The sequence below is a fragment of the Synchiropus splendidus genome, chromosome 1, assembly GCF_027744825.2.
Source record: "Synchiropus splendidus isolate RoL2022-P1 chromosome 1, RoL_Sspl_1.0, whole genome shotgun sequence".
Classification (NCBI taxonomy): Eukaryota; Metazoa; Chordata; class Actinopteri; order Syngnathiformes; family Callionymidae; genus Synchiropus; species Synchiropus splendidus.
The window spans coordinates 35,957,452-36,216,451 of record NC_071334.1 but is presented as its reverse complement, the minus strand read 5'-3'; the positions used below and the strand labels follow the sequence as shown (position 1 = coordinate 36,216,451).

General features: G+C 42.1%; 15 protein-coding genes across 33 annotated transcripts in view; 6 read left to right on the top strand and 9 right to left on the bottom strand.

Annotated features, from left to right (window-relative positions):
- Positions 1 to 2,121: 2,121 nt before the first annotated feature.
- babam1 (BRISC and BRCA1 A complex member 1) lies at positions 2,122 to 7,511 on the bottom strand. The gene is made up of 9 exons (XM_053881318.1): positions 7,393 to 7,511; positions 6,092 to 6,528; positions 5,965 to 6,023; positions 5,780 to 5,900; positions 5,642 to 5,720; positions 5,530 to 5,554; positions 3,887 to 4,016; positions 3,346 to 3,432; positions 2,122 to 3,287 (listed from the first exon to the last, which is right to left on the bottom strand). The coding sequence occupies exons 2-9, from the start codon at positions 6,512 to 6,514 to the stop codon at positions 3,087 to 3,089; spliced, it is 1,125 nt and encodes a 374-aa protein (XP_053737293.1). The 5' UTR covers positions 6,515 to 6,528; positions 7,393 to 7,511; the 3' UTR covers positions 2,122 to 3,086.
- Positions 7,512 to 7,862: 351 nt separating this feature from the next.
- On the top strand, positions 7,863 to 15,319 carry ushbp1 (Usher syndrome 1C binding protein 1). Of its 3 annotated transcripts, none has more exons than XM_053854527.1 (14): positions 7,863 to 8,037; positions 8,569 to 8,768; positions 9,068 to 9,186; positions 9,251 to 9,417; positions 9,605 to 9,760; positions 9,835 to 10,076; positions 10,170 to 10,310; positions 10,381 to 10,460; positions 10,556 to 10,682; positions 11,944 to 12,163; positions 12,410 to 12,568; positions 12,872 to 12,921; positions 13,724 to 13,828; positions 13,899 to 15,319. In XM_053854527.1, exons 1-14 carry the CDS (start codon positions 8,032 to 8,034, stop codon positions 14,056 to 14,058), a joined length of 1,932 nt encoding a protein of 643 aa, XP_053710502.1. In that variant the 5' UTR covers positions 7,863 to 8,031; the 3' UTR covers positions 14,059 to 15,319. The 3 variants fall into 3 exon arrangements, with proteins under 3 accessions (XP_053710502.1, XP_053710503.1, XP_053710505.1); XM_053854528.1 differs by having other exon boundaries at positions 7,863 to 8,070; XM_053854530.1 differs by lacking the exons at positions 10,170 to 10,310; positions 10,381 to 10,460; positions 10,556 to 10,682.
- Positions 15,320 to 23,276: 7,957 nt separating this feature from the next.
- Positions 23,277 to 34,849, top strand: LOC128751582 (nuclear receptor subfamily 2 group F member 6-like). Its single transcript, XM_053852699.1, has 5 exons — positions 23,277 to 24,862; positions 26,421 to 26,515; positions 32,433 to 32,761; positions 32,848 to 33,094; positions 33,406 to 34,849. The coding sequence occupies exons 1-5, from the start codon at positions 24,594 to 24,596 to the stop codon at positions 33,678 to 33,680; spliced, it is 1,215 nt and encodes a 404-aa protein (XP_053708674.1). The 5' UTR covers positions 23,277 to 24,593; the 3' UTR covers positions 33,681 to 34,849.
- A 2,270-nt stretch (positions 34,850 to 37,119) lies between these two features.
- Positions 37,120 to 53,555, bottom strand: si:ch73-61d6.3 (occludin). Its single transcript, XM_053853641.1, has 9 exons — positions 53,336 to 53,555; positions 48,965 to 49,562; positions 47,681 to 47,872; positions 46,387 to 46,554; positions 41,912 to 42,075; positions 40,967 to 41,185; positions 39,759 to 39,930; positions 38,880 to 38,921; positions 37,120 to 38,476 (listed from the first exon to the last, which is right to left on the bottom strand). The coding sequence occupies exons 2-9, from the start codon at positions 49,541 to 49,543 to the stop codon at positions 38,378 to 38,380; spliced, it is 1,635 nt and encodes a 544-aa protein (XP_053709616.1). The 5' UTR covers positions 49,544 to 49,562; positions 53,336 to 53,555; the 3' UTR covers positions 37,120 to 38,377.
- Positions 53,556 to 56,014: 2,459 nt separating this feature from the next.
- Positions 56,015 to 92,879, bottom strand: csnk1g2b (casein kinase 1, gamma 2b). Of its 5 annotated transcripts, none has more exons than XM_053858055.1 (12): positions 92,714 to 92,879; positions 87,720 to 88,450; positions 71,767 to 71,836; positions 63,995 to 64,143; positions 62,993 to 63,227; positions 61,976 to 62,061; positions 60,721 to 60,805; positions 60,423 to 60,571; positions 60,200 to 60,283; positions 58,740 to 58,841; positions 57,737 to 57,843; positions 56,015 to 57,136 (listed from the first exon to the last, which is right to left on the bottom strand). In XM_053858055.1, the coding sequence occupies exons 2-12, from the start codon at positions 87,939 to 87,941 to the stop codon at positions 57,082 to 57,084; spliced, it is 1,344 nt and encodes a 447-aa protein (XP_053714030.1). In that variant the 5' UTR covers positions 87,942 to 88,450; positions 92,714 to 92,879; the 3' UTR covers positions 56,015 to 57,081. The 5 variants fall into 5 exon arrangements, with proteins under 5 accessions (XP_053714030.1, XP_053714050.1, XP_053714040.1 ...); XM_053858075.1 differs by having other exon boundaries at positions 60,423 to 60,568; XM_053858065.1 differs by having other exon boundaries at positions 87,720 to 88,446; positions 92,714 to 92,865.
- Positions 92,880 to 94,429: 1,550 nt separating this feature from the next.
- Positions 94,430 to 96,518, bottom strand: zgc:101100 (uncharacterized protein LOC445169 homolog). Of its 2 annotated transcripts, XM_053853486.1 has the most exons (4): positions 96,397 to 96,518; positions 96,121 to 96,281; positions 95,446 to 95,621; positions 94,430 to 95,103 (listed from the first exon to the last, which is right to left on the bottom strand). In XM_053853486.1, the coding sequence occupies exons 2-4, from the start codon at positions 96,272 to 96,274 to the stop codon at positions 94,600 to 94,602; spliced, it is 834 nt and encodes a 277-aa protein (XP_053709461.1). In that variant the 5' UTR covers positions 96,275 to 96,281; positions 96,397 to 96,518; the 3' UTR covers positions 94,430 to 94,599. The 2 variants fall into 2 exon arrangements, with proteins under 2 accessions (XP_053709461.1, XP_053709463.1); XM_053853488.1 differs by lacking the exon at positions 96,397 to 96,518 and having other exon boundaries at positions 96,121 to 96,396.
- Positions 96,519 to 104,746: 8,228 nt separating this feature from the next.
- Positions 104,747 to 118,604, bottom strand: rexo1 (REX1, RNA exonuclease 1 homolog). Of its 3 annotated transcripts, none has more exons than XM_053853611.1 (18): positions 118,320 to 118,604; positions 115,597 to 117,311; positions 115,419 to 115,514; positions 114,440 to 114,709; positions 114,262 to 114,357; positions 112,753 to 112,966; positions 111,645 to 111,793; positions 111,443 to 111,580; positions 111,103 to 111,226; positions 110,376 to 110,495; positions 109,273 to 109,413; positions 109,044 to 109,157; positions 108,767 to 108,840; positions 108,547 to 108,657; positions 108,351 to 108,466; positions 108,122 to 108,260; positions 106,965 to 107,033; positions 104,747 to 106,320 (listed from the first exon to the last, which is right to left on the bottom strand). In XM_053853611.1, exons 1-17 carry the CDS (start codon positions 118,483 to 118,485, stop codon positions 107,010 to 107,012), a joined length of 3,807 nt encoding a protein of 1,268 aa, XP_053709586.1. In that variant the 5' UTR covers positions 118,486 to 118,604; the 3' UTR covers positions 104,747 to 106,320; positions 106,965 to 107,009. The 3 variants fall into 3 exon arrangements, with proteins under 3 accessions (XP_053709586.1, XP_053709584.1, XP_053709585.1); XM_053853609.1 differs by having other exon boundaries at positions 104,750 to 106,320; positions 106,965 to 107,085; XM_053853610.1 differs by lacking the exon at positions 118,320 to 118,604 and adding an exon at positions 117,816 to 117,942 and having other exon boundaries at positions 104,750 to 106,320; positions 106,965 to 107,085.
- A 3,733-nt stretch (positions 118,605 to 122,337) lies between these two features.
- On the bottom strand, positions 122,338 to 132,364 carry mknk2b (MAPK interacting serine/threonine kinase 2b). 2 transcript variants are annotated; one of them, XM_053875126.1, is made up of 14 exons: positions 132,207 to 132,364; positions 131,335 to 131,549; positions 130,960 to 131,050; positions 130,679 to 130,780; positions 130,507 to 130,604; positions 128,109 to 128,188; positions 127,912 to 127,985; positions 127,692 to 127,796; positions 127,553 to 127,608; positions 127,323 to 127,418; positions 123,950 to 124,144; positions 123,710 to 123,874; positions 123,594 to 123,634; positions 122,338 to 123,512 (listed from the first exon to the last, which is right to left on the bottom strand). In XM_053875126.1, exons 2-14 carry the CDS (start codon positions 131,383 to 131,385, stop codon positions 123,239 to 123,241), a joined length of 1,428 nt encoding a protein of 475 aa, XP_053731101.1. In that variant the 5' UTR covers positions 131,386 to 131,549; positions 132,207 to 132,364; the 3' UTR covers positions 122,338 to 123,238. The 2 variants fall into 2 exon arrangements, with proteins under 2 accessions (XP_053731101.1, XP_053731110.1); XM_053875135.1 differs by having other exon boundaries at positions 127,912 to 127,970; positions 128,142 to 128,188.
- Positions 132,365 to 139,264: 6,900 nt separating this feature from the next.
- mob3a (MOB kinase activator 3A) lies at positions 139,265 to 145,690 on the bottom strand. The gene is made up of 4 exons (XM_053880989.1): positions 145,488 to 145,690; positions 144,058 to 144,559; positions 140,621 to 140,823; positions 139,265 to 139,659 (listed from the first exon to the last, which is right to left on the bottom strand). The coding sequence occupies exons 2-4, from the start codon at positions 144,473 to 144,475 to the stop codon at positions 139,630 to 139,632; spliced, it is 651 nt and encodes a 216-aa protein (XP_053736964.1). The 5' UTR covers positions 144,476 to 144,559; positions 145,488 to 145,690; the 3' UTR covers positions 139,265 to 139,629.
- A 130-nt stretch (positions 145,691 to 145,820) lies between these two features.
- LOC128768228 (tyrosine-protein kinase ZAP-70) lies at positions 145,821 to 157,772 on the bottom strand. 2 transcript variants are annotated; one of them, XM_053880977.1, is made up of 14 exons: positions 157,663 to 157,707; positions 153,966 to 154,059; positions 152,799 to 153,224; positions 151,849 to 152,009; positions 151,634 to 151,772; positions 151,486 to 151,567; positions 150,878 to 150,900; positions 150,769 to 150,808; positions 150,414 to 150,579; positions 150,129 to 150,335; positions 149,652 to 149,844; positions 147,304 to 147,444; positions 147,109 to 147,221; positions 145,821 to 147,020 (listed from the first exon to the last, which is right to left on the bottom strand). In XM_053880977.1, exons 3-14 carry the CDS (start codon positions 153,201 to 153,203, stop codon positions 146,912 to 146,914), a joined length of 1,779 nt encoding a protein of 592 aa, XP_053736952.1. In that variant the 5' UTR covers positions 153,204 to 153,224; positions 153,966 to 154,059; positions 157,663 to 157,707; the 3' UTR covers positions 145,821 to 146,911. The 2 variants fall into 2 exon arrangements, with proteins under 2 accessions (XP_053736952.1, XP_053736942.1); XM_053880967.1 differs by lacking the exon at positions 153,966 to 154,059 and having other exon boundaries at positions 157,663 to 157,772.
- A 741-nt stretch (positions 157,773 to 158,513) lies between these two features.
- Positions 158,514 to 199,110, top strand: adamts10 (ADAM metallopeptidase with thrombospondin type 1 motif, 10). 3 transcript variants are annotated; one of them, XM_053853979.1, is made up of 26 exons: positions 158,515 to 158,610; positions 163,212 to 163,598; positions 168,687 to 168,826; positions 168,899 to 169,108; positions 172,684 to 172,852; positions 173,035 to 173,237; positions 174,887 to 174,970; positions 177,641 to 177,786; positions 178,271 to 178,314; positions 178,485 to 178,590; positions 178,671 to 178,817; positions 181,316 to 181,457; positions 182,191 to 182,298; positions 183,090 to 183,235; positions 185,085 to 185,148; positions 185,257 to 185,359; positions 187,477 to 187,610; positions 189,660 to 189,783; positions 192,072 to 192,152; positions 192,450 to 192,613; positions 192,679 to 192,805; positions 192,887 to 193,016; positions 193,329 to 193,533; positions 194,916 to 195,092; positions 195,501 to 195,666; positions 196,101 to 199,110. In XM_053853979.1, exons 2-26 carry the CDS (start codon positions 163,496 to 163,498, stop codon positions 196,208 to 196,210), a joined length of 3,333 nt encoding a protein of 1,110 aa, XP_053709954.1. In that variant the 5' UTR covers positions 158,515 to 158,610; positions 163,212 to 163,495; the 3' UTR covers positions 196,211 to 199,110. The 3 variants fall into 3 exon arrangements, with proteins under 3 accessions (XP_053709953.1, XP_053709954.1, XP_053709952.1); XM_053853978.1 differs by having other exon boundaries at positions 158,514 to 158,614; positions 192,679 to 193,016; XM_053853977.1 differs by having other exon boundaries at positions 192,679 to 193,016.
- Positions 199,111 to 201,793: 2,683 nt separating this feature from the next.
- On the top strand, positions 201,794 to 215,629 carry myo1f (myosin IF). Of its 3 annotated transcripts, none has more exons than XM_053845772.1 (29): positions 201,794 to 201,958; positions 202,067 to 202,182; positions 204,089 to 204,217; positions 204,471 to 204,560; positions 204,625 to 204,719; positions 204,791 to 204,878; positions 204,951 to 205,040; positions 205,760 to 205,891; positions 205,972 to 206,106; positions 206,816 to 206,948; positions 207,437 to 207,633; positions 207,714 to 207,794; positions 208,290 to 208,376; positions 208,461 to 208,547; positions 208,616 to 208,783; positions 209,411 to 209,496; positions 209,572 to 209,653; positions 209,838 to 209,944; positions 210,015 to 210,113; positions 210,185 to 210,329; positions 210,445 to 210,559; positions 210,641 to 210,810; positions 212,233 to 212,378; positions 213,664 to 213,810; positions 213,876 to 214,024; positions 214,115 to 214,171; positions 214,267 to 214,468; positions 214,739 to 214,899; positions 215,002 to 215,629. In XM_053845772.1, the coding sequence occupies exons 2-29, from the start codon at positions 202,180 to 202,182 to the stop codon at positions 215,076 to 215,078; spliced, it is 3,258 nt and encodes a 1,085-aa protein (XP_053701747.1). In that variant the 5' UTR covers positions 201,794 to 201,958; positions 202,067 to 202,179; the 3' UTR covers positions 215,079 to 215,629. The 3 variants fall into 3 exon arrangements, with proteins under 3 accessions (XP_053701747.1, XP_053701756.1, XP_053701738.1); XM_053845781.1 differs by having other exon boundaries at positions 201,794 to 201,999; XM_053845763.1 differs by having other exon boundaries at positions 201,794 to 202,182.
- Positions 215,630 to 218,910: 3,281 nt separating this feature from the next.
- acer1 (alkaline ceramidase 1) lies at positions 218,911 to 226,223 on the top strand. 2 transcript variants are annotated; one of them, XM_053848162.1, is made up of 7 exons: positions 218,911 to 219,044; positions 219,401 to 219,513; positions 219,604 to 219,718; positions 221,218 to 221,356; positions 221,766 to 221,903; positions 223,477 to 223,614; positions 225,518 to 226,223. In XM_053848162.1, exons 1-7 carry the CDS (start codon positions 219,038 to 219,040, stop codon positions 225,663 to 225,665), a joined length of 798 nt encoding a protein of 265 aa, XP_053704137.1. In that variant the 5' UTR covers positions 218,911 to 219,037; the 3' UTR covers positions 225,666 to 226,223. The 2 variants fall into 2 exon arrangements, with proteins under 2 accessions (XP_053704137.1, XP_053704130.1); XM_053848155.1 differs by lacking the exon at positions 225,518 to 226,223 and adding an exon at positions 223,695 to 224,660.
- A 1,795-nt stretch (positions 226,224 to 228,018) lies between these two features.
- mllt1a (MLLT1 super elongation complex subunit a) lies at positions 228,019 to 250,672 on the top strand. Of its 2 annotated transcripts, none has more exons than XM_053849632.1 (12): positions 228,019 to 228,143; positions 237,522 to 237,702; positions 240,049 to 240,131; positions 241,147 to 241,290; positions 241,402 to 241,527; positions 241,920 to 242,570; positions 242,932 to 243,022; positions 243,866 to 243,977; positions 244,859 to 244,958; positions 245,073 to 245,138; positions 245,471 to 245,542; positions 246,044 to 250,672. In XM_053849632.1, exons 1-12 carry the CDS (start codon positions 228,132 to 228,134, stop codon positions 246,170 to 246,172), a joined length of 1,767 nt encoding a protein of 588 aa, XP_053705607.1. In that variant the 5' UTR covers positions 228,019 to 228,131; the 3' UTR covers positions 246,173 to 250,672. The 2 variants fall into 2 exon arrangements, with proteins under 2 accessions (XP_053705607.1, XP_053705599.1); XM_053849624.1 differs by having other exon boundaries at positions 245,073 to 245,147.
- Positions 250,673 to 253,017: 2,345 nt separating this feature from the next.
- acsbg2 (acyl-CoA synthetase bubblegum family member 2) overlaps positions 253,018 to 259,000 on the bottom strand; it is a 13,133-nt gene continuing 7,150 nt past the window's right edge. For both annotated transcript variants that reach the window (XM_053852935.1, XM_053852938.1), the window contains exons 4-15: positions 257,730 to 258,001; positions 257,292 to 257,380; positions 256,892 to 257,012; positions 256,638 to 256,718; positions 256,405 to 256,554; positions 255,908 to 256,084; positions 255,648 to 255,829; positions 255,245 to 255,487; positions 254,955 to 255,175; positions 254,755 to 254,894; positions 254,297 to 254,543; positions 253,018 to 253,950 (exon numbers count right to left, since the gene is read on the bottom strand). In XM_053852935.1, coding sequence (XP_053708910.1) covers positions 253,823 to 253,950; positions 254,297 to 254,543; positions 254,755 to 254,894; positions 254,955 to 255,175; positions 255,245 to 255,487; positions 255,648 to 255,829; positions 255,908 to 256,084; positions 256,405 to 256,554; positions 256,638 to 256,718; positions 256,892 to 257,012; positions 257,292 to 257,380; positions 257,730 to 258,001 — 2,051 coding nt within the window. In that variant the 3' untranslated portion in view covers positions 253,018 to 253,822. The remainder of the gene's footprint in view (positions 253,951 to 254,296; positions 254,544 to 254,754; positions 254,895 to 254,954; positions 255,176 to 255,244; positions 255,488 to 255,647; positions 255,830 to 255,907; positions 256,085 to 256,404; positions 256,555 to 256,637; positions 256,719 to 256,891; positions 257,013 to 257,291; positions 257,381 to 257,729; positions 258,002 to 259,000) is intronic.

Here is a 259,000-nt window from a genome sequence, read left to right as displayed (position 1 = left end):
ACTCTTTTTTTTCTCCAAGAGGAGCAGGTGCACCGTTGGAGATCAGGTCATCTGATACCTCTCTCTGTCTCTGTATGTCGACAGTCACAGCCTTGCTGTTGCACACAGTTCTCCACGACAGGGCCATTCAAGTAAGATGCTGCCTCCGAGAAGCTTACTGGCAGGCTGACATGCTTGTGACTAAGATGAGTCTTACTGGGGCGCTGACATGGAGATCATTTTTCGCTCAGTTAAGTTGTAAACGTCGTCACTGCGCTGCTTCTGTGATGTGATGGGATGTGCACAGATAGGGGATCGATAGGGGCTTGAGCACCGTATCTCTGTGTGTCAGAAAAGAGGCCAGTCTGAGCCCATTTTTTTTCTTCATTCTTCACTGTTGCTGTATGTTTGATGTGGGGAGTGTTTAAAAAAAGATTACTCTCACGTCAGTTCCGCCCTAATGTATGTTGACAGGCATTTATTTGAGTTCAGCATCCACAAGCACATGCTGCTGTCGCTCCTCCTACCTGCCACATCAGGCATGTAAACACAGTGTTTGAGTGATAACCTACGGCCTGAGTATCGATACAGTTTACTGGGCAAAAAGCACACAAAATGTCCTTGATATTACAAAATGACTCTCCGTAAAATGCATTAAATTAAGCAGGCTTATGCCGCCACCATTGGAGGTTATGCTCTGACCACTATGCCGCTCACAAATGCATATACACATTTGTACGTGGACATCATAATTTTGTATGCCCCCTCAACTCAAGCATTGGGGTACTGGTGGTTTTCATTTGCCTATGATTCCGGTACCATCAGAGTTGGGAATTGCCCGATCTCTTCGAACCAACTCCTTGGATTGGGATTTCCACTTATCGCTAGACTGTTCCAATGTGCAGAAGAAACAGGTGTTGTCCCCAAAAATGATGACAGTTTGTGGGAGCATTCACATGATTCTCTCTCTCAGGTAAAGCACTGACCTCTAGCACTGACTGACCCTATCTTGGTTGTATGCGGATAGTGCTTTGAGATTTACGGGATTTGTGATTCATGACAAAATGGCTCTTGATAAGGGTTGGTTGTTATTGTTGAAATTCAGAACTGTCATTTGTGTTTAGTGGTGTCGAAGCAACATGACATGGCATGAAAAAGAAAGTATAGTTGCTTTCCCTCCCATGTCCAGGATGTAAAGATCGCTCTTCTCTTACAGTGTACTCATATACGCGGGATGAAATAGGAAAATAACATCCAAAATTCCAGCATATCCTGCCTCAAGCCCGCCCGGAAAGGAGTTGTGGCAGCTAAGGAGTGACAGAATGCAAACAATAGGGAGCTGTCATTCTTCTCCGCCGAGGGACGAACAAGGTCTCCCAGCAGCGCAAACCCTCATGATCCTCCCCTGGGCTGTTATCGGCGCTGGTGACGTGAGAGGCAGTTGGAGGGTGTCAAAGGGGAAAGGTCTCCCGATCCCGGGGTTTCCTGCTCCCCCATTGTCTCCCCTACAACCTGTTCCACTGGATAAAAGTGATTGATGAAGTGGCAGAAAGCGAGACACAGGCCAATATCTCATCTAAATAGAGACACGTAGTCAGATTAGAATGCTCCTCTAGATAAAGAACACGACACTAGATCAGTCATTTTCGCAGACGCAGTTGTCACGTTGACAACCGACGACAAATACAGTATATCAAATCTGTGTCGAACACTGATTCTTGACGGGGTGTAAAGTAAGTTCAGGATGAATAGACAAGCTCTTAATACATAATAATAATCCAGCTGTAATAGTTTTAATTCAGCGTTTCGCCTAATTTGAGATGCTGGTCTCGAAGCGTTCAAAACCTAAAACCGTTACTCGATTTCGGGACTGGAAGACTTGCTGCCATCTGCTGGAAATATATCAAACTGCAATGATTTGTATCAGGCTTGCTTGGTCATAACTTAATTAATTATAATTAATCGTAGCAGGTGGAAGATGACACGCAATTGTCATTAAAAGTGACCCTATTTGGCGCCCATGTATATAAAAATTATATTAGATTATTTAAGATTTTACAAATACCTCATATTTAGAAAATACTTGTACGAAAATATGCATACTACGCCCCAATTTTCAGGCACTCTGGTATCATTTGCTGATTTTGTGTAGTTTACTCTGAACATTTTTATTGATTTTAACATTGTCAATAAAAATAGAAACAATAATAGACATACACAGACCAACACCACAATCCCTCTCCAACCCTGATCCCCTCTTCCCTGTTACATCACACCAGATACATTCAAAAAAGGAAGATGAAGACAGATTGAGTTGTAGGTTATAAGCTTTACAGATGAGTGACATGTGTGGGCCCACCACTATCGGTTCATCAAAATGCGCTAAAAAAGATCTCCAGGTGTCTCAAAGCTTTCTCTCTGAGACACAGATTTTCATTTTTATAATTGTAGACTACATGCCTTATCCAATGTGAGTATGTGGGTGGTGCAGCCGCTTTCCATCCCGACAAAATCGGCCTGCAAATCAAAAGAGTAGTAAAGGCCAAAACTCTGGGGCCACCGCATGGAATTCTGTATATCTACTGGGACAATGCAGTTTATCTCATATTTTTAATAGTATCATATACAGGCCTTTTCATTTTCAGTTATCAAGACTAATGACTAAGGAACTTCTCAGTCCTCATACCAACCATGGGACACTGGCGTGATGCTCTCTACCTGCTTTGAGAAGTGATTGTTTGAAATTCCCAATAAACATGTTTTTATTCAATGTTCAGAAACATTTTAAAACAGTTGTATGTACAGAGGTTTAAATGCAGCTTGACTTGAGACATGAGTCCAACTTTCTTGGCATTCAGAGAAAAATAATCAATGCTGCAGACTGACCCACAAATGAGTAACACTGCAGCCCATAACATGAGAAGCCGACTATCAGAAATGTAAGTTCCAATTCAGATCTGATGGGAGCTGTGCAATGTTGAATCAACAGCATCACAAAAAAGGTGAGTTGGCACCCAATTGTGGTGATTTTGCCATGTACTGGATGGCGACTTGTGAGAAAGACAAGCTGGATGTGCACTGCAGTTTTCCAGTGTGCAAATTCAGCTCTAGACCGTGGCCTCGACATCCTGGGGCTCGTCCCCCTCCAGCAGGCTGTAGGATGCGTGGCTCTGGAAGGGCCTCTGGAGAGGATGTGCCAAGAGTTTGGCCATGCAGTTGTGCAGCTCAATAGCTGGACCGCACAGAGAAACCTCGTAGCGGTAGCACATTCCCTTAGAGTCCAGGTTACAGAAGGAGGTGTAGTTGTCCTGCAGATGGAGGATTTGTTAGTGAGCTCAATGAAGCAAAAGAAGTTTCTCTACTGACCCTCCAGCTCGTCTCATCGCCCTGATCATCCACACCATTGTGAAGATAAACCACGTCGAAGTAGAAGTATGGTGACTGCAGCATTTTCTGTAGCATGACAAGTAAATGTCATTCATAGTATCATACACAAACAGATTTACATGCATGAACCACTGTAATATATTTACCCTAAAAAATCGTGCCTTTAAACCATTGCCTCAAAGATAACAAAGAAATATCTGGAACTGTAAAACTGCAAATGGCTTTTCTTTAGAAATGAAATCTTCTTCCTCCTCTCTGACTATTCTCACACTGATGTGTACTTTAGGAAAAACATTTTATGGGTAAATTATAAGCCAAAACTACAATTCAATAAAGGGTCCCATATTCGAAAATCAAAGGTACATCTGACAAGTGGACCACATATGATAGTACATATTTGGCAAAAGGGACCTAGAATGCTCAATCTCATGGGGAAGAAAAAGGCAGACAGATGTGCTTAAAGTCTTACTCGGTGTTGATTCTTTGTGACATTAACTGAGGATTATGGTATCATACTTACATTTACTGCCTCAGAGGGATTAAATTGTAAAGTGCCGGCATGGCGGCTGTAGATGAGCACAGTTCGCACCACGTATGGAGGAGGGATTGTCTGAACGTTCTCCATTGATGGCAGCTCAATTTTCTGACGACTGCAACACAAAATTTACATTTTCACTGCTTTGCCAACAATCATTTTTCAAGTCCGGTCTGTTCCATAGCCATAAGTCAGGGGCAGGCGGGCCGGCATACTTACCAGGGTCAGATGACACAGCATGCAGAACTGATATCCCAACTGATACATACTAGGGGCCTTTTTTGTGTCGATCTTAAATGATTGACATTTGACATAATATGGGGAAGGGCTTGTATACATAAGACTGTTTCCGATTTGTCAGTGAGCTCCACATTTTTTCAGTGCTCTGCAGTTCGCTGCACATTACACAGCAAGCAAAATAGCTTAACAGGAATCAAAATTCACGTGGTTCTATTTATTTAATCAAGAAGCAAGCCTTCAAATACATTTAGTTTGAATGGATGAATGAGTCCTTAAATGTGTGAAGGTTGAGAATACAGATACACAACAGATACAACTGTATGCTTATCTTGCATAAATATATATAAAAGAAGATGAACATAACTGTAGACATTTATCTTGTAGTGAGGGAAATAATCATTATAAAAATATGTTTGTTTTTTTAATTAATCAGGGTCAGCTAGTTAAAACAACTGCCCATGGGATTCCTGCATCTGAAAGTTTTTTATTATGGCAACAGCTACTCTGTGTTTGCTTTCATATAAAGTTATTTTTGTATACAAATAGATGTTTACAGCTTGTTTTTTACAAAGCAAGTTGTAGAGTAGTGTCGAGAGGGGAATGGGCTGGGTGCGGGGTTATGGGTTAGAGGCGTGGCTTTTTAACACCCTGTTTCAAAGTCCTAGCTAAAGGTCTGATGAATGGGGCAAGGTATTGCGAGACTTCGAGTGAAAACCTTCTTCCATCAGCAAGGGCTTTGAAGAAGAAACCTGGCTGCATCTTTCAGCATGACAATAACCTTAAACATACTGTACTGCCCAGGCAACAAAGGAGTGGTTTTGCAAGAAGCATTTGAAGGCTCTGGAGTGACCAAGTCAGTCTCCAGATCTCAACTGGATTGAAAATCTTTGGAGGGAGTTCAAGGTCCATGTTGCCCAATGACAGCCATAAAACATCACTACACTTGAGGCGATCTGTATGGAAGGCTGGGCCAAAATACAGGCAACAGTGTGTGAAAACCTGGTTAAAGGCTATAGACCAAAGTATTGGCATGAACTTTTGACTTTTTGACGTTGAACAAATACTTATTACCCTTTAAAAATCAATTACTTATTCTTTAAAAATCAACCAATGTGATTTTTTTTGTCACTCATAGTTGAAGTGTACCTATGGTGAAGATTACAGGCGGAGAACTTGCACAATTGATGGTTGTCTGAATACTTTTTGTCCCCACTGCATGTACAGGTCCCTGTGTCCTCACCGTCTCCACAATCCACTTATTTTTTAATGAGTTAACATCTCACTAATCTAAGGCATATTGTATGACCTGCACAATTCTCGGGGAAACACTGCATGAAGTGTAAACTTTTTCAGTTCATGGGAAGTAAATATGTCCTCTTGACACTTACATGACGTTGAGGAGGTCTTCCAGATCTAGAGCGAAGTGTTAAGGCTGAAGTCTTAGCTTTTCGTGAGCAGTGCAATTTGTTGAACATTTGTTCGATTGTGGGAAAAGGATACTGAATGACTCGCATACGTTGGTCTCTAGGTCATAGAGACAGCTGCAGAGTTCTCTGGGATCAGACGTGAACCCTGAAAGCTTAGAAACAGACACAATTCTGTTTGTATGAGTAACAGATGATTCCCTGCAAAACTCACCCAAAGAGCGTCATCATTAATCACCACCAGAGCAAATTCGTGCCGCTTGTCAATCTTATGTTTGGTCCTGACAAACATCTCAATCATCTTCTGGGAGATGTTCAGTGCGTTTGTTCTAGAGCTGAGATCAAGTAGGTTCATACAGTGAGAGTCAAGGAATTATAGTTCAGGCACTCAAAACTTACCCATTAAAAGACTCAAGCTTTGGCAGCGACATTTCCTCAGACAGGTCTAAGCAGATGATCTGTCGCGATAGAACATGATTTGGAGAAAGAACTCTCTAGCTCATGAAGATAACACAAACGTACGTACCACTTTCTCGGGACAATTAACACGGGGGACTCTGAGCTGGTATTCAGCTGATGGGGGAGTTGCTGAGGGCAGAGTGGGCTGCAGTGGTATGGGTTTTGGTCTTTCTTTGGTAGATGCAAGAGGAAGCGGCATTGATGCGCTGGCTGCACTCACTGCAGTGGCCGGCGGGGCGGATTGTGCAGCGACGGAATTCACCGGGGTGGTCGTGGTGGAGCTGGGAAGACTTTCACTGGTGGAGGCTTCACCCTCACCTTCCACACGACTGCCAACCGCAGGCTGAGACATGCTCGGACTTCCGTTGCCTCCAAGACTCCCGGTGCTGCTGCGGCGGTCCTCAGCACCTTCTGGGTTCGAGCGAGTCCGCGGTCGCAGCTCCACTGGACGCTCCTCCCCATCTGCTGGGCCAGGATCAGGAGTCTCCATGAAGAGTTGGTATGCTGAGAATGAAAGTAGAAAATGACTCGGGCAAAACGGTAACACAACGTTCGTATCGTCATTTATCTGTATAGTGTGTACCTCATACTTTAACCAAAAAAGAGCAAAATGCAGAGACTTCACGTATAACCTCAGTAAAAATCACTACTATTGTTTTTGTTTCTACAAACAACGCATACATGCTTTTCAAAATACAACCAGAAGACAACCATATGGGATCATCCTTCACATGTGTTAACAAAATGCTGTTGTTTAGTTTAGCCACTTTATAGGGACAGTTCAGTCTAATTGAAGGGTAATATAGGTTTGCAGCTCAGATACTCTCATTCATTTTGAAATTGAAGCCATATATGTTTAATAGTTTGTATTTAACCAGTTGCTTGTTTCTCGTATCGCTCATAATATTTTACAGTTGTACATGCAGATTACCTGTATACTAAAAAAAATCATGTTGCGTTGCATGTCTTTTCAATCGAACATTTACACGATTCAACGATAGAGATCTAGAGTCTTAAAACTTGCATTGGCAGAAAGTTCACCCGCATCCACACAGAATAATATATATTCCGCTTTCACTTGCCAGTCAAGTGATTCAATGATCGCCCATCCCAGGAACGCATATAAATACACCGGTGTTTTGAACCGTTCTACCCGGTTTCTTGCAGTAAGCAGCGAGTCAGAAACATTTTTTTTATATTTTTACACGATACCTTATGGACATAAAACCACCAATTCGGTTGGAAACTGAAAACGCTACTATGTAGCTAACTGTTAGCACTTAACCGACTATCCAGGAATAATGGCTCCATCATTAATGAAAGAATGGATTTTTAGAATGTGTGCCTTCGAGAAACCCACTTTCTCACCTGGTTTGAAGCTTTGTTTAATTCACGTTTTGAATTATGTCAAACACATTGAAAGTTGTTGAAGGCGTAAAACCGTAGAGCGGCGTTTGTTTTGATTCGACTACTTCCGCACTTGAAACCGAAGTGCATTGTGGGTATTGCGAGTGGACTGAAGTTCCAACGTATTTTCGTATTTTTTCTTTCGTCTGCTGCTTTTTCAACCACTTTAAGTTGTGAGATGAATTGGTGCATTCGCTGGTATGTAATATGTATGTATGTAATGTAATGTAAAGACATGTATGTAAAATATAGAATCGAAATTAACAAACTATATATATATATATATATATATATATATATATATATATATATATATATATATATATATATATATATATATATATATATATATATATATATATATATAACAGCTTGGTTGTGCGTGAGAAAGTGTCTACACAGGGACGCAGAATGTGGTCAAAACAGGAAAGGAGACAGTAAGCCATCCCCACCCATTCCTAGTCACTCCGTGGGTTTTCCACTGACTTCATTCATCACAGCAAACGGGGAGCAGGCTCACCAGAGAGCCTGTTGAGCAGAAAACTAGAAGAACTAAAGGGTTATAGTGGGCGAGTAAGTGCAGCAAGAGTTGGAGAGAGGATGGAGGTGAGTTTCAGCCGTTAAGACACGCAGCTCCAGGTAGAGATTTTCTCACTAGCTTAATGCAGACTGTTATGTTGATTTTTCCAGCCATACTGTGGGTTGTTGCCGTTGCATGCTTTGATTGGTTGTGACACTAGTCTTCAGTCAAGTCTTGATCACTATCACATTGTAATTAAAGCTAAACAGTGAAGACACAATGTGTCAGACTGTCACAACCACAATTTTCTCATCAGTGTTTGAGCTCTGATGGATAGAATTTTAGACTTTTGGACATATGATGGCATCACAATGCAAAGTATGAGGGCTATTTATGTGGTTTGGAATTCCGCTGACATTCTTTGTGTATAACAAGTTTGATCCACAAATATTTGCAGAGCAGGAAGTGGGATCGCAGGATGTTTTAGTTTCCACCCTTTTCCGCTGCACCAAACAATAGCTTTCCAAAACACCAGGAGCTCATGGAGACTTCTATAAACATAGAAGCGTCATCGTGGCGAAGGTGCCGTGATTGATCCATCCACCATGGTTGTGCAGGAATCTGGCCGGGTCAGATGCAACAGCTTGGACACTGGTTTAGGGTGCGAGAAGGAGATGATGAGCCCGGACAACTACAAGAATCTGCACCAGGAGGAGCCATCTGCCGCGGAGCTGGCTCAGTGCGAGGCAGAGGTCAGGATGCTGCTCAGCATCATCGCAGAGGTCAACAAGAAGATGGGGTCTCTCAAAGCTCCAAGGTGATACAGACAGGAGGGACGCAGCACAGGTCTTGTAATGCTGCCTCATTTAATCACTGATTCTGACAAAAGATATGTTGGACTTAATATCTAAACAAAGGTATTTACACACCCCATCCTTCATTTGTATCATTCTACTTGACAAGCTCTGAGTTGAGAGAAGTCAGGTATACTCCCTGCAGCTTATTGAGCTTGATTGATGCAGGTCATCTTGTCCTCATAACCACGACCATATTCATTTTTGCTTTCTCTCTCTACCTGGTCCACTCACTACTTTTTCTTGCTCTGTCCTTGTTCAGTGACTCTGGTGACTCGAGTACACCCAGGCCATCCAGTCCACTCTTCCCAGACCTGCTGTCTCACAGACTCTCCCGATGCGGCCCTGAGAAGAAATCTGACTCGTCATCCAAACATAGAGGTTGGAACAGCTCGCAATGACGAAGAACAACTTGTTCACAAACTGTATTGCGCCTGTCTTTAAGCACCACCAGGCGGCGTTGTTTGGTGCAACCTACAGGACGCTATATCTGCCGTGGAGGACTCCATCCAGTGTAGAAGGTCCTGGGCTGTCCCCCTTGCTTTGTCCGACCAAGACAAGCACAGAGAGCATCTAAGAGCAGCGCAGGACAGCTGGACTAAGACGTCCCAGGTGAAATATTCAGCTCACTGTACCTTAGCTTTGCCAAAATACTTATTCAAGATTTTGAGTTTAAATATGAAAGAAACTCAGGTAGCAGCATGGCATTACTTCTAAAGTAAAAGAATAGATATGTGAAATTAGGGCGTCGTCAGTAATTGATTTAGCAGTGAATGCTCAAAATGTTTTTTTTTTTCAGATTTTGGAGGATATGGAGAGAGAATTTGGGATTTCATGTCCTAGTTTACCAACGCTACAGCAAGAGAGTCTGGATCAGGGGACTCGACTCAGAAGTTCCTCACAGAGTCAGCAGAGGGAGGCAGAGCGTTGCGTGATGGAGGAGGAACGGAACAAGGTGACAACGTTCACCAGTGCTTCATAACAAGTCATGTCTGGCGACTCTCTGCTTCATGTGCTCTTGTCCACCAGCCAGCTGGTCATCACTGGGCCTGGAGATCAGGCAGTGTTTCTCCGTCCTACAGACATGCTGCCGTTCCTCTCCCTCCAGACTGGACCTCCCAGTCTGTTCCAAATTCTCCCCTGATCTTCAGGAAATCAGCCAGAGCAGCGCCACTTTCATCAGTGGGAGGGGATGGCTCTTCTATGGGGTCCCTTCACTCAGGAAGTCCATGTCCCATCAACCCAGACGGGGAGATGGAGCGACTTACCAGGTCAGTATGACCATCGAGGCGTATCAGTATTCTGGGCAAGTCAAAGTAAACATTGGAACAACATCATTGTGAGTCTTTCATCTGGTGGCTCAGATACGTGGAGAAACTCAAGTGCAGGAACGAGCGTCTTACTGCAGCTATGGATAGGAAGAGAGCTGAGTCAGATCAGCTGCTCATGACAGTGAAGCGACTGGAGTCGGACTGTTCCGCCTTGCAGGCTGCGCTCAGACACTGGTATACATCTGAAGCACAAACTCATCAGTGCATTGCTGGAGGATTTAGCTGAAGTTGTTTTGGTGCGCAGTGGGCAGAGTGAGGAGGTCTACGATGAGCTGCTGGCTCTCTATGATGCCAAGAAGCAGCATGGAAGCCTTCACAGAGCAGGTGTTTGAACTCCCTTCTCCATCTTGTTTGTACCTCACTATGATTGTGGCCTCATGTCTTAACTCATGTGCTTTTGTTTTTTAACATGTCATTAGAGGTTTGTGAGGAGCCGCAGCCCAATGATCTGTTGGTTCATATCAGCCAGACGGACACTGAAGAGATCTCCACCTCCTTCTCAACTGCAGGTGGCGCTGAAGAGACTCTTTGTACTGGAGGCCAGAGGTGAGACCTCACTCAATGCTTAGGGCTGTTTTTGTACCCTCAAACAGCCCTCAAAAATTCCCTTACCACTTAATGATTTTCATTAAAAACGAGTTAACTGTCGTGACCATTAATATTTTTGACCCATGTGTTTTTGTAAGACCATCAGCTTCTCCACATGCGCATTTTGAATGACCCTCTGTCCCTCCCATAGTGCACACCTGACAGATCAGGAAGCAGAGCTGCAGTGACGCGATCCATTAAAGGCGGAGTGATCTTTTGAATGGCTAGTTTATTTTGAAATGTCATGCCAGGTGGTTCTTCTAACATGGCTCAAGTTATTTTCAGTTACTGTCAATGTGAACTCAGTTAAGCCACTGCTGTCTCCTGTGGAGTATTGACTCAGCGACGAAGGTGCCATTGTCGACGATCTGGAAAACTTTGTAGAATTTGCAAATGTTCTCAGATTGAAGAAGCACCAACACTGAATGAACGAATACTGCAGAACTTATCCTTCCACCGCCGGCATCACGGAGATCAGACCACTACTAGTCATGTGTTAAATTGTCAACATATTGACAGTCGACGAGTCACAACTATCTGAGGACCAGTCACCTTGTCAGCATGTGATGTGTGCAGGTTGATGAAGACAAGACTCGTCTCATTGCATTGTTGAAAATAGTGAACAGTGGTATAGTTTTCCATGTGAGTGCTGTTTTGAAAGGTAACATTTTAATTACTCAAAATGTCTTTTCAATAGTTCCCAATGGCCCCAGAGTCTCATAATAGATTATAGTTGATTATGTCGACTTGCCGTTGCCATCTCCATTTGTCCGAACTCAAGCTCATCTCCACCTCAACTATTAATGGCTCCTTTCATTCATCCTGGGTTTCTATAGATTTATATTTGATACTGTGACTTTCATTTGATTAAGAAGAGTGAACGTACTTTCTATTTCTTAATGAACACAGACGTAAAGCAACACAACTAGCCTGTGTGAAACCTTGATGCAATGTTAAGCCGTGACAGTATCTGTTATGTTGGGTTGTTGGAGTAAACAAATGTTATGCATTATACACTGGAGTGAATACAATTCTCAACATCTTCCATTTCATTTCATTCAGAACAGCTATGAAAAGTGCAATGATTTAAAATGTTTACTCTATTGACAATTGTAATGATAACACAAAGGAGGGAAGGGCAATGTCATAAACCTTGAGGCACCAGTTTGTGAGCGAAGGAGGCTTGAAGTTCAACAACTTTATTTTCGATTATTCACAGAAACCCTGAGTCAGCAGAACGAGAGGTTTTTCTCCTGCGGCAGCTAGATCGTCTGAAGAGAGAGCGTGCTGCTCTTTGCATCCCAAAACTCAACCTGGCAGCCGTGGAGGGCCAAATGAGCTCAGATTGTGGTTCCAGGGCCAGCAGCTTGACTCAGGAACTCACCAGACCGGCCGAAGGGAGGAGAGAGAAGCTGGTTTGTGAGCTTGTCTCGGCCAGGGTGGGTGATGCTGCGGTGTCTTGTTTTGTGTGTGTTGGTTGCAAAGACACACTTGTGTTTAGTTATAATACCTCTTCAGAGTACAGGTGGAGTGCAGTTGTTATTGCAAATCATTTTAATGAATGAGCTCACAGAAACAAGTGTTTTGTGGTTGACGATGAAGAGTCTTGTGCTGTCACATCATGTCCAGGCTTTCTGCCACATGTCTGCATGTCTCATTTGACTCGTTGTGATGGTTTTGTTCAGGAGGAAATATCGGACCTGCGAGCATTAGTCCACCTCAAAGAGAAGGAGCTGAGGTGTCTGGAGTGGACTTTGATGGCCCGGAAAGTGACTGGAACATCTGGAGTGTTGGAGCCTGAAAACGCTGAGGAGGAGCAGGAGGCCGGCAGGACTGAACAACAGGTAGAGGACAGATTTCCACTTTCAAGGTGACACCGGCTCGAGGGAGTGAGTCCGCTCTGTGACTGAGTCAAATATGGACCTGACACCAGGGAAATCACACAGCCCCAGTACGGCATCCCTGCAGGCGGCACAGATATTTCAGTTCCTCCTGCTGCAGCACACATTCATTCAACGGTCCAAAACTCCTTTACAAGAGAGCAGCTCACTCAATAACAATAATAATAACAATAATAACGCCGTTTTACACTGAAGTCAAACTGATCTTACTGTACTTACTGTTTCACCTCCTGTCCAATGTTTCAGAGGCTGTACGAGTGTCGACCCATCCTGACGCTGCAGGCCGTCCTACACAGGTGAGTCCTGCTTGATAGTTTTTTTTCCTACCTTGCTACTTTCTTGCCACTGTACCACCATCCAACACTGTTTCCCCCGTCCTACCCTGCACATTTACTCCTCTTATGAGTAACATGTCTTCTTCTTTGGCTATTTACTCTTCACATTCTCACATCCAGTCTCTTTGACTCAAGCATCCTCCTTGTTTCTTGTCACCCACCTTCCTACACTACTTGTTCCTTCACTACTTCCTCCTTGTCGATACTCACCTCCCTACTCTCACCTTGTACCTCTCTAGCCTTCTCTCTTTCTCACCATCCACCCTCTCTGATTCTTATTGACTGCAGCTCCCCTACCCCCCTTGCTTCTCACCTCATTCCTCAGCAACCTTCCTAGTCTTTATTTCTCACTACTGGCACACTGTCTTCATCCCATCCTTACTGGTTGCTCCTACCTCCCTCTTCTCAGGCCTTCATCTGGCTTGCCTTCTTCAGTTTGAACTCCTCCCTTCTGTTTGTTGCCTCTCTCTATGTTGTCATCCAAGGAACGTTTCTGTTTATTCCTCACATCTATAGAAACATGGGGAGGCCTGATAAACTTAGACCTTCAACAAGGGACAACTCTCTGACCCAAGTTGTTTCTCAGCAACAGACAAGAGAAGCCAATTCTCAAGCTGCGCAACAGATGAATGTTACTGTACTAAAGTGGTTGAACCTTGAGCTGCCTCTGTTGCTTAGGAACGAGGTCTTCTCTCCACTGACCCTCAGCCATCGCTCCTCCTTCACATAGTGTTCTCCTTCCCTCTACAACCTTGTGCTTCAGAGAACAAGTAATGAAGAGGAGAATGGCTCTTGTGCGTGACTCGGACAGTGCTCCCAACAGATGCAACGGTGAAGATCAGATCGCTCGCCTCACACATGCTCACAGGTTAACAACCAGAAATCTGACGGTTGAGCCTCCTCAGACATGAGATTCATTTTTATGCTCCTTTTTACAGTAAAGCTTTGAGCGCGTACCGACACCTTCGCAGGAAATACCGCGAGCACGTGTGGCGACTCGAACAGAAAGTGATGGCAATGGCGGAGAGTCAACACAACCAGAGTGAATCATCACAGAGTGAAGAATCAGAGTGGCGGAGGGAGGAGACAGTGCTGTGACCTGACAGATGATGAAGCTGATGAGAAGGGTTTTACTCTTTCATCCCAACACGTTTTGCGTTCACCAAAATCCACCTGTCCAGGTGGACTCGCATCACACGTTGTTCACATCTCTGATTTTTTTCCCCCAGGACGGAATCCATGGTGTGAAAGCCTCCTAAGTTACTCACTACCCCATATATCATGTGTACCTGACAACAAACCACTTTACCTGCTGCAGACGGAGTCAGCAGGCCTTGTTTGTTTGCTGAGTGCTGTTCATGGGCATGACATCTCATGACCGCGTTCATGGATTTATTTCAGTGTCTGCATGAATACACAGTCACCGCTGCATGGACAAACATTTAGGACAGAATAACAACACCAATGCTCCACTTTGCTTTCATGACGGACCTTTGTTGTAGCTTTCTTGGTGGTTTGAAAGAAATTTGAAAAAAAATTAGAAATTAGAAATGTGACTTACTCAACTGCCAGGTGATCAACCTCACAGTAATAGCTGGCATGGACCGTCCCTTTTTTGGCTCCGTGAAATGAACAGTGTTTTGTTAGCGTGTTTTATGGAGAACAATGATGAGACGTGGAGAATTCAGCAGGTGAGGATGACAGCTGCAGGAGTGCCTAAAAACTGTCAGTCAAGATAGTCTTGAGTTGCAACACATTGGGTCAGAACCTGAAGTGCTCTTCATCTGGTTAAGGTTGAAAATGGAGCAGCAGCTTGTAGTCCTAATCAGACTGACCCTGGAGGTCTGCAGGGTTCAACCAGGGTCAAGAGGTCTGATAGGTGTGCTGAACCCAAGCCTCAGATTTATGGACCGTCAGTAGAATTTTGATGAGACATTTGCAGTGACCTTTATTTCATCCTTATTCAGTCCCAGCCTCTTCTGGATCACTTGAAGGTTCACGTTGAGGTCGAATCACCCCACCAAACACCAGGTCATATTTGCCATAAACAAGAATTTATTCTTCCACTCAAGGTAATCTGGGACTATTTTGACTATTTTGTGTTTTGCTGTGCCTGACAAACAAAAAGTATTTTATGTGCTGATTAAAACTAAGTTGACTAGTATTTAAAACTAAAAGACTAGTATTTAAAATGTCCTACACAATCCAGTTCGTCATTTCAGTTTTGTCAAAATACGAGAGAAATGTGGCTATTTTAGCGGATCAATGAGTGTCCCAACCCATCATCCCATTAATAATAGAGTTGTGACTGATTATTTCAATAAACTCATCCTGCACAGTGAATAAAGACGTGCAAACACACCGCCTCACGGCCTTTATTATTTTGGTTCAAAGCGTGCAGCTGCAGCTGTGACGGCGGTCAGGACGTTAAGGCAAAGGTTGAATGTCACGCCCACAGGTCAGCGCGACGCTGGCTCTTGTGTTGGACTGTGAATAGAGGCCTCAGGGAGTCAGACCAGGTTGTGAGTCCCTGACGCCTCGGCTTGCCCTTTCAGAGACAGAGGTCAGCGCAGGGGTCCCGTCCTCACCGCGCCCCCCCCCCATCCCAGCAGGTCACCCGCACCATTGTTGTAATAGGTGCCATTAGGCCAGATTATTCTTTTATGGTGTTTAATGTTCTAGACCAAAAAAGATCTATGTTCCTCTTTTGAGTCCAACAAAGGCCTTCAAAGCCTTGGCTTCAAAAAGATCAGAGACCCTATACTATACGTCTTATTCTCATTCAGGTTAATCTAAACTGCACAGTTCAGCCGAGCAAACAATGGCTTCATAATTTAGATTTGTGTCTGGGGTAGACGACATACATACATGTGTATATATATATATATATATATATATATATATATATATATATATATATATATATATATATATATATATATATAGGGGCTGGGGACAATGCCATGTCAACACATTTCCCTGCTGCGTCCCTTAGTCTAAGTAGCTCCTTAATAAGCTGTGAGGAGAACAGACACCACCAAGTTCTCTGCTGAAGCCATTGGTTCCCCTGTCACAACGCCTCGTCCTTCTCATACGCTACTCTTGCGAGGCTATAGTGACCCGACATTACCTGCTACCACTAGCACCACTCCACTCCACTCCAAATGCTGAGTGCAACAGTAAAAGATATAAACATTGACAGCCTCATCTGAAGCTCTTCACGTGCCATGCCTACCGTCAATAAGCTCAGTGAGGAGAAAGCAGCGTGCAAGAGAACTAGACAGAGAGAGACTCCAACAGGAGGTCGTCTTCAGTAATGCAGAAGAAGGAAGATTGAGGGGAAGCTTGGGTTGCTTACTGCTGATGCTGCCCCTGGCACAGGCATGCAGACACGAGCACAGCAAGAAGAGACTGAGATTGGCTATGCTGGTGGTACAGAGAGATTGGACTGTGCTCAGAGCTCAGATGTTTATGCAACATGTTACTACACATGCATAATCACAAGCTTGAGTCGTCTGATCAAACAGTTGTGGAACAACAGCCCACAGAGGTCTTCATGGTGAAAGTTCTTCGGTTAGCTTGATGCTTCGTGACAGGACCAAATTCGGCTAATCTTTAAGAAAAACACGTAACTGATATGTTCAACAACAAATCCTCCAAAGTTATTTCTGAGCATCAAACAAACGAAAACATTCACTTTTTAAACATCATTTTCAGTTATTTTTATTTTTAACTGTATACTGTAAACTGAGTATAAGATCAGTGACTTAAGTAAAAAAAAAAATTAAAAAAACACCCGCTCAGTCTGTGAGGTCACTGAGCTCCTCAGCTTGTCATCAATAGATTACAGATGGTTTAGGGAGAAAAGATGTCAAGGGGGTGTGCCTTCATCCTAATCCAGTTAGAGCTCTGAGCCGTCTTCATTGAGCAGATTAGGTTAATGTTCTGTCATCCTGAGCGTCTTACTTGACCTGTTGTTAACGTCTGCTTGGCAGCGTGGGGCACAACCAGGGAGGAACAGATTGGGGGCAGATTTAGAAGAGATTCAAATTACCAGCGAGGAACATGATCAAATTGTTGTGGCTGCAAAGAGTGTTAGAGGTTAATGCCAGAAGAGCTGCAAGGTTTTCGCATAGCATAAGGCCACTACCAGGTCTTTTTCAGATGCTGCATAGCATATGAACTAGGGGAAATAATATTAAGTAGTAATAGAAGTAATCTAGAAACGGACAGAGAAATAAAACAAAATTATAAATAAAAAATATTTTTCAAGTAACTAATATTAGTGCTCATACAGCTCATTCCATTTCAGTTGACTCTCAGGACTCTGGAAAACAGGGAGGAGGACAGATGAAATTCACCCCACTCAGCTCCTTTTCGATCCCTGATGCATCATCGAAATGGATGTGTTTCCAATGTATGTTTGCTATAACATGGGACTGAAATGAGCATGGAGGCTCAGAATCACTGATGGGAAGCATTCATAAAGCATAACACTGTAAACACATGTAACATATTTTTCTGATTGTAAGTTACTCCAAAGTATGAGTTGAAATTTCAGCAGAAATGTATTTTCCAAAATCCATGTCATGTAGCAGTAATAATACCCGCTAGTTATTTGTATTCATCGCTCCCTACCCACTGTGGAAAGGACCAACAGCTTCTTAGTGAGGACAAAGTAGTCACACTGTTTTTTTTTACGTGTTCCAGTTTCCAGAACAATTATACTCTATCTACACTCTATGTTTTGAACGTCTGAAGAAGCTTATTCTCTGTTTGATGTTGTGTGAAGCTGTGTTTTCCACATTTCATATTGAAGAGCTCGGTAGGTAGTTTTGCCACATTTGAGGGCATGAAAAGTGTCATGAATAAAATCTTAAGTTGTATGGTTAAGGAAATTCGATACGTGACTTTGAGATGTGGACTTTTTTGCGTCTTAGAGTGACGCCACAGACAGCCTTCAGCGTTAGGCATTTTAATGGAGTAAAAATTGTTTTCATTCCTGTGTAGCATTCCAGACGATTCTCTGTGCAGTCTGTCAGTTGTTTTAATTATTCAGTGCAGGGCATCATCAATCCACGATCCTTTGCGAGTTAGTTGAACAAGCTCAGTGGCACAAATTGTGCTTATGTGGTGAATCTGTGAAACAGGGCATGTTGTCTCAGTGCCATAATGTTATTTTAAAAGTACATTTCTCAGAAATGGGTGACGTTTCTCTCACATTTCAATACGATTAGGTGACGCTTCATCTCAACACTTTGGTAGCATGGAAGAAGATAATACGGCCCCCTTAAAGTGTCCCGACACCAACATCAACCAACACATAATTAGAAAGAAGAAATACTGGGTTTTCATTCTGTCTGTACAAAAAAATTCAATAGAATTTGGTTAGCATGTACTACCATAAAATACACTGTGATCTGATGAGACTCATAAGTGGATCAAACGTCGCCGCCGTCTTGTGACATCACCTGGAGGTACCAAACACTTGCGCACTGTGCTCTGAAGCGGTGGAAGTAGTTGCTATATCAGCAAATAACGCGGGATTTGTCAATATATTTTTGTCAATGTTTTTTTATCTTCACTTTCTGTTTGTTTACGTTGGAAAACCCTGGGCATTTGCAGTCAGCTACAAACTTTCAGGGCAAAATAATCTTGCAAAGCAGCCAAACGCAGATGGTTGACACTTCTTCCCTCATTCTTTAAACTTGCTTCACCTATTTCCTGTGAGGCTCTTCGACTTTTGGTTAGCAGAACAGGCTTCCATGCTCATTGGCACTATTAGAACATCCAGCTGTCATGCAGCGCTTTGCCATTTCTCCTCTGATACTGAGGCTAAAGAGCATTTTACCTGCAGGATCGACCTCCAATGACGTCACAAAGACATGTTTTCGGTTCTCACCGTACAAAATGCCTTTGAATTTGATTCACTTACTAGACCTAGACTTATACTTATTTAGTGTTGTAAGTCAGCAGAACCACCTTTGTAGACGATTATAATCATTTCACACAGCATACAGTATTCATGCATTGTTCCTGTCAGTGACACCTTAAGGTTCACAATTGTCAACTCATCTGTGTGATACCAGGAGAATGACAATGTGATGACAAAAATAATTCAATGAGGGATTGACACTCCACTAACGTTAATGAAGTCACAGACTTGCTGCTGCTACAGTAAACGGCTCCACACACAAAGACTTGGACAGCTAGTCCACACACACACAATATAACTGATTTGAATGACAACACAACCACATCGCACGCACACAGCAATTGGGAACTTTCCCACCACATCCAGCAGGTCCTGGTCGGGTGGAGGGCGGATATTGATCAAATGCTTTGGATTCACTGCAGCAGATGTTTTTCTTCGACAGGTTCCACTAGCCTGTTTGTTTGAAATTGCTCTGTCATTCGCTAGAGGTCAAAGGCCTGGGGACTGGGAGTGTTGGGAGCCATGCAGAGCAATCATGAGGGTGATATACGGCCAGAGATGGAGAGAGGGACGAGGATTATTTCTCCTGCTCTTTAGGGCAAAGGCCAGCGAGGCTAATGAGGAAGGAGCAGGGAGTCATGTGCTCCTGCTTGATCACCCAGAATTACTGTGAGTTAAAGTTTAACTCTAGCTCTCAAATTCCTCTGCTCGCTGTGGCAGACTCTCCCATGGTCTAACACCATGATACTGTTAAAACTCTTCTGGAGGTGAAAACTGATAAATGAGTTTAAGATTGGTTCAGAGTCCCTGGATGGATAAGTTAAGGGTGTGGTGTTAGACAAAGCATTATGGCAATGAGAGGTCCTCACAAAGATATTGTGACAAACCTGTGTGTGTGTGCGCATGCGACATAAAGGCACTTGTCTGAGACTAATTTAGGAAAGGAGTAAGGTGGAAGTGTAAACAGTCCTTGTGTGTTCTTGTGCAAATAGAGTTATGATCTCTACCTTATTACCACAGACTGTTGTGATATTTGACTGAAAATAACAACAAAAACACAGCGCCTGTCGCTCGCTTCTGACTTGTGCGGATGACACCATCGATACTGTAACCATATACATTTTTGAACATGTTTTTTTGAAAATAATTGCTATATTTGTCCAGCAACAGTTTATTTATTGATTTTATTTTTTTATGAAAACCATTCCCATCTTACATTTACATGCAATATTTCACTTCCAGATGGAAAAACAACTATACATTCAAGACTGACAATATGAACAGACTTTCTGGTCTCTTCAAGCCCTGGTGTGCCCATACCTTCAGGCCAATTTGTAGTTTGGATCCTCGGGTCCACTAAAATAACATTTTGAAAGTTCCATCGCACAATTTCGGTGGAACAAGCAGCTAGAAAACAGGGAGGATTTACGTACAATTTAGACGAGTCTGTGAGGTATGCAGTGTTCAGGTGCAGCTCCTCTCTTGTGGTGGTTGAACGACTGCGTGAGGAATGTACAGACTCCACAAATGTCGACTTCACGCTGAGAGCTGTAGCATTCCTGACCTGCAGTTCAAAGAGCAATGAAGACGATCACGCACACACATGCACATGCTTGAAGCTAAACGCGCATGACACGCTCATCGTAATACACATTCAAATTCACGCCTGTATGTCAATAGAAGGTTCACATAGACGACAAAATTCATTCAAAATCACATGTCAAACAAACAAGCGAAGGTTTGAAGAACCATTGTAGTATTAAAGGAAGGAAATGAAAGGCTCTCGCCATACTGACACTACTGTGCTGAGATTTGGCGACATCAACAGAACAACGCTGGCCAACACTGAAAAAAGGGCAACACAGCCCGCTCTCTCACAAACTCGATTTTGACAGTCTAAATGACTCAAACATAATGCTCAAAGCTAATGAACAAGAAAAAAATGTTCATTATTCATATGTGGAGTAGTAATTTAAGTGGAACAATTAACTCTGATTTACTTTTACTGAGTACAAACTAGGAAGGTTTTGGTATGAACAGGATGTACTGTGGTGATTGACGAGTGAATTGACCTGACTTTCAACGTTGTGATTTGCAGGTTGGGTTTAACCTTAACAAGAGAGACCAGATCAGAATTCAACTCTGGATATAAAAATGTCTACAACCTCAACACAGTGTTACATCTCTGTTTGACCTCATGTAACCGCATCAAACAAAAGGGCCTTCCAAACACGCTACGGCAAGCTATAGGAGTCAACACAAACATTTCTGTTCAAATAAGTAAAACTTATTTGTGTCTGCTTGTGGCTCCTCCCACCAAAAGGTTAGAAAAGTTCATCATTCAAAAACAGTCAGATCTTGTTTGACCTCTGCTCCTTTTAAATCATCTGACAGGCAAATTCTGCCTCGAGGAAACAGACTGTCACTGCTGGCACAGCTCCTCTGAAGAACTTCTCTCTTTGAGATTTTGTCAAATGACTTCAGACTTGTGTGTGCGTCAGAGATTCCTGAGGGAACCTCCCAGTGAGCCAGGATGATGCATGACTAGCTCGGACTCTTGAACAAAATGATTGTTTGAATAGTCCTGCTTGTATAGAGAATTATTTGATATCTTACCACCCTTGCACATGATGATCGCATATTACCGTGACGCTCGCTGTTTTGATAAAGAATCACATGCAATCACAAACTATGCTAAAAGCAATAGGTTCTGAACAAGTACTCGGTAAAGAGCCTCCAAGGAATTTCTCATCACTATCAGAGTGCTGTGTTCAGCAGACAGTTTTGCACCTTTCAGCCTCACATCTACAATCACTAGCTACAGCGCAAGGCTGAAGAGACTCGCTGCTGTTGCTCTATCAGATGCCGTATTCCCAATGAACGATAGGCAGGGAGGCGAACAAGGAGCAGACCCAAGTGATCCTTTCATTGCTCAACCTCTGTTGTCCACATACAGATGAAAAAGGAACTAAGCCTTAGAATCATTTTTTCTCACTGCTTTGGAACAGTTCTCAAATCAGTAAGTGCATTTCTCAAAACAATTTGTACAAATTGCAAAAAATCCCCAAGTCCCAACCTCCAAGTCTGTAGTTCATCTCGGTGTCCAAACTTTCCCAGAAAGGGCGGCCGTGGGAGTCTCAACTGGTTACAGTTTTCAGATACCTGACTGGTGAAGCTGTGTGTGCCAGTCTGGTTGGAACAAAAATCTTCACCCACTGTGGCCCTTGAGGACCGGGTTGGACACCCCTGATGAACACAAATTTCTTAACAGACCACGCCATTGATACAGAAAGGAAAAGACAGCACTGGAGAGCACAAAGGAAAGGCAAAAACAAAAATTGAAAATATGAACACAGGACAATCTTTGTAGGGGAAACACGGAGTTCTCATCCACATCACATATCTGCACATATCTTCTCTCTCCATGAAGCATGGAAAGAATCTCTTACAGTGTCTTGCCCGGCTTCTGCGGGTATCTGCTGGTATCATGTGATCACATGCAGCATCCATGGCAGCCAGAAGGTCGTCTGTGTTTGTGACTGATAATCATATGCTTTCCATCTATAGTTAGATAATAGATAGGTCTTCCCAACAAAGAGAACAGGAACAAAGCTGTTAAACCTGTGGCAGTTGTACAACGATCATTTTGTTTCTTTGGAAAAGTCAAGAATTTCTTCGTGACTTGTCTTGTGTTGCCTGAGGACAGTGCAAAACGTTTGACTGCAAAATGCTTATGAAGATGGGAGAAGAAAGAGACTTTTTTTTGAAACGTGAATAAATAGCTACTCCTCTGAAACAGTACAGCAATGGACGACATTACCTATCCATCAGCCGAGGCAGAGACGCTCAGGGTCATGCCTTGAACATATAGGGCTTTAAAAGCCTGCATAAACAGTTCAACCAGTACAGAATTGAAGCAGCTAATTCAAACATCACTGACCAAAAAAAACCTTGACCTCCTATTCAGCAGCTCTGACCTTTCCATTCTTCTCGTAAGTTAATAAGAGTGTGATATCTTCTTAATCCTCATCCTCAATGCATGCATTCAGAGGCAAAATCCGGCAGTGTCCTTCTTACCGACCTGCGAGTGTGTGCAGCAGGTGTGAAAAGGAGCTGGTGTCGTATCAAATAACCTTCTTGTTGCTCTGCAACAACAGGCTCTCCCTGTTATTATTGGGTCAACAAAGTCAGAGGAAGTCTTTGGGATTAGATTGGAGTGGAGAGCATGAGTGTGAGCGCTGTTCTTTTCCATGTCCACCCAAGGGCCCCCTCCTCGTTTTGTCCTGTGGCAGTGTTGGGGTTAACTCCCTCTGCCCCACGGCTGGCCCAGGGGTCAGGGGGGGATCAGGCACCCGGTCAGGCATTCTTTCTACGTGACTCTGTGTGTGTGTAGCCGCTGCGCTCTTTGACTCTGCTGGCCTTATAAGGCATCCAGTGTCATGGCAACAGCAGGGCTTGAATAGCAGTGTCAAATCCCTCAGCACACAGACACACGCTCGCTCTCCCTAAAGGAGGGAGCGACACAGAGACAAGGCAACCGAGAGAAAGGAGCAGAGATCTGCAAACTGCTCACTGCAGCAGGGTCTCTCTCAGCGTCTGCTGGTTTGCCTAATTTATTCCGATCCAATGAGTGGTGGACACTGGCCGGAGCTTCTTAACGCTGTGTGGAAAACACCCACAAAACAAGCGCAAGATCTTTGTGGAGCTTTCAGATCTGATGACATTTTGACATCGCAGGATATTGTCGACCACAGCAAAACAGATCCGGAGGACTACTCGAAAGAACTTGGACGGTTCTAAGACCAGAGACAGAACTTCTTGGACTGAGCGAGGACTATTGTCTTTCCCACTTTTCAATTTCTCTACAACCGTTATTGATTTCTTTTCCTGTCTCACTCCAGCTTGAGTCTGAAAGTAGACGTGTCACTGTCACTGTAATGCACTGCCGGTGAAAATTGGAGCTCCTCTTCATCACTCTCACTTTTGAATCTTTCAAGTCAAGAGTGAGTCTGGACTAGAAGCACCATAGATCAGCAGATAACACTGCAAGGCAGGAACTGGTTGGACAAGTTTACAAGTTGGAGGAGAGGGCAGGGCAGTTTAACCCTGCCTGAAGGAGAGCTGCATTTCTTTTCCTCCCACTTGCCCTTCTGCTTGGAAGCAGTGCGCACAGGAACTTTTAGCCGCTGTCCTTCCAAAGGATCGACTCTTCCGGTGTGATTACAATGCAGGAGGTTTGAAGAGGAGGATCTATTTCTGCTTTTAGGGGGTGACTTGAGTAGAAAGTGAGTGGGACAGAGAGAGAGAGAGAGACAGGGTGTAATTTATTGTTTCCTGTCAGAGGGCAGGCTGCGCCCTTTTTCCCCGCTGGCTGAACTCTGAACCGCAGACTGTGCGCCTGAAGTTTTCTCAGATCTTCTGATCCATTGATTTGGAGCTCAGGGCAGAGCGGTGCGGGACAAGAAACGTGTGAGCCACGGAGAAAACAAGACCAGGAAGGAACGGAGGGTCAGCCCAGACAGACCACACAGTGGAGAAACGTCACAAAGAAGGAAAAGTATTCCAGAGGCTCTATCGAAAGATTCAACCAAGAGCTCCTGGGCTGTAGCTCTTGATCAAATCCACCTCACACGGGTCATTACGAAGCCAGGGTGGGTCAGTGCATGATCCAGTCAACGGGCTGGGTGTCTCAGAAAATATGGCCATGGTGAGTGGGGGATGGGGTAACCCCAATGGGGACACAAATGGACTAGGGGACAAGGTTTACCTCAAAGGAGAGGACGAGGACGGTTCGCCTCAGGCCGGGAGCAGCGACGTGGACGTGGGAGACGATGACAAGGCCTGCGTGGTGGACTGCGTGGTGTGCGGGGACAAGTCCAGTGGGAAGCATTACGGCGTGTTCACCTGCGAGGGCTGCAAGAGCTTCTTCAAGAGGAGCATTAGGCGGAACCTTAATTATTCTTGCAGGTAGGAGCAATGACCGGCAGCAATTCTTTAAAGAGACATTGTACTGCTCAAAGCCAGTTTTAGGGAAGTGAGAAGAAAATAGACATTTATTTTCAGGGCTTGATGCAGATCCGTTTTCAATCTCCCAAGATCCTTTTTGGAAAATTCTAAACAAAAACAGAATTTCAGCTCAATTTCTCTACATCCTCATGTCAAAAATCCAGCTTTATTTTCTTTGAGAGTAAGCTCTGTTCGCAAATGCCTGTCGTACATTAGGAAATCTGGCTGTTTTCTTATTTTTTGGAATAAATGTAGGAACTCTCAACATACTACAAAAGTCACGACAGACGTTTGTAGTTCGAACATCAGTGTTACATGATATAAAACGGACGTCTGTGTGCGTATCTTAGCTTGACAGCCCCTCTGCAAACCTCGACTGAGTCTCCTCAATGTCAGGTTTGTGTACACTGGAGTAGGTAAATACTAGTATGTACACTCAAGAGGTTTATTCTATTCCACGGTCCAACTTATTTCTCTTTCTGTGTGGATATGTGATAAGAGGTTTACCAATTGTGGGTCAGCAGCTGACCAACTAACACAACAGTGCAGTCGTCAAAAGATCGTTTATATTTTCATCATTACGAGTTCCATGGACAATGGCAAACCTCTCCATGAACAGGTGTAGCTGCATTCCAAATCTCACCAGTGGTCATGAACGTGATGATCAGAATCAGGATGTCTAGACCCTCATTCGGTGATGCACATGGTGAGCAGCCACTTGGAGTGATGTGACACCACAGCCATTCAAGTAGTCCTGAACCCAAGAACACATTTGGTTGTCTTGAAAACACTTGAATTGCCATAGATTGTCATAAGGGAGAGGGAACTATAGACCTTTGCGCTTTGTCAGTTGTTGCTTTCAGGTTGTTCCAATGATGATGCTCTGTAAAGCACTGTAATAAATTGTGCCATTGGAACCTAATTTCAAATCCAGTACTATGGTCTAGTGTGGGATTAGTCCGACTGGTCTGGACTTTCATTAGACATACTGGGTCGACACATAACTTTTAGCCACATCGACTATAACGTAAATGCTAGAGTCACATATCTTTTGCCCTGGATCAGTCACAGAAACATCCTTGAAAAAAACATGGAAGCCCTGAGGGTCAGTCATGCGGGGATGGATTGCTTCAAAAGGTCAACAGACGCATTATTCGCCACCAGAAAAAACGCATGGAAACTCATGTCTGCTTGTTGCACACAGCACTCTTCGTGACAGCATATCAAGATTTCGACTGCTACAGCCATCCACTGACCCTGAGCTGAAGGTGTCCCTTTGGTTATATCCGGTAATGAAAAGACTTCTCTTTGAATTGTTGGCGTGTAAGGCTGATGATTTACTAAAGGTCACAGCCTTGATAGTTTTTCCGCCACGCCAGCTCACATGGTTCACTCATCACAGTAGGTCACAGAGGTCAGCTAGGGGGGCAGACACTTGAAATGTTAAGATTTCTGCTTAGCGACTTCAGTCCCGTGCTTTCACCAGCCATGCTTCAGTATGTGGTTGCTCCATTTCCAGATCCAATCGAGAATGCCAAATTGACCAGCATCACCGAAACCAGTGCCAGTACTGTCGACTGAAGAAATGTTTCCGTGTTGGAATGCGAAAAGAAGGTAACCAAGAACCCACCACCAACCCACCCTCCCACCTGACACAATACATCAACAGCTGAAGATCAGATGTAGCCTTTACAAAATAGCATGAGCACTAAAAATTGTGAGTACTGGCGTTGATCATTCTGGAATGGGCTTTGATGTCAATAGCATGGCACCACTTGTTGCAGGACAGTTACGTTTTTTTTCTTTTCAACTCCAATCTGAATTATTTAGAAAGCAGATAAGTGTGTTTTCATTTGATCAAATTACAAAAAGAGGAAGCAGAGCTAAAAGAGTCAGAGATGAATATGATCAGGTTGTCATTGGGAGTGACCAGAAAGGACCAGATTAGAATCAAGTACATCAAAGGGACAGCTCGAGGAGAAATTAGGAGATGAAGTCAGGATGGCCAGACGGTTTGGTGAGGAGAGACCTGTCAGACAGTGAATGATGGGAAGGGAAGTACCGGACAAAAGAAAATACAGACGACAAACATTGAGCCATTCATGGCTGCGGGCCTGTCGAGGATAGAATGATGGAAATGATGATGGACAATGCTGTGTTAAAGGTGGCAGAAATGTCAGTCAACAGTCAATATCACTGCAACTCCTGTGTGTAAGATTAAAACCGTGGAACTGGTTCATGTTTCATATGAGTGCATATACAATCCAATAATCTCTATGGAGATTCATGTCTCCACTATTCATGCAATTAGTTAACTCCATCATTATTTGGGTTTTAAGACATGAAACTGCAACTTAAATGAGGCTGATGTGAGCAACATTTTCGAAGAAACATTTAACTTGATGATTTCAATCTGAGCTGACGACAGATGCACCATTTCTCTCTGCAGCAGAGTACAGTGATGAACAGGAAGGTGGCTGTGTCTCAGCTACACACGCCCAGATCCTGCAACTATACTTTTCTGCAGATGGTACAATATTTGAGAAGATTATATAACCTGCTCAGCAATTAACTTTCATAAGTTCTACATTTTCAAAACTCAACAGTGAATGTAGTCAACACCAACCTCTACTTTATGATGAAGCATTATATCACACATCCTTCAATTATGAACCCATTTCTGTCTGTCACTACGGAGGATTCCAGTAAAGTATCTTCGGCTGACATGTTCAGAGAAGAATCTTCGGTTTGTGCTCAGCGATTGACCCGTGACTTTTCCAGTATATGAGCCACCTCTGGCCCCTAATAGCTCGGACTACAAACATTTTTTGTTTGTTTGTTTTTCAAACTCACTCATCCATATGTGGCTGTGAGGACATTGACACAGGAGGGAGGTTCCTGTTTTGGGAAGAAGCATGAATGCCTTATGACTGAATCTCTCCGATTGTTGAGGATACATTGAACACTACAGACCTTGCCATCATGTCCATTCGGACTGCACCAAATGTGTTCAGGTTGCCTTCATCTTCATCAACAAAATCCAATATGTCAGAATTAGAATCAGCTTTATTTTCATGATCAGTGAGGATCCCATCAACTAGGAAGGTGCTTTGGAATAACGTGCTGCAATGAACAAAAAATGATCACAAATTCATCAAGGGGATGAAGCTGTTCCTGTGACGGGAGGTTCTGGTCTGGATTGACCGTAGCCTCCTGCCAGAGGGAAGAGGAACAAACAGTCCATGACCAGGGTGAGAAGGGTCGGCTCTGATCCGTCTCTGTGTCCTGGAGACATACAGGTCCTGAAGAGGTGGCAGGCTCCAGCAACTTTGTCGGCAGTCGTAGTTTGCTGCCTCAAGAAGAACATTCTCTGCTGGGCCTTCCTGATGAGGGACCTGATTTTTGGCTCCCATTTGAGGTCCTCAGTGATGGTGGTTCCCAGGAAGCAGAAGGAGTCAACAATGGAAATGTGTAAACCAGCCAACATGAGAGGGGACGGAGGAGATCTTATTCTCCTGAAGTCCAGGATCATCTCTACTGTCTTCTGGGCGTTCAGCTCCAGGTTGTTGTGGCTGCACCAGGACACCAGCTGCTCCACCTCCCTCCTGTAAGCCAAGAGATGATGGTGGTGCAATACACAAACTTGATCAGCTTCACGGACCGATGGCTGGAAAACACTGGCAATGAGGACTAAAAAGACAGAGAAGAAAAAGAGGAGTTGACAATTTGCGCCGAGCAGGTGTCGTCTTGAGTAACAATGGTGCAGAATCATCATGACCCCAAGCCATGTGTAATTGTTCAACGCTTCAAGTTTGACAGTCCTTCACAGAAGCCAGGGGTGATGGTGGTTGCGTTTGTCGTGGAGTTCACTTTTAAAGACTCGGTTTGCCATAACGGTCAAAAAAAAGGACACATTGCGAAAAAGTGCCAAGGAGCTACAACTACGTAAAAGAAGGACTGGGGGAACTCAACGTCCAATATGAGCACACTTCACCTGCAGAGTGAGGAGACGGAGGAGTTGTGTTCATTCAACATGTTTCATGTCATCGGCCAGCCCCGGATGAATCCCGTCTATGCAGTAGTCAAGAGAAATAGCAATGAACTGAAGATGGAAGTAGACACCGGAGCATCAGTCTCAGTGATTAGCCGAGACACCTTCCACAAATGTATTGTGTGTTGCTCAGGTGGTGCACCGGAACTTCAAGAGACTAATATCAAACAGAGAACGTATACGGGTGAGTGCATTTCACTTGCTGGGGCTGCGGATGTAGATACTGAGTATTAGGGACGGAGGGTTAAAGGGACTCAGCTTCCACACCAGCTGGTGGCAAAACATTCAGGAAGCTAGATATGAGTCACGCTTGCCAGCAACTGCTGCTGGATGAAGAGTCGAAAAAGTATGTGACTATTAATGCACACAAGGGTTTATTTAAGTACAACTGCTTGGTTTTCTGTGTCGCATCTAGTCCATCCATTTTTCAGCGCACCAGGACAATTTACTTCAAAACATCTCTCATGTCGCTGTAACCAGGATGGACGACATCCGGGTGAAACAGAAGAGGAGCGCTTGCAAAATCTTGACCAAGTGTTGAAGAGAATGTCAGACGCTGGTCTGCGTTTGAAGCTCAAAGTGTCACATACCGGCCAAACAAATGAAAAGATGAACTGAAAGTGACCTAGTTATTGTCACAAGCTAAGAGATGGGTGATGCAGGCGTGGCCAGTATTGGTAGAGCAGGGGTTCAAACCATATATCAAGTGCAAACTTACTGTAAGTGTGCTTGATGGCTGTCTCCTCTGGGGCTCTAGAGTGCAGGCCGGACACTGCTGATGGAGGAGCTGCATGATGCCCGTCCTGGGGTGTCCCGGATGAAGAGTCTTGCCAGGTCATTTGTTGGGTGTCCTGGGATGGACCAGGTCATAGAAAAAAAAAGTAAAAGCATGTTTCCTGTAACCAAAAGAGGACAGCATCAGCACCACTTCACAGAGACTGTGGCCAGGCCGTTCATGATCCAGGCTGCACCTGGATTTTGCTGGTCCATTGATGAGTCAGATGTCCTTGGTGCTGGTGGACTGAAATTCATATCATAACAAAGATTACGGCCCTGATTACAACAAAGAAACTTTGTGTATTTGCCACACATGGTCTGCCAGATGTGATTCTTACAGATAATGAGCCCACTTTCACCAGTGAAGTTTTCAAAGAAAAAAGAAAAATGGGATTCGCCATGTCTGCACAGCCCCCTATCACCCTGCATATGGCTTAGCAGAAAGAGCTATTGAAATTCTGAAAGCAGGACTGAGGAAATATCAAGACTCTCTACAAACCAAGCTTCCCCGTTTCCTGTTTCAGTACACCTCATACAGCAACAGGACTTGCTCCAGCAGAGATGTTATTGGGACGGAAATCTAAATCACATCTTCTTCACCCAGATGTGGGAGAGAGAGTTGTCAGGTCACCGGGTGAGCAAAAAGCAAGACGGGACCAGCATCCTAAAGAGAGACTTTTGGACGCAGGGGTCTGTGTATATGCTAAAGCCACAGGTCAAACATGGTTTCCAGGAGTCATTCACCACTAAACGGGTGCAGTGTCTTTTGTGGTGGACTCGCTTGACGGAAGGCAGGTTCGTAGGCACCAGGATGACCTTCCGATCCGCCATGACGCAGGAGGGGAGAATCCTGTGGGTGTTTCTTAGACTTAGACTTAGACTTAGACTTAGACTTTCTTTATTGTCATTGCACAAAACATATTACTATATTCTCTCAAAAGCAGTGCGAGTCACCCCAGAGACAATGTTATGGTGCCAGTGGCTGCTGAGCACCCTGAGGCATCTGGAGAGGAGCTGTCGGGGCACCCAATGGTGACGCTCCAGCTGCTCCTGATCCCAGGCTGGGAGATAACATTTCTGAACCAAGGAGGTCAAAGAGGCGACACGAGCCACCAGACTGAGTTTCTAATACCTGATTAGAAAATGTTTGATGTTGCAACGATGCAGTTTAATTTTAAGTGAAGTTTAAGTGAACTGAAGTCTGTGTTCTCTGTTGCATTCAGAGATATTCTTACTTAAAGGGAGAGAAGTGTCGCAGTGTGAGAGTATGAACACTGCTGCCTCCTGGAACCTTTGTTGGTTATTTGTTTTTCCACGATCTGTTGGATGCTGATGCGCGGTTCTGACTACCGGCTCTGTTGGTTGATACTCAGTGACGGCCGATAAACGCGTCAACGATAACAGATGCCCGCGTGCATCACAGTCCTCGAGTTATTCGTCTGGAGACACGTCACATAATGTTCTCTGAGGGGTGACCGTGTGCAAGAGGTTATATTGGGCTGGGTTATTAATGAACCTCGCTGACTTGGGCTGTGACGCAAGTCGCACTGTTTCCACAGTACCTGGAAATGGTTGCTTCACCTTTGACCCAGTGAGGGACTTAAACAGCCTCCGGAGATTCCTGCCTCAAGATATTAATTACTGACGGCAAGGGTGACGTGCAGTGACTGCTTTTTCATCAATCTACAGTCAGTAATTCAATTTATGATGTTGAAGGAAAATATGAAAAGTATTCAATTCACTAACACTTCAAACAAGCCACAAGAGTAAATAGTGGGTTTTAACTTCCTGAAAGTCACGGTTTTAGCTGTGTGTGTGTGTGTGTGTGTGTGTGTGTGTGTGTGTGTGTGTGTGTGTGTATACATGTGTGTTGAATAGTTTTCATAAGACCTTCCGGCTGTGTTGTTTCATGTATTCATTCAATTAGGAGAGTTGTTCTAAAAACATGCAGGTATGGCCTGTCTGTATTTTCTGGAGTTGATGGATGGAGCATGGTTGAGTTCTGTTTATGTTTATGTTGTTGCAGATTTAACTTTGATGTTGAACTGCTGAAAACAGCACAGGGAATTCAGTCAAGCTTACATAACCTACATAACAACTCAGAGTAAACTGTGCCTCCCTTATCAGTAGAAGTGGAAATACATTTAGAGATCATCAGGTGTCTGTAAGGCTGTGTCCCTCTTTCCTTTCTACGCTTGTGAAAACTCTTTGTTGAAGCTCTTGATTCAAATGTGACTAGAACTCCAAACCATGGGAGCCATTAAAAGTCTTGATCACTGGAGAGGGGCCTCCAAACAAATGTTGTTGTCGTCTGCAGTGCTGACTTTGATCTCCTTACAAACATGTCTATTTAGATCATTGGGACATGTCCTTTGTAATCCAATTGTGTCCATTACAGGGCAGCTAAGTTCATTAAAGTCCAACATAAATCAAGATTAGAAACCATTGCATCTCCAGAGAGAGATGGCACATGATTATGCAACATGCAAATATTATTACATGAGTATTGGTTAAACATGTTAGAGGGGCAGTGTGGTAATGCTAGTGTTAGCAAAAGCTGCTGTGTGTCTGTGCCGCTGCACTCCTGTTAATAAAAGTGAAGCAGCCAGATACACGTTCCTCTGTTAGCATCATCTCACACTTGAGATGACTTCTAATGTGCATGTTAACGCTAACTTTCTTGTACCTCTCTTCTGTCTGCAGCGGTGCAGCGAGGTCGCATCCCGCCATCTCACTCAGGCATCAGTCCCAACTCACTAGCAGGTCTGGGAAATGCTGGCCCAGGCCACATGAGCACAGACTACTTCAACGGGCAGCCAGTGTCCGAACTGATCACCCAGTTGCTTCGCGCTGAGCCATACCCAAGCAGTCGGTATGTTGCTCCCTACAGCCAGCCCCAAATGCAGTCTGCCAGTGGGGCTTCAGTCATGGGTATTGATAGCATCTGTGAGCTTGCCGCCCGCCTACTCTTCAGCACCATCGAATGGGCCCGAAACATCCCCTATTTCCCGGAGCTGCCAGTCTCTGAGCAGGTGAGCATAGCTGCTGGATATGCTGAGAAATGCTTGAAGCAACTGCCAGAAACCTTCGATGAGCATTCCTGGTTCATGACCAACAGGTGGCACTTCTGAGGCTGAGCTGGAGTGAACTGTTCATCCTGAATGCTGCTCAGTCAGCTCTACCTCTCCACATGGCTCCTCTCCTGGCAGCTGCCGGCTTCCATTCCTCCCCCATGTCGGCGGAACGGGTGGTGTCTTTCATGGACCAGGTCCGAGTTTTCCAGGACCAGGTGGACAAACTGAATCGCCTGCAAGTGGACTCGGCTGAGTACAGCTGCCTCAAAGCCATCGCTCTTTTCTCACCAGGCGAGTCTAACATGTCTTCTGCACACATGTGGGAATAGAAATGTGGCATGGATGACCATTAATTAAAAAAACATATACATGAGCTATGTAGAGGTCAGCAGGGTTTTACTCACTACTGGCAGTAAATAATGGTTGCTGCAAGTAGGGGAGGACGACAGCCTTCAGAACAAATGACAGGGATAGGTGAATGTACAAGGACGAGCTTGATACAGTAGGTGCAGGAGAGGAAACCGCTGTGACACAACCAGACAGGAAATTCCGAAGATATGAATGAAGTTTCAAGGTTAACATTTTCCTTTCATCCCTCGTAGATGCGTGTGGTTTGACTGACCCTGCCCATGTGGAGTCCCTCCAGGAGAAGGCCCAAGTCGCGCTGACAGAGTACGAAAGGTTGCAATACCCAAACCAACCTCAGCGTTTTGGCCGACTCCTGCTGCGCCTCCCTGCACTGCGAGCCGTCCCTGCCAACCTCATCTCTCAGCTTTTCTTCATGCGGCTGGTGGGCAAGACTCCCATCGAGACCCTGATCCGAGACATGCAGCTGTCGGGGAGCTCCATCGGCTGGCCGTACAATGCAGGACAATGAATCCGTTGGCCAGGAGACAGGTCCACTTCACACAATGAGAAAATATCAATCACCACAACACAAACTGAATGTTCTCAGTACAACTTGTGTGCTCCACCACAGTTTTGGATCGTAACCATTTTTTTCTTGACACACAAGGCGAACATGACTCTCAAACACAAGGCCTCAGGCCCATACTACCTCTTTTAAGACTCACTTGAAACTGTGTGTGTGTGTCTTTCCTTTCTGTCACCTTCACTACAGTTGGGGTTTGTTTTCCAACGGCCACGTAACAATGTCCATCACAGCAAAGTCCAAGGACCTCTCTGGAATTCAAACGTATGACTCCCTCTGCAGTCGTTGTTGCGACTCAGCAAGCGAGCCAGCCGTAACCACTCATAAATAACAGATATGTTACAGTCTTAAAATCTTACACGTGTCCTCTTGCTAACATAACTGAATATAGTCAGTGGATTTTGAGACAGTGAGCTACATACAGATGTAAATCATTTCAAAAAGGTTGATAATGGCTGCTCATTATCTTTTCTTTTATCATGTCTTGGATATTAAGCAAAAGAAGATATGAGAAAAATGTGAGTAAGGTGCACAACGCATCACAATGCATATCATTTCCCTAAATCAACAGTTTGGTCGAAACAGTTGGTCAATGTTGTCAGGTTACCTGATGTTGAGCTCACATTCTGGTGAGGCCACTTGGACATTTGATGGCAGGTCGTGGAGGTGAATTTGAATCACAGTTTCATCAGTCAACATTAATACCTCATTTCTTTTTTTCATTATAAGACAAAGATTGTATTAGAGATTGTGTTGAGATAATTTAAAGAGAGCAGAATATATTTTAAGCACACCAAAATGAGAACTGACCCACAACATTTTTTTTCCTTTTTGTTCGTTCCCTAGGTCAAAGATTGCAGATAAAATGATATTCTGTTGTTTTGATGCAATGTTCTGACATTGCTCCAGAAATAATACATTTGTTGCCAAATGACATAAACAACTAAGTAGGTGAAAGCACATTTTTGTATTATTTTGAAACAATTTCATCCGCTTGTTTCCCTTGAGTTGTTAACCGTTAGACTTGAACGTGTAGAGATGCACACAAGAATCATGTTTCTACACTGAAATGCAAGAGTGCCGAGTGGCTAATTTTGCATTCATGTAAAATAAAAATTTACAAACTAAAAACTTGTCTACGAATTTATGTGAAGCACTTCCTTTTTGGCATCTCCCATTAAGGATCAGCTGTCTCCACCTTAACGTATCATGCCCATCCTCCTGGCCCACCTGTCTTCTTCTTGTCCTCATTCATCCATGAACCTCTTTGACTGTCTTCCTCTTATTCCATCACCAGCATTCCTGGTCCACCAGTAATCTTGGTCTCCTCTCCATGTGTCCAAACCATCTGACCTCCTTAAATTAGTCTCCAAACTCCAAACACCACATGAGGTGTCCCTCTGATACACGCGTTTCTTATTAAGTGGAACACTCATGAAGAAAACGAGACTTCTTGCTTCCGCTCCTGGCACCCTGGTTTCCTCCCACGGAGATTAAACATATAGAGATCAGTAGACAACTGTTCATTGTCAACATTAGGGTTACCTCAGATCCACACCAAACGCGGTTTTTGAATCTCGGAGCCGCCACACTGTGCCGCACCACGCAGCTGGAAATAGGATCAAGCTCAATTTTCTGCGCCATGGCAAGCAGCCGCGGTTTTGGTCAAGTTGCAGTTGAGATTATCATTCATCCAGGAAATAAGTTGAGAAAGTAAAAGAACATTAGACGAAATTTCAGAATATTGTTTGAAGATTTTGAATCGTGTTTACCCTGTTCCCGCATTCAATCTCGAGACTCGCAGACCTCAGATTTAAACATATTGTGGGTCTGCCTGTGGCCTAGTGAGACTCCTGAAACAGTTGCAAGGTAATGGTTGGCTGGAAGGGCTGTTTCAACAGTTGCTAAGGCTAAACAGTGGGTGTGGGAGGAGTTTGAAGAATCCATGGAGGAAGACTTTTGGTCGGCACCAAGGCGTTTCTGGAAAACGGTCAAGCATCTCAGAAGGGGGAGACAGCAGACTATCCAAGCTGTTGACAGTAAGGATGGAACGCTGTTCACTTCAACTGAGGATGTAATTGGCCACTGGAAAGAGCACTTTGAGGAACTCCTTAACACGGACAAGGGAGACAGAGCTGGAGGATGATAGGCAGTCTTTGTTGAAGTCTCAATGGTAGTAAAAAGCTCCACAGCGGCAAGGCTCCAGGAGTTGATGAGATTCGTCCAGAAATGCTTAAGGCGCTGGGTGTTGAGGGGCTGTCTTGGCTGACACACCTCTTCAACATTGCATGGATGACTGGGTCAGTACCGGATAAGTGGCAAACTGGGGTGGTGGTTCCCATATTAAAAAAGGGGGACTAGGGGGATTGTTCCTACTCTAAGGTGCTGGAGAGGAGGGTACCATCGATTGTTGAACCTCGGATTCAAAGAGAAGCAATGCGGGTTCCGTCCTGGCAGTGGAACTACGGACCAACGGTTTACTCTGTCAACAGTCCTCTAGGGTGCCTGGGAGTATGACCTGCCAGTCTACATGTGCTTGTCTTGGAGACGGCATATGACCGGGTGCCCAGGGTTGAGGGGGTTGCTTCAGGAGACGGGGTGCGAGGCGGCCTATGGAGGGAAGCAGGAGTTGTGTCCGGATCCTTGGGTGCAAGTCCGATGTGTTTGCAGGGGTGGTTGGTCTCCGCCAGGGTTGTGCTTTGTCGCCAATCCTGTTTTTGATTTACATGGACAGGATTTTGAGACGCAGCACTGGGGGGGAGGGTTTGTGGTTTGGTAGCCTAAGGATTCAATCCCTGCTATCTGCTATTTTTGGGATGATGAAGTCTGAGGCCATGGTTCTCAACCGGAAAAGGCTGGATTGTTCTCTCCGGGTAAGGAATGAGTCTCTGCCTAAAATGGAGAAGTTTAAGTATCTTGGGGTCTTGGGGGCTGTATAATCATGTGGTTGAGTACGGAAGGTACGTAAGTTGTGGCACAAGAGCAATGCAATGAAACGTGCAAGTAACATCGACATGAGTCTCTGACTCTTTCGGGTAAGATCCAGTAAAACAGACCCCGAAGATATTAAATACAGGGTCTCACTCTCTCCAGCTAATCCCTGAAATAAGGCTAATGAAAATGCATCAAAAAAGTCTGCCTGCACAAAACACACATGCTGCACAAAAAAGCATGTGCACAGAGATTTTGGGGTGCTGTTGCTTAGAGTGAATAGCGCCTGTAGCTAAGGCTGAAGGAGAAGGAAAGAATATAAATAATAATCATAATGGTGCATCCCCCGGCATCGCTCTCGCACCAACCAGACCGAAGAAAGTTAGCCAACCACTCCCCCTGCTGGACTGACTATCTAAAAACCACAACAGCCACCACTTAAAACAGAATTAGAAATGTTTATTGCGAAAAAGAACCAATACTTTTAAGACATACTTGTGGAAGTGTAGTTACAAAAACAGCGTCAAACGAAATACATTCGTACAAAAATAAATGGCTCGCAGATGGTTTATCAAACAGTACATACACATCAGAAGAAACGTGAAGAAATCTGGGAAAATACTGATTCTGATGTTTCTTTTTTTTAAATCAAGACCACAAATGGAATCAGCAGGTAAGTAATTGGTCATAAAATGCAAAAAAAAAGCAGAAAGAAAACTGATCTTGTGAAATATGAAATGTGATTTTAACATTTCAAAATCAGATTGATTTATTAAACGTCCCTGCGCAAAAAATAAAAATAAAAAAACAATGAAACACACAAAGTAATATCAAATTTGTTCTGAGTGATAACAACTCTGCAATAAGTCTTGTGACATCTTTAGAGAGCACACAATACAACTTGTCTCAAAGCATTTGCAGGGGTAAGTGTGGAGTGTCAAACAAACACACAGAGAGGTGAGAACCACAGAACATTTGTGACCCAGGCTACCAACAAATGACTTATTTGCCCACTTGCACTCCTATTTGACCCACTTCCTAACAGTGTTGCCTTATCTGGGGAGATAAAACAATTGAGGTCAAGGAACAGAACAAACAGAATGAAAGAAACAGTGTGGGGTTATCACAGACGGTTTTTTTCTACACTCTTTAGCCACAGTGACATAAGAGCCATACAAATGAGTAGTTTTCTGACTTCTTTCTTTTTCTTTCACAAAATCGGGGGAAACCTGAATTAGAAGTTACAGATGGATCTTTTGCATCAATTGTCAGTTCCCTGTGTGTGTATACTGTGTGTGTGAGATTGTATGTGTATGTGTATTGTATAGCTATACTTGTGGGGAAACACACCACTTCTTGGAAACACACCTGCTTGTGAGGACCCTTTGATTTGTGGGGCCCTTTTGCCAGAGCACACAAACTAAAGCCTCAATTTGAGGATTAAAACTTCAAAATAACAGGGTCATTATAAGTGGGTGTAAGTTTGGTTCAGCAATCTAGTTAAAGTTAGCCATTTGCTTTGGATGGTTAAGTTTAGGTTGAGAGGCTGTGGGAAGCATTATGGCAATGAGCGGCCCCTATAAGACAGCGTGCGACAAACCTGTGTGTCTGTGTAAAATGCTTCCAGGGCAGCAAACTTTGGTCTCAGAACGTCTGAAGCATGTCGATGTGTTCAGTGGGCCATGTTCTGCAGGTGAGGGTCACTGGATTCATTAGTGGGTCTTGTCGTAGTTCTTGACCATGCGTTTGATGTGGAACAGTTTGTATCTCAGTCGGCGACATTCTTTCTTTTTGGCCTGGTACTCTTGAGTCTAGACAAAAGAGAAGTCAGAATATGTGAGGGTTCAGGGCAGCGTCACACTGGTCTGATGTCTGACAATATACTTAAGAGTGCAAGTAATGTTTTGTGTCAGGATGAAACAGAACTCTTTTTTATCTTGAACGCCATTCATCAAATAACGTTACTCCCCAGCAAAACTGAATTACATAGTTTGACTTCACTTGACATGGATGTTTAATAAAGATAAAGTCTAGAACCTACCGTCTTAAATAAGTGGCTGCTCGATACTCTCACCTTAATGTGCCATTAGACGTGGTATATGTCAAGTTCAAAATCAAATAGAGATTCAAAGTGTCAAATCACATTACTCATCACAGCAAACCAAAGGGCAGGTGAAAGTACTGATTCAGTGAGACGCTGAAGAAGTTCCCCACCTGCTTAAGATCCTTCAGTTGATTATATTCCTCTGCTACCACCTGATGGAAGAAGCAAAAACAAATTGAGTGACTTAATAGCAACCCCTCAAAAGGTGAGCACATCGTAGCGAGTCATTTATTTAATTTCTGAGGAACCAGGCGACTCTAAGTATCATTTAGAGACAGCAATGTCAAACCCTGAGTACTGGCCTACACCGGTCCAATAGAGATGCCCATCACTGACCCTCTCTTTTGTAAATAAGAGTAGCTGCATTTCTGAATACAACACACACAACAAAACCATTCTGCTTCCCTGGAGTAAGCGATAAAACAGCTCCAAAATAATGTGAGTTGGGCAACACCACTGTGGTTTAATGAATAATTCCAGACATCATCAGATTGATCAGCATTTGACATTGGTCAGCTCCACCTGAGTGTCTTCCAAGCATGAGTAGGTCAAGGAAGAGCGCTTGAAATGACACTTTTTCTTCTATAGTGATGTCTCTACACTGACAGCAGTCCTTCCTTCCCAGCAAGGAAGTTGTGGTGAATGTGCCACTTGAATTCTCCACCACCACAGCAGATTAATCTCACGCAGTTGTCCATTTTGAGATCATCAATTATTTTTGAAGCAATCATCACTCAGTTCTCACTCAGAAGTTCTGGGAGAGGTGAGGGTGACTACATCAGCGGGTGTGTGACACGACGCTGCTCAGCCTGCAGTGGAGATCTGAGCTGGAGTCTCTCTGCATGCTGCACTGCTAATGTCCCAGCAAAGCCTCAGCTCCCACTTGTTCTCAGATGATGTTTGTAATTCACGGGCATCATGCAGCAAAAGGCAAAGTTAGTTTAGGCTTCACAAGTATGCATGAATGGAAGTGTAATTTATCACATCACCTGATATTTGGCTGACGAGTCATCCAGGGTGTCCAGCTGCCTGCTGAGCTTGTTTAGCTGGTCGTTAATGTCGTCCATGTCTGCACACAGACGCTTGTAATCCTTCAGGTCGGCGTCAAACTCCTTCTTGTAGTCATGACGCTGAGCATCCGATCTGATCTCAGGATACATGCTGAAAAAGAGAGACAAAACGTGAAACACACACGAGGCATCCTCCACACCTAACTTCCTGTAGAGGAATAACAACAACAGGACCTGTTTCCAGTCTTGGTCCACATCACTGTTCCAAAGGCCCGTCAAGATCACACAATGACTAAATACAAATATATATATATATATATACACATACATACAGTGGTACCTCGGTTCTCGACCATAATCCGTTCCAGACGGCCGTTTGAGAAGCGATTTGTTCGAAATCTGAATCGATTTTTCCCATTACAACGAATGGAAAAAGAAATAATGCGTTCCAAGCCTTAAAATAGGCTTTTGTAGGAGTGAATGTAGAGTGTCTGCTGCAGGTGCGCTGTTCGTCTATGTGTGTGGCCGCTGCATGTGGGAGGGGTTGCTGAGTGAGTGACGTCTCTCCAGAAGTGAAGAGGTGCCCGGTGCGTGTCCAGCTCTGAATGTGCGCTTCTGTGCAGTTTGGCTGTGACTAAGTAATAAACCAAGTCATAAAACAAGTTTATATATATATATACATATATATATATATATATATATATATATATATATATATATATATATAGGTGAAAACAAAGTGGCCATAGTCAGGTTTAGTTGAGCTTCCTTTTAATAACAGGTGTATTGCAACTGAACAACAAATACAACTGGCCTACTCGCCAGTCTCAACCTTTGGCCCAATTCTCTCTGAGCACCATGGAATGGCAAGCCTCAGGAGATTAACTAATCTCCCAGATAGATTTTGAAATGTACAATTTGTAGGTGGCTTTTTTTTCAGATGAAATTATGAATGTGACTGCTACGGGGCATCTGCTTTAATGGCGTCTCCTGCATGCATACAGTGCATAGAGTATGTTCTTGAACACAACAGGTTCGGCATTGGTGATGAGATTAGACCAGATGTGTACACAGAGAATGGAGGCTCCTCTTTAGGGAGCGAGTCACTGTAATCCACATGTTGTTCTTTGTGCTCGTGTAAACCACTAAACCAGCGAGCAACGATGTTGCAGACAAATGCCACTCACCTCTCCCACTCTTCCACGTCCAGCTCATTCCCAGTCTCTCCTCCAGTAGTGTACTCGGTCTCATACTGGGACTCATCAAAGTCAGGGTTTCTCCGGCGCCTCTTTCCTCTGTTAGCGGACGGTTTACGGCCACCGCTGGCCTCCTCTGACGGACTGGAGCTGGTCCTTCCTTCGTGGGAGTACACCTCAGATGGTCGGCTGGTGGTTCGATCCGAGAATCTGAAGAGCAGACATGAAAATGAGTTGGTTTTTCTCTCACCTGAAAAGTAAACTAAAATTGACAACAAGGAATATTGCAGATCAGTGGAAAAAGAGGATTTCTGCTGCTTTACAAGCGTAAGATGGACAACAAAGCTCATTTCAACAAAAACTTCATGTTTGTGTGATTCTTTTCCACTCCTCCTGCATTAAGATCAAGTCAGATCTGATTCTGACATAAGATGTGGCTGTTTTCACAGGCACCTTCCGCCCTTCAGCTACAATGCTCTGAACAAAAACAAGGGGAGGTTAATCCTGAAAGGGCACGAAGGTCGTCTAGTCGTCTCTGCCTCATGGGAAGGGCAATATGTTTTCATAGTTTCAAAGATGATCCCTGATTAGATATTGCTTGTGTAAGGCCTATGTTTCAGGTTTACATGGGAATGTGGCTTTACTTTAATACTTAAGATCACCTCTACGTTACTCTTCTAAACATAGAACATTTAAATGATGATGCATGTTTAACTTTATAACACAGAAGTTTTATTTATGTGATAATCTTCGATCACTCAATATATTAATATGTAACTCAATAACCCATCCACCTCATCACCTTCACACCAAGGCAAAAGTACTCTGCTTAGCCTGACCATCTCCACCTGTGAGTTACCTTTTTCAAGTTAAAACAACAGAAACAAAGTCATTGTGACCCGAAACGGTAAGGAATGTATACAAACTGAGACCCACTGGTTGTTTTCAAAGGCGTCGCCATTGTAAGAGCTACTGTCTGCTTTGGCTGGAGGGTAAGAAATGACGCTGTTCATGGAGGCGTTGAGATGTCCTCCTCCTTTTTCGGACACCAGCAGGGTCGGTGCGTCCTGAATGCTGTTGTTTTCCTCCACATTGTTCACCTACAGCAGACAGGAAAACACACAGAGAAAATCAGCTAACACCCAAAACAGATGGGGGATGGCGTCAGCAGTTACACATTCAGCAACTCGTCGAAACTGTGCTTGTTTTTTAAAAGCTGTGCTGAGCATAATGACAACCTAAACCAGGGGTCTGCGAGTTGATCCTTTAAGGGCCTTGTTGGTGCCCACATAGTTGAACCAATCAGGTTTCTGAAAAGTGTGTTCAATCTGTCAGTCTATGACACTGTCTGTAAAGTGTTGATCACAAATGTAATTTCAAACAAAATACTTTTTGTGGAGGAGACCTTGCAAAACGTCCAACCATGAACCTTACTGGCTGTCTTCTTCCACCTCTGTATTTCTTTCACAGTTGTCTTTTGACATTTCCTGTCAAGGGTTGCCACGCCCCCCTTCCACCTAAACCTAACCATCTTCCCATCCTCTGTAAGTCTTCATCCACTACTCTCTTTGGTGATCCTGTCTGTCTTTCTTTGTCTGAAAGGTCCAACACAGTCTCTCCAAACTCCCTCATATGAGCTGGACTCGTCTTGTCATAAAGAATTACCAGCCGTGCTTGAGAAACATTCTTTTCTCGGTCTTCTCAACCATCGGGACCAGTGTTCGCAAACAGCCTTGTCTTCAACAGCGCTTTCTCACATTTATAAAGTGATTTCAAACACATTGCTTAATATTTCCTTTCAACCGAGAACAGATTCGGGTTCAAGTCAGAGTTTAGTATTGTCGGTCCTCCACACAGATGAAGACATGCTCATGCAAAATCTTAAGGATTAACGCTCCTGAGACGTTCAATTCTCTTCACATTATCATTAGGACTACTCCCACTAAACCCCACTCTGACCCCAACTTTATTAAATCCCTGTCAATGTAGCAGTCAATAAAAGAGATTACGAGGTTATTTTTTTCTTAACTTTGATGTTTTGTTTGCATGATTTAGTTGCACGCATCAAGAGGATTTGGTAAACATTTTATGCCACAGAATTCATTTTTGTGCCACAAGCATAAATATTATGGTTTTGGATTCACTTTTGGAATCATGGATTCATTCCAAAAGGTGGGGGTAAAATACAACTCTTGCAACAGAGGTTGCAGTTAGTGTTCAAGAGAGCAGTCGGGCAATAAACTGGTCACCATATCTACCACTTTTCCGCTCTGAACAGACAATGAAATCACCGGTGCTCCCACTTTCTTCCTTCACACCAAAGGAACACGTGACACTTGTTCCGTTTTCAAAACCTCTTCCTGTGAAGTCACAGAAACAGCATGTGAAACTTTCATCATAATGAGGGTCGCAGTTTGGGGTCAGTCTGAGCAGAAACTTACAATGCCGTGCTTTTCCTGACAACATCAGAGAGATTCAGTCGTAACCTAACTAACCAAGTTACATTGCCGGATAATCCGAATTTCCAGAAAATGTTATTGTTATTGTAAAATTATGTCCTTCAATTATTTTGCAGATAAAAAGAAGTGGAATATTGTCATGTGTTTTTCCACTGACTAAGAAATGATGGCTGCCTTCAGAGCCATCAACAACAATTATAAAGCAGTCTTTGAATAGCTCTTAATTCAAATGATAACTTTAGTAGTTTTAGTAACGTATTTTTTTTTAATGGTGTGTTTTTGAACCTTGATTCTTTCGCTTTGGCAATCTTGCGTCACAGAACAATCTCTTAAATTCCTCACACAGCAGCATCAGCTTAACCTTCCCCCAACACACACACACACACACACACACACACCAAAAAAATAATAATCATATTGGTCAGAGCAGTTGGGTGGGGAAAAGCTGCAGGAGAGGGCTGCTCATGTAAGAATTCCAGCCATACAGCATGCCAGACGGGCAAACTTCTTCTTCACTAACCCCAACCCTAACAGATGAACGTGGCCAAGAGAAGCAGGTGGTGAAACAGATTTTAATGTTTATAGTAAAAATAGATTAAAGCCATGTGTGGGTTCTGTGAGTATTACCGAGCCACAAAGACACTGTTTGATTGCTGCAGAGGACTATTTTACGGAGCAGGAAACCACAACTGCCTTCAACACTAGAAGTCCCGGGAATTTTGACAGCCCCCCTAAGGTCGCAGAGAGAGGTCGAAAAAAGACCCTTGGCCCAAACTGACAACTCTGATGGAAACAATTAGCATTTCTTCTTCATTTGTATTTGTGGCCACGACCTTCAGCCATTCAAAAGACACTCAGAACTTCTTTTTGTCAGCCCGATGGTCATTTTAGGCAGTTTTCTATCGACTGTAGACTTGCTACGAAAAATAAAATTGACTGAAAATGGAATTAGACTAGTTCATTGGGTTTATTCTCATTTCACACATCAGAATCTTTTTTGGCATTCTTATTCTTTCTGACTGTCAAACTAGCCAAACACGTTGCCAAGATCTCACTCCCTCACTGTAATAGTCTTGGTTCAATATCGTAATCCACTATTTAGAGTCAAGTCTCACTCCATTGTTCAGTGGTGGTGGAAGATAAACTGTCATTTGCATCTAAGTCTTTTTTCAAATCCAACCCGGCAGATACGGACTCTGATGACCTCAGACACAACGCCGGGCTGAATGAGGCCAGTGTCTGAGGACACCAGAGTGAGAATCTCTGAAACACTCTGTAACCAACCACAGCGAAGTGTTTAAAGGAGCCAAACAAGTCTGTGTCTCATTCTGTGGTGTCTTGCAGAATGCAGGTACAGCAGTGACCAAGCCACAGAACAAGAGGATAAAACTAAACACACTACACACACCAGTTTTTGGACCTCTGATTTAGGCCCTCGGGTGACATACATCTATTACAGATTTCAAATATAACAGAATTACAGCCACAAAGTCTGAGATAAGTGATGTCACAAAAGTACAGTGGCACACACTTCATTACTTCTACCACAAAACGGCGTGACATCAGCGAGCATGGCACCATTTATAGGCAGCAGTGTGAGTCATTGTCACATTTGTGTGTAGGAAGCCATGCAATTACTCTCGAAAAACAAACTAACAATACGTTTCATGAAAGTGTTGTTTTCCCTCTGTAATAATGTCAACTGTTCCTAGTCGCTCTTCAATTCACTATTTGATGGAAATGTGACACATTTAATTACACTGCGATAGAATGTGCCACAAAACATTTGGTAACTCTCCTTCACGTACGTCCCTCGCGTGACACAACGCAATTTCCTCCACAACAGGATTAATAATTTTGTTTAGTTTCATCTGAGACCAGCGCTCACTTCTCTTTAGTCTTATTTATTGCTTTAACAATGTGTGGACATGATCAAGCGCCTCCTACCAGCAGGACCTTTGTTCTTATCTGCTACATACTGCATACAAACTTTATTTCCTTGTTGTCCTTTGGTTACTTCCTTTGACCCGTTTTTCCCTGACCACTAGAAGACCTGTCCTGAAACGCCCATTCTTGTAGTGTAGGTGAATGAATCAGTTGCTTCTTTTGTGTTTAATCAAAACAGCATTTACATGTGGCACTTAATCCACAACATTCCGCCACTTGCCACCGTGGCCAGAATGCGACTCATTCAAAACGGCAATATTGTAAATAATCAACTTCTCTTTCAATTCCCACACGAAAGCTATTGATGTTTTTCCACAAACCCACAGTCCTTTAAAGGAACTACAAACACACCAGCTTCTCAGTGGTTAATTATTACTCAAAGTGAAACCAGGTAGTAGATCTCGAACAAACAATGACTGGCTGCTATCAAAGCCTGGACAAGGTGACTCTGCCCACGGTGTCTCTGGTGACTGCAGCGAGGCTGGTTTCAGCTGAATGCCATAAAACAGAACAGTTGCATGATTCTCCCAGCAGACTTTGAACTCATCAAGACAAGTCACGAAAACTGGAATTGCTTGTAATTTAAAGGGAACATGGGGCAATGTCATGCGGCATGAACACGTGACAACACACTCAACACACCTCTGGATTGTGAAAGAATTCTCTACGGCCTCATCAATTGACCTTATCTTTACAACTCAGACGACCTCGGTGAGATGGCAATGCTCAACATGCCCCCTCACTTTGGATTACAAAACATGGGTGGCAACTCAGAGCAGAGCAGAAACTCCCATCACAAATCGTTGCGCGCTACATTTTAATAACACATGTAAAAAAGTCCACTAAGATGCGCTGACACAAACAACAGTTCAGGATTTAAACACATCTGACCTTGCTCTCTTCACCCCATGCTGTGAAGCCAAAACCTCTGGGTCATTTAGGGCGATTCCTCTCTGATAATCCCAATCACATCCATTTTCCATTGTCTGATCGTGGCCAGCTTACCCATTCCTCAACATCTCTGCCCTCTGAAGCCTTCCCACCAATCAGGGGCTGGTCCCAGTAGATGTTTGGTTTGCCGTAGCGCCAGATCTTCCCTCTGGTTTTGTGTGCGTAGAAAGAGGCAACAGCCAATGCTATGACTACCAGGAATCCACACACCATAGCAACTCCCTGGAAAGGAAGCAGGAGTTGATCTTTTAGACAAATGAGCCTCTATAGCTGGCATACGAGAAAACACTTGGTAACAACAGCAGTGCTGTGCATTCCATGCCACAGAGTTTGACATGGGTACCTCACACTGTTTTAAAGAAGGCAGTAGTCTGTTCCGTCAGTCCAATTCATCCTAGCTGTTTACGCACCGCCTCGATGCACCAATGATGGTCAATTAATCTGGATTAGCACATTAACAATTTAATTAAGTCATTTAACAAAGTAACTAGATAAACTACGATACGCGTTATGCGTTCATGTCTACTGTATTGTGAAAAGGTTTGAAGCATCAGTACATTTCAGAACAAGAACCAACTCATTTTCATGTTGATCTGGGAACAAGGACTGAGAGTACTGTTAAATTCGTGAACAGCCTTGTTGTTATATTATTCTATTTATTTTATTTTATTTTATTTGTTTTTTGTTGCACTTTATTCCAAGACACTTTCCTAGTCAGTGGGCTCCCCACTGACCATGGCAATAAATCTGATTCTGATTCTGATTCTGATTAGTTGCATCAGCAGCAATATCTGTATCTGTAACAGTTTGCTGTGTTGTACGAGTAATTTTACACCAAACCAGTCATGACCAGTGTGGTGAAAACAGACGATCTGTAGTCCTCTGTACTTCTTTGCGCTTTCGCTAGACCACTGAACAATGTGGCATGATCAAATCATCTGCTTCTTGCTTTAAAGATGAACATTGTTGTGAAACACTTTTGTCCATCAAGGCGTACAGTAACAGATAACCTTTCACTGCCCTATGGCCAGGTGATGCCTGGGTGTTGAAGATATGGCGTTGAACTGGGAGGTGTAACGAACAACCTTTGTACTTTGTAAGTCAGGTTCATCAGTAGTGTCCAGGTTGTTTGTCAATTTAGTGGCACACTAGCTCATTCTTCAATTGATTTAAAAACATTTTTATCCAACTGTAAACTGGACCCTATTTCAAGTGTCAATGAAAATGTAATGTTTAGCTACATACCACCGGACTTGGTTGGTTCGACTTTTATAAAACCTTTTCTACACTGATCACTGCTGGAAATCAAAACCCGTAGAAAAATCAGGATTTCAAATGTGGCACAGACCTCTTGAGGATCCACGTAGCAGTAATGGTACAAGTACTGGTTGTATATAGGGAACCCGCCCACTCCTCCCATCTGGGAATATCCTGTTTGGTAAAGGTTCTGGCACATCATCAGCATGGGATTGTACATCATATTGGAGGACCCTTGGGCCATCGGGTTCACCCCTACGATGTAGACGATAGTGATGATGCCCTGTGAAAGAAACACACAGGTCAGGGACGTGTACAGACAGACCCCTAGTGGTGTTTGTGCACCAGCCCTTTTCCCCCGCAAGAGAAAAGTGCCCCCAATAGAGCCCCCTTTTTTTCTTCAATCGTAAATTCCTGAGTAAAATGGTTACTCTCTCATCAGTTCTGCTCAAATGCATTTTGCCCTCTAACGGGGCATTTGTTTGAGTTTGCCTGAGAATCCTTTCCTGAAAGAGCTGAGCTAAAGGGCAAATCTCTCTATCTACAGTCGAACCTTTGTCCCGACCCTCACTTATGGCCATGAGCTGTGGGTCATGACTGAAAGAACCAGTCCCGGATATAAGATATCAAATGAGTTCTCTCCGACAGGTGGCCAGGGTCTCCCTTAGCGATAAGGTGAGAAGTCTGTCACTCGGAAGAGACTCAGAGTAAAGCCATTACTTTGCTGCATTGAGAGGAGTTAGTTGAGGTAGTTTGGGATCTCATGAGAATGCCCTCTGGGCACCTCCCTTTGGAGGTGGTTCAGGCACGGCCAGCTGGGAGGAAACCGAGGGGTCGACCAAGGACCAGGTGGAGGGATTATATTCCTTCCAGCCGGAGCTGGCGGATGCGGACCGGGAGAAGGGCATTTGTCACCACCTTTTGAAGTAGGTTTAAACAGTAGGGCAACATACTGTGGATCTTATAGTCAGTGTTGACAATCAACTGTAAGTCAATAAATATTGATTTGTACAGATGACAGTGACACCACGAGTTGACCAATTGCAAGAGAGGCTCAAACCCAAACTCATCCATTCACGATAAGCTTGCTAACAAGATCATATCAAATAGATGGGAATGTTTAGTTACTATTTAGAAAAGCAACGTGCAGTCAGGTGGGATGTCCCACACCCCAAAAAAGCTGTGCAAGCTCAGCCACCTGTTCAAGTTTTCATTGATATGTCTTTCTCAGAAAAACAGTAGAAACCAAGATTGTTGAAAAACAGGATTACAGTATTACTAGTATTTCACTATGAGCATATCAAAGATTCTGAGGTAACTGGATAATAATGGTACATCGTCTGGATGCCTCATTAAATATCAAACGTGATTTTACCTGCATGAAGCTCATGATGACACAGATGATGAGAATAACCAGGAAGAACTTTCGAGTGCGGACAGCTGGGGACTTGGAGAATGTGGCGATGAAGCATGATAGCGCCACAATGAAGTTGACTGCGGCCATGGCGATCATGGCGGATTTGGCGGAGTAAGGTGAAATGTAGGATCCATAGTAATTATTGTATCCAGGATTGTAGCTTCCACTTCCATACCCCCCACCAAATCCACCCCCGTAACCTCCACCGTATCCCATCCCCGATCCGTAATATCCACCTCCCATCCCGTATCCGTATTGGTAGTCCCACATGAGAGTGGAGGCAACACAAGCAAAGATGGCCACACACAGAATGATGACCGTCCCCATCATGGCCTTGATGATACCAGGAGGCGACAGCCACTTGTAGAAATACTGCGGTTTGTCCTCAATGTAGTAGGAGCCGGGCGGCGGTGGGTAGGCATTGAAGTCGCTTGGGGGACCATGAAGGCTTCCCTTCGTGCCAAAGCCATTGTTGGAGGGTGATGTGAACGGAGGACTGTAGACCGGAGGACTTTCGTAGTGCTGCTTATCGAACATAGTGGGAAAATATCCGGAGCTGCGAATAGAAAAAAGCAAAAGATTGAGATTTTTGTGTAATCAAGCCGTTCTCATGAGCAGAGCAGAAGGAAGCAACTTTGCTCTTGTTCAGTCTGACATGACTAACATGACGGGAGATAGGGGAAGGTAGGCGTGACCCACTTCAGTAATGAGGTTCCCTAGCAGAGCCAAGTCAGTGTTTTACTATCTTTAAGAGATTTATAGACGTGAGGATTTGTTTGTGAAACTCTGACACAGAAGGCAGCACTTCTTGACTCACGGTTATCAGCACTGTACTAGGCATAATCAGCCGAAGAGGAAATATCACAGGAATGACCTTACTAGAGCCCCAGAACCAGTGTGGAGACGTCCGTACCAGGACGAGAGAGCAGCCAACAATACACTCTGTTCAGTCAGGGAGCAATAGTCTTCCCCTCGCTCACACATCTGGGAACCTGACCAAGTAACTGTGAAATGTTTTCAGCTGTGAGATTTTATTGCAAATTGATTTTTCTTTGAAGAGAGGAACGGCTTGACTCAGATACAGTTTCTTATGAGAAACAGCCAAATTCACTGCTCTCCTGTTGGACGTGCCTAGCAGTGCCCATGCAGCCTCTACAGTGAGGGGTCATAACTCTTCTGTCTCTGTGGGGGTCTGGCACACAGAGCAGAGGAGGTCTAGCCTCGGAGCCTCCATCCTAGACATGTTTCCATAACTCCCTCTCTCATTCCGTATCCTTCCACCCCTCCTCTGTCTACTGCGCCTCTCCCCCTTTCTGCCCCCTACTACGATAACTTTTGTTTCGGCAGCAGGAGGAGCAAAAATCATGGCTGCTCGTCACTGTTGCCATGGAGGCACAGGAAAAAAAGGGAAGAAAAGTAAATTGCAGCACTGTCCAGAGAGGAAGGAACAAAGGCAGCTGTGTACTTGTGAGTGGAGAGACAGTTGAGGGGGACAGGTGGACTTTGGAGGTGGGTGGGGGGGATTGTGGAGGTTCCATTGTGGCATCAAGTGTCAGCATTGTTCATCAGTAAAGGTTGCTCATGAGACAAAAGAGGTTGACTTTATCAAGGCTAGTACATGCTTTACATTCATTGATTTGTAAAGAAAAAGTTTTGGAAAAACATTTTTTTAGTGCAGTCAATAGATTAAATGAATCCCAATGAATCGCACTAGTTAAGATGAGATTAATGGCAAAGTAATATGTTCCAAATGTCATTTAAGCAAACATTTGTTTATTCGAACAACCAAACATAACAGATACTGTCAGGAACATTCTTTAGAATAACCTCAGAGGCACTGAAGAGGTTTAATAACATACTAAAAGCACACCATTGAAAACTTAAATACTTTTGCTTTCATGAGCGGTGATAAAAATAAAAAAAAACACAAACAGAAACACTATACTGATGTTTTGCCTGGGAAACATTAACAGGGGGCAAAAATGACAAGATTTAACGGGAGATTAAATGACGACAATATATATCGAAAATTGACTTTGCCTCAATAGATGAGTTGATTTTTAATTTTCTAATTTAACTATAATTTTTTACACTGACTGATTTGAACAACAATCATGATTGTTTTTTTTTATCTCTATATGACCCAGCCCTAGTTTAACTACATGCTATTCTAATTTAACCCTGCACATCTTTACTGAGAGGGATCAACGGTTCATTGGTTCACGACTTGAAAGTATGGATATCTATTTCAATCTCCTCTAATATATTGTTTCTTACATTTGGCATTTGCATGACTTAGATTGCATTATATATTACACTGCTTCAGATACATTACATACAGTGCCATCATCAGTTCAGGGGTTGAAAAGGAGTAGAGTGAAGAGTTCTTGTCATTTCTGCCTCTTATTCTCAAATTTTCCTGTTCCCCACATGTCCCACTTTTCACTCACTTGTAGCCAAGAAATTTTGTTTGTTTTTGCTTTAGCAAGCTGTTGGTACGTGCTCTATGATCTGCCTTGTAGATGATTCTAATAGCCTGCTTCTGTAGCAGAAGCAGTGGTGTTGTGTTACTTTGGTAGGTGTTCCCCTATCAGAGTCAAGCTGCTGGTTATGTGCCGTTTCCATGGGAGTTGCTCGTCTGTACTGAAACACAGAAATTTCAACTCTGACGCTCAATGACTGAATTCAGTTTTTTCTACATTTAAGGGAAGCGTATTTGTGCCGAGCCATCTTTGGATTTTCTCCAGGTTTCAGCATTCTCAATCAATGTTTAAGAAAGGACTCACTTCCGGAACATTTCAGAGGATAAGAATGGACTAGTGTATAAGAATTGTGTCACCGAGATACAACCTCTAATGTACTTGCTCAAGGGAAACACCCAGCAGCTTACTAATTCAATGGTTCCAACAACATAAACATGTCAACAGATTTGCTCACATCAGAAAGTGGGTCTTCTGACCACAGGTCAGGTCAGACGCCCACCAGTCACAGTGCGAGCACCACTACAACAGAGACTCTACTGGTGCTGATAAAGGAATTCCAGTCATACAGTCACATGATTCACATCTGTCAAGAGGAGTTAGAGCCCACTGCACAGCTGAGACTGCCAGCCAAGCTTCTTAGCAGCAAAGAATTCTGCCCTGATGTGGAGAACTTTGGCTTGGGGAATCTAGTCTTCACCGACAGATATTAAGATTGGATTCAACTTTTACAGTGCATAAACGGATCAATCCTCCACTTGAGTATTCAGTAGAATGACGCCATACAACCACCAGTCAATTTCAAAAACACCAATTTCAAAATTTGGCAAAGGCTAGAACAACGTACCCAAGCCAGAATGGTTTCTACCCAGAACCATCCACCTGGTCTCTGTACATCCCACATAGAAGTAGCCCATAAAAGCCTCCAAAAGCATGTGACCCAACTCTTAACAATTAGGAGCAGAGGCTGTACAGAGAATCGTGGCTCTTTCGCTGCTGTACTGTTGAAGTGTCAAGACTAAAATGACTAAAACCCACTTAAGAAGTTCCCTCCCCAGCAAGAACCACAGTCTCAGATTTGAAGTGAGCTCATATTCAGCTCTTAATTACACCAGCTACACCAACGTGTGGTTCACTGAGGTCACAATCCAGTTCAGTAAACCTCCTGTGAAAATGTACAACAATCAGTTGAACAGAGTAATAAAGGTGTTGTTCTTTTATGACCGTACAGGAGTTGCCACAGCAAGTCTTCTACATGGATTTTTCCAACCTTTGGACATGTGCTAGTGAGAGAAGGATGTGTGTGATAAAGAAACAAGTTGGCATTTTGATCCCTTTTCCAAAAAGGGAGCAAAGACATGAATGTGAATTCGCTCCACAGCCCGCAGTTACAGGTGGTCACATTCCAGCTGCACTTGACTCTCACGAAACCCCCAAAAGCTATCGAGTATTGTCCTGACGAATGAACATTTACATTTTCGTTCAACAATATTGAAGCAACTGGAGTGTCGAAACAGCAAAACAATACAGAAGTCAGTGGATCATTAACCGGCCCTGGCTTCGGAAGTGTTTATTTACATTTTCGATTTGAGGTTGAAATGTAACGACTTCAGAAACGAATTAAAGAGCATTTCATTTCAAATGACTTACTACATATACAGTATTTACGATGGAAAAAAAACCGTTACAACGATGTTTTTCTTCCGAGAAAGTAGTTGTAAGCGGGCATATTGAAGTTGGATTCAAAATGTACAGCGAGTTTATATTCGTCTCATGACAGATAACTTGAGATTGAAAGACAGGCTCATGGTGTAAAAGCCAAAGAGCCTTCACCTTCGTGTTGTCTTACCTGGGAACCGCTGATCGTGTCGCTCCGAGCGAAACTCTTTTCCCAAGCTGAGGAAAAGCACGAGGTGGCAGGATACCTCCTGTTACTGATGAGAAATATAAGATGTACTTGATTTGAAAAATCACTTTCCTCCTCTTTAAGCGTTATGCTCCGTCCAACACGGACACAACGGTTCGCCTCGAAGACCGGGAGCAAGTGCTTTGTCCCGCCCGTGACGGGGCTGGGACCATAGAACACCTCCGCACTGCCGGTGTTCATCCACTAGAGGTCATCCTTAGCGCGTCAGCCAGTTTACAGCACTCGATCATTCAATTCATTGGCTCATTTATCGTGTAAGAATGTAAGACTTGAGAGCGAAATACAACCATTAAAGGTGCATAGGGACGGTTGATTATCTACATGATTTCAATTTATAATGTTCTATCTGTATGGGATTGTATTCTTTAATCTTTACTTCATAGGGTCAGCGTCATGAGGCGAGCGGTAGGGTGCAGACAGGGAGCCAGTCCACCACACTGTTCACTGTGGCAACCACACAAGCACGGGGGGGAAAGTACAAACACCACAGCTTGTCAGCTCGGACTGAACCCATGACGTTCTTGCTATAAGGCCGCAGCACTAAAGTCAGCCAGTGGTTGTATAGTGGCCACAAAACACACACACACAGCTGTTCATCACTCGGGTACATGTGGGGTACCCCAGCCTCTAGCTACGCAAAATCCATTTCATCTAGTCCTGAATTCTGATGCATTGTTTTTAAGATTTTTGAGATTGTTTGGCATCTAGTGAAAGGTTTGGGATCACACTTAACTCCATGCACTCCAGTTCATATTCAGATCCGTTCTGAAGTAAGTTCACTGGGAGAGAGAGAGAGAGAGAGAGAGAGAGAGAGAGAGAGAAACTTGACTCGTTTTCAGAATTCTCTGGAATATGAGGAGGGGGAAACAATAAGAGACAACTGTCTGAAAAAAATCAGCTCCATCCGCTCAAAGTGTAACAGACACAGATCTGGTAGGAAGCCTGTTGTGTTTCAAAAGATGAGTCTGCCATAATGAAGCTCATCACGAAGCTCACAGAGAAAGTGGAAGGTTTGGAAATTTTAATTTGATCCCAAAATGAGAAAACGAAATTAACGATTGCGATTGATCAAGTTAAAAGTCAATACCAGGAAATTGCAGAGCTGAAAGTCACAAAAGAAACAATTTCAAAATTAAAGCAGAGATTAAAATACTGGAAATGGAAAACAACACATTAAAGGTTCAGTGTGATAGCCACGCTTGCACATGAAACAAGTAGAAAAAAAATGAAGAAAGCATTGGATGAGGCAGAGGAGTCACCCGCATGGAAGCCATCGCAGGAGCTAAGAATATGATGATCCAGAGAAGGCATGGAAGATGATGTTCTCAGCTTCTCCACATAGAAACTAATCAAAGACAATGGCGGGAGCAAAGAGGAATTTGGACTCTGCACAGAGGCTCGGACGACTGGTGGCCAAATCATGGCCCAAGCCTAGTGAGAGGGTACTCAAGGCAGCATGGCAGGCTAGAAAGGTCACCGTCAATGGTCGGAAGAGGATAGCATACGACCACCATCACCCACAACAGGTCTATGAAGACAGCAAGTGGCAATGAGAGAGAGGTTCCTGGAAATGAACACGAAGGACAGGGTAAGAACCTGGCCTCTTCATTCGTGTCACGCCATCTTGTCAGAAGCATGATACGTTCACTGATAAAAGTCTGGTTACTGATCGATGTGATCGTTATTCTGTTCTGCACGCTACCATCAGTAATCACTCTGAGTGTAGTGTTAATAAAGCTCAATAGTACGCACTGTGTTTCTGCAATTTCCTTGCAAAATGAACATGAAAACACACGCAATGTCAAGTTTACTGTAAAGCTGTGGCAGTGTTCCCTCATGACTTGAGGCCTTCTTGGTACTGAGACAAATAAAACTTCTGCATTCCTGTCCAACTGGTCCAGGGTGACGTTTCCTGTCCAGTAGTCCAGCAAAGTTCACACCTCCTCACGGACCAACGTGAACCCTTTGCTGCTGCAATTATTGTTTTTGCGAATGGGTCACGCTAGTTATGTCACAATTTGCGTTTATATATATATATATATATATATATATATATATATATATATATATATATATATATATATATATATATATACACACACACATATATACAAGAGATCAGTCCAATTCTTACGCTAGCCTTCTTAGTACCTTCAACCAACAATGGTCAGGCACAACGTCGCTGCACCACAGTTGGTCAAAGTTACAAATTCTTTACTCACCAAAAAACAAACCAGCAACTGGCCACTGCAGACTTTGAACATCCCCAAAGGGATGCCGGTAGGCGTCGTAAATGTGGACAAACAACATTAAGAGACGATAGAAAGTGATTTAATTTTCCATAACATCAGTTGGGTTTCTGTCCAGCGGCGGATTTAAGAATCCTTCCTCAATGTGGATTAACTCATGGGGGTCATTCGGATTCATACCGCCATCTCAAAACTCCCGTCTTTAAGAAGAAACGACGGCGTTGGTCCAAATGCAACAGCACGTACAGACCACTGGGTGTCAGTAAAAGCTCGATATCACAAAAAGAACCGTGTCCACACATGCGCACTCACACTGCAGCAGTTGAAGGATAAGAAGACATTAAATGACGACTTGAGCTTTAAACATTTTACTTAGAAAGGCACAAACTATGATTTCCTGGTAAATAATTTTGATGTAAGAAAGAAAAAAGACAGATCTTCACCCCATGTAAATCAAAGTGTTCTGCCATCTTTCAGATACAAGCGTCGCAAACTCTTCCTAGATCAGTCTTTATTATATTGTTTTCTTAATTGTTAATTTCAAACCTAGACTTTCCACTGTCACTGTTTAACCTTTTTTTAAAAAGTGCAATAATAATAATAATAAGAGAGCTTTATCTTTTCCTCTTCAATCTTCCACAGTACCTGAGGCCAGTGACTGTGCTACAAAGTCCATTTTGACAGACAAAAAAGCCAGAGTGAGGAAAGAAACTGAACTCCAGAACACTACAACATAAAAATAAGTTCTCAACGCAGGGATTTGAAAACTCAGGATTCAATTACAAAAAAGAGAAAACCAAAACAAAACAAACATCCTCCAATTTTTGTTGCAGATGAAATGCTTCCCGTGTCTCTCATAATTAACATTTGCACTGTTCACCGCTTTAATTTGATCCCAAAAAACACACACCAAAGGAAGAAAAGAAGAGCAGAGATTCCTACGGAGCAGACGTCTTTCACTCGGACCACCAATGCATCACCTGATCAACAGTCGCAACAACACACCTTCGTTATGGAATCTAGAATACAACAACTGTTTCAAACAGTATCTTTTTTCATATTCACGCCACAGTATTTGATTTCATTGTTACAGCTTTTTTAAACGTTTTCTCGAGCCCCTACCCGACGCCATGTAGGTAATTTTCATAGATAAAAAGGAATCAAAGTCTGTTGTGTAGTCAGTAGAACTGCAACGTTCCTTTTACTCGCCAGTAGCCAGGGAGAACTGAGAGGAGGGAGGGTGGGGGAGAGACAGAAAGAGAGGGAGAGTGAGTGAGAGCAAGGGCGGCACAGTGACAGGAAGTCAAGTGAGGAGGAGGAGGTGAGGACAAAGCAGGACAAAGAGAGGGGAGTCTTGTGTAGTTCCATTTAAATCTTGACAGTGACCACAATGTTTCAAGTTCTCTTCCTTCTCTTGGTTCACTTGTGCCGCTGAAGCGCTTTCCTCTTTCTCCTCTTGAAGAAACAACAGCACCTGCACACACATACATGCAGTTCATTAAGCTTTGCCAGGGCAGTTGTCGTGACCTGCATTGTGTCACACATGGCTCCCATGCTGCTCGTTGTCCATAAGTAGTTTAAGGATATTTTTCTAAACAACAAACTCAACAATCAGTTGCTCAAAGAAACAGTTGGTTTTCAGTGCGTCTGTAGAGATCAACTTTCAGATGCTTGTGTTTTCAGTTTCAAAGTTTAAATTAAATATATTATTTCTATTTAATGATTTTTTACATATTTTTTTTCAGATTTTTATTCAGTTTTTCCAATTTCCAGTTTGCATCAAGTGTATTTCTTTTCTATGACTGGTATCTGGCTCTACTGCTGATAGGGCTTTGCGATGACAAATAAATATCTTTGCAATGATCACATGTTTTCATGTCATTTCACAAGGTTTTGGTTTGTTTACGCGTAAGTAGATTAAATATGGTCAGAGTCATGAATCAGTTCTATCATTTGTATGGGCCTCAGGCCTACTTGTTCTGGATCAAAAAGGGTAAGAACCCTGCGCTAGAGTGAGGTAGTTCATGAGCACATACAGGTCTGAGCAAGATAAGGCTGTTTAACCATTACTTACTTGGTTTCGTCAGCGACTTCGACCTCGGTGGGAGCAGTGATGGGAGCGTTGGAGTGTCCTGCAGTGGGATCGTCCGTGTTCAGCTCGCCATTCGTCGAGCTCATCACCTGTGTGGACACAGAACGCCATCGAACGTGAAAACTGTCGAGACACTGATCGGCGGTCGACTCATTTCAAATCTACTAGCCACCATGGGATACGTTCACATGGACGGCACTCTTCTTCAACAGTTAACTAAAGTAATGTAATACGATACTGCCGTCTTTGAATGCATACTTCAGACATTGAATGTGTTTTTAAATGTGTCACCGAAAATGAATGATACATTTAAATTTTAAAACAGGACATCTAATTCCTCCTTGTCTTTAGCTACTCTTCCTTTCTCTACTGAAATAATTGGACTGCATTCATCACACCATTCAACACTATGAAACATAATTCTACATTTCTTAAGGACAAAAACAATATTTGGTGGAGACGGGCTTACACAAAAATAAGGTCTGACAATCACACAGTACAATAGTTTAAGGGATTTGAACGGCTTGATTGCTGTCCATGTCAAGGCGGTCAGAATGACGGTAGTACAGCTTGCACACTCGAAAAGAAAAAAAATCCCAACTCAAGCTACGTCATAGGAAGTTCAAAACCTGCTGTTCTAAAAAAGCTAAATGGCAAAAGGTCCATGACATGTTCATGGAGGGACTTGGATGAGTTTTATGAATCAAATATGGAAGGCAGTGATGAGACCTCCTCTTCTGATTCACCCTGAGCAGCTAACACAGATGTTTCCACTGACAGAAGACGTTTGGACCTTCACATGAAAGCTGCAGGTCAACTCAGAACAACAGCAGGGGGAGCCAATGAGCAGGAGAGGTAGGTGAAAACAAACAGAAATACATACATGGGGGAGACATACGTAAGTAGTGAGGAGGCAGCATTCACAAGCATAACAAAAGCAGTCATGCACTACAAGATGCCATGTGAGCAGTAGCAGCTGCAGTACCTGGACAGAGCCCCCCAGCCGCTCAGCTGTGAGGTGCGACCCCAGAGTCTCCTTATTGGTCACGGGAGTGGGCTGAGACTCACTTCCTTTGGGCTCAGGCGACTTGACGCATAGAGCAAAAAAAAGGGGGTTGAGGAGGCAGGTGGTTGGGATGCGATGAGGAGGAGAGGGGGGAGGGTGTAGTGTAAGGGTCGGTGTGGTGGTGGCAGTGAGGGACAAGGGGAAGGGGAAATAAAAACAAAACAAAAATTATAGAACACATCTCCCAAGCAGAAGCAGGCTTGTTAAGACAAACTATGTTAATCCAAGAGAAGAGGGAAGCAAAATTTGTGTCAAAGCACAGATCACCACACTGGTACAGACATGCAGGAGTGAAAGAAAACAGCCTTGATACTGTCACTAACAGGTTAAGTGATTGCTGACAGTGGTAAGAAAGTACAGGAGTTTCCAGGGTCTACAAATCAGAATCAGTTTTTTTTTGGAAATTTATAGTTTCAATTAAGATAGCATCTCATTGGCAACACATTACTTTTCCATTCCAGTTGAAAATACATGAACAATCATTTTCAAATACAGACTATTTTTTGTGATGTGTTTTGCACTGAAGAGAAACTGAAAATAACACCATCACTACCATAAATAATTTAGCTGTTGATCTTGCATAACTCCCATATAAGGATCTATAGTCAGGATTCCTATGTAAATTATACATTTAAAAGTATATAATAATCATGTGATATTTTTCGAGTTCATTAGAAAAGTGGCTGCTCTGCTCACACAGAGCAACTGCATTACAATAGAGGGCTATTCAAATCATTTCACAGGCTATGAAGTAGAGAACTATAGGAAAACCAGGTTCTTGTAGGATTTAACACAATATTGGACTGAATAGGTGGCCGGGATGTCAAAGTCCACAGTAATAACTCATCATAAAGTCTGAAGCACCTCCTGTATAGCCTGACTAGAAACAGCAAGTCCCTACTCAGCACAACAACAGTGTCCACAGCAAATATTTCTATGTCTGATTTATGCTGGTTAATGAACTGCTACGTTTAAATTACTGGACAAGGCTCAGATAGCATGCGATTAAACAGGAGGAGACACTTTGTCACACACTAAGCTTATAGACTGTCATTATGGTGTGAAAATTGCAGTCTGCATTTTCAACTCATACATGCAATGACTGGAGCTTAGAGTGGCAAGGTGAGCAGTGAAGTCAAGCCAGAGACATCCCATTGCGTCTAAGAATAATCGACACAACTGCCGACAAGGTGTGAGGAGGAAGTGTTGCAGCCATGTTCACAACGAAGTAGCTAACAGTTGGAGAAAATACCTGGAAACTGGAACAACAGGGTTGGCTGGTCGCTCGGTCAATGGACCAGTGCACTGGTTGGCATGTGTGTTCCCTGCTATTTTTTATTGCTGCTTTTTGTAAACACAATCGATCTTGATGAACTCACCTGGTTTTTGGTCTGCTGTTGTGCTTTGTCTCTGCTGCTGGGCTGCAGTGGCGTGTCACTGGGGATGGGACCTATCGGAGTGGGCTGGGGAAAACATGAAAACATTGTTGCTCAAGAGAATCCAAGAGGTCAGAGCTGCTGCTTGAGCATCTATGTTTGAGCTAAACTCATCCTGAGTAAGTAAGTATTTGGAGTAAAGAAACATCCACTCAGAGAAACTCACAAGTGATTTGCCGACCCAGTCATATTCGTAGTCAAAGACAAAGCTGTTCCTATCGAAGAGGTCTGTGAAGAGCTTCCTCAAGTAATCGTAATCGGGCTTCTCGAAGAAATCCAGCCTCCTCACATAGCGCAGGTAGGTGGCCATCTCTTCTGTAGCAAAAGACCTTCAGAGTTAATCGTTATTTCTAGGGAATCTCTGACATTATTCATGTCAAGTTCTGTCAACCGGTACAAAAGTGAAATAAATAACAGTCATGAATCGTGAGTTTTAACTTTCCGTTACAGCCTGATCTACTGACCGGGAAAGCTTTCGCAAAGAACTTCTATGGGCGTTGCACGTTTGGTGTCCCCAATTTTCTGATACCTCTCCTTCAAAGTGTCGGCCTGTTGGGGGACAAAGAAACAGACAGGTCAGAAATATTATGCTAGCCGTTTCCAACTTAGAGCGTTTCAACAGTAAGAACAAGTATTGTCATCACTCGTCTCCCCTGGATAAATTCACATATTAAAGGACCTTAATGTTTGTTCTAGCAAAATTCATTTCTGCTGACACGTTGCCCATGATACAGAGGTGGCATCTGTTTGATTCATTACTCAAGTTTGGAACATAATCATTTCATATTTGAGAAAGCAAACGGACGCCTGCAGAGAATTTCAGGCCATCAATTAACCCATTGTAAGCTTGAGGACTGTGGGAGGATTCTGAGGCACATTGATGGATTCATCATGGAAACAAACTGCAAACTAATAATTGTACCTCCAATAGAACTATGCACAAATGTGATTGTGTCATTGTATTGTCTCATAATAGCGAGAAGTTGTTTTGGCCTTAGTCACGTGGCATCCTCCACCATCCTACATCCATCACTACTGCAAGCTTCCTCCCACCTAACAAATGTTCACATCTCCTTTTCCTATTTCATGTAGGCCTTTCATGTTTTCCTCCTACTTAACAGCAGAGAAACAGCTTTCTGTTTTCTTCAGTACCGGCATCTGGAATTGTTTTATATAACAGAATTACTGAGGGAACAAAGAAAATCTTGTTTTCAATAGAAGAAAGATGATTTTCAATTGCGGCCGACTGTGTTGCTGATCCTTACACCACATCCATAGAGCCATCCAAGAATTCTTATGAGAAGTCCCGTGATGAATTATAGACTGATTAACTGTAGTCATTGCATAAATACTTTCTAACGGACTGAAGAATAAGGTGCAAAAACACCTCACGGGAAATATAAACTCTACCATGGGAATTCCTCTAATGACACAGCAGGGTTTCCGCTACTTGTAATCGAATGTGGCCCCCACGCCTTCAGAAAAATGGTCAAATGGACAGACATGATTATGGTGGTTTTCGGCATGTTCTAACAGATTAATTCCGAAAGAAATATCATGAGTGGAGTTGTTGCTTGTTGAAGTGAAGTCACACATTCTAGCCAGACATGTGAAGAGATGGACGGACTGAGAAAGCGGGGTACTTCTGAAGACTTCTTAAAGGCAATTTTGCATTTAACATAAAAGGCAATAGCACAATTTATTTCTCAACTGAAGTACCTTTAGGCCCTGCCAAGGGAGGCTTCCTCGGAGGAAATACATGAACATGTGACCCAACGCCTCCAAATCATCCCTTCTGCTTTGCTCTGCAAAACAAAATAAAATAAGGTTGGCTTCAAACAGTAAATCATTGTTTGCCCAATTAAAGAAACAAAATACAGTTACTGGAATTATTTTCCATTCAGACAGGCATCAGTGGAGAAACTCAAAATTGCCTGCTTACGAATAATAAGTAGCGGCGCTCCATTTGATCGGTCACCGATCATGATCAGCTGATATCCATGAAAAAGTAAGTGACTGATATATGCTGGTCATCATTCACTACTGATCACCTGGGGCAGCCTGCAGTAGGAGCCCCCTGTGTCTGTGAGTAGTGTCCCCTGCCCCTTTCCCACTTACAGCGCAGCAACATGTAGGCAGTAATAGTGTGTCTGTGATGTAAATTCAAGTTTTCATCTTGTAACACATTGCGACAAAAGAATATCTGTAGGGATGCTTGTTAAAAGGCTTCAACACAGCTACTTTAATGGGCAGAAAGAACAAGCATCCGACAGAGTATGGAGAGTTTTCAGGGCTCACGGCAGAAAATGAAAAGAAGACTGTTGGTTATCAGAAACAGTCAGATAAGAGTTAAAGCAGCCCACGAAAGCTACACAAACAAACTGGAAAATAATACATATTAACAGGCAAGATGACCAGTGTTTCTCAGTGGTTAGCATATTTATGATAAAAGTGATTTCCCTTTTTAATGTGTTTTCCCAAAATATATTTTATATACAATACATATAATTATCATATTCATGTCAAAGTATATATTGTACTTGCAAGGTTTTTGTGTTTTTATTTTTCGTGATTAGATGAAATAATAAATGAACGATTTCTTGTGCTCAATAGAACATGTTCAAATTAAGAGTGTAATCACAAACTTGAGCAAGAACACACTTAGGCACACATAACTGGAAATAACTGGATTCTTTGAATTTGTCGTGATGGGATAGGTTAAAACCGATGCATCACCTTTCCCCAGATGTGTGTTGATGCTCATGTAGCGCGCCGTTCCAGTCAGACTCTTGTGCTCCCGGTATGGGATGTGTTTTTTGGTCTCAGGGTCTATGTACTCTTTGGCCAGACCAAAGTCAATGATGTGGATAGTGTGCTGCCTCTTGCTTCCTGGTCGCCCCACGAGAAAGTTCTCTGGCTTCACATCCCGGTAAATTAGACTCTTATTGTGGACGTACTCCATCCGAGTAATCTAGAAGAACACAAGCACAGGTAAGTGACAAGATTCCTTCTATGTGGTTCAAACATCCCCACTTGGTAAAGTGCTTTAATCAGGGGTTGCCACGGTAAGTCAGCCCGCTGTACCTTAACCTGTCTTGATCATATCCTCCAGTCACATCCCTTACCGTTTCCATGAACTTCTTCCACCTCTTCTCTTGCCCAGTTCTATGATTCCAAGCATTCTTTACTGACTCTCCTCTCCATGCCCCCAAACCACCAGAGTCTGGTCTCCCTAATTTTGTCTCCAAACCTTACAACACGAGTTATCTCTCTGATATACTTCAGGTCCTTCTTAGAAACCTCCAATGGAGCATTTTATCTCTGACTCAAACTGCAACCCCTGTTCTTGCGTCAGAGCTACTGTCTCAAAACCATCCACCATGGCAGGTCTATACTGCCCTGTAAAGCTGCCCTTCCACTCCAGCTGCCACTCTTCAGTCACAGATCTCCACCTGTCCCAATCTGCCTAGACTCTCCTCTTCACCACTTTTAACTAAGATCAAACAATGGATCACTAAATAATAAACTCAACAATAAACAAATGCAAGTGGTGGCCTAATACATTAGTAAGTAGTCAGTTTTAACTACAGGCATGCTTGTGCAATGAACTCATCGTAGTGCTCCTCTTCTACCATCAAATCATACACTTCACTGTACAGTATGAATGCCATTGTCTCTTTTGCCTCAATAGTCGTGATAAACACAAGTGAATAAACAAGGATAAACTTTTTTTCTTACCAGCTGTATGGCTATCATGAGGACGGTTTTTAGGGAGAAGGTCCGGTCGCAGAGGTCAAATAGGTCTTCTAGACTGGGCCCGAGCAGCTCCAGAACCATGGCATTATACTTCCCACAGGGCCCAAAGTAGTACACCTGCGGTATTCCCTCTGTTAAAGGACAAGAAAATGTGTTTCAGGAAACAATTTTTCCATTTCCATTCACATTGACCGTTCATTCTTTTAACGATTAAAAAGGCCTAGAACATAGGAGTCCAAATTGTTCCCACTGCAGCCCTTGAGGACCGGTTTGGACTACAATTGTCTACACTCATACATAAGGCAAGATCAAATTGAGGACAACATGTAGTCAAAACACCACAGCAGTCTTATTTGCTGAGTAATGAGAAGCACAAATTTGTCAATGAACTTCTCAGAAGGAAAAACAACACAATAAGAATGGTGGCCCAAACGGTGGGATAACTTCAGGGGTGTGGCTGAATAAATGCATGAAATAACCCTGTGTACAAGCATGTATTTCTTTATAAAGAAATAAATCTATTCAGTTGGGTGTTTTATGCTGCAGTACAAATTAATGATGGAATGGAATGGGTTGCTGCAATGCACTCCAACCCCTCCCAGTCAGCTGTCCAAAGAAAAGCAATATACTCAAATGAAGCCTGAACAATCCTCACTTTTTATTTATATTCCACATCGTAGAAACTCAACACAGAGCATCGGACTGATGATGGAGTGTCTCTACATTAATGGAAAGTCCTGCCAGCAACAATTTTCACAAAGTATTGCCACGACTTGCTTTATTTGGTCATCAAAAAAATAAACAGTGGGGCCAGATGAAGATGTAATAAGGCATGTCATCTTGTCCCCAAGAATGAGACTCAAATACTTAATAATACTGACATGAGGCTCTATATGGAGTGATCGAGAAATTTGAAAGCCTAAAGACAAGGTGAAAAATCTTGGAATCTTATGTGAGAAGTCAAGTGCTTCACAATCTGCTATTCCCATTCCATTCTAGATAATTAAAGAAGTTCATAAAGAAGAAGGTCATTTTAGCTGTTCAGAAGAAGTCCGGCTTAATTAAAAGTAATGAACCTGAGAAGCAAGCTTTGGCTGAAAAACACTCTAAAGGGAAAGTCCTGCAACTCAAGGTTCATTTGGCTGGCACAGAAGAGAACCATCACTCTGGCTAATTCATAAGAATTAAACACAAGAGGAGGATCATTAACAAAAACAAAATGACAGATTCACCTGAGACTGCATGGAAAGCAGTTGAGGAGGACAACGGACAAAGTTGTCAACAACCATCTGATTAATACTTTGCTACTTGAAACCACCACACCCATTCTCCCGGTCATGCATGTGAACTTTCAAGAATGTGGACGAGTCATCAACACGATGAGTTGGACGCCTTTTTGTGAGTTCTTAAGTGAGTTGAAAGGTACTTTCTGACATACATTAATCACAGATTCACTCATTTTGACTTCGAGTTTATTCAGAGATAAAACCAGAGAGCGGTGCCTGAAGAGCACAATAAGGAAATGTAGGATTGTCAGAATGACACTACATTTTGACTTAGCACATATCACCTTCTGTCTGATCTGATGTTCAAAAGCATTAAGGAGTGGAACTACACAGACTAACTGCCCGCTACCAATCATAATCTCACATGAAACATATTTTTGTCAATGGTAAATATGCTTCATGTGTATAATCCCTGGAAGGACCGTTTTATACCAGAAGAACAAGAAGTAATAGTGGACCCAGTCCTTCTTCCAGACCTGATACATTAAGTACATATAGGAATCCCTTCTCAAAATCCACAGACATCGAAAGAGTAGCCTTCAGTACCCAGATCTTATCTTAGTTAAATATGGAAATTAAATTCATTTTAGTGCAATCAAATCTCAATATTCTGTATCAGAAGCCTCTCATAAATCAAATCAAACCCCACACATCAGGATAAAATCGAATCGACAAAAGCCTATTAATCCAACTCTATTATCTACTACTATCTGTTTTGGTCAATATCTTGCACTATTTATCTACCTACTAGATAAATCTAGGCTTCTAGCTAGAGGGTGTCTAGGTGTCCTGTGGCCCTGAACTGCAAAACATAAAAGAAATGGACGCCCAGTTTTTCTCAGCAGGACGCCCTAAATGTCTGATTATTAGTGCCAGTATAATGCCCTACTCGTAGCGTCATCATAATTCCATAAAAAGAGTGTTTCCGCCCTGTAATTTCGCAGAATATGACTGAAATTCACAGATTCTCAACCCCTTCGCAGCCGTAGCTTGGCCATGGTGGTCCCATGTTTGTTTAAATGATCAGAATAGAGACACAATCCCACCAGCACTTTTGTCTCAAGGACTATCCTGTTAATGAAGCTGGAGATGAAGCAGTGACAAACACTCACTGTTGCTGACTCACAGAAGCTTGGCCCAAATCTAGAGGGCATTCAGAGCCCAGTCATCACAAACAGAAAGCACACAGTGTATTATCATCTCGGGCGGGTGGTGGTGGTGAGCAAAGATTGGTGCCCACAGCTGCTGCCAGCACTGTTGAAGCGGTGGGAGGAAGAGCAAAGTTTTTAGGTTATTTCTGACTAAACTTCTGTTCAGTAACAGCCAGGAGCCTGTACTTGTTCTCCAAGGCAGAAGCAAGTCAACTTCAGCACATTTCCAATCTCATGTCTAACCAAAGAAACGTCGTAATGGTACAAAACCAAGATGGAAACAGTATTACAGTCAGACACACTGAAGCTTTTGTTTTGTTTTGTTTTTTTTAAACTAAGCTGCATTCCGTTTCATAGATATCACACATCTCACATAACATAAGCAGGGCCAGAATAACTATAATCAAACATAGAATGCTCATTAAATGGTAGAAATTAAGGTCCAATCTGTTTAATCAGCAAAGGCATCACATTTACATTGAATTCTTATTTCAACATTTTATTTATACTTATTTTTCACTGGCTTAAGACACATGTAAACTGTAGTAAGACGTGGTGTAAAGTGAGCACAAGTGATTCACGTCACTGAAAATCCAGGAAAATGTCATAATAAAACAATATGTGTCACAATGCTGTTGACTTAATGAGTTTGTACGTAAGCCAGTAGGCAATTCCAGGATCCTAGATAATATGTATCAGCATATGCAGAGTTGGCGCATATGCCTTAGTGTCATGTTTGTTCAGGGAACATGTGCTGAAAATAATCATAATTGAAAAATGCTTTTGTGGTATTATTAATTACCCATCGGTAAATCTCAATGCTCCATCAAAAAAGTGGTATCGGGACATCCCTACTTTCACGTATGCCCAACCGTAACATTAGTGCAATGATACGTTTGTTCAGTTCAGTCTTTTTCATGATTACGTTCTCATCCAAAAACAAAACAATGCACTTAAGATGTTGACTGTTTCAGATACACGTTCATTTCAATGACTGACAGTGTGCGTGAACAGGTGGGCCCACTTTGCCCCGGCCCAATGTCTTGTGCCAAATAATTAGAAATCCATTAATAGAAAGGTTCTATTCGGGGAGAAAAAGTCTTCATGTACGTCTAACAGCCTGCTTCTTCGATTATTAAAATATAATTCTTTCCTCATACTGCAACTGACAGCATTATCGTGGAAGATTCGCACTACGTGGCCATACAACTGAAATGCCACAGCATGAATGAGTGCTACTGAGGAGGCTAGAAAAGTCCCTGTCCAGAGAATGAAATGTGATCAGTGCTTCGGCCTGGGGGGCAGGGAGCTCGTCAAACCTCTGCAAAAATTTTAAACAAATGAACATAATAGGTAGCAACAACCAGAATAAAGTTGTCTTGTGATCTTGGAGAAACTAGGTCAGTTGATTTTCCTCTCACTGAAGAGCCGCTAGTCATGCATGCATCCGGCTCTGTGACAAGTAGACCAAATTAAGTGCTTATTCAGAAAGACTGGGTTGTTATCTTTGAGGGTTTGTTTCACGCTTTTGCTAAAAAGTCCCCTTTGCTTCTCCAGTAGTAGCCATTTCTGTATATATATAGATCGCATCGAACTTAATCTGATCTCCAAAATAGAAATGTTGCCCTTCAATATTAGTGAGTGCATTGTCACACAGCAGCACTATAATCATGTTCACTTTCTTTTGAACACAACTTTCTTTTTGACACTCATGCACAAACTAACCTTTCAACTGGTATCACATGGATAAAGTCACAGGCTAGGTTTTTATATCTAAAATATTAACATGAATAATTGTTTAGCGGGCCTCTAATGAAAGAGGCTAGAGCTCAAGCTGTGCATGGCCTGAGTCACAACTATATTCATCTTGTACAAGGAGATTGCACTGTTCACACTATGTTGTCAAATGATCTTGTCTTTTGTAGCATTTTGTAGCAAGTCATACATGGCTTCTGCACTCACAAGAAGAATTTCACAGTCAACTGAGATTTGGGAGAAACAAGGATGAGTACCTCCTAATTTAAGAACAACAGCTGTGTATGTCACTGCTCAAGCTGAATGGGAACTAGCAAATGTGGCCAGGGCAACTACAGTAAATTGACACTCACACAAGGTATACCAGTTTTTCAAAAGGTGTGGAAAATGATCCAGTTTCACCTCATTTCACCTCAAGAACGTGTTGGCTAAAAGTTGGCAAAAAATTTAAAATAAATGCACCCCGAAATGTGAAGCAAAACAGCATCATTGTTATGAAGCTGAGGCAAAGAATGTTCAAGATTTGTCTGAAAATTCCCCAAACTGAAATCAAAATCACAACTATATTTTCTGCAATGTGTTTTTGAAAATAGCATGCCAAAATAGTGTCAGTAGCTACAATTTTTCGAAAATTGAAAGGGATTTTCTACAGGACTTTGGCTGAGGATCCTTCAGTGGTGTACCACAGAATATTTGCAATGAAGGAACACCGTGCTAGACCCTTTTGGCAAAATCAGCAACATGATATGATCTCAATGAACACACTCACCTAGAGATAAAATGAAATCTCAGACAGATTTGTCCATCATAGCAGTCAGACACAGAAGTGAGAGACAGAACCGAGCCATGTCTCCAATATTTAACCAGAGTCTGGAGTTACAGTGACGTTGTTTACCCCCCGTTCTCTGTTCCACTAAAGCAAGGGCTTTGCGTATGTTCATCTCTAAACAGCAGAGCAAAGGAGGTCGGTACACGCCAATTAGTTTGATGATGAAGAAATGGCGCTTTGGCAGCAAGAGACTTTCACTTGTAAGTGTGCCATTCCATGAAGTTTAATGGAGGTCACTGTTGGCAGCAGCTGTGAGCAGAGGCGGGCTGCAGGTATTCTCCTGACCGATCATGGAAGTGTGGGCGTCGTTGCTGAGAACCAGATTTCATCTCCCACGAAATGAAGCGCTTGATAGGCAGAGCTTTTTCACATTTTCTAATGTAAATATTTCAAATCAAAGGTTTTGTCGAAATAGAGACGCACAGATGTGTTAAATAGGGGTCCATATAATTTTGAAAGTTACTCAAATCAGTTGTTTAACTAATGAACTGGTTAAGAAATGTATTTAATTGAAACCCTTTCCACATATTCCCAGAAGTCAGGTTATATTCTTATATTCATAACCTGAATGCCACAGTCCAAACTGAGGAAAAGTTTGTCATTATCATAACAAGTAAAATCATTTGGTAGGTGAGAGATTTTGTTTTTCAGGTGTGAAATTAGTTTTTGGTGCATGTGCACAATACCACAACACAAGACTCCCCACCACATTGGGAGCAGCAATAAACAAGAGCAGTTATAGGGAATGTTTGACCACACCTTGTGTGCTGAAGATATTTATGTTTTCTCTGCCATCACCTCCAGAACTGCAGTGAAATCATGGTTAACAGAAGTACAAACTGTGGAAACCGTCCAAACAAACACACCATAAAGGCCCAAGTGCTTGTAAAGGGCCATCTATAAATAGTCAAGGACTGCCCGAATGACACAAGCAAGGCCGAGATGTTCAAGTGGAGAGATAAATCCATGTATAAGTGCCACAGAACAGATTAAAAAAAAAAAAAAATTATTCATTGCAGATTCAGAAATAGCAACATGACAATCTTTGACAAATTGAAGGCATACAAAAAAGATGAGAAGGAAATGAGTACTCACTGGCACTGCCATTGATCAAAGTTTTTCAAAGGCAACTACAGTATAAATAAAATAAATTAATAATATAAATGATATAATAAATAATTGATTAATATATAAGTATATTAATCAATTAAATAAAAAGTGAGTTTTTGCCCTGAATTCATTTTTGCCAAGTTGCGTTGCAACTATCAACAGACCTTGGATGTGTCTTCCTGTTCAGTATATTAGGCACTAATTTCCACCACAATCGTTCAGCTTCTTTAAGGTGCAATTATTTCAAAGATGAAAATGGGATGTTTAATCTACAGCAGTTTTTAATAATTATTTTGTTCAACTATGAGAGTATCTTGTGTTGGAAAAAACAAATGCGTAATTTGCTCTTTTATCAGTGAACCAATGACTTCAACAGGTTGTGCACACATTCACAGTCAAATTATTCGAACATACTGCAGTGACGCTTCTTAATCCATGAGCAAAAAAAATCCACTTTATTTTAATGGATGGCCAATAGAAAGCAAAGCAAAAGTTGAGATTAAATGAAATAGAGAAAAGACAATGACACTTTTCATTATTATACATGAGCTCAGCTAACTTGTGTGACATTGCACTGCAAATATCCCTGTTGACATTTCAAGTGTGCATAAATACTCATGGGCAGTCGCAGCCCATGTGTATTTATGCACCACCAAGTCAACATGACTTCTAGTAGGATTGCCCAGAGGGGAAACAACCACAACAGTTAAATTTCAAATATGGATGATGGTAATGATGGTATTGATGTCCAGAGTGTATCCCAGCAACAGAAGAAACCAGCATTCAGTAACTTAACTTGTGCCATCTGACATCAAAACATAGTGGCATGGGGAGACTGCAGGACTTTTGTCGACAACTGTACATGTTTTTAATGTATTGTCACACAAGCGACTTAACAATTTCCACAACCAAAGAAACACAAGAAACATTGGAGAATTCTCCATAATATGATGACATCCCCGGAGCATCACAGTGTTTATTGATTTTGTCCCCATAATAATCAGTATAAATATCAATAATCATATAAAATCAGACTTCAACACTGGGTGTTTTTACAGAGGTGGGACATTGGAATTAAAGCTTGTAGAAGAAGTTTTATAACCATTATAACCAGCCACTATAATATTATAACGCAGCCCTTGAAATTGATGATACATATTCTTGTTGAGGACAATATAAAGTTCAATGTTTCACTCAAAGAAGAGAATTTTATTGGTGCTTTAGTCTGTGGCAAAGGCATCATATTCACATTATACACCAGCTCCAATGAAGACAGATTGACAAAGTACAGATCCAATGTGAATCTTTTGAAAAGCTCCTCAAGTGAGCTTGAGGGCTTTTTCAGAAAACCAGATTGTGCCTGGGAGCCTGTGTAGTTCCAGTGGCCATTTTGAAAACTAGCTAATCCATTGAGCCTTTGTAGCAGGGTTTTTAGGAAAGGCAATACATGTTCCCCTCCCTCAGAGCAAAAAGCGCACTTCTTCATCTTTCAAGACAATTATGTTATGGTGACATATCAGCTTGCCAGCATTATAGATGACTTGTAAAACAAGAAAATGTACAGGGGCGCCCATAACAATCAAAATTAGATGCAGTACACATTCACACATGCAGCTTTCTTACCTGAATTCCCCAACTGTTTGTAAAATCTATACTCCAAATGAAGTTGTGGTGCCCTGGATTTTATAGGTTCCTGAAAAGAAGCAGATAAAACAAAGCTGATCAACAACAAGTGACAATTCAAATACTTGCTGGATCATTAAAACATCATCCTGAGAGAGCCATGGTAACCCGGCCTGCAAATGGCTTAAGGTACATCTTTAACCAAAGTCTAAGGCTGCGGGCAGACATGTGGATGTGAGAGGATAAAGAGCTGTTCCAGCTGGAGGGCAGCAGGTTTTTCTAATGACAAAGCTGATAATCAACCAAACCGGACATATTGTTCATTATATCACAGACTGAAGCTTTACAACCTAAAATGTAATCTGATTAACCCTATTGATTGAAAGATGACAAGGGCATTATAGACAAACATGGAGGGAATGGTAACTTAATTCCCTTAATCTGTCCCCAAGCCAGTGCTGAACCTAACACTCCTTGATCCAGGGTACTAAAATATCAATTATTCTGCTTTATTACATAACCTCCCATATGGCTAATATCGGCATGAACGCCACCAACGCTCACTGTTCAAGAGACACAATGAGACAAATTAAGTGTCCAAATTATGTCGAGACCTATGACCATTTCTGAGAAACGTGATAGTCCAAATTGTTTTCCGCTTACATCTAATTGCAGAGCACATCTATTTTGAATTATATAAAACTGAAAGCTGAAAGGCTGTTAAGCTCCCACATTCCATTAGGCCGTGATCAAATCAGCAGCGTTTTCTCTCTACTGGCTTGACAGCATGTAGGAGTATGCATGCCAAGTAAGCCCTGTTCTCCACAGTACGGGACTTTGTCACTGTTTATTTGAGACCAACATGCATTGATGTCAATGTTCACATAGTGCCTCAAACATTAATGATTTGTTATTTATTCCATGAAAAATGGACAGAAATGATGTGCTGAATGAATGTGCTCTACAGTCAAAAAGGCTACTGCCTTGAGGAGCCAAACCAAGAGGAAAGTGCAAGATAATTTGTGCACAAATTTATCAGTGTGTAGGAGAAAACATCACACACTGACTTGGACGTCTGTGGGATGGAGACATGTGACCAGTCTAGGGGGCGTCGCGAAGAGCTGTTGCAGCGTCATCCACATCCCACATGAGCTCCTACTACAGTCGAGTACTGACAGGCAGTCAGAGGAAAGAAAATCTAAAAGGTATATAAATCACCACTCAAAGCAGATGGCAGAGAATCCGGTAAAACAGCTTACAATAGGAAACAGAGGCTTACAGCAGCTTTATGTGCTTAGAAGACATCATTTTCTTTCCAGCAGGCCTAAGCTATGGCTGCATAAAAGACCAGTAGAAAGCACAAAACCTGCAATGTAACTTTTATATTATAAATATGTGAAAATAACAGAGGAATAATGCAAGCTTGTATGGTATAATGAATTCATTGAGCATTTAGAGGTACAAGCAGAGGGTAACATAATGTCAAGTGGACTGGCCCGTGTCCAGGACAGCTGACCCACACACCAGAAGAGCCCTTCCCTGCCAGACCTGATGCTACATGCGCCTCAGCTGTTCCTCACGACTATAGCTTTCCAGACAGTAGCAATGAATGAATTCAAAGAGGGACATGACTAAAACTATGATGGTTTTAGATCATTTTGCTCTCATAAGTTGCCCAAAACACAAGACTGCTTGAACGGTGTTGCTAGAAAATGAATTGTCAAACTCCAGTACACATACAATCTGAACAAATACAAACATTCTCTAGGCTTCCTGAGGGTTGAAATGTTTAAATAAGCTACAACTCACACTTGCGGACGAATCATCATATCATGCATTACTTCTTCCCAGCGATCAAACAAGCAATGTATCAAGAATGAGAGCGTATGAGTTAACTTATCGTACGCATTATACAGCCAAAAATCACCACGATTACGGCTCGCTCGCTGCATTGGACTTGCATACATTAACATGACGAGACCGCAATGGCGCGCTGTGCTCTCCAGCTTTGTGGCGCCTGACAGCCGACACCGGGGTGTGATAGTTGTGGAGAGTGTGGTGGACTTTGGTTCACGATTGTAGTTTTAAACTTATTTTTAATACATGGAACCTTTGATAGTGACACTGGTCGACTCCGAGTCTCTGGATCTGTGGTTTTCTGACGCTGTCGTCTGCCTTGGTTGGGCGAAACAATGTGCAAAATAGTAGGATATTGGACGGACATCCACTCCAGTATTGGCGGCGGCGTCCTCGATTAGGGTTCACTGATCACGGACACACTCTCACAGGCAGCGCTAATGCTACGACTTGCCCTCAGTTAGGGATCATCAACAAGTTCTAAAACGGCAGTAGTGTTAGCGAAGTCTTGTGAATTGTGAGAAGGTTTTTCATCATACAAGACAAAGGACTGACAGTTTGTATAATGATTTTGAGAATAGAATATGACTACATGATGTAGTGTAGACATTAGGACTGGGTATCGATTCTAATTTCAAGAATCGATTTGATTCCAATTCTAATGACTTAGAATTGATTATCACAATTCAATTCGATTCGATCCGATCCAATCTCGATTCAGGTTAGTATTTAAACCATTTTCTGAGCTGTTGCCATAATCACATGACAAGTTATGGAACGTATTAATACTAGTATCATATTGACATTCAACAGGAAATTAATGAAGGATTCATAGTAAATGATAATAAAGATCCAGACACAGAACGCCAGATGTGACTTCTCATGGGACTGGTGCGTTATTAGAAATATCACATTAAAAATTCACCCAAAAGATGCTGCTGTTTAATACTAATGCATTTTTATTTTACTATCAAAATGAAAAAAAAGGTATTCTCAGCCACTGAAAATGTAAACTGAGTGCTGGTTACTGACTTGACAGCAACCTGACGGTCAATGTGCAGTATGTAAACAGTTCTCTGTGGTCTGTAGTACGTACGAGAAGAGGTTCCACTCCTCATCAATATAGTGAGTTGTCAGATTCGTGTAATATTGCGAAGATGTCCACGTATCACTTGTAATGCCCACCCTGACTGCTGACTGAAGCTTACTTTTCACGTCTTCTTTTACTGACTGGTGCATGTTTGGGATAACAGACGTTTGCGAGACACCATAACGTAGTGTGGCTGTGTCTTTCATTAGCCGCCTGAATCCCTCGTTTCCAACGACGGAAGACGGGCGCATATCTTTGCAAATGAAGCCCGCAATCGCTTCAGTTATTTTGACAGAGCGTGCAGAATTACCCGGTAGTGGTAAAGTTCGCTCGAGTTTCATTTGTTGTGGCCCAGTGGATGGCTTGGAAAGGAGCGTTGGGTGATGTCGCGTCACGTGACTCGTGAGGTGGGTCATATTTCCGCAATACTGCAACACGCCCAATACCTCCATTAGGCATAACATGCAAATTGCTATGCTTTTATCGCATTTTTGTCTTGGTTGCTTCTGAACCCAAAATGGTGCCAGACCGTTGCTTTGAGCGTTTCAGGCGTTTTCAAACCCGGCTGGTTGCTAGTGTTGCCACTGTGAGGAGCCATGTTGTTTTGACTTTGGTGTCACAGGTGCGCGCCTGCGTCAAAGTGGTTGGACTTCACCTGGAGAATATGTGTTAAAACTTTAATTCATCCAATCTTTAGACCTACGAAACGATTTTATGGAATTAATGTACGAATCGATTCAGAATCAGAAAATCGATTTTTTTAAACACAGCACCAGTAGGCATGATGGAAATTTGACCAGACTGGTCCATAGTGAAATTAAACTGTTAAATAAACACACAGCAGACAAATGGCTCAATTTAACCCCTAAATAAAGCTGGCAGAGCAGACTGTCAGACACGACCAGGTTCTACAACAGGAAGTGAAACATTGAATTTCTCATCTCTACACTTAGTTAACTATTATATTTAAATATAAACAAGTAATGATGTTGGAGACAAGCTCCACCAATAAGTTTACTCATTAAACAGTTTCAAGAGAGACTGTAGTGTGCACAACACATGGACTAGAATGAAAATGTACTTATCATGATAATTATTGTTATCGCAGAAATTACAACATCGCCCATCCCTAACAAGTGGTATAATGCATAATACAGGATGGGTCACCTGGTGACCTGACATAAGGAAGCTTCAAGGCAAAAACCAGGCAGATGATGGCATCTCAAGTGACAAAAAAAAGGTCTAGTACTATGCTTCAACATCTTTTACCTTTACCAGGATTATCCCCAGCACACAGGGATTCTTCCCCAGCATGGTCTGCTGTCAATATTTACAGTAGTGACGTGTCCCTCACAAAGTCAGTGGACACCACCTTTAAGGGAAGGCCATTAAGGCCGGCATGCTGACATTTCACTGTTTGAATAAAGTGTAAGCAGAGTAGTCGACTTAGTCAGTGACTTGCCAACCATCAAAATAGTAGTTTGTAGAGGCTTTCCGTCAAATAATGCTGGAAACAAACAAAGCAGTAACCAATAGCTGTGCATTTTCTCTAACAAGCACGCCCTTTCAAAGAACTGAAGTGGAAAAGCATACCCTACGAATTTTTGATTATGTCATAGCTTGTGTACTGCTGTTGAATTTTAACCTGTGATGGCCTCTGTCGACTCGTCAGACAGAACATCAGCACCACAAAGTCCTCTCCCTCGGGATTAACCAACACATATGATGTCATTTCAGCTAAATCTGATCTCTGCTAAACACAGCTGAGAAACTGCCCTTGGTGACCAGATTAAGAAATGAGTGCCAAATGAGGAGAAAAAAAGAGAAACCATATATGCAAAACCACTAAGAACCACGAGTGAGTTGGCTGGAAACAAAGAACACGTTATGGAACAGTAAGAGATTAAACAGTTCACCTAAACGTCTGAAAAACAATGTTGTTTGACCTGATCCATATTTTTTTTTTATAAACATGCCTTTTCTAAATTAACATTTTTATCACATCATCGAACAGCGCATCACACTATTGGTCCAACTGCCTCTGTATTCCAAATGATGTTGTTCACCGTTGTTCCCTCAGTGACCACGGTTACAGGTTAGTTAGGCATGGGCGATAAATTATTGACAAAACAATCTCCACGGTGATAATATTAATCTCAATACTGCACTTTGGGCTCCTTCGCAGATGACTGTCATTGGCTGACTCATCGGTTAACTTGAAAGGAGGTTTGTGGTTGGCTGGTCGAAGCGGCACATTGAACGGCAGGCATAGCTGTGACGTTCATGGCTGCTTCTGCTTTACATTGCAGGATGAGCAGGGGAAGATTTGATATCATTGTTTTTGTGATGTCAATATCGCGAATGTTTTTAATTTTTCATATGTTGAGTCCAGAAACAAAACATGAAAAAATGGACGCCCGATTCTCGACCGTTCTTGGCCGCCAGATTAGATTATGCTGGTATATGGCAGCATCTGACGGCCAAGCTACGGTCAAGAATCGGCCGTCGTTTTTTTCATGTTTACATGTGCATGCACTGAACTGTCAGCACCGGAAAAGGAGCTCTCATCTACTGTAATCAAAACATTGGCTACTGCGAGTGCGGGGAAAACGCGACACCTTGGCTTATTGAGAAGCAAGGCAGTCAGAGTTTGGTTTAGATATACTTTGGATTTGAGGCTGCTGAACCTAAGCAGAACTTTTTTTTCCTTTTCCTTCACACTGCAAATTTTGCTTCCAAGAGAGCTTTCAGAACATCTGGCATGATTGTCACTCCAAGACAGTAAAGACTGACCCAAGAGTCTATACTGACTGCTCGTGTTCCAGCCCAAAAAAGAATTAAATGTATAGAAAATAATGCCCAGTTTGTGGCTTCATCACATGCAGTTCTGAATAATAGTTATAGATGTTTATTTGCACATTTATAAGGCATATGTCTGTTGATATTATACTTGACGGCCTCTCATCAACATTTTTTAAATGTATGATGGATGTAGATTCTGTTGGTTATTTGTGACAAGTTGTTACTGTTGCTGTTTGGTCTGATACTTGAAGGATGCTCTTTGAATGTAAAATAATTGAAATAATTAATTATAAATTTATTATTTAATCAAATTTTATTATTTAATAAAGTTGTGTGATTAAAAGTGAAGGAGGGTTGTTTTTTGTGTTTTGTTTTTCCCTTAAGTCAATGTATCGAAAATATCGAATTTTGTGAGAACCCTATATAGAAGTGTGAAAAAACTATGTTCATCCATTTCCTATAAATTTACGATCAAGAAGAAGAGGTGTACTTTCAGCTGTGAGGGAGAGAGACATGCATTTGGCTTCCCTAAAAACCTCACTATAAAGGCTCAGTGGACGAAATTTGGTTTTTAATGTGGCGTGTTAACTTTATTTTTCCCACAACAAGAATGAGCAGTTATTAAACTTAAGACGATGTAGTCTATTACAGATACAACTGCAGTCTGGTCACATGTCTGTTTCTGACACTCCATCTGGACAATTAAGGTTAACTTGAATTATCATCCCTAAAGTTTGTTAGCGCCAATACAAAAGATTTGTCGTGTTACCTCAGGTTGTGCTAATAGCAGCAAGACATCAACTTTTTGAAATCCAAAATAGTTCCATATTTCTGGCATTGATTTTCTTTTGAGCACTTTTAACTCATCCCTTGCAGACACTTTCTATCAGATCAAACAACGACACACTGCTGTCTAGTCTGCCTTTCAGTCTTTGACCCACATGCGCAGTAGCGGTAATCAAGGACTGTCATGTCTGATTCCAGAGGATCTAATCTGTCCTCAAAGTAGCAGGCGTACGAGCGGCTCTCACCCTTATCAGTACTTAAACACAAAGGCGTTCTTCAGTGATTTTGGAAGGGGACATCAGTATATTAGTTTGTTTGCCTATGTGTCAGTGCTCCGGTGCGCTGAGCCAGTCATCCTCCCACACACACAGTGTCGTACTGGCACAGTTGGAGCGATCAAGTCACGTCAACAGCCAACTTCATATTAAGCTGATGTTCCTCTAACTTGACCACAAACCCTCTCCTGCATGGCCGCAGTTTCTCTCAATACATTCTTCATAAATTGGGCGGTGGAATTGTTTCAGGTGATGGAACTAGTTTGTTGCACCGTTTTGCTTCACCACCATTTCATCTGCACAACACCTCACTCTACGTCCTCATTTTATAATTTAAAAAATCTCCATATGATGGAGGAGGACATTTTTAGCTACCAAATCAGTTGAACATGCAGACTTTGCACCAACAGTACGCTCCGCACTCAGTGTTGATACTCTGCGCTCCATAAGTGTCTGTCTCACTGCACTCCTTCCCAGGGGTCAGCTGTCAATCAGCAGCAAACTTGAAAGGTTTGTGGTTGGCTGATCGTAGCTGCACATTGAAGGGCAGGCGCAGCAGTGACGTTCGTGGCTGCCCCGGCTTTACATTGCAGGATGAGACGGGGAAGATTTGATATTGTTGTTTTTATGATGTTAATATTGTGAATGTTTTTAATTTTTCATATTGCGATACAGATACGATGATCACTCATTACTCTGAAGTTTCGAGAAGACGAGAGAGCTACTGAAACAAGCCGTGAGATGAAAAACAAGGAAAGGGGTTGGAACATACACGTGGCCCCAGTGAGGACCAAGTTGGAGAAGTTGTTTAAACCCCATTTAGAAAAGGCTATGATCCCTCCATGATTGTGAGTGGTAAATTATGGTTGCATATTAAAACAGCGGAACCTGGTCTGTTCCTCCAAGTGACAAGCCACTTTCATTATTAGGGGTGTGCCACTAACAATAGGATATATCATATACTGTGTTCTCTGGGCTACTGATTCATTAGAGGATACGTTCAGTTGAGCAAAGGTGGGCTTTTACAATCTGGTGACAATCCAAGGATTTTCTGTCTTTGCCTGACCAGCATGCAGAGGTTCAAAGCAGGCCATGGAAGACTGGAATCGTCAAAATGCCACTTTAAATCCCAACCAAACATGCTGATAGAGCTGTTGTGCCTTCACAGTATTCAGAAAAATGCCTCATGGCGAGCTGGTGCAAGTTGCTGAGCTGGACTGCAATGGGAGCTGCTTAGCATGCTTCAGGGTAAGGCAGACAAGGGTTGAATACAACACCTCAGATTTCTGTCAAGTGAATCAGGACCGACCGGCACCATGACTGGGTCTAATCCTGCCTCTGCATAAGTGACTCCAGATATATCAAGTTGAGGACACAAAGTGACCATCCCTATTTATTAACATCTTTAAATTTATTTCAACAAATGTGTATGTATATACTGTATATATATATATATACTGTATTCGTCTGTAGTTAGTTAAGGCTCCTCCTTTATTTTAACAACACACATAGTGCAAGATTTGTTATTCATTTATCAAGTACAAATAGAAAAACTAGTATGTTTGTATTTGTTGGTTTACTAAATAAAGCATGATGATAACATCGACCCCAAGACTGTCTTATTTATATATCATATGCATTACATAGCAAACGGTAGTCATCACCGTTCACGTTTTCCTACATTTCTATCCAAATACCAACCACATTTTTTTTTTATTCCCCACAATTAAACACAAGCATAGGAACCAGATTCATGGTAAACACAGCTTTCTTTATGAGAACATGGCTAACAAACAATATACAGTGACCCTCTGTCTATGCAGGCTGTTTCTATCTGGATGTTCCCTGCAGTATCAGCCTCCACCCACCCAGTCCCACTACCATAAGCTTCGCTTATAACTACACACCCATGTTGGAAAAACACAGTTGCTATTGTTCAAGTCATACGAGTTGGACATAACATGGCTTTTAAAGCGAAACAGACTAAGCGAGTAAAGGAAATCAGGCGGAAACTATACCAAAAATTGTAGAGCCAATGATTTTTGGCTGAAACAGAAATATTAAGAGACACGGTTTGTCACAAGTTGATGTCTGAATGAAATAAGCAGCCACATACAGAGAATCAAAACTTTCACTGATGTTAGTTTTGGGGTAAAACTAACTTTTTACAAAGTTAAAAAGTAACTTTACTATGGTATCAAGCTATATGTATAGGTAGACGGTCTGATAAATGAAGTGTATGCTGTATGTAAGCTTTAATGGCAAACATACTACGTGCAAGAGCCAAACGCCACCATCGAATATGATGTTAAGTTACTTCATCACTATTGTTTTCAAGGATAAACCATACATAGCAAATGATAGCATGTGGTCTAAAAGATTGCCAATGCAAATTAGGTGTAATATTTGAAAAGGATTTTTGTTCCTTATTTTACCATAGTTTAGAGTTTTGTTTTTATTGTCTTTTTTGACAGCATGTAACCAAGGAATATTTTTAAACATCTCGAAACACTGTCTGATCTTCCCCCACTAACCTCAAAGATTTGGAAGTGAATGACGTTCTCAGAACAATCCAAGCACAAGAATTTCTCAGACTTAATATTAACATAAATGCTTATGCAGTCCTGCTATCATTACGCAATCTCACTGTCAAAAACCTATACAGCTGAATCCCAGCTCCTGTGGGATACCAGGCCACCTAACAAAGACCACCATTTATTACGCAGCAGTTCCCCTCGTCTCTACTGCTCTACACTGTAACATGCACACACACACAGTAGTCCTGGATGCACAGAATATCTGGTGGAACGGTGTACAGCATGGGTGCCCATGACCTGGATTGCGATCTACTGGTCAATTGCAAGGACAGTGTTGGTGGACAGTAGTTTCCCAGAGTATAAGCCACTACTTTTTTCATATGTTCTGAACCCTGCAGCTTAAGCAACTATGCAGTGAATAAATTGATTCTCACAGGATGACCAGCTTCATGCCGGTAGAATATTGATTGCCTCATCACATCAGGACATTGAAATTACAGGTGTTTTATAGGCATTAAAGCGCTCAATGCGCTTATGTTTATTACTGGCCACCGCTCCCATGTTTCTGCATTTCCAACACCACAGCCGGTGTCAGCACGGGGCTCGGGGAACCGCACGCCGAGCATGTTAATGTAAATAAATCTCATGTAATTTAACTGGTCAGATGAGACAAGTCTTATTTTATTGGTGGTATGATGCACGTTCAAAATATCGCCTGGTTTGGATCGGGCACCGATCATGAGCACATGACAGTTTGCATCCTGCAAGACATGCACAGGACTATGCTCTGCAGGGAAGCATGTTTGCTCACAGAGACCACTGGTTCCTCAGCAGCAGGCTGTTAGTGCAGTTTAAGCTTAGCAACACCTGGCGTGACGATCAGAAAACTAAGCAAATTGGCTAAAAAATAACGGAAAAATCAGCAGTCGAATGCAGCGTTCCTTAGCCACCTCATTCAGAAACTTGAAAATGTCCAGAGTGGGAACTTTCACAAACGCAGTAATGAAAGAATAGTGCCCTCTCAGAGCCCTGCTACAAGCAGTCAGTTTGTAAATCTTTCTTTGACATTGCAAAGTCAGCTAGGGCTTCACCAAAATACAGAGCCTCACATTGCATTAAAGGTTTTTCAGTTGTCCTTTTGACAGAATAGTTGTTGCATTCCCCAAGGTTTTTCTATTTTTTCCCCTTTTGTAGCAGTTTATATTAACATGCATCTGAATTAAAATGATTTAATGGATCGTTTTTTGGATGGATGAATGGATCATAGACATTTTGATTACAAATTGATAGTCAAATCCATGTGATTGCGCTCTGGCGGTGAGCTGCAGCAAAAAATTCTGAACAGAGCATCCCTAGTAGAATTCACTGACATTTCTACCGCATAGACTGCATCACTGCCCCTGCACTTATAGACCAACAGATTTGCATTGTGTAATATGGATTCATGCAGTCATGCAACTGCAACCACACAAAATATTTTGAAAGAGCTACGTGAAGAAAAGTAAAGTAATATTCATCTTTTGTTTTAAAATCGTGGGTGGAGGTGGAATTTTATGTGGCTGATATTTCCAGTATTTATGAGTAGTTTAAAATGCCTTGCATGTTGTGTCTCTGCTGCCAAATTGCAGCCTCTTGATACATACATCCTCATCAGTCCAAACAAGCTGGCCCGGGTGCATCGTTTATTTTGATCTGAAAATATGAGGACACCGGCTTTAGAAGTGCATGTGTGGTGTGCCAGTTTTTATGATTTTGTTGAAAATACAGTGCCACACAACAACCAGGCATTATTACGGCTGCATCACCCGGGTTGATACATGCATCGATCGATAGGCTTCAGAATAAACACTGCACATTTATTCATCAAGTTTCCCACAGCATCTCTGAAAGCTGCTCCTTGCTGTGCAGTACACAGTTTGTGTTATGTGTATATGTAGCACAATAACACTATCCCATTGGGTTAACATGACTGTAAAATGTATGTAAATTAATGTGAAATGGCAGCACACGTATCGCCGACAAGGTCATGCAAAGCTGGGTACCAAACTTCAGTTATTTTATGGCACATTCAATATTTTAAAATGACCTCCTACTAACGACACTTCTGTCTTGAAAAAATTATGAGCCTAGGATGAGAAATGAAGAAGGAACTCATACCGTTGGTAAATAGTTACAGATAAGAAAGTGACCTTTGGCCTGACAAGTGCTAACATGGCTGTTTTATGTTTTAGTTGTCAAGTAAGACTTGAGGAACAACCACTGCTATGGAAAAGACACAACTTGTTAGACAGCAGCATATGCTAGGACACCCATGGGACAGACATGTGGAGAACAACTATCAACAAGCTAAAGGATTATCGCTGAAGAGGTCAACCAATACAAGGCCCACCTACACCAGAGAGCAAGTTATGAATGCATAGAGATATCTGCAATCCAAAGCACATAGGATCTACAGCATACTTCTACGGCTCTAATGCCACATCCAGATATAGCTGGACATAGAGATAAAAATACCCAAACAGATTGGAGGGTTCACAAGCAAGGGGTGAGGCAGCAAGCAAAAGTAAGGATTTCAGAAAAAGACAAGCACTGCAATTACAGCTGTTTTCTAACCTCTGCCTTCTATGTGGTTAACAAAGCCTTCAGCCGATGCCCAATGAGAGATAATGACCTCCCTGGGATATACAAATGTAAGAATAATCATACACAGACCAGCCAAGTTGTGGTAGAGATGATGCCAAGCCACAGTCAACTTTGGTCTGACAACATTAGCTTGAGTCTGGGCTATGACTTCACTTTCATTACTGTGTTGTCAATGAAATGTCTGCCGATGAGTGAAGCACTGGAAGGGGCAATACACAGACAAAATTACAAGCTCTTGAGTAGAGAGTGCATGCAACCCAGTCACTGTCTGGCCAACCAGTTCACAAGAGACCAGGCTTTTAGCTAGGATGGCATCTGGGCATTCTGAGTACAGATGCTCCGGTTGATCGGTCACCGATAATGATCGGCCAATTTCAGCGTGACTACTACCTGTCATTGCTGATCACAACAAATGATCACGTGCAACAGCCAGTGCTCTGATAAAGCCCTGCTGGTTGTGACGCGTCCGCTCCTCCCTTCTCGCCGCCCACTCAGCAGCAGACAGATTCTTTCAGTCTGTCATTTAAAGTTTGCATCCTGCAGCACATGCACGGGAAAACACTGAGCAGGGAAGCGCGTTAAAATTAAATTTGCCATTTAAAGGGCCAGCACTTGTCGGAGCACAGAGTTTTCTGGGCTCATGAAAGTGAGACTGCTGGTTCCTCAGCAGCAGGCTGGTAGTGCAGCTGACACTTTGCAATACCAGTCAGTCAGAGAGTGAAATTCGAAACACTACGCTAATTGGCCAAGAAATATCCGCATCCGTCAGCCCTGTTGGAGTGGGGTGCAGCGTTCATCAGCCACCTGAATCTGAAACTTTTGAAAACGTCCGGAGTGGAAATTTTCAGAAATGCAGTGCTCTCTGTCTTGGAGTCCCGCTACAAGCGGCCAGTATGTAAATATTTCACCGACATAGCAAAGTCTCAAGTGACTCAGCAAACTGCGACGTCTCTAATCAAATTAAATGTTTTGCAGTTGTCCTTTTGACAATAGCTGCCTCATTCTGCAAGGTTTTTTAATATATTTTTGCCTTCTTGAAGAAATATGGTCAGTGTTAGTGAGGACGGGGAGTATTCACAGCAGGAGCTCCAGACAGTCAGCCAGGCGACAACAATGCGGTTCCCATAGAAAATTCTCTATTGTCTTTCCAAGAACATACAGCATACAGGCAAGTAAGGCCTGGGACGAACTACTTTGACATAATTCAGTGACTACAGCACAACCAGAACTCCCCCGAGACACATACATGAACATTGCAGCACATTCTTGCCGTCAAACGTTAAGCAAATTGCTAAAAAAATAATCATTAATCTCACAAAGCTAGATGACAACCCTCTCTCGGGTGTCGTAAGATGGAATCGACCGAATCCGCTGCTATTTTGTGACGGATGCAGCGTTCTTTAGCCACCTGAAAATGAAACTTCTGCCACCGTCCGGAGTGGGAACTTTCATAAAAGCAGAGGTGGAAGATAGCTGCTTCCAGTGCTCTCCCTCTCTCTCCGAGCCCCACTACAAGCAGCTTCACCCATCTGCATGTCACACGAAATAAAATTATTTTCAATTGTTCTGACAGAATAGTTGCTGCATTCTGCAAGGTTTTAATATTTTTTTTATTCCTCCTTGAAGAGGTATATGAAAACAATGACTTAATGCTTAATTTTTCACATCATGAACACAGAAGTTCTCATCATTTTGATCAGTCATTCATTATCAATCCAACGTGCTCTGTATCAGTGATCGTGGTGATCGGCAGCATAAAAAATATACATGTAAAAGAAGATGAACAAAACTGTAGGCATTTAGCTTGTAGTAAGGTAAAGAATCATTGTAAAAAGATCTATTTATTTTTATTAATCAGGGCCAGTTGCCCAGGAGACCCCAGCATCTGAAAGTGTTACCTGTTTTTATAAAAAGTGATTTTTGTACAAATAGCTGATCACAGCTCGATTCAAACAAAGCAAGTTGTAAAGTTGTTGACATGGCATGTCTAGAGGAAATGGGTGGGGGCGTGGTTAAGGGTTGGGGGGGCTTTGGACCCCGTTTCAAAATCTTAGCTAAAAGTCTGTAAGAGATCATTTAACATCACAGAAAAGTGACAACGAAAACAGGCATAGAATAAAGATAAACCATTTCAGATGAATTATGAAACAAGTGAACTTGAATAACTACACTGGTCAGGAGTTAAAAATTAGGGGCGCACACACCTTTCTTTACATCTATTTTTTTGGGTGTGCACCTTAATTCTTTAGCCAAGTTGCACGACTGCACCAAAATCATTGTGCATTTCAAAATTAACACAGACATTCTCCACCTTCACCTCCCACATCCCACGCAAGCAGACACATCCTCATGAACAGCTCCTTCAACAAAAAATGAGCGCGCACACACACACACACACACAACTGCTGTGCCTATTTCTCATTCTCAAGTTGAAATGGAGTGAAACTTTTTAATTAATTTCACTATGGGAGTCTGCCACACAAATGGACCATCAGGGCAGGGTCACACTGGCCATTTCACCTTTGCCGTGCTATGTGTAGAAGCACAATTGCTGACCCCAACCCCAAGCAGGCCTGCAGTCACACTATCCCAGAACGGCGCGGTAGTCTACATTTACTGCATTACATTGTACATCGTCATAGAGCCTGACGCGCAACGTCATCATTGAGTTACTATTTCTTGTTGCATGGAAACAAGTGGGGTCAATGCAGCGGTGTCGAACGCGGCAATAACGATAATGTTGGATTCACACTGCTATCGCAGACACAATCCCACAGTTGTCAGCATGAGGAGAACTGCAAGGAGGAAAGACCCTGAATTTAACCTAGAACACAACCAGACTATTCATCAATCATTTAGACATCTTTATTTTCTCTGATAAAAATAAATATTGTGATGATTGACTGTTTTTATATTGTACACACAACTTAAGTAATATCTGGAATTTTCTTCAACTTGTGAGTGTAGTGTGGGTAAATGTCTGTAGTATGTGCTGTTTTTCCGCTATTGTCTAGTAAAATAGGCCCTTTGACTGTATTTATGTGGCCCTCCTGGAGTCAGAGTAAAACTATAAAACTGACGTTGTTGTCTCTGACGTTTTTGTCTTGTGCATTGTTTTTTGTTCATTATGATGCAACTGAAACATAGCTCTCTCATTTGATTTTTTGTCTTCGTCTTTTCAATTGGCTATTTTAGGAGTATTTCTTGTCCCTTAAAATACATCAGAATTGAAAGTAGATTTGGAAATGTATGAGACACATCAAGAATCTTTAAATGGAATGTGGTTTAAATTAAACAAAACACAACAAGCCAACATTTTCTGTGCATTTCTTATGTGTAATTTCATAATCATCCATGATGTCATCATTTATTTTCAATTTTCTCTTAACCTCTGTCTGTCAGACACAACCAGGTTCTACAAGAGACGTGAAACATTGAATTTCTGATCTCTACACTTAGTTAATGCTTATGTTCAAACATAAACAAATAATGATGTTGGAGACAAACTCGAATAATAGGTTTCATCGTAAGACAGTTTCAAGAGAGACTGTAGTGTGTACAACACATGGAATAGAATCAAAATGTACTGATGATAATTATCGTTATTGCCGAAATGACATAATTTAACATGCTAGTGTTTATTCCATGTCGCCCATTCCTAGTGTGTAACACCCCATTCTGTTAAAGCTGTAGCGGACGACCGTCATGGCTTCATGCCGTAGCTGATGACTCATTGTATGGCGAGAAATGAAACTTCATTCTTATCCAAGTGTGCCGTTCTGAGGAAGCGGGCCATGATTAGCAGCAGCTCGCTTGCAGTCATACCGACTATAGAACGTGGAATAAAATACATTCTGATCTTTACTGCCATGTTATCCAGCCTAATACCCACATAAGACCCAACAGATCATATATCAAGCAAAAAAAGCTGTTAAAGACACAGAAGACGAGAAAGGGACTTACCAATTTGATGGCCACATATTCGTTAGTATAGAGGTTTTTTCCCAGCCGCAGTTCTCCAAAGTTCCCACAGCCAATTTTTTTACCAACTCTGAAATTTGGGCCAACCATAAGAACTCCAGAGTTGGTCCCTGAACTCCGACCCCCAGTCCTGCTGCCTGCTGTCTTAGACATTTTTTTTCCTTCGTCTGTCTCTCCCTTGCCCCCTCTTTTATCAAAATCCATAAGCTTATGATACCCTGGCCTCTCCACGGTTATTCTCCAGCCATGCAAACCATAGAAATTCCAATAGCAATGGCAGAGAACGGGTCGACAAATGTGAGGTAGGGTGCTCCAGATACTTAATTGAGATGCGTATGTATCATAAGGGCCTCAAGAATGTTCAATATTTTCTTTAACTTTCTTGGTCAGGGTTAAGCAGCAGTACTCAGTTGTCTTCACTCCCACAGTCGTCTCAGACTAGCATGCTCCTGCCTGACATGAAGGCAGGTTGCGCTAGGGGGTGCCGCAGGTGGACACATACGACACTACAGATGAAACAGCACCCTGAAATCCAGCTAGTGCATCCAAAAGGCCTCTTGAGAACATCTCCAGGAGTGCCGCATTCCTTCTGGTCAGCCTTCAGTGACCCAGGTGGCACTCGCCATGATTCAAGGCCCACAGCAGAGAGGGAAGTCCAGGTCTGGCCCTCAGCAAGGACAGTCAACAGGAAAGGTTTTTAATCATCCAACTATCTGCAAAAAATAAAAGAGAAATAAGTTAGAATGACAAAGTCTGCTTTCACAGCAAAGCATGTGACAGGAGAAACAAAAATGTATTCTGAAGTTGTGGTGATCAGAACAATTAATATCAATATAAATGAATATGGAATATATATAATGAATATAAGAAAAGATCATCAGCTGAAAGGAAAGTGCATGGCAAAGAGCAAATTCAATACAATAATCAATGTGTCGAGCTGGCAGGTTACAGGTAACACACCCTAAGACATGGAATATAAAAATTATTAATAATAAAGATTTCAATATGTTGGAAAAACTATAGAAGTTCTTTGACACTCTTATCCGACCAAAGAGCGCCCCTCTGTCTAAGAGGATGTCTGTTGGAGGAAGCAGGTAATGTGTGGAACACTAACAGGTAGCTACATTTTCCAATGGAAAGGCTCTTATGTGAATCAATGACCACGGCTATGAGCTCATTAGAATCTCATTAGAACGTTTACAATGCTAGCAAATTATTCAAAAGAAGCAGTCTACAGTAACATTTACAAAGCTAAATAGTGATATGGAAGAGGACAAAATATATATTTGGAAAAAAATATCCAGGCAAAACTCTGCTTTCATCTCAACATTGAATACAAACATTATAGATCAGAAGGAAAACTCAATAATTCCATGCAATTAAAATGCACTAGTAGCTGTAGTAGTAGTAGTTGAGAGACCAATTTCTGTTTCAATCTGTTTTAACTTGTCATGATTACTCCATATCTTAAATTGTATGAGTTCACATTGGTTTGGCAAGTAAATATCAAAATGAAGAGATATTTGCTGAGGCCATGCCTCAGCTTACCTCCTGATTTTAATTTTAAAATTAAATTTGATTAAAACAAAACGTTTACAAATACTCACAAAAATCATAGTGTTTTAGGTTCAGGCATACTACTACCACTTTATTTCAGAATCTATTTGGTTAATTAGGTCAGTAATTGTTTAAAGAAATGTAATTCAAATCATGAAAGAGACATTTTCACATTTTCTAGTACTTCCTAAAAGATGAACAATATCAACAGATACATAATCATTCGAAGGTGTTGGGGGTACCTCCGACAGTGCAGCAGGGGAAGAAGAGAAACAGTGAGCATAGTACATCCGCCACAGTCCTTGTTAACGGTGCACCTCAAAAGGCAGAGTCTTAGTAGATTTTATTTTTAATAGATTTAAAAAAAAATAGGTTAAATAGGTTATAACTTTAATAATAACTTGAAATATATGTGCTAGCACCTGAAACCTGAGCACAGTAGGTGTAGATTACTTTCATATCAACTCAATTCAGATTATAAGGAAAAGGGGAAACTTCATTTTCTCTCCGCTCCGCTAGACTTCCATAGGACAGATGCAAGCGGGTTGGAATCAGTGCTGCCAACTCTCACACAATCGGTGGAAGACGCTGGCAAATGTCACCGTACCAGCGCCAGACTGGTAATCAGGTGTACGGATGGGCTGTCACACATTTTGAGCCAGGGCAGTTTATTAGTTGGCTCCTGCTGTCCCCAGAAGGGTTAAGACCATGTAGACCATGTAGTCGCCACGTTTCCTATCATTCATGTAGATAAAATGCCAAAGGTAACGTGTATGGGATAGGCCGTGAAGTTACGTGAGAAGAGAAAAAGTCTCTTGGAGGAGGAATATACATTCGCAGTTGAAAGTTGGAGGAGGAGGGTCAGAATGAGGAATAGGTATCAATCACATTGTCTACCGTAATTAGCCACCTTCAACGTGGAATTAGCGTACTACACCACACTATGGTTATCCTCATAATGCACTTATTATGAATGACTTTTTTGTGTTATGGTGCTTCAGATTGTTTGTTGGAGAAGACATGAGTATTTGCATTCTTCAACAGTTATGTAAAAAAGATATAAATCTGCCAAAATACTAGAGAGATAGAGAGAAGTCAAATGAAAACACAAACTTGACAAGTTTGAACAGAAGAGCAAACTGCAACGGCGGATTATCGAACCCGATTGCCAGAGATCCGGCAGCTTTCGGCCATATTTCTATTTTGTCCAGTTTCTTCTTGTACAAAGTAGACATCCTGAGAGATTCCTATCACAGATTGATAGCCAGGAAACCAATTGCATCCTATGTCCACAGTATCACAGAATACTAAGAACAAGGGGTTACACAAAACTAACAAGAATGAAGGGACTGAAAGTAGTGATAATATCAAGCATAAACATAAATCTGATTAAACCAGTGACTTTGCAAAACGCATTGCTCCACTTGGACCAAAAACACTTACATCCAAATTAACTAGTGGGATAGACGGGTCCCAAAATGGATTGCCCAAACTTCCAATATGCTGTTATATTTGTTTCCTTTTAGAACCAGTGTGTGTCATTTTGGCGACAGCGCCTGAACGCAACCATTATCGCTGTGTTTACTGAGGGTCATTAACTCTGAATGCCTGTAATCAGACATAAGAGGTGAGCAATAATCACAGCAATAATTACACGGCATGCAAAAACATCGTGGGGTGGGATCATGGTGTATAAACTGCTTTCTCTCCAATTTCGCTGAATTTGGACAAACACATGTTCTTGCTTTAGATCATTAGGATATGGAACCATTTTCATCTGCATTCGAGCTAAAGAATGTTTCACGAAACACATTCAGCTTAATACTGACTCTGCTTATAATAGAATTCATTGATCTAGGTTAGAGCTGAAGCACACAGAAAACAAGTTGAGCTGTAAAGTAAGTGCATTATGCCAGTTTTAGCTGAACAGTTTGTCCAATGCAATCTTTTGATTTAATTTACACTGTGTATCGGATGTTGAAGTAAACAAAAACTGACTGAGAAAGAAACTCTAATTCTGCATTTAAACAATGACAAATTAGGTCACAAGGAAGGTCACCAGGAAGTGGGAATCTTGTTATTTCAACAAACATTAGTTGTCATTTGGACATTCAGTTCCATCAGATTAAATGATTCAGTAGAAAAAAAAGAAAAAAAAAAAATCGCTCTGACACACACAGGTTTGTTTCTCATTTTGGTTGATCAGGAGCACACAGTGAAATACTGTACTATATTTTCCCAACCCAACCCTCAATAACCTGTTAAAAAGCATGCCACTACTTCTGGCACGAATTGCAAACTGCGAAATTATCCCTGACTCACGACTGACAGCAGAGAACGTTTTTCAACTAGATATTTAATGATGAACAAAAAAAAAGCTTACTCCTTCAAGTGTCTTTGGTGTGGCTTCTTCAAACAGCCAAAACACACCCCGATACCACTGAAAGCTAACTTTGACGTCTTCAATAACACATTACAGAGCGTACACAACCGTTTTATCAATGTTGAATGAAGAAGATTCTATACAGAAACAAGTGCACTAGTACAAATGTTAGCCAACACAGCTAGTTTGTAGCTGCCAGCTGTTTCTTCGCGTTCATCTGAAATGGTAAAGCTGTTCAACATGTTAGGTGCCAGTAAGTCCGTTGTAAGCATTTAATAAAGAGGGGAAAGGAAGACCTCGAGCTCATTCATGAAAGCAAATGTCCACAGCTACCTCGGAGGCAAGGCCAGACTCTCATAAGACATCCTGGCGTTGGTTAGCATGCTCATCGTAGACCCTCTGCTTCCACTCCGATGGCCTGCAGATGGTTACTCCACATAGCTCGTATAGAGACAGATTCTCCGGGGCAGCAGTTGTGAAATAATGCGGCGTGTGCTTTGACAAAAACGGAGGTGTACGGAGGGTGTTGAGCTAAGCTAGTTAGCGCCCACCAAAACAGCGCTCCTCTTGGCCTCAGGGACGCGCTAACGACAACACTCATGCTATCGTTCTCTGTAGGTGAAATGTGTTTCCGTTCACAATCTCAATCCGTAATTCTAACTAGGCGGGACACACGCCCGATGGTACACCGAATGCTGTCTTTTCGAACGAAGCCACACTGGATCAATGCTATATTACTGAGTAATAACTCTCGGCGACGTCGCGACAAGATTTCAACTCATAACGACGCGAAAAGAGAAATTCTTGGACAAGGGTGTTGTTGTTGTTTTTTTTTTTTCAGTTGAAGCCATTAGCCCGAACACTGTCGGCTAACTCCTTAATCCTAAACGGGCGGCGGCACTAGCCGCGGCAGCCGGGTCTCTCCCACCGCCTAGCTCACTGGCTAGCACACGGAGCGTTAGCATGGACGGCGAAGACGGTTCAATAAAAACAACACGGAATGGCTTCATGGCTGCGTCGAGACAACGGACGTTACCTCCAACTGTTGGCTACCAAGGCGCCGTCGAAGTCATGCTCCTTCATCGATCATTGAATTTATCTCCTCTTTCATTTGCTATGATTTCACTGTTGTCTCTTTAAGCCTCCCTCAATTGCCGACAGCCAGGCGGCGTCACTGTGGATCACGCAGCACTGCTACGCAAAGAGCTGGCGTATCTGTCTTTGTGAATAGATACACCGCATCGAATGTGCTGACTGTTGATCAGAAATACTTCTCAAATTAATACAGATTTTTGTACATACATTACATTACATACATTGTACATTACATACTTTTGTTACACGATTGCTGAATGTACAATTTAAACGTATTTGGTAAAATAAATTGTTCAAAGCCTTCAAATCTGCTGTTTGTTTCCTACAATATGGGAGGACATTGTTGCAAAAAGGAGAAAGGTTTATATTGTGGCTACTTTGGCTTCCTGTTGACAACCCTGTTAGCCATTAGTATGAGAAGCGCATACAGCAATCAGAGACATATAGAGATGTTGCAGTGCAGTGGGCGACAAACACAAAGTAAATTACTCAAGTGCAGTACCTATGTACGTTTTTACCTCCTTCTATTTTGGATCTTTTTTCCCCACTAATTTTCTCCAAATAGAAGTAGGCAGACCCTGAGTGAATGTTGTCTGCACTAGCAGCAGTGTATTGCTACAGGAGGAAACAAAGTGGATTCTCCAGCTCAGCAACCATGGTTATATTTTCTCTCCATTTTTCAGGAGTTCCAAACAAAAAACAACTTGTATATGCACATGCTAGAGATACGTAGTGCACAAACTCACCGCCAACAACTTGCTGTAAGATTTGAGAAAGCAGATAAGCCCTCTATTTTTGGTCGAATATACAAAGTTGTTTCTTCTGATGAGCAATCAGCTTTCTATTTAAATTACGCTTACTGTCTGTCTCTGCCACTTCTAACAACATCCTGTATTTGTGTCAGCACTACTGTCTCTGAACCAGGGGCTCTTAACCTTGTTGATCTCGGGTCCAAACAAAGGGCGGACTGGGTGAGGACTGCTATTGATGAGTAATTGATTTATCCCTAAGAATTAAAGCTGGCATTTTGAAATGTCAAAACAGCCCCTGTGCTTCACTGTTACACCGTCGGATCACTTCTCGATTGGCTGCGTCCAGTTTCATGTCACCGCTCAGTCGAGAGTGAGCTCCACGCTGACATGAAGATGTCAGGTTGTCCCTTTGTCTGCCTATCCTGCCTACATCCTTCTTTCCTTTTCTTGCCATCCATTCTCTCGCAATTGCCTTAGACATAGCCACCACTCTCTCTTTGCCTGACATCTACACTCCAAGAACCCCGATCTGCTCTCCTCATCCATCTATCCCATAATTTCTTTGCTTCCATCTTTATCCTGATCATTCACAATCACAATCATCAAGCTCCTCGTCCTCCATTCTCTTCCCTGATAATACTCCGCACACTGTCGCTGCAGTTTCACTCACTACGTCCGCTGTGCTGTCTCACCCCTCTGAAAGTTCTTCCTGAGCACCCAGAGCCTTGAACTACACTGAACTGCACTCTTTGTGCCTTGACTTCCACCATTTAATGTTGGGCTCTGCCACCACTGGCATCCTCCTCCGAGTGACTAACCTCATTCTTCAGGATGGACTGATGATTATTGGTCAGATTTAAGTGGCAGATCAAAACAAAACCAAGCAGGAACACCAAAGAAAATATACTTTATTCTACATTTTAAAGATGCTGTGCTCCATGAAATGAAGCCAAAATGTGTAGTTTGCTGTAGATGCTTACACAAGAATATTAGCAGTCATCTACTTAATCGAAGCTCTGAAATATTAAAATGAAAAGGCACTGCTAAATTCTCTGTTGCTACAGTGGAGAAATGATCAGTAGTTAGTGAGTTTGAATCCCAGGTTATGATGTTTCATTGGATGAATGTCATCTGAAGGGAAGAGTCTCTGATGAAGTGTCATGGAAGAGTCCCTATCAGCTGAGCCATGGGTCTGGATGATTGGCCAGAAGAGAGGTGGAACAGCAAGCGCAGGTGGCAGCAGTCCCAGAACGGGTCGACAAAGAGGATCATTGTAGAACTCCTCAGGCATGATGTGGAATTGAGGAAGTGGTTTGTTTGGTTGCAGGTGACATCGGGGGATTTCAGAGTCAGTATGGGAAGCGAGAAGATCCCTTTTTTTATCCATCAGTTGAGGCACAGGACAGCAAGGAGGAGGCTTGCTGCTCCCAGATCGGGATGTGGGGGTGTCCCTTTTGTCCTCTGTTGATTGCTTTTCCTGGCTGGTCTGCGTTACCTCATCCAGGCTTTGCTCTCTGGAGACTGGTGGTGGGCATTTCTGACCTTTACGAAATTTTGCCCTCCTATTCTTAAACCACACCTGAAGGGATATATATATAACACAAAGGTTATTCTTAAACCAACTAAGGCTTGGTATATTTTGAATTTATTTGCCACATCGCGTTCACAGTGAAATAGACATGTTAAATTAACTTTGGGTCGACACTGGTATAAACAGATGCTTTTTCTGCCGTGGATCGGACACACTGAAGTGACCTGTGTCTGAGTGGTCGCTTGCTAAGTTGTTTTCACTTGCAACACATGTCTAAGCCACACAACACTCAATTTAATTGGGTCTCCAAGCACTACATTTCTCCACCACGTCTAACAAAAACAGAACAACTAAAAACATTGAGTATTGACTAGAGGAGGGAGTTCTGACCTGGATCCGGGCCTCGGGCAGGTTGATGCACACAGCAAGCCTCTCTCTCATTCCCACGTCAGGGTACTGAGTCTGCTGGAAAGCCTTTTCCAGAGCCTGCAGCTGTGAGACGGAGAAGGCCGTACGACTGCGCCGCTGCTTCTGATGGCTTCCGTACCGAGCCTCCAGAATCAGCTCTGGTCAGACAAAGAGATAGAAGACGCATGTTGATAAAGTCCTGCGTAGATGAATTAAACGTACGAGGACTACTTCTCCCACAACAATTACCACAGCTATTTGAACAAGAAAAACAGTGGTGCTACTTCTACCTTTACAATACCATATTACCACTCAATCGAAACTGTTTTATAACTAGTGACCTATTCAGCACCACTACAAGCACGAGTACCATTATGGGCTCTGCACTGAGATTGTTCTAGCTCCAATTTTTTCAGGAATACCTAGTAGAACAGTACGATTTTTGAGCCATCAACAATATTTAAACTACTGCGTGAATACACTAGTCTTCCTCCTCTACTGGCATGATCTGCCTTCCTCCATCCTGTGTTGACCGTTGTGTATTCTGGCAACAACTATTGCCGCAAGGACTTAGGTTCCTTCTACGTCAGCACTAATAACACTGCTCCTCCAATTAGCCGTTACTACTCAACACTACTAGCATTGCGTGTCACCTACCTGCCAGCCTCTCCGCCACATTCAGCGTGTGGACAGCGGGACTGGCCGCCGAGTACACGCTGTACTGTTCTGCCACCTGCTGGTTGAAGTCGAGAGGCGTCGCGTTGACGCCACGAAGAGGAAACCCGCCACGGCTCAAATGTAAAGAGTTCATGATCAACCTGAAAGCGAGGACACGAATTCAATGATGAAAAACAGGGAAATTCAATGTCTGCATTAAAAAAAAACGCAGCCGCTTATTGAAATCTGTAGTCGAGTTTGTGTCGTTTGTTTTACCTGATATTTGAGAACAGATCTCTTAAGTGCGTCCTGGTTCCTTCCTCTTCTTCGAGTCCAAGATCAGATTCCCCAATAGCCACCACTATTTAAGAAGCACTTACCCATGCTCCCCTCGCCATTACCCAATAGAAAGAAAGGCATTAGCCTGGATTAGGTGGGACGAGGGGAGGGTGGCTGCTTGCAGGGGCGGGGTGGGGGCTCAAGTTTTTTGGAACTATTGAACTTGAGAGATTTATGCCAAGGATCTCCATACAAGCGACCCCCCATTAAAACAATGTGGCCAGCTAATCTCCAAGGCTGGACAGATTAAAATAACAGCCTTTGATTGTGCTGCTGCTTTCTCCCATGATGCCTTCGACAGACCCCCTTCAGACCCGGCTCTTCTCTTCTATGGGTTTGTTTGGCCATCATATTTCGCTCAGTGTCACCCCGTGAACTTAATCTCACTGAGGACCATTCTGCCAAACATTTCAGCTCGGTGAAAGCAAGAGGTTCATCGCGGTCTTGAAACCAAACCTCATGTGTATCATAAGAGCACACCAGTCATTTTCGATGGCAGTGCTACACCCGAACTTCTACCACGATAACTTTTCCATCATTGTATTGCACTTCTGTTTGTCACAAACCCACCGTAGACAGCGGTGATTGTTAAGCATGAACACATTTAAGGTCACATGAGGCACATTCAGACAGGATGAAGTTGCTGGATGTGAAGATGCCGCAGCAGTAGTGGGCAGAAGAAACTTTGAGGGTGATGTCATGATAGTGCCAGGGTATTATTGTGCACTGTATGGTTTCAGATGAGCTATTAGAATAAAAAGATGATTCTAACTCGATCATCGAATGCACATTTTGAAGTATGGAATTGCAGGGCCAAAAGTCTTCCAGCATCACTGCTCTAGGTTTTTTAATACAGGGCAGCGAACGTCGGTGAACAGGCCAAGAGAACAATCTATGATTCAAGTTTGCAAACGTTAAAAACACGAGTAAAGACCTTCTTTTGTGGATCCAGGGTCACTGGCTTTTCAGTGGAGGCAACGTGTTGAGCAGGATGTCATCTGTCAATCACTGGGATGCGCTTATGTTTTCACAAGCCTCTTGGGAGGCACATAATAAAGTACTCATTTCCTGAGTTCGATACTCAAAAGCGATATCTTGATTGTTATCCTCTGGGCAACAAACAAAGTTGGTTATTTCTGTGACAACAACATGTGTGCGATGCCTGCCATATTTTCTCAGAATCGGAATCAAATTTCAGAATCAAATTTATTGCCATGGTCAGTGGGGATCCCACCAGTTAGGAAAGTGTTTCCTAGTGTTTCCTGCGTTATATAGTTGTATTTTATAGTTTTATAGTTATATAGTTATATAGCAGGGGCGTGTGTGTGTGTGCAGTGTCACGTGTTGCTGTGTTGAGTGACTTATATTAATAATTGTTGCTACGCTTTGCAGGATGAGGGATGTTGGACCGATATACAGGAATGTACCACTGTACTGACTGCCTTTTTTAGCTAATAGATTGCTACATTATATTTTCAACATTTATTGTACGAAGGCAGGGATGGAAAGGAGGAAGAAATTTCAGTTGGGAGGGAATTTGCACTCCTTGCCAACTGAACTACTGATCAGTCCCAGTGCATTTCTAGTTTTTAACTGTGTATATTTAAGAACCAAGATTTACTGAGAAAAACGCAACAATACCCAACCAATGAAAAGTGAAATAAAAATTTGAGAATCGAAATGCCATATTAGGAGCAACTTGTGTGCAGTGCAACAGTTTTCCTATCCTTCTTCTATCATGTTCATGTTCACAATAGAAAATGTTTTGTTCAGTAAGAAAAAGTGTTTGTGGCTGCTGGTGTTTGCAAGCCAGGAAGGAGGCTGCTCACAACATTCTGAGGTAAAATTAAATGGTTGTTTTGTTGTTGTCAAAACTATACATCATAAGCAAGGGCATGAAGGACGGTTCTATGATACGCGCCATTGGATATTTTATTATACTGATCCAGAAGTGAATGTGGCGACAACGGGCTCAACTTTAGCATGCAAGATGGACCTGTGTTAATAATGTCGACACATCCTCCTGTCGGTTGTCAAGCCCACATTCCACCGCTAGACCCTGACTTTTCAAAATGCTATTTCTCTGTTCACTGTTGCCGATGCTCAAGTTTCTCATTTACTCCCATTTCTGAGTTCCTACCAAACTCTTGTATGTAAATGGTTGCATTCTGTCGATGAATATTCGCTCCTCCTTTGTGACAGTGTTTGCAGCTGTACGACTTCCACTCACATTCACATACAATCAACAGCTCAGACTTCCTAAATATGTGAAAATGTTTGTGTTCTTTCTTCCACCGCTTTCTTTCTTCAGTCTCCTTTTGCTGTTCTTGGCTGTCAAGCTATATTAGTGTCCAATAGAAATAAGTCATTTAGAAGAGGCTCCGTCGAGCAGCCTCTCAGCCTCACTAAAAGCTCCGGGATTAGGTCCCAGAGGCCTTTGTCTCCACGGCCCGCAGGATTAGAGGAGATTTACTGTGAGGAGAGAAAAAAAGTAGTTATTTCATGGCACTTTCATGATGAAACCTGGCCAAAGCTGTGTTGGCTGGGGGGATTAAAGACACACAAAGACTGTGGTTGTGTGTGACCCTCCCCATCCCAGAACCACTAGCACTGCCTCACTCTCCACCCCCTTTGGATCATTTCTCATAGACCACTTCATCTCCTACCCAACCGCTTCAATTAGCTGCTCGGCCATCTCACTGCCGCAGACTTGTGGTGCGACATCGGCCTGTATCTCGCATGTAGGAAAATGAGGAGTTACAGGATTTCTCCCCCTCCAGCTGTGTTTGAATCAGCTTAACTGAAATTCTCCTCCGTCTAGGGGATCATCTTACACATGCCAGGAGGACAGACAAAGACTCAGTCACATCAGGGGCTGAACAGGTGAACGCATGCAGGTTTATTAACCGCAGCCACCAACAGAATGGACATTCAGAAAGCAAGTGAAGAATCCTCATTCATGTTAAGTCACTGAGACCAGCTAGCTACTTCAGTGCATGCGCAGCTGCTGTTAGGACTCAAATAATGTCACCAATTTTAGAGGCTCAACCACTGAGGAAATGTGTTTCTCTTTTGGAGTTCATGCACCTGGAATCAGCACCCCATCTTTTCTTGGTGGTTTCAGCATTTTCTAACACATTGTCACTGATCTCAATAGAGGCCTTTCACGCCGCATCATCAAAACTGGAAGTCGCCATGGTGGAGGTACAGGTAAACAAAGCATATGTACTGATGAGAGTCCCAAGTGACTGCGAGGAAAATGGTGTATGGGAGAACGATGCCAAAGGTTGTCAGAGGAAAGTGCACAGTTGTGGATAATGAAGGGTAGATTTGTTGTTGTTGACAAAACCCGGTGTTTACGCGCATCCGGGTTACTTTCCAAAACGTTGATGGAGACCCTCTATTGTTGGTTTGTCTGCCTGTGTGTGCAACATAAGTCAAAAAGTTAAGGACATAGTTCATGAATTTGTTAGGATATATCAGAAATGGAGTAGGAAAGAAGCCCTTAGATTATGGTGGTGATCCCTTGGTTCTTTCAGACTTACAAAGGAACAAAAAAAAATCTATTACTGCACTCCCCATTTAAGATGTGGATTGCAGTTCTCAGTATTTACTGAGATGTACAATTGGGTTTTTTGGTTACAAAACGTCGACTTACCAACATTTTGAATGCTCTCACTGCTGCTGTGTGTTCACGGCGCTCCTAAATGTACCGTAGATGTCTCATTTGACAATGACAAATGATGGCTATGAAAACTGTTATGTATGAAGTGTCCATGTACCACCTTCAATCTACCCGTCTGCGTAGTTCATTTCATCTTTATATCTTGGAAGATATCTATATCAACTCTATATATCTGCATGTATCTATTTATATCTATTTGTCTACATATACTTTTTTCAAGCGGTGTTCTGATCCACCTGTTGTTAAAGTGTGAGTCATGCTGGGGCGCAGCAAGATGAGTGTAGGGGAGCTAAACTCTTTTTGTATGAGGCTCAGCCTCTTTTCTTCTGTCAAAGTCTTCTGTCTAACAGATGTTTTGGAAATCCTCCTCCTTATGTTCTGGCTTTCTCTAATGAGTTATCAATAGTGGAAATTTGTACTGACAAGAGCCTGTCATGGGGGACCTCTGTATATGAAAGGATCTCCCCCCTCCTTGGACTCCAACTGGATCAATCGGCATGCGAAACACAATTGGGAGGCCTTTGGGACCCGTGGTGTCAGTCCGGGAGCATGTGGGCGAGCAGGCTGCGGGGCTAAGACCTCTTCTTCAGGGGGGCAATCGATGAGGATGGCTGGCCTTTGACCTGAAAGAGGACGGCGAGCGGTTGGCGGGTCAGTGGCTCTCCTTAAGCCTTGGGATCATGCTGTGAAGCCCTGACATTGGCTCCGGGCTTAGACCAACACTGCCTGCGAACACACACCAGCAATCCCAAACATAAACTCAGAGAGGAATATCAACGAGGACGAGGCAAACATGACCAAGATTAGTCAGATTTCATTGATCCAGCCTGGGTTCTCTGCCAGCAGACTCATCACACCCAAATCTCTCCCTCGGTAGCTTCATGTCATCGACTCTTGGGCCCACTCTTGGGAGAGTCTGGCTCAATACGCGCGGCCGAGTGAGTTTCAGACTCTTAATTGGGAGAAAGTGTTCAGAGATTAGACCTGGAGCAGGACAAGCAGCTGGGGTGTTTAGAGGTCATGGGCACACACAACGGGCCTGGCGGGGGCTCAGGGGTTAACTTGGCCCTTGAAAGAACAATGCAAACAAACTGATATTCAGAGTTTTAGAGGTGACAAATCAAACAGCAATCAGCACCGACAGAAATGCACTCTGAAGTGCTCCTCTGTAGTGTTGCTCTGTACTTCAGAACCAGATTTTACTGGCGCTAGAATACTCTCCACCACAGCTGTGAAACACCTTTTTACATCACTTCATGAAGTAAAAAAAGAATCTTTTCTTTAAGAGTAGATGGAAGTACTCTGGCTCAGTAAACTGTTATATATCGTGAAGAAAACTGCCCCAAAGAGCAGCCTAAATGAAAGCAATGAAGGTTCTCTCAGTCTATCCCTGCTACTTTGAATGAGAGGAGGTGGAAAGTTGTGGAAGACCAAAACGTTCACAATAATGTAAGAAATTAGCAGACAAGGAGAGTATTAAAAGCAGTGGCAGGCCATGCATTTTACACCTAGGCCTTCAGTCAAGTCCACCCCCACCCCCATACACAGGTACAGTGGTACCTCGGTTATCGACCACAATCCGTTCCAGACGGCCGTTTGAGAAGCGATTTGTTCGAAATCTGAATCAATTTTTCCCATTACAATTAATGGAGAAAGAAATAATGCGTTCCAAGCCTTAAAATAGGCTTTTGTAGGAGTGAATGTAGAGTACCTGCTGCAGGTGTGCTGTTCCTCTATGTGTGTGGCCGCTGCATGTGGGAGGGGTTGCCGAGTGAGTGACGTCTCTCCAGAAGTGAAGAGGTGCCCGGTGCGTGTCCAGCTCTGAATGTGCGCTTCTGTGCAGTTTGACCCTGGAGTGCGCGCTCCAGCCTCGGAGGTGTGGAGAGCGAGCACCTCCCCTGTGACACTCTACCACAGTCCAGTGCGGAGACAGGAAAGGTTTTACACCTCAATATGAAGAAAAAACAGTCAGTAAATGTAGCTAACGGGACACGTCTGCATACAGAGGCTGCTTTACACACAATAACAAAGCGCGTCGTGGGTCAGCTGATCGGTCCGCGCACATTATGTTTTTTTTCTTTTTTCAGGGGCGTTCAAGTTCTGGATTTTTGTTCGAAAAACAAAGCAAAAAAAAATTTTTTAATTCCGGGACGTTCGAAACCGAGGAACCACTGTATATGACAAAAAAAGATGTGCCGCACTGCCAAGCTAGTTTATACGTGGTGGAAGCCCTGTTGTACACTCATTTGCAAAGTCTCAGTTTCGTATCAGAAACACTTCAACAAGACGGCCACATCACATCGGTGGTTTCATTGCTCTGGAGCTAGTTTGCCCATAAAATTCCGTACATGTTTAAGCCACAGGGTTTCGAGAGCAAGTGTGGTGAGTCCGTAAATGACGGTATGAGTATCCAATCACAGGACGTGTACAAGTCACGTTCAACGTCAGGCCAGCTAGATGACCTTGCTGTCCCCAACTCCTGATTTGATTGGCTATCACAACTATTCATCAGCTACATGTGTCTGTTCCTCTGAGGCCACCTGCACCTGCACTGTTGCTGCTGCTGAGTTCACCAAACATGATGACACAAGCTAGCTGAATTGTGATTGGATAAAAACTCTAACCTAGAAAAACAACACTGGGAAATACTATGACATGAGTATGATTATTATATATACTATATATAATAGTATATAGTTTGGGAAAATACATAAAAAATGAAATTGACTTTTGTGATGAATATGCACATATTAACTGTGAAATGTCATGTATTACATTAAAATGACCTTCATATTTAGCATGTTTTATTTCTGTCTTTCAATCGCCGTCCGGGGCACAAACTACCCCATCTGTGTTCCCCCAGAAGAGTGGAGCAGCATGAGAGATGTATTTATCAAACAGAGAGGATGTTTGATTGAGGTTCTGTTGGATCTCTTCCACAGCGGAAGAACTTGAACTTGAAAGTGAACAGCAGGGGTCCCAGCTCTGCAGTGTCCCTCACTGACCCCCACCAGTCAAAGGTGATCATAGTGAAGAGGGAGAGAAGGAGTGCCTCTGATCGAATTTGATAATGAAGACGACCCTCTAAGCTGCTTTGCTCCACATGTTGGAGAGCTCAGCAACCCTGCGTAAACACTAGGAAGCCCCCCTCCCTGTCACTACAACATTGTGTTGCTATTGATCCCAGCCAAGTGGCCCCTTTCATACCTGGGGTCCGTGGCCTGGCCTGGGGAAATGCATCCTGACATGTGACGACTCGGCTTAATAGGCAAACACATCGAAGAAAGGATGGGCCTCTCCGTTTAGCATTTCACTGACATTTTTTTTTCCACATCTGCTGAAGAAAGCGGTTACAGCCACTGCACCTGCTGCTGGAGAGTGTTCTAGCAAGCTGTTACATTAACTATAGGGCGGAGACAACTGCTCAAGATGACCAGTGGACAGTGTTCTGCTCCTCTGTATCAAATAAATCACATAATCTCAGACAAAAGGTGCTGATGAGCAAGAACACTTCTTTACCTCGTGTGAGACACTGGTCTAGTACCCTCCACGTATTTGCCACTCCCACACACGCGTCGACAGATACCTTCCTAAGATGTGAGCCTGAACTCGGAAGAGGACACAGTGAAAAGGAAAGGAGCATCATTAGACACACGAGTGCAACTCAATATCTACCATGTTTTAATCCACATGCATGACCGTCAGAGTAATGGGGTGGACAGTGCTGGAAGAAGATGAAGGACATGGTTAGAACAGAACTGTCGGTCTTTCCTTGGAGCAAGGCAATGGTGACCTCCACCTTCAGTGATCCTGGCCTGTGGCATTAAATCACTGTCGCATGTTCTAGGATGACACGAGCACCGTGGTCTGAAGCCGCTTCCTTGGAAGATGAAGGGTAAATGCTCGATGACAGTACTATTTCCATGGTGGTACTGAGCTCATGAGTTTTATAAGAAATGAAGAGAAAACCTAATCTTTAGCTGAGCTCCTTTTCTCTCAAAACAAATGAAAGTAAATGAAGAAAGGGAAAAAGTGTTAGAGTTGAGCACAACAATGTTGTAAATCAACCCCAGTTTAAAAAAAAAAAAAAAGCCCAGCTCTGGGGATGAAACTTGACGCCCTGGATCATGTTGTCTTATTTATGTCTCATATATAAGAAATCCTGATTTGGACTCTCAAGTTGGCTGGTGATCACGGGTCGTGGCTTTCCACAGAAGAATCTCTTCCACATGGAAGCAGCTTTGTGGAGAAGTTGACTCTTTCGTACTTTATTGTCTTGGAGGTCCTTGGTTGGCTCTACGGTGGCTGAGAAGTACAAAACACATTTACTTCTGAAACAAATTTACAAACTCTTGGAACAGAATTACAAACAGCGAAACATTTACAATAGTTCAAAACAGTTTGTAAGTGTATTTCCAAATTTGTAAACCTGTATGCAGATTTAGTAAACTTGTTTCCAGAGTTGTGTTTTCAAAGTTTATACATTTGTTTTCACAGTTTGTAAATGTGTTTCTGGTGTATGCAAATTTTCCAAAGAATCATAAAGAAAGGGAGGGGACCAAATTATGGACGCGATGTGGAAGTGGTTGCTGTAATGTTCTTGTACCAATCCCAGGGTTTGTTTGCAAAAAAAATTTGTAAATGCGATTTACACTTCTCAGCCACCGTAGTTTTCTGGAGAGTATACATGTATTGGTGCAATTTCATTCAACAATGACAAACTGAAATTGTTATCAAAAGTGTATCTGAAGTTTTTATTTAACCATAGCACAGCTGTCTCTCAGAACTATATATCATGACATAACTGATCACACTCATACTGTATATAACCAGTTCCACTACTACATTTCAAACCTGTTTTAAACAATACAATGTGCAGGGAACAATGCAGTTTAAAGTTGTAGTGGGGGTCATTTTCTAGACATGGAACACTGAGGTACTGAAAACCTGAACAGGATGGATAGGATTGGGGTGGGCAAATGTATTTCCTAAGAGGCCAGGGCAGGGATATATTGAGACAGGGCAGAACAAAGTTAAACTACCAAAATGATACAAAATGAGATAAAAGAAATACATTTAATTACGTCATGATATTATAGACTTGTTACACGTAACAAGTCTATCTTAATATCTTAAATACAAACATTGTTTTTTTATATTATTTTGGGCCGCATGTTGTCATACACATAGTGTTGGTGGGTCCGAAAAGCCAGACCAGATGAGAACCACTGATCAAGATAGCTGAGGAATTTCAACTCCCAACCACTGATGCGGCCATCTTCCAACCTCGACTAACACTAGAGATGACTTTCTCACATCCGTTATTGTAGGAGGAATAAGTTCAGTTCAGTTCGCATCAACCAAGGACGCCATCAAGTGGTAGAAGCAATCCTAATTCAATTAGAAAACTTGGAATATCTACTGATAATAGTGGACAGGCTCCAGAGTTGATGGCTTAGTGCAAGCTGAGCCAGAGGGCACAGATGGGTCTGGAGTTTTACGCAAAAAAGTACATGGAGACAGACTGTGACGTTATGGTTCACAATTAGTTCAATAAAAAAAAAAACACTGATACAAAAGAGAACTGCATAAAGAGTGAATCAACAGCAGCAACATTCCACAGTTCTATGCAAGCTTTGTTTAAGTGTCGTGAAACTTTTTATTAACCATTACAACTAGCACGTGACAGTTGAGATACAGAACCTACGACGATTCAATACACTCCAAGGTGGTTACTACCGTCCAGTGCAATTGTTAAAACTTCTGTGTGACTGACATGAACTTGCTGCATCTTCTCCAACAAAGGGCTGCACAGAGAGTCTCTAGTACATATTAAGTAGGTGAAGACATAAATGAAGAGCAGCAGCTCAAGTATACATAACCTAAACGTATATGAGTTTATGTGCATTTTATGAAATAAAGAGAAACAATCATTGAGCCTCTCAAGTGCTTCAACAGCAGCAGAAAGTGACAACACAAAATCTTTCTTTTCTGACAGCACCAACTGAAAGCTGTAGTCCTGCTCTGCATGACCGACACTCAAGGACTTCAAGTAAATATAACAGATTGTCATCTGGAGTTCACAGGTCATCTTTTGAGTTTGGCATCCTCTTTTATTTTCCAAATCATCAGCTCCATGCAAGCACATGCGTCTTCACTGGAGTCGTGGCCGTCAACTGCAAAAGACAAAAAACAAGGAGGGGTATGCTGCCATCACTACATGAACCACATCTGCACAGTAGTTATTTGCTTTAGCTACAAACAACTACAAATATTTGTTTCTCTTGTTACTGGAGCATAATTAGGTTTTTGTTGCTGCATTAATACACAGAACTCCTATTTAACGCCCCATCATCGGCAGTGCACTACACTGAACTGGTTATACAGCAGTGACACCTGCTGGGGAGTATGTTGAAATTACACTCTTGGGAGTTGGCCATGCAAGTGCTATTTGAATTACATACACAGGTACATAAAAAAAATACCACCGGATTGCGTCCCGCGGGCTGCCAACATCTGCACTAGATATACCACCAAACCAAGTGCAAGCAAGATGATGGTGACCCAAAGGGCTACCATCATCTTGGAACACGCTTCTGAAATAGATTGCTGGATATGATATGGCTGTTAATTCCACCAATTAACAACAGGTCTACTTGTTCGGTCTCTGCAAGCTCCCTAGAGTATGCAGGTACCACGTTGGTGACTCCTGCTTTAAACTCTAAATTCAGAATCACTTATTTTTTTAGTAAAAAATAGTTCCGGTTGGATCACAGTCCCAATGACAAACAAATGCAAAAACCAAGTGTTTTTCTCTCACCGCTATCCTGTATGATGCGTTTAAGATGCTCTGCCATTAGATTCCTCAGCGCACGTTTGTAAGGCAGGCCTAGGCGGTGAGGAAACACAATGGACGTGTCAACCACAGAACTGTGAATGAGCTGAAAGTGAGACAAAGAGCCATTTTAAAATTAATTCAGTCATTTCACATCCATCAGGTTAACATCAGAATCACAGATTTCCCCAACAAATAGACAAATAATGACAGCAACCAAACTTTCTTTTTTTAGGCCACGGTCTGTTTTGTGGGTCGTTCAGAGTCAGGATATCAAACATCAGAATTGGTTCCGCTTATCCCTACAGTGTCCACTACACAGGATTGGAGGCACGTACACATTTTAAGGCACAGCCAAAGTGCAGACTTAAAAATCTTAATCATCGGAATAAGCCAGGTAAAACAATGCGTTGCCGAGTTCTGACCGAAACAGTCTGTTCTGCCATCTCTAAGGAGATAGAAAACAAAAGAAAGTACACAAGGTACAGGTGCTCATTTAGCCATCAAAGCTGACAAAAGAGGCACTGCGCCGACAGGTGGCCAACAGGAGACATGACACATGTTCGGGCTGTGACTCTCCATCAAGGGCTGGACTGGTCATCAGGTGTAGTGGACAATGCCTAGCGATCCTTGGAAACACTGAAGTTTTGATAAACAGTGCACACAGTGTGGGACGACAACTGTTCTAGCTAGTAACTTTGCTGTGTTAGAAATGCCACAGCCATTTTTGTCCCTGTCAAGCACTGCTTCCATCTTATTCATTATTGAACATTAGTGTGGTTTGCACAGTTAGAGAATCTTTTTGTTTTTCTTATTTGGATTAAGTGTTTTTGTGTGTTTTGGGGTCTTAAGTTTTTATACACTGAGTCCAATAATTGTACACTGACTGAAAAATAAAAAAGCCTAGGAAAACAGTTTTTAACGTGAGATGTAGGTAAACTAAACATAATCCACAGGACCTCAGTGTAACCTTGAATCTTGCTCATCATCCTTTGGTTAAGTGCGTTTAAGGCCTTTACTATCGAAATTAAAATAATCTTAAAGTATCTGTGCACATGCAAAAATGTATGAAACAAAAGACAACAGTGACAATTTAACAACAGTCTACAAGTCTAGAGGTCAATATCTGAGAGCTGATCTACCTTAAGGGCCAGGAAGTCACTCTCCAGACTGTGTCCAAGAAGGATGGACTCTGCGCTGAACATGCTGAGCAACACTGCCTGAACATCTCTCAGAGTGATTGTGACGCTCTCCAGATCTTCCTCTGTCACACCAGAGAATCTGAAACAAGGTGATCAATAACTGACTGGTCATCATTGCAGCAGAATCCATTCATCCGCCCGGAGTAAAAAACACTGCGGTCAATCTCACCGTGTGTTGTAGTCCACCACCGGACTCTGTGGTTTGACAAACGTGTCGTAAATGACCTTCAGGTTTGAGTCGATCACGGTGACTCGTGTTAGTTCTAGGCCTTGTTTGGTATAACACTGATTCAAAGACCAAAGAAAAGAAATGTCAACACAGCTCATGAATCTTTCATTTCAAGTTTCCACTCTATTCCATTCACCATTTCACAGTCCAGAGCAAACACGCCGCCATTTCCATCTGGAGAAACAGGTTTGCTGAACGTCGTCACGTAGCCATCGAGCGACTCTTCACGGCCGTCTTGAACATGTTGCTAGACATTAGAGGTAAATTATTATTAATACACAGAGCCACTTGAACTGAACAGATTTGACGTTCTGAGAGGACAAAGATATCATAGACTTGATATGAAGCATAATTACCTTGGAGACTTGACATCCCGGAGAACCCACAGCTCCAGAGCAGCAGCTGTAGCTGGTCTCCCAACCTCCAGGAACTACAAGACAATTTCATGATCAAATTTGATAGTGTATCCACAAAATAAAAGCTACAAAGCATTGCACATGAGAAAACTGGACATTTCACATCATTTAAAACCACAAATAATAAATATGTTTTTCAAATGAAAAAAAGGCTCCATTAGGGGACAAAATGACAAGAGCACATTCATGCAGCTTGAAAGAAAAAAAAACCACTGACCTCGGTGTCTACGCAGACGTCCCCAGTGAAAAGAACACTCTTCTATCCGGACACAGTTGCCTTTGTGGTTGATTTTATACTCTGTGCCGCATCGACAACAAATCTTGGTGAGGGCTGCAAATGATTTGAGCAACAATTAAACACCCACATACTTTTTAACCATAAACGAGAATTACACCAGCTTTTGTTTCCCAGTTAAAATCCATACAGAGACACTAAGAGGGCTCACGGTCACTGCTGATCTTTTTCTCTGATTGGCTGAATATAATGGCCTTCCCAGCAGCCGCAGGGTTGACCCTGGGGTAGCCGTGCTCCTGCAGTTGCTCCTCTGTCATCAGGTACGTCTTCATCTTGTAGTACAGAGATGTTCCTGAGGGAAGTAGTGGAAAAGACAGTCATTAGCCACGTTTATACTGGAGCGAAATTACCAGGATGAGTAGGTCAAACATCTAATTTTGTGCCGTATGATACACATCTATAAACAAGGGTATTTACCGCCACCAGCAATGATCCCCTTAGGGATAACTTATTGTACGCGATATACCGCCAAAAACTATCCTGTGTGAGAATATTGCATCTCACAATAAATTTGCTAAACACACGGCACACTCACTGCATTGAACTTGCATACATGAATATTGACAGCAAACACCAGTGTGACAGTTGTCGAGAGTTTGGTGGTCTGTCTGAGTATCCCGTTTGCACGAAACAAGCTCACACAGTAAGCTGCTTTGCTCTCATGTTCTGATACTGATAAAGAATGAGCTTTGGAGCTAATGTTTTTTTTTTTTTTTTGCTGAAAACTGGTGAAAATTTGGTATTTTGTTATTTTTCAGGTCATAAGTGAGGTCCACTTTCTACCGTACTTAAACAATCAGGATTTATGTTTCTTTGGTGAGTTGTATGAATATGTTTTTCCTTCTTTACAAGGGCTGGAACAACAATCGATAGCCACCTCACCACACAAAAGGAAGATGGCTTTGTCATACTGATAGCAATATAATAAATCTAATAATAAGAATGATGATTTCAGCAATAATAATAATAATAGAAAATAACAATACTAATAAAATATTAATGATGAAATAATCACCATTATTATCATCCACTTTGGAACAACTAAAAGGGATCTGCCCAAGGACCTAAGATTGTGAGTTGGCTTATTACTTTTCTGACCTTGAAGCTAAACAGTGACGAGGTTCAAAAGTAAAATCTTTAAATCAATTCGAAAATTCAAAGGAAGTCAGATTAGTTACAGACAATGTAAATTATATATTGTAAGGTCAATAACCAAAATTACATTTCACAAAATTAACTACGACCGCTGCTCACCTGTGAGCTTTTCTTCCTGCTTCTTGCCCATCCTGTTGACAGTGAAGCTCGTAGTCGCCGCCAGACGACCTCCAAGGACACCTTCATGGGACTGAACCCTCTTCACTGCTCCACTCTCCCCTGTCATCAAACAAAGTGACCGTTAAGAAATGCATCAAAGTTTCCATCCAAATAAAGGAGTGATGAGTGACTGCTATGATGTCAACAGGTTATACATGCTCTTATTTATTAAGACTAAAGACAATATTGCCATTGCTTCTTGATATCTACCAAATAATGACAACATTTTCAATAGAGTGCATTCCTTCACCAAGCCACTTGTTTTGACCAAAATGGTCGCTTTGTTTTGGGTTTCTTATTTTTACCCAAAATGGGCGTACATGTATTGGAGTCAGGCTTTTAGCTAGGATTTTGAAACAGGGCATCCAAAGACCTGATTCAAGAGGTTTATAGCAATTATCATATCATTGAACACAATGACCTCATTCAGACAGCAGGAGGCAGTAGTGTAATGAAGCTCAGAAAACACAAACTATAGGCCCCAAGAACAGCTGGAGTCGCAGTAACACCAAACAAATGAATGGCAGAGCCTTTAAAAACCTTTTTAAATCCATTTGAAGCAACAGATCAAGTTACGTTAGCCTACTTCTGACAACTCTTGAAAGTTTCATAGATTACGTCCTAACAAACCATCTTGAGTGATTACACTGGAGGGCTTGAGACTCACTGTTGCCAAGTGAGGAAGAGGAGCTGCTCTTGCTGCGCAGCTTCTTCAGTGTGTTGACTGCCAGGTTGAGGTAGATGTTTTTACTGCTACTTCGGTCGTACACCATCTTCTCCTCATCAAGACCCTGAAACAATCAGGACATTGGGTGGGTAGAAATCTGGAGACCAAAGTCACACCATAAGTCGTTTTTGCAAGCCCAACAGAAGATGTGTCACGTTAATGACATCGGAAGCTAAATTCTACTCAACAAAAATTCCTTTTGTGACTGTTGTTACCAGTCATTTTAACATAGATATTGGACGGCAGAATACTGACAACAGTAAATTCAGTCTCTCCTTACCATCTGGAAAGCCTCGTGCTCTGACGTACAAAACTTGACACACTCATCAATGAAAGTGTTGAGGTATCGCTGGCGAATGATGGTGGATACTTTGGCTCCGAACTCCACAGGAATGATGGGTCGCTTCATCGAAGCACTCTGAGGAGTCAGACCAAAATGAGCAGGAGACATTTTCTCAACCACCTCTGAATCAGATGCCGACCTTCAAGGTGGGAGTGTGAGCCACTCTTTTCTGTGGAGTGGTGGACACAGTCTTGGAAAGGATCCCAGCAGTGGTTTGGGTCCTCACTGTAGGCTGTTTCTGACAGGGGGATAAAACCCGATCCCCAGCTTGTTTTCCATCAACGGGTCCTAAAGAAAGATGAACAACTCCTGATGAGAAATGGTGGATAGCAAAAATACTAGTGTATTGGCGTATATGAGATTACATGATTGGCGATATGGTGATAATTAGTACATGGCAGATTTAAGAGACTCTGCCCTGAGATGGACTGGCGATCTGTTCTGGGTCTATTCCAGCCTCTCTGTCAATGACTGCTGAGATAGAATCCAGCACTCCCCGCAACCTTGAACAGGACTAAGCGGTGGTTAATTGACGATCTATGTAGGTATGATATTTATTTACAGACAATGGCACAAATTATTAACAGGATCATCTACGAGGCTAGAATTTAAGGTCTGTTTAAGTTTTATAGTTGGAGAGCTCTTAAATGTTTTTGCCCCAAAATGTATTAAATATTTAATATCAGTCAGTTATTTAACATCACTGCCCATTTTAAATTGTACAATAACAAGACGCCTTCAATTTTCATTTTTAAAACATGGAGAGGACATAAATAAGAAACACAGCTAATGAATGTAAACATTCTATACCTTCACGATAAACTCTCACTCCTGGCTTATAATTACATTTATTAATGCCAATTGATCACAGTAGCACTCTTAGTCGTGAACAGCACAGATGACCTCAGTTCTGCGGATTGTGTCCGACTCTCTTTCCAACTTAAACATTCGGCAAGTTTTGCTACACCACCACTCTCATTGGCTTGCTCCCTCTGAGGGAATGTGGTTTCACAGCAGCGGCGTGTGTTTAACAAATTTATACCATCATTATGCACGTACATGCCATATGTCTTTGGAAAGTTCTTGCTTCCAGCAGCAATCAGAAAGCAATTCAGAAAGTTTCTACTGAGAGGCCAGAGTTACTCTGGATATATGTGCAAGTGAATCTGCTCTGTCAAGTGCGATCATGTCTGCAGCGATAGGTCTTCAATGAAGGGTTAATTGTGTAACTGTTAATGGGCTTGTACGTGTTTTGGAGGAGGCCAGCAGTGGACTAGGAAGGTGTGCGATCCGCTTCCTCTCTCCAAAAGATCCAAAGCTGGAGGAGCTCAACGAGGAAGACTTGACTGCAGCAGACAGCTGAGCTGCTTGCTCCTGTGCCATCTGCATCCGCTGGTAGCAAACCTCCTGGGCTGTGGGGGTCCGGTGCGGGCGCATCACCGCCTTACTGGTTGCCTCAGTCTAAGATGAAGAACAGGTCAGTTTTAAAAAAACAGTCACAGGCATGAACATATAGTGTATCATTCAATCTTCCCTTTTTCTTGCTATGTTGGTACAGTAATATCTAACCCTGGGAACCCGGGATCTAACTGAAAAGCATGACGAAGTAATACAGTCAGTTATAACTTCCTCCCTCTGAGAACATGGAGTCGACCAGTCGTGATGTCATCACTCTTTCCGCAGTAGGCTGAAACTACGTGACAATTGTGACCTTCAACATCAAGACTAAGGGTCAATTTAACTAAAACAGGTCACATCAAAGGACACATGACTTTCACACCAGATTGTGAGCAATTTGAACTTTCACATATATTTTCCTTGACCCTTACATGTCATATACTGACTAGTTGACTAATTGTTAAGGTAGTCTGAGACTAGCTGACAGTCCAGCCCAAATACAATTACGTGTATATTGAAGTCTAAAAGGCAACTAAAGCACTAGGATAAATGCATAAACAGTTCAAATATCGATTATGGATGTCCACTGTAAAAACAGAAACATGAAAAAAAAAACACACAGTCGTGGTCAAGGGACAAATAAATAAAAATCATAATCAGCTGCAGAATATTCTGCTTTAATTTGTATGCTCTCCTTAAATCTTTGAGCTTGGAGAGAGAACATCAGAAAACTGCATTCAGAACAGTATGGAAAGGGTCAGTTGGCATGTAAATTAAATTACATTTCCATCAACAAGGCTTTACTCAACGTCTGCAAAGTGGCAATATGACCAATGTAACGCTTATACTATACAGTATGTCACCATGGAGAAAGACCCAAAACATCAGTTGTTTCTATAATTACTCAGAAAGCACTGATGAATAAAGTTAGAGGTCTTGAAAGTGTATCACTCTTGATATATTTCTGTTCGTGTGATGTACTGCACTACTGACCATATGATTCTCTCTCTCTCTCTATATCTAGGTCTGTATCAGATATGTACGTCCCCTCACACAGATCAACAGTCTGTATAATTATCAACTCGGCCTGCCAATAGTTGGCCAGTCTCAGGCATATAAGTTGCTGGTCCGATCAACAACTTACATTTTCTCAAAGCCGTCTTGTCTAGCTTCATAACTCAGGCACGGTCTCTCCTTCTCACTCATCGTCTTACACAGATGATTTGTGAGGGAAAACCCTGCATGCCTGAACTTCCATAATGGGCCAACAAAGAAAATGCACAGTACTTGAACATTTGTGACCCATTAATGCCTGTGTGAGCAAGCAGTCATTTTAAACTGAATCAAATATCACTTACACTTCCTTTGGCAGCAAAATGGGAGACTCTCTTCTTCTGACTGGAAGTGTTTAATGTGTGATCCGCTCCCCTCACCTCCTCTGAATCTTTCAAGGGCTGTATGTGCATACAACATGGCTTGTCACAACATAGAATGGATCAAGCAAGAACGGAAGTGGAACATAATGAACAGCCATACCTGCTTTGCTTGTCTTCCCTTGTCTTCCGTCTTCACCTCTTTAGACTCGTTGAAGATCCGTAAACACTCCTCCAACGGGTCAGACTCAAAGTCAAAATCATCCTTAAAGATAGAACAGTCTATTTCGTCGCTGTTCACGTTATCTGAACTGGCTGTGGCTCTTTCGTCCTCCGAGGTGGACCGCTGCAACACTTTCTTCATCAGCCACCTCTTTCTCTTCAAAGCATCAGCGGACTTCCTCACCAGCTCCTCTTCCGACTCATTTTCCACCTAAATAATAATTAGGTGGATGATTTAGCAATAATTTAACATAATTTAGCAATACGTCTAGAATGACACACACAGGGAATGTCATGCGTGTCACAAATGGCCTGAAACAACAAAATCCTTTCTCCAGTTTGTGTAACTCCAAGCCAGTCGAACAGAAACAAACAAGAACAGTAGTCTTGAACAGACACACTGCTACACTCAATGAACTACAAACAATATTTATAAGCTACTTTCACGTGTGCTGTAGGAAAACAGACAACATGTAAACAAAATGAAAGCATTCATACAATGAAAGTAATAAGAATTTTAAAGTTCAACTACCACCATGCACTTCTGCACCCAGATGAGATCAGTTAGTAACAGAATAGTCAACAAACCAATGAGAACCAAAACCAGGATACACCATCTCATGACTGAACGCTGAGAAAATATACACAATGATAGAATAGATTAAACGAAGCTGGAATTAAGACTGGAAGATAAAATCTTAAAACAGAAAACTCAAAAGTTCATATTTTTTCATGGCTGCAATGACTAGTTGACATAGTCGACTATAATCAACAATTACATTAACCACAAACTGGTTCGTTCATGAGTTGACCAGTTGTTTCCTTGTCGGCCCATAAAATGCACAGTACTTGAACATTTGTGACCCATTAATGCCTGTGTGAGCAAGCAGTCATTTTAAACTGAATCAAATATCACTTACACTTCCTTTGGCAGCAAAATGGGAGACTCTCTTCTTCTGACTGGAAGTGTTTAAAGTGTGATCCGCTCCCCTCACCTCCTCTGAATCTTTCAAGGGCTGTATGTGCATACAACATGGCTTGTCACAACATAGAATGGATCAAGCAAGAACGCAAGTGGAACATAATGAACAGCCATACCTGCTTTGCTTGTCTTCCCTTGTCTTCTGTCTTCACCTCTGTAGACTCATTGAAGATCCGTAAGCACTCCTCCAACGATTCAGACTCAAAGTCCAAATCATCCTTAAAGATAGAACAGTCTATTTTGTCGCTGTTCACGTTATCTGAACTGGCTGTGGCTCTTTCGTCCTCCGAGGTGGACCGCTGCAACACTTTCTTCATCAGCCACCTCTTTCTCTTCAAAGCATCAGCGGACTTCCTCACCAGCTCCTCTTCCGACTCATCGTCCACCTCAATGGGCTCAGCCTCGTCTGCACTGTCGTCCCCAAACAAATCCACATGACTGGGAGCGTGATTAATGTCCTTGCTAGAACGTTTGTTTATATTTGATGAGCAGACTTCTGAATTGCTTTTACCAGCTCCCTTGTCCTTTCTGTTCATGTCATGTATACCGTTTCTTTTATGTTTGTCTTTATTTCTGATCATCTTTTCCATGCCTGAGGTCATGAGTTTCTTCCTTTCCTTTGTGTCATTTTCGACACCCCTATCTCTCTTTTTAGAACAGGTTTTTGACAAATCATTAGATTTCACCTCGGCATGACTTCTCTTTCTCTCAGAAGGGTCTTTATCAGTCAATTTAATCACTTTCCTTTCATCCTTCTGAATAATGATCCTGTCTTTCTTTTTCACATCTGGAGACAAGACCTTTAATGACCCTTTAGAAGCCTTTTTGTTACTGCTTAACTTAACAGGAAATGTTTTTTTTTCACTTTTCTTCTCCAGTCGTTTCACCTTTTCTGGTGCGCCAATTTTTAGAGGACTTGATTCTCTATCCAGCTTCTTTTTTTCCACTTTCTTTCTTGCTTTACTGTCCTCTACACTTTCTGAGTCCAGTGTTAAATCAACTACATTGTTCAGTGATGACGCTTTCAACGTCTCTTTAGTCCTTTCATTAGTTTCCCTCCGTGCCATATCGACAGGTGAGCCATTTTTGCTTTTCCTCTGCTTCAGAGAACTCAGTGACGTAGGTCGATACTCAGATCCAGAGTTTTCATCATCCGAGTCGGAAATAGTGTATGTGTTACTGGTGTCTATACTACCCTGTCGTAGCTTCTTTACAGCAGGCACATACTCATCATCTGAAATCCTGGGTGCTCGTTGAGTCCTGTCTCTGCCCACAGCACATTCCTTTTCAACATCCTTGCTCTTTATTCCCGCAGAAAAGTTGGAAAGTGGATCATACTCCATATCTGTGGACGGCTTGGAAATGTCCAGGGTGTATTTGCAGTTTGACGAATATTTGGGATTTACAGGCGGACTCGTGTATGGAGTCCGAGATGAAGGCTTTTTTAAAGAAGTAGGAATATACTCCATGGAGTCGCTGCCGCTGTCCTGGTTGTCTGAATACAGAGTATATTTGCTCCACCCTGGAATGGGACTAAAAATTTCAGATGTTATCTGATAACTTCCAGGGTCATATTCAGAATGTGTTGTTGCTCCTGCTACTGTTTGTGCTTTAGCAAAGCCAAAGGACGACGAAGGTTTTTCACTCGGATCATACGGTTCATTCCCGACATAAGATAGCTTCCTCTTGTCTCTTTCCACCTGGTTTTGCACCTCTTCAATGGCTTTGTTGACCTGCTCCAGAGCACCACTGATGTCATCTGAAGCCTCCAGTCGGCCATTCTGCTTCTCTTGAGGCCTCACAACCTCGGGGTTGAAAGGGTCATAACCTTCTGTAGAGATGCAAGAAAAAAATCATGATCACGAGAAATACTATTCATACACAGGTAAGTAGAATGAGATCACTCTCCTAATTGTCACACTTACTGAAGAAATACCAATGCTGACGTACAATATTCATGTGCAAAATACAGCTCTAATATCTTATAAGCTGCTGCTGACTCATCTAATATATTTCAAGCTGTCCTGCTATTCTAGATATATTTTAATAACTAATCCTATAATGGTAAAGTCCACACCTTCTGCTGGCATCCACAAAAAAAGAGTATATTGATGCTTTAAATCTTGTCACAACAAGCTCAATGTGTTGTAACAAGATTGTACAGTGCAGTATCGTGAGGAGGCATTTTTATGTACATATGTTAAGATTAAACTATTCAAAAGCAATGGCATTCACCTGAACTAAGCACTGAAAGAAACGTCATATTTATCGGCCACATTTCAAATTCGTGACAAGTCATGATTCACTTTACAAGAGTCAGCTCAATCACACACACCTTTCCATCTTGTTTTGGATAATATCTGTGAAGTACCATACAATGTCACCCATCTCTCTTCAAACAGCATGACTGGTGTCTGACATAGTTTATATTCAGATATTGAGAGACGCTACAATACATAAATCTATTAAGAGTGACTTTGATTGTGAAGAAGTGGAGGTTTGCCTATGAAGTCTTTAAAGTTTATCTTCAATCATAGACCTCAAACTTGTGCTGGAGAGTGGCTAGCGAAACCATATTGGCATAGATGGTCAATGAAACAGACCGACTTGAATCCTCTCATGGGAAGCATCTCATTCTCCAGATAGCCATCACAGAATTTCAGTGGGGAACACAAAACCAGACGAGAAAGAGAAGATAAACTTGAGAGTATGTATATAGTTGACGAGGTTTCGATTATTAGGACAAACTGCCGAGGTGAAAGAAACGCAGCTGACAATGAAATGAAAAAAAAAGCACATGCATAAGTAAACGCCGATTGTCAAAATAAGCTTTAGTCACCTTTCTGTGCAGAATATGCTTTTTTAACATCGGCTCCGTAGGAAACTCCTCTCTGCCGGCAGTGTCTGAAGTGACAGAAGGGTCTGTTACACCCATTACGTCCGCCGTTGCCCTCGCTGTAAAACGGACAGTCAATGCCGCGGAAGAAACCAGTAGATTTCAACATGATGCCTCAACACTGGTCTCATCCCACCATAAGGTTGCGGACCTGTAGCTCCGTCTAATAGTGGGGGCTGGGGCGAGGTTAGAGGAACGATGGCACAACAACAGTCTTTACGGCGCCATGTTGAGTAAGTAAATCACGCGAGAATTTATGCTCTCGCGAGAGTTCCACTCAGGCAGCACAACAACATGCCGACGGAGAATGTGAACTTATATTATCAATAATAAAGTAAGGCTGAATTGCACAGGCGTCTATGGCTTGGCGTGTATCGAGGACCAATAGATTTCAGGAGCGAGTTCATTGCTTGGCAATACTTGGATTATGCTGTGCTGAGCAGGAATCATGTGAAAAACAAGGGTTTGAAAGGCTTTATTTCACAGGGATCAATCACTTCCTGGGGTACTGCCGACAGAAACAGACGTTGTTGTTTGCTGTAGCGATAACAAACCAGTTAGATCACTTCAAGACCCGATATTGTCACATTTTCCAAACCAGTTTTCTTTTCTGTGTTCTTGGGATTTAGATGAGTGACAAAATAGGTAGAGATGGAAATATACAGACATTAGAGCCAGGAGAGAGAGAAGCTGTGTCCGAGTGTACAACGTTCCTTGGTGCTGGGCCCATTTCATTTGGCCGTGTCCTCATCGAAATTGAAGACCCTTCTGAGAGAAAGAGAAGTCATGTCGAGGTGAAATCTAATGATTTGTTAAAAACCTGTTCTGAAAAGAGAGGTAGGGGTGTCGAAAGCCAACCAAGGAAAGGAAGAAACTCATGACCTCAGGCATGGAAAAGATGATCAGAAATAAAGACAAACATAAAAGAAATGGTATACATGACATGAACAGAAAGGACAAGGGAGCTGGTAAAAGCAATTCAGAAGTCTGCTCATCAAATATAAACACACTTTCTAGCAAGGACATTAATCACGCTCCCAGTCATGTGGATTTGTTTGGGGACGACAGTGCAGACGAGGCTGAGCCCATTGAGGTGGACGATGAGTTGGAAGAGGAGCTGGTGAGGAAGATATTGATGCACGTATGGAAATAGAGAAATAATCCGGCCTTTATTCAATCAAGTAAATCAAGATTCGAATCTAGACTGAGACCTGACCAAAATGACAGCAGCATGATAAAAGCAAAATATGATGACAGAACAGTCATCAACACAAGCGTACATGCCAGCGTAGAAGACAAACTTTGAATGCAGTTACACGAACCATGGCTACAGCAACTCTTAAAACTACCTTCAAAATCCGATGTTGTGGCATCTATCCCCCAAAAGCTCTGTATATTTCACCAACACATTTGATTCTCCATTGAGAAAACTTGGAGCACAGTAGTCAAACAAAGAGGGGGTGGGAGGTTAACAACTTCAGCCAACAAAACGATCTGCTGGGTCCACAAGAATCTCTCCAAATTAGTTTCAGATGAAGCACTTAAAACAAAAAAAAGTAGTGGCGTCATTTTTGTGGGTTTTCTTGGGCATTTAATTAATTAACCGGTTAATTCAGGTGCGCTGAACAATGGTGCGTTCCAGTTCATTGCCCACGATGAGGTCACCCGACGTCGGATTTCCCAGTCGGAAGGTGGGAGGAGTCTCGCTATCCAAGATGGCTGCTCGGAGTGTCAACAATGAGGAGACTTTCTCATGTTTCTCTGTCTCGGTTGGAGACATGGTATTGTTCGACACATGTGTGAAAGTTCATGCCGTGCATGCGAACTACAGTGCGGACCGTGCTGACAGCACGCTTGGTCGATGTGTCCCTCGGCGACTGGGAAGCGCTGAACTCGTCTGTGACGTCATTCCCAGCAGCATAAGACCCGTCTCGATTTATTCGGTAGCTAATGATGTCAATCGTTATTACTGGTATAAATAGGATACATTCTTGCATTGGATCCGTTTTTATGGCCAATGAGGCTGATTAGTCAGGGCACGGGCGAAAAAACAGGACGACAAAACGTCGATATGATGAGAATAACAGACTGCAACAACGCAGTGCGTCTGCCCAGTCACTTACCACAGTTGTCCACCAGAGGGAGGCAAACACAACATAGCAGCGCTCACGTGTTTCATCAGAAGCACGCTTGCACAGGAGAGACAGTAATGTTGCATCATATCCCCCTGACTTCCTCATGACTGCTGAGCTGGTGTTTACCAGCATGACAGCTGGTAAGTAAGTGCTTATTTTGAGCTCAGCTGTGGATGGGCTTTTGTCAAAATCCGTATAAATGAAGTTTCTTGACACCTCATGACTCATATTAGAATGAAACCTTGACCATGCTTGAGAGTCCACAGTAGAGGTGTTGTTGCAGCAGGTTGCATCAGATCAGTGAACAAACGCACTCACATTTCCGTGATGACAAGAACAAGCTCAGATTCAGCAGCCCAGGGACCGACTGATAACGAGATCTACAGCCAAACGACTGACTGACCTTGGCCCAAAGATAAGATCGCTAGTTAATGAGAAACTCGTGATGCAGCAAAATGGCGTCTGACTAAAATGACTGTTATTGTTTACAGGTTTCTTAACTGGGAGGAAATGATCACACTATACAGACATTTATAAAGCATCTTGTTGCTTTATTGCGTTTTTATTTTTTTAGAAAAAAAAAAATACAAAAATCCACAGCAACTGTCATAAATGTTACTGTGAGTGAACTGCAATCATTCACATGGTACAGTAAAGTGCTTATCTTAAATCAAAAAATATTTTTGTTCTGAAAAGGATGCATTAATTTTCTTCTCCTGAAGTCAAAACAAGGCATTGGGTTATTCCAGATGGCGTTTTTGTAGATCAGGCTGCAACTCCGAGGAAGTAGAAGCTTCCTCGCTGTATTCATGAACATTTGATCAATGTTACTTGGATCATTGACGTTCGGCCTGTGGACTACATTCAAATTGTTGGAAGGTCGATAATTCATCAGAAAGATTTTAAATTTTCTTACTTCAAGATGACGGACAATACATAATCGAGGAGTGTAGGACAGTTATCCTCACCCCCAAAAGGTAGTCCATGAACAGAAGAGGAAAAAAAGAAAAACAAAAAAACATGCGCATGACCAAGAAATTTCATCCTTGAATAGACAAGCGTATGGTCAACTTGTGCATTTCTTAAGCTTCCAATTTCATCAAAAAGGTCGGACACGTTTAGCTTGATTCTCAAAAAAAAAACAAAAAAAAAAAACAAAATACTGAACTGTATTCGGTGTTTCCAAAACCCCAAGGTTGCCTTGATCATTAATGCATTTCACAAAGTAGTTACCCAAACAGAGAAGAAACAGCTTCATACACAGTTTCAAGTAAGTCTTACTATAAGACATAAAACCAAATATCGATGCATCTGTAGATTTCTTTAACAGTGTCCTATCATCAGCATAACGAGTCACACGACACTAAGGGAACCATTTCCAGAGTACCGCTACTGCGATGCTGTTGAAAGGACAATAACAATCAGAAATGACTTGCTGCCTGGTCACAAGTTTTTAAACCTTCTTTGGTGAACCGGTGTCAGGACACATCAGCAGTCTGGTTAACCTGTCAGTCTGAGAACGATTTAACTTAAGCTGAACAATTATTGCCAACTATTACACATGTAATGAAAAAAACATGTCTGGGCATTAACATGCCAGATCAAATAAACAAACCATCTCAAAAAAGTTTCACCTGAACTTGACAGCACCTGCAGGAAATTATGACGTAAAAATAAGCTTATCAACAGCATTACAAAAAAAAGGGTGAAAAACAAAACTGTGTGGCACATTGACATGGAGTCTGAACATAAAAAAGGTAAACTTTAAACAGCTACACGTCTGTGGAAGACTTTTTATTTTATGTTTTTTTTGGAATGACTTTCCCTTTTTTTTTTTTTTTTTAACTTTTTTTAATTTTTGGAAAAATGGATTCTTAGAGGAAAAAAAATGGTCCAAATTTTTCAAATGACGCTTGGGTCATGTTGGCCATGGGGTCAAATGTGCTTTTCAAAAACCCGCCCTGTGGAACCCAAATATATTCAAAAATGCTGAAGTCCAATTCAATAATTATTGGTAGAAAAGAAATGTATAAAAATAAACAAGTGCTGGTGGTGGCGACGGGACACGGCAGGAATTCTCAATCGCATCACTTGTGCGGCTTCTCTTGAGTTACAGTGCAGAGACTTTCAGTGACTTTAATGTCAAACTGAAATTCTGCTCTTGGACCTTTAAGTGCACAGCAACAAAGCTGGATAAGTGTTTTATAACAAGAGGAGACCCAAAGAATTCAGTGAAGCGTCCCGAGCCGCGTACCGGACTGCACCAGGCACCGACAGCATTGGCTTACAGCCATTCAAAACCCAATAACCCCAATACCTTCGAGTACAGAAGAGCCTTCATGTAGGCAAATTGCATAAGTGAGCATGTATCTGCAGATGAATCATTTGTGCACATACACACACAGGCAAGGAGAACATTCCAGATAATTCACAGTGGATCCAGTTCTTATGAGGGAGCAGCACAACAGGTTGTCCTTTGGTGTTTGAGCAAAACACGTCGCTTCTGAACTCACATAACTTAAAGCCTCTCTCTCCCCTAAAACCTGGGCATACTCTGTGTGTGTTGAGACAGGTGTGCTTCAGAAGATCACAAGGCATTTTCGTGAAGAGTTGCAAACAGCCTCTACCTTTACAGTGAGGCAGAAGAGTCACGACAGATCCAAAAGAGGCGCCGGAATTGGGGAGACCTTTTGATCAGAATCTTAACTGAGAGGTGGTAGACAGGGTTCAGGCACAGTCACCCATGATGACTAGAGGGGCCAGGAGCTGCCGGAGCTCTGCTGCTGACACAGGTCCTCCCTTGGGCTGGCTATTCCGCTGCCTGCGCCGTGCCAGGTTGGAGTTGGATGGTGGGGAGAGATGCATGGAGGAGCCCGCAGCGGTGACCACGACAGGGGCTTCCTGCTGCCGCTGCTCTTCAAAGTCGTCTTGTTCAGCCAGCTGCCGGTTCACAGCCATGGCTTTGTCGGCAAAGAATGTCAGATCCCTTGCATTGCTGGTTCTTTTGGACACCAAAACAAATATTTACTTCAACATACAAGTCCACAAGTGAAAAGCACTTCAGCCCTTTAGCACTTCTCACCTTTGATGAAAAATGGATGTAGGCAGAATGTCAGAGGCTCCCTGGGCAGAGAAGAAAAACCACCCATTTAAGATAACTCGGATTTAAAACACATCAAAGGCCAGTCTTGGACTTACTCCTTGCACCCATGGGTGCTGCAGCACCTGGCTGGCACTAAGGCGATTTTTGGCATCCCGAACCAGAAGTTTGGATATCAGGTCTTTGGCACTTGACGAGATGTGAGCCCAGTCTTTCTCTGGAAACTCGTATTTACCTTCCTGGATACTTTCAAATAAAGTATTCTGAAATGTGGAAAAGGTGAGCATGAGCTTTTGTGGCCAGTTAAATGAAAAATCCAGTTGGGGGGTACAACTTACCTGACAGGTGTGGCAGGGTTCTCCCAATTCCCAGCCACAGTCGCCACCACAGCGGCCTACAAATGGCGGGTATCCACTCAGCATGATGTACAGGATGACTCCCAGACTCCACAGATCACAACGCTTGTCATAGATGGTGGCTTCTTCACTGAAGGCCTCCACCACCTCTGGTGCCATGTACTCTGCGGAGCCACACTGTAGAAACACAAAAATATGTGAGTTGACATGCATCAAAGGGAACAGGCATAACCTGGCACATTATGATTTCCACCGATGTCTTGTGGTTGAAGTGAGGGAGTTGCAAGTACAAAGCAGTGATGAGTCACAGCTCAAACTGTCCAGCTGCACAACACCTAAGCCGCATGGGCCATGGGCAAGGGCTGGCCCTGTTATGTAGTCGAGAACAAAATGAGGCCAAACGGCTCTCAGAAAAGAGGATTGACTCTGTTGAATCAACCACAGAGCAGGAGGGACTGTATGGTTATATAACTGTGCAACACAAACTATCATTCATAATACGTCAGAAACAGGGTCGCTAGTTCACGGGGACAAGAGTGCGCTTTCATAACAGTCTCTTTGCTGATGATGGAAAAAAAAGCAATTATGGAAGATTTCGTTTGGATCTCAAAGCCACTCAACAAAACAATGCCCTACCACCTCACACCAGTCAGGTATTGTTGAACTTGACAATTTATTTATGTGTATTGGCAAACATATACGCAATCAGGTGATTATACAGCATGTTTACATTGAGCCTGGATCCTTTGTGCTTCCAGCTGCCTCCTGACTCCGCCTCCAGTAACGAAAGTCGCTGCACAGGAATCCCACCTCAGACAAAGCAGCTTCTGTCGGGGAGAGAGACGCCCCAACCCCCACACATCACCAGCTTCCTCAAGTCTGCAACACCATAGACGAGCCCTCAGGAATCAGGCCAGTTGTCGCACTAACAACCACGTCTATTTGCCTGCTCACGTCACACAAACTAGAGCCAAGCAGCTGTAGAGGCTGTCCATATTTGTTGCCTCTTGACCGAACCTGACCCGTTATCACAAACTGTGTAAACTTTGTGCGTCATTCAAATCTTTCTCCGAGTTGATCATCAGCTGCTGTAAACTTAGGTTCTGAGGCATCACAACTGGGACTTTCCAGAGACCATGTGACTTCTCAGACAAAACCAACATTCACACCGACATTGCTGTTCAAATGCAGGATTACTTGCGGCAGCTTACTGGCACTCAACCTGCTTGACATGCAGCTACAGGGACATCCGACTCAAAACCACAGCAACAGTTTTTTTACGAGCGTCGATGTTACATCAAGCCCACATATGTTCCAACTGTAGTGCTCATATACAAACTAAAATTAGATCTTTCCAAGAAAACTATTGATCACACTAAATGCCAAGATTCCAACAATTGTTTATAAAGGCAATAAAAGCAAGCGTAAAAAAATGTTGTGCAACCACAAGTGTTGGAATGTAGGTGAAGGAGGGGTGTTCTGTGACTGAGCCACATGAAAATCAGATAACATTGTTCCTGTGATGAAGGCGAAAGAAAACAAGGCTTCAGCTCATGTGCAGCAGCTGTTTGGACCTCCCTTTGCCCACCTCCTCCCCTAGGGCTGGCCAATCACATGTCAGTTGCTATGTATAAGGGGTGTGCGGAGGGCAAGACAAAATTTTCCAGAACAAACCTCATGCACATCCTTTGTACACCAAACATAAAGAAAATGCAGAGCAGCTCTGGCATGGTTGGGGCCGGTGGGAGGAGCCTCACATGTTTATCCCCGTCACCACAGAAAAAGGGGAAACAATAGTTGCACGTTTCAAGTTTCCATGTGTTTGTTTCTTCATACCACAGAACGTGGCCTTGCTAGTGTCAATGTTATCTCTATTATGCTGCTGGTGTATTCTGTTAAATCCTTGATATTACACATATCAGTTTAATTGTCACTTTAATAGAGAAATGTGTGGATAGAAGTTTGCCTTCTACTTTGGCCGAATGTCCATAAAACGTTCTAAACTCAAAATAGACAACTTCATATTCTGACTAGAGTCGAAAGCAGCTTAACCAAGTAAGCTGTTGACAGCATTTATCGAGGTGGCAGAATGTTGCCGAAGTTGTGTGTTCTTTGTGGCACACTTGTGTATGCACATTTGCACAATTTCACATAAAACCCCTCACAAGCTCTCTTGTGCCACAGCAAGCAATTTTGCTTCAATTACATTATTTTGATTGTTGGCAAGTCACCGACAATTTAAACGACTAGTCTGCATTTGACAGCTACTGGATGATGACCATGCTGACATGTCTGACCTCAGTGCTAGATATTCAACTTCTAATTGTGCTGCATGTGGCTGTAGTTAAAAATCAAAGGAAGAACACTTTTCTCCAACTCGGATTTGATTTTGAGCTTGATATCAGTGGCAATGTATTTTTGAGTCAAAATTTAAAATGAACAGTTTTCGGGTTTAACTGCGTAGGTCAGCATCTGAGCTACACTGGGGATGTGGCAGAGCTGTGGCAGACACTGGTGCTGGATCAAATGTAGATTGTATTTCCATACTTGATGTTAATGTGTTGCAGTGGTCCCAGAGCATCAGTTATTTCTGGTATTGCTCATGCATGCAAACAAGACAGCGATGGCGTCATGTGTCGACACATAAAGCCGTCTGTGACTTTAACAGATGACTGTGTTTATTAGAGCATCCTGAGCTTTCATACATTTAAAAATGTTCCCTATGAAAAGATTAAATATCATAATATGGCCATGACCCCCCCCCAGTAAAGGCCAGTCACCATCAACCATCAACAAAGTTCTTCATCACATATTAAAGCCTGTGTAGAGTACCCACATGTGGTTGGTTGGCCTCAGAACAAACTGCTCTTCAAATAGTTCTTCACCAGCGTTCCATCCATTAGTTCTTCTAAAGGAAGCTGAAGTTACCAGTATAGAAACCCCCTGCATTCCTGCAGGCTAAACAGCGATCCCTCACCTGCTGCGGTCCATCCACGCAATGCTTCAGACAGTGTGTGTTGACAATCGAAACTTGGGTCAAAGCTTCTTCAACATCTCCACCTTTTTTGGCATGATTGCACTATTTGTGCTGTGACAACAGTAACTATGACCCTTGACCCTCAATATTTTCCATGGACATTCAACAGCGGGAAATCTGACTAAGCACATTGCACGATAAATATGGTACTACATATTTCAGTCAACTCAGACCACAATGGCCTCCAATTTTTAATGCATTTGAATAAGAAATCACAGGTGCTCAAGATAAAAAAACCTTATTGATATTGAACAAAAATCCAGTCGGTGAGCGCACTTAAACTTGTCAAACAAGAGCTGAAAAAGAGGGTAAACTTACTGGCGTGAGGAGCTCTGGGGTGGAGATAGGGGAGCTGTCGCTGTTCAGTTTGATCCCACTGCCCAAGTCGAAATCACAGATCTTGACAGGGGAAATCTAGAACAGGAAAATAGATATCCACGTTTATAAACAAAATACATGAGCCACATGTGAAACCGTGTTATCGGTTCCAGTAGATCTGCTGCTACCTTTGGACTTTCTAGGTGTCAACATTCTTATAGCAAACTCACCATCTCAACATTCTCACAGAGAATGTTTTCTGGCTTCAGGTCTCTATGTGCCATTCCTGAAAAAATACCATCAAAACCATCACACATCGTGACATAGAAAGTGCTGTCATTTACGCCTACTTTTTCCCCCACAACTTACCCTTATTGTGCAGGAAATCAAGTGCACTTGCGATGTCCTGCACCACAACACTGGCCAGTTGTTCGCTGAAGTGCTGCCTCTTGTGAATGTGATCCAAAATAGACCCTAATTAGAGGGAGAACCAGAATGTCAGCGTTTTGGAACCACAAACATTCAAAACCTTCAAATCATGCCAACTGAAAACGCCTACCAACTAAAAACTAAACACTAATTGAATCACCTCCTCTAAGCTTTTCAAACACCAGGTAGAATTTGTCTTCCTCTTCAAAGAACTCTACCAGCTCCAGGATGTTCCTGATGGAGAAGTAAACATTTAGTCTGTGTTTTGTTACACCTGAAACATTTCAGATTTACAGTTTACCAAGCATTTCAAAATCTAATATCATAGCAGTGGACATTTATTAGGAAGGGACGCACCTGTGACCCTGGCACTGGTAGAGCATCTCCACCTCACGGAAGACACGGTTTCGGCTGTGACCTGGTCTTTTTTCGATTATCTGAAAATCAAAACAAGTCTGATTTACTGCAAACAACGCTAGACTTTCAACTTGCACATTTAGTCAAGTTTAATGTTAATGCAATTGTGACATTCCTTCAAAAGTACATCTACTTAAAGAAACTATACATAGAGCATAACACCGCCTTTCCAGATCTCACACGTATTTTCTTCCACCATTTATCCCACAAAGTGACACAGTTGTTAAGATAGTGCAACCTACTTTTCAGAATCAAACAAGCCACAAAATGACTATATTTAACTCAAGTGTCAGCCATATTTAAATCTTTCAGTATGCCTAGTAAGCTGTGTGTTAACTGTTCCTATCCTATGAAACGGTGGTATCAACAAATGCTGCTAAACTTAACTTTGCTATGCCTAGAACTGAACCGCTGAGGGGCCCGTGTGACTGCTGACACAAACGGAAAAGGTCTGAACTTTCCAGCCCTAGTTTGTTATTGTCTACCCGGAGGTGGTAAATGTTTCTCTTCCTGGTAGCTGGATTACTGCTGCTATTGACGCCCGATGAAGCCACAATTACAGGTCGAGGATATCAACAGCACAAAGCCCCTACTACAGCCCGAGTCAGCAACACAAATCATTAACAATCAGACAAACTTTTTTCTGTATCTGTAAAAGTTCAAACTGATAGAGATAAACACATTAACAACAACCAATGGAATTTAACCTGCCAATATTTATCAGTATGATAAGAGTGGTGGAGCAAAGAGTTATGATGGTTATATCTGAAAAACAACACGCCCTCTTGTCACGTCATGGGGTTTAATCGAAGTGCAACATTGTCAAACTATATCAGTGATAATAAGCGATTTATTGGGAAGCCAGTGTGCAGAAAGGCAGACAGTGAACAACCATACATCCACTTTGGGTGAACACACACACACATACATACAACCTTAACCAGGACTATGAACCAAACTTGCGGCAAATTATAGTTAACTACCATTATGGATGTTTTAACTCTCTGAAGTTTGTGAGGACAGACCAAAATGTCCTCATAAAGCAAAATGTCTTCACAGGAAGGTGACTTGTCACTCACGAGTATGTCAAAACATGCACGCACACGTTTTTCTGTCGTTCTGGGGACATTGTGAGATTTCTCATTGCCATAATGCTTTCCCCAGCCTCTCACCCTTAACTTAACTCTCCAAAACACATTGCCAACCATAATCATGACTCTGAATCAAACTTAAACCTAATCATAATGACCCAGTCATTTGGAAGTCCTCATTAACCTTGTGTGGTCCAGCCAAATGTGCCCACAATGTCAAACAGTCCTCACAAGGATAGTGTTTTATCAACAATTGGCCCCCACAAAGTAGGATAAAAAAGCACACACACCTCGCCAGTCCCGTCTGGAGGGGGAGGGGAGAGACAGGACATCTGGCAGCAACAGTCTGAGCCCCCTCAAACACTCGACTGACCTCTAATAACTGCCGACCCTCATGATACCTCCCCCAAACTGAGGCTCCCAAAGTACCACAGGGTAAACAATTCCAACAGTTTGTGGTCAGATCTGAGCTCTAACAAAACTAGAATATCATATTAATAGCTCTTTGGATGGGTGACTGTCAACCATCCACATTTGTCATTGCTTCCAAACAATAACGTGCTGCACCACTCAGTAAATTATTAAATTAAAACCCAGCAAAAATGGCAACAACGTATATTCTCTAAATCAATGCATGGAGTAGAATTCTTCATATATTACATAAAGGAAGTCTTCAAAAATAAACACATAGCTGGACTGAAGTGGAGCATGTTGAGCAAGAGAGAGAAACAGAACAGTGTAAACAGCCTGGGTCACAACCCTCGAACCAGCACCCCTCCCTTTGTGGGTTTTGTTTTGGCAGATTTAGCAGTACATAGTGTTCTCAATGTGAGCGTCCTCTGCAGGCGACGGGAGTGGAGAGAATGGGTGGATTTGTCCCTCCCTGCATGAGGATTGGCTGCCAGAACTATAAAAAAAAAGCCATTGGGAGGGGGCGGAGTGAAAGCTGCAGCAGCAAAACGCAAAGAGCAGAACCAGCGATTTAGTCCAACGAACGGGGCATTGTATAGGGGAAAGCCATATCATCTTGCTTCAGAATGAAAACAACGCCACAGGATTCAAGGGGGAAGAAGAAGGACATGTCTTCTTGCCATTTAAAAGACCTTCAGAAGTTCTACAAACAAGTTGCTCTTCACAAATGTAGCACTATTCTATATTATATATTCTATACTACTATTATAGCACTATATTTTATCATCTGCCCCTAATAATCAGCAACATTAAGACACCAGATTGAAAAATCATACCTTGACAGCATATTCTTTGTTGGTGATGAGGTTTATGCATGTCTGCACTCTTGCATAGGCGCCCTCCCCCAGCACTTCTTCTTGTAGTCTATAGACATCTGAGGAAAAACTGTTTTGTCAGTCCCAGTACAAGGACAGTATTGATAACTGGATATTCAAGCTGGATATTCACCCTCAAAACGTCCAGAGAAACTATCAGTTGCCCGACACCGCTTCTTCTTCTTGTTTCTCTTTTTAGCATCGGGGATGTCAATAGGCTGACTGGATGGCATGTCTGTTTAAGCACAGTAAAGAGCATCACAAATTGTGAACAAGAATACTGCACAATAGATGAAAGGCATCGCAAAACACCAATGCTTGTAAACTAGGTCGTTTGTGCAGCGTTATTGACCGATGGTGCTTGAAAAGATAAGAGAAACATTGACCAACAAGTTACAATGCTTAAAAACTCACCAAGCCTTGGGGGAGAGTCAAAATTAAATGATGAATCAAGAAGATGGGATCCGTTTTTGGTGAAGTCATCAGACTCAAAGGGATTTTGGCCCTAAAAGGAAATAAATACTGTTAAGATACAGGTGCCATTAAAGAGAAGTTTAACTATCAACTGATAATAGTTGCTAGATTTAATTTAAGAGAATCCAAAACAGAATAAAAGTTTAACATCCTTGGCCAATTTAGCTCTGGTGTGCTGAAACAGACACACTACTAGCAGCACTCACACGTGTTCCCATTTGGCAAGTGAGTCAGCTTAAGAATGTGATAGCACATGTGTCTATATCCAGCATTATCATCTTTCACACGTGATGATAAAGAGTTTCCAATACTTGCCTTGAATGAGCGATGGAATCCAGTGACTTCGGTGATTTTATTCTGCACCATTTTCAAGTTGATTTTGCGGGGCTGCTTTGAGCTGCGGCGTCTGCGACAGTGGTTTTGAAATATCAACTGGTACTTCTCCGAAACAGGACAGTCGTTTCAGAGAGTCACAAGTGATAACACTGTGCTGGCTGGTCAAATTGCAGTGGCGCTTTCAAACGGGTGCCCTGTCAAGGAAGCAACGGTGATCAGGAGTTAAGTTAACAGTTAACATTTAATGGAACAGAAAACAGAGACATTATGGTTAACGAAATTACAACAATCAATTAATCCTTATGTCAGGGTAGCAAACATTTACAAATGTAAACATTTTGACTTGGTCATCGCGTACGTCAGGAATTCCTATTAATTACTAAAGCAAATTTTGGCTTAATACCCATTTAACCAATCGCCCATTAGCGTCCATGAGTATGGTGCAATAGCAATGCAATCGATGACGTCAGGTCACTTTCAATAAATACCCTCTTTTAACAGTAGCTCGCTTGAGAGATTGCTGAAGTCAGTTAGGAACACTTTGTAAGAAAAAAAAACATAACACATAAGTGAATGGGTGGCTTAAACGACACATGCTACAGCAGATGCTAGCTTGAATAAAACGACGACTTGATGAAGAACAAGTCACACTCACCGATACTAACAAACATAGATAGCTGGACCGATTAATGCAAGTTCCAAACAAAGTAACTAGAACCACCGTGAAGACAATCTACATCCTATCACGACTACAGCCGTCGTTAGCACGGCGAGTGCATCCGGTCAAATGCTATTGTGAAAAGGCTAAGTTAGCGTTGTGGCTTTACATGCCAGAATCCTGCGTTACTCACCCCGTTGGTTTTGTTACAGCTCCAGCGTTGGCGTTGTTTTGGACCCGCTGCTGGGAGAGCCGCAGAAGGACGGTCGAGGGGGACGCCTGACAGACAGTGCGGTGGAAGGTGGTGAATGCTTCACAGCGGAGGACACTTTATAAGCTCCTAGCTGACTCCGCCTTGTCCCCCTCCCACCGCATGACACGCATGACGCTCACCTACAAGGATCATGTGCTTTCTAGAAAGGGACGCGTTCCATTCCGCGCAGCTTGATATACTTGATTACCTTTTTGGTCGTTTAAAACCGCCGTCACAGTTATTTTGACCATTTATATCAGCAAAACAAAACGAATTGAAAAAGTAAAACTTGAGACAATGATTGGTCAAAATAACAAATCATGTTGTGTTTACATTACCCGAGAGCACATGTGTAACGATATACAAATGGAACCGCTCCATTGGTGCGTTTCGTTACTGAGGCCCGCTATGGGTTGTACGGGGATGCGCGGAGGCGAGTACGTGCACGTCGTCACACGTTGTTGGTGAAGTAGATTTCAATGGCGGAGAGAAGCTGGTGCAACATGTGGCCTGGCCAGATCAACCAGTTTGGACGATGACGACCGTCACGTCTCGTGTAATAATAGATAAGGAGGTGTACGCGAATTCACCCATCCGTCTGTCGCGGTTTTAAATGTTACTTCAGTTGATCCCAGAGTTCTCCACCGAGCAGATGAATGTTATTTCCCCCCCACCCGCCCCCTTTTAGTCATTCACGCTGACTAAGATGATTTCAGCAGCTTCATTCTTTCGATGTCACATTCAATAGACTGATGCAATCTTACTAGTTGATAGGAAATGCGCAGAAAACGAATCGGCCGTCACAGTGATTGAATTGAAAACGACTGCTTTTAAATATGTGTCTATCTAGAAACGTTGCGATACTTGACACTGACAAACGTTACTCTTTATCAATGTCACTGACGAACGGTATGTAATTCATTAATGACTACTTTGTTTACATACATACATTACTGCCTTACAACCTACCGTATTCTCATATAACAGGCTGTATATGACACACCTCACAATAAGAGACCAAAAGTGCAAGTTTTAGTTTGCAAATTTGTGCTAACATTTAAAATCGTGTTTGCATTTACGAATTTCTATATTACGTGTGGTGGTGGGACAGACAAACTGACTGTCCAACACTTTGGATTGGCTCCAGGGGATCAAAGCAGCTGTAACGAGAGAGACAAGCGTAATGGTGTATCTTTTGTGTTGTGCCACAAGGTAACATTTGGGCCCTGGTGAGGAGATACGGACCGAGACGGTCACATGGTTGTGAAAATGAAAGACGACGGATGATGCAAAATGTTGTGGACTTTTAATCTAACTGCTCAATGTGAGATGCCATACTCCTGACAGGATTATATGTTGGCTGTCAGTTACTGACAAACATTTCATCGTATATTTTTAATGTCAAGCAGATATTTGTGTTTGTTTGTTTTTTTATTATTCACAAAATAGATATTTTGCACCACTTTGTCTGCAGTGCCTCACCAACACACATGCAGCTATATTCTGCTTGTTTTGCTCCTTTTGCCAGCAGTTTTGTTACTTGCCATCGGCAGCATGATCCATGCAAAGCTGAGGTAGTAAACTCTGGACCATCCAGAGCGAATGACCATTGATAAGGAGCGGATATGTAGATCTTTGGAGCTGGTCACATGATTTGGAGAGTATAAGACTAGTCCATATAGAGAGGCTTTGAACAGTTATTTAAACAAGGCTGCTTTAGAGAAATGGTGACAAAAGTACTGAATTCCTTGTCATTAATCGATGAAAGGCCCTTGTTGCCTGGTATATACATGGTATATCCATGTCATTGCTACAGTGTAATGTTCTTCAGTGGTAATGTCACTGGCAACTGATGACAGGAAAAGAGGCTGTGGACTACATTTCAGTTTTTTGACACCGGTGCTGACGCTATAGTGGTTATAGAGCATTGTTTTTAGTGTCTGAATGCACTGCACTATTGCAACTGTCAATTGGATTAGTTCTTGATTCAAAGTTTAAATCTTCACCCACTTCTTTACTGTCATAAATTCAATTAACAAAGTCAACCGTCAAGCTGGTAGTAAGAATACAGTTTTGATCTGCACCACTTCTGTGTAGTGTTAACCAGTCAGTAGGTCTGCATGCTTTCTTATGAAGGAGGCAGTGAAAGAGAAAATAAACTCAGCAACAGTTCCATATAATAACAGAGAATCTTACAGTCGACACACTTAAACAAATTGTAGTTAAATAGTAATTTGTTCTGTGAATCCGTGTCTAGTATCATGTCATAAAATCCTTCTAATGGTGTCTCTAGAGCTCACTCTGGGTATTTTGCTTTGTTAAGGTTACAGACTTTGTCACATGTACCTTCAAGTCTTTACTTACACTTGACACCATGACCACTGGAGAAGTGAATGTCTCTGCGAAAAAATGAATGCATTGTTTATCAAGGGAGTCTTGCTGCTGGTTCCATGTATGGTTTGTTTTTCGGGGTTGGCTGTCTTGTGACTGAGCAACTCTCCTCTTCTCTTCACCTCTCAAACACAAGCTCAACGTAACAAACATTACGCAAGATGACTATCTCCGTATGGAAGCACATGTATGGAGATTCAGTTGGAAAACAAGATGGTCTGATGGGAGGGGCTTATGTTTGGGTCACTACCGGTCGAAAGGGTGAGGGAATGAGGCTGCCGTAAATACCTTTAGGTGGCAGAACTGCGTCTGATGTGAACGACACAGTCAGGTGGGAGGGATGTAGCTGTGAGACGTTATTGTATAATATTTCAGAGGTGTGTCAGAGGTGTGAGCTGTTTTATTATTTTTAAATGCCTGCAACTAATCTGCACCAGCCAGATTCTTCCCATAGAACTCTTGTTGAATCTTGAATTTAGACCACATTTATTTGCAAGTGTACATGTGACACCTATTGATTATTAATGTGCACCTGCAATGTAATGTTCAAATGTTCAATAGATGTTGCCAAAAATGGAGATGGTGCCTAGACACCACGTGTTTATTTTTTTTATTTACATTTTTTATGTGAGGCAGGTCACAACACACCATGGTGCAGTTTGCACATTTCTTGGAAGCCTTCCCGGATTAGTTTCTCAGAACTGAGCAACCAGGAAACACTTAAACACACGCTCTTATTTTGGAAGGCCACATGGCAGAAGCAGTTTGAGCAGAAGAGGGAGAGAAATATGGATTCTGATTTGGCATATTGTGTTCTGATTTGAACTTTGCACCATACATAACATAACATAACTCAGTTTTGTTCGACTTCTCAGAACTGATTGAGCAATGACTCCTCAGCCCTATGTACTCTGACAGAGTGTTGTTCCTCAGGTGGTGGACTTGGCTTTATGCCTTCATTTCTGACGAGCTAGCTTCAGAGAAAACCGCAGCATTCACCTTTCAAGCTATGAAAGGAATTCTGCTGTTCAGATTAGCCACACAAAAGTTAGTGAGCATTTCAGCTCAACAAAAGCAAGCAAAGTGATGCAGGAGGAGATAGAAGCCAGGTTTGTTGTAAACGATAGCCTGACCCGTACCTTCCAGCTGCACAACATGTTACTTACAGCTCACCTTTATGCTTTAATATCCATTCATTTAAGTAGACATTTAAATGAATTGCTCTGCCATAGTGAAGAATGAGCTGAGTCAGAAGACAGAGGTCATGCCATCAAGGTCTTTGTATCTTCTCTTGAGCATCTTGCGAGGTGTTCCAGGCGAGCCTGTCCAACTTGAAGGAGGATCCAGGGCAGACCAGAACACTCCAGAAAGGCGATTTGATTCCAGCATGATTGACTGATGGCTCACCAGGATGTCCCCTGCCTCGTACCCTATAAGCTGGGATAGATACAAAGACTCAACTAACTGTTGTCGTGGGAATAATCAGGCGACAACAAACAAATGTGAAAAGTCGACTGATACTCAACATGCTGCTGAAGCATTTAGCAGCTTCAAAAGACAAGTTGCGGTTTAAATGGTCTTGACAATAAACATTTTGTTAACATTGAAACATGTTCTAGTTTAGTCAGATTTTGCCATTGTTTTCATAAATATTAAATATACCGTATGTACTGATATTACTAATTATGATGCATGTGTACAGTAATATTCAGGCCTTTACCAGCTGTACCACTCTGCATAATATAGCATGCAAATCAACTTACAGAACCCTTACAGACACCCAAATATCCTCCTTTGTAGTTGTGCTCAAGATGTTTTGGGTTGTTGTAGACAGCAGATAATGATAGATAGCAAGACAAGGAGGTGACAAAACCGTTGAGGGTGTGTTCTGACCATCAGTTGCTGCATCGTATTATCTCCACAAGCTTCTCCTCAACGTGCAAATAATCACACTGCAGTATCAAAACATTGTAACAGAGTACAGCTGTGACGCAGTAAGGGAGACGCGTTCTGATTGGCCGGTGACTGAGGCACTTCCCCTTGTTCTTGGCTGGTGCCCAGTACTTTCCCTTGCCTCTGCTGAGTCCTTCAAGGGTTTTTGATACATTCCAGTGGAGGAAAACAGCAGCGAGGGGAGGCGAGGTGCAGGAGGAGTCGTCTCACATGAGCACAAGTGAAGCTGCCAGAGTTCTGGAAGCGAATCAGGACACTGAAGGAGGTACAATCCTGTTACAGGATCAGGTTTCAGTAGGCCATGAGGTCATTTCAATGCTTCGTGTTATTGGGGCAGATTATATCGACCTGCTCCAGGGGTAGGACAGAAATATCCAAATTTGACCCCACAGATCTCTAGGTGTCTAACATAGCAAGGCTTTCATGTGCTTGGAAGGGCTCCTCTGCTTCTTTCTGCAGTTCACAATAAGATGATCTGCTTTTGTCTGTGGCCATATCAAAGGGACAACAATGACGCTCCACTGTGCCGTAGAGCTCCCTCTTCAGTACTCAGCCTTACCCTCATCACAACCTGGTGAAACACTTGGTTCATTGAGGATGTTGGTGATTCGCTCTGGGATGTCACACTACAGATCACAGAACTGCTACAGGGACTAGTAGGCCACAAAGCCCTTTTGTTCCATTCAGTATGAACCCAATTAGAGCAGTTGACCGTCCCTGGGTTGGTTTGTTAGCGACAGCACACATGTTCCAGTCCTCCTGACAGCTGGGATCTGTAACCCCGGCTTGTTAGGAGACTTGCCAACCACAAGTTATTGCATCAGTTAAAGCAAGATTGAGCGGTGAGTCACATGGTCTACTTGATTTCATCTGTTTGCTCACTGAGTGTGCAGTTGGGAGCAAGTGTTTGCACGTCATGTCAGAGGATATAACACGTTTCTCATTCACCTGATCGCCTTACAGCTCAGAATATCCACCCTCACCTGGCTGCCAGCTTCTCGCCTACTTCCACCGGCACCCGTTGACCATGATGACCCGCCCTCTTAACTCCTCGTCTGGATTTGTATTTGGAGCTGTGAAGCTGAATCCCACAACTCATGCTAAACACGAGCAGCAGTATCTGCTGGCCATGTTGCATCAATATAGATGATGACAATATAGATCATGTGATATTTCTTAAGATATAACTTAAGAAATACAATAGTCCTAGAAAATCATTTTCTAAAACATTATGTGTTTATAGAAGAAAAAAACAAATGTGGGTCCAAATGTTTTTTTTTTGGTAACATATCAATGACAAATGTTCTGACTCTCAAGGGAAACAAAAAAAAATAGATCTTGTATTATATCACATCATGCATGCATATACACCAGATGAAGATTTCAAGTAAGGTGTGCAAGGTCTATTTAAAGTGCGACACACAAGGTACAGTCTTGTGATGTAACAGCCGAGTCGTCACTTCCTTCCCTCCTTGTTTTCGTTGCTGTCGCTCCTCTCCGCCCGCTCCTTATTTATATAACCTTCATTTTTATTTCAGACTAGCTTCATTTCTCCAGCTCTTTCAGAACGGTTGTTGACCTGATCACACAAAACGGTTCATTCATGACAACATCTCTGTGGTTCCAGCCGGGTACAGTCCGGCCTCTTTCTGACATAAGAGGCTAGGTTGAGTCATTAACCCGAATTAAGTCGCAAATGGCTTCACATCTCTGTGGCCTCACTGGGTCTGGTACGATGGGGGTGTTTTCATAAGGCTACTGGGACTCGGCAGTCTGGCGCCCCCTGGCGTTGATCCTATCAAAACTCCCTGAGGACATGATTTGGAAGTCGCTCGTGTCATCATGTGAGTTCGGAGTCCCGTGTCACCTTGTGCTGCCAGGAGTATCTACTACAAACACCTGCACGTTTGACATCTGAGACCGCGCCGGGTGGAGGACCCAATGTTTACAATACTCGATAAGGTCACAGTCACCAGCGGGCCACTTTATACTATTTATACACCTCATCTCTCAGTGAATGGACAAACATATATAATTTCAGTGAAACCAGGGAAGACTGAGGATACAGGTGTTGACAGGAGTCTTGAAAATAAAAGCACAATATTTGAATTGAATTATATTAACACAATGACGGGAGGCATTCGAAATATAAACCTTAAAGCTTCTGTACTTGGCTCCCAGTGTTCTAATTCAAGCCTCACGTTTCTGGTGGGTCTGTGACCTTTGGAGCTGGTCGGATCGGTTTCATTTGAGAGTGAAGCAGTATGGTATGAGCATGTGGCACATTAAGTCTGAGGTCATGATTATCATAGGCTTCCAAGTAGCTCTGGGACTTCAACAGGTAGATACTCCGTCAGGAACAATTTGAAAGCTGTGGAAACCATTTAGATCAGTAAATGCTGTGTTTGGAGTTCAGCTGTGACTATTGTGGTGCAGAACATTGTCAAAGTTAGTGGCTTACATCCAGAACTCAGTCATATTACTGTGGTTGAGGGCCATGAGACATGAGGCTGATGAGAGAAAGTAGCAGCAACACACAGTTTAACGACAGAACAAAGTAAAAAGCTATATGAGGTGAAATTATTGTTTCAGCATTTATGTTATGACCTTGTGCTGATCTCAGGAAGCCAACAGAAAGTAGTACAAAGCACATATTCAAATATTGAGAAAATTTATTGAGACAACATGGATGTCAACCATACACACCAACAATTCATACAAATTTAGGTGAATTCATATAGAGAGCATACAATTCTGGAATGATTTGATATTTGAAAAACATAATCATAAAAACAAAACAAAAAACATCACAAGCAAACATCTTTTTAATACTGAGCTCCGACAGAAAAAGAGGAACCAGAAGTATTCACCTGTGTGTTTAAAATCTACACCAAGCGGCTAAAATAGATTACAGTACTTTAAATATAAAAATAGACTCTTTTGTGAATTTATTTGTTCTTTAACAACTGCAGTCTTCCATGTGGACGGATGCGTTTGTCTGGTGTGCATCTTCAGGTCTTCAGTGACACATCCGGGATGTCATCTCCTTCTACACAGACACAAAGAACATGGTTACAAGAGCAGAAACCCTCTGAGCTTTATTATTCATCCGCTGGATAAGCTGTGAAACAACACAACAGATGCGCCTCAGGAGATTAATCCAGAGCCAAAGAGCAAATGAAAGAGAGCGGCCATGAGATACGTTTAATTCACTGAATTAAAAATAGAAGTGGAAAACATCAGGTCATCCGTCTGGACCTTTATTGTAAACATGAATGGCTTCTGCTCTCTGAAATCCACAGCAGCTTTGAGAGAGAAAGCTCACTCCAAAGTTTTGTACGATCCCCTCTGCAACTCAAGAAACAATGATTACTCTATATTTGCTACTATATTGTAACTATGTAAATTCAGGCACATGGCTAGAGAAAGGTTTCACGTGGTTGAAAGTCAGGGTGAGTTCTGAAGAGCCAATCCAGGGATGAGTCAGAAGCAAAAATGACACCAGTACTGTGATCAGATCAGGAAACTACTGGTGACATCAACCCATAGTTTCTTAGTGTTTCACCAAGTGCCCACTTCAAAGTAATGTTGTGTATCAGAACAAATACTGTATGTAATTTTCTGTTGTATTATATTGTTGCCACACTTATTTCAGAGTCTGAAAAAAAATATATACATACTGCTTACTTTTTATTTCAGCTCTTCATGGCCAATGGAAAATGTATTTCAATTTTCAAGCAACAAAATCCGAGCAACAAAATACAAAGGAATATTTTGAAAAGGTTGTAGACCTTTTGCTGTGTTCCAGACAGATGCACATTTGTTCAACAAGTTGTAACATTCTATGTAGGCCCATCTAAAAGGATTTCAGCATTGTCATGAAATGAAAAGTTCTGAAACAAAAGGACAATGTTGTGGATCCATGCTGTAACTGAGTCAGGAAAAAACGGTCTCCACTGTTGAACTATGAAAGCGAAAGCAGTTCAAAAGGAGATCTCCCAGTGACTCACCAGTGGCTCCAGCTCTTTGTGGTCAGTCAGGTTGAACTCGGTGACAAAGTAGTAGAAATGCTTGTAGCAGGTGTTGACATGAGCCTCGGCCCCCATCTGGCTGACTCGGTCAAAGTGGTGGATATAGACGTGGACAAACACCCGGAACAGACGAGACAAAATCTTCTTAGCCACCTGCATGAAGCTCTTTGGAAAGGGAGTACCTGCGGTCACACAGAGAAGGAGTCAGGGAAACACATTTCCAACCAAAGCTCGTCTCCTCAAACTTGACCGTTATACAGCATTCTTTTCCTGAATGGTTGAGGTCTGACACCAGTATACTTACAGGACCCCCACCAGTATCAGTGCACACACGACTGGAAAACAACATGGATCAGGAGATAAGCTGGGGCTCTGAGCAAGTGATTAATGTTGTGTGTTGTTCTGCTTTGACTAATTCGCCAACATTTCAGGAATCCGCTCCAGAGGACACAAACGTCGCAGGCCAGGTCTATTCATAGCAGGACGTACATTATGTGACCCAATTATGAGCCCAATGGCTGAATGTTTCTGCGCTTATTCAGCTGCTAAGCTGCAGACAAGCACAGTCAACAGAGAATGTCATGGCAACACACAGAGTCGATAGCAGACAGTCATGCGACAAATGTGGTCTCGCCATTTCATCTTGGTCATGACGTCGTTTTTACTCAATGGCAAGTCTAGTTTCTTGCACATGGAGCAAAGATGTTTTCATTCACATCTGCAGCAATTGAGCGGACAACAGCGCAGTCCAGCACTCAGTCATTTGCTAATGTGCTCAACAACTTATATCATTTTGCTTTTATTTGGCTGACCAACATCAGGTTCATTAGAAAGGTGGACTGACTCGAATAAATAATGTTGAACTGTTAGTTCTGCACATACCGCTTCCAACTGAGGTGAAAAACAGGGCATTGCCCAAAAGGCCCTATGCAAAGCAGCACAGCGTGGTTGAATCAGCCTCAATCGGCCACTGTCCACTGTGTTTCTTAATTGAGCATGAGTGGTTTTCAGCAAAACCACCTGTCTGTGAAACTGTCTGTGGAACACTTTCACAGTTTAAGCTGCCATAAATTCTCCTTCATTTAACACCAGAACAGTGTCATGGGAAGGCATTTTAATTTGTATCATGATGTGAAGCTACTCTATTAATATGTGAAATTTCATTACTGAAGAAAAAAAAATAGTACAATTGTTACCCAGTGTGAAGCGAAGTGTGAAAGCGCCCTAAAACATAATAAGGCTCCTTTCAATTTTGTTTGACCAAACAAACAGTGTGGGATGAACAGTTTTAGTTTAAAAAGAAAGAGCACATCTGGTGTGCAGTGCTTTATAGAGTTGTCATGGAAACAGTTAGTTTATATGGTATAGGAGAAAATATGTGGATGTACTAAAGGATGTTGGTGCTATTACAGAGAAATATGTTTGATTAGATTAGATACTTGTAAAATCAGTTTTTACATTTGGGATAATCATTTACAGAAGGTATATTTCCAAAAGTAAATACATTAAGGAAATATTATTTTTAAATACTTAATATTTATACTTATGATATTCATTTAAGGGTATTTTAGTCAAACAAACTAAAAGAGCAATAGGTTAAAAGACCTTTTACGGGAGCACCACCGTCCTAAAAGTAACAAGTCAATACATCACTATTGCATCCATCGAGCATTACCTTGCTACCTAGAGAAACACAGCAATGTCCTGTACGCCTGCAAAGCTGCAGCATACAACAAATCAAAATTTGAACCAGAAAAGCACTCGGAGAGTGCAAATCTCCACCTATCCTATCTTTGATCCAAATGCCATTGTGGCATATCTGCCATTGTTTTTGTAAATTTCTTGAATGATTAATGTTTGTCTTTAAAGTATCATCGACACCTACATTTACATACATAAATGGTCAAGTAACCAAAGCTTAGTTCTTTTTGGGGTTGCGGGGAGTGCTGGAGCCTATGTAATGAACTGTAATGTAAATACCAATGTAAAACTCGCTGAAAAAGGATCAGCAGTACAAAACATATAATCCATTTGGGCAAATACCCATTGCGCCATGTTTTCCTGCATGGCGCAATCTGACATGGGATGGCACCGGGAGCTCTTCAATGGAAAAAGGACACTCAAAGCTGACAGGTAGCGTGGAGCTGTTTCAGACTGTTATATTGTACACCGTACACAGTGATGGTGCTGGACTGATTAACTAGCTTAACTGAAGACCCAGAAACAGCGCTTCGGAGTGATGGTTAAACAACGCAACCTGAAAAGTTGGTTCGCGGCTGGAACCAACACGCTTGCACACCGTGACACCATCACAGTGGTTGACCAGCTCCAGTGTGCTGAGCTGCTCAGCAGCCAGGCAATGGTGGTGGAGTTGAAGCAGGAACTCTGGAGTAGAAGTGGGACGACACACGAATGAAAAAAAATCGCCTTTGAGCACTTCAAGTTCAATAAATTGCCTGTCGTTTCATTGGTTTGACGAGGCACAATCTTGGTTAAACTGACTGAAAAAGCAAACGTTCAGCGCAAAATGATCCTGCAAAGCAGCAAAACACTGATGGTTGCCACCTGTCGCTCATTCTTTAAACTAACTTCACCAATTTCTTGTGACGTTCATCATTTGGTAAAAAACAACAGGCTTCCATGCTCGCAGGCATGATTGGAACATCTAGCTGTCATGCAAGGGTTAAGCATTTTTCTTTTGTTGTTGAAGCTACAGAGCTTTTATAGGTCCATTCTAATGGTGCGCCAACAGGATCAACCTCCAGTGACATCACAGAGACTTGTTTCTGGTTCTTGCTTTACAGTTCTAGGAACTATATTCACAATTATTTAGCCTTGTAATTCAATAGAAACGCCTTTGTCGACGATATAAGATAATTTGGAACTGCATCTTTACGCATTGTTCCTGAGGCATGTAAGTGACACTTTTATGTTGGTATACTTCCATAACAAAATAGTTCCCCACTGTGGTAAGAATAAGGGCAATCTAATCTCATATAAACAGTCCTTTAAAAATTCCTGGATCCAGGCGGTGAGCTGGATCGCGCCCCAACTTTGTTCCTAGTCCTAGTATTTGACATATTTCTGGAAAGTCTCATCCCTCAATAACTTTATTTTGAGACACAACCTTGTTGGCAGAGGTAGTAATGGAAAAGTGTTGAATCATGTGGCTGTTACATGTACAATTCACAAGACAATTCACAATAAACCACAAAACAAAAGACCATTAAGCATCAAATTATGTGACTTCACAATAGATTTGAATATGACAAGCGGACCAGATTACTTAGCAGCAACTGTGATTCAGCAAGCTAATGAAGAAACAATGACTACTGGCCAATCGTAGGTGTGGTTTACCTTTCAATGTGGCTCAAGTCAGTCTAGTTTAGCAGCTGAGGTTTGTGTCCAACACTCACCTACATTGGTGGGGAAGATGTTCTCGTTGTTGATTTGTACCTCGATCCAGTCCATCAGGAGACTCATGTATTTTGGTGCGGACAGTGCAGTGGGTCTCTTGTATTTGTGCTCATCTTGCCAGCGGTATTCGTACTTGGGCCCGCCCGACATCACGGGACAAGTCTGATCAGTGCAGGAGTCGCTGATGGTGCCATAGATGAGGTTTATGCGGTTGAAGAAGTCGACTACATGGACCGCCACCCAGTCATTGAGGTCCTCTCCGTGAGGCAATTGCACAGCCTGCTTCAGGTCCAGCCCGGCATTCAGGGAAGCCTGCGCCTTCTTGTGCAGATCGAAGCGTTGAGTTCCAGGCTCAAACTTGCGCTTGGGTCGGAATGTCCTATCTTTGTTGAAGACCTGTTTCAGGGCCATGGACATGGTTGCATAGGGTGACGGCAGGTGTGTGAATTCAAAACTTGAATTGTTTACTGACTGATGTTTTAATAGAAATAGTTGCTTTTCCTATGAGGAGAGAGAAACAAGATTACAAGTCAGATAACAATGTAAAGAACAGAAAATGAAGACTTCAAAGGACAGTGTCGTGTCACCTACGCTTTGAGGTGGCATATGAGGGTTTATCTAAATGTACGGCCATCTAATCTAATGTAATCAGCAATACAGCTGGGTAATATGTGTCAATAAGTCATAACACAAAACAGCTAAACCAACCACACATTTAAGATCAGTGTAAATGGCAGCCGTCATGGGTTTCATGATATAACAGGCGAGTGAACCACGAAACCATACAGAGTTGATAGCGACTAACACAACAAACTAGGGCTCAATCAGTCGGCCGTTTGTTTTGTCATGTAATATCTGTAATATGTGAGAATTACGGAACCAAATTTTTGTTTCATGATGATGTCATTACTAGGATTCCTTGCAAGGATACCATTATTTTATAACCGTCCTATAATGAGACGTTCCCATCCTGTGGGCTGAAGTGATGCTAACAGTTGGAGTGTTCCACACAGTAAATGACTCATGTCCTATTTCAAGCTCTAATTCCACCGTCAGGCTGAAGAATCCCAGGAATGACAATAAAACCTACTGAGACAGTCTACCGCCAGCATCTCGGTGCCATAAAAGCCATCAGCACACCATAACACGCCGCATCTTTCAATAATTTTCACTGTAAAAATCGAGTAGTCCTTCGCGATCAAGTACGAGGACGCATGACGGCTGTAACAACAAGTTTACATGACGTGCTAGCTAACGCGACTAGACTTGTTGCGTTAGAAAAACGAAAGAAGAATCCCACGGTACATCACAGCACATGATTAGCAGCTCACTTTCAGTACAAAGGGAATATATTCGAGCACGTAGTAGAAAAACAGGAGATCAAACAATGACGAAACGGCTCAGTTGAAAGCCACTTTCGCGGACTTACTTGTTCCGCTTCCCTGTTCGGTCTGTTTCCTTCGATAGTCTACCGAAAAGTACGAGGGTGATGATCAGCAGTGTGACGTCGACGATATACAGACACTACATTATGAACACATAATGACATTTATGTTGAATGGGAGCTGTTAGACGAATAAATAAGTGACTTCGGTAATAGAAACTAACGACGTGACTCCTCCCGGCCTGACGGAAAGTACGCCGACATCAAGAGGTTATAATTCCTAGAACTTCCAGTCAGATCCTTCAGAATAAAATGTAATCGCGGTGTTTTGATGCACAATCGTTTCTCTATAAATGTCACGTATTGTTAATATGTAACTGATTTTTTACGTGTGTTTCTATTTAAAAGTAGAACAAAAGAATAGGAAGTAAAACAATTGAAGGCAGCTACCTGCTTCGAGGAAAGGACAACTTAATTTGAAAGAAAGCCCCCCTGCTTCCGCGACCTCGGGCAGGAGTTCTTCGGCTACAGCGACTTTAAAGAAGGTTGCCCTATTTGTGCTGGATCCCTTTAAAATTTCAGCGGGCGCTCATGAAAACGACATAGTATGCGCACATTGTGATTTGTCTTGAAATAACAACCTGTTAAAAAATTGGAAGTCCATGTCTGCCCACGCCTGAAATAAAGATGAAACAATTTAAAGGATGAATAACGGATGCAGAGATAGGTAGATAAATAGTATAGAAGCCGAATCAATCAATCAATTTATAGATCAGAGGATTGATGGATGGATAAGTGGATGGACAAATAGTGAATGAATGAAAGGATGATGGGATGAATTCTAACCAGATGGGGGAAGAACAACAACATAAAGGAAAACAGAATGGATGAGTAGATGGAAGAGATGTGAGATAGGTGGGTGGTCAGCAAGAGATGCCAATGATAGGATAACTGAATAGATAGGTGGATGAATATATTGAACTACTCAAACATTTGAATGAGCACTAGCATTCCAGCCAATGTGTCATTTATTATTGTACAACATGTGAGCTGTGCTTCTTTCTGCAGCTTGTCTGCAACTAACCACATGATTCAGAGCAGTTTTCAGAGCAGGAACAGAATGAATGCTCAGTCATGTAGAAACTAAAATTGAGGCTGCATTTTCTTCCAGATTCTCTTCCATTTTTAGAACTCACTCACCCAAAATGTTGGAAATTAAATTAGAGAACAATTATATTAAAAGCAGAAAAACTAAATGACCTGATTTCTATATAAAAAAAAAAAAAGAATATATATAAGCACATGCCCTGTAACTCAGGATTAAATGCACATGTTATTGTAGGCTGTTAAACAGAGCAGGACCAGAGTCTTAAGCTGTCACCAGCTCATAAAAAGCTCTTTGTTTTGGTTTAATGACCAGTTGAACAGAGTCTTTGTGCATAATAGTACTGAATAGTCCTTGTGTCTGTCTACTTGATAAGCTCTACAGCAACATCTGAAGTGGCCTTGTTGGATATGGAGTAATAGTAAGTTCTCATGGATTCCTCCACTGACTTGAAGTCAGGACGCTTCTCGTGCCTGTTGAGAGGAGACAAAAGTCGCGATCAGAGGTCAGATAGCTCTTGTGGCAAACATACAAAGATGGTAAATTCAGAAATGGTCTCACTCGTATGTCCAACATTGGAGCATCAACGCATACATCCGCTCAGGACAAGCTGCAGGACATTCCATACGATTTCCACTTTTAATGAATTCGAGCACTTCTGTTCCTTTGATTTTCTACACACAGGGCAGTCAAAAATGAAATGCATGAGTTTGAGCATTCATGTGATTTGACAGCTGATTTGAGCTGATTTGTCACCTTGTATGGTTTCCCTCCATAGGAAAAGGCTTCCCACATGGTCACTCCAAAACTCCACACGTCACTTTTACTGGAAAATTTCCGATAGTACAAACACTCTGGAGCGTACCACTTAAGAGGCCATTTTCCGGCACTCTTGGCCTTTTTGGACAAAGCAGAATAACAATTTAGTATCAATTAACAGTTAGTTAGTATCAAGTAACAATTTACTTTCATAATTTTTCTTGTTTACATATAATTGTATTTGTCAGACCACTGTAACACCTAACAAATTTGCTCATTAAATAGGTTGAATTGGTCGTGGATGACTTGCTCATATATAGATCTGTACATTGTACAGATTGGTGGTGAGTCAATGTCTCTGCACCACTCAAATCACGTGGGAACTCTGGCCACCCGAGACAGAATCCGCAATGTGAAACCGCCCTTAGTGATTACATGCTGTCCATCAGAAAATACATTGATATATGCTTATTTACATACGAGGGCACAGTTTAAGTATTCGGCTCAGCCACACGGTGGACTAGAGGTTAGCACTCTCACTATGCAGCAAGAAAGCTATGGGTTTGATCAGACAGGTTTTCATATTTTTGCATATTCTCCCTATGTGTGCACAAGTTTTCTCTGGGTTCTCTGGTTTCCTCCCACAGTCCAAAAAAGCTCTGGGCGTCATTCTAAATTGCCAGTATATGTGAGATAATGGCTGTTTGTCTATATGTGTGCTGCCCTGTGATAAACTGGTGAGTTGTCCACGGGGTCCCCTGCCTACCGCCCGCTGATGCCAAGATTACTCCCTCTGGAGGACAAAGCAGAATAGAAGGTGTATGCATGCTTCAGTTCGACTGAGTTCTGACTTAAAATGCGCAGGACAGAAATCCGAATTTCTCTACAGTAGTCCGACTAAGGGGATTTTTACACTGTGGATTCTATCTTGGGTGGCCTGAGTCCAAATCGCACCCTACTGCCCAACCTCTCTCCTCTATCTTTTTTTTCTCAGCTGGTGACACTCTGGTGACCTATTGACGACCATCGGCTTGACCACCTTATTTCTCTGTCACTTCATAACATTAAGGGTCATCGACACCTCAGTTATTAACTGATGACGGACCTCCGCCAAGGCTGTAAGAGAATGTGGCGTTTCACAAACAAAAGTATATGTGAAAGACTTTTATGTTTAGTTTACAAAAAAATAAAATAGCGTAAAGAAGAAATATTACACGAACCATGGATTTATCCATGCCGCTCGCACAACAACAAGAGACAGATTACTGACGATTGAGGAGATTTTAATCAGTGTAGTACAGATCCAGACGTCAACAGATGATTAATAATAGTCTGGTAATCTTCAGCAACTTCAAAAAAATCAGCGGCTTTCCTCCTCACTGTTCTCCTCATGCAGACACATGCGCAACTGCGAGATCACAGCAGTTGCAGCAACACAACAGTTGGAACATTATTAACTTCAGTAAATCTGTCAGTCAATCAAAGCAAATGTTCATCAGTCTAATAAATACAAAAACAAGTGAGTTGTCACCACTACCAACACCCGCTCACATCGCGAGTCTCGGACCGCTGCGCTCACGTTCCCCAGCACCAGTCTCCTGCAGCTGCATGTTTGTGTGGAGTCACACTGTACACGTAGTTTCTGGCATCTCGCACTGAGTCGCCAGAGGCGAGAAGCTCACCCCCCACGTTTCCCAGGACGAGTACAGCTCACTAGGCAGGATGAAGTCAGCGGCCAAAACCTGGTTTGCTAGTACTCACGTCAGACTTTTGAGATGAACGCACTCTGTCTCGAGACATCAGTCAGTACGATCGCTGTGCCAAGAGGACAACAAAGCTGTGGTAGCAGCAAGTGTGCTCGGAAAGCTTTTTAGCGTAGTTGCGTGTGACATTATATATGGTTGGGGAAAGGTGGGCAAAGGAGAAGAGGAAGACAACCAAAGACATATGTGGACATAGTGAAAATGACATGAAGAGGACAGGTATGACAATAAGATGGGTTGTATGGGAGATAATGAAAGAAAAAGGAGAAGACGGTTGTTATTATTATCGTGGATATGAGGTGAAAATTTTGCAAAAAACTTCCATCTCTCATGTCAACCAAATTCGACCTCTTCATTTATCATTACACCATAATCTATGTTCCTCTAACAGGAATTTGTCATAGTAGCTCTTATTTTACCTCATAACTGATTTTCAAGGATGATTAATAGTCCTTCTAGTAAAAACGGTTTACACAAACCTGGTATCAACCGCAAAACAATTGTATTAAAAACTGTACAAAAAAACAAAAAACAAATAACAACATGAATTGCCGCCCTGACAGAAAGTAAGTCTCGCATCACCTTATAATAGCTGTCGTCTGCTCCAAGAGCCTTTGAGAGTCCGAAGTCGCTGATTTTGGCAAATTGCTGGTTGACTAGTAGGACGTTGCGTGCTGCCAGATCTCTGTGCACAAAGTGATTTTCCTCCAGATATTTCATCCCCATGGAGACCTGATGCAGCAGAGTCACAATATTCTCCACGCTCACTGTTTCCCTGTAGGAGCATGAAGACTGTAATTCAATGACACATCCTATTTCCCCGTGACTCCCGCTGTCACTCAGGCACCCGTTTAGCTGCAATATCCCCTTTTACAGAACAACGTAACGTATAAATAACAGTGTATTAGCTTATTGTGATTGCGTTGGTAGTAGCACCACAGTGGATGCAGCTGTTGTACTACTGGTAGTAGCTGTAGCCTAATAGTTGAAAGGATCAAAGTAATGGTCCCTGCTTTGTAGTGCACACAAAAATAATGTATAGATTTCAATTGCACATACTTGTTTGCAGACAGAAACTTGTGCAGAGGTCCAGCGGCAGCCATCTCCATGACAAGCATCAGGCACTCACTTTTGCACAGACCCAGCATTCGGACGATGAAGGGGTGACTTAGCTGGTACATGATCTCAGCCTCCCTCATCATTTCTTCCTTCACCATATTCTCATTGTCATTCTTCAGGACTTTAATGGCCACATCTTTCTGGCCCCTGACAGAAGAACACATACAAAGGCATGGCACTGAAATGGATATCAACAACCTGGAAGTGAAGATTTTTTATTCTCACTCATTTGCCATGTACACCCCCTTCTTGACGCTGCCAAAGTTGCCAGAGCCAAGCTCCACCTCATCTATGAGCAGTTGGTCCCTCTGGATGTAGAACTTCTTCAGATCATTCGGGTCGTGATAAGGGTTAAAACCATCGCAGTCCATTGGGAGAAGACTATGATCAACTGGAAATCCCAAATAAATGTGATTAAACAAATATATTTTCATTCAGCCAAATACACTGCACCGACAACCATTGGTTTTTCAAATGTTTGTTAACCGTTAGGCTCCCTCCAAAATTGTTCCATCATAATTGCTTCAACGCCAAGTAAATATGTATCTCTGATTATCATGTTGCAATGTTAAAAACGTACCACGAGGTGGCGGCGTGTATCCATTTGTGCGCGTGGTTCTCTGCAAGAGCGAAATCAAATGTTGTCAAGAGTTGAGTACATCGTTTGCGAATTTATATTCCGCACTTACTGTTGCTGGAACACTGGGTGGGTCTGTGAAGATTGATCTCAAGTTACTCAAGTCATTTAAACGATCAGCGTTTGTAAAGACCATCTAATCTCATGAAAATGAACCTTGAAAAATAACGTCGATGCAGGACTTTAGCAACGTATGTCATCACCCCGTACCTAAAACCAGGGTTTTGTAGTTTGAAAATGAATGCACTACTGTAATTGCAGTTAACATAATTACTACATTTTCCATACTATCAACCTTTTCTTCATCTGACAATTACCAGCATGATGGTTACTCCTGATACATTCGCAAGAACCACGATTACTACTAATGCACATTACTTATGCTTATCCATAATTTAATTATTCATTAGATTCATTCAGATGGACCGGTGACCTGTCCAGGGTGTATTCCGGCCTCTCGAACAATGGCTGCTGGGACCCTGAACAGGACTAAGCGCTGGTTAACTGAAGATGTATGTATGTATCGATCATCCTTGATATGATGTATGATATTTCTTGAAACATCATATGAATGCATAATCAAACTTGGAGGAGAACATAAACTTAGGGAAGCAAACTCTTGTTACTGTTAAGTCATCCATGAAGTGAAATACTCATTACATGCAGTTGCTTGTCTGTTGACACAAGGCTCCTTGAGAACTGTCAGCAGGCCGTCGGGTTTCATCTTCAGGTACTCCACAAGCTGGTGATATAGATACTTTGGTGATTTGTGTAAGAGAATGAAAAGCTGGAGAGGTGGGCTTCTTACCTGCCAGATTGTGTCGAACTTTGATCCTTCTGGCATGAAATACTTCCCAGACTTGTCCTGGATGATCTGATAGTGGTAAACTGTTTTTCCATATATCACAGAGAGAGCCAAGGTACCAGACTCATCTCTGTCTCGCACCCTGAGGAGAGCCCACAGCAAGAATTTATATTTTTGTTGACAAATATGGGTTTGACCTCCAACTGCAGGTCACTTACAGAAACTTGCCATCAGGTTGAGCTCCTAAGTAAAGCCGCCTCTCTCCCTCCTTTCGAGGTATTTTACCATGATACCAAGTCATCTTCTCGTGGGCTGTGGTGGCAATCAGCTTTTCCAGTTGAGGCGCTTGACTGATGATGGCTTGCTCCATGGCTTCCCCCTGGTTGAGAGAGAGTTGAAAACCATAGAGAACGGACACTTCTGCTGAAAGCCTATCCTACTGACAGCCAAGGAGGACCAGTCACCATTCCATAGGAGACAACTGGACTGTGAGATGAACCTAGAATAAAATGCAAAAGCACAAACTACTAATCCCCTGTGGCAGTCATTTATGATTATGCAATTATCTTGTTTATGGGATTGTAAGAAAAAAACACTTAACCTGGATGCATCTCAGTCTAAGACTACTAGCCTTAAAGCAACCCAACCCAAAATACAGTAGACTCTTCTTGAAATAAATGAAAGTGACAACAGCAGAAAAAACAAACAAATGTTATACTTGAATAAAAACTAGAATGTGGATATGTGGAATATGTGGAGAGTGCAAACCTCCACTAAACTGTTCATTTATACTTGTAATCTGATGATCTGACCCAATATTATTTACCTACAGTTTTTGCAGTCTATAAATTTGTAACCTTTTTGTGACAAATAGTTGATAGCAATAAGCTCATTGGGACAGACAAACAGAATTTTTCAATGTAAACAAAATTCTTGAGGAACAAAAGGGGCAGGAACCGATCCCAGCTAGCTACAAAGCATGACAGTCGATGGACACCCTGGACGGGTCACACTCCATCACACCTTCACATTTCTCAGGAATAAAAACAGTTAGGAAAACTGTATGTGGAGTGTGGAAGAAAGAAGGGAGGAGCCACCTCAGGCTGGAGTCAAACGCCAGAGCTTCTTGCCGTGGCATATGACAATGGAAATTATGAACTCAACTTACCTCTAGGTTCCATGTCTGCCTCACGTACTCTCTCAGCATGTTCTCTCTCAGGCTATCAAACACACCCTGTCTTATAGGTGTATCTGCCGAACGCAGGCATGGCTTCCTCAGCGCACATGCCAGCCCGTCCGGGTCCTTGCTGTAGAACTCGCAGAGTTCTGCTGGCCCACAGTGAGGTCTCCCTCCAGACAAACAGTAAGTCCCATTCAGCTGCTTCTCAATGCAGTAATGATGGAACTCAGTGTTGCAGACCAATGACAGAACATAGCCACCCAGACTACGGAGACACTGGCGCAGCAGGAAGAGGCCTTCAGACATCCCGGCCATTTTGAGGTGCTTCTCTGCTTCAGAGCGACTGATGCTCCCGTAGAAGAATGGCAGGTCCGCAGCAGGGTCAGTAGACATGGTGGCCAACTAAGATGGTATCTGGGACAAACAATGGTATTACAAGAATGAATAAAAACCCTCTAAAATACATACTTGTTACCAGAGTCGGCAAGTTAACGACGATGTTTTGGTGAGAAAAAACCTCAGCCTCATCACTCCGTCATCCTCACAGCATCTTCGCATGATCAACTAAAAGTGTATGTCCAACACTTTTTCAAGTAGAAGCATAAACAGCAACATCATTGCAGAGACTCACTTCAGTTCCACTTAACTATCTTATTGCAGGGTTGTCTCCTAGCTACACAACAAATATAGAATAGATCAAATTTGTTCTGAGTTAACTGAGGAGCAACGCCATTCGACCTTTCTACGTCGCGGTTGCTGTGGACCACAAATCACCCTCACTCTAACCGACTAGATCAGTGGAGCAGCTAATGCCAAATTTGTCAAATGGAGAGTCAAATGGTTTGGAGAAGTGAGACAGTGTGGGACCAAAAATGTTGGAGATGGAAGGAGAGGAAGGCACCAATGAGGTTCATGGATGAATGGAGATAGTTCAGCTAGAGGAGGCTGACTTGCTGTAGTAAACCCAGTGAAAGATGCATGTGTTAGTAGCAAGAGCAGTATGAGACATAACTGACTTGAAACCACCAATTAGTTATTACAGTTAGAAATGAATATCAACAGAATATCAACATAGATTTTTTTAAATGGTCCATTGCACTTTGTGTAATTAACATTTGCAATATTTCATGACTCTCAATTAGACAGTTCTCTCACTCAGGATGTGGGAACAGCAGGAAGTCACAGTCCGCCCTCATTTTCTTCCTCTGTTTTCAGTTTTCTGTTAAGCAGGTGCAGCGAGATGAGACCTCTGAAATGTTCACCAGATTTAGTACAGTAAAATATACCCTTGATTCAATCATATGAAACAAGTCCATTAAATATGGTAAAACTCCTCTCTCTCATGGATATGTTGCAGTCTCAGCTCCTATTCTGTGTAAGATTTTTTTAAAGGGATGTACCCTGAAAACCTTGTCCATGAAGATGAAGAAGCACTTTGAGGCAAACCTGTCTTGAATTTTGTGTTGGAAACTGAGCAACATATGCTATATTTTCCATAAAGCGTTGATGAATGTGAGTTAAATAGCCTTTCAACCTGAAATTACAGACAACAGCATCGATGATCCAGAGGAAGTAAGTGTTGTAAACCTAACCACTGCCACATGAAATGGCTTTTTACCACAACAAAACATCCAAGTCCAAGGGGCGCTTAGAATGCAAATCTTTTGATTACAAGCGAGAACAAAGGAAACAAGATCATGTAAGCAGTGTGAACTGTCAGTACACTAATGAACCGACTACCGGAGGTGAAGATAGAGCAAAACATAAACAAGAGACCTGAGAGAAAATGCTTTACTTTAAACACAAAAAATGTTGTAACCAGCAACCATGAAGGTTTACTTAGTCATGTGTGAGAGAATTCATGCAACATTTCATTGTGTTTTGCAAGTATACATACGAATGTAAGAGGACTTTCAATAACGTGAATATTCTGTCTGCATGGAACAAGCACGATGCTCTGTTGGCTCATTTTGATACCGAAGACAGAGTGTTTGAGCTTTGAGTGTTTTTGTTACCCTTGGGAACTATACAGGTGTCAATTTGGTGTACAGCAGTCAAGGTTACACCAATCCATAGCTGATGCGTCTCAATACAACTGTCCTTCCCCAAGTAAGGAAAGTATCACAAAGTGTCATGCTTTAGTGTGAAATATTTGTATTGATTTTAGAAAATATGTACATACATTCAGGTAAAAGAAAGAAATATATATCTATGTAAGTAAAGTGAGACTATATCCCTTCCCTCCCTTTAGCTATGTCAGTTGAGAGTTTAGTTTCCCATCTTTAGACACCACACATCACAAACAGTTTAGGGACTCACAAGTTAATAATTGAACAAAGCTGGATGTCGGGTTCATACCATTATAAAAAAACATATCTAGAGTAATGTGATGTTCAATACAGATGAGGTTCAAAGGTGCATATTATAGTGTCTTGAGGTTCTCAAAATACAAAATAAAGGGCCCCCAGAAAACTTGGAATTTTTCTGGAGAACAACTCAGAACAGCTGATCTTTTCGATGCTTATGCACGACATGACATCTCTCAACCATTGAGCATGTGTGGGCGAGGCAACATCTCTCCACCTCAGTAATATAGCACGCCTGGCCAGAAGCAAAGAAAATGAAAGCATGTCTTGTCTTTTGTTGGTAGTAAATCTTCCATCTTCGTCTGTGGTAACCATTCTTGATTTATGCATGAGGAAAGGGTCGATGTACTTTAAGTCATCAGATCATACTTAAAATGAACAGCCGAGATAAAAATAATTTTCTCAGCTGACATGAAGGGAGAATGGGTCTGTCTAGACTTATATTCTTCCAACAAAATTATCAAACCATGTAAACCCTTTTTAAGAAGCAATTGTACAACAATAAACAATGGCAGAATAAAACTCGTATTACTTCAAACTAGATTTATAAGCCTTTTTATTTTCACTTAAACCTGTGGCACAGCACTGTTCCAAACAACTTCGTCCTGGAAGCAATGCAGCTTTGAACCTGCCACTGTGTGTGCATATAAACGTTTAAATGAAGTGTTGAAGAGAAGAGGGTGATTCAATGAGCAATGGAAACACAGTCACTCTATGAGTCATGCTGTTTGCACTTCAAATGTGACAACATCTACATCCTACATCCAAAATGAAGAATGGACAAATTTCTTCCTGATGATGATTTAAGTCATCCAAAGTCCCTCTGCTCAAAATTCAATGTGATTAAGTGTGGGAGCATATTATCCGATCACAGATTTCCATCAGGGAGGGGAAATTCTTGAAGGCGTCCAGTATTGTTGACCTAATATTAATAAGTACAGAATCGACAACAACAATAGTCCAGCCCAGATTTGGGCCAAGACTGATGATTCTTATCCATTCTATTTTTAAATGGAAATGGAATACTATTAGATCAAGATCCCATTGAGAGTGGGTGCAGCAACTCACTATCGGAATTGATTTTTAATTCCACAGTAACACTTCCGTTATCTGCACTCTAGAGACTGTGAGAAACAAACTCATTGTATTCGACGAAGCCTTATAAATGCCCATATTTGACGAACATTACCACTTGATAGGTGTGTATTGGTCATTTGAAAATAAGTACAGCTCCTTTCTCCTTTGTCGTTTGGGTCATAACCCACAGATCAGGGACTTCCTGCAAAATTTCATAATTCGAAAAACAACGACAAAACAAAAAACATCACTGTCTCTGCTGCTCATGAGGCAAACATACAATTACACTGGCCAATCTCTGGGGTTCCTTATTCAATGAAACATAGAGGCCTGTGTACCCAGTCAACTTGAAGGACCTGTGCGAACAGGTGCGAACTGAAGGTTGCTGCTCACAGGGAAAATTTGATTGGTATATTTAATATTTAATTAGATTATACAAGACCACCTTAAAATGAATCGTATATGAAGTTCTTTGTGTATGAAGGTATGAATGGTTAGAAATTAAACAGTAATTGAGACATGCAAATGATGAACAAGTCATTATTTCCATTCTAAACCTTCCTTAGTGTCTACAGAAACACCGTGCCAAAATGTAACCGATACATAAGACGAAACAAAGGAACTGTCAACACCAAACATTTTCAAGGCAAGTTGAAACCTAAGTTTTGACTTTTCTCGCAAACAAAATCTCATTTTATTTTAACAAACAAATACGTCTTTTGATTGTTTTAATCAGCTCATTTGTCAACAGCTGTATTTTAAATTTTGTATCTTGTTTTACACCATCTCAACTACTATATACATATATTCGATGAAAATAGGTACATTCAGGTTGTTCTTTATTTATTAAGGTAAGTTATAGTATTGTTAATTATTTTGTTAAATAGTCCACTTTAAACTCCAACTACATAACTTGACGTAGAAATTCTGTAATACAAATCTTTGCCTGTGAAATGCTGACTTGCCTTCAGTGAAGAAAGTATTTAATCAAAAATATTACATTCGCAGCTCATGAAAAGCATTCACAAGCAGCAGTCTGTGTAAAAATGGTTCCATTTTTACACAGACTGCTGCTTGTGAATGCTATTTTGTTACATTTTTTGAAAAAGGAAATAGGCGCTTTGACTATGTCATGTTAAAATGTTTTTGACTTCAATTCTCTATGGAAACATAATTTATGTAAAGAACATATATATATATATATATATATATATATATATATATATATATATATATATATATATATATATATATATATATATAAATTGAGCATTGCAAATGAAACAACGGGATTACAACATTCTTATTCAAATATTAGTGTGAAACAATAGACAGAATTAGTTTTTGTGTCTAAAATAGTGCCACAAGTCAATTTTTACCGCTTTAATGCTTTTAATAATGTAACTTACAGTAAAGACGTTCCTCACACGATGTTGTTCCTTCAGAGGCAGAAATGCAGCTGGCTGAGAAATGTCAGGTGCCTCATGATCAGTTACCGCACAACCACTTCATCACAGACACATCAACACAATGAATGAGTAAATTCTGGACCCAGTTGTGAAGCTTTAGTTACATTCAACGCAGGCAAAAATTGAATTATGATGGAGTGAAATTGATGGATATTAGTTACATATACTTAACTAAAACTACAGATGAGAAATATCACGATTGCGCATGTTGATTAAGCTCAATAAATGACAGTAGTTCAGATGGATGTTTTATTGAGTGGTCTTAACTCCTCAAGACTAAAGTGGCAGTCACGGTTCACAACTGGTAGCCCGGGACAAAATGAGGAATGAGTAGTATATATATATATAATGCATCGTAGGTGATAACAAGAATTTGTTGCAGAATACTCTGTAATGGATTTTTACATTTTGTTCAACTACCTTTCGTACTGCTTCTACTCATTTTGTCCCGGGTTTTATATATATATATATATATATATATATATATATATGTATATATATATATATATATATATATATATATATATATATATATATATATATATATATATATATATATATATATATATACTGTGCATGTATATATACATATATGTATGTATATATGTATATGGGGAAAGCAATATGTCAATAAGAAACCTCACAATGTCCCCACAAGGATAGAAAAACAAACATATGTGTTTTCACTTGAAAAATGAAGTGCCTTTCTCTCGGTTTTATTTTGAAAGCAAAAACCGGAGGTCATTCAGTGTTATCACGCGCAGCTTGACGTCAGTCTACAACACTTGGTTGTGGAGGTAGAAGGAGTCGAATCTCCCCAGTCACCCGCCGGCGCCTCCTCCACGGCCGAGGAAAAGACTTCAGCGCGGACTCCAGTTCTGGAACTGGGTAGGTAAGAAGCACACACTCGGCTCTCTCTTGCAACTGAGTGCGAAAGCCCTGCACACATGATGCTGTGCGGATGTTCTTTTTTACTTCATTAATTCCAGCACTGATAGATAGATAAGGATATAGGATATATAAAAGTCACATTTACTAGTTTGATGGGTTGACTTGTATAGTTCAACTGAAACTTAGAATTTGTGTCAGTGAGTTCGATTCTGGTTAAAGTGATGACAGATTAATCTGACGACTAGACAGTGTTTTCTCTGTGTGTGTGTGTGCGCGCGCGCGCGCGCGTGTAGGCCAGTGATGTGGCCGACAGCTGACATCAGGTTCACATGTGAAGGGATAGACTACTCTCCGATCCACCAGTTGGGGGAGCAACTCGCTGCATATTTCAGCAGGGTAGAGCGACTTGTAGCGCTACTGTCTTTGTGTCCTGCATTACTATCCGTAATTCATCTAGTTTAGCAATTGTGTGATAAATTAATTAATCTCACGATACAGAAATGTGGCTCATACACAAAACCTTTCAGATTACTTTACAAAAGCATGTTTATAATGCCATTACCTTTATAAGGTCAGTATGAACCAGCGATACAGTGTTGTCACTCGTATCTAGTGTCTAGTTGCAACATAACTTGCATTGTTTTGTTGATTTAAAATTCTGTTTTCATCAAACATAAAAGTAAGGTCCACAGCCACTATGTCAATACAGACAAAACCATTACAAGTAAAGAAAAAAATCCCAGTTCAATGGACCCCTGAAGCAACAGTATTGATTATATTACTTTTGTGTGTATTGTGGTTTCCAGAGATAAATCAGGACAAAATTGGAATGGACCTGCTTGAGTATCCAAAAAAAATCAGCATCTGCAATGAGTGCAGCCCAGCTACTGTTCACGTCTGATATATTAACAGTGTTCAACCATCTCTTTTGTTTTGAAATAACTCTCAAGAGCTTGGTTGCCTGGGAAACTATTAAATGTGTCTTTGCTTCTTCAATATGAAGTTATTACTCTCTGTCGTCTTCTGAATATACATATATGGTCCAGGATCATTATATTGTGGTTTCACAAAAAAAATATTTGATGACAATGTCTTGCACAATGGTGCAACTGCTGATAGACTGAGTTCAAGCTGAGTCAGCGTTCCCTCTCTCTCACTAAATATTGTTGAGACTCAAGGGGCACATTTTCAGAGATGGGGGAACACATTGTAGGTTACACAGCCTGTTTATGTTCCCACTTTTCATCTGCTCTCTGTTTATTTGGGGAAATTGAGAAAGGAATGCCCGCCTTTCTTTTCTCTGTCTACACCAAACTGAGTGGATGAGCGTTAAATCTGACATATATCCCAGTGAATGTGTTCTAATGTTTTTCTCACCTGTTTGGGGCTTCACTTCAAATCCACACTTCTGTTTCAAAGGCCCTTTTGAAGGAGTAATTGCTGAAGCAGCCCGAATGACTGCATCAGACTTGTGACATTCTTGTTGGCCATTTGATCCTCCTTGTGAAATGATAAACTCAAGATCAAGCTTATTCTTTCATCAAAGTGAAGACATTATGCACATGCTTATCTATGCTTGTATATTAAAGAGAAGTAACAGGGAACTACTAGACGTGGAGTTAAACTGATGGACACTTAGCATCTGCTTGCTTCACACAGACTTTATTTGAGTCGGTCATATGGCTTTGATTAGTGTGCTGACTTTTAGATCACTCCAATCGCCTTGGCAACAGTCACAAGGACAGCATAGTTAGAACCTTTTCTTTTCAGGAAAATCTATATATCTAGTGTCATATGAACAGCTTGAAAAAAATGTGTCAAAAGTCCTCTGGCAAAATTGGCTCCGTCTTGAATCCACATTCAGTTATCCTCAGCCGTCCAACTTTTGTTACTACAACCTTTTTCATTTTCTCTCTGGACTTAACACTTTTTGCAATTCAGATTAGTAGTTGTTTGCCTTGTGAACAGATTGGTTGGTGTTTTCTTTTGACATGCATTTCATATTTGGCAGCGATTGAGCTGAGGTGAGGTGACTCCATCACCTCCACAAGACATGGCAGCTTTCATTTAGCTGTGTTTCTGCGTAGTTAATACTAGACCAGTAATTTCACAGTAGAGCCATGTTGAGGGGATCTTTTGAAGGCCACCCACAAATCTTGCTAAGCAACCTCACTTTGGAATAACCCAGAGACTGCATGTGGGTGGGTGGAGTGGATTTTCCTTTTCTTGTTTTCTTGTTTAAAATAAAGAAGATGTAATGATAAGCACTTGATATCGAGCTGCAAATTTAATAACCCCACAATAAATTGAGAGTGGGTGCAGGAGTAATGAAAATGGAGGGAACTTTGGCTTTTGCAGGAAATGACTGAGAGAAAGCCTGAGGGAGGGGAAGAGAGAAAGACATTCAGTTGTTCCATGTATGAGGGAAGCAGCAACAGTACAAAGACCCCTCAGTGTTTCTGAAGCTTGTTAATGTACTTACCCAAATGCTTTTGAAGCCAAATTCACATCCGAACTCAGCCATACCGCCATATACTGCGCACGGCATTAACACTCAAGAATGGCCCTCTCATCTGCATTGTTCAGCATGCTCTCAGCTGTGTGTCTCTGTCTCTCTCATTCCTCATGGGCATGTGTTGTTTTGCCCTTCTCTTTTCTGGAGGCAACTTGTTTGCCCCTTGCTCTCGTCACCAAGAGGTTTCCCATCTGCTTCCGATTACCTTTGGCTGCAGTTGGTTTGCCGCCAGCCATCTGGGCCAATGTGGCGTCTCAGTTGCTCGTCTCTCCCCAGACATTTCCGATGGGAGGGAAGAAGTGAACTGAGTGGATACAGCGACCAGAGAAATTGGGTGGGCAGACTTTCCTGGGAGTGAAGCAACGTTCAGGTTTTAGCTGACACTGCAATCTAGAGCCAGGAAACAGAGAGAAGAAAGTCAAAGCAAGGAGGGCAACCATGAAAATGTCATCCTGCCTCTACTGTGTTTTGGTAATGGGAAGCCTGGATCTGCGTTTTCCATTATTGTAGTAAGGCAGTCTGTGTTCAGGTCTCTTCAGTGGATCAAACTGCTGGCAGTGATATTTGTTTATTCACTCTCCACTCCTGATCCAAAAACTCACCACATTACCTGCTTACAGCTTAACAGTGTTTGTAATAGACCATCAGTTGGTGGTGCCATTGCTTCCAAATTGAGACTTAGGAAAGCCAGGGCAAAACACCTAGCCCAATGATGCCATCTGTCTGCTTAATGTTTTCATGCACATATTAGCCATCAATGGGAGGAGATTTGGGAAACACAAAGATGTATTTTGCAGTTGTACTATTTGAATTGAACGGGTCCCATACTGATCAACGTGTTCCTCCTTGCGAGCTTCTCTCATTCTGTCCCAATGCACTGCATACGTGTGTGCTTAGGGAAAATTGCTGGGATGGAATCTTCTGTGGAAAGAGCGCTCAAGTATAGAATTTTTGTAGTCAAGGAGTGACTTCTTCACTAAATGATTACATGAAAAATGACTGAAAATGCTTGAACTGGGCATTCACATCTCAACCACCATAATATTTCTGCATCTCAGCCACAAGTGCCTGCTCATAGAAGGTTTTCAGCACAGGTCTCTGCTCTTCTCTGAAGCCAGACCACATGAACTGACTGGTGTTTCTAGCTAGGATCCTTTAAGAGTTACATGATGGATGTTAAATATCGCTGTTGAATTATTAGATTTATTTTGCATATTGTTTTGATTATGTTATTGTTGCAAGATTGCAAAATCTTAAATCATTGAATAATTGTTTGAGGACTGGCGATGACGGTATATTTCAAAATAATGGTGATGAGCATTATCATTCAGCCCTCATTAGATAGTGCTCTATATGTGTTGTGTCACCTGCATTTCCCTTTGCAGTATTATTCTAGCTTCTCTTCACACTTTGTTAGAGTCAAGAAATCAGTTGGTTGGTAAGTCATAGTCATTGTCCCACTGTCTCTTCCTATATTTGGCCAGATGTATATACATGCTTCATATAGATGGTCTGTGAGGATGTGAGCCAATTAGTGACCTGTACAGTCAGGCAGCCTGCCAGCTATTCATTCAGCCATTCAGCCATTCAGCCAACCACAGCAGTCGGCCAGCACAGCGGTGATGGCAACCTGCTGTTACTCTCAAATTGGCTCATTTTACCCCCAGAGCCTCTGACATAATACCCACTTCAAACCCTGTTTGGGCATTAAGCACTACTTTTTACAAGATCAATGGCTTCCTTTGTGTTTGAACTCTTTCCGGTGGGCAGGCAGCTTAAAGAGAGGCCTCAGGGGCCCCAGGTTGGGACCTGCTGTTGTCTTTGGTCATCAGAGTGAAAGACAAAGCCAAGATTGATTAGCTGAAACAACAATGCAGAACAGGTCAGTGCTTAGCTGGATGCTGAGAATGGATTGAGTGGACTACTTACTTCATGGGTCAATGGGATCTCGTGCTCGTTTTCACTCTCTGTCTACTAGTCAACCCCCTCCTATTTCAGATTATGCCTAAATTTGTCTTTTCCCTCCTGACCTTCCCTCCAATCCCTTACCTCATGTAGTTACTGAGCCATTTCTCTTCTGCAGGCTGATCCAAACCACGACTGCTGAGCCCCTTGACATATCCTCGCAGCGATATTCTTTGTGTATGAGGACTTCTACAGGATTCTTGACCACTTGACGTCGGAGACACACTGGAGGCTGTGATGTCGTTCTGAAACTTTCGGAAGCTCTAAAACCATGGCCGTCCGAAGAGCAAAGCTGTCGCACTCCTAGGCGAGGGGGATCCTAGAGGGCAGGAGACATGTTGGGACAGACGCCTTGGGACCACTGCACTGAATTCTTTTACTATAGCTGCTACTGTAGTAACCATGGAAACATTTTGGAGGACCAGTTTGGTTTGCACAGTCACTGTTCTCATGGTTGTCACAGTGATCGCAGGAGGTCACAGGGATGAGCATGCTCAGTCACAAGGTAAGAGAAACAACGCAAACCTTCAGCCTTTATTCATCTAGTTACCCAGCGCCACATTTTAATGAATGCAGTGGTAACTTGACTGAGATTACAATCCGTCTCTCTTCTGTTTGAGAGCGAAAATCCAGTCAAACCCACTGGTCAAGGTTCCACTGTACAGAACACAGTACATTGTCCTATTTTCTCATCTAAATAATTGAGGTTGTTGACTCCTGTCATTATTATATGTTGCTAAATAAGGGATGGGCGGTAGCACATTTTCAAGCAATTGTCCCACACTGTGAGAACGTCAGGATTCCGGCACTTTAACTTTCAAAGATCACTTGTTCTTGCTATAGCCACTTGTTGCACACTACAATCTACTTCTGGTCGTGCTTTCTTGTCTCTCTTGCTCTTTCTGCCTTTGCAGTACAATGCTGAAGAGCTACCTGTGCTACCTGCTGGAGCTGATCTGACTTAAAACAAGGAATATGTGGCTTCTATACCAACCACATATTTTTCTTAATTTCCCCACCTGATCAGTATGCTCTGTGTAGCTTCTGCAGCAGCAGCACTAGACCAACTATGAGTGAATACAACAAACCAAAGTATGTGTGCAGGTGAACCTACAATGGAAGTACACAGGGAATTTTCAGTCCTCCTTGTATTGTGTAAAACTAAGCTAAGCCCATTTAATATTGAAAATAAAAAATGTTGCAAGAACACCCTAGAAGTCCAAAAGAACTGTGCAACAAAATACCAAACATTTTTTTGTCAAAGTTTCATGAATCATATTTTACTCTGAAACATCAGTACCACATGACCAGGGACAGAAATCCATCTGAGGAGTCTCACTCAACACTCAAAATGTCCAAATGTAATATTTTCTCCCTTAAATCTAAAATTGAAATACTTAATTCACAGTGACAGGCATTTTTTTTTTCTAATTATTTGTAGTTTTGCTCTGGATTTGAGTTGTCAAACACTGCAATGTCTATTTGTTAGATTTGTTTTTTGCTATCTCATGGGGTACTGGTATTGCCCATTTGGAGTGCATATCTGCCACTCTGAAACTGGGAGGTGTTCCCATAGTATGGAGAAATGTCTGCACTTGCTGCATAGTCACCCACTGGGTTTATGTGCCTGGGAAAACTCCCAAAGGAAGCCTTTTGGGGCATCTAGACCGACACTAAACAGGATGTACAAAACAAATAACTGTTGAAATCCCAAAAGCATGAACAAATCAAATCACTGCTGCTTTTCAAAAGTGCCTTGTAGAAATAATTACCTCTTAGACTTAAACTCAATTGAAACGGTTGAACCAATTCAGAGGATTACTGTGCAGGACAGGACCTTTACAATGACTCCGGCCATTGGCGCTAGTTAAGGAGGGAATGGAGGGGGGAACGTGTTTGATTTATTTCACTTAAAACATGGAAGAAGTTTGTGTCGCAGATGCTTTTATACTCGTCTTATCTAAAGTAAAATCCAGCTATAATCATCGTTGCCCCACTTTTGCTAATGGTTTTTACTCCCCACCCCCACCTCTCTAAACAAAGTGACAGTCTTGAGTCCAACTGTCCTGTGTACCATTTCTCACTTAAATGTGAATAGATAAAGTCAACACTGACTTTTGTTGAGCCAGCAATGATGCATCAGCAACAGGGCGCATCACTGACTCTCTACAAAGAATTTGCAAGATGGATTATTTGCATGAATTTTGGGCACAGGTCTTGTGGACTGATCAGTTGTTCAGCATACAAATTATGTTGTATGGGACAATCATCACCATAAAATTCTTTACAGTACCTGCACATCATGTGGTTAAAGAGAATTATCACTTTACTGTTCATTCACAGTATCAGCTTCTAAAACAAGGCTTTGGGCTATGCAAGTTGTCTGGTGACTTTGAGCTATTGTACCAAGACCACTTTGAGACCACTTTGCAACCAGTCCATAGAAGCAAAAAAAGATGGAATTCTGTAACAGCATTAAAACACAAATCTGTGGATGCAAATCCAATGAAATTTATGTGGGAATTTAACTTCTTCCAAAGTGGAGAATAACAGCTGATAGTTTGGCAAAGGGTGTATTGGGTACATTCATGTACTGTCACATCATGCTGGACAAATTAGTGGTTTTATGGACCACATTGGTGAGGGTAAAATGTTAGAACAAGATAGTTGTCTCACAGAATCACATTAAAATTGGGGAGTTGACCACCTTCAGACAGCACTGGGGAGGTCTTCAGACATACTTTTTGGGTTGTAATGCATAGTATATTTTCTTCATGCTCCACAAAATACCTATTGCTCAGAGGTGGCGTTGGCATGAGGCTGGCATGAAGGGAGGAACGCTTTCCCATCCATTTTTTCCTTCCACTGCTAAGTGAAACCAGTGAGATGCTCTCACTGTGGGGGATGGGTGTTTTCCAAAGACAGTGTGTTATACTCCAGGGAGATTGAAGTCTTGCACTTTAACAGCTGATGACAACCCTTTCTATGCATTTTGTGTTGCAAGTTGGGAGTTTTTAGAAAATGTTAAAAAACCTCCTGTGTTGGCCAGTTTGGACTTTGAAAAGTACGCTTTTTGAAAGGTTGACTTGCTGTTATTCAGAATGGGATACTACTCAACCTTCAAATTTCTATGTTACAGGTTATACTCGGCACTTCTTAAAGCTTGATGACAACTTGATGTAACCACAACTGGAAAGGTGTCAGCAATATTGCCGGGTTCAAGCCAATTCCTACACGTGTAGCGTATTGGTTGCTACAGGTCACAAATAAGCTTTGATCACCACAGTTCCTTTGCCTGATTGTGTTTATCCTATTCTAATCTTGGTCCCTATGTGGCATGAGTCATCTTCCCTAGTTAGGTCTTTCAGAAAAACTTTGATTGCATCGCCCAGAGAGGATAAAAATAACTACTTCATAAAACATAAAACACACCTTCATTGTCAGCCGGAGTTTGTCATGTGTTTAGTTTTGATGGCCATACCACCATCGTAGTTTTTGTTGTGGTCTGTGGAACAGGATTCATGTGTGGTGGGAAACATTGCTGAGGATTTATAGATGCTAAAAGTGTGGATTTTGTGGAAGTATGTGGCTCTCTTGTGGTTTGAGTGTCCTCACGAGGCGGGGAATGCCATATTAAACATGTTGTTTCATCTTTTGGAGACGGATTTACCAGAAACAGAAATTTAGTGGGAGCAGCTGACGGTAACTGTATCTCTTAATCATAAAATTTGGATGCCTCACAGTTGCACGTTTCTTGATGCAATGGGGACTGACTTTTATTTGGTTACAGGGAATGTTGATAATGAGACAAGGAACAGATGATTACATTTGAATTATGATGGTTAATAAATTTTAATTAATCATCTGCATCCTCTAGACTTCCCACAATTAAATTTCCTAGGGGGCCGTATTATATAGTGGGACTGTCAACAGGGGCCGTCGAGCCGAATGACAAAAGAAATTAAAAGGAAGAGGCAAAATATAGAAAGAAATGTACATTAACCATAACAAAAAGAAAATACCTAAAGAAATAAATGAGAAAACTGCAAATCCAGATTTCTAAAGATGTCATCACAAGTTCTAAAATGGGCGATATGATTATATAGTACTTAATTTTAAACACAATTTATTTTACAAAATATGTAAAGATGATCTATTTTAGTAGTAAATATCAGTGCAAGGAGTTTTGTGAAAAAGCACGAAAATATGATGTTAATGAACAATCTTATTTTTCTCATTTATTTTCAGTACATTTTCACAAAAATGTCAATTCAAGCAATTTCTTTTCAGACTAATGTGATGTAATTCAAAACTAATTCATTCGCTAGTTATATTTGAAATGTAAATAGTAATGGCCAATAATTCACAACATTGAAATGAAAAACATTCATAATTTTATAGATTCACTCTTCATTAGGGTCACATAAATGGTCTGTGATACTACTGTCTTGTCCACACTGTTTTGAGCCCTTGACATGAGAGTCTTACTTCCTACGGGCTTGTGGGAGACAATTCTGTGGCCACCCGCTGTCCCAATGGGCCAGTCAAATTTGATTTGATAACCGGTAATTATGTATTAATTAATTAGTTAATATTTAAAATTCTGATTCCCTAGTTTCCTTGTCATTGTCTGCATATTTATATTCATGTTTTCAAATTGTTCTGGTTTCTTATGCTTTAATTGGTGAATGTTTCACATTTCCTGGTGCAACTTTGAGAACCAGCCAAAGTCCAATTTTTCACAGGATTTGGACATTGGATGACAAATTAAGTACAGTGGTACCTCGGTTTTCGAACATCTCGGACTTCGAACAAATCGGAGTTCGAACAAAAATGTTGAGATTTTCTTACTTTGAATTTCGAACAAAAATCCAGATCTCGAACGCCCCCGAAAAAAGCCGGAAAAACCATAACGTGTGTGGACCGATCAGCTGACCCACGACGCGCTTTGTTATTGTGTATAACGTAGCCTCTGTGTATGCAGACGTGTCCCGTAAGCTACATTTACTGGCTTTCTTCATATCGCTCTGAGGCTAGAGCGCGCACTCCAGGGTTTGATGTCCTGTTGTCGGCTGGAGCTGGGACAGGGATGAGGCGAGTCTCGGACAGAGCGTGACTTGGTTTATGACTTTGTCACAGCCAAACTGCACAGAAGCGCACATTCAGAGCTGGACACGCACCGGGCACCTCTTCACTTCTGGAGAGACGTCACTCACTCAGCAACCCCTCCCACATGCAGCGGCCACACACATAGAGGAACAGTGCACCTGCAGCAGACACTCTACATTCACTCCTACAAAAGCCTATTTTAAGGCTTGGTACGCAGTATTTCTTATTATTAATTGTAACAGGAAAAATCGATTCAGATTTCGAACAAATCGCTTCTCGAATGGCCGTCTGGAACGGATTGTGGCCGAGAACCGAGGTACCACTGTACGTGCTTTTGCACAACATGCCCATGTTTAGTCTTCTTGATCTAAAAACATGACAGTCACAAAGCATGAAATACTGGATGGTGCACAACCAAACCAAGACCTCATCAATATGGCATGACATGCGATTGGTTGACCTTTGTACCTTGTTGCCCTTTTAGCTGCCTTCTTATCCAGTCTGGCCCACTATGAGATTGCCATTCCAGTGCGCATTGGACCTGATGGTGAAAAGGTAGAGGCAGAAACACCACAACGCCATAGAAGACGAAGAAGAAGCACCGAAGAAAAGCATCCAGATCCTGTATGGAACTAGTTTCATTGGGTTTTGTTCATTATACCTCCAAAACTGAACTGTAACTTTGTAATTTCCCAGGTCTTTTACCAGCTCTCTACACCTGCTAACAACTTTCTACTGAACCTGACACTGCAAGGAAGCTTGTTGTCTCGCCAGTTCCGGGTGGAGTACTGGAAAAAGGGCAGACTGGCATGGAGTCACCCTTACTCTCCCCACTGCCATTATGTAGGACATCTCCAAGGTCAGCCACACTCGAGCAAAGTGGCCCTCAGCAACTGCAAGGGATTGGTAAGATTTCCAAACCTAATCCAGCGTTAACACACAGGGTGAGGTCAGCAGCAGCTCCAGCAACAGTAGCTTGCTCAGCAACCGAGGGATCAGATCTGCTTGATTCGGATCAAAGCTTGAAAATTTAACAAAGCTTGAGCAGTGAAGCTGGCCTTTATCTTTAGCCAAGTCGACCAGTGTGGTCCTCAGACACTGAAGTGAAGTGTTCATAATTCCTGGCAAGTGCAGCCTCAAAGACCAGAACTCACAGCAGCTTCTGTTCTTCATATGACGTGCCAGGGATAACCTGCACCCACACGTGCAGTTAAGCAGCAGAAACAGCGTGGTAGAAGAAGAAACCTCGTACCTCATTCATACTGTAAACTCCGGAATCGTCCCAGTATTTTGAACCGGTACTGCTTAACTGCGGCCTCTTTACGCACCCCATTCTAGCTACTTTCTCTGTCAGGTATGGGACAGAATGACTCCCAAACAATATAAAAGTCACAAGTGCATATGCTAATGGTAAAAAAAATGTTGAAAGAAAGATGAGCTGTCATGCCACAGGGGGGCAGAGCTGATGTTCCTTCACACCATGATCAACATTATTATCCGCCAAAAAAATTGTAACTAGAGAAAGAAGTTAGGGAAATAATGACGAATTGCAGAGAAGTGTAGGCAGCAGCACTGATCCTTTTGCCCATGTGGCAATGAGGTGAGTTCCAATGATGAAGTAGAAATCTGCCAAACCCAGAAGAGGCATACCATGACCCATTGCTTACACCTGGGCATGAGTAATCATGACTGAAAATTGAGATACATGAAGAAGTCAAAAAATGGATGGAAAAGGTGGACAAAGATCAGGTGTTGTAGTAAAGTCTGAAGGGCTATCATGAAATGCAATACAAGTCGTATTCTCTGATTACGTTCTATCTGTCATGTTCAAGTGGAGTGCAAAGCAAAACCTTTGTATATTATTGTTACATAGTATCTTCACAATGGTATTTGAATCAATCAAACAGATAGACAGTTTGTGTCAAACAAACACATGGCGTGCTGGATCTTGAGGTACCTGTAGATTTCGAATAATGTGTCATTTTCAGATTTTAAGCTAAATCACTGAACAAAACTGACCAACTTTTAAAAGAACAATACCAACCAAAATTTAAAAGCTTATGTAGTGTTACATCACTGACTTATCACATTGCCTAACACCAGTAGCATCGCTGTGCCAAAATAACGCTCACGTCATAATGTTGTGCTCGAAACTGACTGAAGAGAACTGATGACCTTTGCCAAAGCTCTACTCCTATTCTTATTCTCATGAGTCATCTGTGCACACGACATCAGAGGACTGGCATCTTCTTGTTGTTGCTCCGAGCTGTCGAATCAGAGTTGGTCCCCTTTGAACCACTTGACTGGGTATTCTGAATCGTGGTGCCTTATTGTTGTTTTGTTTGGTGCATTTTTTGCTCGGTGTATCAGTGTATCCTCTCACAGCAAACAGCAGGCCCCACAATAACTGTTGTATACACAGCTGAGGATTAGACGTGTTCACTAAGCGTTATTAAGTCGTACACGTAATTACTGTCGTTCAGACCGGCATGAACACATTCAACAGCAAGCGGGTGATTGAGTCCAGGGAAGCATCACTAACTATATTATTGGATTAGGTGCTCTTGGAACGTTGCCAAACTAAGTCATGGGGAGACGCTGACTCTGACTGGCCGACACATCCAAGCACAATCCAAAGTTTTTTTCTCACTTTCTCTTCTAGACCTCCTGTGTGTCTCAAGTCTTTCTTGTTCCGGACCCCCGAGCTGGCTCTTAATAAGCTTCCATTGTTTGATTTGCTTTGATAATGACCTTTTAATTCAGAGGAAATGATCTCGGTGCCTGGTCATTTCGACTCTGTACAAGACTAAGGAAAGGAAAGGTGTTTTCTGTAATTATTACAATAATGAGATACATTTCCATCCGTTCATTTTGTGTTCCCTAATATGCCAGGGACTTGCAGTATATACCTCATGTTGGTGTGATTTTGGAATCCAAAAGGCAGCATACTTATTTGGTCAGAGGATTTTTTTTTTTACTTTTCCATAATCAAGTGACGCCTCAAATGAAGATTTGAAAAGCAACTTTTGCCATCCACGAAATATTTATGGCAGCCAAAAGATAACCTACTGAATGAATATGGCTGGTAAACAGTGCTGCTGGGCACTTGTTGATGATGTCAGCATTCAGTATTTTGTTTTTGTTTTTGAAACAATTTCAATATTAAATGACACTTCATATTAATGCTGTATGAGCCCAACCCCTAAACTTGCTGATTAAACGACAAAATTGAACCAGTCAGTATGTGAAAGATCAAGTTGTGTTCTTCCTGGATCTCGTGCAGCATCACATTTCACTAGGTTCATCTGTTGTCGATGTAATGTTTTCTGAAAGGAAACTGCATGTGATGTGACATCATCAACACAAAAGCAAGAAAATCCAATGGTTGTAGGAACCCTTTTTTATTATTTATTGTTGATCGTGATTAAGTCATTTTCACCAGAGCTGAGTCAACCTGAGGCCCTCAAATCCGCTACAGCCTCACGCACTCATACAGCGCTGCTATAATACAATTCAGCACCTATTGTGATTCTGTTGTAACTCAGAATACATGTGGAGACAAAGTTCCTCTGGAGAGATCTGCTGACGTCACAGACACAGAAGTGAGCGTAACCTTTATTAAACACAAGATCGCTCGTTATTGGTTAGAGATGGACTCCAATGATGAAGGGAACATAAACACTGCTGCTCCCTCTCTCAGTTTTATGTGTTTGTTGTGTTTGTCTCAGCACCTCCTTAGTTTTAGTGAGGATAATTTTGTCCACTTGAGTCCATGGAACAGTGAGCCTGTGTGGATCAGGCTGAAATGAAGAAGGAACAGGTTTCTTTCACTGACTACACTGTTAATTTCCTCACCTGACCATCATGTAGTCTCTGTGTATTGTAGTCTGAAACCTGCGCTGCAACAAATCTCTCTCTCGTTTGTCTCTCTCCTGTCGCCCCAATTGGCTCAGTGCATGCGCAAATTTTGACCAACCACTAGCGAGTTTAATCAGCTTTCAGACATCAGCCAGCTCCAACAGTTCACTTCAAATAGCAGCTCTTCTGGTTGCTGTTCGTCCCATAGTGTATGTAGAGGTGTCACTTGGCGGACTGTCTTAAGCACCGCTGCACCGGAGTATCTGTGGAAAATGACAGTGAAGGACACACACGGTCGAATGGCGCTGTGAGTGCTTCATTTTATTGCTCTAATGTCACAAGGCTTTATGTCCTGGCGACGAGAAGCCCTGCTGTCCGGAAATTGCGGTAATTTATATTCAATTCACGATTAATTATTGTTGCGCAGTGTACGTATTTTTGTGTGCTGAGATCATATCAGCTGTGCGCAATTGCGCATGTGCGCATCTTAGAGGGAACATTGCTTGGCAGAGGTATGCACTGTCCCAGTGTCTTATTGAATTGATTCAAACTGAGTCTTCAGGTTGTTCAGGTGTTAAAGATTTAACCAAATGTAATGTTGAGCTGCGTTTGTGTCTCTGCAGCAGGGGGTGATTGTTGCTGGAGGCGAAGAATACTTAATTGAGCCCCTCGTGTCACCGGACAACCAGACCAACACGGAGAGGTGGGATAGAGCAGAGGGGCACCCTCATGTGGTTTACAAGAGATCATCTCTTCGCCATCAGTACAAGGGACAATCTTGTGGCGTCATTGGTAAGAACATGAGACATTGCTGTTGCACAAGGACAGTTTAATCTTAGTTGGAGTGTTGAAGTTTTCCCACTCCATCTGTTGGAAGGTTAAATGAAAGCTTTTGCTGATCCTTGTATAATTTACAAAAGTTAAGCAATAAGTACACAGTAAACAACTGAGAACTTCATCTCCAAATTTCTCAGATGAGAAACCGATAAAGGGATGGTCATGGTGGCAACGAACCCTGAAGACGCCTCCTCATCATGTTGGACGTGGCCAACTTCCCCTGAAGCGTTCGGTGAGCTGGGAGCGCTATGTGGAGACACTTGTGGTGGCTGACAAAATGATGGTGGGCTACCATGGCCGGCGGGACATTGAGCAATACATCCTGGCTGTCATGAATATTGTAAGTTTCAGAACACAAAATAATAATGTACTCATAATGTACTCATTCATGTATTGTACTCATTTTTGTTTTCGATATCACAGACTCTCACAGAAACTTTGAGTGGTAGAAGTAAAAAAAAATATGCAGACTTTGAACACACACTCATATCTACACCAAAAGATTGGATGTGACGGTGTTAGATGATTTCACTTGATACTGGACACCATGCCCAACCAAGATGTGCCTTTCTTGTTCAGACGCTAGGCTGTCGCTAAATGATATTGATTTCATTGGTCTGATGTAACAAGGCTCAGTCTCGGCAGCATAAAGCACGTTTGCCCTTGGAAATCCATATTAAAGTGATCTATGACTGTTATTGCTTGACTGGACTGCAGAGCATCATGGGAATTCACTGTAACTGACCTTGCTGTTGAGAGTGATGGCACCCATCAGTCATAACAATGTGCTGGTGCCGTGCAAAGAGCCAGATGCAGTTATCAAAAGAGCCACATCTGGCTCGCGAGCCATAGGTTCAGACCCCTGCTGTCTTGGTTTGTGTTGTCTTTGAACGCTTCTCACATTTGAGTTTGACAAGTTGACTTGCTGTGGCCTGCTGTGCATGGACAAAATGTGGGCAGCACATTATAGAGGAACAGTGATTATTTGATGAAAAAAAATAAAGTCCGTATAAAGGTCACCAGGTGGTTCTGTTCTTTTCATTGCATGTAATGCTACTGTCTGCCATTAGCTAGTTCCTGTCAACGGACATCAGTGTGCACATGGTCAATCACTTAACCAAACATACACACGTTTGGTATGTGGCTAATAAAGGGTTGTTGTGCGACTATTGTGAGGAAGCATGCCTCAGAAACCACCAGAGGGTCAGATTACTGCTACTGACACCTTTAATGACAAGCGTCTGAATTAGGTACTGCTGTGTGTAGCACTTCAAACTTTGGTATTTTTATTACTTTTGCCTGTAACTCTGCAATAATTACCTTTACGGGGAGAAGGTGGGTTTCTCAGCTTGAATGAGACACCTGTCTTGACTGTCGCGTGTATGACGCGACTATCTGCAGACCTTTTTGTGAGTCTTCTACATGGCAACAGACATAATTGATTAAAATCTGACAAATACGTTCTTCCAATACCACGATGCCCATGTGTTCATGTCTGTTTCTTTTCTCATCCTATCACTTTATACTCACACAGATGCTCAATGTCACTGTATTTTCTTTACACCCAGCTACTAGTTTCCTCTAATACATGACCATAGTTGTCAAATTAATACTGTATATTTCATTTACTAAATCCCTTTTTGATACTTGAAATTCAATAGTAAACCGTTAACCTGACCACGAGGAATGGATGACAACGTGTGCTTTAAACTCCCCACTTTTTGTGAATGAAGCGTATTTGATCTTTTCACTGGGAGAAAATCGTCAGTAACTTTGTTCATCCCATGCAATGGCATTTCGCCAACATGTCTTGAAATCAGGGAATTCTTTTTGATTTGATTTTAAAGCCTCGCAAAAGCAGCGCAAGGATGACAGTCTGATGCACACATTGAAATAATCATATTTCCCTTCCATTTGCTAAAGTGAGCACACGTGCAACTGAGTCAGCTGTTTTTAAGACTGGTCTTTTCTTGTTTCTCTGGAGGTCAGGTTGCCAAACTGTTCCAGGATTCTAGCCTCGGGAATGCAGTCAACATCGTGGTGACCCGGCTCATACTCCTCATGGAGGACCAGGCAAGTGTTTTTTGGCGTTTGGAGCCACAGTGTACATCCAGTTTAAATGACTAAACATATGTTCGTCCCATTATAGCAATAAACATCCCCTGTGTAGTAAATGTGCCCCAAAAAAATCTCTGTTGTTGCTTCCGTTGACTATGAGTGTGGGATTCCAATATTTTCTGAAGCCATAGTAAGGCTGTGCCCCTTGGTACCAATTCTTTCCTGTGGAAATCTCCCTGCCGGAAGCCCATTGGTGGTCAAGTGTTTGAATCTGTGTGTGTCACAATCACAAAGATCATGGAGAAAAAAAAACTACTGTCTACACACGGGCCTATAACAAATAGATTGAGATATTGTTTCATCGGCCAATTGTGATCACTGTCTGGATATATCTGCCAGACTTGAGTTTGACCACAAGTGTAGCTAGGCTTTGATAATGGAGCTACTAACACATGCTCCATTTGCAGCATCAAAGCAGTTATTTTTTCACAAGCCGGAATATCGCTGAAGGATCCCATAAACCATCATTACCATGAGGCCACCCTTTACTTACCTACCTTACTGTACCATACCTTTCCTGAAAACTCGCCTTAGCAACACAAGTCAGTCAAACGTTTGAACCATCTGCGTGGCCAGTAACTGACCTTATTAATCAGCTACAAGACAGTGTACAGGACATTTGGTATATCTGACCTCCAATTGAGCTGTCAGATGAATCACGTAGGATTAAACCCTCATTACTCTGTGGCTTTGAGGTTTCCTCTTATTGCAACTGCTATGATTTATATTGGTTGTACAAGTTTAAAAAATGATCCCTATAATTTCCTTGGAAAGTTTGTCATCTGACGGAGTGGAGAAGTAAATGTTAGATCATTAACAACAGCCACTATTAGTGGTCTTATTCTTACTCCAGTTGGGGTTGAGGTCAGGACAGGATTGGAAGTATTTGCTGCTAGTAGTTCTGTTTCTGGTTTCCACGTCTGATACAGGCACACTGCCTCTTGAAACCAAAACCAGGCCAGCAGTGGGCCCAGAAATGAGTGGCTGTGGGATGAGACAATTACCTGTTATGTCACTGCACAGATTCCTGGGTTACGAGTTGCAGCCAGCGGTGGCCAGGGGAGCCGTCCTCCCCCTCCTCCTCCTCCTCAACCTCCTCCACCATCTCTCTGCTTACAGCTAGTACAGAGTCACACTCAACCTGCTTCCACGTCAGTGTCAATGGAGCTCATTAATTTTAATCCGAAAAGATTTGGTTTCAGAATGTCTTATATTAAAGCAAATGAAAAACTTGCATCCAGGAAATCTGTGATTGGACCTGAGACCATTGATGAGCTGCAGTTTGCGTCATTCTTGTTTTCCTCCTTGAGTCTTTGCCACAAGTTTTATGCAGTTTCATTTCCATTCGTTTTGTGACACAATACCGAAGTGCAACAGTTGCACTGTACAGTGGTAACTTGGTTTTCAAACGTCCCGAACTTCGAACAAATCAGAGTTCAAACAAAAATGTTGAGATTTTTTTACTTCAAATTTTGAACAAAAATCCAGATCTCGAACGCCCCCGAAAAAAGCCGGAAAAACATAACGTGCACGGACAGATCAGCTGACCCACGACGCGCTTTGTTATTGTGTATAACACAGCCTCTGTATGCAGACATGTCCCGTTAGCTACATTTACTGACTGTTTTTTCTTCATATTGAGGTGTAAAACCTTTCCTGTCTCCACACTGGACCGTGGTAGAGTGTCACAGTGGAGGTGCTCGCTCTCCACACCTCCGAGGCTGGAGCGCTCACTCCAGGGTTTCATGTACTGTTGTCGGCTGGAGCTCAGACAGGGATGAGGCGAGTCTGGGACAGAGCGTTACTTGGTTTATGACTTTGTCACAGCCAAACTGCACAGAAGCGCACATTCAGAGCTGGACACGCACCGGGCACCTCTTCACTTCTGGAGAGACGCCACTCACTCAGCAACCCCTCCCACATGCAGCGGCCACACACATAGACGAACAGCGCACCTGCAGCAGACACTCTACATTCACTCCTACAAAAACCTATTTTAAGGCTTGGAACGCATTATTTCTTTTTCCATTCATTGTAATAGGAAAAGTTGATTCAGATTTCGAACAAATCGCTTCTCAAATGGCCGTCTGGAACGGATTATGGTCGAGAACCGAGGTACCACTGTATTTGTTTTCTGCAAATTGTTGTACGTCACTTCAGGAAAAGTCATTTTGGTTCCACTTTACTTAAAGGTCTTTCATAACACATCACAGAACATTTATAAGGCTTCATAACATCTTCTATAAAGCCTTATGAATGCATTATGATGTCATATGAATGTGCAAATAATACATTGCGTGAAGTGTCACCATCATTTTTGTAGAATAAAGCATTATAAAGATAGATAAACATGTTAATTATTGTTTTTCTGTTCTCTTTCCACTTAAATACCATTATGACCACCGATGGAGTGTTGTGTACATGCCTCTTTAGCCAGCTTCATGTGAGAAGCATGCATGTGTGACCTGATATTAACAGATGTGCACACATGTGCTCATGCAGTACACAAGTTCTGAATGAAAAGGAAAACCTATCAATAGCTGTTCACGTTTCTCAGTCCTTAAAGTCATGTAATACATTGCAATTGTAAGTTGAATGACGTATGCTTATCTTGTCTTGTTTTAGCCAACATTAGAGATCAACCACCATGCAGGGAAGTCTTTAGACAGTTTCTGCAAATGGCAGAAAACCATCCAGCACCGCAGCAGCTATGGGAACGCAATTCCTGACAACGGCATTGCTCACCATGACACCGCTGTGCTCATCACAAGGTCAGAGCCAAGCATTCCTGACTGGAGAGATATGATTGGAAATGAACATGTTGTGTTTTGTGACTCCTTGCATGGGATAGTACTACTAAAATACTGTTGATAACCAGAGCTGGTCTGAGAGTGGCTTTCTTATGCGCCTTGCTAGAAGAGAGACAGCTGGAAGATGTCATAAATGTTTTTGATTTAATATGAGTCTTCATAGATCACGGAGAAGTAGTTCCTTCGTGGTGGGAAAACTTTTGTTTCACCACTGACTTTATCAGCCAGAGGATGGAAGCTGACCAGACAGATGACACCACCGTGACATCACTGTTTTCCTGCGATTGCTTTTCTGCGTCTGTCTGCTCTCAGCCATTGTACTGTCCATGTTTTTTGTTTTGTTTTTCTTGATGATGTACATTGCAAATCCGTGTAAATGAATGGCTTAATATATGGGTTTCAAATGTGGTGTTTCATTAGCAAGTAATTTATAATATTTCTACAGGTATGACATCTGCATCCAAAAGAACAAGCCCTGTGAAACCCTAGGTAATACACATGCATGCCCTCACACATCTTCTTTTGAAATATAAAATAGTGAATTTGTTCATTTCACCGAACAACTTCTGGTTTGTGGTATTAACGGTATGATTATGATGCCCGTCTGTGTGATACAAGTAAAGTACAGTACCTTGCCTGTCCATATGTGTGTGCCCAAGGTCTAGCTCCAGTCGGTGGGATGTGTGAACCAGAACGGAGCTGTAGCATCAATGAAGACATTGGTCTTGGGACAGCTTTCACCATCGCCCACGAAATTGGACACACGTACGTTGCAGGGACCAGGGCGCCACCAGAATGGATGACTCTTTCCAAACAACTGACAGTGTTTGTCGTGACTGGTGCAGGTTTGGGATGAATCATGATGGTATGGGTAATGCCTGTGGGCCACGCACCCAGGAGACCGCCAAGCTGATGGCTGACCACATAACCATGAAGACAAACCCATTCATCTGGTCCACTTGCAGCCGGGATTACATCACCAGCTTTTTAGAGTAAGTCAGCCTCGGCAGATAACTGCTGAACCACAAATAATTGGATAATTAGACATTGGCTAAAAAAGAAAAACACTCCGATGTTTGGATTGCATTTTTTTTGGTCAAAAAACCATGGCAGTCTCAGATGGAGAAGAAATACACTTTGTTGCTCCCTTGACTGCTGCAATATCAGGATAGAAATGGTTTTATTTGAGATTAATGAAGAATTATTAATCTCGCTATATAGGTCATTTCACTATTTAACACTACCTAATTGAAAGCAAAATGTTTCAGTAGTCAGTAATTCTTTGTTGTTTTTGGAGCTACACAACTGTAGGTATTGAAGGGGCTCAGTCTTTAAGGAAACTTAACGCTATCTTTTGGAGGTTTCATTTTATTTGGCCAAATTTGAAGGTTACAGTTATTCTACAATGACTTCCTCAGTATTGCTTTTTAACTTTGTGTGTCAAATAGCTTGGAAACGTCAAGTTACTACACTACGTTTCTACTATTAAAACTCAAATTGCAAATAAACTTAGAACTTAAGAATGTCCAACAATCCTTTTTTAGAAGTGGTCTGTGGCACCATCTTTCTAGACGTCTAAGGGAACTTCTGTTCAAACGACATTTTCAGCTTTGAATTTTTATGGGTTTGCGTGGCTGGTTGCCAGAACTGGTATTCTGACTGTGTTCCATAAACAACTCAGTGAACTAAAGTGGCTCACCCACTGATATTGTTCTGATGTTTCCCGCCATACTTTCACTCCCAAAATACACTCTTACATCAACACTGTATCCAAACTTTTTGTTTGAGTTTTGTGGCGTAGCTTTTATGGAGTAGCTTTGCATCAAAATAAAATCTTAAATGTTTGTATTTTTAAGGTTATATCCAGTTAATAGTTTACAAAATAGCCGCTTCACTCATGGTTTTCCCAAATCTAAAATATCAGCCACCGAAGCATTTATAAAAGCTGAAACCAACCTGTTTGTTGTAAAACAAAACTGACTTCAGCCATCTTGGCAAGATGATCGTTGCTGCATTTCAACATATAAATTTGTGGCAAAACCATATGATGTTGCACAAACTCCCAACTGAGAGGCTGATTTGAGGAGCGCTGTCACTGTTTATATGTGGATTTTTCCTCCCTCAGTTCATATGTTAGTCCTTATTCTTGTCGTGGACACCATTGAGTTCATAGTTTTAATCATTCAAGTGGTGTTTATTTGATTTTGAATTGATTTGATTGATTTTAGACCATGGCATATCATTGCATTCACTGAAGTAAGATGGACTCATAGAAAAGTTCTGTGCATGTCTTTGAAAAAAGCTCCTCGATAGTGGTTTCCCCAAAACCTACAATTCTGCTGGTTATATGAACAGCCGCTAATGTGGCTGCTGTACTGGGAGACTCTTTTCGTCCAGCGTCTTTCAGAAAGGGAAATGCATGTCCCTTCTCCGTCCCAGCCAAAAACACATTTTCTTATTTTCTAGACAACAGTTATCTGTAGCTGCTCCTTGAAGTCCGTCTGTGGCACTGCTTACAGTGCAGGGCACCATGTAACCTATAATCCTTTGAGGGTTACGTGAACAAACTTTGTAATGTCAGTTCTAATCACATAATGAGACCCTTACGCAAAAGGAATGGGTGAAACGTTTATGTAGGCATCAAGTTTGCTGTTTTCAAAACTATGTTACACTGAAAAGGATGAACATTTTTAATTTAACTGAGTCACACAAGTTTTTTTTTCTTTTTTTTTTCATCCATCCATGAACTTCTTTTGACCAAAATACAAACCAGAAACAGTATTTTCTCTCAGTTGAGCTGATCCGTGTTTGTATGACAAGATAAGTTGTTATCTTTATCTCATATATTTGTCTTCTTTTGTGGCGGGAAGCCATGACTGACAGTCTCATCTAAGAGAAAGATGGGCTGTTCTTGCGTGTATCTCACAATTGCAGAATCACCATCATGTCGTAATGACTTCACCCACCTGAGGTCAGATCTAGTCACAATGAGTGATTCTTGTTTGACCACTCTTCATGACATTTTTTTCATACTTCCCCAATTATTTCCTTCCTTCTTACCTTCTGCCACGTCACTTATCTCTGTGTCGTCCTGATATCTGTCGTGTTGCGTTGCATGTTCTATGTTTTGTTTACAGTGTTGTAGATTATTTTATCCTAAACATTAACGTTGAGCATCAGATGGGTTCTGCTGTTTTTTGGCAGTAAATAAACGCTGATCGGATACCATCATTTGTCAGCAGAAATTGTATCCCCGTCTTGAGAAAATTTCAGTAGCCTACAAAACAATTTACGTCCACCGTTCTTCTCCTTCATCCAGTCTTTTTATAACAGCTTTTAAATGGGAAATGTCACTGCATTTTAACAAGCTCTTGTCACACCCCTACCACCTCTAACAACATTGTTCCTGTTTATGTTTGGTCTAAAGTGAGTGTAAGCTACTTTAAAAAAAATTTGAAACAATGAATATCATTTTCTTGTCCTTACAAAGTTCAGGCATGGGTTCCTGCTTGAACAACGTGCCCCTCAAGCAGGAGTTTGTGTACCCGACCACAGCACCAGGTCAAGCCTACGATGCTGATGAACAGTGTCGCCTGCAATATGGGGTCAGATCTCGACAGTGCAAATACTCGGTAAATATAAAATCACTGTTTTAAGGTCTAGGTATTGTCTTGGTTTAATTGAGCGATGATTGGTTTGATAAAAAAAAAAAGATTGTTTGAATGATGGCCTGTAGGAGGTGTTGTGTATATTGCTCTAGTGCACTCTTTCCTCACAACCAAGTTAGAAAATATATTTTCTATTTACTTTCTTTATCTGTTAAGTTTGTGAATGTGGCGTCAGGCTAAAAGACATTTTACTGCTGGAGCTTTTTCCACTGTTTCTTCCAGAAGATAAAACTGAATGGATCTCACATAATTGCCCTATTGTAATAGATAAGAAAATGTGGCCTAAAAGAGGCCATCATTTGAATTTTGTACAATCATTGGTAATTCACCGGATTTCTGTGAACCAAAACAAACACATTCAGCCTTTTGTCTATCAGCGTGTTACTTCCCTCACCCAAACTGAAACCAAATAGCGCTTTACTACCCAGTCACTTTTACAGGGCCAGGTTCAGACTAAATAGACATCTGGAGCAGCAAACTGTTTAATAGACTCATTACTGCAGATACGATGTGGTCCGAGCATATGCTACACTATAAAAGTTATCCCCATGTGCAAAGTTGAAGAAGGAGTGTGTGTGTTTGCTGCTAACCCTTCTAAAGTGATGAAAAAAACACTCAGAGGTTGTCATGCTTCCCACTTTCTTTGGTTATCTCCCTCCCTCTGTTACTTTCACTCTTCTGTCACTCACTCAAACAGGAAGTCTGCAGTGAACTGTGGTGTATGAGCAAAAGCAACCGCTGCATTACCAGCAGCATTCCTGCTGCAGAGGGAACCATCTGTCAGACCAACACTATTGAGAAAGGGGTAAATCATGATCAACAAATGTCGTGTTGGGAGAGAAACTGAGTACCCAACATGTATCATCCTGATACAGTAATTGCTTTTTTGTTTTGGTTGTGAAAATGTTGGACTACAGTGGTGGAAAAAGGTTTTCAGACACCGGTAGCGTTGTGCTGTGCTAATGACAGGGTGACCATGTATTATTTGATGATTAAATAATGTGATGTATTTTTTGCTCAGTTTTGAACACATTTTGTGTTACTTGTGGAGAATTTAGTTTTTTTTTTTTTTTTTATGTAAACAATAAACAAAAAAAATCAGCTGTATTTTTTGGTGTCTCTGTAATTCAGCCACACCTTTTGAAACACAAAAACGATTTTGCACTTAATTTAATATAAATAATTTTTTAATGATAGTATTTGACACATTGGAAGGGAGTCTGAGAGCTTCTTTCCGCCACAGCCAATTTGCTTGTGTAAATGATGATCATTCTAGTCTATTTCAGATGGATCCAACATTAGCATTTCTGTGGGACTGAATTAGGGTCTCACCATCTTTGGTGATGTGACATCTGCTTGATGTAAATCAAGTTTGTGGCCACAACGAGGACAACCCCTCATGTCCTCCTTGCTCATAGTGCAAACATTACTACCGCTTTTCACAAATCTTGGCAAATCCAAGTTCATTTTAGACACCTCTGTAGTTTTCAATTTTCCCCTCCTTCAATCACAAACGACAATACGCGACAACAATTGATGTCACCTATGTGCGTCCACCTACACTCCAGAAATTGAACTAATATTTGTGTCGTTCAGTGGTGCTACAAGAGGGTATGCGTTGCCTATGGAACACGTCCTGAAGGAGTGGACGGTGGCTGGGGACTGTGGACACCATGGGAGGAGTGCAGTAGGACCTGTGGAGGTGGGGTTTCATCATCTGTCAGGCACTGTGACAGCCCCAGGTACAAACATCTCTAGAAAGAGTCAGCTTTGATTTGTATTGTTGTGAAACTGATCAGTTGACTAATAACCTCATTAGTTTTCAATAATATAGTAAATGTTTTACAGTAAAGGTGCTTGATATTTCAGAGTGTCCCTCGATCATCATGGAGAGTTGCGTTTCATAAACAGTAAAAATTGATAATCTACAATCACTTTTTTTCATGAATGGATTTAACTCAATATAACAATTTTAACAGATTCCAAACACTCATCTGTGTCAATTTAGGGATGTGTTTGTGAAACACAACCTGGCCCTCTCTCAGTGATGACTGGTTCCCAATAACTCCCTGGCTGATCCTGCCAGCAGTGTATTCTCGTATCAAAGATTAAGCCAGTCCAAATCTAAGTATGCTCGTCTGGTGCAGTCAAACTGCGAGTGGTTCTGATGCTAGTGAGAACACTTCCATCTTCTTCTACTGTATTTTATTATTGCTTACATTGCTGTATCACCACCCATAGGCAGTGGTCATGCATTTAGGGAGTTGATTTGCTTGTTATATATTTTGTTAATTATTTGTTCAAGGATTCTTTACCATTTAAGTATCTGGCTCATTTTGACATTAGAGCTTCTTGTCCAGGACTGTCCAGGACCCAATATGGTTGAGGTTTAAATCCACAAATCCAGACCATATTTCAAGTTGCTGTGACACTCCCATATTTGGTCTCTGTCCAGAACATGGGTGGTCTGCACATGTCTTCACCATAGATGCTTTGAAACTGATCTTAAGTCCACAAAAAGTGCTTTATTTTGAAAATTCACTGGATCCACTTTTTATCATCTAATTTCCTGCAGAAAGGATTCTCTTGTCTCTAACTTGGCATCGCCTCTGTGCTATTTTTGCACTGCGGTCCGTTTTCCGGATCCAGTCTGCTGGACCGCACTGACTTGGTGTGAGTCAATTGACGTGCATTTCTTCTATTTGCAGCACAGCAAAAAAAAAAAAAAAACAAAGATTTGCAGTGAGTCCAGGGTCATTCCTGAAATTGGGCCTTGAATCATTGGCAAAAAATACAGGATCATGGTAGTTTTGTCTGGTGAGTGATCATATTGGCACAGGTCTGTGCTCTCCGAGTGATTGTAGTTTTTTGGCAAGAAGGGACTTCCTCTCGGGCATTTCCCATCAAGGATTGCCACCACAAGTCTGTCTCCTCCGCCTTAACCTATCTTGTGCGTCCTCCCCAGTCACACCTGTTCTTGTCCATCTCAATGGTTGTCTTCTTCTGCCAAATATAATAGAACTGAACGTGGGTGCTTCTTATGCATCACACCTTTTTTCTTAGTTCATTACACATAGTGTACTGTAAAATAATTCTAGACTAATTTTTCTGTGTCAGCATGGTATAAAAAAAAGAAAAACTATTACTTTAAAGTTGTACCAACAACCTATTACTTGCTCTTGATTGCAACACAGTGTGCTGTATTGGTGAATTTATACGCAGAAAAATAGCATAATGAAGAAAAATTATAAGCAAACTCAAAACAGATGACTCATCAGATCAACCAGATCCTTGGTCTTTTGTTTATTAAAATCAGATATAAACTGACCTGAATCGAGTCCCAGGTTTGTTCCCTACAGTACCACTATTTCTGAGGTTCCAACTGTTCAGATGCTCTGACCCGAGGAGCCTGGCGCTGATTATGCACATGCATGTTATTCTTTATGTCCGGCTAGCACCAGGAGCCTTGTCATATTGATCAATGTTGAATATGGTAAGAACAGGGATTTATAACCAGCTTGTTGTGATGAAGTGATGTCAGAACAGAGTTTATGAAATTGTGCTCAAAGGCGTCTCTGTGTCTTATTAAAGGCCAACCATCGGTGGAAAGTTTTGCCTCGGAGAGAGAAAACGGTTCAGGTCCTGCAACATTGATGTAAGCGTCTTGAGTACCACTGAAATATGTAACCACTTTCTTAAGTGTTGTCAAGCATATGCTTCGATTCATCAAGAGCCTTTGATGTTTTGCTTGAATTTGTTGCAGGAGTGTCCTTTAGGGTCGCGGGATTTCCGGGAGATTCAGTGCTCTGACTTCGACAGTGTTCCTTTCCGAGGAAAATTTTACACCTGGAAGCCGTACAGAGGGGGTAGGTCTTTGAGTCATCTTGTGATAAGCATTGGATTGGTTGCCATCACAAGTGTTTTGTCGTCCTGTCTTTGTAAGCGTACACATGTATCTGATAATCCACATGTGCTATAGTGACCACAGACATGCAAGTTGCAGATGAGTTAAAATCCAAATGAATTCTTCTGAACTGCAAATGTTTTCTTTTTATTGTTCCTGGTTTGGCCTTATTTTGGTGTGTGATCTGCAAATGCACTAGAAATATTCATTTATAGTGAAGAACACATTGTTAAATTTGGAATTAAGAAGCAGAATCTAATCTGCCATAACCGTCAGTGGGTGTGTTTGCTCTCCGTCTGTGTATGGAAATTTGCACTGTCTGTACTGCAGATGCTGGCTACAGAAAGCCATGCGTTCCACAATGCCTTGCAGGAATTTCTGGCCTCTGATTAGTGCCTCTGCACTGTGATGTGAAAGTTAAATAGTTGCGGCCTTTAATCTAGACATCCAGTAACATAATGGCTCTAAGAGTTGACGTTGAGCCAACTGCAACTTCAGGAAACAAGTGCTCTTTTCATCAAGTCAGCTGATTTTAACAATGGAAATCCCTCGCAGCTGTTAAAATAGAAACACAGACTCGACCTCGTGTTAGGGTCAGATCACACCACCTTCTCCCGTTCTGCCTCTTTCAGACCTCCTTCGCTCCTCAATCTCTATTGTCAATAATAAACTTATATCAAAGGTTTCAACTGCAGTGTCATCTCACTTTCACACTACATGAAGAAGACACAAGCCATAAGACCTAATTGCCTGCCAAAGCAAGGCAACATGGGAATTGCAGTTTTCCATGGACTAACCATTTCGTGGCCTAAAAGCACTGCCAATTCTTGTTCTGCCTCTCTTTCAACACAAACTGTACCTTCTCCAGAGCTTCCAGCAAAAATAAAAAGGGGCCAGACTGATGTCAGCAGCCACTCAAGCTGTGTAGCAGCTGGCAAGACAGTTACATTACTGAAGTATGCATAAGGTTTGGCTGGAACGACAAGGCTGTGCTGTGAGTTAAAGTCAAGAAATGAAATAATGTCTTCGGGTTGTATGGTGGAGTTAGCATGGTAACAGCTCAGCATGAAGGTTGCAGGTTCAATCCCAGTGTGAGGCTTTCCTCAGAGCCAACCTTTCTGTGTGGGGTGTGTAGAGTATATTCCCCTTGATACTTGCATGGCTTAGCATATAGGCTAATTTAGTACAGTAGTATTCACATACTGTATGGCTGTCTGTTTCACAAATAAGTTTTAGATTATATATATATATATATATATATATATATATATATATATATATATATATATATATATATATATATATATATATATATATATATATGTTTTTCAAACATGCCTTATTTTCTCACTTGTGGTTTTGACACTGGTTATTTCGGTACAGCCGTTTAATTGTTCGCTCAATGTCCTCATTTTTTCAGTGGCACTTGTTCCCTCAGGTTGTTTTTAGTAGTTTTGTGTCAGTTTGTTCTGTGTGTCTGAGGGAGGCAGTGATCTAATCACGTTCAGCTGTTTGTGTGTCAACACTTAGAAACATGTAATTCCCTCAGCAGGCTGTCATTCTGCGCAGGAGTGATACGCTTGGCTTTGTGGGTGCAAGACTGCAAATCGCTATGGCGGGGTCTGTCTAACCTCATCATATCTAAGACTTGCTGTGTATCAATAACTGCTGCCTTGATACTGTATATAAATAAAGAAAGGACAATCACATTTGCTCTCCAGGAGAGATTTTTCACAAACCTATTAATGGCGCTAATTCAACTCATAGATCTTGTAAACTAGGCCTAGACAGAGGAGACAGATATCATCCAAACTTATATAAACATAAACTCATACATTATCAAATGTTTGTAAGACATTCCTCTCAATTTCTAAAAAGTGAGTTAAGCAGTGATGGTGGTGGTGGAGTCTGGTGGTGACCCGGACCAGGTGGAAAGATGCCCAACTGGAAGTGTGGGCTCCCCTGTGTGGCGTGGGTCACTATCATCCCAAATTGTCACAACATTTGAGGAAAGACTCTCATGCGTGAATGAGTAATGACCTTTGAAGTGAACTCAGTGTATTTGGTGTTTTTTGACAGGTGGTGTGAAGACCTGCTCTCTGAACTGCCTGGCCGAAGGGTACAACTTCTACACGGAGCGAGCCCCGGCTGTGGTGGACGGCACACCTTGCAGAGATGATTCGCTAGACGTGTGTGTGAACGGCGAGTGTAAGGTTAGACAACAGCCCTTTGTGTATTTAGCAGTCAAAGGTATCGATCACCCAGTCCTCCTTTAAGTCTGAAGCAATGATGCATTTTATGCAATGAGTGACTCATTATTGTAGTAAGTGTTGGAGTGTCTGAAGGTTGTAACTGGGGAGAGCAGCAGGAGCAATACAAAGTTATTAGTTTAGTTATATTAGCGAGCGCGTTCTGACGGAAGGTTTTCATTTCTTCTCACATCATTAAGTTTGAATTGTGACCGACAGAATGACACTTCTGACGCGAGAGGTCATTGACATTAAAAGCCGGAGTGCTCTGGAGTTGGAAACAGTGTGTCTAATGAGAGATACATGCCATTGTACTGGTGGAAAATTCACTTCAAGGTTCAGTCAGTTTGCACCCACTTTAAAGCAACTTGGATTGTCTGCTGCTTAAAGATCAATTTATCTACCATGCCAACTCTTGTTTTGGATTTAATGTTACAAGACAGGAGTATAATGTAAAATGAGGAGAATTGTAAGGGCTTACAGTCCTCCTCTCATCACGGTTTCTTTCGGATTTTTTGATGTGGCCGACATTAAAATATCTTTGGAATTTCCGTCCGTCCTAGTTTTTGCCACTTTTTTCTTTACATTGATCGTGATTTAATCAGAATCCAAACTCTGTTTTGATAGATCAGCTGTGGGCACAAGTGCTTGGTACTCCCCACATGATAAAAGTGGACAGCAGAAGTGAGTTTGAGTAGCCTTATTGCAGTAGCTGCTATTCTTTTTTTATATAATTGAAAGGTCTGTCTTGCAGGAAATCATTTAAATATGTGGCCGTTAAACATGACCATAGCCGTGCGGGTGCTTTTTTCCCTTTTGAGCTAATGGAGACAATGACAGAGATTAAACTGGCTGTTGATCTCTGTAATTGTAGAAGAAATTTGCAGGTCACTTTCACATGAATATAGCAAAAGAATCGTATTTCATCTATTTTTGTGTGTAGCTCAACTTTGTCCAAAAAGCAGAAAGTCCAACAAAAGGATTTGTTTATCAACATCCCTTCTGTTCTCTGCTTTTCTCTCCCATTTCTTTCCTTCCTACTCAGCTCCCCTCAGTAGAAACTCGGTGACCCGCCTGCTTGGCTGTCTTCACTGCAGTCTGGCTTTCCATCCCTTTAAAACTTTGGCCATCTTTTCTCTTCTCTTCTGTGCTCTTCATTTTGTGAATAGTTCAAACGACGGGGATGCCAAAGGGGTACATATACATTGTTTTTGTTTGCTGCCTAATCTTATTCCAGTCATTTGGTCCATGGCACACACAATATGAAGAACATGAAGGTCGGAAAGCGAAACAGAAAGTTACAGTGGACCGTCAAGATTGGAGAGCAGGAACCTGATGTGCTACAGTCGCACTTCCATGAGCTCAGCTGCTCGTAATATTCTGTGCCCTAAGTCCTAGAAAAGGAACAAGATTAATTGAGTTGTATGTACTTGTGTGACCTTGGTTTGCTGTGTCCTGCTGTCTGAAAGTACTGTTTATGAAGGTTGTGGGGTTCTTTTTTTCATCTTTGAGAAATAATCAAAATGTATTATTGAATAAATTCATATTATTCATTGATTCATATTATTACATATTATTACTCATTATTACTGACCAGTGCTGCAGTAATTGTTTTGGTTTGCCTGGGAAAACTTCTCAAATCAACTTGGTAATAGGGGACCCAGACATGACTCAGAGTTCTGGATCTGCTCGACTGTGGGACCTCCTTATCGCCCTCTATTATTAACACTTGACACTTACATATGAGGCTGTGAGCACTTTCTCTTGTTTAGGTTTGCTTTAGAATCTGAGCAGAACCACCTGCGTTACTCATCATCAGACTTATTTATGTGAGTTACGACTGCAGCATCATGTCTGAAAACACATCTGGATGAACCATCTGGTAGATCTGGGCTTTTGTGAAAGAGGCCTGGAAGACATTAGCACTAATCCAACAGCCTGCTCTCTGACACCTCTTGACTGTGCCCCTTCACCCTTGAACCCCAGTGACCCTGCGACGCTATCTTCTTGCAGCACGTCGGCTGCGATCGGGTTCTCGGCTCAGACGTTCGTGAGGATCGTTGCCGGATCTGCGGGGGAGACGGAAGCAGCTGTGTGTCTGTTGAGGGCGTTTTCAATGACTCCCTGCCTGAAGGAGGTGACTCTTTTTTTTTTAACTTCCTTTTAAGTTTAGCTGCAGCCAATTATAGACATGAATTTGAAAGAATATCCTAAAATGAATGTCTTAACAGCAGAAACATGGCTGTGAGGGTTGACAAGATTAGGAAAGAAATAGATATATCAATAATATTTAAACTGAACACTGTGATAAAAAGGAGTTTTTAAAGGTGGAGGTGCACGTTGTCCTTTGGGTCTCCATTGGCAGGGTGTTCCTGAGCTGCGGGGCCCTGGCACGTGTTCAACAATGCTTGGGAGAGGTCAACTTGCCCGAGAGCTTGCTCGACAATTCAAGTTTCTTTTCTTCAAATCTTTAATTTCCACCACATAAATGTAATCTAAATTAAGTCTGCATTTACTCTTCACCCTTATATAGTTAACTGGACACGTGGAAGACAGATTTAGTTGAGATCTTAGCAGTGTGGCTTGAGGTCCGGCTGCTGTCCATTCTATTTTGGGTTGTATTCTTCCCACAAGAGAAACTCTGAATTCCCTCTCCCGTCAACACTTCATGCTCACTCCCACACATGTTGTGGTGCCTTGGACCACAGTAACCAGTCCAAACTGTCAACCTCAGTTGAGGCCTGAGCCGACCGGAATTATCAACTTGTGCTTAAAAAAGAGCACATTGGCTGGACTGGAAGAATTTTGTGTTTTATATTGAAGCTGGCAACCACATGGACGGTTATAGAGCAATAATTATAGAAATCTCAGGAAGTACAGTGGTTTGCTAGCAACCAATGGACAGATGGTTGGATCTTGAGACAAGCTTCAAAACCCGTAGTCCAAGATGAGTCACAAACCCCTTCAACCTGAAGATGCTTGTAGAATAAACCATGTCCAATATTAACCTGTTCCTTATCAGAAGACGCATTTCTACTATGGTAGGATGGTAGACCTTGGATGTTAACTGTGACATAACATGTCAAATAAACAGACATATCTCCAAAACTGTCAAGACTTCCAACCTTAATCTACATATTCTACAAGTTATATGTATAAGTATAGGCGAAGGCAAAGATGAAGACGTTAATATCAGTATAAACTGTGCAGTGACACGGCTGTTTGTATACTGTGTATGTGGACATGCGCTTTCTGCAACAATGCAACTTCTGCTGCCTGCATTAATGATTAAAGTGATTGTGACTCATTTTTGTCCACAATTGTGTTCTATTACACATAACGTCCAAGAGGCCTGGGGAGAACCTCCTCAGGGTCTTCCTGTCTTGATTGTCCTGTCTTGTTGATGTACTGTGTTCTGTGTTGGTTTTGCCTGTGTGTCCTCTTACAGTCAAACACATAACATACTTTGAATTCCTTATGACATCACCCTTCATGAGGCTCTTGTTGGGGTGCTAATGAATGAAAGGTATGATTACTGTTATTATTCCATGTCTCTCTATTTTTGCTTTAAAGCCCAATAGGGTTTATGATTTTGAAGGTTTTCATCTGTAACCACTTCCATCTCAAGCCAGGAGTCCTTGGAGGTGTCGTAGACTGATTTATGAGGAGAAGAATCATTCAGTCATGTCTACAGCTAGTATATGCATCTTCTGAACTCTTGAAGCCTTAAACCAGAGCTTCTCTCCCTCTCAATGATTTAAAGCGATTCTGTCAGCTGGCACATGCTTCTGCAGTATGAACGTAAATACGATTTATAACTCAGAGGAAAGCAAATCGTGAATGCTATCATGTTTCATATGACTGTGAAATTTAGGATTTCTTAAATAATAGAAGATGAATGGATCAAGAGGACATATTTTTCGGATGTGTGATGCAAGATGGGTGAGGGGTCGCTGAAGAGTCAATCATGTCTTTATTTGTCTAAGATGCTTAGAAAATAATTATCGGAGTCGTCCACACATTGACCAGGGTCAGTCCTGCCTCAGAGCAGCAGGAAGAGGTCAAACCCCTCCTTGTCTCTTGTGGTCAGTGTGCTGAATGGAGTCGTGTTATTCCACAGTGAGGGTAAAGTTATTTGCAAAACCACCAGCAGGAAGGAGGAGAAATTCAGATCAGAACTGAGATGAGCTTACAAAGGCAGAGACACAAAAGCAGATGGAGGCAGCAGAGAAAACCAGCAAAGCTGCATCTTGGCACAGCTTTTGCTCTCGAGCAAAGAACCAAGCAGCTGAGAGCAGCTGCCCAGGAATGCAGCTGGAATCCGCTGCCTCTGCTCAGTCCCACAGAGCTAAACACTGCGTGTGCATCATTCTTCATATTGTCATGAGAATACAACCTCATTATTTGACTGTGTTTGTCTTGCAGGTTATGAAGAAGTCGTCAAAATACCTAAAGGCTCAGTCTTCATACATATTCAAGAACTCAACATTTCCCTGAACTACCTTGGTGAGAGGAGTTTCGACTTTTGTTTGGTCACATGTCAATATGATGTCATATCATGTCATTTCATGTCATATCATGAAATTTTAACATTCATAGTGTATCAAAGCAGTACAACACTAGAGATGAATCCACAAGTGACAGATAGAATAAAATCATGCCATTATCAGTAACTCAGCTGAAAGTGAATACTGATACTTGCATTGCAGTACAATAAAGTTAAAATCAAGAAAGGTCATGTTTACTGCATAAACATGCCCATTTGTTGTTCAGTCAACACTCTTTTCTATATCTCATCCCCAGTGTTGAAAAGCAAAAGTGATCAGTACTTTATCAACGGGAAGCTCACCATTGACACGCCACGAAGGTTTGAGATTGGTGGAACCACTTTTCACTACCGGCGACCCACCGACGCACCCGAAACTCTCGAGGCCCTGGGCCCGACGAATATGACCCTCACTGTCATGGTAACCGCAAGTGAGAAACAAGCACTATTGTTGGAGGAGACACATTGATGTGTATTTGTATGTAGGTGCTGGTGAGGGAGGAGAACCCTGGCATTCACTTTCGTTTCAATCCCCCTGTGAGCCGGGAGTCACATGTGGGATTTGCGTGGCATTACACTTCATGGTCTCGCTGCTCAGCTCTGTGTGCTGGAGGTAAATCATCAGGGAGACGACTCCATGGTCATCATTGCAAACGTTCTGTCTTTGTTGTGATGCTGGTGTCCCTGTTGTCAGGTGTGCAGATCCAACAGGTGGTGTGTAAGAAACTGGGTGACCATTCTGTTGTCTACAACCACTTCTGTGAAAAGAGGAACAAACCCAAAGAAAAGCGAAGGTCCTGCAATACTGAGCCCTGCTCTCCAAAGTACGTTTTTTTTTATGATTTGTCCAGTAAGTGAAACAGTTGCTCCGAGTTTTGCATATTTTATGAGAAACCCTGAGGATAAGAATTCTAGTATGCTCATCAAGGGTTTAAAAATCTCATGTGTGCAAAATAGTCTTTATGTTATGACAGTTTGACAAAAGTGGCTTAAACACACATTAGAGCACTACAGATTATAATGGTGCTTGTGGTTCCCTAGACAGATTTTTGTTTGTCTGTGTGGCGTGCACTCTTCTTGTCTACCTGTCAGTGTCTGATTAAATAATGACTCTACTGGCCCCTGCTCTTCATCAGTTGGTGGACCGGAGAGTGGTCGGAGTGCAGCCGAAGCTGTAATGGCGGGCTTCAGACACGCGAGGTCTTGTGTAAAAGAAGGATATCTGGGGCAGAGGAAAAAGTCCTGGATGACTCAGCTTGCAACCCCACACGGCCTCCGCTCACTGAGCCCTGCAATAACCACAGCTGCCCACCAGAATGGCTGGCTCTTGACTGGTCAGAGGTAAGCAGACAGAGGTCAGCAGTGAGTGTGTGTGAGTATGTGTGGCCAACATTTTTCACACTGCTGATGTGCATCAAGAACCTTGCTTTATTTGACTTTCTACTGGATCTCGAACATCTTTCTGATGAACTACTTGGGTCTCTAAATGTCACCTGATCCGGGACCAACCTGATCCAGGTTGGATGTTCAGCTGCGGATCAGACTGCACAATCTGCTTCAGGTTAATGAAGGCACCATGAGCTAGTGCTCTACTGGGGTTGGACAAAATAATGGAAACACCTTAAAGCTAAAAAAGCTTTAAGGTGTTTCCATTATTTTGTCCAACCCCTATATTACTCTTTAGTGCAACAGCCACAGCAGGAACACAGCAGGACATTTTTTAAGCAATCATAAATCTGAGGTCCTTACTTTTTCTATCATAGAAGTCTAAATTAGACATGGTTAGAAAGAGTCTATTCAAATATTTTTCTTTCTTTCTTTTCACAAAGCTGAAATAACCACATTCATGCTCTTAGTTGTCACTCACAGAAACATCTGAACATGCAACCCCAGCACAGAGACAAACCCATCACCCGGAACATCCTGCATCAACAGTGATTAATAGCCTGATTCATTGCGGCATGGATTTTATCCGACTTTGTTTCGTCTACAGCATTATGTGCTGGTTTGCCTGTGATGGGACTGATGGTCGAACTGCTTCATACTTTACTTATTATGGACCTGTAGTGACCCTGTACTTTGTTAATGTGCTAGCCTCTGATCAGTGTGTCATGCTAGTGTAGTCGCGTAGTATTTAAACTGTATGTATTCAGTGCTGGCGGAAAACTCGACTTACATTCATACTGGTCATTACGTGGCTCCATTCAAGTGCAGGTATTTTGCAGCGTAGGTATTCTTTTCAATAGCAATCAGGAATCACATGTCATGTGTGGACTGACCTGGTGCTGTATTGTGATTTTGACTGAATGTTTCATGAAGAACACTCTGTTTCAGTCTGATGGAACATCGGGTGACCATTAAGAGTTAAAATCAACCGATTCTGTTTTGTTTTGTTTTTTTTTTGCTTGAATGGCTCATGGGCAGAAAATGCTTCCTATTTTCTTCCTGCAGCTCAGTCTCACATCTGAGTCCAGATTCACTTGTGTCTGAAGTCCGACAGCCCTCATCTTTCCTCTGACGTTTGTCTGCAGCAGCAGGAGAAGAAATTATGTCCAGCTGATTTACAGACACAGGCTTGGCTTTCTTTCATACAGCTGCTGCCCTCTGCTGATCAAATTAAAAGCTCTCTTTTTTTCAGGCTGTGGCCGCAGTGACCCCCAACAGCCCCCTCCCTTTGCTTCTGTCTGACTGTTCGTCATGCGTTTCCTGTTCTCTCTGTGCAGTGTACGCCCAGTTGTGGACCGGGTTACAGGCACCGTGTGGTCTTGTGCAAGAGTGGAGAGAGTGGAGACACACTGCCAGAGTCCAAGTGCTCCAAACAAGGGCGACCCACCTCCAAGGTGCGCTGCAATCTGCAGCGCTGCCCGCCATCTCAGTGGGTGACAGGACCCTGGGGCGAAGTAAGTAATCCCGTGGACAGAAGACAGAAGCCCATTACGAACGCTATTCACAATCCTGAGTTAAAGATTGAGAAGCGATTGGCACAATAGTCAATGTTAAAAATCAAGATTTTTCATTACAGATAATATTGTTTTCATCTTTGTACCGTTTCCATCTGAGAATACAGTCAGGCCGATATCTATCATTCGTAAATTTCTGCACCGTCATTGAAAATGATGACATCAAATCATTACATCACATGTATGAAACACATGTATGAATGAGATAAGGTCACCGCTGTAAGCACAGGGTCCTGACATACATTTAATCTCTTCTTAGATCTCATGCTGTCCATCATTCCGGCTGTGCTTCCCACACTCTGACCTCCCTGTTAACACTTTTGTGTTCATCACCACTTTGTGCTTCAGTGTTCTGCCAAATGTGGGCTGGGTCAGGAGATGCGTTCCGTCCAGTGTCTGACACACACCGGTCAGCCGTCCAACGACTGCCTTGAGCACCACCGGCCCGCAGCAATGCAGCAGTGCAAGAGCAAATGTGACCTCAGTCTGCCCATCAGCACAGACAACCCCGAAGGTCAGGGGTCACTCTCTTACCACTTTGGCTCAAAATAGAATTAATGTTCAACATCAACTTAGTATTACTGATTATTGCCCTTGAATAACACATACAATACAAAGTTATGTTGTTATTTTAACAAGTAAGTTCAGTTGTAAGTTCACGATTGTTTAGTAACAGTTATCCTAAAATAGTTGAAGTGTCACTGCTGTGAATATTTTCATGTTATTGTTGTTACTGTACTGTATTCATTATGGCAGATGTTCCCCATAAATGTAATAAGTAGTCAAACAAAAACAAAAGCTGAGCCTAAATTTTCATGTATTTCCGACCAAATCGATGAGGTACCGATACAAATTAATTTGGAAAATATTCCTGTTTTCTAATCCTAGTCTTGTTGGTCTGTCAACGTTTCCATCACATAATATGCAACATTTTTTTACACCCTGCAGAGTGCAAAGACGTGAACACGGTGGCCTACTGCCCCCTGGTGCTCAGATTCAAGTTCTGCAGCCGTCCGTATTTCAGACAAATGTGCTGCAAGACCTGCCAGGGACACTGACCTGGACCCTGAGGATCTCTGGCAACCACCTTTGGGGGTTTGATTTCATACAAAAGCACACACTCAGCGTAAACTCGTTTCTGTGGATACTTTCCCAGTCCAGGCCGAACCCGGTCAGCTCGGCAGGCCACGCCGTGTCTGAGCTAAGTCCGACATTCCACTGGAGGGCGAGCTGCTGAAACAGAGACAGAGGGAGGAGGAGATTCTATGTGAAACTAGACTTCTTCCGTTCCTTCATCCTTCTTCCATCTCTCCGATCAAGCCCTCTGCTGCTCTACATTGGTGCTACTTTTCTCTGGCCACATCACTGATGGCAAAGTCTAACATCTGCTCTCTTGACAAGAGGATTTTATTGTTGTTGTTTAGCCATTGAAATGCTATAAAGAAGTAATCTTCCACGTATTCTTTCTCCGTTGGAGTGTTAGGTCAGCTAAGGAAAACAATTCGAAGTTGGGATGGCAGCTGTCATTTTTGATCTTAAAAAAAAATAATGTGAAAAACAATTGAACAATAAGAACTTTCGAACTAAATTAAACAGAATTCACCAGAGGATTTTTGGAAATCCCTTCAGAATGTAGTCCATTTTTCATACTTCATTACAAACCAGTCCAGTTTAACATGCTGTTGTGTAGCAAAACTGCTATGAAAACTTGACGGATTGGTGCTGCGTCTTATTGAGGATGGTCTGTCGCGGTGCAGAGCACTGTTTGTTGTCACAAGCTTATTGACCGAAAGAACAAGCCAGCACGGCACAACCTCAGAAGAAGATAGCTGAGCCACCTCGCTCAGGTTAACAATCTGTTTTTAAAAGTGTATTTTCTGCCAGCATGTTTAGTGTCAATTTGAAACAGTATATTGGAAGTGAATCCTACACCGAAACATCATCAGCTTCAGCTCAGACCTCAGAAAGTACCCACGAGTTATTTATATTTGAATCTATAATGGCCATATTATACTCTTGTATCGTTTCCATTCATATTATCATGTTATTATTTCTATCTGATAATCCTTACTTGACCACTTGTCTTCACGCTTTGTTGTGTATATCCACTCTTGTCATTTATATGTACACAGTACGAGTTTGCACAAAGTGTCAAAAGCCACAGGACCTGTTTTCGTATTGTATTTGTCTGTCTATTGCTCTGGTGTCAGTTGTGCATCACTACAGTTTCACGATGCTAGTCATGTGAGCAAAATCATTTGACTCACATCTTCATCACGTCATTCACCTCTGCTCACAACTGCTGGTGTTCATCAGTGCGTCAGCCCTGTGAGCTGGTGGATAGATGTTGGAGTGAAAACCACTTACCTCACTGATTTGTCTCCAACACGAAATATGTCAGCTATTTATGGCACTGTCGGTCTGACTAACTCGGTGTGAGCAACAACACAAACACACACATGACCACTATGACAGGGGAGTGGTTTTAAGGGCAGACGTCAGTAAATGATTCACTCATTTCTTCACCCATTGAGAGACTTGCTCTTTTTTCATCAAACTGCTGCTTCAGCCTTCTTGTGTATCTTTGGATCTGCTGTGTCAGATGTCCAAGGTCAATGTGATGCCAGATCTCCTCTTACGTGAACACAGTACACCTGCAGCTCACAAATCGACACATGCTTACAGTGTTTGAAAAAAATACTGTGTTGGTTTTGTGGGCATCCGTTGCAATGTGCTTTTATTTTTGGTGCTTAAGTTTAAAAATGGTGCTTACCACTTGTTTCTGTCAGAAGTGTTTTTACAAGGAAGGACAGTGAAAATAATGAGAGCCACTCACCCACTGCATTGATGATAATAGAGTTATGGTCCCATTCTCCACAAACCTTATTAAATGCTGTCTTCCTTTTTTTCTTTTTGTTTATATGAAAGCATTACGGATACATTTTCCAATGTCAAAAAGGAGAGAACACCCTTCCTGCTGTTGTGAATCCCACATGATGCAGTCCAATGGCAAGCTTTATTCACCAGGCTAGTCACCAAATGTTTTTTTTTAACTTTTAAGAACTATAACTTCACAAAAAAACGTTTAAATATGTTGCAGTTGCGTATTTAGATCAGAAATTTCCCTTTGCCTCCTGGTGGCGACATCATGTAGCACGCATTAATACAGACTGGCTTAAGCTAAAAGAAAAACAGTCTGACCGGTACAGATTGATTGTGTCCATTTTTGATTTCTTGTCTTTCACTATTGAGGGTCACACTCCGATTAAGCTAAATTTCCTCGATTGAGAAACATTTATAAATAGATTTCAAAAAAAGAAATGGGCCATGTGCTTGTTGAGCGCTTTCATTTCCTAAATTTGCCACACGTTCTTTCCTGCCCGTCCAATGTGTGTACGTGGTTTCGCTATTTTTGTGAGGACATTTTACTTTGTGGGGACATTTTTGCCAGTCCCACAAGGTTTAGCCTTAATTTGAGGATACAAATTTCTAAATAACTGGGTCACTATAACTCAGATTTCAGTTTGGCTAAGGTGGTTAGCCATGTGTTTTGGATGGTTAGATTTAGAGGGAGAGGCGTTATGGCAATGAGTGTCCTCACAGCAGTGATGGAAAGATGGATTTCGTTTAAATGCTCTTCCGGGCGAGCTCGTCATTTTTAACAAAAATGATGTTGCTCCTGAAAACTTTTGAAGACTGATAGACCTTGCCTAACCAACCACACATTGGACAGCACCATATGTTTTTTACTTACGGATGAGAGTCGCAATTGAGCATCATTGTTCACCTGCACATACGCTGTTGATCATGTTAAATCGCTCCTCAAATTGCAGTTCATACTGACAAGTGAGCCACTTGAACCTGAGCAGACAAGGGTGACAGAGCTGGTAATGGTTGTCATGTTCTCACATGCTAATTATAATGTACTGTATGTTATCGATGGTGAATCTGTTGTCTCCATTTTTAAAAAAGGAAGTATTAAACTGATCACATGTTGGTTTGAACGCTGTCTTTCTTTCCACTTGTGTAATAATCTAATAAGTTGATAGTGTTGAAAATATGTCATGGGATCAACCATGAGTTCATCCTGTTTTATACAGTTGTGGTGAATACTTTACATACACTTGTAAAGAAGATCATGTCATGGCTCCCTTCATCTTCCAGTTATGTATACAAATCTACTTTTTCTGTGATTGGAACATATACTTTATTCTTTGTCACAAAAAGATATTCATGAAGACTTTATTATGGTTCAACTGAAAATGTGACCAAATCTGTTGGGTCAAAAATATACGTACAGCAATGATAATATTTGCTTCCATGTCCCCATGTCCCATCTTTACTTCAATTGGGCTCTTTTGGTAGACATCCATGAGCTTCTGGTTGAATCTTTGACCACTCCTCTTAACAGAATTGGTGCAGTTCAGTTCACTTTGTTGCCTTTCTGACATGGACTTGTTTCTTCAGCATTGTCCACATGTTCTCAAGGCCATTCTTAAACCTTAATTCTAGCTTGATTTAGCCATTCCATTGCCACTTTTGATGTCCTATGTGGTCATTGTCCTGTTGGAACACCCAACTGCGCCAAAGAGCCAACCTTTGCGCTGATGATTTTAGGTTATTTTGAAGAATTTGAAGGTAATCCTCCTTCATTATCCCATTTACTCCCTCTGAAGGACCCGTTCCATTGGCAGCAAAACAGCCCCACAGCATAATAGTACCACCACTGTGCATGATGGTAGGCACGGTGTTCTTGGGGTTAAAGGTCTCACCTTTTCTCCTCCAAACATATTGATGGCCATTGTGGCCAAACAGCTCGATTTTTCTTTCGTCTGACCACAGAGCTTCTAATTCTTGGCAAGATCTACTGTTTGGTGGCTCTCGATTGACACTTCACCCTCCTGACCTATTTTCTCTCAGCTGCAGGTGACAGCTTGCACTTTATACTTACCCACAGTTGTTTGCACTGTTGCTCTTGGGACCTACAGCTGCTTTGAAATGGCTCCAAGTGACTTTCCTGACTTGTTCAAGTCAATTATTTGCTTTATTATTTCATTTGTGGGTGTTTGCATCCAGTGAGCCCTATTTCAATGGCCTCAGAGAAGTCACCAAAAACGCAAATTCATGATACTGTATGTATATTTTTGACGCAGCAGATTTGGTGAATATTTTTGGTGACCAGGAAGTATCTGCACCAATCACTCTATCAGAGAAAATGTAGAATGTAGAAATAACTGGAAACTTAAGAGAGCCATGACATTCTTTGTAAGTTCTCCATACAGTGCTCATGTATCTTTTCTGGCCACTGCAGGATTCCTGTGCATCATGTGTTAAGTAGCCCTCTGCGTGGCATGACACCGCGAGCGGCCCCTCACTGATTGTGACTGCGTCTTGTGGACATCCACTTTATAAAAAAGACAGCAGGAGGGAATCAGCCAGTGTAGTGTGAATGTCAGAGATCTGTCTCTAGGGCAACACATCATTTCAGGGTGGAGGGACTTATTGGAAAAATATGACTTTACTTTTTAGAAGCTCACTTTCAAAGAGGAAGAGGAAAAACCAACAAACAAAAACAACAAATGAAGACAAAAACAGATATATAACTATACTTTGCCTGGGTTGAATAATTAATAATAATAATAATAATAATAATAATTCAACCGTTTTCCCAGCTGCTGCCAAATAGTAGTTTTTTTCATTTTCAACTTTTATGAGGGATTCTCATAATTAACAGATTTTCAACAATGTCAGCCTATTGTCCTGTGCAGCTGGTTGGAATGATGTTTTGTAGTGATAGCCTTCTTTCCAGCCACCAATAAAAACCTGACCAAATATGACTTTGATTTGCCAACAGTTCCTTTTAGTTATCCAAGGCATAGCATAGCACACTTCTGTATGTATCCCAACACTGTATAGACCAGAGGAGCACTTTTCCAACATGACTCAATTCCATGACAATTCCATGAAATGTGTATGTGATCGGGATTAAGCTGTTCTCCAGATGTTTTTGTGTCAATTGTTGTCTGAAATGATCACATTTGGTTACATAATTGTCACCATCTGTGCGACTGAGTGCTTGTCTGTTCTTTCCAAAGGTGAGTTTCTCCTGCATTTGCCTTTTTTATCATCATATTCTCTGACAGGAAAAAATATGGTTATTTAATTGAAATGTATTCTTTAAATTTGGTCGGTTTTAGGTTTTTATCAAATGGAATTTTACAATGTGATTTACAATGAATATATATATATATATATATATATATATATATATATATATATATATATATATATATATATATATATATATATATATATATAAAACAAGGTTCATTAGAAATAAAACTCAATGTAATTCCTCTTTAAAAAATGCCAGCTCATCAGTTTCTCATGAGGCAAAGCTGCGTAAGACAGTGAAATATAGATGTTCATTTTTGCAAAAGGTGGGCCTCTTCACGCCAATTAAAAACACATAGGTGAATAAACTAGATTTGTTATTGACAAATTGCTTTGACATCATGTGACCTGAAAACATCATGACATCAAACAGCCACACTTCCTGGACAGCGGTGTTCAGCCCGGAACCTGTACGGTTATTAAGGGCGTTCAAATCAGCAGCATCAGATTTTTGATGACACAAACAGCCTGTGAAGCAACCACAGCCTGGGTGGAGCCGGCAGCTCGCAACTGAAACACCGTCATTTGGCAACAAGATAATTGTGGCTCCTGAAGCTGCCATCTACACTGGAGGGATCACTTGGACTAATTGAGCCTGGGACCTCTGAGTTTGTTGACACACGTTAGCCGTTGTAAGAGTCGAACTTGTGCCTGTGTCTGGGTGTGTGTGGGTGTGTGTATCAGTTCTTGTTTCACTCACTACATCAGTGGCAGTATGAGGAACTCAAATGTTGTTGCAGGTTTTACTGTCTCGCTGGTTGACGGCTCATGTCAGAAGAACTGTGGATTTCAGGTCACATTTTGGACTGTGGACACCTGACGCTGGTCCCCGGTGGAGAGGTCCAGTGGAACAATGGTACAGTAACATATGTCTACTTTTACTCTGGGGATTTCATATGAATGAAAATCTAGTGGTGCCTTTTCTTTGCTATCTATGGTGTCGTGCTGTAGACGTGCTGCATAGAATGACATTTTAGAGATCATTCATGGGATGTTCCCATTTGAGTGAGTTTCCTCTATTCGGCAGAGCAACCGAGGAACCTAAAATCCACTCAGGAAAAATGATGAAAAAAAGACATGAGAATTGTAGCTTTAGATCAAATGATTTTCACACAAGTTTTAGGTCCGTCTGCTTTGCCACTGTGATTAGAGGTGAGGTGTGAGGCAGGCTTCATGGGCGGCTGCATACAAAGGCATAGATAGCTAAGTCGACCTCAGACATTGGCCCTGAGGTGTCAGAGGGGGAAGAGGGCTGCAGTCACAGCTTCTTGCAACACTTCTTCCCTTCTGCAACACACAGGAAGATGTGTTTGAATCCCAAAGTGCTGCTGTACCACTTCCTGAAATATGACAAACTAATCTAGTGTGGAGGCTTGAACACTGCAGATATGTTTCCAGCCTATCAAGTGACTGACGCCAAAAAGTCAGTTGATATGAAAGGGTAGGTTTTTACGTCTAAATTTACATCTAATAACAGTGGTGTGTTCTCAGAACGCAGAGGCGTTTCAGACAACCCTCATCCACTCGCTCGATGTACATTTGGGGACGTTATGCTTGGGTTTCCTCACGGGGAATACATTCAGGACCTTCTATTATGAACATCTAAAATGAACATCTTTTGCTTGTAAAAATAATGTCCAAGACGCAATATCCTTCTATGTCTAATCTAATCTAGTGGTGCCAGGCTGAGAGATTATTTTAAGGTAGCATGCCTCATTTTATTGTAATGAATTCATTATTAAAGATCTAGTTTTCATACAGGGGGAAAGACCCATCACATTTTCCATAAACTGTGTTTGTTGCAAAGTCAGACAGAGGTTCTGTAAAATGTTAAAGTTACCTCATCTCGAGGTTGTTGCGTGGCAACGGGCCCCAGCTTCCTGTAATGACAACCACACATTGATTCTATGACCAAATTTGTCCTGGCCATTTCTCTTTTCGAACACTTTGTCACACGCTCACCACGGTGTTCTTTGTGATCACACTCTTGAGATGTTGTTCCTGTTTCAATGAGCTCAAAGGAAACTAAGGAAAACAAAGCACTAATGCGCAAAGAAAAATGAACAGTTATGGAAATTGTTCAGTGATAAAATAAACTCCATTGCAAATCAGACCGTCTTGTTTCAATGTACCTGACTTCCTTTTGACTATTGATAACTCATTTAGCACTTTCCAGTCATCTGACATGCAGAAATGTCACCTCTATTAGAAGCAACACCCACACAAACTTATTTAATGTGCAATGGCAGAGTTTCATTATTATAAGTGAGCAAACAAATTGTTTATCTTCTGTGTCAACACAGATTCCTCTAAATTTAAAAAGAGAAAAAGTGTGGTAATACACAGCCTTTACGTATACTACTCTGGAAGATGACGCCGATCTTTACCATCCACTTGGCACCATGCAGTGAGCCACATTATCTCATGTTGGTCCAATCTATTACAGTAACAAAACTGAAGAACTGATATGTGGAACCATTATGTTGGTTGGTTTTTAGCTCCTGGATGCAGTTTGTGTGTTTGATAGTTTTCAATAAATACTGACAATGGGAAAGTGGACTTTTGTGTACTATACTGATGAACTTCCATATAGCTCCAGGCGCTGGCGGAGTGTGAGCAGGTCTGCGACGGGTGCGGGAATGTGGGAGGTGACCAGGACATGGTGCTCCTTTGCATGCCTGGGCTTTTCTATTATTGTTTTACATATCTAGGAAACACGATAAATGAAGTACCATCTCATCTTAATATATCTTTCTCAACAGGCAAAATATCACTGGCAGAGTCAGAATGTGAAGCAGAGCGGAGTGGACGACATGGTTCTGCTGTCCAAGATCACAGAGGATGCCATTGTGGAGAACCTTAAGAAGCGATACATGGACGACTACATATTTGTATCCTGAATCCTGAACAAAACGATGGAAGAGATAGATGCCACTTTTATAAACATGTACATGCCTCTCTGAACTAAACCTGAGGTTCAAATTTGAACAGCCACAAAATCAGCTGTCTGGAACCAGTTCAGTACGACTCACCAGCCATCTCATTTTAGACCACAGATGAACACAGCACAACAGGTGTACACACATGCTTTATCACACGTCAGTGCTTGATGCTTGATGCTCCTTAGCCGATTTCACTTCACAGACTTACATAGGTCCTGTGTTAATATCGGTCAACCCCTTCAAACAGATGCCATATTTTACAGACAGGGAGGTTGAACTTTACCAAGGAGCGGTAAGTACAAATCTTCTCTGTGACAAAGCAAAGGTGTTTAACAACCAGTTGTGTTCCTCCTCAGGCCCAGTACGAGAACCCACCCCACATTTACGCTCTGAGTGACAACATGTACAGGAACATGATGATCGAGGGAGAGAATCAGTGTGTCATCATCAGGTGACATTTCCACTCTTTGTTGTGTCGTCACACTAGCATGCGACGTGGCTCAGTTGTGTGTTCTTCCCAAGTGGAGAAAGTGGAGCTGGGAAGACAGTTGCCGCCAAATATATCATGGGTTACATTTCCAAAGTGTCTGGTGGAGGATCAAAAGTTCAGGTGACGCTTGAATGAAACACAAAAATGAACGGGAGTTTGTTTGTCATGTCATTGTGTGATATTGTACTGCAGCATGTTAAAGACATCATTCTGCAATCCAATCCTCTTTTGGAGGCTTTTGGAAACGCCAAAACCGTTCGCAACAACAACTCCAGTCGCTTTGTGAGTCAATCATACACACACACACTGGTTTGTTTCTCTTTCCTTGTGGGGACCGCTCATTGCCACGATGCTTTGCCCAGCCTCTCCCCCTAAACCTAACCATCCAAAACTCATGGCTAACCGGGACTCTGAACCAAACTTAAACGCAAGTATAATGACCCAATGATTTTGACGTTTTCATCCTCAAATTGAGGCTTAAACTTGAAAGAGGGCAAAAGGGGCCCATGAAGCAAAATGTGCAGTAGGATGTGTTTGAAGAATTGGTCCTCCCAAGGAATGCTAAGCAAGTACACACACACAAAACTGTCAACCTATTGAGAGGTTTCCTTTGGATTTGTCGACATCAACATCAAATGGGTTTTTGATATGAGGTGTAAGAAACAAAGATTGGAGGAGGAAGGTTCACTTTACTGTGTTGCTGCGATGGGAAAACATTTGACGGCAGAGTTTTTAAAATAATTATTTTTGTGTGAAGTCTGGGGAATTAACGTCAGAGGTTTCAGTCCCTGTGGTATAGCTGCAATTCTCACCTAGCCACCACAGAAGGCCTTTGCCTCACACGTTTCCTGTATTGCGCTGTCACACAGAGTCGATGGTGAGGAGAGAGATTTAATAACTGTTGTGAATATAGAGGGTCTAGTCAATCTTCTGCTCAAGATGCTAATCGTGACTTGAACTTGCCTAAATCACAACTGCGTGACCGACGGTTTGTCCACCAGGGAAAGTACTTTGAGATTCAGTTCAGCAGAGGTGGCGAGCCAGACGGAGGCAAAATATCAAACTTCCTGCTGGAGAAGTCGAGGGTGGTGAGCCAGAATGAGAACGAGAGGAACTTCCACATTTACTATCAGGTTGGGTGAGAAACTTTGTGGCACACTTCCACAGGATGGAAATCTGTTTTATTTCCGTGTGCTGCACTGTTCTCTTCCAGTTGTTAGAGGGCGCCAATGAACAGCAGAGAGAGGGTCTGGGCATCATGACCCCAGACTACTACTACTATCTCAACCAGTCCGGTACATACAAGGTTGACGGGACCAATGACAGCAAAGACTTCAATGAAACTATGGTACATTTTTTTTTTTTGCTTTAGTATACGTTTCTAAAAACATTAACAAAAGCAACCATGCTCATCATGTTTATTTAACTAAAATTGAAGTTTTTCCCTTGTTTCTCAGTTAAGGTTGCCTTTAGTTTCCTGAAGGCCTGACTGCATTTGAATTGTTATTGTTTCATATCATTTATCCTGCTTGGTTTATATATATATATATATATATATATATATATATATATATATATATATATATATAAAGCTATTATACTGTATAATTGTGCAATCAGTTCACAGAAGTTCTTCCTGTTGCTTAACAAATGCATAGACAAGGTGTCAAGCATATAAACAATATATACATACAGTATGGAAAGATTAATAGAGAGTGCACGCACGGAAAACAGCATAAGCACAGGAACCGAAACACACAGCGTACAAAGGAATATAAAAACAAAACATGCAATTGGTCTGTGGTTGTGTGAAGAATGCAAAAGTTACTGAAGAGTCAACATTTAAGGGAGAGTAGTTAGAGAATAGAGAATTATTCAAAGCCATTAACACAGTTGGAATGGTGGTGAAAACCCGATCTGTTAAATGAACTCTGATAGTGACGTATGCCGCTTGTGCGATTATGCCTGCCGATGATGACAGTGAAAAAAAAATAAAAAATCTTGGCGTCATCCACCTCATGAAGACAATCATGCCTATGTTGTTGTGTGACCTGTAGGAAGCTATGCACGTGATAGGGATCCCAGGGGACATCCAGGCTCAGGTGCTGCAGATCGTCGCAGGCATCCTTCACCTGGGAAACATCAGTTTTGTGGAGGCAGGAAACTATGGGCAGGTGGAAAGCACTGACTGTGAGTGACACACACACACACACACACACACACAAAGCATGGGCCTCTTAGGAATACATAATTGTCCATACATCCCTTTGAGATTTGGACTGATTTCAGATTGACCCGATGTGAAAAAAAACTCCTCTGAGAAATCATCTGCGTTGACTTGCGGTTGCTCCCCAGCCTGTAATTGTTGTTTACAACCAGGCGACTAGCTGAATTGCTGAGAGTTCTGAAGTGGCTTTTGTCACATCAAGTCACAGCTGTTTGCAGAAGAAACACTACAAGTTTTCAGACTCACCTCTCACGAGGCTCTCATCCATCCACATCATTCTACTACTACTACTGTGACGTACTGAAACATATCTCGGATCAGGATGTTTGTAGAGACGAGATGCAAAGAGGCATAGTGGATGAAAATATTTCTCTTGTCATTCAAGTGAAATGAACTGGGTTCATGCTTATTGAAGCTGATAATAACACCACCATGTTTTTGTCTTCTCCAGTGTTGGCCTTCCCGGCTTACCTGCTCGGTATTGATCACAACCGTCTGCAGGATAAACTGACAAGTCGAAAAATGGACTCAAAATGGGGCGGCAAGTCTGAGTCCATTAACGTGACCCTAAATCAGGAGCAGGCCACCTACACCCGAGACGCCCTGGCCAAGGCCCTGTACGCTCGACTGTTCGACTACCTGGTGGAGGTATGTGGATATGAACCTGCAGATTAGGTAGTCATTACATAGTCAAGTCGCTAGTCCATTTTCAATTCTTTCCCATTCAGGCCATCAATAAAGCGATCCAGAAGCCATATGAGGAGTTCAGTATCGGGGTGCTGGACATATATGGGTTTGAGATATTCCAGGTAGGTTAGATTCACAAATCCCTCCACCAGTCATGGAGTGTTGGACATTTTAGTGGACAGTATAACTACAAAAGAGACAATCATATTTCATTTAGGCTTTCAAGGTTGGTTGTAAGCAACTTATAAGTGATTTTGGTGGTGTTCAATAGCTTTGTTCATATTTATGTCTCTTATTGTTTCTCATTGGGTGGACTATCATGTGATGTCATGTCACCGGTTCCAGTTTAAGCAGAAACCAGACATTTTGACTTTACAAAACAAAACATGCAATTGAATCTCTGTATTAAATCATTTTGCGTGGTCTTTGTTTATTGACGTTTTGAAGGTATTTTCATTCATTCCATGCTGCTGGCCTCTTCTTCGCCTCTACTGTGTGCGCTCTCCACCTGCTTTTTGCACTCATCGTGTGTAGGATATCAAACACAAACACATATAAGGATATGATGTTGACCGAGTGGCTTCGTTTTGTCTGTAACTATTTTACTTCCTTGGCAGAAAAACGGCTTTGAGCAGTTCTGTATCAACTTTGTCAACGAGAAGCTTCAACAGATTTTTATCGAGTTAACTTTGAAAGCGGAGCAGGTACTGTATTACTTCCTCCTCTTAAATGACTTTTTCAGTTTTCCAACATACCGACATAGCTAACTATTTCCTCCACGTTTGCAGGAAGAGTATGTTCACGAGGGAATCAAGTGGTCTCCCATCGAGTACTTTAATAACAAGATTGTGTGTGACCTTATTGAAAACAAACTGGTAGGAGCCAGTGATGCCATGTTAGTGACCATATAGCTCCATAAACTCTCCTCCATTTGTTATTCCAGAACCCTCCAGGTATCATGAGCGTGTTGGATGATGTGTGTGCCACCATGCACGCCAAAGGAGAAGGAGCAGACGGGACCCTGCTTCAGAAACTGCAGGCTGCTGTCGGAACACATGAACACTTTAACAACTGGAACTCTGGTTTTGTTATCCATCATTACGCTGGCAAGGTAGACATTATTGCGCATATGTTGCGATGTATATCATATTATACCAATCCTTCCAAAAAGAAAATTGTACATAAACCATCGAGTCACCCAGCACGGATGTAGTAAATATATTTTGAGTCAGCCTCACAACTCAACATACGCACATGCGGCCACATCGCTAGTGGTTAGCACTCTTGCCTTGCAGCAAGAACGTTGCGGGTTTCACTCCTGGGTTGGACCGGTGGCATTTCTGCACATAGTTTGCCCATTCTCCCCAACTTCCCCTAGGTGTGTGTGAATAGTGTGTGTGCCCTGCGATGGGTGTATTCCTACCTGTTGGTGAATGTCTGCTGGGATAGGCTTGAGCACTCCCCGCTACCCTGACCCGGACTGTATGTGTGTATGCATCATATGCATGTATACACACTGTCACTCCATGCAGCAAGGCCACCGGTCCGATCCAGGTATTGAACCTGCAACCTCTCACTGACTTGCTGTGGGGACCCTTGTTGGAAAACGCAGATACCCATTCAACTCCCCAAATCATTCAAAGCCACTGCAGCCTCACTAGGACTGTCTGTTTCCTCTGTATTAATACAACCTTTACCTATATGGAGGCATTTGCTCTAACCTCATTTGCTACGACAGGTGTCTTATGACATCAATGGCTTCTGTGAGAGGAACAGAGACGTGCTTTTTCCAGACCTCATCGAGCTCATGCAAAGCAGCGAATAGTGAGTGTTTGTCATTCAGTCTGGCGTCTAGTCAATTCAGCAGTGTTGGATAACAAAACCCTTTGTTCGTGATAGTGACTTCATCCGGAGTTTGTTCCCTGAAAACCTCAACACAGATAAGAAGAGCAGACCCACCACCGCAGGCTCCAAGATCAAGGTTGCTTTGATCTCTGCATTCTCTTCATTTTAACAAATGGAAAGGCCAAGGTTCTCGACCACATCCTTGATGAACCCCTCAGAGTCCTCTAACTTATGTCCCAATTCTAGGATTACATTCCTGGTTATCTGGCTATGAAGGGTTTCTTTGCTTACCAATTTTGACTGGTTTGTCCATTGAACAGAAACAAGCCAATGATCTGGTCAATACACTGATGAAGTGCACCCCTCACTACATCCGCTGTATCAAACCCAATGAGACTAAAAGACCCAAAGACTGGGAGGAGAGCAGGTCGGCACCGTCGTCTTGACAGTCACTTAAATGTCCCGTGACTGTTGTTCATCGTGAGTTTTTGTTTCAGAGTCAAGCATCAGGTTGAGTACTTGGGTCTGCGTGAGAACATTCGAGTGCGACGAGCTGGGTTTGCCTACAGACGTGTGTTCAACAAATTCCTGCTGCGGTGAGTGATGCCTATTCAGAGGTTCTGAGTTCAGGAGATAGGCAGAGAAAAACATGGTGTTACCTGCCCAGTTATGCCATTCTGACTGCTGAGACCTGGCCACACTGGAGGGGACAGGAGCAGCAGGGGGTCCTTCATCTTCTCCGCTCCGTCAACATGGACACCGACCAGTACCAGTTGGGCCGCAGCAAAGTCTTTGTCAAAAATCCTGAATCGGTAATTGGGTTAACTTCCTGTCTGTATATTAACTGAATATAAATGTGGTGGAACGTATTAATAACACAGCTGATCTTTGATGGCACAAACATCCTCGCTTCTATCTGTTTTTCAGTTGTTTCTCCTGGAGGAGGTGAGGGAGAGGAAGTTTGACACGTTTGCCAGGATCATCCAGAAGTCCTGGAGGAGGTATATAGCCAAGAAGAAGTATGAACAAATGAGAGAAGAGGGTGGGTAACAAATACCAACAGCTCCACCATATCAGGGTTGAGTTCAAATGGGAAGTCTCTTTTCCTGTCTTCACTCCATAGCTTCAGACATCCTATACAACTCCAAAGAGCGCCGGAAAAACAGTATCAACAGAAACTTTGTCGGGGACTACCTTGGACTGGAGCAGAGGCCAGAGCTGAGACAGTTCTTGTCCAAGAGAGAGCGGGTGGATTTTGCAGACTCTGTCAACAAGTTTGATCGCAGATTCAAGGTCAGACGTCATCTGCATGTTGATATGAAACCAACAGTATCAATCACTAGTTGATTATGTTGCCTCACTTGTATCACTTAGTCTCACACTGGTGTGCAAAAAAACTTCCCTAGTAAAACGATTTTATGTTGACTACTAGTTCTAGTACAACAAATTTCACCAGTAGTACCAGTCAACAGTTTTTGGTTTACAAGTGCTACTGGTGTAGGGGTTGGTTTTACTAGTAGAACTAATTCCAAATGTTGGGGCGGGGATATTGCCAAATCCTGGTCTCTGATAGGTTAAAATATTTTCAATAGCCAATAGGACACCATAATTCACTTTTCCTTACCCATTTATTAGCATATAAGGGTTACAAGTGGAACCGGAAGTTAGTAACGTGCATGTGCGAGTGTGACTAGCGTTTATTGGTGAGCATATGCGCACATGGTTATATCGTGCAAATGTGTGAATTTAGTTTTTTAAATGATAAATTTAACATTTTAATCTGGAAATTGTGCATTTTTATCTGATATTCTATTTTTTTAATCCGGCATTATTGAATCAATAATCATTTCAAGATCCTCCGATAAATTTGACCTGCGCAAAGCATTGCTTCCAATACGTTATGGAATGTATGGGAAGCTTTTCTCCTGATATTTGTTTTACAAAGATTTAGAAGCAGATCAGGCAACGACAGATTTGACAACGTGACAAGATCATTGTGCTATAAATACTTGCGCGCACAAAACAATGTCATAGTGAACACTCGCGCAGGTTTGTAGGTATCATCAGGTCCACATCAGGTTGAGCAGCGCATGCGCTCACCAGTAAACAATTGGTTGAACTTCTAACTTCTGTTTGCAGCGCACCACATGGACCACATCGGGCATGTAGACCAGATCAGGCAGTGACAGGTCATGTTCGCATTTGGGCAGAACAGCTCTATGTCACTTTGTGGCAGACAAAGCGCAAAGACAGAGGTTGGGGTTAGATCAGATTAGATTAGATTAGACTGCCTTTAGCCATTGGATGGTGCTCATTCCGCACTACTGGACTACTGGCCTTTGTTATCAAGTTTGATACTTCATATTACTCGCGGTAAAATGCATTAAATTTAAAACACACATTGCATTTAGACTGGCAACCTAATGTTCCAGTGTGGTATGCCCTGACCACTATGCCCCCATAAAGATTTGTGAAAAGGAGCTCTATAATTTGGACATGTCTAACATATTTTTGCCAAAATAGACACAATAAAGTTGATTCTTTTAGTAACGAAATTACCCAACAGCAACAACAATACTTTTTTGTGATGTGTGCCTTCTTTTCTGACTCAAGTCCCGCCCAAAAAATGTGCCTGTGTTGCACCGTAAATTCAGAAGAACCAGGGAGAAAACATTATTTATCAATTATGCTTCATGTGCCTCCTCTTCTACTCAGTCCATCAAGAGAGACCTGATCCTGACACCCAAGGGCATCTATCTAATTGGTCGGGAAAAGGTAAAAAAAGGGCCTGAGAAAGGACAGATAAAGGAGGTGCTGAAGCGGAAGTTGGAGTTTGAGAGTATCAGCAGCATCTCTCTCAGGTAAATAGACAAAAAAAACCAGCTCTATTCTATTGTGCTGGAATGAGAAGGTTTGAAATGACTTCATTCTGATCCTGGACCGACCGATGCAAAACAGTGGGACACTGAACAGTTGACATTCACTTGAAGTTATCGTTCATCGTCTTGATCAGGGGTAATCCGGGCTGCTCCAGGAGCACTGACTGACCTGAACAGTTTTATATATGCTTCTGAAATAAGTTGCAATGTATTATTAATCCATATTATTGTTAAATTAGATGCCATTTATTAGTCCCACAATGGGGAAATTCAACAAAATGACATCCACTGATCACTTTACTGATTCCTGTTGACAGTACATGTAAGATGCCAAAAGCAGTCTAAGAAAATGTAATGTGATGTTACGGAAAAAGATAGGACAGGATAGATCCAAAAGAACTATACATAAATAAACACATTAAACTTATGATAGATACGTTTTTGTAGAAAAAGTTTGCTACTTCCATGGTCCCTGCCGGCTACACGGTGCATGCGATGAACCCAGGTTTTTGTTGGCAGCAGTAGGTGTGAGAGTATCATAAAACCCAAAGATGCTACCTCAAAAAATGGCAAATATAATGTCTAATGCAATGCACTGAAAATCCTGTGCCTTGAATAAGAAAAATAACAAACACGACAAAATCAGAAGCATCCGGTCCCAGAAAGTGGATGTAACCGAGTCTATTCAACCAAGCTATTCATGAGTGCATGATTGTTTACATGGGAACGAAAATAACTCACGATAAATCCAGTTCCTGCCACAGTAGTGGATGACACTACCATGACCTGCCTGACAGAAGTAGCAAGCTTTATGTGTCACGTTGTATCCAACTGTACCTGTAAGACGGTCTGTTGTTTCCGTTTGACAGGACAAAAAGCACAATGAGGCACAATGGTGACCTGTAGGCAGCAATTGGAAATATGTAAAGCCTTTGAACAAGAATAACTTCCACTTTATTGACATTATTCTCATATCACCTCAATAGGTTTACAACACACACACATTTCATGCTTCATGACATTAAAAATCGATTACGTGACACTTGCATCTCAGATCATTTTCTCTCTCACTCATACACAATCATTTCATTCAACACGTCATTTCATATTCTGCAGCGTAGTCTACTTAGATTTGCATAATCCAATATATTGTTGCTTCTTCTGGAATAGTGATTGCTGAAAGTTTTGTATGTTCAGATGTGTACAGCTTAAAACCTGGAGCGCACAGATGTGTAGCTCACAGGTTTGTGTGTGTTTCTGTCTCTAGCACAAAGCAAGATGACTTTTTCATTCTGCACGAGTCCCAGTATGACAGCCTGCTTGAGTCCAACTTCAAGACAGAGTTCGTCAGCCTGCTGGCGAAACGCTACGAGGAAGTGACCCGTAGAAAGCTGACCATATCCTTCGCTGACCGGTAACTGAGCGATATTTGAGGAGCAAAAGGTGTCACGGGCTAACTTGAGCGATACCGGCTTGCAGACTCGAATTCCGAGTAAAGAAGGAAGGCTGGGGAGGAGGTGGCACCAGGCTGCTGGTGATCCAGAGCGGGCACGGGGACCAGGCCCAGATCAAACCCTCAGGGAAGACCCTCATGGTCACGATAGGTGGCGGCCTGCCTAAGTCCTCCAGTAGGTTGCGGGAAAACGAATAGCACGATTTCATTGTAGTGCATTAGAGATCAGCTATCCTCATTAATGCATTTGATCACGTTTCTTCAGAACCCTCGAGGAAAAACGCCCCACAGTCACAGGGAAGAACTCACATTAGTCAGAGAGGTAGAGTCAAGTTTCTATTATGACCTTATGTTTTATTTTCTCAACCCTGGGCGTGTTGGAGATGTTAAATGTCAGCACTCTTCCTTCTTCCACAGGGCACCTGAATGGGGCTGCTAAATTTTCAAGAGGGCCCCAGCAATACCACACTCAGTACTCCTCCACCCAACAACCAGCACGGCTACCCATCACAGGTCCGCCGAAGCTGGGCTCCCAGAAAACCTCCAGAACCCCTGCCCACCAACCACCTCACCATGGAAACATGGACTTTCTCAATGTGCCTGACCAAGGCATGTCAGGGTAAGATTGCAGCGGTGAACTACAGTCAGTTGGATGTAGTTTTGTCTTATTCCTTCACTAACCCCAAAACAGAATGGCATACAGCCATACAGGAGGAGGGTTATCATTTGTTTTTCATTCAGTTTTCGGCAATGGGCGTAATAGTCTAAATAGGAAGACATACCTGCTGGAATGATTTTCTTTCATGCTCTTCACTCATGACAACAATATGTAGATATGAGCAGCTGAAATACTGTTCATCTTCTTTTGACTCATCAAATCTCGTGACAGAAAGCAAAGGAGGAGAAGTATTAATCAGCGCCCCCTGCCTGCTCCCAAATCCAAACCGCCCCCACCAGGGCCTCGTTGTCGGGCATTGTATCAGTACATCGGCCAGGACACTGACGAGATCAGTTTTGAAGTCAACGACGTGCTTGATCTTCTCAAAGAAGGTAAACGATCAAGAAAAGGAATGAAAGTGCAACAAGATAAAAGCACTGCTTTGTAATATGATTCATCTGATAATGTTTTGATAACCATGTGTTTCTCAAAAGATCCCTCAGGCTGGTGGACAGGCAGGATTCATGGAAGAGAGGGTCTGTTTCCTGGTAACTACGTGGAGAAGATTTAGCTCGATCAAACATGAAGATAAAACTGTATGAAGAACATGGTATGAGTTGCACAAACAAACTTTCATGTACCGTTGCTCGGTGAACCTCGACCTCTAATGGAAACACGCTGCTGACGTTTGAGCACAGAGTAACTTTTCTACCTGTAGAACATGAAGAGCTTCACCATTATGCTCATGACAGTTAAAACACAGATCCGTGTTTCAGACCTGTTCAGGTTTCACTTCTGTTGCTGTCCAAGACTCTCGAAATGACCTGGCAACAAGATCTTTCTCTGTGTCATGAGGGCCTAGATAATGAATATACAAGTAGCTGTTTTTCTATTTCACCTTTCCGTTTGATCAGTGCTTTTTATTCGAAAATTGAACCGATCATATCTGAACTGATATTTGAGTTGTACCTCACAGGGTTGTGTTCTTCTCAGTGAACAAAATAAACCCTTTTTTATTTTTGGTTATTGAGTGTTTCCTGTCAACAGTCACCCGTTTGACTTTCACACACCAAATGTATTTCTCTAGATAAAATAAATGACTGATACTGACATTAAAATGAGATCCTTACAGCTTACAGGAGCAGCGCAAAAAGTTTAGCTTGATAAGAAGAGGGAATCCCTTCTGCCTTAAATAAATCAAATGTTTTTTCTACCACTGCTCCAAAAGGTTTGTTCATGAATACTTTTGGCCAAGAAACGGGAACATTCTGTTACAGCCGCGGCAGAGGTCCGTCATCAGTTAATAACTGGGGTGACAAGGACTCGTATTGTTAACAAGTGACACAGTATTTCTCTGTCACTTGTTAAAAATACGAGTTGGTAAAGCAGATGGTCGATGGCCGATAGGTCCGGGCTTGTGTTGCCCAGCTGATGACGACTTCCTTGAGACGTGCTTCATCGTGGGTCACAAACCAGCTATTTTCACAGAGCGCAGCCAGCTGAGGAGAAAAAAAGGACATCACCTGAGGCACAGAGATGTGAGGCTGCACAGCAGGGGGCGAATCGAGCTCAGGCCACCCACAACAGAATTCGGAGCATGAAAAGCCCCTTAAAGATAAATAGATGTCACTCGCTTCTTCTTGTTTCCTTCGGTTGAAATCCGCTACTTCTCCACGTTGAGAGGAGTTAGTTGAGGTGGTTTGGACATCTCATGAGGATGCCCCATGGACGCCTCCCTTTGGAGGGGTTTCAGGCACGACCAGCTGGGATGAGAATGATGGTTGGACCCAGGACCAGGTGGAGGGATTATATCTCTTTACTGGCCTGGGAACATCTCGGGATCCCCCAGTCAGAGCTGGTGAATGTTGCTCTTTTGCAGCTGCTGCCCCTGCGACAGAGCAAGCAGATAATGATGGAAGTGTGTACTGGGGAAAGGTGACCCACCCAAAATGTTTCCTTGTTTGTATTGATATTCCTAAAGTAAGCAAATTTTGATGGAAGTAAACTGCAAGCTGGAGCTTGAAGTGAACACCTCCCCAGGGAGGCGTCCAGGGGGCATCCGGATCAGATGCCCGAGCCACCTCAGCTGGTTCCTCTCGATGTGGAGGAGCAGTGGCTCCACCCCGAGCTCCTCCCGGATGACCGAACTCCTCACCCTATCTCTAAGGGTGCGCCCAGCCACCCTGCGGAGGAAACTCATCTCAGTCGCTTGTATCCGCGATCTCATCCTTTCGGTCACTACCCAAAGCTCGTGACCATAGGTGAGGGTGGGAACGTAGATCGATCGGTAAATCGAGAGCTTCGTCTTGTGACTCAGCTCCCTCTTCACCACGACGGTCCGTTACAGCGACCGCATCACTGCTGCCGCTGCACCAACCCGTCTATCAATCTCACGCTCCCCTTTTCCCTCACTGGAGAATAAGACCCCGAGATACTTAAACTCCACCACTTGGGGCGAGAACTCTCCACCGACCACCTCCACCGAGAGTTCTTTCCCCAAGTGGTGGAGTTTAAGTATCTCAATTTGTAACCATTTAGTATAATACAAATATCCAAACCAAGACCCGCATCAACTCTCACTCTCCAGAGCTGTATTTTGTTTACTCTAGGATGCTTTCCTGTCCAGACAAATGCAGAGATGGTACTGTTCATTTTTTGAAATGTCTACAAATATCTTCCAGCCAATGATGGTTCCCTCTCTGTAAATCCTGTTTTACTGGTTATTCACGCCCCAGTATTTATTTCTTTCAGACTGCAAATAGAATGGGTGATAGTAGTGCGGGGGTATTCAAATTCTAATTTTGAAAACTTAAAAGGTGTCATTGATGATGTAATTTCTTTTGCAAGCTAATTGACGGGAAATAAACAATTATTTTGAATATAAACGTCTATAATTTAATATGGATAGAAAAACATATAGAAGAAGATCTGGTGAGCAATAATTTTGGATACAATATTTGCATCTACTTGTAGTAAAAAGATGGAATCAGGCAAAGTGCAATTTAATTGATTTCTACCTTCTTAAAGTTAAGTAAATGAGATGGACGTCTGATTCAGATATTGCAGTGAAGAGCCAGATACCCCGAGATACGGGGTCTTGTTCTCGAGTGAGGGAAAAGGGGAGCGTGAGATTGATAGACGGGTTGGTGCAGCGGCAGCAGTGATGCGGTCACTGTATCGGACCGTCGAGTCACAAGACGAAGCTCTTGATTTACCGATCGATCTACGTTCGGCTGAGATGAGTTTCCTCCGTAGAGTAGCTGGGCGCACCATTAGAGATAGGGTGAGGAGTTTGGTCACCCGGGAGGAGCTCGGGGTTGAGCCGCTGCTCCTCCACATCGAGAGGAACCAGCTGAGGTGGCTCGGGCATCTGATCCGGATGCCCCCTGGACGCCTCCCTGTGGAGGTGTTCCGGGCATGTCCTACCGGGAGGAGACCCCGGGGAAGACCCAGGACTCGCTGGAGAGATGATGTCTCTTATGGGAACGCCTCGGGATCCCACGGGAAGAGCTGGAGGAGGTTTGTGCGGATCGGGAAGTTTGGGCTTCCTTGCTCCGAATGCTGCCTCCACGACCCGACTCCAGATAGGCGGCAGATGAAGGTGAAGGTGAGGAGCCAGAGGTGAGGGCATGATTCAACAGGGCAGACATCTGGCCCATGAGGGCTACAGTTTTTGCATTGATTGAATTGCTGCTTAAATATCTGCTGATCGAATAAAGGCATCTGACATATAGTACTTTTTTGACAGGTTTTTTTTTTGTCTGAATGTTCATCTCAACTACAAGTTGACCAAAACTACGGGGGAAGGTTTTGTCATTCATTCACGTCATTGCATTCGCTTAGAGGAACACTGTGGTGCTGCTGTCGTCTTTTGAGCTCATAACTACCCCATTTAACATGATGTATACCATGGCATTGGGCTGCAAATGCAAATTAGAGACTCGTTTTTTTATATTAATGAAAAACAATTAATTGTAATATAATGTAATGTAACAATGAGCACACACCCTAAACAATTCCAAGGTTGTGTGTCAAACAAACAAATAAATAAACGACATCCCATGAGTGAAATGTGTTGGTGAAGTTACATTTGACATCGCAGTGTGTCACACTAAGTCGTTGCGTCACATGGACACCGACCTGTTCGCGCAGTTTCGGCTCTCGCTCCTCAGATTCGGGAGGCAGAAGGACCGGTTAATCCTCCTGCACTTTGGATTAAAGGCGACAAATGTCTGTTACACCTGTCACCTGATGAGATCGAAACTTTAACGCCGTTTTTTTTTTCGATTTGGTCATCAAATGTAGGTTATTACACCTTGCAACAGTCGTTTCAAAGAACGCTGAATTTTGAAATGCAACACCTTAAATCTGGTCAGAATAATTACCCGTACACGGCTGACTAAAAAAAGATTGTTTTAGTCACGTTGCTGGTCGCTGACGTCAGAGGCTCGTGCGAGCCGTGTGGTGGCCCCGCCTCCTCCTTAGTCCACCTGCTGTTCACCTGAGGCAGAGGCAGAAGCGAGCAGCACCATGGGAGGTAAGGTTCAGAGCAGCATAGATCTATTTGTGGTTATGTTTCAATTTGTGATTCTGTTTCTTGAAAAAAGACAGCTGACAAATTTGAATCAGATCAGCACCTAAGAGTTTATGTACTGACAAGTGATCACTTGTGTATTGAAGTGTGTATTGGACTCTTTATATATTGTTAATTATCGTCCTGCCTTTGCCAAGTCATGCTTTTAACTGTTTTAAAGCTTCAAACAACAATGTTGTGAGCGTACAGAACCTCTATTTTTCTTAACTGAAAACTACGTGTATTTATACCCATCTCAAATATGAATAAAACCACAGGAGCAGAAGCCAATTTTTCATAAACCATTCACATATATACAGGCATTTGCACCAGTGAGAAGATGGGGGGAATTTTTGCCTATGAGAGTTCTGAGATCGACTGGTGTGAAGACAACTACAAGTACTCGGAGCACGTGGTGGAGTACTTCAACACAGTGAATATGTTCCTCTGATTTATGTCAACGTATTATTCTAAAAAAAGACTGACCAAATTGAGATTTTTTTTTGGTGTCGTTCTCCCTCAGATGAGCAGCTTCACTTTCTTCATCATATCGCCCATCATGCTCTACCTCCTGCATCCATATGCTAAAGAGAGAAACCTGGCAGTGCACACGGTGTGGATCATGATGACTTTTGTAGGTCAGTCGCAATAAAAAATCAGACTTTGTTTTCCTTCAACCTTGCTTGTCCTAACTGCCTAACTGTATGAGTTACAGTGAAATGCTTTTATTATTTTATTGTGAGAGAGCCCACAATGTTTGACTTCATAGCATTAGTATTCTTATCATTATTATTTTGATGACAATTATACAGGTATGTATTATACTGTAACACCTTTGAAAATAAAATATTTGGGTTGGTTGAATACTTTTGTAAAAACTGCCATGCATTTCCAGCACTGCTGGTGGTTGTTTGACTAAGATGCGATAAGCCTTTGTTTGCCTCACAGGCATGATATTCAAACATTTAGATGGAGGTTGACAGATGCGAAGGGGCGAGGATAAACAACTATATATGAATTATATATGGATTATATTCAAAGTTAAAGTTGGCGAACTATGACATAATTGTTGCTAAGTCGGTTAATTCTAAGATATTATTTTCCCAAATAAATACAGACTAATTTGTTAAATCCCAGCTGAATCTTAAGTGTACAGATGAGCTGTAGCCAAAGGTTAATGGTTTAGTGCTTTTATACACTTCAATTATCTGCAGTCAATGCTATTTATATTGATGAAGGTGTCACCTATAGCAACATCAACCAATATGTAATTAGAAAACCATCGGCATTTGCAGTCGGCTACAAACTTTCAGGGCAAAATAATCTTGCAAAGCAGCCAAACGCCGATGGTTGACACATCTTCCCTCATTCTTTAAACTTGCTTCACCTATTTCCTGTGAGGCTCTTCATCTTTTGGTTAGCAGAACAGGCTTCCATGCTCACTGGCACCATTGCATCCAGTTGTCATGCAACAGTTCACGTCTCTTGTGGTACTGTAGCTGAAGATCTTTTTACCTGCTTTCTTATGATGCGCCAACAGGTTTCTCACTTTTCAGTTCTGGCTTAGATTCACTTAGAAAAAGATTTACACTTATTTGGTGTTATTATGTAGACGATATGTGATTTCTTTAAGCATTGTTGTAGAGATGTGTTGGTTACTTGTTGACGTGGCACACATTTCAGGGGATCAATGAAATATTTTAAGCCTTCACCCCAAACATTAAATATGAGACAAACAAGGGCTTCGCAATTGGCGGTACTTTTGGGAAGAAATGACATGCATCAGGCTCAAATTGGTAGTGGTTATAAAGGACTCCACCCGTTATGCAAACACAAGTACAAGTGTAATATTTTTGATCTTAATACTGGCTCAACTACATTTTGAACTCACAAAATGAAATGCGGTCCTTCTTTTTTTAATACATCTAAAATTATTTTCTTCTCTTCGTGTAACAACAGCAACACGCATTACAGAAGAAATTTATAACAAAGCCTGGACTAGCCAAAATATTGCGTCATTCGTAAAATACTTTATTCAAATAAGCCTTTGTACAATCTATAGTTAAGGCTTGGCATGTTCAGCTTTGTTTCAATCTGAAGTTTTCTCGTAATGTATTGTAGCGTTTTTGCCCTGCAGGACTCTTCTCTGCGTACTTCCACATGACCCTCAGCTTCATGGGCCAGATGCTGGACGAGCTATCAATCTTATGGGTGTTGGCGGTGGGATACGCCACCTGGTTTCCCCGCAAACTCTTCCCATCTTTCATAAAAGACAGGTAAAGCGACAACGAACATTCAGCTGGATTGGTATTTACATGGATTAGAATAAACAAATGTCCAGTCGCGCAGCAGATGGTTGGTGTTGCATCGGTGTGTGAGTGTGTGTCTGTGTGTAAGGGCCCAAAGGTTATTAATCTCTCAATAAAACACCAGACAATTGCTTTAACAAGGGCACCGCCTCCCTGAAACCCAACCCGACCTGGGTGTGAAGCCAGTCTGACAGCCCCAACTGGACTCCAGTCATCAACACAATGTGGCATTCACCTGGAGGTGACGGAGAGACTCCTGACTGTGTTAATATTTAACTGCCCTGGTCCTCAGGAGATCAATAAAATTTTGATGAGTGCCTGAGAAGAATCCCACTGCTTCTGCTATTGATTTGATCTCCTACCGTTTTTGTCACAGGTCCACATTCTCCAAACTGGTCCTGGGCGTCACTGTCATCAGCACCTTTTCCTCGTTTGTCAAACCGACAGCTAATGCCTACGCTCTCAACTGCTTCGGCCTCCACATGCTCTACACCCTGATTGTGGAGATGAGAAGGTGAGAAATTTTTTCTCCATAAGAATTCGGCTGAAACATGCTTGTTGGTGCTGGGTACTAAAGACACTCATGAAGACAGCAGATAGGTTTCTAACAGCTTTCTGAGGAGCTCATTTTCTGGCGTACCCTGATAGAGACGACAGCGTCTGGCTCTTGATGTTGCGTAGCATGGCTTCAAATGTGCCATTACATTCTTAACCTTGTCTGGGATCGACACAACTTTTAGTGACTGCTCGTCTGCTAGGACTTATACGAACAAACTGAAATGCAGGGCGAGGAATTTGGGTGTGAGTCCAAAACTGAACTTTGCGCTGCATCATGTCTGCTGCATTATAAAAGTGATATTCCTGAATAACTGGTGTTCAATACTCTTTCAAATGGGGTCAAAGTTCAAGTCAGGACAGATAAAATCTCTGCAAAAGATTAATCATCATAATATTCACCATTTCTGTTCACTTTTAATTATAAATTTGGCAGAAACTGTAACTTCATTAACAGCCCATTGAGCTAAAATTTAAAATGCTTGTGTTTAGTACAAGTATACACGTTCCCTGAACAAATATGACACCACTGCTTCAGATTTCACTTTTTTCAGAGTCTAGCCCGAGCAATCTCTGCATATGCTGATATGGAATAGCGAAGATCCGGGTGCTGGATACTGGTTTACGTGTGCAGTCGTGCGTCTACCTACCTACCATACTGTATATGACCTCAGTCATCTGTGTGAGAGTTGGCAGCCCTGTAAAAACCCACGATGCACTGAATCTGGGAATTTAGTTAGGGAACACTGAAGTCGGTATCAGGTGCTGTCATGAGCAAGTATTAGACAAGTACAAGTACAGCAAGATAGACCAGTATCGGTGTGTATTGGGACAACCCTGTGTGTATTTACCAAGTTAGATTTAGTTATAGTCACTCGAAATACTCCCTTTTACATTGAAAGAGCCACAAGGACTATAAAAATGGCAGATACCTTGTTTGCTCGGCTTTCAACTGATTCCAAATGCAAATCACCAAGGCATATACAGCAGCAGAAACGATCAATGCAGACGTTTCAATGTCTGCATTTCAACTTATAAGCTTGCATTTTTGTGATGGACAACATGAGGTTCAGAGTTTTATTCATTTGGAAGGTGTTTTATAATGAGGCAGGATCATCATATTTACTGATCACCTAAAATAGATTCATATTCTCATTGTCATGCGGATATACAAAGCTGGCTCTATGAAGACCAGCTGGGCAGTAGTGGAGGTACAGAGCATTGTGTCATTGAGCCCATGCTCCTTAGTGGGTTCCATTAACTTGGCTGACCATGACTTGTGCAACGCTCTGATGCAGAAATAAAACTTTGACCTTCTTATGTGTCTTGTCCAACTGAATGCTGTTTTTCACCCAAATCTCCAGCAAACCTTGCACCTTCACTTCAAACCAACCTGCCCTAAGTATAGTTTCTAGAAATAGCTGTATACGGATGATGGGTCGACCCCAGCCACTCCTGATCTCAGGGATAAGAGATCCCTCAGGTCATCTCCTGTGCCGTTCCCTTCTGTACTTACTCTCTCTTCCACTCAGTTGCACTGACCAGAGGGCGCACCATCTAGCCAAGCTGTCCATAGGTCTGTGGGTGATGGCCATCTCCTGCTGGCTAAGCGACCGCTTTGGCTGCAACTTCTGGAAGAAAGTCGACTTCTGCTACCTGCACGGTTTCTGGTGAGTCATGCTTCTGTGTTCTCGTAAATTCCCTTCATGCGACTTATATTCTTCTGCTTGATTTTGGGAACTCCCTCCAGGCACATTCTGATTGCCATAGCGGTGGCATATGGCAGCACACTCATTGCTTTTTTGGATGCCAACTATGAGATCCCTTACTCATTGCCTGGACTTCACTTTTGGCCTTGTGATAAATGGCCCATTGGAATACCCCACATTGTCCTGAAGAGCACACATAAGACTCGAAAACAGTGCTGAAAAAGTGTTAATGCGGTTGAATTCATTGACAATGGAGTTTGCTCAACTAACTTTAACTTATCCTACTGTAATTTTTCATTACCCAACATTGTCTCTTGACAACTAACTAGTGTCTTTGTTCTGTTGAGTTTACAAGTTCAGCATCTGCTAAGCATCTTGTCCCTTCACATGCTGGATTTTACCAGCTCACGTTTCACATAATATTGTGTGGGGGAAAAAAAGACCTAAACATTTCTCTGGTTTCAGGTTAACAAAATTTGTTCAAAGCAAATGACTGAGAATATTCATATTTTTTAGTGCAGATATGTTATTTATTCTACCTACATGTTTTTATACAATATTTGTCTTCCAGCTTATGCTGCACTTGTTTTCAGTCCGACATCCCACTGTGTTTGATTGTAAAAGTTAGCGCAGCTATGGTATTTTTGTGATGATGATATATATATATATACTTTTTTTTCTAATTTACGTCCAAGAGTCACGTTGATTACTTAAACAATGAATCAATTTTGAAGTACTGTTGTTACAACGTTCAACAGCGACCTCTGGTGACAGCAATTGTGTGTTCAAATTAAAGTCCATTTTTAAGAAGATATTTGTGTGTCCTGTAATTAGTTTTTGAATCTTACCATTTTTCCCAAGTTTGCAGCTCACTTTGGCAGATTGTTTCATCATGTCAGGCTTTGTGATTCAAGAACGAAAATGGGAGGAAAACAAAGAAGTAACCAACAGGGGCTTGTTCGTGTGTGAGAGAGTGTTTTGAGATAACATTCATTCATTGCACATTTATCTGGACAGTTTCCTATTCAGGAGTTGTTTACTCTTCCTACACAAGGAATGCTGACTGGAGCCACACTGATAGGAAATATCAGCCATGAAGCCAAATCTGTTTTGCGTGTGTAACTTCCGTGGAGATTAATTCACCTTTCATCCGTCTAGGAAGTATGAATTTGTTGATTTGAGAGATCAATGAATGATGAATCAGTTGGCACTCTTGACCGTGACTTGGAAATCTTGTGACATTTTGTTTTCACTTCCTGTGTGACAAATGTACAGAATAAAAGCTCAATTTTTCTGCACTTGCCCTCTACCACCAAGCGTATAATGATCTGTGTCATGAATTCCCTCATAAACCTCGGCTGGTCTCGACTCCAGAAGGCTTCTCATGTGTCAAGAGGGGGTCAGGCTGCCAGCACGCAAGCTTGTTTCCACTCTGGTTTCAGCCATCCTGTACTGATTTTATATACTGTATGAGATTTTGAAGTCTTTCCCAAATTTCTTTCTTTTGACCATTTATTGTAGTCAGTTAACTCCACCAGGCTCGTGGATAGTCTAAACAGCACTCATTTATTGACATGCTGTACTTTTTGTGTCCATAGTTGAACAGAAGCATCATTTTTTCTCCATAATGTACAACTTAGTTGAGCCTCTGTTCATGTGAGCTCCCCTCTAGCTTGCTGTGCTGTGCTTTAGAGATCAAAACCATCTGTCGACCAAAACTGAGCTTGGAGCCCCATGATTCCTAAAACTCTTTCTCTCTGAACTGAGCATAAACATACATGCTGTCACTGTGTCTTTTTCACGTAAAACATATAAATGTGTTCTTGTTGCATTGATTGGTTACAATTTCTGACTCCCTTCCCAGTGCTCTGCTGTGTGCTGGAATGCAGTGGCACATATCGAGAGTCACCCAACCAAAGAGCAAATCCATGCTGAAGATCATAACAGTTTATAGACCTCAATGCCAAAAAAGAAATAATAGTAATACATTTGCTGGTAATCATAAAAAATGAACCAAATTTATTGATGTATTTAGTTATGTTTTTGCCTGTGTTTGTAAAATAACTTGAAAGCCAAATGTTCAGATAACCTTGATATTGGGCCACTATCGTGTTGTGTCTTCAAACATTTTGAACAAAAACAAAATGAGTGATTTGCCTGTAATCACGAGTCAGTGTGATTAATAAAAATTGGAGCTATTGACAGCCAATGTTCAATATTGAAAGTAAATATCACTCACCATTTAAAATATTGGTGGAGGTTTTTCCTTCATTACCTACATTTAAGATAGTCGGTGAAACTGTCTGTTGCAAAATGTTTTCAGCATCCTAAGAGCCACTTACTGATGCTACTGACTGCTACTTGAAAAACAAACTTAATCCACTGAGCCTTCTTAGTGTCATAGTCAAAAACATGCTTCCTCATCTCCCAGGAAAATGTAGAACCACAGAACAAAAGTCACTCCATGAAGTCAGTGGCATGGCGGTGGAAGTAATACACTATCGGGACCATGAGCCTTTGAATGGCTTCCTTGAACGTCCTCAGCACTGTTACCATAATGAAAATCTGTTTGTGAACAAATCAGGAAGAAGATGAAATATTGACCCGGTTTATTTTCAAAATGAATTGCAGCTAAAATAAATGAATGAAACATTGTTCTTTCGCACTTGCTAACACTGTAGACAACTCTTACAACAAGGAAAAGCACCTATACCTATAACCTTTTGACATTCCAAATGCTGAAAAGGTATTGAATCATATATAATTTATTATACAAAAATGTAAGATCACGTTACATGCATTTCTAGAATTTGAGTTTTATTTTTGCTGTGAAAGGTGTCAGAGAGACTGTGCAGTATTATAGCTGCCACAATGAGGCATGAGGCAAATGAGGCAAAATTGTGACATTTATTTGAAGAAAATATAACCATGGAAAAAATAGCATGTTGGAGTTAAATAAGTCAAGAGTCAGTAAAACTGCAAATGAATATATTATAACTTACGAATAAAAACAACATGAAGATGAAGCAACAATTTGCCACGGAGTGAGTTTAAAATAATCTACTTTATTAGTAAAAGTCACAAAATGAAAAAACCACCTGTGTAATTCTATGACAGCCCCTAAAGGGAGAAATTGTACATGGAGCGGGTGGCAGTTTCATTTTTTTTTCTTTTTTTTTGTTTTCTTTGTATTTTATTCTTTTATCTATTTATCATGAATAATGTCTGATGATACAATGTTACGGTCAACAGACCTGTAATAAAGTCGTGCCAGATTAACAGACATGCGTGGAAGACGTTCTCTGTATTATGAGATGATATATTAATGCAAAGCTGTGTATGTAAGAGGTTTATTCTGCCTTTGTCCAACAGTGAAAGGAAGAATTAAAAGGTTGACATCTTAATATAAGTCCTCGACAGCCTTTTTTCTAAAAGCCTATGTGGAGGGGTTTGATTGACAAGCGGTCGGAGGAGAAGGTACCCCAAAGTGAGAGAGTGGTGACCTTTTTGGCTGTCTTGGGGTCCAGATAATCTCACATCAAAGTCAGGCACCGGAGTGACTGGAGCTGTGGGTCTCTTTCGGGCAGTAAAAAAAAACTGAAGTCGTACATCATTTTTATGAGATGTAGGCTCTGGAATTGAAAACAGGGCAGTTTTGGTGAGAGAGAGTGGGATTCTTGGAGAGCAGACTTGCATCCTGATCATACAAAAACCAACACGAGTTCCAGTAATGGACTTGCGGTTCTAGTTTCTCGCCTCAGTTTCTGGGCAAGACAGCTCCTCACTCTGACTTGGAGTATGACCCAAGCTATTGCCTACTGATATGTTGAGGGTTCTACATTGTAGCCTATTCTATCTATATTTGGGTTGTGTGGGCCTTAAACAAAGAGGCCTTCTCCACAGGTGCTGGTCACCTGGGGCGACACAGAGATGTTCCCAGGCCAATTTAAAGGCATCAACTTCAAACCATGTCCTGGGTCTGCCCCGGGGCGTCCTCCCAAAATTAACCTTATAAAATCCAACCGCTACGTTTCATCAAGCTTTGGGGCAATAGCCAAACACATTTTTTTTTATGGTCGTCAGTCACCTCAATGTAAGTCTGAGCAATAAAATGCGGATTCATGACTCGCCGTCGTGTGCATTTTACAATTGAAACCGAGCGGAGGCCATTGGGACTCCGCGGCTGTCACTCGAGAATACCTCCAGAAATGCTTTAATTGTATTTGCAGTTTACACTATAGCCCGCCTGCACCGCGCACAGATAGGCCGTTTTCAAGCGTGCTTGAAATTCCAGCATTGTGATTGGTCGAGGGAGCTTTCTGTTTTGGGTAGCCTGCCAGCGGCTGTCTGCACGGGGAGGGGAGCCGTCTGCCTTCCGCTTCTCGGCTGGATTGACACACAATGAGGAGCCGAGGCTGGAGAGACGCTCCACAAACACCGCTGTAAATAAATACAACAATCACTGAAACCAAGGCAACATGGAGAATCAGGTAGAGTGGCTTTTGTGTCTCCTCTCGGGGCCCGAACTTTACCGAGCTCGAACACTGCCGGGCCAGTCCCTGGCAGGGCAGGAATGAATCCAGTGTTCGGCTCCGGAGCTTGGCTAGCTGACCACTCATACATCGGTATTTGCCGCTAACTAGCTTCTCCCCCCCACTGCCGACCAGTAGCACCAACCAGGTGCACAAAGAGATGCACACCTACTGCGTACTGTTCTGTATAGTAGTTGTAACGCACATGTTTTTGGGAGTAAAGCCCCCCCAACGCTTTTTAACGGGGTTCGTTCGTGCGGCTATGCTAAGCTAGTCCTCCCACCAGGAGAGTGTCGGCCCAAGCAAGGCGCCGGGAAAAAAGATCTCTGTCCTCTCCAGGTCGGGCTGGTGTCTCCTCTGCCGGCGGCCTGGAAGCACACATGCTGGCTAGTAAATCCAGCTTGTTCCACCGTGCAACACCTGGCACGCTATTCATCGCAAACAGCAAATGCTTAGCCTATCTGCATGCATTCTTGCTGGAAGGCAAATATTCTTCCGATGTCAACGAGGTTGAACTTGACCCGAGTGTTGATGGTGACAATGACGCCGTTAGGTTGGGTAAAGTCATTTATTTGTCGGCAAATGATTGCGACAAGTTGTGGAGAATAACAAGAAATTACATTTCTAGTTTACACTGTGACGTTGGTTGTAATTTGATGATTGGTGTTGTTGTGCCCGGTGGCATGTGTTTGTGTTGTCAAGCGATCAAGAAGAAAAGAAAATCATCTTGTTCTTGAGTGATGGGCTGCTTGTTTTGGTGCTGCAAACTTAAGTTGAGCCGGAAGGCAAAGCCTTTGGATTTCATTCCTTCCCTCACCAATAACTAGGCAAAGATAAAACCAGCTGTTTGCTTTGTGTCGGGATCGGTGTCCCTCTTTAAAGTGGGGTGAAGGTCTTAATCGTACGACTGAGATTTGAAGTTGCAGTGTGTCTTCATTAAAAAGGTAAAGATATAATGTAGCTGACTTTTTTGTGGCTGTAATGTCCAACTGCGCTTGAGATTACATTCTGTGCTGGGAATGTCTCATTGTGAGTTCTTCCCAAAGTTTCCCACACAGAAATGTTTTGATGATACTACATCCCAAATCATGCTACAATAACTTAAATAACTGTTGGTAACAACGATGCTAGAAATTTCTCATTCAAGGTAATTGAATGAATGATACATTTGCTTTTGATTGTCCAGGAAACTACTGCATAGGGAGAATCAATATACAGAAATACAGTTGAGCAAGGCTGTATAGAAAACACTGCTACTTTTACAACAAAATAAATAAATAAACAATACAAAGGGCAAAGTGTTTAATTTAAAATAAATAACTTTTATCCCCTTTCCCTTTCAATGAGGAATGGACAAATTCACAATGTAAACTTCTGTCATCACTTGTTAAAATATCAGAATGTTGCCTCATAACCTGAGAGACCGCTCCTTTTGTCATTGATTAAATGTCCAGGGAATGAGTATCTGGTGTCCAGGTGCGCTAGAAGGTGCTTAAAACTCTTCGGCAACAGAACACAACTGCCTGTCCAAAAGAATAAAGTCCACTAGTATTGGTTTCGCCTGAGGTCCGTTTAGCTTTCGCTCGGTTGGCCTCTAGGTAGCGCTCGAATTCGGTGCAGTGATTTGAGCCTGAGTTTCTTGCCGCAGTGGCTGACTCCGGGGTTTGCATGTTGCGAATTGCAGTTTGGGTGTCATTTTCCTTGACAGAGAAGTATTGCCGAATGACTGCTATTGTGGCTGGCTGGCTGGCTCGCTGTCTGTAGCTCGAGCAGGTAGGCGGGTCTGCAGCATCAGAACAAGTTCCAGAGACATGCCCACAACTGTTTTGTTTTGTCATTGTTATATTGTGATGTACAATTTAATGGAGCAATAAAATCACTCATCATGTATTAATATATAAACTTATTTTAATCATGGTGGTGTCGTAAATGGCCATATTGGTGGCGATAAATTGTCTGGTCTGTTGATGCGTCTCGATCAAAGATGTCAATCACCAAAGCATTTAAAACCACAAAAACGACCCTGTTTGTTGTTAAAAGCAAAATTGACTCACATGTCATCTGGGTGTGATGATAGTTGCTTCATTTCAACACTTGTAAGGGTGAAGCCATGTCGTGTTGGAGGTGATCGCTTCCTGCCTCTTTCGTACTTGGTAGAAGCATTGTTTTCATCTATGACACAAACTCCAACAATGATTGGCTTACCAGTCCAAGTTTTGCCTAACCTTTGGGCCCAATTGCTGCTCCTGCAAACAGTTGGTTGCCAATTAAAACGGCGCAAAAGTGTAACAGCATGTCATACAGATTAGTGAAAACCAGGATGTTTTTTTTCCATGTATAACTCTTGTAGTTGTCCAAGTTGGATTATGCACACAGATCTTGATTGAAGCTGTTTTGTCCAAGATGTGTAAATCCCTTTTATTCCATATTGTACGGCTGAAAGTATTAAGGAAAAATTGAATTGTGGATTTTCTGGATCAAGCATCAGTGCAACATTCACATTTCGCTCTATGACACATATGTTACGGCTAGTCGGAATGTTTAGTCTGCAATACAGCCCAAAGGAATATAAATGTAGTCACTTTTTTCTTTTTCTCCCATTTCTTTGTAGCGACACTCATCATTTTCAAAGCAAAGGGTCCTCTCCCTGTTTCACAGAGTTGTTTGTGACAGTGACAGATATGCTCATTCAGCTTCACATGTCATGATAAAATCACAGGCATTGCACAGATAGGACTGAGAGAGAATTAGCCAACATAGAATTGCATATGCACATACGCACTCTGATTCAGGAATCTTTAAACACAGTATTTCACATACACACAACTGGATGACATGTTTAGTGATGCTCTCATCAGGATTTTTGCTGCTGATCACTGATACAGATTGGCCAGGGTTTCTACCAATGAACTATACCGATCACATGGATTGACAATGAATTTGTCATCAAAATGATGAGCCATGAAATCATTTTAATTCAGACACGTTTTGATATCCCCCCTCTTCAAGGAGGAAAAAAAATAGAACAAAACTTGCAGATTGCAACAACTATTCTGTCAAAAGCACAACTGAAAAACATTTAATTCGATGTGAAACGTCGCAGTTTGCTGAATCTGTTGAGACTGTCCGTGACATACTGGCTGCTTGTAGCGGGACTCCGAGACAGAGAGCTCTGCATTTATTCAAGAAATAGAGGGTGTGGACGAACTGTCCTTTAATGCTAATTACCATTTTGGCATCATTCGGTGCTAATAAGAGCAATAACGCATCACTGTAGTGACATTGAAGTGAACACATACCTCTATGAGCCAATGATTTGTCCTTTACTACAAGTAGCTACATGAACTGTATTTTAAGATCTGCAAGGGTCACTTTGCAATATGTATCTTTGTTAACACTGTTTTGAAATCCAGTCCATAGTCATGAATATTTCATGAATTCACGAATATTTGTGACAATGTCAGTTGAATACAGCAGCAATCAAAGAAATGGTCAAACTGGTTGGGTTCTAATCACATTGGCTGATGACTATTTAAGTAATGACTGGCTCAGTCATTAACTGATGGAAAAGCAAACATTAGTTCACTGCATTGCCAAAGTAAATAAGGTGTGTCTCAAATATCCCTTAATAGTTAAAAACCTCCTGCAGTTTCAGCGTGTGACAACTAGTTATAAACGACTTGGGGTGTTATTAACATGGATTAATGTGCGTAACAAAATCTTTAATTAATCCATCTTATCCAGCACAGTCATTTAACAACAGTGATTCTTGGATGCAGAGGGAAATATATTGTAACACTCTTTCGTAGGGATGCTCTGATCATAATTTTTGCTGCAGATCACCGATACCGATCACATGGATTGACAATGAATTTGTAGACCTTCTGTGTACATGATGTGAAAAAATGAACTTTAAATCATTTTAATTCAGACATGTTTTTATTTACCTCTTCAATGTGGCAAAAAATAAAAAAAAACCTTGCTGAATCTAGAAATAGTTCTGTCAAAAAGGACAACTAAAAAACATTTAATTCTATGTTAGACTTCGTAGGTGAATCTCTAGAGGCTGTGCTATGTCCGTGAAATATTTACATACTGTAGCGGGACTTTGAGACAGAGACCAGTGCATTTATGAAAGTTTCCACTCCAATTTGAGATTCAGGTGGCTAATGAATGCTGCACCCGTCTCCAAAATGGCGACAGATCCGGTCGTTTTCGTGTCTGTCTCTGTGTAAATGACTCCTGAGAAAGGCTGGTTATCTAGCTCGGTGAAATTACTAATAATTTCTTGTCACATGTGCTAACAGCCTGCTGAGGAACCAGCGGCCTCACTCTCTTGATCTCAGAAAACTCTCCATGCTTCGCCTAGTGCTGCCGCTTTATTTGGCGTGTTTCATTTGTAGGCGCTTCCCTTCACAGCATTTTCCCGTGCATGTGCTGCAGGATGCAAAGTTTTCATGACAGACTGAAGGAACCTCCACAGCAGACATCCCACTGCTTAGTGAGCAGCAAATTGTTAAAACATACCCAAGTTAATTGGTGTAGGCAAGTCAGGCTTTCTAAAAATCTGTGATCAGCCAGGAAATTATGTGGTGGCGCATCCTTATTAATTGGTGGCACTACATTTCTTTTTCCTGAGTGTATGTGTGTAAAGTGTGTGAACAAATTGTAGGAACCAATATTTCAATAAGACATTTCCTTTTGTTGTTGTTGCCTGAAACCCCTGCTGTTTAATCATGAGATGAAATGTTTAAATCGGAACAATAAAATTGTGTGATTTATGTGTTTCTATTCATTCCTACTTTTAATTGACAAAATGTTTGAAAGCCTGGAGAGTGTGACTGAAATTACGCACCGTGAGTTTTCCGGTCATTAAAAATCTTTCATGGTCTTAATATACTGCCATAGAGTTTTATAGTAAAATACATAAATAAGTGTTCCTGATTATCTATTGGACTTTTATGATGGCATAAATGTCTTGAGGTAATCACCGTCTTTTGCTCTATTGCCCCAATTTTATTGCCTTCCATTTCACCTATATGCTTTACAGTTTATATTTCTTAGAGCTACATGGCGGGTAAGAAGGGTGGTTTGCTGTTCAGGGATCTCGGCGGCAACTTGCTTGGTGTGGTGGAGTGTGAAGACTATGGGCATCGCTGCCGCTGAGCCACAGGGCATCTTGCCAGGCCAGGATCTATGTATGAGAGTGAGTTGGAGAGTGCTCATCTCAATCCCATCCGCACTAATCCCCCCACTCAGTCCCAGCTCACGAGTTCCTCAGTGTCTGGGCCAAGTCTTCACAACCCCTCCCTACCCCACCTCTGTACACATAAAGTGCCTTTCTGTCCTTTCTGATCCCCCCCTCATCTGCTTAGGCTTCCATTTCTGTGCGCCGCCGTCTCTGCGGCTCATTTTCTAGCTGCAGTGCTGTCATTGTTCTTGGCAGGGAGAGGTAGATCCACTATGTGTCACTCCCCTAGACAAACCTCGTGTGATCCGCTGGCTTGGACAGCTAATTGCTCTCATTCCATTCGGAGCTTCCCTGCGTTGGTCCTGCTTTGTGTCTGCCCGGGCCAAGTATCACAACAAAGGCTGCTCATACTAAACACTAACTCAAGGATTGTACTTGAGGTGGAATTGTAAACTAATGAATAATATCAGTGTGTTTGACTGGAGCTGAAATGTTTACGGTCATACTGCAGAATCAGATCAAGTATTGTTAAAAGGAAACTTAGATTGCATATACAAACTATGAAGAGACTAAACTTCATCTTCCTCAGAAGGTATGACGTGGGCTTGAAGCTGTTGTTACCCAAGTCTATTGAATAGGCTCTTGAACAACCAAGCACAATATAAACAGCATTAGCTTGGAGCGAAAGCAAGATTTTATTCTCTAGCCAGTGAGGTGTCCAAATGAAGGATGCGACCAATAATAAAATAGCAATCCAGTAACGTGTTAACACAGAAGGAAAAGGCACTGTCAGTCAGCATAATGCAAAGAAGTGTTGTAAAAGTATATGTCGGAATTTTCCCATCAATTGGGTTGGTTGCAGACCATCGGTTTTAATACACTTGCCACATATGCTGGCAGTAATGTGTCATTGAATAGACAAATCTGTGATAGTTACCAACTATGGAGAATTTGTTGAAAAGATAAAAGTATACAGAAAGTGGTGGCGCCCCCAACAGTGAAAACTGTTCATGAAAGCACCAGTTTTTAAAATTAAAATTAATTAGAAAATTTTATGGCGATACTTTCATTCATTCACTTTCATTCAGAGTTTATTTATGAAAAAGAAAATATGATTTTTAAACATTGTTTTATTATATTTTATTCAGAATTTTATTCATGATGTACAGTTTTTCCAATTTTCTCAACAGTTTACATCAAGTGTATTTTTTTCTTCTTTTTTTCTTTAGCAAATTTGATGAACATGACTTGCACTTGCTTCTGCTGCTGGTTGGACCTTTCGATGACAAATATCTTGCCCTATTTCACCTGTTTCATGTCATTTTGTTTGTTTGCATGTATGGTTATTGAACAGAAATCAGTGATTCTGTAATTAAAAATCCATAATCACAGTAATGAATCGGTTCTATTCCTTGAGTGGGCCTGGAAAAGGTGGGCCGTGATGTGGACCATTTACGTTTTAAGACGCCATCCTTACATTTCTATGACTGATTGTGTGGACATCACGTTTTTTTTACAACGTAGGCCCCAGATATTGCCTGAACTCTGACTCTCAAAAACATAGCACAATGTAAAAGAAGAAAAAACAATTGAACACCTGAGATCCGATGCAGCATGAGAGGCTACTGTCCCTCCCATACCTCTGAAATAGCACTTGCTGAATGTTAACTTCAACAGTTTCGTCCGGGAAAAGTTCACCTTTCAGCAAATTCTCTGCAAGCTTTGGTACAGATTCACCCTTGGCTCCCTCCGACACGCCAAAGATGCCAATAGTGTTTCTCTGTGACCGGGACTCCAGGTCCATGAGCTTGTCTTGTAGTTTCTTTTGCCGTCATTATGATCGAGTCATTGCCGTTTGAGCCCAATTCTCCATCTTTTCACCCGTGACTCCAGCTCTCATTCTGCTTTTACTGCTCGGTTGCTAGTGTTGCTAACCACTGATGTATCTCCTTTTTGAAGGTGTCCAGTTCTTCCGTCATGTAATTTCTCAGCTTTTCTCCCTGCTTAATGTTTTGCAACACTGAGCCAATGTCTTCATTCTGACGGGTGTTAGTCACATTTCTTGTTAGCCACGGCAGTTATCTGCGTACTATGAGTTCAGTCTCTTTCATCATTTTTTGGTCGGGTTTCTTTGAGTCTTCGCACCTTTTTATCTTATATCCTTGTTCATCTCTGCGTTTTGACGCATTATCTTGTATATTTCCGAGTTTCCTTTTTTTTTTTTTTTTTTTTTTTTTTTTTTTTCTCCAAGCTTACTCTCGGAAGCTCAAACATCGCACTGTCTACACTGGCAAAACAGCCCGGAACCCTGAAATGACCAACTTTAGAAACCCAACAAGTAGACAGGCAAACAACGCAAGCTATTTACAGACGTGCGTTCGACTTGTGGTCATGTGACCTTTTCCTGTGCTATTGGACTCTTTTAATACGTCAACGATCTTGCACTGTTGTTTTTGCACAGTTGAGTGAACTGAAGATGAGTGGAGCTTCATTCCCAAATACCTGCCCAAATCGACGTCATTATTATCAACATATTAGGGCTTGTCAATTAATCTTTTTTTTTTAAATTGGGATTACGATTATGTCTTCCTCCAATTCTGAAAACGGGCTAATCGTCATGAAACGATTATTTAGCCGGATCCCGTCTCCCCAGCTTTTCTCATTCTGTCCCGATGCCCCCAAACGCTGCACCATGCCTCGTCCGGAAGGCACAGTGAGCCCGCTACACAGAGTAGCGCGAGGCTCTGCCTGTCAGCAAGAGAGCTTGAGCCTCTGTTTACATGGCGTGTTGGACGCTAATATTACTACCACTGTTAGCTCACGACTCGGTACTACGCCGGCATGGTATTCAGCGTCAGAACCTCCGAGGAACAGACGCTCAGCCAACGTTTTGAGACACAGCAGCAGTGATAGCTGCAAAACATAAAATGGTTAAATAATCAAGATTATGATATGAATCAAAATAATCGACCAGCCCTATAACATATCATCTGTAACGTGAGCTTGGAGACATTTTACTGCAGTTTACTATTGTACATCGCTCTGTGGTTCACAGTAAAATGTGATTGAGCCACAGTCTGCTAAACAAAGCCCATATTTATGAACATAGGTCCATTTTGCCATTTATTTTAAACCTGTCTAAATATGAACCTTGACTTTTCTTGGCATTTATTTTCAAGGAATAATTAAAGAATTAACCAATGAAATTGATAAAAAATTTGTTTTCATTCAACAAAACACAACCACAATGTCACACTGTGCCCATTTTTGAATCTTTAAAAAAAAATCTGTTTATTTTATGAGTGTTTCATGTGAGTCGTTTCATGGTCCTTTTTCATCTTTTGTGTCATTTGGTGAGGGTATAATATACCACACTGTTGAAATGCCCTCCACAATTTCTAATTTGTTTTGCCGAGCCTAAAACATACTAGCCAAAGTGTAATTTATCTTATAGATTATGTTAGTGGTTTCTTTTTTATTTGCGTCTAATAAATGCAACAGATGGAGATCATTTTTGGACATCCTGTACACGTATGGAATGTCGGCTTAAGCCAGTAATAAAAAAACAATTACAGTAATAGGTGTTAGTTGGTTCCTAAACCTGCATCGTCGTAGTGCAGTCGCTCGTGGTTGGTCAAAATGTGCGCATGTACTAAGCCAATTGGGGCAGCGGAGTTATGCACAGGAGAGAGAATTGTTGCAGTGCAGGTTTCGGTTACACAGAGACTACACGCTAGTCAGGTGAGGAAATTAACTGTGTAGTCAGTGAAGGAAACCTGTTCCTTATTCATTTTAGCCTGACACACACAGGCTCACTGTTCCATGATGAGCGGTCACAGAGTACGGTGGCCTCATGTGGACAAAATTAAGTCTCACAACCGACGGATTCATGAGATATAGATGTTGGATTTATAGTCAAGCTGTGTCTGTCCTCTTGAGAGGAAGGACAGACAGCTGCACGTTAAATTTACTTTTTACAAGTTCTAGTCTGGTTTGATTTGGCTGAGTGTCGTATAAACTCTCCCCCACTTGCTCCCTAGATAGCAGATTTAAGATGAATTAATGTATCATATTTAAGATGTACTTGCATGTTTCCCACTGAGGCTAACCTACAGCTGGCCCTTTAATGTTTTTTCTCTTTACAGTGTACGGTGCAGGTGAAGCTGGAGCTGGGGCACAGAGCTCAGCTGAGGAAGAAGGTGACATCAGAAGGTTTCACCCATGACTGGATGGTGTACGTCCGGGGCCCAGAGACATGTGACATCCAGCACTTTGTAGACAAAGTCGTCTTCCGCCTGCACGAGAGCTTCCCTAAACCCAAGAGAGGTACGACTGCCTAAACCTCCCAATACACTTGTCTGGTTACTGCACTTGTGGTTGGCCATTATAGGACTAGCTTTTGTTCATCTAAAGATTACTTTGGTCTTGTGATTTGAAAGAAAGGGACAACAGTATCATGACATTTGATGATTGAGTGAAGCCTGTACAGTTGGGAAAATGTGGTCTTCTGATGGTGATTGAGAGCAAGATGATTATTGTGTTATTATGGGTGAGTGACAGGAACTTTAACTGTAGAACTAGGGCTGATGTGTGTGTGTGTGTGTGTGTGTGTGTGTGTGTGTGTGTGTGTGTGTGTGTGTGTGTGTGTGTGTGTGTGTGTGTGTGTGTGTGTGTGTGTGTGTGTGTGTCTTTCATAATTAAAATGTAATTGGCAATTTAATACACCAATTTTATTAGTCGGCTATATGATCAGTATGATATCCTAGCGGTAGAAGAGTCTTGTGATATTGCAGTCGGGGGTTCTCATATATTCTTCAGCTGTTGCATGAACCACAGTTTTATCAGTCAGACAGCTGCTGGTAGCTGCTGATTCTCTCTGAGACGGCTGTAAGAGATGAAAGACCATGCAGAATTCATGTAGTCGAAACAAAATTGAGGGAAGTCGCGTGAGAGTTGTGAGAAGACTGTCCCTCAGAACTTACATGTGTAATCAGGTTGGATTTTTTTCTTTATCACGGTTAGGGCTATCTGTCATCTGAGTCGGGGACGCTAGCATGAGCCATCATTAATTGAGCGTTTTATTCATGTTTATTCAAGAATTATTCATGTTCTAGAATTAAGTGACGACTTCTCTATTTTCGGGACTTCCTGACGATAAATGACTGAAAATGCTTTAACTGTGAAATCACAACTGACCAGGCTTTTAGCTAGGAGGGCGTCTGGGCGACTGCAAAACATGCTGGTATATGCCGCCAGATGTCACCATTACCAGCATAATCTGGCGGCCATTGCTACGGTCAAGAACGGGGCGTCCATTTTTTCATGTTTTGCAGACGCCCTCCAAGCTAAAAGCCTGCAACTGACTGCATCAGAACCACAGAAATATCTCTGCATCCCAGCCACTCTGCCCTTTTCTAAAGCCAAGTGGAATCCTTTAAGAGTTACATGATGGATGTTAAATACAGCTGTTATATTTTACACATTATTTTATTGTTGTTCAATGATCTATTAGGTCTCAATGTTCGGTAACGGCAAAATCTTGACTCATTGAATAATCGTTGAAATCATCATGATCGTGACATCAATCAAAAATAAACACGATCGTCCAGCCCCAATATGTATGGTGGCATGTAATCTGGTGCAATATTTGGATGCTTGTTTGTAGTGATGATAAACAACAAAGGGATGCTCCGATCGTTTGGTTCCCGATCATTATCAGCCGATATCAGCGTGATCGGTAAATGCATGTGAGGATGTGAAGTTTGCATCCTGCAGCACATGCACGGGAAAACTTGACGGAGCAGGGAGAGTTTTCCAGTTTCATGAAAGTGAGACAGCTGGTTCCTCAGCAGCAGGCTGTTAGCGCTGCAAACGCTTTGCAACACCCACTGGTCCAGCGATACATCGTGGTGAAAATAGTTGGATATTGGACAGACATCCACTCCGGTATTGGCGGTGGCGTCCTCTTCCGTGTACCCAATTAGGGTTCACTGACTGTGGACTAATGCTTACAACCCTGCATCAGTTAGGGACTATCAACAAGTTCACGCCAATGAAAGATAACGACTTTCGGAGAGAGAATGGAGAAAAGCTTTTTCGTCACACCAGACTAGGGACTGACAGTTTGTACAATGATTTCGAGAGAGCAATATGACATTATCATTTATTCACATTATTTCTAATGTTTCTTCAATAGCATCTAGGAAAGGTGTCCAGACTGGTCCATAGTTCAAGTCAACTGTTCAGAGACATGAGATACAGCAGACAGACGGCTCAATTCAACCCCGAAATAAATCTGGCAGAGCAGTCTGTCAGACGTCAGTGGGTTCTACCAGAGACGTGAAACATTGAATTTCCCATCGCTACGCTTAGTTAACTATTATATTTTAACAAACAAATTCTGATGCTGGAGACAAACTCCACCGATAAGTGTCATCATAAAACAGTTTACATAGAGACTGTAGTGTGTCCAACACATAGAATAGAAAGAAAATGTATTTATCGTGACCATTATCGTTATCGCATCGCAATATTTTTTTGTCCGTATCGCCCAGCCCCAATGTTTGGGCTTGAAGCGAGATGTGTGATTCTATCTCTGAATGCACAATGATGGTGAATGATAATTACTTATCACGCAGCCCTGCCTAAATCTCCATTTTCGTTTGTCATCAGTCTGCAAGGAGCCACCATACAAAGTGGAGGAGTCAGGATACGCAGGCTTCCTCATGCCCATCGAGGTTTACTTCAAGAACCGGGTGAGCACCTGTCAGTGTTCAACAACGTTTCTCTGATAAATTCTGTGAGGCGAAAGAGTTGAGATATTTTTACTTGAACCCATTTGATGATGAGGGTACCGTTACAACTACTGACAAAGACAACATACCAAAACTACATACAACTACATGCACTACATTGGTCATATTTTACCTTTAGGACTCATACACATGCATTATTAGGGCACAAAAAATACAAAATAATACAGAGCTTTATAGATGTTTTAAATGTTAATGATCATGCATGACTTCCAGCATTGTGTGAAGTGTGTAGGATTTTCATTGCCCCTCCACTGCAATTTTGACAAAACTACACTATGATTCACCAGGTGGTCATAAATATTATCACTAATTGCTGAATGTTTCAGTTGTTGTACCTTCTGAAACCTTTTAAACCTAAGTTTGGGGCGGGAAGTTGTCATTGATTATGTGCAACTCAAAACAAATTTCCCCCCTTTGTTTTTGACCAAAAATGAAATCGGAGAATCTTGTTAAAGTCAAAAGTAGAATCAAAAGGGTTTGACAGCTGTCGGAGTGAATTTTCCCACTGGCCACTCAGGACTCTTAATACCCCAAACTGTAGATGGCCTGGCTCGTCCTGCATGCTTTCCAACATTTACAGTTCATGGCTAAAGTGTTTCATCTCCAATCTCATTTGTTGATTTGTTGATGCCTTCCAGCCATTAAAGTTTATTAGAAGAGTTGGGATAGCGTGAGTGACACCAAAGTTGAATGCAATGCAACTGAAGCTTAGATGGTTGAAATGTTGTTTATTTAGCCGCCCAACAGGTCATAGACCTGCTCAAAGTTCAGTTGCTCACACTTGTTTAACCAAACATTTTTTTTCGAAAGAAAAAGTCCTATATGGTCATCTGGACTTTTGAATGATACCTTTGTTGGATGTTACAGATGGCAAGATAGAACTGAGCTCATGTCCCTGGAGCACGTGTGAAGATATAACTGGAAGTTGATCCTCATTTCTCGCTCTCTGGTTTAGGAGGAACCGAAAAAAGTGTTTTTTAACTACGACCTGTTCCTCAACCTGGAGGGTAATCCGCCCGTCAACCACCTGCGCTGCGAAAAGCTCACGTTCAACAACCCCACCAAAGATTTTAGGAGAAAGCTGATCAAAGCTGGAGGGGTGAGAGCAAATATTTTCATTGTGCAGCCAAAAGCGTTTCTTTATTCTTGATTCTGATTGTAAACATTTGCTAGCTATATACTGATGGAACTTTTTTTTCCTTAAATTAAGGTGATGGTGGTTCCAGATGTGGCTGAAGCTGTGTCGAGGCCAAGTCCAGACTACCCAATGTTGCCCACCATCCCCCTCTCTGCCTTCTCAGACCCCAAGAAGACCAAGGCCTCTCATGTATCAAAGGTTGGTTTTAGCTTTCTAATCATTCATTTGGCTCACTTTCTCGCCATCCCATATTCTTTTTCCTTTTTTTTTTCAATTTATAATCATTTTGCTAAACTCTCAGTTTGACTATGAAAATGCTGCTCATGCTGACCTGGAACTTGTATTATCAGTAACCTCCATGTTTGAGTGCATAAATGTTTCCGGTCTTAGTCAGTAGCTTAGCCACAAAGAAAAAGAACTGATCAGGACAAGCATCACATTTTTCCAATGTAGCGACTTTCTTTTTTCATGTGGTATTCTTTTATCCTTTTCTAAAGTCACAGCGCTGTGACAGACATGAAGTTTGGTTTTTGACTGTGTCCTACATCTTGTTTTTATTCACAAACCTGATAATGGTTCTGTCTCTTCAGGACCCGAGTAAAGACGGAAGTGGCAGCAGCAGCAAAGGAGCCAAACCTCACAAGCTGACCAAGGAGCACCGTGAGCGTCCTCGTAAAGACTCTGAGAGCAAAGCCACATCCAAAGGGGACAATGAGCGGGATGGAAGTTGTAAGAGTGGGCGAGACCCTTCCTCCTCTTCATCCTCTTCTTCGAAAAAGCCGTCAGAGATCAAAGTCAAGGAGGAAGTGAAAGTTGTTCCCAAGGCTGCATTCAAGGAACCTAAACTTACTCTGAAGGAATCAAAGATGGAAGGCATGTCGCCCAAAGGAGGGGGGGCAGGGAGTGGTGGGGGCGGTGGAGGAGGTGGCGGAGGAGGTCCCGCAGAGTCTAAGGCCCCAGGAAAACGACCGTCCACTGTGGAGTCTCCTAAATTAAGCACTAAAAAGCAAAAAAAAGCCAGCTCTGAGGGGAGCAAGGGTCCTACAGGTGGCACTTTCACAGGAACTTCTCCCCGCGTGTCCTCGTCTGCATCCAGTCAGCCGTACTCTGAGAAAAAGTCCTCGAAGGACAAAGGACGGTGGGCCAAAGTCAAGGGTGACACACAGGATATAAAGGAACCCAAAAAACTTCCAGAGTCAGAAGAGTCAAATTCAGATGATGAAGCATCTTCGAAGTCTGAGGTATGGAGGCTTTATTAACATGATCTGCTCTACTCTGTTCAGTTATTTTTACTGTTATCATGTGTTTCTGCCTGCTGTGTGTGTGTTATGGAAGTGGGATCTGAACTGATGAGCTCCTTGAGCCAATAGACTTGTTTTGTTCTCCGTCATTCATGAAGAGAAAATTTAGATGTTCCTGAAGCGGACTGTGATACCCAGGGCTGTGGGCCGTGGCTATATTATTTTCTTTACACCATTGGAGGGCTGTGTTGTTGAGGAATTAATTTGGTTCAGAATTTATCTGGTGGAAGAGTGCTTTTCCTCTTGAAATCCTTTGTTAGAAATCGTAGTGTTTTGTTTACTCCTCTTACTTCACATGCAGCAATCAGCTCCATCAAGTCCATCGAACTCCAGTTCCAGCTCAGACTCAAGTTCAGACTCGGACTTCGAGCCCGGGCAGAAGCCAGGACAAGGTTGGTTGTTTTATTTTTTCTTGTTTTATCATGTAGGTCAGGTGAGAACCGCCGATAACCTGGCCAAAAGCAATGGAAAAGGCAGACACAAAAAAAAAAAAAAAGTTTAATGGTATAAGAATATTTGCCACAAGAAGCCACATTTTTCTCTTTGAAATGAATTTAGTATATTACTGAATCAAATGATGGACCCATACATACATTAAAACAACAAAATATTGTTGTTATTTTGCATCAGTTTGAGAAGTCTTTATATCACCTTATTTAAACTAAAGCTCTTTTAATGTCTTGAAAATATTTGTATAAGAATTTCAATTTTATAATATTAAATAGTTTTTATGTTGTAATTAATGAATCGTAATTAACTTGTTAAAGCCCCATCACTAATATACATCTAAATGGCTTGTTGTGACATCACCATGTGCTGGCCATCGTGAATTACATAACTTCTACAGATGTTTATCTGATCCACTGGAGATACTCTTTGTCATCTCGATCTTCAGCTCTATTTCGTCTTTGATTGGGACACGTTGCTCAGATTGATGTTACACTTTCCTTCCATCTGCTTGTGTAATGTAGGAGCTGCATCAGACTTCACATTTGCAGCTTGGTTTATTGAAATACTACAACGTTCCCTGTCACAGTTCTGCAATGATTGGGCTTATTAAAGGGTCTGACGTGGAGTTGTTGTAATAAGTAACTGAAATTAGGAGTTGTATCTGTTTTCTGACTTGTTAATCATGATTTCAAATGTTTAATATTCTTAGTTATCTTTCTAACATTCACGCTGAAATCATTATTTATTTATTTTTAATCTCTTGGGTAATCGGTTCTCTGTCTCAGGCCCGCTACGGTCAATGGTGGAGGAGATCCAGTCTGAAGAGTCAGACGATGATGACAGTAGCTCAGAAGAGGAAACCCCCATCAAGACTAACCCTCCTAACAGGGACTCTCGGTCAGTCACACTTCTGTAGACACAAACTGTCTAATTGGATCTCATTCAGCAGGACTGGGTTCTATTTGTTCATATTTAATGCAAAATAAAATAATTAAAATCTGTTTTCTTATTTTACCTGGCAATACAAGGAATTAAAAAAATGTTAAAAAATGAATTCACCTGTTTATCATGTACAAAAGAGCGAGCTGTTCTTGTGTAAACAGCAGCAGACAGTGTACAATATAAAAATTGTGGTTAAGATAAAACGGTTAATGTTCAGAGTTCAAGATCAGGAGGGTGAGGAATTATATTTCTAAAGCTTTAACGCTGCCCCTTTAAAATCTTTCTTCAGTCAAGTCAAGCTGTCTGAGTGATACTCAACAGTTACAATCTCTCAGGTGTTTGAGATTCCATAAGAGAAAATACTGATTGAAAATCATATTTCAACCCTTTCTTGGGATTTTACAGGCCAGGTTGCGACATGCCAACAGGATTGTTTAAATTGCTTTAAAATGCTCCTGAAAGTCTCTAGTTTGGCTTCATTGACATGACAAATGTTATCCGTTTCTCACTGATTCAGAGAGTAGATGTTTGACTCACACTTGTAGGATTCATTAGGTAGAAGCTAAAGCTAAGTGACACTTCATATTGCAAATGTTTAAATACGTCATTTTATTTCTTTATTTCGAGGTCTTAAATGTCGAAATGATGTTGAATGGTTGTCAGTTATAGCCATGGCTTCCCCAAATGTCCTGCCATTATCTTACCCTACCGATTAAAATTAGTTTTGCTGAGAATTTTGACAAGGAATCACTGCAAGTTCCATCCGCAGACAATGCGTTCTCACAGTTGTTGACCTTTGTGAGGTTGACCTTTGACCCCTGCTGTCTCCTTGTCAGACTCAGCCTAGACAGCGAGAGTGACAGCAGTGATGGCTCGCACCGCCCGAGTCGAGACACCGCCCCGCCCCCACAGAAACACAGTTCCTCCAATAACAAAGTGAGTGACTTCATTTCAACACAACAGCTAACCATTCCATGTTCCCTGACTCAAATTCAAGTTTATCTTGTCACCTTTCTTGTCCTGGCTTCCTCATGTTTGATGCAAGTGCAGGTTTTAGGCAGAAAGAGTCCTGATTCCTCATTTCGTTCTGAGAAGTTGAAGAAGGGATACGACAAGGTAGGAAGGGTAAATCAAACTGTTTTATACTCCACCTCTTACACGTGTGGCTTGTACATTCATATACGAAAAAAACGTCCTCACATCAGGTCAGGGCTTTTGCAAATGAACATGAGCTGGGCTCTCACTCATATGGTAGACATTCATCTTGACGAAGATCCAATTTTTCCAGTAGCAGTAAATAAATAAAGTAAAATAAAGTAAAGTAAATACATTGTTGTAAAGTAAATATATCATTTGGGAATTATTTTATTGTTTAGATCTATTTTCAGATGGGTAGCAAAACATAAGTTTAAAGATGTTATTTTCAAGTCAGCTTTGCTGTTCCTCAGGCCTACACTGAAGAACTTGTGGACCTTCACCGCCGACTGATGGCTTTAAGAGAGCGGAACGTCCTTCAGCAGGTATGTCTATTTTACCCTTCATTGATCCTTCCACTGAGGTATTGTTGCTCATGGGACTGTGACCATTAGTGGCGGCGTGAAGTGACTTATGTGAAGCGCCTGAAATTAGTCGGTCTTTGAAGCCAGCCTACATTCCTGAGCATCAAAGTCGTTGAGCTTTTATTCCAGCTGCTGGGAAACTATGGTCAGTGTCTTAAGCCACATCAATGTCTTTTGGAACGTAGGTATTTAGTTGAGGCCTATTGACAATCACGTTTTGTGTCCAGCAGAACATCCTCTGTGAGACGTGTTTAATAAACAGTCACTGGTGGGAGATTAATAAATAAACAAATGTTGAATGTTAAGAGCGTTTGGAGCAGTTTCTCAAATGCTTCTCATTAGTTCACCTGACAGCGTTTTGAATTCTCCTTTAATGTGGTCTCTCGATATCTGTAATGTGAAGGCAGTCTTCAGTGGAAGATAAGGATAGTTCTTGCATTAACTTTCTTAATTTCTCGTCAGATTGTCAACCTGATCGAGGAGACGGGCCACTTTAACGTGACCAACACCACCTTTGACTTTGACCTCTTTTCACTGGACGAGTCCACTGTTCGCAAACTACAGAGCTACCTGGAGGCGACGGCCACGTGACAAGAAGCGGAGCTGCGGTGGCACGTAGGCGGCAGTAGCAGCAGCGTAGGTCAACTCGCGACGCCTGGGAGGCGGCGAGCTGCTGCGTCTGTCGCTTTGATTTCTCACGAGCCTTACTGAAACATCAAACACACTCAAGCACACATAAAGACACACACGGGGAGCATCAGGAAACTGTAGAAGAGGAATTGGAGGGGGACTAAGTTTGTGGAGGAAGGCAGCAGAAGAGCAACAAGATTCCTCTATACATCTTTTTTTTTTTTTTTGTGGCGAGCTGTGGAATGCACCCACTTCCCCTCCTTTGCCCTCCTGCACTCGTGCTGCTCCTCTTACAAACCCAATGCCTCCTCCCTCCTCTCTTACTCATTCACACACTCACACACACTCCTTACTCGGCAGAACACTCCAGTTCCCTTCCTGTACTGTCAGCTGGAGCTCATTTCTCCCCTACATTTTCCTTTTTTGTGTGTGTGCGAGGTGTATAATGCTGTAGTTTCTGATTCCTCTCTGGAGCCTGAGCACGAGCTCAGGTTTTCATTTGTCCTCCTTCAACGCGCACGCGTGTCACCCTCGCTCGTAACACTGTAAGAACGACACCGAGACGTGTGCATGTCGATGTGTTGGGATTAAGTTTCCCTGTCGCCGTCACATCTGAGTTTTCCCCCTTCACTTCCTCGCACTGAAAGTTGAGCCCTGACCTCTTAACAACGACCCCCCACCCCTAACGTATTCTGCTCCCAATCTTCCCACAGAGCCCCCGTCCTTACTCAGCTCCATCCCTCCTCCCTAATTCATACCGCTGTGCATGAAAGGGCTCGCGGCAGACGTGGTGGAGGATTGCTCCTAAATTGCCTTCTCATGGTTTACACAAAATAACCGTGAAAAAGTAGCCATACTTGTCTCCCAGAATCCAAAAAAGGAAAAGAAAAAAGGGGCCATGCTTTTTTATTTTTCTACGAGTGCATTTGTGTATTTATTCCCAAATTACAGTAATGATGAGCTATGAATGTATATCGCTTTTACTTTTCTGTGGTGAGCTACAGCCCCACTCTAGTGCCTTTCTGCAGCTTGCAGCGTGGGGGGGTGAGCCATGGTCATGCTGATTGAAACCCCCGCCACCACCACGAACACCGGCTAGTGTTAATTGAGTATCCAGTATTGTCTCAAAGGCTTCCATTTCCTTGTGTTGACCTTTATCAGCGTCTCAATGTGTTCAGCTTGAGCTCTGGGTTCTAGGCGTCACGTTGGTCCAAATATTGTTTAAGGGGCAACTGTGGTGGCTTCTGGCTTGAACTGGGGCTGCACAATGAGCTTTGTTCCATTGACAGAAGCATTCATACTCAATATAACTGGTTCCAAATGACCATAAATCAAGACCTCCATTACTTCCACCTATTTTAAACAGGATTGTTTTGCACTGCAGTTCCAGAATGAAACCCTCAGCCTCGTACATCTGATGAGATTATGGAAGGATGTGTGGGGGAGAGCAGCTTGCAGCTTCAGAAAATGCAGTCTGATAATTGTTGTGTAATGATGGTGGAAAAGCTGTGCTGGGGTTTGATGTGGACCTTAGCAATAATATGAATTCAGTTAGACACACAGAAGGACATACACAGTCAACAACTTTGGGAAAGAAGCAGAGAACTTGAATCGTAATTCATAAGAATTAACACACACAGAAACACAGAATTAATTATAATTGTGCTTTCCGTTGATAAGGAAATGCATAGTTAGTTGTGGCACGTGTTGTAGATCGGCACCATCCTGTCTCAATGTTGTTGACGGTGTGCATCAACAAGACTTGTCAGGTCCATTGTCAGGTGATGTCATGTTGGTGTTATTCACCTTTCTCCTTTGATCTGACTTTTTAAGGCACCTTTGTGACTCTTGCAGTGGTGTGGGGTGTCCAAGCACAACAATTGCTTTCTTGCCGGATGTTACCGTGACACACGCTCACTGTCTTTACACATCAATTGTGCAGCCCTAGTTTAAACCTGAGGTTTGAAATACTCTTCCACTGCTCACAAGAATCATGAAGCTGAAGAATAAGCTATTGAATCCTCCTCAAGTCAGTTTGTTTGGTCTCACATAGTTGGTCCAGCTTTAGTAGCTCCCATTGAAGCTCATGTTCAACAAATGATGGTAGGATTTCTAGGCTTCATTGTCTGCGCTGAACTGTGGTGACTCTGTCTTAGAGCCCTCAAGTGTTTAGCATTCACTGGAGAGTAAAAGCTGATCGATTTTTTTTTTTTTTTTTTTTGATCAAACGATTCCATGAAAATGAGTTGCTGTTTTCCTGGCAGCTTTTCTATTCAATGGTTGTACTGAAATGGTTGGGCCAGGTTATGGCCATTTTTTTAGATAAAATAATTCCCAAGGCATTTAACATACGTTAAGATAAAGATAATGATATCGGTGTAATAAGGCCTCACATTTTTTAAACGTCTCTGTTGAAACTAATTCAAGGGCAAAGCAGCTACTTGACATGCAACAAAACATTTGCTCGAAAAAAATGACACATTTGAGGTGAATTAAAAGTCATTTAAGAAAACTTTGATCTAATCCAGTCATGATGCACCTGTGTATCTAAAACAGCTCTTCTTCTCCAGTTGATGCCAAATGATGTTTAATCACCGCATGATAAGATTCCTTGTGTGCTCATCTTGGACGTCAATGGCCCAAAACAGAAGAAGAAAAAGTAACTCCTGAAAACAAATGTATCCCCCAAATGATTTCCTGATGGAATGTTGGCATGTCAGTCACAGTTTCTCTGCTCCTCACTGCTGGCTAGTTTTTTAATCCAATCTTGTCATCACAAGTCAAAACTGCACATGTCAGTCATAAGTTGTGAAGACCCGGTGAGACCCCTTTTTGTCTCCTCCAGCTTTAACCCATGTTTGCCCGCTTATTGAGACAAACCATCTGGAATGGACTCGTACCTGGACCTGAATACCCGTCACCTTACGTGCCCTACAGTAACCCCACCCACTTCTAGCCCTTTTCCATTCTCTCTCTGTGCCTCTCGTCACCAAAACTTCAGGCTGCGACAGATGAGAATGAACTCTGCGACGCCCTCCTCGTCCTGTCGTCTCTGGGAACACCTAGTTCATGAACTTTGAACTCGTGACACTCATCCAGCCCCCCCTGTAGTGGTGTTGGGGGATTGCAGGGGGACCCGAGTGAAGCTCCACTGTCTCCACAGTTTTATTTATGGACCTCTGCACTTTTGGCTGTGACGACTTCAGTACTTGGTTACCTAAAACTGTCTTTTTTAGGATTTTATACAATATTTACATGCAATATCCATCTTTCTCTTCTAATTTGAACAACTTTTCCTTGTATTCCAGCCTGGTTTCACTTTTCCCAAAAACGTCTGGTGATGCTCAAAGATGATGAACACTTTTGTTTTGATCCCTTAAAGCTTGAAGAAAGTCATCGTAGGTCACCAGAAAACAGGGTCAGTGGAGTCTTGACTACATGAAACACCTGGGTACCACTTTAACCAGAAGTCTTTCCCAATTGGTTTATTAATCACCTCATTTTGTGAAATAGGAGATGTGGTTCCACATTTGTCTCATTTCTTTGAATTCGTTTTGTTGATTTCAAGCCCTGACAAACTATTAAAGACAAAACTGTTCTCGCACAAATGTGGCATGCTAACAAAGGTGCTATGTGAGCAAAGACCAGTTCAGTCTGCAACTGACAGGGATGAGTTTTGGAGGTCTCTGGCTTCCTTCTGTCACCTGTAGAATAATGCATCTTGCCGTCTATGTTTTAATTACTTTGCTAGCCTCATTTTTACAAGCTCTCGCTCTGATAAGTAGCTGTACATCACAGTGCGCAGAAATCACCTGCGTGTAATTCCTCTGTTCAGTAAAATGGGCGATTACGGCCCAAAATGGTCATTGAAGCTTTTGGGTTGTTTTTTTTTCCATTTTTTTTTAACATGAGTTACTTGTCATTCTTAATGAAACAAATGGTCAGCTTTTAACCACTAGTATGCTTGATAACGTTTGTGTCATTGTTCACTTTTAGATCTTTTGGACAGCCGTCTATCTAAAAACATGGGATCACAGCTTTTATTGAACAAAAAAAAAGGAATTGATAAGCCAGTCACGAATTTCAAATTCTGTTGAAGTGGTATCAAGATGTGTGTAAGGAGTATCAACTATGTGGAGCTTATGCGACGGGGAGGGGGCAGGGCATGATCGGTCTTGTCATGTGACAGAGGGACGAGGGTGCCTGTATTTTATAAGGGTTGACTTTTTTTACTCGGGCTCTACTTATGTGTTTGTCGTCGAATCTACGGATGAACAAATGAACTGGATGAACAAATGAAGTCAATTTGATGTTTGTTTTTTTTTTTTCCTTAAAAGACTTGGCACTACAACGCCACCATGTGGCCATATGATGCAATTTGTTGGTAAGGACACAACATGTTATTTTAATGTTATTTTTAATTTTGAGATCATATTATTAATAAAGTCATTAAGTACTGTTGCCCTGGTGTCTGGTGAGTGACCGTAGACTGACCTAGTCATGGCTGTTGAGGTGAGGCAGAGTTCATGTGTGGGGTGAAGAGGACAGCCGCAGTTTTTCGGGGTAATGATTGTGATCTATGGACCATCTATCGAGGAAATAACTTCGTGAGTACAGAGTCATTCCCCAAGGGTGATCAATATATTGTTAGACTCTGACCTTTGACTCCACTTACTGATGCAGACTCTAATCACGAACAATGTGAAGAGGGAAAACAGCTGCTGCACTTTTCATTATTGTTTTTCCCCCCTCCTCGACATTCCTCTTAAGAGGGGGCCACAGCTTTGCTCCCTAGTCTCACCTGGCTTCATTCACCACATCAGTGAACCTTCATTGGTCGCCATCCTCTTCCATCTCCAGCATTCATGAGCCGACAGGTTAGGTCTCTCCTATACGCAAGTCTAAACCACCCGAGTTTGTCCTCCCAAACATTGTCCCCAAACTTTTCTACGTGAGCTGTCGCTCTCAAATTTCCTGAGCATCTTTGACCATATCATGATCAAACATGGTCCCAGGAGACTCCTCTCTAACCTCATCTGTCAGGCTGAAAGCCCCTACATTCACATCAACTGTTTTGCTCTTCCTCTTCTCCCTCTGCATCCTGAGTCGTCGTCTTCCTGTTTTATTCTGCGCTTCTTATCAGCCGAGAGTAGCACAATATCTCTTGGTGTCCTGCAGGCTTGCAACACCAGGGACATGTACTGTATATTTACATTTCAAATATGAGTTACTGCGGTACAAAGTTTCTGTTGGTCATATACTTCTCTAGATTTGTTTGCATAATTTATGTCCTGAGGTATTACCAATTATTATAATGGTGATCAACAATTCTAATAATTAGGTGTTATTTTCAGGACAAAGGTCACAGTGTCAATGTCTTGAAACGTATTACTTACGGTACTGAAATAGCTCAGATTGATAAAACACAGTAGTGACATAAAGTCCACATGTATTTGCCTACATGATATCAGCGGAACAATCGAGATAGGTTGTTGCATATTTGGTTGACGCACTTCAATTTCTGGTGTCAAAATAAAAGTGAAACTAGTACGTCATGTGGAGGCTGAAAACTCTTCTAATGTTGAAGGTAGACGCTGCACCATCAAGCTCTGACATCCACATCTGGTGGAAAGAGTCTCGAGAGGCGCAGAGCATCTGTCGCGGGGCATGTTGGAGAGAGACGCCTGGTTAGTGCTAGAACGTCAAAGTTTAAGTGTGGTCTGTAAAAGAAAAATGATCAAGTGCAGTGCGATTGCTGTTGATCTATTATTATAAAGTACATAGAGACAGAGCTATTTTGATTGCAGGTTTTCATGGGTGGAGTATTACTGAGTACAAATACTTCATTACTATCCTATGCATAGTTTCTGATTATGATGATAGCACACAGTTCCACAGCCTATCAATTATATAGCAATTATTTAAACAAATGTGTTCACAATGAATGTACAAGTTTACACACAAACACTGAGCTAAAAAATACGAGGAGAAATAATAGAGGATACGGGGGCAGAAATGATTTACCTGTTCTTCTCGGATGCTTTTCTAACTTTAACACCATTGCAATGTAGGATTGAAATAAACACTCAGCGATCTTTTATTCAGCTACATTTCTCCAGAGAATGATTTTCGATTGATGGCCCCATGTTTGTAGTTTATTGTAGTCCTTGTCGGTCATGCAACGTAAAGAGAGCTTTGAAATTACCATTTCATGTGAAACTACTCTGCCAGTATGTGAGATGAGGAAAAACTGGGTCCAATCGGACCATTAAGAGGCCTATTAATTTTTTACGGGGTAAATGTGTTAGTTTTCTAAGTAACTGCATTTACTGAAGTAGCGATGTACTTCTTCCACCTCTAGCTCACTCACCCTGCTGATTTGTGTTAAGCCATTCAGAGTTCATGTTGTATTGTTTAAATATGAGAAAATATGAAGCAGCTGTTTAAAATGCACGCGTCATTTTCTTCTAAATGTAGTTTGAAAAGGTCATCTAATGTCTGTCCCATCTTCTGATTCATCTCGCCAGACTCATATGTGCATCTTCCATCTCTACAATTGTTAAGTAAAGATGAGCAAACTCCTTAGTCACCGACTACAGATGAGAGTGGAAGTCATCAGTTACTGAGTAAACATTTTCTCAGAGCACGACTAATAATTCCCCGCTGGAATTTGTGCCCGAGTATCCGCCTATACATTGAGATGTCACTTTTTTCCACAGTGACGTTCAAATAAGACACGACAATCAGAATATTAAAAGCATCCCAGATAATCATTGTGTCGGAAGACAAATCACACAGAGGCTCTGGAGGTTTTCAAAAGTTTAATCCAGATTTTATCAAACATTCATCTTGTTCCTTCCATCACCAACATTTTGTAACCAGATAGAGTGACATTACAGTGATTTCCAGGGAATCTTAAATCATTAGTGCAATTTCCTTCACTGCAAACAGCATGAAATACTACACCACTTCCCTGAACTTGAGCTGGAGCCCTCCCTGTTAAACTCCTATGTGCAGCAACAGCTCTCTTGACCGCCACTGTTGATTCAAATTCACCCATGTCTTTCCTGTCGACAGTAAGATATGTAGCATTCATCCCATAACACGGAAAAACAAACGCGGGCTGATGGAATACAACATATGTACAACGTGTGTCAGAATTCAATAGTATAAAAAAAAAAAAAAAAAGCTTCATTTATGGCTTCAAAACGTTTTAACAAGATGAGGAACAGGATGGGGAACAAAAGTAAATGGCTGCAAAACACAAACCCCTTTATTTCCTTAACAACAACAACAAAGACTGAACTTTTGTGGAGCAGTCAGCTCCACTTCTTCATCTGAAGCTCGTTTGGCCCACGTACACAGACAGACTTTGGCAAAAGAATAAATAAAGCATGTTTGGATTCTCTTATTTTACAGTACAAGTCTGTTGTCACTTCATTTGTCACAGTAACACAAATAGTCATGTTTGCTTGATCCTTTAGGTCATAAAGCTCATTTTGTTATTGGTGAACCGAGTCCGAAAATTAAGGCGTTTAAATGTTAGAATAAAGAACACGTGACCAGGTAAGACCTGCAAGATATCGCGCACGGCGCCCTCCACTGGAGGATTTACTTTGGCGGCAGAGGGTTGTCAGGACTCACCGGGCTCACTGGAGTCGCCATCTCTTTGTAAATGTTCTCGATCTGCTCAGCGTACAGCTTTGTTACAGTGGGACGCTTCAGCTTCATGGTGGGACCTGGAACACAAACCCTGTTATTAAATACCAGTGCAGGGTGCATGAGCTGTCATGAAGTCTTCAAAACAGCAGGGGGCGCCATCGAGAGAACGCTAGGCGTATGAAAATCATTTTTGCACAGATTTGGAAGATTCTTAAGTCTAGTTGAGAGTTTTTAGAGTTTTTTGCAGTAGGGTGTAGGTTATTAGTGTATCGGTTTCTGTCAAAAACGAAACAATTTCATACTGTTAAAGCTGTGACGATCAATGTTGACATTTTAGACAGCATAATTAAGACTATTGTGAACCGTAAACTTGGCCCCAATAGTATTAATTGACTTCATCAGAACCCGTCTGGACCCACTCACCGAGTTCCTCTCCTGCGATGGAGAAGTCGTGATCCAGGATGATCCACTTTTGGATACGCTGAGCGTTGGAGGTGGCCACCTTGTTGACTTCGTCGATTCCCTTCTGCAGGGCGGTGTAGACGGCGGGGTCTTTGCTGTTTACGATGTCTGAGACACGTGTGGCACTGCTGCCCAGCTTCCTGCAGATCTCCACTGCTTCGTCTGTCAGGTCGTCTTCTGGGCTGCCGGTGTCTGGGTTCATCTTACACTGAAAGAAAAGATGAAGGTTTCAGTGTCCAACTTCGTTTGGACTCCACACTCAGCAATATTGCCATTGTTCATCCTTATCCAAACCCGTCACAAGATGGAGCGAATTCACGCAAACTGAAGCTGAATCATAAATTGCATCTGCTGCTGAGTCACATTACTAGGACCAAATGATATTGAAGTTCAACATTTCCAACGGTCATCTGTCTCACCTTGATTGTCAGCAGCATGGCGAGGAACTTCCTCTTGTCTCCGATCAGCATGGCGTTGCTGATCAGCGGCAGGGCTTTCTTCACCTCGTCCTCGATTGGGACGGGAGGAATGTTCTCCCCTCCAGCTGTGATGATCAGCTCTGGGCAAGCGTGAGAAGGGTTAGCCGCCGTCCGTTGAGTCTTGTGTGACGACAGCTCACCTTTTATTCTCCCGGTGATGTACAGAAATCCATCCCTGTCGTGTTTGCCAAGGTCACCGGAGTGCAGCCACCCCTCAGCATCCAGAGCCTCCTCTGTCTTTTCGGGCATGTTCAGGTAACCCATGAAGACATGGCGACCCCAGAAGCAGACCTCGCCGTTGCCATCTGCATCTGGGTTGTTCAGCTTGGTCTTGCAGGACTTGGATATGGGCATGCCGCAGCTGAAAAGCCAAATATTGTCAAAGCCTGCACAGCATCCACATGCTGGTCCACTCGAGCTGCGAGCTCACCTGGTGAGGCGGTGGATGTTCTCGTAGGACATGGTGTGAGGTCCAGTGCATTCACTCATTCCGTACAGCTCGTAGACTGGGATGTTCAGGCTGAGGAAGAACTCCAGCGTGTCTTTGGTGATTGGAGCGGCTCCAGTGTAGCACAGCCTGCAGCGGTCCAAACCCAGAGCCTCGCGGACCCTTGTGAATACCAGCTTCTTCGCCAACCGGTAGCTCAGGGGGCTACGCTGGGAGAGACGGGTCCTACAGGAGGAACAAGAGACTGGAGGTTGGCAAAACTACAGGTAACTGCTACTCATTTCGAAAAGAAATCAAGACAAAAATATATATTTTCATATCATGCATCATTAGATACATATTGTAAACTAATGAGATGAGGAACTGTCAAAGGAATCGCTCTTACGCTCCCAAATCCTTCATGTTCTTCTTCAGGCCCACAGATTTGGCCCACACGGCCACCTTCCTGCGCAGGATGGAAGCCTTGGACCCAGCCGACTGCATAGACTCCTGCATCTTCTCCCAGACGCGAGGAACGCCCATGAAGGCGGTGGGACGCACCTCCTTCAAAGTGGTCACCAGGGACCCCTGATGCGGAGATAAGAGGCTAAACGTTAGCTCATGTGAAAACCGGACGGTAGAAAACACGCCAGTTGCAGTGCTCACCTTGAGGGCGTCAGGGTTGGCGAAGTAGGTGGCAGCACCGGTTGTCATGGTGATCCAGATGTCGACAAGCTGAGCAGCGATGTGGCTGAGAGGCAGGTAGCTGACCACTCTCTCTTGTGACTCGGTGGGACTTTTCAGACAAACGTACTTGCTGACACAGTAGGACGTCCATGTGATCTGTTAGCAACAGAGAGAAGTGACTTATTCCCAAGCTTTATTGGCCAACATCTGCATCCCCACACTTCATCCGACTGTGAATCATTTCATGTGGCAGACATGCTGTCGTCACATGACAACACTGACAACAAGTCACATGCTGAACTGCAAGATAATGAAGAAGCTGAAATTCAAAATAGGAGCAGCTGCTGTGAGAAGTTATTTGAAGAAGACAAAATCCAAAGTGACTTGGCAACAAAGGAGGAACCCAAATGAATATGGTGTAGGAAGCTTCTAGCCTGGACACGTGAGCATAGAGACCTCAGTCAATGGTTACTCACATTATCATGGCTGATCATCACCCCTTTGGGCTGTCCCGTGGTTCCTGAGGTGTAGATGAGCAGGCAGCACTGGTTTGGTTTCAAGGTGGAGATAATTTGATCCAGAGGGCCGTCGGGTTCATCGCGCCCCAGGGCCATAAACTCCGCCCACTGCAAGGACATGCAGAACTGTCACTGCTGATCCAGTCAACTGGACACAGCTCCTCCCCCATCTGCTCCTGGTCAGCCCTTACCGAGTACAGATTGGGTCTCTTCTTCTTCACTTGATCTTTGTACTGGATGATGGCTTTCAGATGCGGTAGTCTGTCTTCAACCTGAGGACAAAGGAAAGTGAGTATGTTGGCCAAAACAACTTCTTTTCATGATACTACTTCATTTTTCAGTCGTTTATGTCAGTCACTGAGAATTATACATTTTCCTGTGTAGGTGACCGAATGTCAGCGTCCTGCTGGGAAATGTCAACATGTCACAGCCACGAGTGTCTCACCTCCAGGATCTTCTGCAGTTGCTTGTCATTCTCCACCACAATTATGTTTGCTTTGCAGTTCTCCGCCACATAGTGACACGCCTCGGGAGAGTTGGTGCTGTACACACCCACCCCCAAGCCCCTGTGACAAGGTAGGAGGATCACATTATTATCAGAATTATTTTTTAAATCAGGGAACAGCCACACTGTGTGGCTAATGCATTCAAGAGCAGCAGATTCAGATAGAACAAGAAAGCGAAATTTTAAGGTTGGATCAGTCATGCTGGCTGCTGTGGTTTGTCCTTTACGCTCAGTATTAACACGGAGCATCAACCGTCATCATCACAGCAAGTGCACTACCATGCCGCTCTCACATGGATGACACGCTTGATAGAAGTGATGATGAGAATGTTGCACATACCCTGCCAGGATGGCTCCCAGATCTGCGATCAGCCACTCGGCAGAGTTGAATCCCAAGATGCAGACGCCATGGAAACGCTCCAAGCCGAGCTGCCGCCAGAAGACAGAGCTTTCATTGTCATCAGGAAGTTACAACATGATCTAACATTGCCGTTTTTCCTTCACACTTGACTTGCCCACATGCGCATTAACGGCAGATAGGTTAAACTATCTGGTTTGTTCACAGCAGGGATCTGTATTACGACATGTGACTTGTGTGTTTAGTGAGTCTCAAGACTCCAGAATAGATCTGAGTGAGCTGCTTGTATTTCCAATGTTATTAAGAGACAAATCCATTCCAAAAGGATTTTCTACCAACTCGATCTCATGTCTCATGTCCCATTTCCATTGTAATCAGTGCTTCATACACCATGGACTGAGACCCAAACTCATCTCTCACCTTCAGGAAACTCTTGGCAGCGGTGCGGCACGACTGGTAATACTCTCTGTAGGTCATGGTCTTCTGCTGGTCACCCTCCTTCCATCCCAACGCAGTGAAGTCGCCGTAATTCTTCACAGTGGAGACGAAGACGTCGTGGATGGTGCAAGGCTGTCTGGCCGCCATTCCCGACGACTCCATCCTCAGTTTCACCTCGCCGTCAATCTGCGATGTCCACAGGCCCAATTCGGCCGCTGCAGACAGGGGCAGGGACTGTGGGCGCTGGCTACTGACTGCAAGGAGATGAGGGAGGCACGTTGAATCAGACGAAAAGCATAGCAAACAAATCAATAACAGAAAAAAACATCACCATTCAAGAAGAGTGGATGCTCAAGGCAGAAGGAAGTGTTTGACAGAGGAACCCAGGCCCGAGGGATAGTGCAGAGCCCTAACCACCCGTTACATTAGCATGACAATAACACATTGTAATCTTATCAAGCAAACCATTAACCGCCATAATATGGAAGTTGTTTGACGTACATCGCATTTAACAATCAAACAGTGGGTTGTAGTGATCCCTTTAACCATCTTCGTCATGATAGAAACACAAGCACAACTGATCTTTTTAGCATTTTGCATTGTTGGCTTTATCATCAGCATAAATATCCACGTAGATAGAGACGTTTTGCAGCTAGAGGTTGAGCATTTGATTTAAAAAAAAAAATAGCTCAGCATCTCATAGCTGTTCTATTCAAGCATGAGATTTGTATTTGTGACGGAAATATCGTAAAGTCAACTCTTAAGGCTGCAGGTCACCGTCGCCTTGAAGTCAAACTGCTGCAGTAGTAAATGGCCCGCATGTTAAACACATCCCTTTCTTTCAAGTTTTCATTTGAGCCAGTTCTGAGCAGAACAGGATCTGTGGGCAACAGCGGTTAGACACTATACAAATGAATAGTGATTCCTTCAAACCATCAGAAGTTATTTTGCCAAGACAGAGAAATGCAGACATGAACATACAGTACATTCTGCGGTCATCGCTGACAGCTCCAGTGAGACATTTAAAAGGTGTGTTCCGACCAAGACCTGCAAAAAACCTTAGAAGCAGACCTCCATGCCCATTGTGGCCACTTCCATTTACAATTCCACAGCTGGCGTGTCAGTATGGACAACAATCAGATATGTGTACAAACACTGCTGGAGGCAGATACATTTGAAGAAACCAGCGAAGCATAAGCCATGACAGATTTTTACAATTTAAAAGCTTCCACAGTTGTTGAAGACTCATTTTA

Coding starts and splice junctions, on each gene's coding strand:
- babam1 (XM_053881318.1), bottom strand. CDS start 6,514: ATGGAGACTCCTGATCCTGGCCCAGCAGATGGGGAGGAGCGTCCAGTG. Junction 5,901..5,964: donor AAGCTTGAGTCTTTTAATGG/GTAAGTTTTGAG, acceptor ACTTGATCTCAG/CTCTAGAACAAACGCACTGA. Junction 3,433..3,886: donor ATCCCTCTGAGGCAGTAAAT/GTAAGTATGATA, acceptor GTCATGCTACAG/AAAATGCTGCAGTCACCATA.
- ushbp1 (XM_053854527.1), top strand. Junction 9,761..9,834: donor TGGAGGAGGAACGGAACAAG/GTGACAACGTTC, acceptor CTTGTCCACCAG/CCAGCTGGTCATCACTGGGC. Junction 10,311..10,380: donor CAGGCTGCGCTCAGACACTG/GTATACATCTGA, acceptor TTTGGTGCGCAG/TGGGCAGAGTGAGGAGGTCT.
- LOC128751582 (XM_053852699.1), top strand. CDS start 24,594: ATGGCCATGGTGAGTGGGGGATGGGGTAACCCCAATGGGGACACAAAT. Junction 32,762..32,847: donor AGCTGCCAGTCTCTGAGCAG/GTGAGCATAGCT, acceptor CATGACCAACAG/GTGGCACTTCTGAGGCTGAG. Junction 33,095..33,405: donor CATCGCTCTTTTCTCACCAG/GCGAGTCTAACA, acceptor CATCCCTCGTAG/ATGCGTGTGGTTTGACTGAC.
- si:ch73-61d6.3 (XM_053853641.1), bottom strand. CDS start 49,543: ATGTTCGATAAGCAGCACTACGAAAGTCCTCCGGTCTACAGTCCTCCG. Junction 47,873..48,964: donor TCATCATGAGCTTCATGCAG/GTAAAATCACGT, acceptor TTTCTTTCACAG/GGCATCATCACTATCGTCTA. Junction 38,477..38,879: donor AACTGAAGGATCTTAAGCAG/GTGGGGAACTTC, acceptor TCTTTTGTCTAG/ACTCAAGAGTACCAGGCCAA.
- csnk1g2b (XM_053858055.1), bottom strand. CDS start 87,941: ATGGATTTTGATAAAAGAGGGGGCAAGGGAGAGACAGACGAAGGAAAA. Junction 62,062..62,992: donor CAACACACATCTGGGGAAAG/GTGATGCATCGG, acceptor TTTGTTTTGCAG/AGCAAAGCAGAAGGGATGAT. Junction 60,572..60,720: donor TCTTTGCGAAAGCTTTCCCG/GTCAGTAGATCA, acceptor CTTTTGCTACAG/AAGAGATGGCCACCTACCTG.
- zgc:101100 (XM_053853486.1), bottom strand. CDS start 96,274: ATGAACTCTTTACATTTGAGCCGTGGCGGGTTTCCTCTTCGTGGCGTC. Junction 95,622..96,120: donor TGTGGCGGAGAGGCTGGCAG/GTAGGTGACACG, acceptor TTGTCTGACCAG/AGCTGATTCTGGAGGCTCGG. Junction 95,104..95,445: donor TGCCCGAGGCCCGGATCCAG/GTCAGAACTCCC, acceptor ATATCCCTTCAG/GTGTGGTTTAAGAATAGGAG.
- rexo1 (XM_053853609.1), bottom strand. CDS start 118,485: ATGTTGAAATCTACTGGTTTCTTCCGCGGCATTGACTGTCCGTTTTAC. Junction 109,414..110,375: donor GCAGGAAGAAAAGCTCACAG/GTGAGCAGCGGT, acceptor TACTTCCCTCAG/GAACATCTCTGTACTACAAG. Junction 108,658..108,766: donor CGGGATGTCAAGTCTCCAAG/GTAATTATGCTT, acceptor TCTAATGTCTAG/CAACATGTTCAAGACGGCCG.
- mknk2b (XM_053875126.1), bottom strand. CDS start 131,385: ATGGTGCAGAATAAAATCACCGAAGTCACTGGATTCCATCGCTCATTC. Junction 127,797..127,911: donor GTTTGAAAAGCTTAGAGGAG/GTGATTCAATTA, acceptor CCCTCTAATTAG/GGTCTATTTTGGATCACATT. Junction 123,513..123,593: donor ACATCCATTTTTCATCAAAG/GTGAGAAGTGCT, acceptor GGTGTCCAAAAG/AACCAGCAATGCAAGGGATC.
- mob3a (XM_053880989.1), bottom strand. CDS start 144,475: ATGTCCATGGCCCTGAAACAGGTCTTCAACAAAGATAGGACATTCCGA. Junction 140,824..144,057: donor CATCTTCCCCACCAATGTAG/GTGAGTGTTGGA, acceptor GTGTGACCGCAG/GTACTCCCTTTCCAAAGAGC. Junction 139,660..140,620: donor ACAAAGAGCTGGAGCCACTG/GTGAGTCACTGG, acceptor GTGTCTGTGTAG/AAGGAGATGACATCCCGGAT.
- LOC128768228 (XM_053880967.1), bottom strand. CDS start 153,203: ATGTCTACTGACCCTGCTGCGGACCTGCCATTCTTCTACGGGAGCATC. Junction 150,901..151,485: donor CAACAGACAAGCAACTGCAT/GTAATGAGTATT, acceptor CAATCTTCACAG/ACCCACCCAGTGTTCCAGCA. Junction 147,021..147,108: donor CTCCAATGTTGGACATACGA/GTGAGACCATTT, acceptor TCCTCTCAACAG/GCACGAGAAGCGTCCTGACT.
- adamts10 (XM_053853978.1), top strand. CDS start 163,496: ATGGAAACATTTTGGAGGACCAGTTTGGTTTGCACAGTCACTGTTCTC. Junction 174,971..177,640: donor TACTCCTCATGGAGGACCAG/GCAAGTGTTTTT, acceptor GTCTTGTTTTAG/CCAACATTAGAGATCAACCA. Junction 177,787..178,270: donor ACCGCTGTGCTCATCACAAG/GTCAGAGCCAAG, acceptor ATATTTCTACAG/GTATGACATCTGCATCCAAA.
- myo1f (XM_053845772.1), top strand. Junction 205,892..205,971: donor ACTTCCACATTTACTATCAG/GTTGGGTGAGAA, acceptor GTTCTCTTCCAG/TTGTTAGAGGGCGCCAATGA. Junction 210,114..210,184: donor TTCAACAAATTCCTGCTGCG/GTGAGTGATGCC, acceptor TTACCTGCCCAG/TTATGCCATTCTGACTGCTG.
- acer1 (XM_053848155.1), top strand. Junction 221,357..221,765: donor CCATCTTTCATAAAAGACAG/GTAAAGCGACAA, acceptor TTTTTGTCACAG/GTCCACATTCTCCAAACTGG. Junction 223,615..223,694: donor TGCTACCTGCACGGTTTCTG/GTGAGTCATGCT, acceptor AACTCCCTCCAG/GCACATTCTGATTGCCATAG.
- mllt1a (XM_053849624.1), top strand. Junction 240,132..241,146: donor AGGTTTACTTCAAGAACCGG/GTGAGCACCTGT, acceptor TCTCTGGTTTAG/GAGGAACCGAAAAAAGTGTT. Junction 241,528..241,919: donor AGGCCTCTCATGTATCAAAG/GTTGGTTTTAGC, acceptor CTGTCTCTTCAG/GACCCGAGTAAAGACGGAAG.